We start from the raw sequence: 281,371 nt of genomic DNA, 5'->3' as shown, positions 1-281,371 counted from the left end.
GGCAAAGACACAGGGGCCCCATGATCCTCTATTGCCCGGGGGCCCCATGAGTTGTCAGTCCGCCCCTGATCACAAGTACTTTTTACATCCAAGTGAATTATACCGCGTTTTTTTCAAGACACATTGGGCTTTCATTTGGTGGTAAATGGGAATGGATATCTCCTGATTTTTTTTATTATCAGAGGAAAACTGGCCCAAAATAGTAAAAAAAAAAAAAAATATTTTTTTAAATTTAGTTTTATGTTTCTTCTTATTGCCATAACCTACCACCAAAGATCAACCCAAAATAATTTGCAGCTCTTAATGATGGCAGCCATATTATATATGTGTATGTTATTTGCTGTTTGTACCTGTACTACAGCCCAGAAACAATAGTGCGCATTTTGTTTTTTTACCTAAAGCGCATTGACACTAAATGACACTGATACCAATAGAAAAAAAAATATGATGACCTTTGAACCTGACTTTTGAACTTGACCTTTGACCCTGATCTTGACTCAAACACTAACCCTGGCACTGAACTAGATCAAACCATGATCTAGGTATTTTTTCTTTATTTTTCTTTTATTTTTTTATATTTTTTTTATTCCTTTTTTTTTTTACAAACAGTTTTTTTTCCTCTCTGCAAGAAGAGAGCGATACAATGTATCTCTCTCCTCCATCCAGAGAGAGAGAAAAAAAAGGGGGCGGGGTTCGCAGTGACTAATCACTGTGATAGCCAGTCAGAGGCTTTTACAGAGATCATGTGACCCGGAATCGGGAGTCCCAATCGTTATAACGGGATCCGGGACTCTCAGTGACACCCCGATCTTTGTGCTGGCAGTACGCTGTGGTGCGCTCCCAGCACAAAGACAGGTATGCAAATATGCGGCCCCACGGAAAAAAGCCCATTTCTCTGGGGTCACACATTTGTGTTACATCGGCGTGAAGGGGTTAACCAGCAATGGGATAGAATCAGGTCTCGACGATTGCAGAGATATCATATATATGTATGTTATTTGTACCCATAGTACAGCCCAGAAACAATAGTGCACATTTAGCTTTTTGTTTTTTTTTTACATAAAACACTCTGACACTGACACCAACTGACTGATACCAATTTTAAAAAAAAATGCTGACCTTTGACCCTGACTTTTAAACTTGACCTTTGACCCCAGTCTTGACTCAAACACTAACCCTGGCACTGAACTAGATCAAACCATGATCTAGGTATTTTTTCTTTTTTTTTTTAATATTTATTCTTTTTTTTTTTACAAACAGTTGTTTTTTTCTCTCTGTAAGAAGAGAGAGGGATACAATGTATCTCTTTCCTCCAGTCAGAGACAGAGAAAAAAACAAGGAGGGCGGGCTTCATAATGGCTAATCGCTGTGTTAGCCAATCAGAGGCTTTCACAGAGACCATGTGACCTGGAATCGGGAGTCCCGGGCGTGAAGGGTTAACCAGCAATGGGTTAGAATGATCTACAAAAACTGGAGCGCTCAGAATCTGGTACAGCTGTGTATGGTAGTCAATCAGCTTCTAACTTCAGCTTGTTCAATTAAGCTTTGGCAACAAAACCTGAAAGCTGATTGGTTTCTCTGCAGAGCTTCACCAGATTTTGCACTTTCCAGTTTTAGTAAAACCCCCCCAATGTGTTACTCTATATGAGCTATGAAAAGAAGACATGCAGTTTTTTTCATTCCAAATCAAAATTAGGACACAATTTTCATTATTTGGAGATTCAGGTGCATCTGAATTTCCAAATTACAACAGTAACAAATAAAACGAGTCCACACTAATGAAATGCTAGTTTGTTAAAAATAATGAATTAACCAACTTCGAACCAGAGTCAAAATGAATTTGAAAACGAAATTGAATTAAAAAACAAATTCAAAATGTAAACATATTGCTGACTTTTGTTGATTTCCTTCAAAGACTATGTGTATTAGAATGTATCAGTCTTCCAAAATTCGAATTTCAAAAAAGAATAGAATAAAATAGAATAGAAAATACAATTAAAAGAATAGAATAGAAAAAAAGAATATAATAGAATATATATATATATATATATATATATATATATATATATCAGTTTGTAGACACTATAATTTTCATGCAAACCAATTAAAGTGTTACTAAACCCTGCATTCACTATATCTGATCTCCCACAGTACCCAGAACAAAGAAGTACAATTATTTTAGTAAATATAAACTGCTAAATACCTTTTCTCATCAGCAGTTAGAGCAGGCATATGACTTCTATCAGTGTCCGGCAGAGCACATGTTAAAGTTTGTAGGAAGTGTTTTCATTCTGCTCTAGAAGAATGCAGAACCCCTGACATCTGTCTGGACTGTGCTCATCACATGCACTTTCCCAAGAAAAAAACCTCTCTAGCAGTACACCAAACTGAGCATGTGCAGAGTGACTCCACATGATATGTGTTATCAGGAGATATGAGGGGGACACTGCAAGAAGGGGAGGATCAGAGAAGACAGGATCAAACAGAGTTTTACACAATGCAGAGGATTAACCCCTTAGGTTCCACAGTGAGTATAACAAGCATGCTTTACTGCCTATACAGACTGATTTTACTGATGTGAGTTTAGTAACACTTTAATATACATAGTTACATTGTTACATATATAGTTACATAGTTGGTAAGGTTGAATAAATCCAAAGAACAAAAGGTATACCGCTCAGGCAAACACGATTAAGCCCGAGATCGTGTGAAACGCATTAACAAGTCCTGTATTCATGTCCTGGTGTTTTGTGTGTCCTATGGATCAATTAATACACACTATATTCATCTATCCTCCGGTGTGCGGCTGACCCTTCTTCCTGTTGTAAGGTTGAATAAAGACACTAGTTCATCCAGTTCAACCTATGTGCTTGTGTTATTGGGACTTTTTTATACCAAGAAATGTAGCAGAATACAGGTTGGCCTGAATTTATGAAGACATTTTATTTATTTAGTATTTTTATTGGATATGTTTTATAGCAGAAAGTCATTTTTTTTTTCAAAATTTCTGTTCATATTTTTTCATTTATAAAATACAAAATAAAAACCCAGTGGTGTTCAAATACCAACAAAATAAAGCTCTATTTGTGTGAAAAAAATTATTTACATTTAATTTGGGTAAAGTATTCCATGACCGCGGAATTACTAGTTAAAGTAGTGCAGTGTCAAAAAGCAAAAAAATGGCCTGGTCATGAAGGGGGTAAAATATTTCGGAGCTTAAGTGGTTAAAAAAAAAAAAAATGGTACTTTTTCACTGTCAAATATCCCCAGCAGCATGGATTTAACCCTCTGCTTTACAACAATATATCCTCACTTCACATGTGACAAACTCACCTCAATACATGATTACAAATTTCTCATATACAAGGTCCATGGAACAAGCAGAAACTAACTGTCTGTGGTCAGGGAAAGAAGGAAACGTAGACTGGTGATTTTTTTTTTTAAATTGAGGCTGGGTAGCATAGAATATATACATAGCCAGTGACTGTTACTGTGTGGGATAATGACGAGTCCTCCTTGGAAAGAGTTAAGAATGTAATGTATATGAAAGTCTTGTGTACCGGTCTCCGTAATATTTGTATAACACTGTATTTGCTTGGAAAACGAAAGGTCTTTCTGAAATGTAATCCATTCAATATGCACAGATTATCCCAAGACACCTATTTGCTTATATAAATTGGATTTTCTTTTTTTTTTTTCTTGCACCTTGAAAGAATTGACCAAGCGTGTTGTCCACTGCCAAGTCACTCCCGAGTCACTCCGGAATGCAAATAAAGAATTTAGTGCCTTGGCTTTACTCTGTCTGGCAGCCTCCCCGTATGCCCGTCTCTTTTGTCAAGAGTTGATTGCTAAATGTCATTCATTTATAATGCAGTAAGACACAAATGTAGTTTCTCCTTGTTTTATGACGTCATGCTTAGATCACTGCTTCTCTACTGTAAGGGTATCAAGAAAGCCATAGACATGGAAATCTATGACTTGACAGGGTTCCTGCGTTTGATTGATTTTTCTATTGCAATTATTCTTTCAGTTTATTAAATCTATTTAACACCATGAAATATGAGGACATATAACTGGATCCTTATAGGCTTGTTCACACCTAAGTGTTCCGGTAACTCATGGAAACACATCATACATGAGTAAGTACATTGTGGTGACATTCATTTTAAGGAATGTACCTTTGTAGCACTTCTTGACTTGTAAAAGAAAAAAACTTGACACCATAGCGCTAGGAACTCCCAGAGAAGCTGGACACAGTATTTTTTAAATATAATGGCCACTATGCAACCGGGACTGGATGATTTTGGTGTTGCAGCCCTCTTAAAAGTGGGGAATCTTGTAACTGTGCAAACAGCAAAAAAAAACAAAAGGGCACAAAGACCTAGTGCATTATCTACAGCACTTTATTAAAAGGTAAAAGATAGAAATAATACAAACTCAACAAGAGTGATAGAGTGTCTTAAAATCCAGAAACCAGAAGCCAGCCCTCAAACCCATTAGGTCCAAATGGATGATGTTACCAGCTGACACGTTTCGAGGGACAAACCACCTTCCTCAGAGCAAAACTGGTATGACTTTCTCCTCCAGCTCCTTATATCAAGGTGGCTAAGCATTTGTCCTGCCACCATCAGGAAAGGAAGAGGAAGGGAAAGAGGTCAATGGGTGGTATCAACTCTGATGGTCCCTGATGACAGTTCTAAGCAATATGAAAGAAAAACGCATCACAAACTCATCCCCATCAATGTAAAAGATACAAATTATATTCACAAACTCAATAAGAGAGACAGAGTGCCTTAAAATCCAGAAACCAGAAGCCAGCCCTCGAACCCCATAGGTCCAAATGGATGATATTACTAGCTGACACGTTTCAGCAGACAAACCCCCTTCCTCAGAGCAAAATTGGTACGACTTCCTCCTCCAGCTCCTTATATCAAGGTGATTAAGAATTTGTCCTGCTACCACTAGGAAAGGAAGGGGAGGGGGAAAAGGTCAATGGGTGGTATAAACCCTGATGGTCCCTAATGACAGTTCTAAGTATAGTAGCAGTGGCACACATCACAAAATCAATGTAAACCATCTGAAACATGTATCACTACATGTACCTCACTACATGGACCATCATGGTTGGTTACAAGCAAGAGAGGTTCTGTAGGTTTGTTTTTAAATTGAATTTGTAAGTTGAAAGATGAAAAAATGGGCAAGCGTAAGGATTTGAATTACTTTGACAATGGCCAAATTTTAATGGCTAGACCCATGCTGACCCGTGTCTACAGCCTAAAAGCACCTACACTGGGCATGTGCACATCAGAACTGGACCACCGAACAATGGAAGAAGAGGCCTGGTCTGATGAATAACATTTTACATCATGTGGATGGTTTGGTGCATGTGCATGGCTTAAATGGGGAAGACATGGCACCAGGATGCAGTATGGGAAGAAGGTAGTAAGCTGGTGGAGGCAATGTAAAGCTTTGGGCAATATTGTGCTGGGAAACCTAGGGTTCTGCCATTCATGTGGATGTTACTTTGACACGTACCACCTACCTAAACATTTTTGCTGACCAACTACACTCCTTCATGGAAACCATATCCCATGATAGTAGTAGCCTTTTCGGCAGGATAATGTGCCCTGCCACACTGCAAAAAAATGTTTTAAGAATGGTTTTTAGGACTTGGGCTGTGGACTTGGGCTCTGATTTCTTCAGATCTCAATCCAATTGAGCATCTGTAGGATGTGCTGGAAAAACAAGTCCAATCCATGGAGGCCCCACCTTGCAACTTATAAGACTTAAAGGATCTTCTACTTACGGATTGGATACCTCCAGAGGTCTAGTGGAGTCTATGCTGCGATGTGTTAGGGCTATTTTGGTAGCAAAAGGGCCTCCTTTAACAGAAATGAGGGACTTACTCAATATTAGGTGGGTTATCATAATGTAATGGTTGATTGGTGTATACCAGGGGTGTCAAATTCAGTTTCATCAAGGACCGCATCAGCATTATGGTTGCCTTCAAAGGTTGTATCTGTAAGACTAGACATTCAGAGCACCCCACCCTTACATCAGATGTCAAGAGCCCCCTCACCATCAAAGGTCAAGAGTCTCCCACCTTCCCTTAAATCACAGTGCACCCCCCCTTACCTTGTTTTTGCTGCTGCCATGTAGAAGCTGAGGGCAGAGCTGGGAAGCAGAAAGTGCATGGTTTGGAGGAGGACCAGAGGAGGGCTAGAGTCAGCTGCCAGAGTCTGCTGAATGCTAAGACCAAGGGAGGCAGAGAGGAGGTAGTGCTGCAGCTGCACAGAGAGGCACCAGATCTGTGGGAGGAGTTCTCTCTTTTCTTCATTTTATCTTTTTTTTCATTACTATAATAAATGGTGGCCTGTTCTTGAAAATGTACAATGTGTCCAGCCTAATAACTTTATGCTCTGCTAGATAAACATATAATTTGTTTGTGTAGATGACAGATCGTTGAATCTGGATTGTTTGTTATAATGAAGTTGTTTCCGTCCAGGTTTAAGTGCATGAAAAATCAAGCGATTTCTACCACACATGAAAGCCACCAACCGTACAAATTATGTTCTTTCAATAAGAATTTTAGGCGATCTCTGAAAACCTCTCTCTTCAGGGAAGCCTATCCTGCCTTCGAATAAATAACAGAATCTTCTATTTCTCCTATCGTCCCATCCCCCACAGCTATTACCTTTTGTACCACCAGCCCCTCCCTCTTAGATTGTAAGCTCTAAGGATCAGGCCCTCCTAACCCTCATGTATTGAATTGTATTGTTGCTGTGTTGTCTCCTGTTATATTGTAAAGCGCTGAGCAAACTGTTGGCGCTATATAAATCCTGTATAATAATAATAAAAATATTCTAAACTTTTCAATTGATTTTGCAGCTCCGAAAAGTTGAAAACGATTATCATTTTTCACTCCCTAACTATTGGAAAATCGTCCGAACGTTCAAATAGTTGGACTTTCAACCAGTTTTTCATATAGTGTATGGTCAGCCTTAGGCTTTAACTCTCCAGCTTCTATCAAAAACTGAAATATCAGTGTTGACTGGATTAACCCTTTAACTTCATTCCGTGCAAGAACAAATATCATAGCAATCTAATTAAGGATTTCCATAAATTATCTTTCTGCTTCTTGGCCAAACCGGTTTCCTTTAAAATGGGGGCCATTAAGGCCTAATCCTAAGAGGTTTTCTAAAATAATCCTGTTTCATAAAGCTGTTTACATACAGGGTCTTGAACGAACATTTCTGCTTTAACTCTTTAAGTTTTACATATTCCAAGTTTAGACCATATTGCAGCGCAATTTACACTCAGCTTGTCCTTGGCAGAGAACAGGCTATGGATTCCCTCTGCAGGAAACCTAGCTAAATATGACCTTACCTCGGTCCCCTCGTTTCTGACACCCCAGAGGCACATTTGGTAGAGAACAAAGTAAATCAATGGAATCAATGCAAGGAATCAGATAATATTCACATATTGTCTCGCTTCTCTTCCTGGACAATGCATCTGGCGCCCAGCTGGAGACGAAAGTGACAGCCTTATGTCTCCACCCACACCAAACGCCCACAGAGTATCGAAAACTTCAAGCTGGAAAAATATACATATATAATTATCCCTATATGGGGCTGAAGACAAATAGACAAGAGAGATGGATAGTGGAAATCATCTGATGCCAGAACAGGTACAAGGTAAAAAAAAAAATAGAAAAGGCTTTTGTTATTTTTTTTTCCCTAACATATAAAAGGCAAGAATTTTCTCTGTCCCAGTAAACATTATTTTTCTGGTAAAAGGAGACATAAATGACAGAAAGGTAGATAAATAAGAGAGATAGATAAATAAAAGAGATAGATAGATAGATAGATAGATAGATAGATAGATAGATAGATACAAATTTTTGTTCATGTTTTAGTTTCAGTCAGAATTTTTAGTCACTTTTGGAAAGAATTTTGATTTGCCAAATGCATGTTTTACATTTTATTTTAATTCTGTTCAAATTAAAACTGAAATAACATTTGAAAAGCATTGTTCAATTAAATCTTTCTGCGTACCTAAAAAATTTCAAAGAAAAAATTTGCCAAAAATATTCCTACCAGTTTAACCACTTCCATTTTTTTCTGTAATTGAGAAATTGCGATGAGCAGGAACAAACCCATATCCAATGCCATTAGGCTGAACATAATTCGTAAAAGTACAAAATGCAAATTGGAAAGGAGATGATTTTTACAAGGACATCCATTTACAAATGGAACGAAAACACATATCCCCGTTAAGAAGGTCCAGAAAGTATAGACACAATAAGCACAGTGTAATGATTGGTCCACCAGGCTTCAGTAATTACATCCAATGTTCAGAGGGCATGAAGAATCAAGACTACCTAGAATACTTTGTAAGAGTACAACACAGTTAACCAGCTCTGCTCACAGTGTTTTTGGATTTTTTAAAAATATCTGATATTTTTGACACTTGGCACTTTGTCAGCAACAATCTGTTAGTGGTACCTGTCAAAGTAACAACCACATGAATGGCAAGACCCAAGGATTCCCAGCAGAACGTTGACCAAAGCATCATAGCTTGCCTTCTTCCCATAGTGCAACCTGGCGCCATCTCTTCCCAGTGGTGTAACTAGAACATTCAGGGCCTTGGTAAAAGAAACCATAAAGCCCCCCCCCCCCCGACCCATGGCTGGGGCTCTTCCCTCCGAGCCAGGTGTCAGAACATCAGGGCCCGCTCACAAGAGAGATCTTTGTGAACCTGGTAGTTCCACCACTGGTGTCAGTAGCTTTTTTATTTTTGTTATTTTATTTTTTATTTTTTTTACAATATTTTTAATTGTTTTATTTATTTTAACTAATTATTTTTTACAATTTTTTTTGGAGCCCTGTTTGGGGGCTTTGGTGAGATATCAGACCTCTGATGTTCTACCTTTAAGACAGAAAAAGGAGAATTAGCACAAAGCTCTCAGTTTCACTGAATGTATGGATAGGAATAGCTTCCTCTCCATTCACAAACTGGAACATAGTAAATGTTATGAATGGACAGTGTCAGTGATCAGTACTTATCACGGACTGCCCATTCAGACAAGGAAGGGGCAGGTAAATTACATTTACTGACCCCTGCCCTGCTCTCCGTCTTGAGATATTCCCCATAGCAGCCAGCGGGAGAGGGGACGGAGGAGGCCACAGGGACAAGAGGGGATCAGGAGAGAGCACAAGGGACTGGAAAATAGCTTGGGTGGGGGAGCAGAAAAAAGCTGGATAGAAGTGGCAGGGGCAACTACATATAGAGGAACCGATGTTCCTCCTGCAGCCACTGAATGCTCGCTTGAACATGAAGAGGTTGGATCTTTATCTGCAGCCACCCGTGCCACTCCTCCTATCCAGGCATACAAGGGGGCTGCACAGGCCTCCTATAGTGTGGGGCTGGGTTGCAATTTTGACCCCTGCATGTACGCCCCTGTCTCTTTCCTAGATATGCGATGCAATGCATCTGACCATCCACATGATGTAAAAGAAAACATGATTCATCCGTCTAGGTCACCTTCTTCCATTGCTCCATGGTCCACATCATGCTCATGTGCCCATTGTAGGCACTTTTGGCTATGGACACAGATCAGTTTGGGCACCCTGACCAGTCTGCGGCTACGCAGCCCCATACACAACAAACAACGATGCAATGTGTGTTCTGATACCTTTCTATCAGAACCAGCATTAAGATTTTCAGCAATTTAAATTATATTCGATTGGATCTGACACTTGCATCTGTGAGACTTGGCTGCCCATGACCCTGTCACCGGTTTACCTTCTTTGGACCACTTTTGGTAGGTTCTGACCACTGCAGACCAGGAATATCACACAAGAGCTGCAGTTTTGGAGTTGCTCAGGCCCGTTGTCTAGTCAATACAATTTGTCCCTTGTCAAAGTCACGCAAATCCTTATGCTTGCCTATTTTTTATGCTTTTAATACATCAATTTCAGGGACAGCATGTTCACTTGCTGCCTCGTATATCCCACCCACTTACAGGTGCCAATGTAACAAGATAATCAATATTACAGGTAGTCACTTTATTTGTGTGTTGTGAAAATGTTATGGTTAATTGGGGGAAATCATTTTACACTTTAGCGAATCTAGTCATGGATCACTTCACCTTAGGTCACCCCACTTCTCACTATTGTAAATCTAGCCTTGATTACCTGACCACATTCATCTAATATGTATCCTATCTAATAACATTCAAACACCCGGGATTACCTTGATGCATTGCCTTAACCTCCCTAGCAGTCTGATTATGTCCATATTTCTGTGCTCAAAGCGGTACATTTTTTTGCATGGAAATATGTATTTTTTTTTTATTGTAGGCCTGTAATTCTTAGGAATAACTCACTGAAATCTGTCCGAACAAGAGTCTAGTAAACATCCCGGGTATGTTAAAATTTGAAACACGAAATCATAAATTATAATTTAATAAATAATCAAAAAAATTATAATATAATAATAATAATTTTAATTCAAAAATATAATCAAACCAAAAACACTGAAATTTGAAATTTAGCGCCAAGTTCGCACGTCACTGAGCAAAGTCGCAAAATCGTTATAAGTGTCTGATGACGAATTTCCCCCATGAATCATTATCACTCAATTCTGCAAGTGGTTCTGATTTACTATCGCTGTTCTCTAGCTGGTCTAAAACCACTTTTGACCTAAAGGAACGCTTTTTGGACACCATGGACATTTCTCAGTTTCCAGGCAGAAAGAACAGTAAAAATGCAGGCAGGGCACAGGACAAAGCACTTGGGACAAAATGTATGTGAAATGGTTTGATACAGTAATGTTTTACTATGTGATTTTAGTGTATTTAGTGAATGTCACTTTTTGTCATTTTCAAATTTCCCGCCGTTCCCAACGCCGCAGGGGACGGAACCCAGAAGACAGATGCCGGCATCCGCCGGAGGACATTACAGGGGACACTGCAGGAGGGACATCGCGGGAGCGCAGGACAAGGTAAGAGAAGAACAGATCCCGGAGCAGGACCGCATGGTGAGCCCGAGTGTAGCTCGGGGTTACCGCTTGTGGTGCTGAAACTTTACCCCGAGCTACACTCGGGAATACCGCCAGGGAGTCTACTGGACACAACAATGTAGAAAAAAACAGTAAGTTATCTTCTCTTGATTAGGATCTCATTTCTTACAAATAAATTTGGACTACAAATTGTTGTGCCCACCCACTACAGTGCAAAAGAAAAGACTGTATTTAAAATATCTTTGGTGGAGCCATTGCACCATTGCTGTCACTGTCTTCCTTCTATTTGCCGCGTCTGTTTCTTTCTTTTTTTTTGCATTAACTCAACATTTTTGCCCGGTGAGCTCTACTAAAGCCGGAGAACCGTTCTGCTGGGCTGGATTTCACAGCATCAAGGCTTAGTCACAGCAGAGACGCATCGAGCTCCAACTATCAACCTGCTTTCCTGCAAAGGACTCGTGTAGCCGGCCCATCTTTCATGAGTTTCCTTCCCTTGACAGAAATCAGCAGGGTTAGAATAAACTGCATAAGATATCAGCTCCTCAGGAAGGAACATGAAAAAGACCTTCTATCACTTAATGAAAAATAGCTTCTTTTTTGGACAGAACTTCATAGGCTGCAATCAAGCCGTGGCACCCCCTTCTTGACGTGCAATAGAGTCAAATCAAGTCGGCATCTATTAATAATATTTCCCCTAGTCCTTTCATTTCTCTGCATGTCCTACCACTGTCAGGCCCTGTGATGGAGCCGAGCCTTTATCTCGTCCGAGTCTGCACTGTCAGGGTGATAAACAATTCTAACAAGAATCAGAATAAAGATCTTCCCAGTAGACTCAAATAGATAGAGGCCTTTCTCATTTTCTCGACGGAGAAAAAAATTTAATCTAGCGGCTGTGCTTTTCAAGCGTCACATTCAAAGAGATGCAAATTTGTCAGTGCTGAGACCCCGTCTGACTCTCAGCTCTGTGTGAATGTCAAAGGGGGACTCGAAGCCTTTGACATCTATGCTTTTTTGGGCTATCTGTTAAAAATGAGCTTTGTACTCAGCTTTTCAACACTTTTCATAAGTTTTCTTATGAAATGAAATAGTGCCGTGGGGAAGGTAAAATGGGGGGAAAATAGCTCAGGTAATTTCGCATAAGTGTGGTCGTTTATAATTAACCTCTTTTTTGCCAGGCCAATAAAATTCCGGGTCAGGTTGGACATAGCGTGGCTGTAAAAAGCGCAGTTGGCAATATTGTCTCTGTCTTGCGGAAAGTCCTCAGCATGACTGCTGGAGGAGATTCCATCTTATTCTTAGAATAAAAAACAAGATAATTATTGTCAGATAAAAAAACTCACCCAACATCTAAGGAAGTTGTCTGTAGAATTTTTTAATCAGAACTTGACTTTCACAGCCAAAGAAAACTCAAATGACTTTCATTAATTCATTATTTAAAGCACAAGTTTGTCCTTCCTTTTTTTTACTTTAGTATTATTTGCTGTGTTTGGTTTTTTCTTTCCCTTTCATTGTGCTTGTTTTTTTTGTTTTTTGTTTTTTGTTTTTTTTTACCTTTTCTCAAGCCTTCTGACCCCTCCTACCCAAATTTTGCTTGTTGCCATGGGTACACATATGAGATTTGCATTTTGCAGGGGCTGCAAGTCATCACACTATCCTGGTGGTTATTGCAGCTAGGGTAAGGTTTTAGTTTACTGTTAGCATGGGTTCCTGGTGTATTCTCAGGTTTTGCAAATCCAAAAATTTGGGATGAAAACTTCTGCCTTTCAGGTTTTTCACCAATGATAAGGAACTACCCAAAATGCAGGGCATAGATTTGGCCCCTGGTCAAAAGTCACAAGAGGTAATTTTCTGAAGTAATGGATAACCCAGGCCTTTGATAGGAGCCATATTGTCAGAGTGTGTTGTTGTTGGAGAGTTGGAAATTCTGTATAGGGAGATATACTGTGCCATACTATGCTTTTAGGCTAGGTTCACACCAGGGGCAGACTGACAACTCATGGTGCCCCTGTGTCCTTGCCCACACTCAAACCACACCGACAAAAGCCTATGAAAGGTACCAGGGGCATCTCATGGGGTCCGCTACTGACCCCGGGCCATTGGGCAGTGCCCGAGTACCCGAATGATCAGTCCGCCCCCTGGTTCACACTTGCCCTCAGTGTGCAAGCTGGTTGTGGGTGTAGGAATCACATCTGTTCCTGCACCCTCAACCACCCACAGCCAAAACGCGCTGCTCTTACGAGACGTGCTAGGCTGCCATTCAGTCAGCATGTTTGCAGTTGTGGGAACTGCAGAGAAATTGCATGGTCAAAAAGATCATATGGTTTCCCTTCGTCCATATTTTTAAAAAGTGCATGAACCTTTTTTTTTGTGGGAAAACGTGGGCATAGCAGCCCATTCAAATAACTGGACTGCAGTGCCCGGGCAAACATGGGCCTCACAGCCTGCAGTATTGTGCACCTAGGCCTCATATTGGTTTTGGCAGTGTTTGGCAGCGTTTGGCTTCCATGTCCTTTTTTGGACAATAGCTTGCTTAACAAATCTACAAATGAACAGAAGCGAATAACAAGATTACCCCCAAAGTTTACCAACTTAAAGCAACATATACAAACTATTTACTTCAACCAGATTTACTCATCCCTTGTTCCAACTTTCATAGTGCAGCTTATAGCAGCCTCAAGAGAAAAGCCATGCATACAAATACATTTTTATGAGACTTGGTCTACATTCAGCATGCAGACTAAAATAAGGAAATCTGATGCATTTTAAAAAATATATATTTACCTGCCCTTGTGATTCTGATATGATAGAGCAGACCTTTACCTAAAATGGTGCAAGCAGGAAACTCTAGTTTTGTGTGCTTCAAATAAAATTAGTATGGAAATATGAAATATCTACTACAGTGAAAATTGAAGATTAAGCCTTGAGATGTATACAGTGACAACACCTGCCTGCTAAGTAGCTCAATTTTCTATTCATACATTGCTGTACACAGTCTGTCCCTCTACATTTTTGTCTGTAACCTGGTGATCCTGGAACACACCTCCTGAAGATGCTGGATCACACATGCTGATGAAGATAGAGCACATCTGCTAGGATGCTGGAACTTGCCCGCTGGTAGTGATGGAATTCACATGCTGGTGATCCTGGAACACACCTGCTAAGGATGATGGAATGCAGCTGCTGGTGATCCTGGAACAATCCTGCTGGTGATTATGGAAAGCACACGCTGGTGGTGCTGAAACACTTCACTTGATGCCTTTCATATATACTTTAGAATGTCTGATATTATTATTATACAGGATTTATATAGTGCCAACAGTTTGCGCAGCGCTTTACAATATAAGGGAGACAGTACAATTACAATACATTTTAGTACAGGAGGAATAGGAGGGCCCTGCTCGTGGAGCTTACAATCTAAATATGCAATACCAATACTAAAATATTTATAACAGCAAGAATCAAATTCAAACCTGCCTCAGTTAGTAAAAGTCAGTGCGTGGAGGGGGTTTACCTCATGATGAGCTTTAACCTACCATCACATATTAACACAAAAGGGGTAGTTAAGTTTAACATTTTCCAGTATTATACTTCACCACAAGAATCTCCAAGTTTCTTATAGAAAAGTGCTCAAAGTTTATAATAACAATTAAAATCCATTTTAAAACAGATACGTCACACATGTTCCTGAAGTTGCAGTTTACATTCTCAATACATAACCATCACCCATAATATATATGTATAGTTCCAATAATTGGTTGTTCTCCAAAAGATGGAAACTTTGGTTTCTGCTTTCAACGCGTTTCACAGGTTAACAACTGCTTCTTCAGGAAGAACAGGAAGTTATCCCCTTGTCTGGAAGAGCAGCAACATGTATACAATAGAATTACATTTAAAAAGAAGACAGAGAGAACATCCTCAAACATGGATGGATCCAGATATTGGGTCTTGTACTAGGGAGACCAGATTATCACGAAGATGGAAACCAGGTCCGCAGCTCTAAATATACCATATCCCCTTTCATGGTCCTCCATTTCATCATGCTCTCTGATACTAGCATACTTAGCGGTATCATACCCCCCATAATAAATAGAAAATTTAGAAACAGGTTAGAATTAGACTCTGGATACTTATGGCTCACCCAGTGTCATTCTGGTTACCAATGCTGGAGCACTAAGGTAGAACAAACCTAATTTGTAATACTGATCCACACTGATCTTGCAATTTTTCTCATTATGAATGAATAGGTAATTCAGTGAATAAAGATGGATCCAAGGCAATATCCCATATTCTCACACAGAAGTGCTATAATAAGCTATAATTCGTTTTCTGCTTATTAGCGATGTTGAAGAATTCTGAACATGGCTTCAGTCAGGCTACAGGCCTAGTGGTCATGGCCTTGTTGTCTTCAGCCTCAGTGAAATGTAGAGTTTGTTATGTGGGAACTAATAAGAAAGACTTAGGGTTATCTTGCCCCAAGTGATTTTGTTATGGCGAAATAACGAGACTGACTTCTGGAAATTCACAGAGTCTTGAAGGTCTAGATCAGGGGTCTCCAAACTATGGCCCTCCAGCTGTTGAAGTACTACACGTCCCATCATGCCTCTGCCTCTGGGAGTCCTGCCTGTGGCTGTCAGAGTCTTGCAAGGCCTCATGGGACTTGCAGTTCCTCAACACCTGGTCATAGTTTGGAGATCCCTGGTCTAGAGGGTTATATTGGTGGGTTTGGCTGGTATGCATGAGGGGTATGCCATATGGTAATCAACTGATTTGAATAAATAATCAAAATGGTATATTTATATACTCAAATGTAAACAGTTTAGCAATCTCCTTTTTCCTGTTAAAGCACCATGTAGATACATTCCATAAACTTGGATTATGTATTCACTGCCCAAGACAGTGGTATGAATTCTTCTAAAACAGTCAGCTAGTGCGGTGAAGGGGGTCAATATTTTTGGTCCTCCCTTTTTACTCTCCTACTCAGTACTGAAGGACAAACACTGGGTATTAAAGGGTGGGCCACAAACTCATGGACCTCTTGCCATAAATAGATCCCCTAACGAAGTAACTAGATCTAGTGACGCAATGCATTTGGAGGGGCCAGTGACGTCACGCAGCAATACCTTAACTGTGCGGTTGGCCATTTTGTTGGTTATATGCATGGTTAGTGCACATATTAAGTTAAGTATAATTTAATTTTTTTAAATAAAACTAGAGTTTATTATGAGGAGATCACTATATATTCAATTATTTTTTGAGAGAATTATCCCCATTCATTGTGTGAATACTAAGTGGATTGAAAACATCAGCAAGGTGGAGTAAGGCACAGCAACCATGCCCTAGGAGACCCCAATTTAAGGGGTAAGCGTATAAGACCTGACATTAGGTCATACTTTAAGGTGTGAGCATGTGTATGCTGGTAAAGGGACACACACACATGGTGAAATACTGGAGTTGATGCAGCAAAGAATCGAGAATATGGGACATCGCTGTTAATGAATGAACATTATATTATAATATATGTATATGGTTGCGAGATAATACAGTCACTCGGGACTGGTTAAAAACACCATCATTTATTTATTTATTTGCAATAACATTTTGACATTGGTTTTAATATACAGGTGTACCCCGGATTACGAATTTAATATGTTCTCTGGGAAGTTTTGTATTGCGAAAAATGTGTAAACCGAAACGCGGTTTCCCATAGGAATGCATTGAAAACCAATTAATCCGTCCCTGAGGTCAGAAAAAGGTTAAAAAAAAGTTGCTGTCACTATAGGTCAGTGCCAGTTTTTTAAATGTGATAACCGGCTTTTTTTTTCTTCACTGTAGCTCAGAGAATCAGCTGTCACTTTCCTCCCAGCTAAAAGAAACAATGTTTCCTTTTAGTTTGTTTCCCGAGATAAAAGGGGAAAGTGACAGCTAATTCTGTGAGCTATAGTGAAGCCAAAAAAAGCCAGGCATTATTTTCAATGAATTTTCATTCGTAAACTGAAAATTACGTCAACCGAGGCATTCGTAAACCGAGGTAGACCTGTATTTATTTCTGTACATGGTATAATTTATCTGCTTATTATTACTATACTGCGTGGCACTATTTTGGATATATTTATACTTTCCTGTGACCGATCCTGATAATGTTAAAGACGAAACGCGTTGGTAAGTTTTTTGGGTCACTTCTAGTCTTCTCATTTCTGGTCCATGGAATGCAGGAGTGTCTCGGACATAAGTTGTGTGACTTCTATCCTGCTATAAGTGCATAAATGGAATAACACTATGGGAGGCTGCTTTCTTCTTACCCTGCATGATGTGGAGGAGTGGTGCAGAGGAGAAAAGAGTTAAACAAGAGCCTGTGGGAACAGTGAATATCCATTCTGGAAACAATGGATGCGTTATCTTTTAAGCACTATTTGAACTTCCTAATTTGAAGGGGTGAAGAAGCTCTGGTAAATGCGGTCCTGGAGGGAGAGCACGTGTGGCACACAACATGAAGAGTAGATACATCACTTTATTTATGAGTAGTTTACAAGGACTTTCACTAAATATTATAAAAGTCTGTTTGCACTTATGCTTTTAAGCATTGCGTGGATTCAGCACTCCACGTTATAAAGACTTTCACTAAATATAAAGACTGTTTGCATGGATCTTTTACTTTTAGGCACAAGAGGGAGGTGTTTTATAGCACAAGATTTGTGTTAATAGCACATTATTATTTAGTTGCCTTATGAGCATTGAGCGCTTCATTGATGTGATTACTTTTCATATTTGCTAGCGCTTTAATGAAACACTAGCACTTTGTCAGTTGCTTTACATTGGGATTGCTTATATGTTGGAGGGAGATTGTGACATTTGAAGAGTTTACAAATAGTTTCCACAGCATTTTGTTCTTGTTTAAATTATATATTTGCCCACTGTGGCACTTTGGTAAAAGGAAGGTGTGTTGTAGTCCCATACCAGTATACCCTTTTATTAACAAGAGGGAGGTGCATTGTAGCGCTACACCTTTATTCTTATTTTAATACTATTCTGTGTGCATGGTGTACCAAGCTAGTATCTTTAGATACTGAGTTGGACATATTACATGTGTTGCTTAGTAGATCTGAACACTGTGGACAGGCATAATCCAAGCAACCTCCCAACGGGTGTTTACTTCTTGCACTGCAGTATATATTGGTGCCATATAAAATATAAGCCAACAAAATATAAGTTAGTATGGAAGCCTCTGGCCGGCTCTGACACCAATGGAAAACATGTTACTACAAGTACTGCACGGGACAAACGTGAAGACATGAAAATGTGAATTAAGTGATAATGGGTAACCCTGCGGGGTGCTCGCCACCAGGAAACAAAACAAAATGAAAGAAAATATAAATAAATAACATCACACATTACCAACCAAAACATAAAAATATGAGAAAAACCCCCCAGAAAACTGCATAAAGATAGCTGTAAAATAAACCAGACACAGTTAGGGTGCAAATAAATAAATAAAAGAGAAATGAACACATTTTTAAAGTGCGCTATACACTGTATGGATGTTATCTGTCAACTAATTTAGTGTAGACAAGAAAACTACAAAAATAAAACATAATAAAAGAATTATAAAAATTAAAATATAGGACAATACTCCTATTTGCAATAAATAGATATACAAGGTATATAAGGTGTTCAAGATAACAGATAGTGAGAAAGAAAAATATAGATGAAGTCTTTGATAATATGATAAACATAGAAAAACTAGTTAGGGTGAAGCGTAGGGATCAGCCACTACAGTAAATGCAAATCATCTGATAAAAAACAGTAATAGGCATTTTCTAGGCTGTACCAAAGTCAAAAAACGTTTGAACAACTCCATTTGGTGGGGAGAAGAAATTGTAACATGCTTAAAGGGCAACATTAAAATGCTACATCTCTTTAATCACTTAAGCTCCGAAAGATTTTAGCCCCTTCATGTCCAGGCCATTTTTTGCTATTCAGCGCTACGCTAATTTAACTGGCAATTGCGCAGTTATGCAACACTGTACCCAAATGAAATTTATATAATTTTTTCGCACACAAATAGATCTTTCCTTTGGTGGTATTTTATCACCACTGGGTTTTATTTTTATTATATAAATGAAAAAAACACCACAAGACCTTTATAAATTCAGGCCAAAATGTATTCTGCTACATGTGTTTGGTGAAAAAAGAAAAATCCCAATAAGTGTGTATTAAGTGGTTTACGTGGATTTTTTTTTAAATTTTTTAATAATACTAATGGCCACTGACTTATAGTGGGACTGTGATAGTGCGGTGGGCAATCTGACACTAACTGATACGTTGTGGGAACTAACTGCCACTGACATTATCAGTGAGAACACTACAGTGATTAGTGCTAAGGTCTCATGTACAGTTGCAAGAAAAAGTATGTGAACCCCTTGGGATTACGTGGAGGTTTGCAGGAATTGGGCATAAAATGTGCTCTGAACGTCATCTAAGTCACAACAATAGAAGAACACAGTCTGCTGAACATAATACTACACAAACATTAGATGTTGCCACGGTTTAATTGCACATAACATGTAAACATTCACAGTGCAGCGAGGAAAAAAGTATGTGAGGCCCTAGCTTAATGACTTCTCCCAGAGCTAATTGGAGCCAGGAGTGAGCCAACCTTGACTCCAATCAGTGTGATGATATTGGATGTGTTGCTGACAGCTGTCCTGCCCTTAAAAAACACACACCTGTTTTGGGTTTACTGGTTTCAAGAAGCACTGTCTGATGTGAACCATGCCTCGCAGAAAAGAGCTCTCAGAAGACCTACGATCAAGAATTGTTGACTTGCATGAAGCTGGAAAGGGTTACAAAAGTATCCCCAAAAGCCTTGATGTTCATGTGTAAAACAGACTGTCTGCCCAATTCATGCAAAACTCCACGTAATCCCAAGGGGTTCACATACTTTTTCTTGCAACTGTACACCACTGCTCTTAAATGTGAGTTTAGGAGCTTCTGGCATTTTTTTGCCAAAGCCCTTGAACTCAACTTAATAAAAGCCATGTACACTAAGGTTTTGGAGCTGAAGAGTTTAGGGGCAGGTAAACGTTCCTCTTCTGAACGCGGATTAATCGTGTTCAGGAGTGGAACGTTTTGGCCAAAAAACACTTAACGCAGCTATACATGGTTTACATGCGTTTTTGCCGCATTTAGCGTTTTTCTCCTGCCAGGAGAGTTTAACGACTAGGTGAGTTCATGAGTACATGAGGCCTTAAACTGTATATTTTCACTGCAATAATGACACTGGTTGGGAAGAGGTTAACATCTAGTGGCAATCAAAGGGTTAACTGTGTGACTAACAATGTTTACTGTGTGTAAAGCAAGCTGCTTTTACTAAGCGATGTGCCTGTTTTCACTCCCTGTTTTGCAAGGAGAAAAAAAATGGCACATCACTGCTGTCTTTAGAGAGCCCTGTTTTGTTTACCAACACAGAGCTCTTTTCTGTCATTCACTCAGCTGATCTTTGGGTCCCAGCCATAAATGATTGGTTGGGACCCGCTGATTGGCTTGTGCTGTAGCGAATGACAGCCCAGCTGGGGAGGCCCCTCCTACCTGGAAATTTTGCCAGACTATCATTTTTATGACCTCTGTGAGGTTGCCTTACTCCATGCCTTAAACAGCTTCTGCTATTGCTGTTGTATGTAACACATGCTATTTGCTGTTTATTTATGCTGTTTATCTTACTCCATGGGAAACCATTAGTATCATCTCTTTATTGGCCAGTTACCATGGCTGGATTTCCCAATAAGCACTGTAGGCATGTGCCTATGGGTTCCCTTCCTAGAGGGGCAGCCTTCTGAGTTGAAGGATTGCTGCTCCTCTCTTTCCCAGAGCTCAGCTAATAAGAGCCTATTGGGAAATCTGTCCCTGCTGACAACTCCCTCAGCCCACTGTCAGGGGGCGCTGGAAGCATCTCTGCTTGGGCTCGCATGTCGTATTTCCCAATGCAATACCATTGCACAGAGCAGGTAAGTATAACATGTTTATTATTTTAACAAAAAAAAAAGAAGCTTTACAATCAATCAAATATTGCCTAAAGCCAAAACCTTTTCTTCTAAGTTTGGCTAGAGCCAGGAAGGGTTAGTAGCCCTGTAAAGTTTGTGCTGATATAGACATTCCAACTGGGAGATTCGGCTTCTTTATTTATTCTGGTGAACATCATTTTAGGGACTGAAAGTAAGAAAGAAAATCTAATATTTAAAGTTGTCACTAGAACGAGAGCGGAGGGGAAATAACATTTGCGGCGGTGACAACTTAGAGAGATTTGTAACCCTTCCCAGAGAGAGTTGCAACCTTTTCCAAAACTAAAAACAAACATTTTGGCCTTAGACTCAATTTTATCAAATGGACACATTGCAAAATAAATAAAATGCCATTTAGAAATGTTCCTGTGAAGATTGGAACTAAACAGTTTATTTTTTTCCATTGCCTGGCTCTCCTCTTTATAACATAAGACTGTTTAGAAGACAAAGCGATTCTGGCAATGAAGGGGTCACTGTTTCGGAGATCAGACCCAACGGTACAGCCGCCATTAAATGCACATCTTCGCCAGTGTTGTGCAGATTGCTATGGACTTATTTACAAAGACTAATGGAAAGCTGGGACCCTTTGAAGGGCAAGCTGTTTTCCATGCAAGAAATGTATAAAAACAGGTACAATATAAATAGCAACAGATGGAAAGCGACACGAGGTGGACCTCTGGCCTGACAGCGATTCCTTGCAGCGGAGTGGAGGTAGCAGCAAAAGGAGAAGATAGCCCTGCGGTATGTAAGGGATCAGGAGGACAGAAAAAATGAGATGCCAATTCTCAGGAAGATAAGATGATTCTTAGTTAAACCACCTGAGACACCATCAGAGAATTAAGAAACCAAGATGAACCCTATGAGAGTTTTGAAGCCATCATTGATATGAAATATTATAGACAACATAGACAATTAAATGCATAAAATGAAAACTTACACAGAATTACGTAGTTAGGTTGAAAAGAGACACAAGTCCATCTAGAATAAAGAAATAAAAAGCATATAGAAAAACTCAATATCCACTTGGGGACCGTCCACCGCAGATTTACTGTGGCAGAGAAGCCCCTCTGCACCGGATCATGTACATGTAAGTGATCTGGCATTTATGGGTAGGGACGGAGGCTCTTGTGTACCAGATCATGTGCATGTACATTTACAGGCAGGGGCGGACTGACAACTCATGGGGCCCCTGGGCAATAAGAAATCATGGGGCCCCCTGTATCCTTACCCACACTCAAACCACACCCAAAAAAGCCTAGGAAAGGTACCAGGGGCATCTCATGGGGCCCCCCACTGACATCGGGCCTTCGGGCAGTGCCCGAGTTTCCAAATGGTCAGTCCACCCCTGTTTACAGATAAAGGGGGGGCGTAAGCATGTGAGCCCGCCTCCCCGGCTGTTCTGTCATTTGCTAAAGCACAAGCCATTCGGTGGGTCACAGCCAGGGGCGGACTGACAACTCATGGGGCCCCCAGGCAATAGGGGATCATGGGGCCCCTGTGTCCTTGCCCAAAATCAAAAAAGCCTATGAAAAAGGTACCAGGGGCATATCATGGGGCCCCCTACTGACCCCAGGCCCTCGGGCAGTGCCCGAGTTTCCAAATGGTCAGTCCACCCCTGGTCACAGCTATAAATTTTTTGGCCAGGACCTGCTGATCAGCTGAGGGAATAACAGAAGAGAGCCCTGTGTTGGTAAACAACACAGGGCTTGGCTCTCTACAGAATGCAGCAGTGTGGCTGTGTTTTTTTTTTTTTGTCCATGCAAAGCAGGGACATAAAACAGTCACATTGCTTAGTAAAAGCAGCATACTTTACACACATTACACATTGTTAGGCACACAGTTTGCCCTTTGATTGCCCCTAGATGTTAACCCCTTCCCAGCATGTGCCAATAGTACAGTGATAGTCTATAGTATTAGCACTGATCACTATATCAGTGTCACTGGAGATGTCAGTGGCAGTTAGTCAGTTCCCACAAAGTGGAAGTTAGTGTCAGGATGCCCGCCAAACTTTCACAGTCTCACTATAAGTCGCCACTACTAGTATAAAAAAATTCCAGTATATATACCTTAGTTTGTAGATGGTACAACTTTCACACAAACCAATTAATATACACTTTTTTTTTTTTTTTTTATCAAAGACATGTACCAGAATACATTTTGGCCTAAATTGATGAAGAAATTAGATTTTTAAAATGTCTTATTTTATAAGTAGAAAGTACTATATATATATATATATATATATATATATATAGTTATTTTTTGAAAATTTCCTGTCTTTTTTCATTTATATAATAGAAATAAAAATCCCAGTGGTGATCAATTACCACCAAATGAAAACTCTATTTGTGTGAAAAAAATGTATACAAATCTCACTTGGGTACAGCGTTGCATGACTGCTCAATTACCAGTTAAAGTAGTGCCAAATAGCAGAAATGGCCTGGTCATGAAGGGGGTAAAACCTTCTGGAGCATAAGTGGATATACAGAATCGTATACTCACAGTTGATCCAGAGGAAGGCAAAAACCCATTGAAAGCATGGTCCAATTTGCTCCAGCAGGGGAAAAAAATCCTTTCTGATCCCCAAAATGTAATCTGATATTCTCTGGATCAACAATCCCTCCCTGGTGTTATTACCTATAAATATAATATCCAGTTATATTTTGTGCATTTGGGAATGGATTCAGCTCTTATTTAAACCAATCCACTGAGCTGCCCAGTGCTAGATCCAGAGGGAGTTGGTTCCACATTTTCACAGCTCTTATTTTAAGAAGCCTTTAAGTAGGTGAAAGTTAAAGGCTTGTGCTTTTTTGTTTGTTTTTTTTTTAAATAACAAACGTGTTATACTCACTTTCTCTGTACAATGGTCCCCTTCTTTTTGGACCCCTCGTTGGTGGTCCTGGCTCCTCCCCCCTTCTGAGCACCATGAATAGCAAGCCTCTTCCTATGGGGGTACCTGAGTAGGCTTGCTCCCAAAAATTGTCTAGTCTTGGCCCCACCCCCGCTCTCTCCTTATTGGCTGTGATTGACAGCAGCGGGAGACAATAGCTCCTACTGCTGTGTGAGCCAACGAGGAAACAGAGATCTGGGAGAGCCACGGCTCTCATGCACATCGCTGGATTGAGAAGGGGCTCAGCTAAGTATAAGGTGGGGCTGCCTTTGGAACCACTTTAAATCTCTTTTCCTCTATTGTCCTTTTCAATGGCTGTAAAGTGTATAGCTCTACACCAAGTTCGCTATATGAACCACTTAGGTAACTTGTTTATTTCTGTGTCAAGAGTTTGAGATTCAATAACTGTTCAGATTCTCATTTTTTTTACAATTTTTTTCTAACATTTTGGTTTTGTAGCAATGGCTGAAAATACGTCTCTGATAATGTCCTGCTTCTCTGGGTTAGGGACAACAACTAATAACTAGGCCACTAAGTCAGTGAACAAATAAATGATATAAAGTAGGGACTCACAGACGTTTGGTAGCAATATTGACCACCCACAATGTATATTATTCAAAACCAGTCATTTAAAGAACGTTTTTTTGTCAACACGTGCAAGTAGGAAATGATCTAAAAAATATGTAACACTCTCCCCCGAAGGACCCACTAAATGTGACCCAGGTCTCCCACTATAGTACAGGGGCTGCCAGGCCCATACACCAGATCCAGGCACACTTACAATACAGGCTAAGTCTAGAGAATGTATTTTCATAGATTGTATTTGCAGAAACTTGAACAAGAGGGGATTTAAGGGTTCAGGACACTCTAAAAACAATAACAGAAATCAACAGGAGGACTAATTTCTTACGAAATCCTCTTGAAACAGCCATGACTGGAGGTAATGGGAATAGAAAGTAATTATAGGTCTCCATAAGAGTAGACCCAGTCCATCCTATAATCTCTGGCACTCAATTGCCTCTAGCACACTTGAGAGTCCAGTGCCAGGTCTTACTCACAATGTCCTAGGACAGCTGTCCACGTGACAGTCTTCAGCGAGGAAGGTCCTTCTCCAGACTAGATTCTAAAATGATGCCCTCCAGAAAAAAAATCTTTTAGCATATCTTCTCCAGGCCCTCAGCCCCACACCAACTGAAGTCCAAAATTCAACTCTTGCTTCACATTAGCTGCTTCCCAGGGGAAGCAGCCCCAGGAAAACTGAAGCTCTCCCTGGAGAGGAAAAAGAGCCCCTTGGCCAAGGACTCGCACACATTTGCAACCTCCCCAGCCACCTTCTTGGCACTCCATTCTCAGGGATATGCCAGGGTCTGATGAAGCAGACAGGAGCTGACCTTAAGGAAACCTGACCAGAGCAGAAAACAAATCACTATTCCACCAAAGAGTAAAATCGAGGCAAAAACTATAAATAGCCTAAGGTTTGGCAGAATGATGCAAGCATATGAAAAACTATCATTTTTTGATACAAAAAAATGTATAATTCCTACTGCTAAAATCCAAGTATGAATGTGCAGATCACCAGCAAAGTCAATTAAAGCCAACACAACAAGCCACCAATTCCAAATAACAACCTGAGTTTCTGCTGTACTGTTTGTTTTTTTGTATTGGTATTTAAAGTACAAGAGACCTTGAACATGTCTGCACAAATACATGACTTTATAATGTGTTACAGATGCTTGTTTGGAATTTGAAGCTGATGACATTAGTATGGTGACAATAATATGAACTGAACATTTTGGGTTTCAATAAATGATGTCATTGTTCATAATTGTTGTGTTTGTTTCCTACTTATGGTCACATATGTTGACAAAAAAAATCCATTCAAATTGCTTGCTATAAATATACAAAGGGAAGGGAGAATGAAGGGAGATCACCTGGCACTACATCCCAATTATGCAACCAAATAAAGAAAAATATAAATATGCGGGACTTTTTAGGTGCCACTGTAAGTATAATAAAACATTTTTTCTTAGAAAATATTCTATGAATAAAAATGGACATCATCAAACTTTTAATTTAATCGACGTTGCTTTGGCATTAGCATAAGTGTATCTTGTTACAAATGAAGATCATCATACGCAACCATATCAACATGTTACATTCTGTATACATGTTGTTACAAAGGTGGGTTATTAAACAAACTTCTACAAACATATGATTTTCATCGAAGCTACATGGAGGTGATAGTAGGTTGATCTTCGACGCATTTCGTTATAGGCTTCATAAGGAAGATATAGTTAAGTAACAAGAAAATCTGTCATATAAACAATAGCCAACCTTAATGCATTCTATGCATTAAGGTATACAAAAATACATTCTGAGCCCAGCTCCCCCTCAGCCCCTCCTTATACTTACTTGAGCCCCATCTCGATCCAGCGATGTGTGTCCTGCAAGCCAGCTCGCTTGTTGTGAGAATTTTGTGTTCAAACCGACATACTGTTCTATACATGCATTGGAGTTATTCAAATTGTCCTTCAATTTATGTTTATGTAGCTTATCTCAGAAGGGTTGTGAAAAGCTAAAGAAACCAATTTAAATTTTATCTGACTAATAAGTTTTTTTGGTCATTAAAAAATAGCAAAAATGTGGTCAGTGTTCAAGCTGGAAGATAAGGAAATTCAGATCTGATTCTGCTCCATCTCAGACCCCATCAGTTACCCTCTTGTTCTTCACTGTAGACTTCTATATCTTTCTGCAGCCTTCCCCACTTCTCTGCAAACCTACATTTCTGGCAAAAATGTTAAAGGCTGACCATTGACCTAATCCAGTGATTTATGGTCAAATCATAGAAAATGTGTCTGTAGGCCTTCCCAGGTATCAACTGGTCCTGTCTTCTTGAATGGAAAACCAATCAGCCAGAATGTCTCCCATACAATCATTAGTGTTTTTCTCCAAAATAGGTAAGCCCCAAGTGGTCAATAGAGAACCCTCTCATCTCCCTCTTACTTTACTTTCCTCTCCTCTTCTGCAATGTACGCATGTTTGTGCATACCTACCAACTTTCTGAGCTGAGAATGAGGGGCAACTCTTAGCACACCATACCTGTAGACAAAGGACACACCTGCCATCTCCTCAGTTTTATGGAATGAACAGAATTCATATGAGATAAATCATTGGTCAAACCCAGGTTCATTATTTTTTACCACTGATTTTCCTTTATACAGGTTTGGCAAATTAACAAACGCAATAATTTAGAAGTTGAATGAAAGAGCAGTGTAACACAATTGGTAGGTAAAGAATTTTTTTTTTTATAGAGGACTATACATTATTAAATAGAAGGACAACTGAGGAGTAGTTGGAATGAAGGGAACTGGTTCCAAAGGAAAAACAGTCACTCTAAATGGGGTATCTTGGGTGCTATGATTTGTACATTTCTGTTTGGGACATTAATGGAAAAAACAATCGCAAAGAACATATTAGTGGAAAGGTTGGCATGCTTGCCCCAATTTCTATTGTTTATCAGAGAGGAAAACTATGCTGTCATCTAATGAACATGGTACTTCCTGATGTCTCATGGCAACCTGGCTGGACACATTATGATTTCCAACAAGTATCATAATGCTCTTACTGACTGGATATAAAGTGAATGGGTTGTTTATGTAGGACTTCATGGGACATAGTAAATTTGAATGATCTGACAGAGCAATGCTGAACTAAAACCTGAGCACTCTAAAAAAAAATATTAATAATAAATAAATATATATATATATATATATAGCATCACCATTTTGTCAACCTTTTTACCCCCAGGGAACCCTAGAAATAATCTTCACATATCAGGAAATCCTTCCTAAAACAAATTCACTGGAGGTCAGTGGGAAAAAATCCCCATATATTGCTTACAAATGAAAACAATGCACCCCCCATTACCACCACTTGCAGCGCTGGTCAGAATGCCACCTTTACAGACAGCTAAAAAGATTATGTCCTGCAGTTGGCTCTGCCATGTGGCACTGGTCCCAGGCATAATCAGATGGGAGTACAATCAGCCACAGCCCAAGGGACCCCTAGCAACCTTTGAAGGAACTCAGGAGATATAGTCCTGGGGGTGTGCCTCTGCCAATAGGAAAATTGCCAATGGAGTCAGTGGGGAAAATGCCCCATATATTGTTTGCCAATGGAAAGAATGCCCCCACTAGAGGGGTAGTCAAAATGTCATATTTACAGACAGCTAAAAAGATAACTGGTGTCCTACATTGGCCCTAAAACTATGCAGGCTCCATCAAATAGGAGGCCAAATAGCCACAGCTCAAGGAACCCCTGCAATCTCTGGAAAAACCTTATGTTCCACAGAACCCTGGTTAAGAAAGGCTGCCCTGGAGCCTATAGGCTTGTAGGAAATGTAGTTCTGGGGGTGTGCCTATGTCAATAGGAACTGAACTCCAAGAGTTGCACCTGCAAAAATTTTACAAGCCTGGTGATGATGTCATATTGGCATGATAAAAGTTGCTTCTTGGAACAAATTATAAAGAGAAAAAAAATGCTGGGATCAGCCTTTCTCAACCAGGGTTCCCAGGCACCTTGCGGTGCCTTCCGGCTTTTTCAGGGGTGTCTTGGCAATATGCATAAAAACTGTCCAAAACTTGTATACCAGCCAGCAGGTGGATCAAAGTCATAGGTTTTCATTATGCACTTTTACAAGATGCCAACTGCCAGCATCCTAACAACCAATTACATCATTAGTTGATAAGGAGGACATTGGGGCATTGGGGTCACATTAGCTGAGTGAGGGAGAGAAATTAAAGGAAAAACACTGGAATACTAGTCAGTACCAGTTTGCAAAGGAATATTTGCTTTGAAAGAATAAATCACCTCTAACGTTGGGTGCCCTACGCGTGTGGATGTTGCTGCATTATGTAAAAGTATTAGAATTGTTTTTTACATTTTAGAATGGGGTGCCTTGAGATTGTCCATAATTTTAAAGGGTGCCCTGACTCAAAAAAAAGGTTGAATAACACTGATCTAGATCAGCCTTTCCCAACCTTTTTTTAATATGGGTCAACCCTTGAAATAATGTTCCAGCTTCAGGGAACCCCTGATAAAAACTACTACATCTACAGCTCACTGTACATTAGTGAGGTGGTCAAGAAGAAGAATGCTCCTAACATTTATGGTCAGTAGAAATGTTCCTGCTCATACAGATAGCTAAAAAGGTCATTGTTTCAGTGGCAACTTATCTGAGTGGCAGAGATGGTTCCTTTCTCAAGGAACCCCTAGCAACCTCTGGGGGTACCCCAGGGTTCCATGGAAACCTGGCTGAGAATGGCTGATTTAGAGGCCTAAAGGTTGATTTTGGGGTTCAAATTTGGTAATTCCCAGATATAAAAAATAATTCAAATAATACCATTACAACAACAAAAGAAAGAAAAAATCTCTAGCGCCGAATCTCAAATGATATTCCGTGAAGTGTTTTCCTTTAACATAAAATAAAAAACTTTATTAATAAACAGCGGAATAAGAAATTGTATTTTAACCTCATTTACAATTTACTGAGAAAGCCAATAATGAAAATTGTCGTAAATCCCTATCCCATTTCTAATATTTGTGTTATGACAGTACGTGTACTCTGGGTTTATGTCGACTGTAAATAATTTAGAAAATCGTGTCAGGTATAGTGCATTCCAAGGTTTACTTGCAAATTTTAATCAGGGTAACATGGAAGCAATATGCAGCCTAGATTAAAATATATTCTTTCACCTTGTATGCAGTCCAGGTTGACTTAGTATATTCTGATGTCTCTGGAAGAAATGGTACATCTTGCATGACAGCGGAAGGCTGAAGACAGGCTTTAGGTACTGTATAAAGAAACATTTATTTAAAAAAAAAAAAAAAAACCTAAATCAAGCATAAAGATCCTCCCAGCAGACCCTTGAGATGGAAGTCTTTCTCATTTTCTCCATGGCAAAATTTAATCTACAGGCTTGCCTTTTCAAGCGTCGTATTCAAAGAAATGCAAATCTGTCAGTCGCGAGACCCCATCTGACTCTTAACACTGTGTGAATGTCAAAGGCTTAAAGGTCGTGGTTGCTCTACCTCCATCCATCCTCACCAAATTAAAATAAAAATGAAAACACGGAACACCTCTACCTGTTTGTTCCAAGACGCCTGTGTATTTTTTTATTTTTTTTTTTGCTGATCTGCATGCCGGGAAACAATCTGTTCATACAAATGGGAAGTACATGAGAAAATGATGTTAGGATTGGCGGAAAAAAAAAAAAAAACCCACAAGACGAACACCTTCATTAGAAAGCCGGAGCAGCGAAAGGCGCAAACCTCATTTGGACTCACTTCCGCCGATGCACATTTTTTTCGTTTGATTTCATTTTTATGCTTAAATAAAAGAGGGTGCGTCAAACGCGTCCGCATTCGGTGTGCCGCGACGGTCATAATCATAACAAAGTGTCCCCGTTATTGGGAATCGGCAGTTGATATGTCAAGGTGTTTTGTCGCTGGAAACGAGGAATTTTTAAATATATCATTTTATTTTTATTTTTTTTTATTTGTGACTATTTTTACAATGCACTTTGGCTTTTAAGGTCTTGTCGGATTTTTATGATGCAGATGTAAAAATTTTCTTTAATGTAAAGCAAGGCCATTTGGCAAAATTCATGGCGGCTTAATAGGTAACCGTTTCAGGCCGTTACGTTCATGAGCGGGTTCAGATTTGAGAGGTGCCGGAGAAATCTTTTACGACTGCAGGTATTAAAGCAAGCACGGGATTTAAATGTGATTTCCACTGCCTTCCTTCAAATTTAAATTATTATCAAAATATTTTCAGTGCTACATGCAAATAAAATGACACGTATTTGCGATTTATTTTAAGGCCATGCTGCTTCATTCAGTATAGAACAGAAGGGGCAAAAAGAATATGTAATACACAGTAGCCCCTAGAAGCCAATCACAAAGGATAGCTTAAAATGATCCTAGCATCACATATATTTGCCATGTTAAAGTATAGGAAAATCCTCACCTTGTAAAACAGCCCATTCAATTTAAAATAGAAATGAAGAACAAAACAGTAAAATATGTTTTTACCTAAAAATACCTACTACCTAAAAAAAAAAAACATTATAAATACCTTTTACCCCTTTTTTTAAGTGATCACATCCCCTCTGTTATCAGCTGCATGAGCTCAGGGAGCTGGGGGAAGAGAAACAGCAGCACACTGATCTTCAGAAACAGCAGGAGACTGGTCATCAGAAACAGCAGCACACTGATCTTCAGAAACAGCAGGACACTGGTCTTCAGAAACAGCAGCACACTGATCTTCAGAAACAGCAGTACACTGGTCTTCAGAAACAGCAGGACACTGATCTTCAGAAACAGCAGTACACTGGTCTTCAGAAACAGCAGGACACTGGTCTTCAGAAACAGCAGGACACTGGTCTTCAGAAACAGCAGGACACTGGTTTTCAGAAACAGCAGGACACTGGTTTTCAGAAACAGCAGCACACTGATCTTCAGAAACAGCAGCACACTGGTCTTCAGAAACAGCAGCACACTGGTCTTCAGAAACAGCAGTACACTGGTCTTCAGAAACAGCAGGACACTGGTCTTCAGAAACAGCAGTACACTGGTCTTCAGAAACAGCAGGACACTGATCTTCAGAAACAGCAGTACACTGGTCTTCAGAAACAGCAGGACACTGATCTTCAGAAACAGCAGTACACTGGTCTTCAGAAACAGCAGCACACTGGTCTTCAGAAACAGCAGGACACTGGTCTTCAGAAACAGCAGGACACTGGTCTTCAGAAACAGTAGGACACTGGTTTTCAGAAACAGCAGCACACTGATCTCCAGAAACAGCAGCACACTGGTTTTCAGAAACAGCAGCACACTGGTCTTCAGAAACAGCAGGACACTTGTCTTCATAAACAGCAGCACACTGATCTTCACAAACAGCAGGACACTGGTCTTCAGAAACAGCAGCACACTGATCTTCAAAAACAGCAGTACACTGATCTTTAGAAATAGCAGCACACTGGTCTTCAGAAACAGTAGGACACTGATCTTCAGAAACAGTAGGACACTGATCTTCAGAAACAGCAGCACACTGATCTTCAGAAACAGCAGGACACTGATCTTCAGAAACAGCAGAACACTGGTCTTCAGAAACAGCAGGATACTGGTCTTCACAAACAGCAGAACACTGGTCTTCAGAAACAGCAGCACACTGGTCTTCAGAAACAGCAGCACACTGGTCTTCACAAACAGCAGCACACTGATCTTCTGAAACAGCAGCACACTGATCTTCTGAAACAGCAGCACACTGATCTTCTGAAACAGCAGCACACTGATCTTCTGAAACAGCAGCACACTGATCTTCTGAAACAGCAGCACACTGATCTTCCCAGTAAATGGCTGTACCAAAAAGGGAGCAGGCTGAGTTCCCAGCACAGCCAGAAAACCGACCACGCTCTGCTCTCATGCCTAGTGTGGTCATTTTTTAAGAGAAAAGTAGAGGAACTGGCAGGAACACCAGAGATTTCAAACAAAGGAAGCAACACAAAGAGAACAGGAGACTTTTTCATACAAGGACATGGTACAGCAGGCACATATCAGGAAGATGAAATGTTGGGTTTACATGTTGGGTTGTAAAGGCTGAAGGTTTTTTACCTTCTTGTATTCTATGCATGAAGGTAAAAAACCTTCTGTGGTCTGCTCCCCCCACAGTCGCCCTAATACTTACCTGAGCCCCATCTTGATCCATCTTGAGCTGTGCATGGGAGCAGCAACTCTCCTGGGTCTCTCTCTCCTCAGTGGCTGAGACACAGCAGCAGGAGCCATTGTCAATCACAGCCAATGAGAAGGGAGCTGAGCCACACTTTGTGTATCTTATAGACACACAGGGAAGGGTTTGGGAGCGAGCACACACGAGTGCCCCCAGAACCAGCAGCTCTCTCTAGGAAAACTAAGCATGGGGGAGGAGCCATGAGTGCCTGCAGGGGACCAGAGAAGAGGAGGATCCTGGCTGCTGTGTGCAAAACCACTGCATACAGCAGGTAAGTATGACAATTTGTTATTTTGTAAAAATTTGCCCCAAAAAGTGCAGCATGGTAGGTAATGTGTAAATGTAACACTTCCAAGCAGGGGCGGACTGACCATTTGGAAACTTGGGCACTGCCCGAGGGCCCGGGGTCAGTAGGGGGCCCCATGAGATGCCCCTGGTACCTTTTTCATAGGCTTTTTTGAGTTTGGGCAAGGACACAGGGGCCCCATGATCCCCTATTGCCCGGGGGCCCCATGATCTGTCAGTCCGCCCCTGCTTCCAAGTGTTTATTACCTCTTGCAGAAATCACAATACTTCTCCTGGCGTTGCCTTTATCTGCTTCTTCTTCTAGATGGATGGAGCCATCTTTGTTCCGGTATCATCCAGGATCAGTATTTCGTTTTCTGGTTTAGATGGTGACTTAGGTATGACGCAGTCATGTAAATGCTGGAGCCTAGGCAGTTCCTCACTGTGTTTACAAATGTCTAACACAGACCAGCCCCTGGTGCAGCCTCTGACCTTGCTACAAAGTTACAATGTTGCAGTCTGTTCACTGGGAAATGCTTCCTTCTGTCTGCAGCAGGTTGGTGACATCATCTTATCCTAGGCAAGGTCACTAAGACTGGTCTTTATAATGATACATTGGATAACATTTTTTTTTGTTTTTGAAAAATGATACTGTTGCTGTTGTGGGATGCTAGGAATTTATTCCTGCAGACTTGTAAAGTTACTGAAAAGTCCACTATACAACGACCTTAACCTCCCTGGCGGTATTCCCGAGTGTAGCTCGGGGTAAAGTTTCAGTACCAAAAGCGGTAACCACGAGCTACACTCAGGCTTACCATGCAGCGCTGCACAGGGAGTCCCTACAGCGCTTACCTTGTCCTTCGCTCCCGCGATGCGTCCCCTGAAGCGTCCCCGGCCATCTCCTCCGGCCGATGCCGGCATCTGGCTTCTGTGTTCCGGTCCCTGTGACGTCGGGATGTACGGGCGCCGAAACCGGCGGCAAATTTGAAAATGTAAAAAAAATGACATTTTTTTTAAAACGATTATTTCATAGCAAAACATTCCTGTATCAAACCATTTCACATACATTGTGTCTTTGTCCTGCACCCTGCCTGCATTTTTACTGTTCTTTCTTCCTGGAAACTTAGAAAAGTCCACGGCGTCCAAAAAGCGTCCCTTTAGGTCAAAATCGGTTTTAGACCGGCTAGAGAACAGCGATAGTAAATTAGAACCACTTGCAGGATTGAGTGATAATGATTTGTGGGGAAATTCGTCATCAGACACTGAAAACGATTTTGCGACTTTGCTTAGCGATGTGCGAACGTGGCGCTATATTTCAAATTTCAGTGTTTTTGGTTTGATTATATTATTGAATTAAATGTATTATTATTATATTATTATTTTTTATGAGTATTTATTAAGTAAGTAATTACTAAGAATTACAGGCCTACAATACATAACACCAAATTTCCATGCAAAAAAATGGTACCGCTTTTGGTACAAAATTCCTGACATAATCATACCGCCAGGGAGGTTAAAGAGTAACTCTGTTTATAATACGAAAAGAAAAAATCCCCTCTGGATGATCAATGCACAATGCAAGGATTATATTTATTAAAAAAACCTCCTGCGCTTAAATGGATCTCCTACTAGAAGCTGCTAACACCCACCTTTTAACCAAAAAAGCATGTGACATATAAGTATTAATTGGTGTAGCGCTAATATCAAATGGACAATATAAATACGTATGGAACAAATAAACATAAAACCAGACTCCCCTTATGATGACCCCAATGGGGGAATGTAGCCGTGATTGGCTAAGTGAATATAGTGGTTCCCTCCTAGGAACACAATACACAAACAGCTGTAGGTGAGACACCACTCAATCAAGCAATGAGTGATGATAGATACACAAAACAGTCCACTTCAAACATATGATGTGAATAACTCTGCAAACGTGACGGTGCCACTGGTGTCACAATCATTAAGTGGTCTGGGTGCCCCCTCACCTCCTTGCAATGACCCCAAGGGTCAGCTCCTATGTTATGCAATAGGTTTGAAGCTCAGGAGCCACCTCTTCATTCAGGGACCACATAGGATACCTCAGAAGAGCCACTACCTGAGCGCCATATTGGGACTCATAGTACACCCATAACATGAGGATGTTTGGCTTGTGATCATCTATTTAAATGTGAGTGGGCATTTTAATGTTTTTACAATAATAAAATACTGTATTATGCTATGGAGGATCTTTTTTTGTCTCTGAACATGATCCTGCTGATGTGAGCGATATTTATAAAGCTGTATGGATAGTGGAGCGAGCGCTGATATTAGTATCGGTAATAAGCAGCTGAACACACTAAAGGGTACACCAAAAAAGCCCTCAAATGAATCAATATAAAATAGTACAGAACTAAATAAATGATTAATGTCGTCTACCAAACGCATGTATATGATAGATGCGTTTTGTGCCACAAATAATACTGAGGAATATTACTCAGAAAATCAGCATATAAAATAAAAATGAAGTAAAATGCAAATATCTATAAGAAACATATAGTCATGACGAGTATGTTGATTTAAAATGTCCAAAATTATTTAAACTTCTTAAAACTGATGCAATCTTCAAAAAACTTCTATATAGTCCCAGAATACTGATTCCACTTGAATGAGTGTGTAGATAAACATATAGAATGCGCACTCACCAGAAGCGCTAATGAAAAGCACGTTGTATCATAAGTTCCTGAACATGCCCTGGTCCTTTGGGTGTAATCAGGTGTGTAGCCGGGGATTGGATGATCTTCCCAATGGTACTGGGAGTTGATAGCCAGTGCCAAAAATCAAGCTTTTCCGGGGTGCTGGGATATTCACTGAAGATGGTACATTCACTGAATATGCCAACCATCGCCTGGGTCATGTGTGGAGTCACTCTGCACATGCTCAGTTTAGTGTGTATAGCTAGAGATTTTATTTTCTTTGGAGAATGCATGTGATCAGCACAAGGCCAATCAGCACTGTCCAGACAGAGGTCAGGGGTTCTGCATCATCCTAGAGCAAAATGAAAACTCCTCCTACAAGTTTTAACCAGTGCTTTGCTGGACACTGATAGAATTCACAAGACTGCTCTAACTGCTGATGAGAAAAGGTATTTAGCAGTTTATATTTACTAAAATAATTGCATTTCCATGTTGTGTGTACTTTGGGAGACCAGATATAGTGTATGCAGGGTCTGGGGAGACCAGATATAGTGAATGCCGGGTCCAGGGAGACCAGATATAGTAAATGCAGGGTCCTGGGAGACCAGATATAGTGAATGCAGGGTTCAGGGAGACCAGATATAGTGAATGCAGGGTCCGGGGAGACCAGATATAGTGAATGCAGGGTCCAGGGAGACCGGATATAGTGAATGCTGGGTCCTGGGAGACCAGATATAGTGAATGCTGGGTCCTGGGAGAGCGGATATAGTGAATGCAGGGTCCGGGGTTTAGTACACTTTCAATGTGCATGAGGCCTAAGGCAGGCCATACATGGGTCGAATTCAAAACAAATTTTTCTTTAGAACATCAGAAATTGTGTGCATTTTGTAATCTGATGGAACCACCATTGATTTAGAAATTCGAACAAGCAAAGCAAATTGCACTCCTGATTTGGCTGTACTTCTTTAATGTATGTCTTTTTCTATCTGCCTACAGTATAAAAGTTTAAACCAGACACCTTAAAGCTGAATTCCAGGAATTTAGCAACTTCGTAAAAAGTGCATGCATACTATGATTTAAATCCAATGCGGTGCCTTCCACCTCCTGGACTAATCTCTAATATTTATATCTGACAGGTTATTGAGCTCCCGGGGGAGACACCAGGGCTGTGAGAGGAGAGAAGCATACACATCAACTATATTCAGCCCTCCCCTCTGCTTCCCATTCACAGAAGCCTTTGTATTTTGTGTACCCTGTGTCCACATGGTTTTATGGGAGGCGGTGTCTCCATCAATCAAGATATGGCATTCCACCCACTGTGTACTTTTTACGTTACTGGGCATGGAGGAGGAGGGAGGGACTGGGCGGTAATTTAGTATTTGTATATATGCTTAATGTGTGATGACAAAGTCATGTGACCTGAATAGCTCCAATCATAAAGCAAATGTTCTGTCTAGTAATATACATAAAACAGAGCATGTGCAGACTTACCACTGCTGTTCTGTACAACCAGTAGATGGATTGGAGGCAGTAGAAGGAGGGGAGGATCAGAAAACAGCAGGATCAACCAGCCTTTTTACACAGGATTAACCCCTTAGGTTCTACAGTGAGTATAAAAAGGATGCTTTACTGCATATACAGACTGATTTTAGTATTGTGGCCTTAGTAACACTTTAAAGTATTGCACTAAAATAGGATACATTTTTATCTTGATTAGAGTTCTCTGTTTTATTGTATCTTTACATTTAGATTAGTGAACTGATACATGCAAACTGAAAACAGATGTGGATGGAAGCTGGGGTTGGGAAATGCCAATCTGTTTCACCTGGAAACATAATTGACTCCAAAGACCTACTTGGTTCTTATTTAGCTCTGTGGAGTGTGTAATATCCCGCAACTGAACTCCACACATGTGACTCTTTGGGTCAGAGCAGGGGCGGACTGACCATTTGGAAACTCGGGCACTGCCCAAGGCCCGGGGTCAGTAGGGGGCCCCATGAGATGTCCCTAGTACCTTTTTCATAGGCTTTTTTGAGTTTGGGCAAGGACACAGGGGCCCCATGATCCCCTATTACCCTGGGGGCCCATGAGTTGTCAGTCTGCCCCTGGTCCAGAGTCTTCTATGTTCTTCCCTGCAGAGGAAGAGGGTCCTTCTTCATGTGTCCACATTGCTGTTTGGTTGACATGGACCCTTGTAGTGGGAATGGGTGCTCTGTTAGCTAGGATTTCCCACTTTTAGGAGTATTGTTCCCTGTCACTAAAGTGATTTTGGTGGTGGTTGGTCAGAGAAAGGGCTGTACAACAGCAAGATGTAGGATGCGAGGATGTAGCGTAGGGAGTTTCCGCTTTCTCTTTCCACAGAAGGACCCATAAATAAGAAAGAAGTTGAGTTGAAGTCACTCATTATGAGTTGTGGTAAATAATTATTCCTATTCAAGCCACTTTAATGAGCACCTCCCCCCTCCGTAACACCTAACCCTGGGACTGAGTTATACTCCAGCTGCAATGTGCATTAAGAGAACTGGAAAAAAAGGCGCTGTGGAAAATGCTCTCAGACAAGCACCTTAGTGGAGGTGCATCTTTATTGGGTGAGATAAAGTAGCAAGTATAATAAAATTAACCAGCCTGAAGTGGACAGTGTGATTCCAATGGACGGCCCGTCCGCTCTGAGGGGAGCTGAGATCAAAGAATGCTCCTGTCGGCTTCAAATCACGTGGTGTCAGCGTACCAGCGTCCTGGGTGGTGTCACCATGGCAAACGAAGGCAGTGTCCGGCGTTGGCTTCAGCTGGGAGCATATGTGGGGTTACCAAGACGACATGTTTCACGCAGTTGCGCTTTGTCAACTTGACAAAGCGCAACTGCGCGAAACGTGATTTGAAGCCGACAGGAGCATTCTTTGATCTCAGCTCCCCTCAGAGCGGACGGGCCGTCCATTGGAATCACACTGTCCACTTCAGGCTGGTTAATTTTATTATACTTGCTACTTTATCTCACCCAATAAAGATGCACCTCCACTAAGGTGCTTGTCTGAGAGCATTTTCCACAGCGCCTTTTTTTCCAGTTCTCTTCATCATGCATATGATTAACAAGGCAGCAGTGGTGAGCTCATGATTAACTGTTCACATGTTTCCACCTGGAGTGGCCTCTCTGCGCTCATTTGTATGAATGTGCATTAAGAGCACATTTTTGGATAAAATCTATGGATGCAAGTGATTGTTTCCTTATAGTCAGTGAACATTTTAATTGAACCAAGTCTTGTGGGAACTGGCAACGCAAGTTAGCCAAGTTTGGTTTCATGGGAATCTACATGCTGTTGGTATGAGTACTTGGCTGGCTGGTGCTGGACTGGACAGGAGTTGGATTGGCCTTCTATTCTTACTGAAAAAAAGGCATATCCAATAGCTGGAGCAGTTTAGAAATTAAATATAGTTCTGGCTGGGAAGAATAGTCTAGTGTAAGAGGGTCTACTTGCTTGGTGGTAGAGAAGGTAGAGTAGAGTAGCCTAGTGTAAGAGAGTCCGCTTGGAGGTAGAGAAGGTTCCCCTGGATCTGTATGCCTAGCAATACGTGCCCCCATATGTCATCGGGACCCACTGTGGATTCGATCTGAAACCACTGGAGATTGAGAGGCCTCTTGTAAGTTTGTGAACAAAGGTTTCCTGACTTGATGTGAGGATCGGTTTAAATGACTAACCTTAGAGTCTCAGCCCTGCCATCATTGAAAATTGAACCATGGACCTCAGCGCAAGAACTGGGTCAATAACCAACAGCCAGGGGACACTAAATGCTTCCTATTGGCTGTCCAGTAGTTGCATTCTCTCAGGTTCTATATACTAGCACAGCATAATAATTACAGGAAAGGAGAACTGGTCAAGACGGGCGCAGACTCTAGTGCTGGATCTCCGGTCATCACTTACAGATAAGTGCCAGTAAAGGACACAGAAAGTAGAGTTAGGTGATTAAAGACCTTAAGAAGGTATTTTTTTTAAAGATGGCAAATAAGTTGGAGGAGAGTGGAATGGAGGGATGGAGAGGAGGTAAGCTTTGACCAGAAGTGGACTTTAATTATTAGCATTCTGAAATCTACATAGAAGAATATCCTACACACAAAACAAATACACTAGTTTTCAGAAGCCAAAAACAGTCATACTGCAGCAAAGGGCATGCAGTGTAAAGTAGGGAGAGCAAACCAAGATCCCAAAGACTCCTTCAGAAATGCCATTTGTGACCTCTAATCTTACGCCAGGTTTTAGGTGCTATTTTTTCCTACTGCTTTCACATCACGGAGGATTATATCTTGCTTCCTTACAGCTACTTAGCAAATCTATCTTTAATGCGGTAATAAATGTTTTCTAGGAATGAAATGGAGGTGTTAGCTGGTAACAGCATAAACGTCAATCCTGTGAGCATGTTTGAAGACTTCTGTGTACTCTAAGCCCCAATCACCATCTGCTATTACCCAGAACGTGAAGGGAAATAGCACCTATTTATAGATAGGGTTTGTATTCTTGTTTTGTTCCCCCATAAGTCTTCAATAGAGTGTTCTAGCATTGCAAATAAAATTATTTTTGTAATATATTTTGATTCATCTAAAGTACAACTCTTGGCTATTTTATTTATTTATTTGCAATATTCCTCTGGAGCAGCCTTTCTCAACCTTTTCAGCATGGAGGAACACTTGAAATAACTTTCCAGTCTTAGGGAACCCCTGCTAAGAATGACTATATCTACAAATCTACAACTCATGATATATTACTGTGATGGTCAGTAGGAAGAACGCAGACTGTCCCCAGCAGTACCTGTTCTTTACCACAAGAAGTGCTCTGTCTTCTGGGGTGAATGACATCCAGTGCCAATCAACCTGAAAGACTGAGGACAGACTGAGATTGCAAGGCGTCATGGCTCCGCCCTATGGGAGCGCATCACAGTGGTGACCTATACTCTATGTGCATTGATACAAAGAGCTATGATGATCACATTAACGTCTATCTTTGCGTTGTCCAGGACTGCCCACCTCCAGGAAAAGATTTGGAAGGAAGAAGATCCAACATGTCATGTGGACAGCCAGAACACATCAGAAAGACGTAAATAGAAACTGATAAGGGGGGCCTTAAGGGGTTAAAATCCGGGAGCCCGGGGTTGGGCTTTAATATAACAGGAATTGAGAACAAAGGGAAAATAATGTGAACTAATGTTCAAAGGTTAAAAGCTGAAACGTTTTTTCAATTCTAGTTGGGAAGCATTTGTGAAAGGATTTAGGCTGAAATATATTTCCTGTAGAAAATTCTGTTCCAGGTTTACTTCAGTGCTGAACACACGTGGGAAGGTCTAGGCACTTGGTCATAGTATCTTTGATTGGCTGATTTACCCGTCACCATTGTCTCCAGGAATGATAAGTATTTTACCCCATTTATTACTTTTTATTCACACCACAAGATTGATTTAGCTTTATAAAGAATTCTTGAGTATAGTACCAATTTAATATAATTGAGTGACTAACTGTATTTTTCAGTGAGGTCTTTAGGAGCATTTTCCAGAGTAAGAAGGTCTCCATTTAGTATTGTGTAGCTTACGAATGGCAGAGTCTCAAGGCAGGGAGTCCCAATGTTTTAGCTTTATATATACATATCCCAGGGAACAACAGCAACTCAGCCACGATGTGGCACGATGCGTAAAATGACAGAGCGGGGTCACTGCATGCTGAAACGCACAGTGCGCAAAAGTCGCCAACTGTCTGCAGAGTCAATGGCTAAAGACCTGCAAACTTAGTGTGGCCTTCAGATTAGCAGAACAACAGTGCATAGACAGCTTCATGGAAAGAGTTTCCATGGACGAGCAGTTGCATCCAAGCCTTACATCACCAAGTGCAATGCAAAGCGTCGGATGCAGTGGTGTAAAGCATGCTGACACTGGACTCTAAAACAGTGGAAACGTGTTCTCTGGAGTCACCAATCTTGCTTCTCTGTCTGTCAATCCGTCTCTGGGTTTAGCAGTTGCCAGGAGAATGGTACTTGCCTTACTGCATTGTTCCAATTGTAAAGTTTGGTGGAGGAGGGATTATGGTGTGGGGTTGTTTTTCAGGGTTTGGGCTTGGCCCCTTAGTTCCAGTGAAGGGAATTCTTAAGACGTCAGCATACCAAGACATTTTGGACAATTTCATGCTCCCAATCCGATAGAACACCTTTGGGATGAATTAGAGTGAAAACTGGGGGGCCAGACCTTCTCATCCAAAATCAGTGCCTGACCTCACAAATGTGTTTCTGGAAGAATGGTCAAACATTCCCATAGACACACTGCTAAACTTTGTGGACAGCCTTCCCAGAAGAGTTGAAGCTGTTATAGCTGGAAATGGCGGGCCAACTCAATAATGAACCCTACGGACTAAGACTGGGATGCCATTACAGTTCATATATATATATATATATTGATACCCATTTTGCCCCGAAATTGCCAAGTTGCCAGATCAGGGGACTGTCATCACTTATTTACAGATAGCCCAACTGATTGAAGGCTTTTCTGAGTTCCTCCAAAAATAGGTCATTGCAGCTAAGACAATCAGCTTAACTAATATTAAAGGAAATATTTGTCTCCAACATGTTGTAACAATTGTGGCTTTTCGTATATATATCTATTGAGTAGCTAAAGAGGGCCCATTCTCCCTTTATAAGCAGGCAAAGCCTACAACCTTAAGCCATCTCCTTTCATTACACCAACATTGTCCATGCAGTTGAGTGACGTCTGACTGCCACTTGCCGTCTCCCATCAAACCCTCTCCTTATTTCAAAGTGCCTTACCATCTCCCTGTTGAATATTTGAAAGACATTAGCAAAAAGGCTGATCTGTCTTCTTTCAGCGCTGTTGCCCAATTTTTTTTTCCTGTTTCTTTCAGCTTGATTAAGCAACAATAACCTGCCCGTTAAATTGACTTTATTATATTTCTGCTTTGAGAATTTCTTGTGCAGCGACGGATATAAATTGCGTAATTCTCTATTCAATTAAACTCAGTGGCATTGTCTATAAAACGTCACCCGCTTGACATCTGTGCGTAAAAGGGCCCTCGAATGCCAAAGACCTAAAGGAAAAAGATACAATGGTTAAAACTAACAAGTAATTTATGACCCTTCTCTCAGAAAACGAACAGAGAAGACTACAATATTTTTAGCCTCCTTAAGTTTCATTATTATTTTATGAGACAATTCTTATTGCACAAAAAAAAGGTTAGTGTCAAGGGACCGTACTAGTTGAAAGAGTAACGGCTTCGACTTAGTTGCACAAAAATACTTTTCTCTTTTTTTTTTTGTCATCCGTTGCATATATGAAAGAAAGAAGCTTGTCATTCCAACTTCACAAAAACAGCGGAAGATGAAATGTACAGCTCCGCTGGGACAGCCATTTTTTCTGTTATTACAGGAGAAAATTAGAACCATAAAAATGTCCAATTTAGGGGAAAAAAGCCGCTACTTTAGTGTCATTTGCATAAAAGCTCTTACATACAAATTGTTATAAAGACAAATGGATAGAGCACTCTTAAAGGAAATTGGTTATATCTTAGGTGCTTTGCTTGGAACAACACAAAGGGTTCTTCAAAGTAAAATCCATTCTCAGGTAAATAATCGGAGGAGAGATTTTTCACCTATTTGGTTGGACGTGGACATTTTTCATAAATACCTCATCGAAAACTGTATATTTTGTTTTAAACTTTAACGTCTATACCATTCTGCCATCTGAAACAAAGCCCTCTCTGCTGTACGCACTACTCAATGTCATCATTAACAAGGCAAGGCTGACAGTAAGCCAAGTGGACTCATTTTTCAAATGGTCTCTCTATGCATCAAATCTAAAGCAGTATTCGGATCCATAAATGTCTCTGGAATTGTCAGAAGATTTCCATTTCCTCACCAGTGACTAATCCTTTATTGTGCACTTCCTTTCCATGATATATTTGGCCAAGCCTTCTTTATTTTCTCAGTTATATGTAGTAATAGTAATAGTAATGTAATAGTAATCATTAAAGCCCAAACCCAGACTAAATAATTTTTAGTTTTTAACGTCTCCTAGGTGTTTAAAACTATTTTTTAAACTGTCCCCTATAGTAGCTCTTCTCAGCCTAAGATGTTCTTAAAGTGGTTGTAAACCTCAGACATGAAATATGAACAAAGCATATCCCTCTGTAGTGTATACTTGTCTCAATTAGGAGCGCTAAGTGTCATTTCTGTCTGCTGCTTTGTTCCTTTGCTGCCATCATGAATCGTTTCTGACAGGTTTTCCTGACACCAAGACACCAAGAAAAAAATGGTGGCAGGGGAGGGACCTCAAGCTCACAGCCTGTGATTGACAGTCTTAGCTCTGTACCTGTGTCTTGTGTGGAAGGGGGTGTGCCCCTTTCCTCCAATTAGCTCTCAGAGCTCTCCTTACTGAGCTCTGAAATGTGTAATTTCAACTCTCCACAGGAATTTTACAGCGGTCACCACAACAGGACATTGTCTAGTGGGGACACCTGTTCTGGTGACTACTCTCTAAGAAGGAATTTCCCTTCTGTTTTTGCTAGAGGACAGTCTTAAAGTGTGACTAAACCCCAGACCCTACATTCACTATATCTGGTCTCCCGGACCCTACATTCACTATATCTGGTCTCCTCAGACCCTGCATTCACTATATCTGGTCTCCCTGGACCCTGCATTCACTATATCTGGTCTCCCTGGACCCTGCATTCACTATATCTGGTCTCCCCGGACCCTGCATTCACTATATCTGATCTCCCAGGACCCTGCATTCACTATATCTGGTCTCCCCGGACCCTGCATTCACTATATCTGGTCTCCCCGGACCCTGCATTCACTATATCTGGTCTCCCCGGACCCTGCATTCACTATATCTGGTCTCCCCGGACCCTGCATTCACTATATCTGGTCTCCCTGGACCCTGCATACACTATATCTAGTCTCCCACAATACACACAAAATGGAAGTGCAATTATTTTAGTAAATATAAACTGCTAAATACCTTTTCTCCTCAGCAGTATATAGCAGTCTTGTGACTTCTATCAGTGTCTAGCAGAGCACTGGTTAAAGCTTGCAGGGGGAGTTTTCATTTTGCTCTAGAAGGATGCAGAACCTCTGACCTCTGTTTGGACAGTACTGATTGGCCCTGTGCTGATCACATGCACTCTCCCAAGAAAAAAGAAAGCATCTCTAGTAATACACACAAAACTGAGCATGTGCAGAGTGACTCCACACATTATGTCTTATCAGGAGATAAGAGGAGGACACTGGAAGAAGGGTAGGATCAGAGAAGTCAGGACCAAACAGCCTTTTTACACAATGCAGTGGATTAATCCCTTATCCAGTGAGTATAACAAGCATGCTTTACTGCATATAAGACTGATTTTACTGTTGTGGGTTTAGTAACACTTTAATTTTCTTTTCCCTTTTATAATTCTCAACTTTGGCATGTCCACCCAATTGTTTTTATTGTCTTATATTTTGCTGGTTGTAATGGGAGATGTAGAGAGGTAGCAAACGAATGGCTATTGGAATCGTTCAAATGTGCATTACCTGCCAGTTATTACAAATATTGTTGCTGGTGTATGAATATTATTATATGATACTCCATAGTGCTTCACAAAGTGGTCAAGCATAGCTGACCTCACAAAAGCTTCAGGACAGAAGCAGGACATGCAGGGAAGACATAGATGCCTGAAGTATTGCAGGCAGGATGAAAAAGCATCTTCCTACAACAGATGTGGATTGCAAAGTGCCATCTGATAATCCTAATCTGAGTTTTGTGAAAATTAAACAGAGCTTCTAGAGAGCCCTGGGCAGGTATGCAGCCTCCTCTCTGCAGGGGTATTAGTAGGATTCCACAGGACCAGCAGCACTCTTGGAGACCTATACCAGGGAGAATTTCATGTATGCATAGTATGCTGTGGTTAAGCAGTGTTGCCAAAGTATGGGTGTGCTGTAAGAGTTAGGCCTAGATGCAGGATGTGAAGGACCGCCTGGCATCCCGCCTGGGCGCTTCCATCAGAGAATTGCTTCCTCGCCCCAGAAGCAAGGTTTTATAGCTGGGCATGCACCCAAGTACTAGACGACACTAGCTTAGGTGCAACTGGAACTGTTTAGTGAACAGAAATACAGGTTTTTATACACTTCTGGGCAGTCCCCACATGAACAATACAAACAAATAGTACACATTGGGATAAACACCCCACACAAATTAGGTAAGAGCTTGATCACATTATCCTAAACACTGCAAACAGTAAACTAATCAACAGCCAGGCACCCAAGCCAATCAGAAGTCCACCCCAGACAGCCTGACACCTCCAACCCTGAAAACAAAGCAAAGTACACATGCTGTCTTTCAGGTGACTGGCCCCCACCTGTGCAATCAGCCCATCATGTGACCAAACTCATACAATATTCCAACAGTCCAAAAAAGTGGAATTCATTTATTTTCATGAATTTTTTGAGGGAGGTTGTTAATAAATATTTCTGTCCCAAGTTGAAGTTCTCCAACCCAGTCTACAGGAGGGCCACCAATGCAATGGTCCTCGGACCATTAACCTGTTGCCCTCCAGAGGATTTACCCCTCTTCCTGACCAGGCCATTTTTTGAGATACGGTGCTGTATTACTTTAACTGACAATTGAGCGGTTATGCAATACTGCACCCAAAAGTAATTTTTGTCCCTTTTTTCCCACAAATATAGCTTTCTTTTGGTGGTATTTGCTTACCTCTGCATTTTTTATTCTTTGCGCTATAAACAAAAAAAGACCAACAATTTTGAAAAAAAAAAATATATTTTTTACTTTTTGCTATAAAACATATCCAATAAAAAATTAAAAAAATAAAATTTTGTCATAAATTTAGGCCAAAATTTATTCTGCTGCATGTCTTTGCTAAAAAGAATCCCAATACGTGTAAATTAATTGGTTTACGTGAAAGTTATAGCATCTAAAAATGGCGGTATACTGTATATACTGGAATTTTTTTTTATACTAGTAATGGCGGTGATCAGCAACTTATAGAGGGACTGTGTCAGGCATTCTGACACTGGGGGGGGGGGGCTGACTAACTGCCACTGACATCCCAATGACACTAATACAGTGATCAGTGCTAATAAAAATCCTACTAATGACACTGGGCAGGAAGGGGTTAACATCTGGGGCGATCAAAAGGTTAACTGTGTGCCGTGTGTGTTTTACTAGGGAAACATGCTGCTTTGTATTGCTCTGCTCTGCTCTGCTATGTTGTTTACATACAGACCTCTCCCCTGTCACTGTTCCTCAGCGATCGCCGAGTGCTGGCTAGATATCTCCGGCCCGGACCTGGTGATCAACAGATGTAGCCGCCAATGGTGGTGCGGGAAGGGCGGCGCAGGCACCCCATACCCGTTAATTCAAAATCATGTATATATGTGATTTTGTGCAGCCCTGCCGCCCTGTAGCAGTAGTTCTCCAGAAGAGAACCTTTATTGTTTTTATTCAGAGAATTAATTCAAGCCTCGCTCTCAGCATTTATCACGTTATTGTCCATCATCAGAGAATGATCTGCTGCCTATGACCATGGGATCAGTGGCTGAACTGAACTTCTTTTCCATGCTCTGACTGGGAATAGAAGACAAAATACCTCCATGGGCCATAATCAGTGGGCAGCACAGTGGCTACATGGTTAGCACTTCTGCCTGGCAGTACTAGCGTCGTTGGTTCGAATCCCAGCCACGGCACCTCCTGCCTGGAGTTTGCATGTTCTCCCTGTGCCTGTGTGTGTTTCCTCCGGGTACTCTGGTTTCCTCCCACACTCCATAGACATGCTGGTAGGTGAATTGGCTCCTGTCTAAATTGGCCCTAGTATGTGTATGAATGTGAGTTAGTGACCTTAGATTGTACACCCCTTGAGGGTTAGGGACTGATGTGAATGTACAATATATATGTAAAGTGATGTGTAAATTGATGGTGCTATATAAGTACCTGAAATAAATAAATAAGGCTCCAAAAGCCCCTGTCCCAGTTGGGTCTGTCACATAGGAGCTAAAGTATTCCCATGCAATAGTACCTTGATTACTGTGACACAAGCAAAGTAACTGCTTTGCATGCCAGAGTCTCATGGGCATGCAGTATACCAAGTCAATTCTCTAAAGGTATGGTTTGATTAGTTTGGGATGGAGGAACTTGAGTGGCCTGCAAAGAGCCCTGACCTCAACCCTACTGAACACCTTTGGGATGAATTAGATTGCGACATAATATTAGTAACATTTCTTATGACGTCTGCTATGACAAAGGTTTCTGCAATCATTCCACCCATGGTTCTGTGGTGACCCTTGTAGAGGAGTATGCTTTTCTCAGAACTAATGATAGCTGTTATCAGAAGGGACCTCAAACATCCAGAAAAAACTTAAAATATGGTGGAGGGGGGCATGGGTTGGGCTAGGTAAATGATGAGGTGGAAGGTGGGGGTATTATCATGATACCTTCAAAGATCACCCTGTACCATTGCTGGAATGTGTTAAAGTGGTTGTAAAGGTTGAAAGTTTTTTGCATGAAGGTAAAAAAAAAAGTGTACTGTTTCCCCCACAGCCCTCCAATACTCACCTGAGCCCTCCCTCATTCCAGCAATGTGCATGGGAACCTCGGCTGTCCTAGGTCTCTCTCTTGGCCAGAGACACAGCAGTAGGGCCACTGGCTCCCACTGCTGTCAATCACAGCCAGTGAGCCAATGAGGAGAGAGCGGGAGTTGGGCTGAGCCACTGCACTATGTGACTTATGGATGCATAGAGCTGGGCTCGGGAGCAAGCACACACCGTTGCGCCCATAGCAAGTGGCTTGCTATTGAAGGCACTGGTCAAGGGTGAGGGTCAAGGATGAGGAGCCAGGAGAGCTTGGGGACCAGAGAAGAAGAGGACCGGGGCAAAACCATTACACAGAGCAGGTAAGTATGACATGTTTTGTTTTTTTTTTAAGCTGAATCTTTACTATCACTTTAATTTATGTGTAGTATTTGTCAGGTTTGAAATGTTATATTTTCAAAAATAAAGACCCCAAAAGGGAGCTACTGTACAGTCATACTAAGAGCTACTGTTCAGTCATGCTTTTTTTGGGGGGGGAATAAGGAGTGTATTGGGCTCTGTAAGTAGACTGTTAGGTATATTAACCTCTATTGTCATCATTTTACTTTTATTTTACAAATACTAGTCTAGATGTTAAATCAATAATTTTAATTACACATTTTCTTTCTGTTTTGGTTGTTCATAAATAATAACCAGTATGCAGCAGACACTGCTCTATAGTCACACATGAACGTTTCCAATACAAGTATGCACATTGTTGACCTACTAACCTTGGCTCATTATTATAGATCCTTGAAGGGAAATAGAGGTACGGTATTTGGGGTCATTAACAGGTACGCTTGTTGCCTTAGTGATATTCATGCTTGGGTAATTGACTCATTAAGTGTTAATTAGAAACACCTTGAATTATGGTCTACTGACTGAAAAAAGGGTAGTGACCTTGATGGCTTTTTTGAGATTTCATGAAAGGTGCATAGTCAGTGAAGAAGGCTACCTGGACTTATACACACCTTCATCTGTGCAGCCAATTAAAGTAACTTTGTCTCCAAACACAAAACTGCAATATAAGTAGATGTCACACACAGTGTAACAAACTTGTGACCTTCAAAGACTCTTCTAGGTAATAATAATAGGATGAAGATGTTTCCATTGGTGCAATGAAAGGGAAAGCGACTAACATTGCTGACTTCTGGTCAGCTCTGCCCCTGACGTTAGTTGTTACCAGCTGTTCTATTTTTTATATATTTTCCTTTCTTGAATCCTAACTATAGCCAAGCTTTTTGTTTAGTTCTAGATACAGCAGAGTGGAGACACATAAAAAACACTTTTCATGATATCATTGCTGTCTGCACCCCTGGTTAGAAGATTGACTTGCTTAACACATAGGGGTTGAGTTTCTAAGATTGGGGAGTGCAAAATCTGGTGCTGCGGTGCATGGTAGCCAATTGGCTTCGAACTTCAGCTTGTTCAATTAGGTTTTGACTAAAAAAAAAAAGGAAGCTGATTGGCTATAATGCAGAGCTGCACCAGATTTTACACGCTCCAGGTTTAGTAAATCAACCCCATAGTCTGTCACCCAGAGAGAAAATGAGATGAAGACTCCCCAGTGGAGACACAGATAGCAATTCAAATCTAATGTAGATTCTGAGTGTGGCCTTACATACCCACAAAAGCCACATTCAGTGCCTGTTCATATATATGCGGATTACGCATCCAATCCGCATGACATGTAAAATAACATTGCTTCCTCTGTCTGCCAGTCTCACCAGATTTGAAATTATGTCATTCCTGTGCTGCTCACTGTTCTTGCTGGAGAGGAAGCTGTACCTGAGGACCTGCAGTGCAAGCGTCACCTAGCTTCTACATCATTTCTTCTGTGCATCTGTCCATCCTCCTGTTTCAGCCTAATTATTTCTTCATCAGCCATATGATTACTGATCATCATGGGGGCATATCTGGCATAAAGAAGTAAGGCCTTGCAGCATTTAATAATTCCTGGTCTGTTGGGCTGCATAATCAGATAAAGGTCTGGTATGAATTTTGGGGGAACCCTACACCATTTTTAAAAATGTTGGCATGGGGTTTCTCTCAAAATGCATACCAGGCCCTTGGGGGGGGGGATCCTACACTGTTTTTTTAAAGTACTGCTAACTTTCCAGTGTTACTTCATAAAATAGCTTGTGTGGTATTTTAGTAGTATTTTTTAGTAAATTGCAAAAAAATGTTTGAAAAAAGCTAAGAGGTATTTCACAGTAGTTCTTTAAGGGGCAGATACCAGTTAGTGACTTGAGTCCAAAGTGACAGAGTCTCTTTAAAGCCAAATTATGTTCATGTAAAATTATCCTTTGCAGTGGGGCTGCACCCACACTGCAATAGTAAGTTGATTGCTTTGTCTAAGAAAGAGGAGAAACACTTTTACTTACCTGATCCTTCACTCTCCTGGCAGATGGTGCTCTCCACACTCTGGTGGTGGACTTTCCCTCAGCATCAACACTTCCAGTGCAGAGCTATTGTCCCTGCATTAGTCTTGATGATGTCAGGACCCTAATCTGCTTGAATTTGGGGAAAGAGATGCTGCGGGGATCGGTCTAGCAGTGGGAAGAAGTGGAGGATCGGGCAAGTGAAGCCTGGTACACACAACTAGTGTTTTTTTGTTCAACCCAGCTGGCTAAATTAAAAAAAAAAACCTGACAGTTCAGTAGGAGCCACTGTACTAACTATTCGATGTTAGTACAGTGACCTGCTGATCTATTGTGTTCTGACCCCCCCCCCCCCCCCCGCAAGAACACTTGAGCCATTGGCTGAGAGTGCTGATCAGGAGCCAATCAGCAGACCTTTTTCAACCATGACCATGCTGAACGGCTGGCTTCTGTTGGACCGACTGCCGTACACATGGGCCAGATGTCGATCAGTTTCTATTGAGCTGGCTGATGCCACCCAACATTCGACCTACGTCTACTAGGCTTAAATCTTCTTTATTGCTTTTCTGGACCTTAACAATCAATTAACCCTTGCAATGTAGGCACAGCCCTACTTTAAGTGATACGCCTGGAGTTGGTCTTTAAGACATATTGCTTCAAACCAAAAAATGTACTGTATAGCACCAAACGTTTGATGTCACAGAAATGTATTTTTCAATGACAACACTAAGATACCCACTTCCCTTTTCACAGTCAGGAGATTTTGTTTGCAGGACAAGAGATGGCTAATGAAGGCTTCACAGTTCAGTGATCAGCTTTTCGTGCTGCAGTCATCCCTTTCCCACTGAAAGTCTTATAGAGAGAACAGAAGACAGTGAATGAAAAGTCAGTACCAGGGAGATTGGAATGACAATGTGCATGTTGGCAAACAGACACAGAGGGAAAAGGGTTATGAGCTTTGAATCTAATGTGAATGTATAGTTCAGCTATGCACCCTTTACATACGGACATCTTATATTTCCAATTTAGTAAAGATAAATGAAGGGGGAACATACGTCTTTCATAGGTAAGCCTGCAGAGTTATAATTAAAACTGTATATTTAGATATTTGCATAAACTCAGTCATGAGTTTGAAAGTCTTTGAAAATGAATTCAAATAGGTGTAAACTATAAATGAATGGCATTTAGTTTGCTAAAGCACTGTGTATCATATTTAGTTGGTATCTTTTTTTTTTCAATAAAATACTTGTTTTCATCTATTTTCATCCTTTGTGTTAGTGATTTCCTGGTGCTTCTTTGCCAACACATTCTGTCTATGTACTCTTCAGCAATGCTTGCATGGCATTTATCAGGATGGACATCCTGATGGTGATAGCAGTGGACCATGCCTGTGTAATGTGTGTTGAGGAGGCCAAGTGTAGTCTCCATCAGAAGCCTGTTTGACAGAGTGACAATGCAAGAAAATTGACTAGGATTCAGTGATGATTCCATGGTATTTATTGGTATGGGCATCCTGATGGTGATAGTAGTGGACCATGCCTGTGTAATGTGTGTTGAGGAGGCCAAGTGTAGTCTCCGTCAGAAGCCTGTGTGACAGAGTGACAATGCAAGAAAAATGACTAGGATTCAGTGATGATTGCATGGTATTTATTGGTATTGGCATCCTGATGGTGATAGTAGTGGACCATGCCTGTGTAATGTGTGTTGAGGAGGCCAAGTGTAGTCTCCATCAGAATCCTGTGTGACAGAGTGATGATGCAAGAAAAATTACTAGGATTCAGTGATGATTGCATGGTATTTATTTGTATGGGCATCCTGATGGTGATTGTAGTGGACCATGCCTGTGTAATGTGTGTTGAGGTGGCCATGTGTAGTCTTCATCGAAAGCCTGTGTGACAGAGTGACAATGCAAGAAGCACAACTAGGATTCAGTAATGGTTGCATGGCATTTATCAGGATGGGCATCCTTATGGTGATAGCAGTGGACCATGCCTGTGTAATGTGTGTTGAGTTGGCCATTTGTAGTCTCTATCAAACTATGCCAGAAAAATAATTTGGGTTCAGAGATGGTTGCCCGGCATTTATCAGGATGAGCATCCTGATGGTGACAGCAGTGGAACATGCATATGTAATGTGTATTGAGTTGACCATCCAACAGATGCCTATGTGACAGAGTGACAATGCAAGAAGCCTAACTAGGATTCAGCGATGGTTGCATGGCATTTATGGGTACGGGCATCCTAATGGTAATACCAGTGGACAATGCCTGTGTAATATGTGCTTAGTTGGCCATTTGTAGTCTCCATCAGAAGCCTATGTGAAAAAGTGATAATGCAAGAAGTATAACTTGTATTCAGCAATTGCTGCATGACATTTATCAATCTGGGCATCCTGATGGTTACAGCACTCTGTATGCCTATATAATGTGTGTTGAGTTGGATATGTGTAGTCTCCATCAGAAACCTAAGTGACAAAGTGATAATGCAGAAAACATATCTAGGATTCAGAGACAGAGCACTTTCACCCTATAACAGAAAGTTCCCGAACAAGGATCTTCATAGTAGAATTACCAGGCATTATTTAATAATTTGCAAAAAAAAAAATCAAGTTATTTTTGACAATACATTACCTTGATAATCATTTGGTTTACATAAAGTATATACGAGGGGCATTCAAGTCAAACTAAGACTATAAATTTTACAGGTATGAAAAGGGATGCTAGTGTAGTGGTACTACATGCAGCAGTAAGTGGCAAGTGTGTCCTATTACTGATAGGTGGCGCACATGTCACCGGCCAGTCCAGAGACCATTAATCAAGATGGCAGACAACGGTGTTAGTATGTGCATGGAACAGCGTGTAGTGATGACGTTTTTGTGAATGAAGGCATAAAACCCGCGGATATCTACAGAACACTCCAAGCACAGTGCGATAATGAGACGATCAGCCGCAGTAAGACATTTCAATGGCGTAAACATTTCAAAGAGCTCATACTGCTCACCAAACTACGTGCACATTACAGCAACACAGCTTGAAGGTATTGCCACAACCCCCTTACAGCCTGGAACTCACTCGGAGTGATTTCCACCTGTTTAGACCCAGAAAAGAGTTCCACGGAGGTCAGCATTTCAGCACTGATGACCAGGTGAAGTAGGCTGTCTTAGGATGGTTCAGGCATGATGATACATTTTTCTATGCTGAAGATTTCCAGGGTTAGGTAAACTCTCAGATAAGTGTACAAATATAGAAAGGGAGTATGTTATAAAATAAAAGCAGTTTTCACTCCTTGAAATTTGTTGTTTTATTATATAAACTCAAACGTCCCAGTTTGACTTGAACGCCCCTCATATTATTTATTAAATAACTTTTCAACACAGGGCTCTGTCTGGTTGCATCTAACTCTAGGGGCTCACATCTAACTCTAAGTAGCTCACTTGTACTACTGAGGATTGCAGAATAAGAGTGGAGCGAACTCTTGCATCACATGATGGGAAACCGAATATTCTAGACACATTCACATGAAATAAAGCTTCAAATTTAAAAAAATGCCTCAAGATCTTTAATGGCAGTGTAATGTTTCATCCTTGCCCAGAATTTAGTTTGGAAACCTTGCTCATCTCTGATGAGCATCTCAGAATCTCACAAACAGAGATCGATTTCTGTAAATTTTGATCCATTGTGGTTTAGGCAAACTGTTTAAATATTTGCAGACTTCTGACACTTGGCATATTCCACAGAAGTCAATAAGAATCAGAACCAGGCTGCAAAAAAGTATGTATTACATAGTTACATAGTTAGTCGGGCTGAAAAAAGGCAAAAGTCCAATCAGGTCAACCATTAAAAAAAAAAAGTTATAATCCTATATCCACAGTTGATCCAGAGGAAGGCAAAAAACCCCCCAGCAAAGCATGATCCAATTTGCTCCTGCAGGGGAAAAACTCCTTCCTGCTCCCCCAAGAGTCAATTAAATATTCCCTGGATCAACTTTACATATACATGTTAGTATCCAGATATATTCTGTGTATCCAAGAAAGAATCCAGGCTTTTTTAAAATCAATCCACTGAGCTGGCCAGAACCAAATCTTGAGGTAGTCTATTCCACATTTTCACAGCTCTCACTGTGAAGAAACCTTTCCGTGTTTGGAGATTAAGTTTCTTTTCCTCCACACATAAAGAGTGCCCCCTTGTCCTCTGTGATGACCTCAGGGGGGATAACTCTACACCGAGTTCACTATATGAACCACTGATGTATTTATACATGGAGATCATATCCCCCCTTATGTATTATACATGGAGATCATATCCCCCCTTATGTACTATACATGGTGATCATATCCCCCCTTATGTATTATACATGGAGATCATATCCCCCCTTATGTATTATACATGGAGATCATATCCCCACTTATGTATTATACATGGAGATCACATCCCCCTTATGTATTATATATGGAGATCATATCCCCCCTTATGTATTATACATGGAGATCATATCCCCCTTATGTATTATACATGGAGATCATATCCCCCCTTATGTACTATACATGGTGATCATATCCCCCTTATGTATTATACATGGAGATCATATCCCCCTTATGTATTATACATGGAGATCATATCCCCCTTATGTATTATACATGGAGATCATATCCCCCCTTATGTACTATACATGGTGATCATATCCCCCCTTATGTATTATACATGGAGATCATATCCCCCTTATGTATTATACATGGAGATCATACCCCCCCTTATGTATTATACATGGAGATCATATCCCCCCTTATGTATTATACATGGAGATCATATCCCCCCTTATGTATTATACATGGAGATCATATCCCCCCTTATGTATTATACATGACGATCATATCCCCCCTTATGTATTATACATGGAGATCATATCCCCCCTTATGTATTATACATGGAGATCATATCCCCCCTTATGTATTATACATGGAGATCATATCCCCCTTATGTATTATACATGGAGATCATACCCCCCCTTATGTATTATACATGGAGATCATATCCCCCCTTATGTATTATACATGGAGATCATATCCCCCCTTATGTATTATACATGGAGATCATATCCCCCCTTATGTATTATACATGACGATCATATCCCCCTTATGTATTATACATGGAGATCATACCCCCCCTTATGTATTATACATGGAGATCATATCCCCCCTTATGTATTATACATGGAGATCATATCCCCCCTTATGTATTATACATGGAGATCATATCCCCCTTATGTATTATACATGGAGATCATATCCCCCCTTATGTATTATACATGGAGATCACATCCCCCCTTATGTATTATACATGGAGATCATATCCCCCCTTATGTATTATACATGGAGATCATATCCCCCCTTATGTATTATACACGGAGATCATATCCCCCCTTTAATCTCCTCTTCTCAAGAGAGAATAAATTCAGTTCCTCTAATCTTTCCTCATAGCTGATCTCCTCCATGCCTCGTATCAGTTTGGTTGCCCTTCTTTGTACTTTCTCCAGTTCCCCAATGTTCTTTTTCTGAATTGGTGCCAAAAATTTAACTGCATATTCTAGATGAGGTCTTACTAATGATTTGTACCGGGGGAAATGATATCTCTTTCTCTGGAGTCTATACATTTTTTTAATACAAGAGAGGATTTTGCTCGCTTTAGAAACAGCAGCTTAGCATTGTATTATTAAGCTTGTGATCTACCAGAACCCCCAGATCCTTCTCCATCATTGATTCCCCCAGTTGTACCCCCCCTAGTATGTATGATGCATGCATATTCTTAGCCCCCAAATGCAGAACCTTACATTTATCAACATTAAACCTCATTTGCCACATAGTTGCCCAATTAAACAACTAATCTCAGACCCTATATCGTTTAAAAATGTATTAAACAGTAAGGGTCCCAACACTGAACCTTGGGGTACACCACTGACAACCCCAGACCATTCAGAGTATGAATCATTAACCACTACTCTCTGAATACCATCTTTTAGCCAGTTTTCTTTCCATTTACATACGGATTTTTCTAAGCCTGTAGACTTTACCTTACACATTAGCCGTGTGTGGGGAACTGTGTCAAACGTTTTTGCAAAATCCAAGTATACCACATCCACCGCCACCCTTCTGTCCAAGGTTTTTCTCACCTCCTCATAAAAGGAACACGGAAATAATTACAGAGCAGCAAATGATGCAATACTGTGCAGAATGAGTTAGGAAGCCCAAAACACAGTCTGAACGACTTTGGGCTTTAAAAATTCTGTAATAGGTACAAGGAATTTGCCAAATTATCAGACAGAGGGTAGCTTTACCTTGAACTTTACTAAACAGTACAGAACAATGTTAAACCAATCATGAAGCTTTACAAGCAGGAGGCCATAAGAACAATGTCTCTGTGACTCAATAAGGATACTAGTTGGCTACACAGCACAGTCTCCATGAGGTACTGTAACTAAGAGATACTAAAGGATGACCACTATTTGAGCAAATAGTATAGCACATAAACAGCTATTGCACTTAGTTACTGTGATAGTGTCTCTTAAATTGAAGTCCAGGCTAGGTCTGGGTATACAGGCTAATCACTGGGGGAGATCTCTGAGCTGGCACCACAGGTGAGCACCTGAAGGAGTCCCAGGGCTGGTACCACAGGTGGACAGCTAAGGATGCAGGGCCACCCTGCCTAAAACACAGTACTGTGATTACAATTGGAAGAGTGTTCTCCATAGTGGTTGGGTCTTCCATAGAAGCAGTGTGCTATTGGCCTCCTGGCCATCTTCCCGCATGCCAGTACTAACAGCAAAGGACTGTATACTGGGAAAAAGATAACATGCCCAGACACCAGTGCCTCTGTCCAGGAGTTCATGGACTTGTGGGAGCCCAGGGACTGTAGGAAAATTAGTAAAAGTTAAGTTTTTTCAATGAATTCAAGTTATGTCATGGTCTGGGATCAGGCTTGGAGGCCAGGGGCTATAGCGGTAGCCAGCTGGATGAATATGCAAGCAAATCCCTCTAGCGGATGACTCAGGGTCTAAGCATTAGCTGATCTTCACCAGAGTTTCTGATGGTCGAGATGGGTTTTGCTGCTTGCTAATGCCAGGTTGAGGCTGCCTGGATTACCACAACAGGTAGCGGATAAAGAAGATAGGGAATAAGCAGATGGATAGTCGATAGACATGTTAAAATGTCAGTAATGAGAAGTAGCTTGATGGGATCAGGAGGAAGCATAGTCGGTGAACAAGCCAAGGATCAATAGCGAGTGATAGTGAAGATAAAGACAGCAGCAGGTATGCAAAGGAGCAAGATATGGGATGGAGAGAGCACAAGAATCTGGCAAGCAGGAGTAAAGAGGCATGACTTAATCAGGAAGTTCAGAGGAGGAGCAAAGACTTAATGGTTCACCAGAAAAAAAATACAAAGTAAGGTTGTCCAAGGAATCAGGCAGGGAGCTGTCCAGCATCTCAGGTGGGGCAGCTAGAAGAGCCAAATCTAGACACAGCAGAAGTCCCAGGTTCAGATCTTGATCCTGACAAGGTGTTCTCTGATAGGATGAGGTAGAGATCGTAATTTCACTGCCCCTCCTCTCCAAGCTGGACCAATGTAACGCAAGACCCAGAAGACTGTGCTAATCACTGTAGTAATGCCAACTATGGAATATATATACTTACATTGGGCCCAGGCTGGACCAATATAACTATGCAATAAAACCATACCTGGAGTCCATCTTTAATATATGTCTTGGCTTTGTACAGCACAAAGGAAAATGTTGGTGCTATAGAATTGAATAATGATAACATATGTTGCTTTGGCTGAATATATGATATACTGTTTAGCTGAATTAAAACAGGCCCGGCAGTGGAAATGTGAAAGTCGAGATCAGATAGCTCCTGTGCATCTCATTGGCTTTATTTGGGGTTTGAAGAATTTTTTGTGCATAGGAATTTCTTTGAAACATTAACGCAGTGGAAGATTCTCTGCTAAGATTCCTGAATACCCTGATATGTAAATGACCCTCATGAAATGTATCACCATGGTTTCCTATGATTGGTGACGCATCTGTATTCCATGAAGCGCCACTCCTAATACAAGCACTATTATGTTAAGCATAGCCCTCACAAAATGCTGAATATTTGAAAGGCCTCTTAGTCCACGCATGCCAAAGCATATGTATATACATGCAAAACCAGCAGAAGTGTACGAGCGGGTCTATATATCTTGTCATAATCAGCGTCCTCTTTCAAAAGGAGAAAACGCAGGGCATATAGATAAGCGAATAATACAACAGCCTCATATTCACATTCAAATTTTCCTTTTCCATTTAAATTTGACTGCATCTTCCTTCCTCACCTCCACACCAATCCTTCATATGTATATTATATACAATCCCCCAAATGCTGCTGTTTAGAAGCTGATCAAAGCACGACTGTATTTTTTTTTTTGTTATAGATGGTTTCTTATTAAAGTTTTTTTTTGTCGCAGCAGAAAAAAATATCCTCTTTGTAAATACAAAAAAAAAAAAGAGTCACTGATGAAGATGAAGAATCGTTTTATGAAACGCCATCTGTTCATCCAATTAAACACCTCGTATATGTAAATTTCATAATTTCAGAAAATCTGTAGATAAGTAATAGGATGGAGCAAACGCTGACACTTAAGGCAATGGACTGAGAGTGAGGAGGATTGGGCCGGTCTGAGAAAAAATGCAAGGTGCAACCTCGAGAATACACTAGGCTTGTTTATTCATCGGAGCTGTGAAAGATGACAGATCATTTGCATGATGTTTTATATTGCATTGTTATGTTTTTTTTTTAATTTCTTATAGTCATAAGGATAGTGTACATAATTATAGGTGGGATTCTGTGAATATTTTCACCTTGGAATCAGTGTAAAAGGCCCTGTAGTCAGGGAGGTGACATGTGAAGCATAACAGGCCACACCGCGGTATCAGACTTAAGCATTGCTAAATATTAAATTATTAATCTTAAAGAGAAATTACAGCATTTTTAAAGGTTAACTTCTTATATACAGCGTAATGGTACCTGACTATTCTAGCTAGTCTCCATTTATGGCACCGCTTTGGGGGTACAAAAGTTCATTATACTCAAATCACAATGTTTATTGAAGCAAGGCATCGAATGAAGACAACGCGTTTCAGGGGGAATGCCACCCCTTCTTCAGGGAGTAAATATTGCTGACTGATAAATCATGTCCTACTAATATATATATATATATATACTGTATAGTTGAAATTGTATGCATTTACTACTATTTTTACTACTATATTTTATGGCTGCTGTTAGAAATCAATGGGCTCCGTACAGCCTACCTGACAGGCCATGCCCCTGATATTTTTGCTAAAATGTCAGAGCTGCGAGCTATGCCTCGCAGCCATGGCAGAAATTATGCTTCCATTAAGCAAGACCCATTCAAATAAATGGCACTGCTCTGCAAGCGCCCCACAACCGTGTGCAAACCCCCTGTGCACCCTTAGCAGCTGTGTGAGAGGAGGAAAACTGGTAGGGTGCAGTTGAGGGGACACACACATGGGGACCCGACAGCAGGTGGAAGGGGACACAGATAATATCACCAATCGATCCTCCTGCAGTGCAGTCGGAGGGTGAAGAGAAGTAGAAACCGTCAGCACTGCCGGGGATCTACAAGAGTCACAAGTGTCAGCAATAAGGCAGTACAGTCAGCCCTCCTGCTCAGCAGGTTCCTGAATCCCCCTTTTGAACTGATGGAGCCTGGGCCAGGTACAGGTACAGGACTGTCTGTACTGCCTTATCAGAGGCCATGACTATGTCACAATAGATAGTTCTATATATGCTTCTGACATACATTTTTTACGAGTTATTTATGTAATATTCCACTTTTCTGTACTCTAGCCCTGAGGAAGGTGGAGCCATTTCCCTTGAAACACGTTGGCTTCACTTGAATAAACATTGCAATTTAACCGCTCAGTGTCAAGAACTTTTGTACTGGGCGCACCTCAATACCCAACCCAGAGTTTGTCAGAGAGTATCAGAGAGGCAGCAGCCCAGGACCAGATCAAGGTCCATGTTCATGGCACCTTCACTTCACATAAGCCCCTTTGAAAGAGGACGACTGACTTCTAGGTTATATCCAGCAACATCAATACCTCTCTTCTATTAGTCCAGTGCTAACACATCTACACCTCAGATATTTACTACAGGAGGCAACCCATCCTGGAGATGTGGCCTACATTAGGTGATGCTCCAACCCTCCTCAATCGATAGGACAGTGCATGCATGGCCATATTGGAAGAGCCATCAGCCTGTAAACTTACAAACAGAGCTTATGAAGAAAAGCTGCATAGTGTAGGGAGCAGCCCTACCGGTGCAGAAGAGGATCTGAGTGCCGTAGGCCACAGCTTCCAGACAGGGTTGCTTGCTGATCTGAGAAGGAAAAAATCAGAATGGAGAGGAGAGTGCTTAGGTATAATTTGTGTACAGGTACACTTAAAGTAGCCCTAACATCAGATATGCATTGCATGCGTGCTCAGTATTGTGTAAATCAAACACAGATAATATTTTTTAGATTACATAGAGAACAGAGCACTCCTCTTAGAATGGCCTCATCTCCTTTTTTGTCCAGAAGAACAACAAGATCTGCAACAAAGTTTACTAAACTCCTTGCAATGTACGTTGATCACCCGGTAGGGATTGTTTGTTTTCCTAATAAAAGTGTAGGTACTCTTTAAATCACATACTGGCTTCCACTGGCAGCACCAAGGCAAGTGTGAAATCCTGGACCTTCCTAAGAGATCCTGGTAACACTGAGGATCCCAAATCACATGAGAAGACACTCCAGCACAGTACATAGAGGGATCTAAACGTTTAACACATTTTTAAAATTGAACAAAAAATGTATTTATTTTAACAGACTGTCACCAGTGAGTATATCCGATCACCGCCACACCAGTCATATGATGACACTGTACTGCACTGGTAACAGTATGTAAAAAAAAATTGTGAAATTCCTAATTTTCCAGAGAATTTTGACAAAAAAGTACAACTTTAAAAAACTTGCCATTTCTCTTACTAAACACATTTGACTGTCTACTTTTGAAAAAAGGGCCATTTGGGGGTATTTGTACTGTCCTGGCATTTTAAGGGCCTCAAGAAATGAGATAGCCATCAGCACATCAGGATTGATTAATTTTCAAAATACTGTATATACCATAGTTTGTATAACTTTCACACAATCAATAACTATATACATAATATAAATATACACTTATTGAGATTTTTTTTATCAAAGGCATGTAACAGAATACATTTTGGCATAAATGTATGAAGAAATTAGAATTTTTTATATGTGTTATATTGTATATGTTAACAGAACATAGAAAATATAATTTTTTGTTTTCAAAATTGTTTTGTTTATATATATATTGTGGGGAAAAAAAAGATAAAAATTTAATTTGGGTACAGCGTTGCATGACCACACAATTGCCAGTTAAAGTAGAGCAAGTGCTTAATAGCAAAAAATTGCCTGGTCACAAAGGGGGTAAAACCTTCCAGAGGGCAAGTGGATAATTAAATGAGGTGGTGTCACTTGTGTATAAATTATTAAAACTGAAATAACTGGAAGGTGGGGCAAGAAAGTGGTCTGGCTAAAAGTTTTGGTGCTAAAAGTTGCTTCTCTTCTCATCTTAAAAGCTGTAAGTGATGTAAACTTGCATAGATGTGCTTATCATTAATAAATATGTTATCACTTTCTGAGGGGTTCATTAACTGAAGGAGGGAATCGTCCGGTCTATAATTTTCTTCTTCAGCAAAGATCACATGACAAAGTGCCAAGGTTGGGAGTCATGTGACCTGCTCCACTGACAAAAAAAAATTCTTGATTCCAAAAAACAAAAATTATTGACCAAATTAAATTTTGTGTCCAAATACATTATCACTTTTACAAAATAAAGTGTCCATAATCAATCCGTGATTTCACACTCTTTCGGGTGATATAACAGAAACAATTTGTGTTCAGTCCACCAATAATGAGTTGTTATAATAACCAAATGTGCACCTTCTCCGGCTGTGCTCTCACCTGGTAAATATAACCAAACCATTAAGTGAGGTCATATAAGGCTTGTGTCCCTTTAAATTGAACTTGGAACTGGATAGGAATGTCACTCTTCAAAGTTAGAGATCCTCTCACTTCCTTAGGACTCTTCCTCCATAGGTATATATGCCATAAAGAGTAATAAAAACATAGCGCCTTATCTTCTTTTAAAACATTTCTTAAACAATTGATAGTGCACTCGCATATAACTATAGTTAAAATCGCTTTAAATAGCTTTAAAACCAATCCAGAATGTGCACTTGAAATCGCTGCTGTATACTTTTATTTTATTTCCCCTTGATGAAGCCATGTGACCTGGTGGCGTAACACGGAGGGGTGGGGTCTGACGTCACAACGCTTAAGGAGACTGGCAACACACAGCAAGTACACAGCAGTGATTTCAAATGCACATTCTGGATTGGTCACTTAAAACAAGCAACAAAATTATTCCTATTGTGGGTTCATCATTATGATACAGAAAATTTATTGAATAACCAATGCATAGTTGTTTAACCTTCTCAGATCTTTCACCAAAATCCATGTGATTCACCAGTCAAAAGCTTTTCACCCATGTTACAATCTGATCCTTCTGATCTAGAGCAGTGGTCTCCAAACCGCTGGCCGGATGCGGCCCTTTGCTAGCCTTTATCCAACTCTTGGGTCATTACTCCTCCCACTAATATAAGGCACTATTCCTCCCTCTGACACCAATAATGGGTTATTATTCCTCCCACTGACACCGATGATGGAGCATACATTCTTCCTCTGACACCATTGATAGGGCACTATTTCTTCCACTAACACCAAAAATGGGACACTATTTCTCCCACTGACACAAACAATGGGGTGCTATTCCTTCCACTGACACCAACATTGGGGCACTATTCTCCCCACTGACACCAACGATGAGGGCACTATTCCTCACACTAATACCAACGATGGGGTGCTATTCCTTCCAATGACACCAACAAAGGGACACTATTCTCCCCACTGACACCAATGATGAGGGCACTAACAATGATGAGGCACTATTCCTTCCACTAACACCAATGATGGGGTGCTATTCCTTCCACTGCCACCAACATTGGGGCACTATTCTCCCCACTGATACCAACGATGAGGGCACTATTCCATCTCTTCTTAACCACAGGGGTGCTGTGTAGTTTTTTTTACTCTCATTGACCAACAAGCCTGAGACATTATCTAATCCCACTGGCTGCAGCCTGGCCATGCTAAAGTCTGGAGGGCAGTAAATTGGCCCTTTGTGTTAAAAGTTTAGAGACCCCCTAATCTAAACTATGTAGAGAAAGGGCCCATTACTTTGGGCAGCAGGGACTGTCACCCCCCCCCCCCCCCTGAAAGGTTATCCATGCTCGGATGTTGCCTTCTCACCACCTGATCTATCTCTGCAATTGCTGTGCTACCGCACCACAATCATGTGCACTAGTCGCATTTGGCGTCACAAGCCAAGTTTTACTGTGGCCATGAAGTGTGGCATGTGAACAGCTAGTGTTCAGGGGGTGTGGTAAAACCACAGCTTAACCACCTGGTTTTCCTACTACCTGCATGTGTGTGCACAGTCCAAGGGTCAGCCTGAATGGATACCAAAAACAAACAAAAGATTTCCCAGCACACTTACCAGCCAGCCTGCAAAACAACTGAATTGACCCTGTCTAACCAGTCATGTTAAAACAGAGGGTTGTATTTGCACACATTTGCAAATATATGCATAAGCTGCAGTGCCCATGTCAAGGCTCCTCTGTCTACTGCAGTCCTAACACTATACATTTCTGAGTCTCCTTAGTAGTAACACATAAAGCATTGGATAGCTTGATGGCAGGTGTGCCTGGAGAGAGCTCACCCCTCCTTAAAGTGGTTGTAAATGCTGAAGGTTTTTTACCTTCATGCATTCTATGCATGAAGGTAAAAACCCTTCTGTGTGCAGCAGTGCCCCAGCCCCCTCAATACTTACCTGAGCTTCATCATGATCCAGCGATGTAAATGACAGCCTCAGCTGTTCTGGGTCTCTGCTTCCACATTGGCTGAGACAGCAATCGGGAGCCATTGGCTCCCAATGCTGTCAATCACAACCTGTCAGCCAATGAGGAGAGATACAGGGCGGGGCCAAGCTGTGGCTCTGTGTATGAATGGACACACAGAGCAAGGGGTGCCCCCATAGCAAAGACGCACGTGATGTCCAGCAAGAGCACAATGGCTGCTGAAAGCATCCAGCACCCATTACAACCAACTGTGCAAGAAAGTTGCAACCGCCCAACCAATAACCAGCCTGAATGGATACAAGGAGAAAAGATGGTTTGGATTTGCCCTCAAATGTATTTATTATTTATCTGTTTCAGGTATTTATCCACTCACCGGCCACTTCATTAGGTACACTTGTTCAATTGCTTGGTAACACAAATTGCTAATCAGACAATCACATGGCAGCAACTCAATACATTTAGGCATCTAAACATGGTGAAGACGACTTGCTGAACTTCAAACTAAGCATCAAAATGGGGAAGAAAGGGGATTTAAGTGACTTTGAACATAGCATGGTTGTTAATGCCAGACAGGTTGGTCTTAGTATTTAAAAAATGTTGATCTACTGGGATTTTCACACACAATCATCTCTAAGGTTTACAGAGAATGGTTCAAAAAAGAGAAAATATCCAGTGAGCAGCAGTTGTGTGGATGAAAATGCCTTGTTGTCAGAGGAGAATGGGCAGACTGGTTGCTGCGACATTCAGATGGTAGGGTTAGAATTTGTGGTAAACAGCATGAAAACATTAATCCATCCTGCCTTGTATCAATGATTCAGGCTGGTGGTGGTGTAATGGTGTGGGGGATATTTTCTTGCAAGGTGTGCCTAATAAAGTGACCGGTGAGTGTATAACACCAACAATTCACAGAGTGCTTTATATATTGTACATTCACATCAATTCCTGCCCTCAAGGAGCTTACAATCTAAGATCCCTATCTCACATCCCCATGTTAAGGCCAATTTAGACACAAGCCATTTACCCTATCAACATGTCTTTGAAGTGTGGAAGAAAACTGGAGTATTCGGAGAAAACCAATATAAGCACAGGGAGAACACACAAACTCCATGCAGGTATTGTCCAATTTTGATCCAAATCGGGGACCCTAATGCTGCTAACCACTAAACTGCTACCCAAGTTACATAATTGTTGCTAAAAGAAGATTGTAAACAATCAAGTTGCAACGTACATGTCTGACTTAAGGTTTTCAAAGAGGGGGAAACAATTGCCTGTTGCTAAAATAAAAATGTAAATGCCATTTTAATTTAGGCATCAAGGCCTTTTTAATTGCTATAAAAGGCTTCTGTGTTAACATTGTTTAAGGTATTTAAATTGCCTCATTCAAAAAATTAATTTTTCCATCAAGGATTTCACCAAAAAAAATAATGATATCTATTCAGTGGCTGCGATTTAGTAATATTTTTTTCCATTATTTTCACTGTCAGTGAGATAAAAGCAGAATGGTCTCACACTGTGCTGATTTCAGTATAGGCTGTATATAGAATTTTTTTAGCTATCACTTTTAATCGTCTTGATGAGTTGAAACCTCCTCTCAATTAACACCCCAAATGACACTGAGACTTCTTAATGGAAGATATAAGTGAGAGGAGGGGGAGAGAGAGAGAAAAAATTAAAGCTGCAAAATTGATAGATCAGACCACCGCTAGGACTGAAACATCCGTTGAATTTCCAGGGCTTTATTGGATGACATGTTGTCATTTACACGAATGTGCTTAACTTAGATGGATAATATGTCTTTTCTTATCGTTGAAGGTTTACACTCTGTCACTGAAGGGAAGGGAGTGCAAACCGCTGCAGGTATAACGTGCAGGCCCCTAAAGCTCCTAGAGATGCCTACATACCTGTAGAAGGCTCTCAAACCTTATACCGCAAGTATTTCTTGTTAACACTGCCTCTTTGAAACTGTTCCAAGCTGAAAACCACAGGTCTGGTATTTGTTTATCTGAGTCCATTTCAGCACAATCGAAAATTCCTAAGCCATGATGAAGGTGGGTATGTTTAGCCCCGGCAACACGTTGGCTTTTTTTCTGCTGTTAATTTTATCTTTAAAAACTTTGTACTCTTGGGGGTTTGTTTGACTCTCCCATTGCACTGTATATACTGTATGTGTAGCACCCTCCTAGATAGGTGCTAGTTTAGGTAAATGTAGTTATTATATATAAACTATTATTCCTGCGCCAACAGATTACCACAGATTCTATACTGCTGCTGTGCACTGTGCAAAAAACACAAACCACCATAAATAATGAATAAACCAGCGCAAACATAGACCTCTACACACCATCAATACATAAAGTGCATCATGATAATAAAAAATTAGCAATAAAAATTAATAATAAAAATAAATAGTGAAAGTCCACAGAAAACACCAAAAAAATGTGTCCGTGAAATATATATATATATATATATATATATATATATATATCAAGTGAAAAAACTTTTTTAATCAAGTGAATTTCTTCTTTCCCAAAGACTCTTCAAATACACCAAAAGAACTTCCACCTTCTTCACGGACAAATTTTTTTGGTGTTTTCTGTGGACTTGCAAATGTAGTTATTGGCTAACTGTAGTCAGTTGAGCTGCATATGAATATTTTGGTCTGTTCTGTGTTTCACTGGCTGCAGGGCTAACTGCTTCCCCCTGTTTGTCTGGAAGAGTTCTAGAAGATAGTGGGCTGGAAGAGTCAAATCGGCAGTTGAATATTTAGGAAGACCTGGATGATCCCTGTGGAAAGGTGCTCAGATGGTAGCTGGGAGGAAGCATAAACAACCTGTGGCTCGGAACAGAAGAGTTCCAGTTCTAGAGGAGTTCCCAGCCTGGGGCGTTGTTGCCCTTCTGGGCAGGCCTGCCATGTGTGTGCTGCTCATCTAGATCCCAGCTAGGTTAGCTGGGGGGCCTTTTCTGCTGAAATTCGCTGGAGCTGACTTGGGGACCATCTTTTGGGGATCTGGTGTGGGATTACAGTAGAGGTGTCTGGAAGATATTGGAAGGAACCATTAATTATCTAAGGACATTTGTGAGTACAGACTGGTGTGAGAGACCCCTGAGACTGTGCACTGCTACTATTCCTCTTGTACTACAGTCAGCGTTGCTCAAAGGGGACATTGTTTATGGTGTCCTGCTAAAGATCAGCCCAATATCTTCTGCTGAAAGGACTGTGCGACTGTGCTCAGATTCTTGGGAGGAAGATTAGTGTCCTCAAGTTGTTGCTGGAGTGTCCCACAGTTACCCTGAACCTATCCAAGTTCAAGTTCTGCAATAAACCATCAGAAAAGATTACCCCTAGACTGATGATTGAGCCATAAGAGTAGCCGTTACTGTGTGCCTGACTACAGGTGCATCTACTGGGCAAGAACCTAGGGACCTAAATAACAGGCTCCTATAGGGTAAGCACTACATACGTGGATTCTTAAACCTTCCTGTCAATGCTGAATTTCAAAAGCCAGGTTTTGGAATTTCCTGATAGTGCCAAAGCTTGTCCAGCCCCACTTGCCTTCAAGACAGTCTTGTTGGACAATGAGGATGCCCATAGCAATGGGCCTATTTGAATGTAGGAGCAGGGTTTAGAAGCAAGGTCTGACACTACTCAAAATAGCCCCCTTCCTGTGTTGAGTTTTTGTTAATGCTGGTATCTGCAAAAAGAATAGGCTAGACTTATTATCAATTTTCAATTATAGCTTAGCTCAAAAGAACAGAGCTGCTCCTGTATCATTGCAGAAATTAAAATTTCCACCTGGCTGAATCTGGTAAAATTGTATTTATACTTTAAAATGACTCTTGAGATCCAAAAACTTTGGAAAAGAAAAATTCCTGTAAAAGATTAATATGTACTTCTCCAGTACTTCTTCAAAAAGAAATAGAAGTTAAATCCAACAAAATTTGGCTTCAACTAATTGAAGTAGAAAGTAGGATTTTCCAGTCTTTTGAAATGAATGCCTCTGTGATGAAATAACACTGACCAAGGGAACATGGAAGAAACAAGGAAGGGTCTAGCTAGGACTAAACTAACTAGCACTAAACAGAAGGGGAGGACAGAAGGAGAAACACAAGCACATAGTAAACAAGTTTTAGTGGCCCAAAACCACCAGTAGATATGTGCATACTACAGAATGATAGTAAAATAATACAGTTCAATACAACCCAGAAAAAATACAAATAGGCAGGACAAAACATTGGTCATGCTGAAGACTCTATGCCTGTTGTACCTCTTGGAGATGCTGCTCTCCATGTTTCAGTCTTCAGATTTCTACAGTGAAGATTCAAGATAAGGATCATAGTCTAAAATCCTTGCTTGCTTACATAACCATTTGCCACAACACATGCTCCCTTCCCTGCTTGCTTACACCACCATTTGCCCTATCACAGGCTCCATTTCCTTCTTGCCTACACCACCATTTGCCCGCTCATGCTCACTTCCCTTCTTTCTTACACCACCATTTCCCATGTCACATGCTCCCTTCTCTTCTTGCTTACACCACCATTGGCCCTATCATAGGCTCCCTTTCCTTCTTGCTTATATAACAATTTGCCCCATCACATGCTCCCTTCCCTTCTTGCTTACACCACCATTTACCCTGTCACAATCTCCCTTCCCTTCTTGCTTACATCATCATTTGCCCCATCACATGCTCCCTTCCCTTCTTGCTCACACCACCATTTCCCTGTCACATGCTCCCTTCCCGTCTTGCTTACACCACCATTTGCCACATCACATGCTCCCTTCCCTTCTTGTTTACACCACCATTTGCCATGTCACATGCTCCCTTACCTTCTTGCTTACACCACCATTTGCCCGTCACTTGCTCCCTTCCCTTCCTGCTTACACTACAATTTGCCTTGTCACATACTCCCTTCCCTTCTTGCTTACAACACCATTTGCCACATCACATACTCCCTTCCCTTCTTGCCTACACCACCATATGCCCACCATATGCCCATCACATGCTCCCTTCCCTTCTTGCCTACACCACCATTTGCTCTGTTACATTCTCCCTTCCCTTCTTGCTTACACCACCATTTTCCCCGTCACATGCTGCTTTCCCTTCTTGCCTACACCACCATTTGCTCTATTGCATGCTCCCTTCCCTTCTTGCCTACACCACCATTTGCTCTGTTGCATACTCCCTTCCCTTCTTGCCTACACCACCATTTGCTCTGTCACATTCTCCCTTCCCTTCTTGTTTACACCACCATTTTCCCTCTCACATGCTGCCTTCCATTCTTGCCTACACCACCATTTGCTCTGTCACATTTTCCCTTCCCTTCTTGCTTACACCACCATTTGCCCCATCACATGCTCCTTTCCCTTCTTGCTTACACCACCATTTGCTCTGTTGCATACTTCCTTCCCTTCTTGCCTACACCACCATTTGCCCCATCACATGCTCCCTTCCCTTCATGCTTACACCACCATTTTCTCTGTTGCATACTCCCTTCCCTTCTTGCCTACACCACCATTTGCCCTATCATATGCTCCCTTCCCTTCTTGCCTACACCACCATTTGCTCTGTTGCATGCTCCCTTCCCTTCTTGCCTACACCACCATTTGCTCTGTCACATGCTCCTTTCCCTTCTTGCCTACACCACCATTTGCTCTGTCACATGCTCCTTTCCCTTCTTGCTTACACCACCGTTTGCCCTATCACATGCTCCCTTCCCTTCTTGCCTACACCACCATTTTCTCTGTTGCATGCTCCCTTCCCTTCTTGCCTACACCACCATTTGCTCTGTCATGTGCTCCCTTTCCTTCTTGCTTACATCGCCATTTTCCCCGTCACATGCTCCCTTCCCTTCTTGTTTACACCACCATTTTCCCCGTCACATTCTCCCTTCCCTTCTTGTTTACACTACCATTTTCCCCATCACATGCTTCTTTCCCTTCTTGTTTACACCACTGTTTGCCCCATCTCATGCTCCCTTCCCTTCTTGCATACACCACCATTTGCCCCATCACATGCTCCCTTCCCTTCTTGCTTACACCACCATTTACCCCGTCACATGCTCCTTTCCCTTCTTGCTTACACCACCATTTGCCCCATCATATGCTCCCTTCCCTTCTTGCTTACACCATCATTTGCCACTTCACATGCTCCCTTCCCTTCTTGCTTACACCACCATTTACCCCGTCACATGCACCTTTCCCTTCTTGCTTACACCACCATTTGCCCCATCACATGCTCCCTTCCCTTCTTGCTTACACCACCATTTGCCCCATCACATGCTCCCTTCTCTTCGTGCTTACACCACCATTTGCCCCATCACATGCTCCCTTCCCTTCTTGCTTACACCACCATTTGCCCCATCACATGCTCCCTTCTCTTCGTGCTTACACCACCATTTGCCACGTCACATGCTCCCTTCCCTTCTTGCTTACACCACCATTTGCCACTTCACATGCTCATTCCCTTCTTGCTTACACCACTATTTGTCCCTTCATGCTTATTTGTAAACTACTTCTAGCAGAGAGGTCAAATATTGTCAAAAGAGGTTGAAATCCAAGCATTAAACCATTTTTTATACCTACTGCTCTCTCTTTTATTAAGCCATTGAGCAGCTGTAATAACAACTTAAGCGCCACAATTCGAAGGGAAGGAGAGAAAGGTTTCCTACTCTTGATTGAGTTAAAAAGAAAATAATGAAGGTTTCAGAAGTCAAACAATCTGCTGGCGACATGACACTTTCCAGGTGAACCTAGATTAGCAAACTTGATGTTATGATTGTAAAATAATTTCATTCTTTCAAGACATTAATAAATCAAAAGGTGAGGAGGGCCACAGAATGGCAGCAAATTGCTGAAATATTTTTCCAAGTCGTTGGCACAACTGTGGAAGGCTAAATGCATGTACTCGGCATGTGTCCGTTACGTTTTTATTGTTACGTTAAGTGCTCTCGAGGTTCTGGACGTATACTTTCCTACACAATCTCAAATTAATCGAGACGTTTTATTCGGCCAGTCAATCAAATCAGAACTTAATCAAATAGCATTGTGCGACAGGGCTGCCAATCAGGAAAAAAACCCAGCATAAAAGATTAAACATGCCGTCCGTGGGTTAGTGGCATGGAAATAAACATTAATATTACACTTGAAGGCAATTAGCTAGAGCTTGCTCTTCAGCAGAAAAGGTTTTTTAAGTAGCCTAGACTTCAAATTTTCAAGTCATGAGCTTCAGTAGTAGTAGGATTTAAAGCGGAAAAAAATGATATTGCATCGGCATAAGTAACAATGACTATGTGGCTTTGTAAGGGCTTGCATAGTTTATGAGCGCTAAGTCTCAATCCAATCAAATAAAAAAATCACAACAGCTTTTCCTGCAATGCAAACAGATTGTAATAGGACAAGCTATGTCCAGAAAAAATCAAGCAGGTCAAACACAATCTTCTAAATAGCCACCCATTATCCACACCACACAATTGTGTATATACACTCACCGGCCTCTTTATTAGGTACACCTTGCTAGTACCGATTTGGACCCCCTTTTGCCTTCAGAACTGCCTTAGTTCTTCATGGCATAGTTTCAACAAGGTGTTGGAAACATTCCTCAGCGATTTTTGTTCGTATTGACATGATAGCATCATGCAGTTGCTGCAGATTTGTTGGCTGCACATCCATGATGCAAATCTCCCGTTCCACCATATCCCAAAGGTGCTCTATTGGATTGAGGTCTGGTGACTGTGGAGACCACTGGAGTACAGTGAACTCATTGTCATGTTCAAGAAACCAGTTTGAGATGATTTGAGCTTTGTGACATGGTGCATTATCCTGCTGTAAGTAGCCATCAGAAGATGGGTACACTGTAGTCACAAAGGGATGGACATGGTCAACAACAATACTCAGGTAGGTTGTAGCATTTAAACGATGCTCAGCTGGTACTAAGGGGCCAAAAGTGTGCCAACAAAATATCCCCCAAACCATTACACCACCACCAGTCTGAACCATTGATGCACGACAGGATGGATCCTTGCTTTCATGTTGTTTACTCCAAATTCTGACCCTACCATCTGAATGTCGCAGCTGAAATCGAGACTCTTCAGACCAAGCAACGTTTTGCCAATCATCTATTGTCCAATGTTGGTGAGCCTGTGAGAATTGTAGCCTTCGTTTCCTGTTCTTAGCTAACAGGAGTGGCACCCAGTGTCTATAGCCAAGTGCACACCCACACTTTCGCTCGTTGTCTTCAATGACCAGTCTAGGGGATGCTGTTTTTTGTTTTTTTATTATAGAACTGGCTGGGGATGGGGAATTTAGTAGGATACCCCAGAATTAGAACTAATTACAATTGAGTAATCAATCTGGTCTTTGGCTAAGCTGTAGGTGAAGTCCTGGCTGAAATAAGTAAAAAGACATCTCCTTTTGCAGTAGCAGTAACAGTAACTTCAGGTTAGAGCAAAGTCACTTTCAGTAAAGAGTAAATGGATAGAGCTCTTCAGAACACTAGCCAGTGTTCCCTTTTCCTAGACCCACTCTGACTATAAAGCACCAGAGGGGTAGCAAAACACAAAGTACCCAAGACCACTCAGTGTCCGTACTATACTGTTCATTTGCCTAGCTCCTGCCTATGTTCTGGAAGGCTTTCATAGCTTCCAGATAGCAGGTGGAGTTCAAGGCAAACCCAAACAGCACCAGAGAATTATGAGCAGACCTGACAATTCTATTGCAGTACTCTGTTAAGCAGAATGCCAAACTGAATTTACCTAACAGTCTCTCTGTTAAACAGAGAAACACAGCTATGCTTTTCCTAATTATACAAATCCTAGCACCTATCTAGGAGGGTGCTACAGCAACAACACTGGAAATTTAGCTCAGGTGCCTCCCATATCTCTTGATCCTTGATGAGATGTTTCTACACCTTGATTGGAGTATACCTGTGGTAAATTCAACTGATTGGACATGATGTGGAAAGGCAAACACCTATCTATAAAAGGCCTCACAGCTGACAATGCATACTGTATCAGAACAAAGGCCATGAGGTCAAAGGAAAATGGTTACATAGAACAGATCTGTGGAAGGCTACAAAAAAAAAATTCTGCTGCATTGAGGGTTCCCAAGAGCACAATGGCCTTCATAATTCTCAAATTAAAGGAGTTTGGCACAATCGGGAATCTTTCAAGAGCTAGTCACCCAGCCAAACTTAGTAGTCGAGGGAGAAGGGCCTTAGTTAGAGAGGTGACCAAGAAACCGATGTCCACTCTCAGTGAGCTCCAGAGATTCTGTGTGGAGAATCCAGGACAAGCATCACTGCAATGCCCTACCGGTTTGGGCTATATGGCAGAGTGGCTTTGTTGGCAGTTGCCAGGACAACAGTACTTGCCTCACTGCATTGTGCCAAGTGTAAAGTTTGGTGGAGGGGGGATTATGGTGTGGAGTTGTTTTTCAGGGGTTGTGCTTGGCCCCTTAGTTCCAGTGAAGGGAACTCTTAAGGTGTCAGCATACCAAGACATTTTAGACAATTTTATGGTCCCAAATTTGTGGGAACAGTTTGGGGATAGCCCATTCCTGTTCCAACATGACTGCGCACCAGTGCACAAAGCAAGGCCCATAAAGACATAGATGAGCGAGTTTGGGGTGGAGGAACTTGACTGACCTGCACAGAGTCCTGACCTCAACCCCATAGAACACCATTGGGATTAATTAGAGCAGAGACTGCGAGCCAGGCCTTCTCGTCTGACATCAGTGCCTGACCTCACAAATGGAAGAATGGTCAAACCTTCCCATAGACACACTCCTAAACCTTGTGGATGGCCTTCCCAGAAGAGTTGAAGCTGTTATAGCTGCAAAGGGTGGACCAACTCAATATTGAACCCTACAGACTAAGACTGGGATGACATTAAAGTTCATGTGCATGAAAAGGCAGGGGTCCCAATACTTTTGGCAATATAGTGTACATCTAGTATTTACGGTAAAGCAGTGTTCAGCCTTAAAGTAGAACTATAGGCAAAACTTTGTTTTCATATTGAATAGAGTAAAGGAGGGTTATAATCACCGTCAGTTTTTTTTTTTCTGCCATCTGTGTCCTGTTGCGGAGAATTACCTTTACTTCCTCTCCCGTAGCCAAAACAGGAAGTGAGAGGAAATCCACCCAAAAGGGCTATTCACTGGGGCCATTCATTGGGCCCCCCCATGTCACCAAAATTAGTGTCCCTATTGGAAGATTTCCCCGCTATTATTTTCCTGGGGACAACCCAACACTTGTGATTTTCTTTTAATTTCACTTTCAATGATAATGGTAAACAGGACAAAAGGAGACGGTGAATCTCCCTAAAGGGGGCACAGACAGCAATAAAAACCCGACAGGGGGTCTAATTCATCTCCACTCTGTCCAAAACTTTAAAAAAAGGGTTTGCCTTTAGTTATACTTTAAATAGTACAGTAACAAGCTGATATATGTAAACTGAAAATGGCATGCAGTAAGGTAAATTTACTAAAACTAGTGCACTCAGAATCCGGTCCAAAATGTTCATGGCAGCCTATCAGCTTCTACGTCAGCTTGTTCAATTAACCTTTGGCAACAAAACCTGAAAGCTGATTGGTTTCTATGCAGAACTGCACCAGATTTTGCACTCTCTAGTTTTAGAAAATAACCCCCAGTGAGTCTTAGAGAAAGCAGGGTTTTGAGGAAGGACTACATGACTTATTTAAAAAATTAGTCTTGGAAAAGGCTTAAAGTGGAGTTCCAGTCACAATGTAAAAAAATAAAAGTCAGCAGCTACAAAAACAGTGGCTGCTGACTTTTAAAAAACAGCCACACTCACCGGTCCCTCGATCCCATGACATCTTCAGTGTGGGAAATCGGTTGTTACAGCTTGCGGCTTCACAGCCGGGTGCCCATTGAGCATGCACAAGTAGCGCTGCGCTTTCTGAATGGTCCCGTAGTCTTCTGGGGTCTGTCACATGTCCCAGAAGAATACAGGAAGGAAGGGCAGGAGGACAACATCAACTTCTCATCGCCTAGGCAATCACAACAGAAGTGGGAACGGGTACCTGTCAATTATGGTACCTGCTCCCACCACGCTCCCCAAAGGTGCCAATCCTTAATAGGGAGCAGGGGACCAGTCTTTAAAGTGCAACTTCCCCTTTTGGGTGGAGCTCCGCTTTAAAGAACGCAAAGGAGGCAGTCAGTCAGGAGGGACGGAGTCTCAAGGGTGGCTTCTAGGGGTTGGACTGGGGACAGAGATTTCATTAGTTTCTGTGGATCTCAGAAGTTGAACCACCTGATTCTGGTCAGGTTATTTATCATGGCCACTTAGTGGTACAGGAGTCTTTTGAGCTTGCAAAAATCAGTAGGGTGGTTTTAGTAAAGGGGCCCATTTGTTGGTATGGAGCCCTCTGTTGTTTGGTGGTTGTCTGGTTCCTTAGGGACTTGATTCCAAAGGGACTTGTACTGTAGTGGTGCTCAAACCGATAAGGAACAGATGAGGACAGGATTTGAGGTATAGTTCATCAAACCCATGGTGGTCATTGTCCATCTTTAGCGCTTACACCACTGTTAGCTAGGTAGCTATCTCTTAATAAAATGTGATTTATTTCAATTTACAACAGTGCCTATTGTTGCCATCCAATACCCAATGTCACACAGTCCAGGGGGAATCTAGCAGTGCTCATCCTTTGTTAGATGCCTGCTATTGTCTTCTTATTGTAAGTACATTACCATATTAAAAGCCCTTGGATTTAACATACTGCACTAAGGTGGTCCCTTCTTGCTTTTAACTCCTCTGCACTGAGCGCATTTACACAGGATCATACCTAGATGGAATGGCGTGTCTGAATATTTTGTGCTGGTGGAAAGCAAGACGCTTTATGACCTCTATGTGGGATCGGTGTCTTTGGTATGGTGTTTACCTAGCATGTGGGTGTTTTGATTTCCTGGCACCCGCTATTCCTGCTGCACTGAATGTTCTCTGTCTCACACATTTAAGGGTATCTTCCTTTTCTTTGGGATTTTCCATCTTGATTTTGGACTGTTCACTAGAATATTTATCCAGCTGTATGGACATTTTGCATATTTGTTTGCTTTATTCATCTTTATTGTTTTTGTTTGCAATATTGAATAACATTTTTATTTATGCTTCTTTATTATTGTTCATATGTACATGTGTCCATCTGCATGTGTATATACACTTCTATATGTTTGTTTTGATTTTGAGAGTGAAGTACTGGGTTATACTGTATTATATACTCTTTAAAGTTTGAGTGCTTTTGAGCTTATCATTGTCCATATACACATTTGTCCATTTGTAAGTATATACACTCTTCTATGTTTACCTTTTTTTTTGAAAGTAGAGTATGGTATTACACTTGCTTTAATGTTTGCATGATTTTAAAGCATACAGCACAATTTTATTTGTGTTTATATTTTTTTTTCAATTTTTATTTTTTCTTAGGTTATTGCATGTATTGAGTTTACACTATTATTTTTTCCTTTTAAAATAATATGGTTTGATATAATTATATTGTATGTACAATTGCCCTTTGGAGTTTCTAAGAGACAGCGCACCCACTTTTCTTGAAGTAGTCCAGAGTTTTTATCGAGGCAAGTATTGATGAATGAGAAAGTGACCAATTATTGATAAAGCCTTCAGTTGAAGCTCATCGCTAGGCACATATTAACCCCCCTTTCATGCCCTCTAACCCATCTGCACTAATTTTTTTTTGTGCTTACCCGGTAAAGCAAGATATACTCACCTGAGTCGGTGATCCGGGTCCCTCACCCACTCTGTTTCTGAATTCAGGGAACCAATAATCCGGATGTGCCCCAAGTTCCCTTGCACTGACATCACTGTTGAAGATTCATCTTCTGGACCCTGTGACATGGATACTCAAAGAAGGACCCCACCTCCTGTAAACAGAAAAGCACAGAAGACGGGGTTGGACAGTCATATGACCATGGCTTTAGATTAGCAAAAAGAATATTTCATTTTTTTTATACCAATACCAGTGATCAATTAGAGAGGGTTGGGGGTGTAGGGGGAGCCTGGAGATAAGTCTTAAAGTGGACCTAAAATCCACAAATACTCACCTCCTGCTGTAGCTATGCAATTCCCTTGAGCTTTCTCATCAGCACTGACATCTTCTTCCAGGCTTCTTCCAGATGCAATCTTTGTGCCAATTCACATTGACTTGCGCTAAAATTCATGAACTTTTCCATCCATTTTAGTTGCGTTTTATGATGTCCATTGACGTACATTTTGATGTCCATTGACGTACATTTTGATGTCCATTGACGTACATTTTGATGTCCATTGACATACATTTTGTATTTTAGCACAATGCAATTCAATATTATGGTGTGAATAGGACACATTGGAAACCTGTCCTTCCATACATCTGCGTTTTACAGCTGTACTAAAATGCACTGGTGTGAATTGGCCCTTCAGCTTTCTTGATTGGATGGAGTGGGATGTTAAAACTCCTGCACATGTGTACTAGAGTTCAATACCAACAATGAGCTACACCTGGCTGCTCACAATGTTTTATTTCTTCACTTTAGTTTTGCTTTAGATTTCATCTGAACTCAAGTGACTTGTTGAAATTAAAGTACAAGAGGCCCCAGGAATACCATATTTATTGCTTTTATTGTGCAATTATGGTATATAAATAACACAAATTAAATTTGTTGGTGCTAATAACATATTAACATCAAATGTAAGGTAAATGTCAGGATGGTAAAGTCAGGCTCCTATACAATATTGTGTGACTAATACACATAAATTTATCTTGTATGATATTGTTTTAGGTTTTAATTGCATAATTCCTTGACCTACCAGTTATTTTATTGTAGAGCATGTTCTGTTATTATTTAATGAGCTCCAGATAGTTTGATGTGCAGGATAGGACACAGCACATATTAACCTGACAACACAGAACCAGAAGAAGGCTACAGGTTAGCCTTCAATAGGATTTAAATTTTTTGTTAAGTATCATTTAATCTACATAAGAAGAAAAGAGAAAATCTAGCTGTTAATAGGTCAGGAGGATAATTCAGTTTTTTTAGTGCTACTAATAAAAGATGCTTTTTTTTATCTTAAAGTGTTGAGGTATAAGAAAATCACAACATCTACGGGGCCAGTTCTTTCTTTACGCTGTTCCAGCAGTGGAGCTGAGTGGTCCGGCAGTCTCTTTGACTTTTGCTAATGATGATGGTCCCTTCATCTGTCCCCTACGCCACTGTTGTATACTATAGTGGTGCAGGGGGTTCAGAACCTTTGTACAGTGGGGGACACCCCGGGATGGACCATTACAAAGGCGAATATAAGTGCTCTTCTACTTCATTGACCTCCTTTTGTTTCTTTTTTTTTAACCCTGACATGGTCACTTCTCTCACTCCCGTTTTATGCCTTAATGCAAGGATTTTTTTCACCTGTGCATGACTACTTGTGTGTTGCCAGTCAGTGGCCACCGGTGCATTGGCTGACTTGCAGCCAGACTTTTGCCTAAAATGTTGGTGTACATGCATGTTGCTTGGTTTTGGCTAGCAGCCAGAACCCCCGTGTTCCCAAGCATATCCCAGTATTGTCTCCATGACCTCTAGTGCTCCCAGAATACGTTCTGTCTGAACTCAGCTCCCGTGTGCCTCAGTATTCCCAGCATTTCTCAGTGTCATCAGTCATTTTTTCTTTTTTTTGTTTCCTCCCTTTTACTTATTTCCCCAAATGTTTAACTTCTTTTTTTATCTTTATTTTCATTTTTGTTTGATTATTACTTTGCCTTTTTTTCTCTGTTTGAAATTTCTGTAGATATGTATGTTTTATTGTACACAGGGGCGGACTGACCATTTGGAAACTCGGGCACTGCCCGAGGGCCCGGGGTCAGTAGGGGGCCCCATGAGATGCCCCCGGTACCTTTTTCATAGGCTTTTTTGAGTTTGGGCAAGGACACAGGGGCCCCATGATCCCCTATTGCCCGGGGGCCCCATCAGTTGTCAGTCCGCCCCTGATTGTTCACCAATGTATTGTCATTAGTTACATCTGTAGATTTGTAATTGTTTATATACTTGAAGGAGTGGATTCTAAAGAAGTCAATATAATGTAAAATGCTTTGATCCATTATGCCAATTATGAATGGGAATCCAGATGTTTTTAAAATTTGAAATAAAGGTGTTGTACAAATGTCTTAACTGAATAATTAGTACGTGTTCTCTCTGTGGCACATTTAAAATCCCCCTTTCTTGAACCCCCTCTCTCTATCGTAAGTGAGAGGAGGGCTTTTGTAGTAGTGCTAACCTAGTGATGGTGACCTTAGAGGAAGAATTGGAAGGTTCAACTAATATTCCACTTTGGCATCATTCTAACCTTTTGATCCCTGTGTACCAACCAGTGACCTTGAGACGGTGTCTGTGGTCCTTGTGTTCTCCAGTCTGTATCCTGCTCCAGTGTCCCCATTGACTTCTGCTAGCATCCAGTGTTCCTTCACCACTGTGTCTCCCTCTATACTGCTGTCAGTTCCTGCCTTTCTGCATCAGTGTGATATCCAGCCAGCCTCTTGTTATCATCACTAGTTCACTCTCATCTGTGCCTCTGTTTGTTCCTGTGTACTCCTACTGTGTTACCTAGTGCATAGTGCAGGGGTGGGCGATCTTTGGCTCTACAGCTGTTGTGGAACTACATTTCCCATGAAACATTGCAAAACTGACTTGCAGAGGCATGATGGAACTTGTAGTCCTGCATGAGCTGTAGAGCTGCAGGTTGCTCACCCCTGGCCTAGTGTACCCAGCGCCCCAGCACTGCAAAGCGCTTTCACCTGATATCAGTAGCTGCCTGCTCGGATGAGTCAGAGGACCTCAAGCTATGAATTGCCTGCATGGTGCTTTCTTCAACTCTAGGAGGCCTGGGGAAGACCAAGAGGTTCCTTAGATTCTGCACCTCAGCCTCTCCCAAGCTCTTACCATTGCTAATTGAGTGGGCATGCTGAACTTTCTGTGCCTACCCTCTGCTTGTCACCCCAACTGCTGCAACCATGTCCTGGACAGTCACTCTGCCTCTACTGGGAGCAGAATCCCAATCCATTACAGTTTAATTGGCCATTTAACATGACTCCCATGCAATGTGTTTCTGTGGAAATAGGATGCTAGTTCTGATAGAACCCCTATATCTCTAACAGTCAAATGAACATGTGAAAAAATTCTAAATTTTGGACCTATGCTTTTTACTAGAGATGCACCGATACAATTTTTTGATCAGCGAGTACAAGTTTGCATACTTTCGGTCAAGTACTTGCCGATACCGAGTACTGATACTCTGCAGTGAGATTTGCGTCAATAAAAAATGTATGTACGCAAATGGCACTGCAAAGCATAGCATGTAATTTGAACACAAATTCTGTATGAACCCAGGCTTGTCACAGCCCGAGTTCACACTGAAGTGGTGCTAGAAACCTTCCTGCACTGATCCCATACTAAGCAGAGAGTGGGAGAGATGTGTGGGGATGTACAGTGCATCCAGAAAGTATTCACAGTGCTTAACTTTTGCCACATTTTGTTATGTTACAGCCTTATTCCAAAATGGATTAAATTGATTTGTTCTTCAACATTCTACAAACAATACGCCATAATGACAACGTGAAAGAAGTTCATTTTGAAATCTTTACAATTTATTATAAAAAAAAAACGAAAAAAAACCACATGTACATAAGTATTCCCAGCCTTTGCTCAATACTTTGTTGAAGCCCCTTTAGCACCAATTACAGCCTCAAGTCACTTTGAGTATGATGCTACAAGCTTGGCACACCTATTTTTGGGCAATTTCTCCCATTCGTCTTCTCAGTACCTCTCAAGCTCCATCAGGTTGGATTGTGAGAGTTGGTGCACAGCCATTTGCAGATCTCTCCAGAGATGTTCAATCGGGCTCACATCTGGGCTCCTCCAGGACATTCACAGAGTTGGCCCTGTAGCCACTCCTTTGTTATGTGGGCCGCGTGCTTAGGGTCATTGTCCTGTTGAAAGATGAATGGGCACCCCAGTCTAAGGTCCAGAGCGCTCTGGAACAGGTTTTCATCAAGGACATCTCTGTACATTGCTGCATTCATTTTTTCTTTGATTCTGACTAGTCTCCCAGTTCCTGTTGCTGAAAAACATCCCCACAGATGATGCTGCCACCACCATGCTTCACTGTAGAGATAGTATTGGCCATGTGGTGAGCGGTGCCTGGTTTTCTCCAGACATGACGTTTGGCATTCAGATCAAAGAGTTCAATCTTTGTTTCATCAGACCAGAGAGTTTTGTTTCTCATGGTCTGTGAGTCCCTCAGGTGCCTTTTGGCAAACTCCAGGCAGGCTGCCATTTGCCTTTTACTGAGGAGTGGCTCCCGTCTGGCTACTCCAACATACAGGCCTGATTGGTGGAGTGCTGCAGAGATAGTTGTTCTTCTGGAAAGTTCTCCTCTCCCCACAGAGAAACACTTGAGCTCTTTCAGAGTGACCATCAGGTACTTCGTTACCTCCCTGGCTAAGGTCCTTCTCCCTTAATTGCTCATTTTGGCCGGGCGGCCCTCTCTAGGAAGATTCCTGGTGGTTCCAAACTTCTTCCATTTACGGATGATGGAGGCCAATGTGCTCATTGGGACCTTCAATGCTGCAGACATTTTTCTCTACTCTTCCCCAGATCTTTGCTTTGATACAATCCTATCTCGGAGGTCTACAGACAATTCCTTGGACTTCATGGCTTGATTTGTGCTCTGACATGCACTGTTAGCTGTGGGACCTTATATAGACAGGTTTATGCCTTTCCTAATCATGTCCAATCAACTGAATTTCCCACAGGTGGACTCCAATCAAGTTATGAAAACATCTCAAGGATTATCAGTGGGAATAGGATACACCAGAGCTCAATTTTTAGTGTCATGGCAAAGGCTGTGAATACTTATGTACATGTGTTTTTTTTTCCATTTTTTATTTTTAACAAATTGCAAAGATTTCAAAACAAAATGAATCGATATTGGAATGAGGCTGTAACATAACAAAATGTGGCAAAAGTTAAGTGCTGTGAATACTTTCTGGATGCACTGTATATCTTCGTGTTGACCATCGAAGGATGGAGGCAGATGCTCCAGATTCTCAGCTGTGATGGTGCTCACCAATCAAAAGCCATTTAGCCCGCACTGTCATCCCTGCAAGGAGAGAAAAGGTTTTCAAAAGGACAATTGGAGAAGGCTGTCTACAGTATCCTCCAATTACTTATTACCTTTAAACCTTAAAAGGTCAACTCCCATTTAAAAAAAAAGAAAACTAAATGTAAGCACTGTAACCTACAGTAAAGTGGATGTAAACCTCAGACATGAAATGTGAACAAAGCATATCCATCTATAGTGTGTACTTGTCTGCATTGAGAGCACTACGTGTCATTCCTGTCTGCTGCTTTGTTCCTCTACTATCAGCATGAGTCACTTCTGAAAATATTTCCTGACACCAAGAGAAAAATGGTGATGGAGAGGGACCTCCAGCACACAGCCTAGGATTGACAGCCTCAGCTGTTTTCTGCTTGTGTGCTGTGTGAAGAAGAGTGTATCCCTTCCCTCCAGTCAGCGCTTACAGAGCTCTGCAGAGTGTAACTTTGGGCTCCACGTCCCCTGCTTTCTGAAATCTCAGACAAGCTGTATAAATTATGCACTTTGAACAGCTGTAGATAAGAGGGGGCTGAAGATAAATAGGTACAGCTTATGTAGGGGGATTTGTTTCACCTCGGTGTATCACCTGAGGTTAATCACTTCACTGGGTGTATGTACAGATTTACAACCACTTTAATGAACACAAGGTGACAAAATAGATTTAGGTGTAGTAAGTTACACTGACTCTTGTCTGTTAAAGTAACCCATTGTTAACTACAAATTAGTCTGTCAGCATATATAGAACTCCATAAGATACCTTCCCCATATTTTTCTGTGAATACCACCTCCCAAAAAATTGAAGCACCTATTATCTAAAATGTGACAGTTCCCAAGCTTAGCTATTGGCTGCTTAAACATGGCCTGTAAACGAAAGGAAAATCTCCTCATTGGGACCCAGAAAAAAAAAAAGCCCCAAAAAAGTTTCAATTTTAGATAAACTTGAAAGCTCAACTCCTGTTTAAAATAATAATAATAACAAATGATATTACTCAGCAGATGCTAAAATAAAAAAAAGCAGCTTTAACTGCTATGCTCACCTTCTCTCAGGGGCTGTCTATTTCTCTCAGTTCCTCTTCCAAGGTTCATCCAATCCACTGGGCCATCATGGGTACATCCCCAACGCAGAGACAAGAACAGAAGCTGAGAAGCTCATCATTTCTTCCCCCAACCCATGATTTCAGTAAGGTGTTCATAGACAAAATTGTCCAGCTTTCAGTCTTTGCTGAGGTCATGCTTCACTCCATCTCAACAGGCGGTTTACTCCATGATAAAGGACTCGCTGATACCTTTCCAAATGTTAATGTAGCTCTTAGAATATATTTAATCCCGATGGCCACTAGTTCTTCATCAGAGAGATCATTCAGCAAATTGATACTGATTAAGAATTATCTATGAACCTCGATGACCCATGAAAGACGAAGTACTCTGTGCCTACTGGATATAAAATGTAGTGTTCTTAAGGTGATACAGTATCAGGAGTTTATTAAAGATCTTTCAGATGCCAAGTGTAAAAAGAACATTTTTTCTAGATACTGTAGTGTGATGCATAAAGCTATAGGTCAGTAAAACATATTGTACATAACTTAAACCGCTTGCATTGTCAGAGTTAAATTTTATTCTGTAAATTGTTAAGTCGGTTGAGTTATCCATTGTTATCTATGGAAGCTAAAGAGTACATAGAAGTTAAGCTATGTTCTTTGTAATTACAGTATGTCTTACTGGTAGGGACCTGACCATAAGCAGTAGCATCCCTATTGTAAATTTAGTGCCACGGGATTATAGTATGCTTCAGCCTGAATGGATAGCTCTTCTTTCTACAGGTTTCCTTCTAAGTTCAGGTTGTTTGCTTCTGCCTGCTGCTGGGGAGTGTCTCTAGCAATAACATTGGAAGATCCAGTAGCCTGATTTATGAATATGTACATCTCCCTAGCCCACCATTAGCAGGCATATTGCCAGTGGTACATGCTGGGTAAAGGTAAAATATTAGGGGAACCTTCTAGTAGTTCTCTTGGCCACCAGACTTTGCCTAGGATGGATGGGAGTGCTGCTGTTACTGACCTTCCAGACCTGATCTCTGGGTCCTGAAGTTTGCACTGCCTGGTTGGAGGTGTTGTGCGGCAGCAGTGAAGCTAGATCCTGGTTAGGAGCACCAGGAGTGAACTTCTTCAGCAAGAGGAATGTCTGGAGAAGCTGAGTATAACCTTGGACCTTGCAGGAAGTCTGGTGGCCCATCCAGCAGGTTAAGTGCTGTTACTGCTTACAGTCAAGAGGATATAGAGTGTCCATCTAGTTTAAAGGTTTTCTGTGTCAGCTGTAAATGTTTTTTTATGGAGTCTACTCATTGTGTTCTTTCTGGTGTCCTGTTCCCTAACACTCTCTTCCTGAATTCTGTTGGCTAGAATAAACTGTATTAACTGTGAAAAAGTGACTGGCACCCATCTGTTCAGTTCCTCACTACAAATGTTGAAGCCTACCCTAAGGTGAAATGTCAGCCCACCTAACCTCTGGGGGTCCTAATGGCCTCTAGGGGGTAAGAGGGTGTTACACTCAAAAAATCCATTTGGAGTTTTTCTGGCATGTGTACATGAATTTTTTTCAAATATAAGTAATTTACCCTCTCTGTATATATAACTTGTCTGTTCCAATGATGTGCAATAAACTGACTTTGTTGCGTAAAATTTTAGATTTTTTTTCTGTGTATTTTAATTCCTGTGTCTGAAGGGCCCACCAAACCTGAAGTGTTTCAGGTGCCCCAATGCCTAAATCTGGGCTTAAGTACATGAGCGTTTTTATGTGCACTACTAAGGACAGAACACCAACAGACAAGAAGAAGGACCCATGATGTTCCCCTACCCGCTGGAAGAAATAAGTATACTATTTCTCTTTATCGAATGGAGCTGGGGGAGGGGTGCCAGAACATAGAATTCAGCTTTAACTAGTAGTAGTTAGTCACATTGAACCAGTTCTGTTATGTTACAAGCGTTTTTTAGCTCACTGTTTCTCAACCTTGGTGCCTCAGCACCCTGGGGTGCAGTCTGGTTTCCCCTGAGGTGGTGTGAGCAATAGACCCAGTTTGCCCAGGATCAGGATCAAGAGTTGCCATTGTGTGAGTGGACACAGTTACCAGCACCATAACAACCAAAGACATTCAGGGCAGGACGCATGGCATCATTCATTGCTTTGGTGATGGCAGCCTGCAGGGCTGCCCCCAACATTTAGGTAAAGACAAAAGTCTACCTCTTCCTGACATCCTCTAGATCAGTGGTTCTCAACCTGTGAGTCGCGACCCCTTTGGGGGTCGCATGACCCTTTCACAGGGGTCATCTAAGACCATTGGAAAACACATATTTCTGATGGTCTTAGGATTTGAGACACTGCTCCTCTATCCATCTCAAGGCAGGTCCACCCACGTGCAGATACACCCACATACAAGTACCCAGCGTGATGACATTATCGCGCCAACCCCATCACAAACAGCCCATACAAATACAGGTGTATGTGACAGGGTTGGCGCCATAATGTTCCTATGTGGACCCAGGGGCGGACTGACCATTTGGAAACTCGGGCACTGCCTGAAGGAATGGGGTCAGTATGGGGCCCCATGAGATTCCCCTGGTACCTTTCATAGGCTTTTTTGGGTGTGGTTTGAGTGTGGGTGAGGACACAGGGGCCCCATGATCCCCTATTGCCCGGGGGCCCCATGAGTTGTCAGTCCACCCCTGTGTGGACCAGTCACACGTGTAAAAAGCAGCTGCTGTGTTGAAAGCAGCTGCTGTGCTGAAAGCAGCTACTCTGTTAAAAGCAGCTACTGTGTAGAAAGCAGAAGTATTGGAGGTAAAACAACACTTCAAGAATTATAATTACTGGGTAAATGTAAAATCATAAAAATACATCCTGCATATCAGATATTTACATTACGATTCATAAAAGTAGCAACGAAAATAATTTTATGGTTTTTGGGGGTCACCACAACATGAGGAACTGTATTAAAGGGTCGCGGCTTTAGGAAGGTTGAGAACCACTGCTCTAGATCCTGTCCTCTACTTCACTGCTGAAGCTAAATGGCAGGGCCCTGATATGAAGAGGGGAATGTGTAATTGGAGGGCTCTGTTTGGGAAAAGTGTCTAATTGGGCGTTCTGTGATGGGAGAGCTTGTGTGACTGGGGGGCTCTGCAATGGGGGACTGTATGATTGGGGGACTTTGTAGTGATGGGGGACTTTGTAGTGATGGGGAGTCTCTGTTGTGATTGGGGGCACATGTATAGGGGGCCTCTGATATACAAAAGGTGACTCTGACGGAAATGGGTTCTCTCATGTATAGGGGGCCTGTTCATGTATTGGGGGGACTCTAATGTAATGAGACCCTCTCATGTGGAGGGGCAACCCTGAAGTAAAGGGGGGCTTCTGATATTAAGTTAATTTCATTAAGGCAGTTGTGTGCATTGTCCCAAGCTCAGGTTTCCAATTGATAAATAATATTTATTATTTTTACATTTAAGACCTCCAGAGGGGTGTCTCGAGAGTTTGCATACTTGTAAGGGGTCCCGTCCTGAGAAAAGGTTGAGAAAAACTGTTGTAGCTTATCTTTGACACTTTTTTCATTCCTGACGCTCATTAGGAACTGAAGAAGTGGCTTTGAGGAACTATGAAACGTCTTCAACATTACAGAACAAATCCAGTTGAATGTGACCAACTACTACTAGATATACCTTGACCTGGATGAATGAGAACCTTCATAGAGCTACAGTTCCACTTTATATATTGATTGGTTGCAAAAATATTTTTATCCCCAGAGCTAGAAATGTACAGTATATGAAAAAAATCAGTTTAAAATCCTAAACTGTAAACAAATAAGACTGACACAAACCCATTCCAGTTATTACAAACTTCAGAAGTTAACCATGTTTCAAAACCCCTCTGTGCCACAGAATTCCACAATTTCCTTGCAGATTGGTCGAAGACCCCCGAAATCCCGCTGAGAATTTTTACACAAAGTCAGACTTGATAAGCACCGCTAATGAACTTGGACAGGCTGGAAAATATTCATAAAATGCTTTTAAATATTGATATGATGTCATGGCGTGTCTGAAAAATCTGAAATGTTCATCTCCAAAGCAAGGCATGTTGTGTCTAATTTATGAAATAGAAACTGATTATTGCTGTTTCAGAATACAACGGAATATGCATCGGTGTGAGTAATAAAATAATTATCGGATGGAGGGAAAGCTTGTAAATGGGCAAATGCAAATGAGTTTCCTGACTATTAAATGATAATCTTCACTTTTTGCTCATAATTGATGCTAGGAGTATTCATATTTAAAAACAAATATCTTTTTATTTCCTCTCAACCATTGTAAACGCTGTAGAAAAAGCCTTGACTATATGACAGCTTCTGCTCTGCCGGAACAATGGGCAAAAAAAAAGGATTCTTGTCTAGATAACATTATTTCTCCCTGTTTGCAACAAAGGACAGTTTGCATTCAGTAATTATAAATTTTATATCAATGAGCTCGTTCCTGGGTTTGCATATCTAATTTTGGGAGAATAAAATGGATTTGATCAGTTATAAGAGAATTAGGTCTGATACCTTAGCTGTGAATAAGCCAGTGTTAACCTAAGCAAATCCTTGGCAGAATAATAAAATGATGCCAGCGCTGATTTGGAAAATTATTTTGTTTTGTATGGAAACTTTTTTGTTGCTTATTTATTTTTCAACAGATGACAAACAGGACAGAAAAATAATCAACTGCACAAAAACTGTTGATTTTTTTTTTTTTAATGATTTTTCAGAATCTTAAAAAAATTAGTCCACCCAAAAGTGATATTTCTAGTTATAGGTAGAGTGTGATGGGTTGAGTTAGCCCGTGACGTCTTATATGTAGCAATGAGATGCTCCTGCCATAGTTCTGACTCAGGTTCTGTCCACCTGGGAGTTTAAGACGTTCCTGATCACCTTTATGTGTTCCAGTTCCTCCCAATACATTCTTATAGCGCCAACAGTTTGCTCAGCGCTTTACAATATAACATTCTTCACTTCATAATATAAAATAAGGGTTCAAGTACACATAAAAATTTGCCCCTGGTGTGTGTTGTGCGTGTGCACTTGGTGTGTTGTAAAACGCTTGCTGGCCATTTTCTTTTAACAATGCGTCCTTATTGAAGTTTAGTATAATAAGACATGGACTATAGTGAAGTTTTTTTTTTTCTTTTTTTTTTTAAACGTAATTTAACTCCATGCTAGGCAATGAGTTGCAATGCATTATAGTGGATCGGCATGTGCTGCACAAAAATGCCACATCTCCTATTCTTTTTTAGCACACATGGAAGCAGTGCATTCGTTGGGTTGATAACAATAGAACAGCCTTTGTGATGGGACTGCTTTGGGCAACACTGGCTTGTGGGGCTGGTGTGAACGATTTAAAGTGGAAGTTCAGCCAAAACCTTACTAACATTAGACCTACTCCTATCTCCATTCTAAACCTAATCTATCTAACCCTGTCAAGAAAAGATCGCTATACTTAACTATTCAGAAACCGCTCCAGTCCCCAGCGACTGTACAGAGAAAGAAAGCTGACAACAGCTGGGAAATGAAAAGGAGATGATGTCACCCATGGACCAGGGGCGGACTGACCACTTGGAAACTCGGGCACTGCCCAAGGGCCCGGGGTCAGTAGGGGGCCCCATGTGATACCCCTGGTACCTTTTTCATAGGCTTTTTTGAGTTTGGGCAAGGACACAGGGGCCCCATGATCCCCTATTGCCTGGGGGCCCCATGAGTTGTCAGATTGCCCCTGCATACATCCCAGCAGTCTTCAGGAGGGGAAGGAGGGTTCTCAGCTCAAAGGGCAGATGAATTCTAGGTAGTAAATGCTACATGAATTTTCTGCCCTTACTCAAGACGGCCACTGCCAGGAGGGGGGGGGGGCTTTAAAAATTATTTCCCCTGCAAAATAAAGCATGCAGACATGGATGTATGGGTGACTTTGCTTTAAATGTTAACAATGAATTAAATGGAATTTTTGGTTTGTGGTGCTTAGATGCAGTGCAGTTCTACTTTAACACAGGGGCCCATGATCCCCTATTGTCCGGGGGCCCCATGAGTTGTCAGTCCACCCCTGCCATGGACTCACTTTGGGGCATGCGTTGTCGGCTGCCTCTGCTGACAGTTCAGTCTGGGACCAGACCGGAGCTTCTGAATTAGTAAGTATAGCAATCTCTTCTTTACAGGGTTAGATAGATTAGGCTTACAATGGGGATGGGAGTAGGTTTAGCGTTAGTCAGGGTTTGGCTAAACTTCCAATTTAAGTAGAAAATCCAGCTGGTAGAGTGGGAGCCCTTCGTAATGACCACAGCACATGTACAGCATCCACCAAAAGTTGAAATATCGGTTATGGGGTGGAGTGACCCTCTTTAGAGCTGAACACTTTAAAAAATGTTTAGTTTTGTAGACCACTGTAAATATATATATACAGTATACACACACCAGCCACTTTATTAGGTACACTTTGTTAGTACTAGGTTGGACCCCCTTTTGCCTTCAAATTTGCCTTAATTCTTTGTGGCATAAATTGGACCATTCTTTGTAGACCATAGAGATGGTTGTGCATGAAAATTCCAGTAGTTTTTGAAATACTCAGACCAGCCTGCCTGGCACCAACAATCATGCCATGTTCAAAGTTATTTAAATCCCCTTTCATTACCATTCTGATATTCGGTTTGAACTTTAGCAAGTCGTCTTCACCACATCTAGATGCCTAAATGTATTGAGTTGCTGCCATGTAATTGGCTGATTAGCAATTTGTGTTACCAACAGGTGTACCTAATAAAGTGGCCAGTGTGTATATACACTATATTGCCAAAAGTATTGGGACACCCCTCCAAATTATTGGATCACCTCCATGGCCACAGGTGTATAAAATAAAGTACATAGGCATGCAGACTGCTTCTACAAACATTTGAGAAAGAATAGGTCGCTCTCAGTAGATCGGTGAATTCAAGCGTGGTCCCGTGATAGGTTGCCACCTGTGCAATAAGTCCATCCGTGACATTTCCTGGCTACTAAATATTCCACGCTCAACTGTTAGTGGGATTATAACAAAGTAGAAGCAACTGGGAACAACAGCAACTCATCCACCAAGTGGTAGGCCACGTAACATGACAGAGCGGGGTCAGCGCATGCTGAAGCGCACAGTGCGCAGAAGTTGCCAACTGTCTGCAGAGTCAATAGCTAAAGACCTCCAAACTTTGTGTGGCCTTCAGATTAGCACAACAGTGTGTAGAGATCTTCATGGAATGGGTTTCCATGACCGAGGAGCTGATACAAGTCTTACATCACCAAGTGCAATGCAAAGCATTGAATGCAGTGGCGTAAAGCACGCCACCACTGGACTCTAGAGAAGTGGAGATGTGTTCTCTAGGTGACGAATCACACTTCTCCGGCAATCCTGATGGGCATGTCTGGTTTTGGCAGGTGCCAGGAGAACAGTACTTACCTGACTGCATTGTGCCAAGTGTAAAGTTTGGTGGAGGGAGGATTATGGTGTGGGGTTGTTTTTCAAGGGTTGGGCTTGGCCCCTTAGCTCCAGTGAATGGAACTCTTAAGGCGTCAGCATACCAAGACATTTTGGACAATTTCATGCTCTCAACTTTGTGGGAATAGTTTTGGGATGGCCCATTCCTGTTCCAACATGACTGCGCACCAGTGCACAAAGCAAGGTCCATAAAGACATGGATGAGCGAGTTTGGGATGGAGAAACTTGACTGGCTTGCACAGTCGAGTCCTGACCTTAACTAACAGAACACCCTTGAGATACATTATAGTAGAGACTGTGAGCCAGCCCTTCTCATCCGACATCAGTGCCTGACCTCACAGATGTTCTTCTGGAAGAATGGTCAAACATTCCCATAGACACCCTCCTAAACCTTGTGGACGGCCTTCCCAGAAGAGTTGAAGCTGTTATATCTGCAAAGGGCGGGGCCAACTCAATATTGAACTCTACAGACTAAGACTGGGATGTCATTAAAGTTCATGTGCATGTAAAGGCAAGCCGACCAATAATTTTGCAATATAGTGTGTGTATATATATATATATATTTTTTTTTTTTTTTTTTACAAAAAACAGTTGTTCCCTTACTTTGCTACTTTGTTCCTCCCTTGTCTTGTCACATTTGTAATCCCTTTCTATGAACTCCCCGTCAATGTTGGCAAGCTTCAGCAGCGGCTTTGCAGCAGTGACTATGGCAGAATGCACCAGCGCACTGACCATTGGAACAGCTCCTTGTAGTCAATTTAGAAGCGTGCAGGAAAGGGTGATAACACTGTAGCTGAATTGAGTAAAGATTGTCACACTAGGAAAGTAAGTGCCAGTGAATATTTGATGCTGGTGTGACTTAGCAAGATGAAGAACATATAAAGAAAGGTTTTAGGCTTTTGACATTACATTGTAAGCTCCAAGGAGCAGGGCCCTCCTATCCCTCTTGTATTGAACTGTATTGTTGCTGTATTGTCTCCCATTATGTTGTAAACCGCTGAGCAAACTGTTGGTGCTGTATAAGTCTTGAATAATAATAATAATAATTACAGTAACACGTGCAACAACATGTTTAGTTCAGGTATCTGGGTTTAGATACATATATGTTTCTCATTCTTCCATGGATGTGGGATGCCTTCTGAGATCGAGGGCTGCCAGAGAAACTCTGTGCTCTGCTGCTGGGGTGGACAGCCAGGGGTCAAGAGAGGAGGGATGTGAAGGGTAACCCCCACCCTTGACTCTGCTGCTCGACCCTGCCGCCGCCAGCATGTTCTACCAGCCTGATTATCTTTCTCATCCTGGCAGACTCACCACCAGCACTTCGTGTGACGCTCTGGGGGCTTTTCCCCACCCAGAATGGGGCTTATGATTGGCCGGTTGTTGGAACCATATTACTTCTTCTTGGACAGGACAACTACCCACCTTCTGGTATTTGTGTCTCTTCGCCATATTGTGTCAAACTCCAGGCCGTAGGCCTGCTCATGAACTCCTTGGCCGTAGATAGTAATATTTTAGAATAAAGGAATGTCCACATTTGAAATACATTTTCTGCACTTTACTGTAAATTCTCAAAGATGGCCTTGACTATTATCATCATATTGACAGAATTCTTCAGTGCTAAACGGCGTACACAAGAACAGACACTCTGTAGTTGTCATTTGGGTGCAGAACGCCAGCACATAATTTGTAAGCCATCTGCACATTTACATCTCATCTCTCCTTGGAAGCACCACCGAGTTGGAACCACTTCCCCACGTATACTAAGTCCACTGCATACAGCTTCTACCACTGAGTCTAATCAATGTGCTTTTCTTTGGTATGCCAGTCTCTCTCTCTATGTCTCATTCTATAGCTCTGCCCAGCCGGGCATGCTCCCTAATGACACACTCAATCCCAGGTGAATTAGTACTCTTACTCTGCAGCACGGCTCACACATGCGTAGTGGGAATCCGGCTGTGAAGCTGCAAGGAATCACAGCTGACTGCCCACAGTAAACCTGCCTGGAACTCAAAGACTGGCAAAGAAGAGGTTGGGGTGAGAATGGCGCCGGACCCTTGGACAGGGGAGTATCCTTATATTTAAAGTCAGCATCTACAATATTTGTAGCTTAGTATTATTTTTTTTTTAAAAGGGCTAAGACCCACTTTAGGGATCTTCCTCTTATTAAAACTGTGATCTAAAGAGGAACTGTACTCGGGAAACCGTGCCTGTGTTATCCCTTTAGCTGATCTCCTCATTACTGAAGGAAAGAAGAAGGATTTTGTTTGCTAACGTCAGAGCCTCCAGCAAGTAGAACAGTGAGCAGTAAAGTAGTGACATCCCCATTCCCTCCTAATTTCCTGACACTAGCACTCAGAGGTAGCAGTCCCTTAGGTGATCTTACACTGCAGATACTCAGCTATGAGGCTATGGGCACAGGCAGGGGTGGACTGACCATTTGGAAACTTGGGCACTGCCCAATGGCCCGGGGTCAGTAGGGGGCCCCATGAGATACCCCTGGTACCTTTTTCATAGGCTTTTTTGAGTTTGGGCAATGACACAGGGGCCCCATGATCCCCTATTGCCCGAGAGCCCCATGAGTTGTCAGTCCGCTCCTGGGCACAGGAGATATCAGGAAGGGCAATGTACTGCTTATGCACAACTAACATCTCTAGCTGTTTCCTATAACATAGCAAATTGTCACTTTTTAAGTTCAGATTCAACTGAAATTGGAGATGTCACTGCTGCCCACCTTCAGAAAATGCCAGTGACCTGGCAGTTAAGCTGGTCTTTTGGATGCAGTACTTTTGCTGACCTGCAGCAAGTATGGATCAGAAAAGATAGATGTCATCTGCATGAATTCAATTGGCAATTTAAGAAGAACAGGAGAGAATTGAAAGCTTCCATGACTCCATGACAATTTTTCCTAAACATATACTAAAAACCAGAAACTTTTTTTCACTTTTGGATGCAAAGGTTAAAATCCTAACATTTTTATTTTTGTCCTGTGTCCCACTGGGGTGATTGCTTTTCAATTCCTCTCCTGCAGACATGACAGGAAATAGGTGGAGAGTTAGTGATATCCCCAGAACAAGCATTCCCATCCTCTATTTCTGCTGTGTTGACAACTCTGATTGTTGCCTTACCTTCAGAGGGAGGGTGAGAGAGAGGGGTAAGAGAAGGGGTGGGGGGGGGGGTGATAGAGACGGGGGTAAAAGAGGGGAGTAAAAGAGAGGGGGAAGTAAGAGAGAAAGAGAGAGGGGGAGAGAGAAAGGGGGTGAGATATAGAGAGAGAAAGGGGGGTAAGTGAGAGAGGGATGAGAGAAAAGGGGGGATGAGATGGAGAGAATGGGGAGTGAGAGTGGGGGTGAGGGTGAGGGGGTGTGAGAGAGAGGGAGGGTGAAAGAGAGGGGTGTGGGGTGAGAGAGGGGGGTGAAAAGGGGGAGAGAGGGGGTGAGAAAGGAAAAGGGATGAGAGAGGGGTGAGAGTGAGAGAGGTGAGAGAGATGGGTTCAGAGAGAAAGGGTGGTAAGAAAGGGGGGCAAGAGAACAGGGAGGTGCAAAAAAGGGGTAAAACAGGGGGTAAGAGAGAGAATGGGTGATAGAGAGGGGGTGCGGGTGAGAGAGAGAGAGAGAGAGGGGTAAGAGAGAGGGGGTAAGAGAGAGAATGGGTGATAGAGAGGGGGTGAGAGAGAGAGGGGGTAAGACAGAGAAGGAAGGGTGAAAGACGGGGGGATGAGAGAGAGGAGGGCAAGAGAGAAGGGGTGAGAGAGGGGAGGGTGAGAGAAAGAGAGGGGGAAAAGAGAAGAGTTGAAAGGGGGTAAGAGAGAGGGGGTGAAAGGGGGGTAAGAAGGAGAAAGGGGTGAGAGAGAGCGGGTGATGGGGGTGAGAGAGAGGGTATGAGAGAAAGGGGGGATGAGAGGGGGGAGGTGGAAGAGAGAGAGAGGGGGGGTGAAAGAGTGGGTGTTGAGGAGGGAGAGAGAGAAAACGGAGTGAAAGAGGGGTGAGAGAGGGGAGGGTGGGAGACAGAGGGGATGAGAGAGAGAGCGGAGGTGAGAGTCAGAGGGGAGGTGAGAGAAAGAGGGGGGTGGGTGAGAGAAAGAGAGGGGAATAGAGAGAGAGGGTGAGAGGGAGTGGGGGAGTGAGTGAGAGAGAGAGGGGGGTGGGAGAGAGAGGGGGGGGTGGGAGAGAGAGAGGGGGAGGGTGAAAGGTGGGGTAGAGGTGAGATAGAGGGGGTGAAATAGGGGGGTGGAGGTGAGAGAGAGGTGTGAGAGAGAAGAGGGTGAACAAGGACTGCAGGATGCTGATACCAAGTCAAAATCAGGTATGCACATTAAAAAATGCAATCAATGATACATCAATCAGCCGTAACTTTATAACCACTGACATGTTAAGTGAATAATTTATCTTGGTACAATGTCATCTGAAAGTTGGTGGGATATATTAGGCAGCAAGTGAACATGTTGTCCCTGAAGTTCAGGTGTTGAAAGCATAAAGAAATGGGCATTTCAGTTTGTTGCGTATGAGGCTGCGTAGCTGCCAACAGCCAAAAGTGCCTACAATGGGTACACAAGCCTCAGACCTGGACCATGGAGCAATTTAAGAATGTGACCTGGTCTTATGAATCACGTTTTATTTTACATTATGTGGATGGCCTGGTGTGTCTGAATCTGTAACACAGAGAAGCAATGGCACCAGGGTGCAGTATGAGAAGGCAAGCCCTTTGACACGTACCACCTACCAAAACATGGTTGGTGACTAAGTAAAACTCTTCATAGAAACAATATTGCCTGAAGCCAGTGGCCTCTTTAGCCCTACCTTTGGCTGTAGCAGGAGGCAGTTTGTTCACCAAAGGGCTGGAGAGCGGTACAATAATGAGCCTCTGCAGGCAACAGTGAAGCATGGTGGAGGTGCACCCTGCCACACTGCAAAACTGGTTCAAGAATGGTTTGAGGAACACAACAATGAGTACAAGGTGATGACTTTGCCTTCACATTTTCCAGATCTCAAACCAATCAAGCATCTGTGAGATATGCTGGAAAAACAAGTCTGACCAGCGGTGGACTGACAACTCATGGGGCTCCAGGGCAATAGGGGATCATGGGGCCCAAACTCAAAAAAGCCTATGAAAAAGGTACCAGGGGCATCTCACGGGGCCTCCTACTGACCCCGGGCCCTTGGGCAGTGCCTGAGTTTAAAATGGTCAGTCCGCCCCTGAGTCTGACCCACAGAGGTCCCACTTTGGAACTTACAGAACTTAAAGGATAGCTTGCTACTGACGGCTTGGTGCCAGCTATCACAGCTTACCTTGAGAGGTCTAGTGGGAGCCATGCATCAAAGGGTCAGGGCTATTTTTACGACAAAAGGGGGACATACTCAATATTAGATAGATGGTAATAATGTCATATCAATGTATAATTGGTGTATAATAATGAACATAGAGCTGCATTTTCTATCTGTCTGGTGTTCAGCTTTGAGATTACATAATATTACTCATAATATATTAGAAAGGCAATATTAATGTCAGTATGGCAGGGTGATTAAAATCAATTTTCTTACTGCATCCCCTTAGTAGTTCCACTTTTGCACTCAGTGCCAGGCATTGCAGAACCCATATTGAGCTAGAAGCCGGAAAACTTGCCTGGCACCGACAGCTGTCTCCATGGTATTCTCCTCCGGCGGGTCTGTTGGCAACGCTGTAGTTGCCACTTGGTCTGTTGTGTGGTTACACTCTTGACGTGACGGGCTGTCACCGCCGCCTTCCCTCGTGCTGTTTGTCATCTCCCACTGGTTTACCTCTGATTCACAGGAATTTGCATGTTTGAAAATTACTGGACAAAATCCTGCTCATCCCCTAATGAGATCCTTCCCAGCAGGGGGCTAAGAAGGACCCTCGCATGTGCAAATGTTGACTCGCTTTGGTGGAAGATAAATTTGTGTAGCTGCTTACCCTTAAATATTAGAGATTATACGAGGAAAAAAAATAATTTTGACACGTGTTGACCCCATTTGGGAGCTCGAGTTCTTCCAATAAAGGCTGAATTTTAACAAGCTGCTTCATTTGCGGTAATAATGATTGCGGTACAGGAGGGCTGGAACACTTCTTTGGGCTAGGAAGAGGTTAATTGCCCTTATCTTGCCCTTGAAGAGGTTAATTGACCTAATTTTACTGCTGATTTTACAGTTTGATCTTATTTTAAGAAGCGTAGTTATACAGCAGCAAATGATCATTGATCAATGGTTGTTCACCGATTCCCCACCGCATGCCCCTTATGAATGTTCATCGCCTTTATAAACCATTTATGAACCAACATTATGCAAAATTCGGATTTAAAAAGCTTTGAGAAGCCAGCCAGACACTGGATAAATTTGTTTTTGGAAGGTTCACTCAATTTTCTAATTGTTAATGGGGAACGTTTTTGATTGTATGGAGGAGAAAATCCAAAGACATGGGATGGATAATGTTTCTTGCTTCTTATCTGAGCAAATGAAATTTGAATTGTTTGGGCACTTTCACACTTGTGGTGCCCTCTGAACAGCGACCACACTCAGATTGATTTTCAGAGGGCATTTAAGAGGTGATGAGGAGATGTTATATTGCGTCCTCACCGCCTGATTCAACCCTATAATGCCTCAACCACGAGGCCCCATTGAACTCAACGGGTACCATTGACAGGTGGTGACATCTGTCAAACTCTGCTCCCTAATGCTGCCCATAGGTGATTTTTTTGTTTTTTGGGGTTTTTTGTAAAAGGCTAGTGTGCTGATCAAAAAAAAAAAAAGAACTCAACCCTCCCCATCCACATAAGCAAGGTGGGTGGAGGAACCTCCCCTTCTGTGCTATTGTATTCTGACAGTGGGAACTCCTTCGCTGTCAAAATGCACTGTTCAGCCCTGGTGCCAACTGGGCTGCAGCTGCGGATTGAATGAACATTTTCCAACATTCCTGTTCAACAAGATGAAAATTCAATACATCTATGACCAGGCAGGGGCGGACTGACAACTCATGGGGCCCCCGGGCAATAGGGGATCATGGGGCCCCTGTGTTCTTGCCCAAACTCAAAAAAACCTATGAAAAAGGTACCAGGGGCATCTAATGGGGCCCCCTACTGACCCTGGGCCCTCAGGCAGTGCCCGAGTTTCCAAATGGTCAGTCCGCCCCTGTGACCAGGTTAAGTTAAAAACGCAGAGGCCACGAATCAAAGCATTGTGGTCGCAGCATGTGTAAAGCCCCGTCCGGCTGTTATTTTACAGTTCATGTGGGCAGCCAGGAGGGCAATAAATCTGCAGCTCAATCGCCTGTTTTTACTGCCCATCTGAAAGACACCTTAATGTGTTCTTCATTTAGGAAAATGTATTTGCATTGTATTCATATACTATGGTAACATTTCAAAATTGACCATTAAATGTCTATTCATTGGCATGGCATTCTAACTTTTTAAGGGCTGTTGAATGAAATTAATGGACTCCATGATGGCATCATTGAATGGTCTGACAAGCAATTTTTCAGAATTTTGTACAAAAGTTGGAGTGAAAATCTGACCCTAGATGTCCAGCTTTAGAGGGATTTCCCCACACTTACTGTCACTGTGACAGGGAGTGATCTTAATCCTGCAGCAGAGATGCACACGGCAATAAAAAAACTAAATAATTATAACACCATGATGGATCTAGGGGAGTGCTGGGGTTGACTGTACCCCCCAAACTTTGATCTGCCCCCCTCCCCCCAGAACCAGTGGCATCAGCAGGGCCAATTCTATAATGAGGCACTAAAACCCAACCCAGCACAGCAGTCACTATCAGTGCAGTGCCCAGAAGGAAGCAGGAGGGCAGACTGTTTGACTCAGCCCCACTATCTAACAGTGTATGAATGCTTCATAGGCTCCACTCACTACTAGTGGGTGGGCACAGCCAAACAATCTTCCACGCTGGTTGCCACTTTGGTCTTGGCACCCTGCCGGGGGTGAGTGGCAGAGGCAAGACAAGGTGGTACCCACTGCCCAAACTGGTCTGTATACTCTTGTCAGAACTTGGAAAACTGGATGCACAGTTACAATGAGTCACTGCTGGGGACACTGAGATCTGTACTGGTTAATGCTGGGGACACTGAGATCTGTACTGGTTACTGCTGGGGACACTGAGATCTGTACTGGTTACTGCTGGGGACACTGAGATCTGTACTGGTTACTGCTGGGGACACTGAGATCTGTACTGGTCATTGCTATTGGCACTGAGATCTATACTGGTCTGTTCTGGGGACACTTAGCTCTGTACTGGTCACATTGAGGTCACTGAGATCCACACTGGCCCCTGCTGGGAACACTGAGATCTGTAATGGTCACTACTGGGGGCTTTGATATCTGTACTGGTCATTGCCATTGGTACTGAGATTTGTACTGGTCACTGCTGGGGACATGTAGATCTGTACTGGTCACATTGAGGTCACTGAGATCTATACTGGACACTTCTGGGGACACTGCGATCTCTACTGGGGCTCTGAAATCTGTACTGGTCATTGCCATTGGCACTGAGATCTATACTGATCACTGCTGGGGACATGTAGATCTGTACTGGTCACATTGAGGTCACTGATATCTATACTGGCCCCTACTGGGGACACTGGGATCTCTACTGGGGGCTCTGATATCTGTACTGGTCATTGGCATTGGGGCTGAGATCTATACTGGTCACTGCTGGAGACACTTAGATCTATACTGGTCACATTGAGGTCCCTGAGATCTATACTGGCGCATGCTGGGGACACTGAAATATGTACTGGTCACTACTGGGGGCTTTGATATCTGTACTGGTCATTGCCATTGGCCTGAGCATCATACAGTATAAATATTCTAAAGGTGAGGACTGATATTTTCGTATATTGAATTGTAAATAGCATAGACCCAAAAATGTATTATTTTGCAGCTTGCCAATCATTAGATGTGGTGGCTGCATCTGTTTTCTATTCTTTGGCTTTTTTCCTTCTGTGAGACACAACTCTGAAGGAATGAGCAGAGGAAGCACAGCAGACACCAGCATTGTCAGACTGGGGGGAGGGAAGTGTTAGAGGTACTAGCAGATTTAAACACACTAACACATTGAAGCTTAACTCTAGCTCACACTTCATAATCAGTTACAGCAAATATTTGTTTCCCTTTTAAGATAACGGTTTTACATAAATAAACAAAAGCTGATCATTTTAATCACACCTGCCGGAGGAAAGTGGTTTGTCTCATCCATATAAATTGATGCATTCTGCTGGAGAGCTTGGGCTTTTAAAAACAGACTTGCTGGCTGGATCACTAGATGAAAATAGAAGAAAGAAAGCCTAAAAAAGAAAATGAATGCGACCATCACACATAAGAATTGATAATTGCTTAGCTGCAATATAATACATGTTTGCTTATGGCCCCTTTCACACGGATGTTCCAGTCAGGTCTGCCTGCCCATTTTTCAGGTGGACCTGATCAGAGCCTCTATTCTACTCTATGGAGCAGCAGGTGTAAATAGATATGTGTCCGTGTACACCCGCCGACATCTGATCTGATTCGATCCACAAAAAGAGGGATCAGGGGAGAACTGACAACTCATGGGGCCCCCGGGTAATAGGGGATCATGGGGCCCCCGTTTCCTTGCCCAAATTCAAAAAAGCCTATGAAAAAATTACCATCGGCATCTCATGGGACCCCCTACTGACCCCGGGCCCTCGGGCAGTGCCCGAGTTTCCAAATGGTCAGTCCGCCCCTGAGAGGGATCCATCCATTTGGATGAGATGGCAGTCAGAAGGGAATGGACAGGCAGTCCATTTCCATCCAACACCCATAGAGGACAGAGGGCTGTGTCTGTGTCCGCTCTGCAGCAGCGGAGGGGACACGGACCTGTCATCTGCTTGCTCAGTGGGGATCGGCGGAGAGATCCCCCACTGAGCATGCAGATCCGCTGACAGGTCCGCCCCATGGGAAAGGGTCCTTTGTGTTTATTACCGCTTTAAAACTACAGGTGCATTTATGGAGTTAATTTGCTAAAACTGGAGAGTGCAAAATCTGGTGCAGCTGTGCATAGTAGCCAATCAGCTTCTAACTTCAGTTAGTTCAATTAAGCTTTGGCAATTATAACCCGGAAGCTGATTGGTTGCACAGCTACACCAGATTTTGCACTCTCCAGTTTTAACAAATCAACTCCATGGAACAGTATGAAGTGCTCCTTTACCATTTAAAAAAAGAGACAAAAATGGAATAGGGTGCCCATTAAAATTCTAATTAGACCCTTATCCAGGCATGAATCATGTGTGGCCATAAAAGGGAGACCCCCTTTCCTGTACCATACCGGACCACATGCCTTTCAACATTGGGGGGGGGGTAATATTCAAGGGGGATGATATAGCCCCCTACCCCCCTTGCAGAGCACCTTGTTACAATGTTGGGGGACAAAAGTCTCTGTCCCCCAAAAAGGATGTTGGGGTCTGTAGTAAGGTTGCCACCTCATCCCTTTAAAACCAAACACATAGTAATTATACAGGTTCTGTGGCTGAGTAAGGTGGTAATTAAACTCACCTAGTGCCTTATCTGCATTAAATTAGCCTGTGTAATTAATATGTGTTCGGGTTTAAAGGGATGAGGCGGCAACCCTAGTCTGTAGGGAGGACTTTAAGGCTGAATTTACACTTGAGCATTTTGTAGCTTGAAGCTCCAAGCTCCAAAAACGCTCAAACTTAAAAAATCAATTGTTCTCTATAATGCCTGTTCGCGTGATCAGGTGTGAATAGGCACCATAGAGAACAACTGATTTTTTAAAGCGATTCTAAAGGTACTTTTTTTTTCCTAAAATAACACACATGTCTATACTTACCTGCTGTGTGTAGTGGTTTTGCACAGAGCAGCCTGGATCCTCCTCTTCACAGGTCCCCCACAGGCTCTCCTGGCTCCTCCTGTCTGTCGGGTGCCCCCACAGTAAGCAGCTTGCTATGGGGGCACCCGCTGCTCCATGTCTCTATTCACTCATGGAGCCGTGACTTGGTCCAGCCCTCTATCTCCTCATTGGCTGACTGGCTGTGATTGACAATGGCTCCGGCTTGCTGTCTCAGCCAATGAGTAGGCAGAGGAAGAATGGATCTTTGGTGAATGAGTAGGCAGAGACCTGGGACAGCCGAAGCTGTCATTCACATTGCTGGATCACGATGAGGCTCCGATAACTATTGAGGGGGCTGCTGCGCACAGAAGGCTTTTACCTTCATGCATACATGGCATGAAGGTAAAAAAAACCTTGAGCTTTTTATAACCACTTTAAGTTTGAGCTTTTTTGGAGCTTCGAGCTTCAAGTTCCAAAATGCTCAAGTGTGAATGCAGCCATAGGGACTTAGTACAGGAGAGCTACTGCAGCGGGCAGTAATGACCGCCCAGAGGATTACTGACAGCAATCTGCCTACTAACTAATATTTACAGCAGTGTATGGAGATGTCCCTCAATATTGTGAGGGACTTTTCCCATCCCAGGAATTGGGCTGACAAACTGTTGTTTTCGTTGCTGTGAGATTAACAAGTTCTGTATCCCCCTGAATTATTGCTGCAGTAATTGGTGTTATTTATTTGCTGGTCATCACTGCAATTTGAGATTGATAATACTGTACTTTATAAATAGTAATACTGCAATCTAATTCTACGTTCTTTTTCTTCTCCTCATTCTCTTTTGCCTTCTCTTTCTCCTCCTTCTCATTCTTCTCCTTCGCCTTCTCCTTCTCCTTCTTTTTCTCCTTTGCCTCCTCCTTCTCATTCTTCTCCTTCACCTTCTCATTCTTCTCCTTTGCCTTCTCCTTCTCATTCTTCTCCTTCACCTTCTCATTCTTCTCCTTTGCCTCCTCCTTCTCATTCTTCTCCTTTGCCTCCTCCTTCTCATTCTTCTCCTTTGCCTCCTCCTTCTCATTCTTCTTCTTCTCCTTCTCCTGCGTCTTATTCTTCTCCTTCTCCTTTGCCTCCTCCTTCTCATTCTTCTCCTTCTCCTGCTTCTCATTCTTCTCCTTCACCTTCTCATTCTTCTCCTTTACCTTCTTCTCATTCTTCTCCTTTGCCTCCTCCTTCTCATTCTTCTCCTTCGCATTCTTCTCCTTTGCCTTTTCCTTCTCCTCCTTCTCGTTCTTCTTCTTCGCCTTCTCCTCCTTCTCATTCTTTTCCTTTGCCTTCAGCTTCTCCTTCGCCTTCTCTTTCTCCTCCTTCTCCTTCTTACATAGTTAGTCTGGCTGAAAAAAGACAAAAGTCCATCCAGTTCAACCATAAAAAAAATAAATAGTTATAATCCTATACCCAGAGTTGATCCAGAGGAAGGCAAAAAAAAACCCAGGAAAGCATGATCCAATTTGTTGCTGCAGGGAAAAAATTCCTTCCTGATCCCCTGAGAAGCAATTGAATATTCCCTGGATCAACTTTACCTATAAATGTTATATCCAGTTATATTCTGTGTATTCAAGAAACAATCCAGACCTTTTTTAAAGCAATCCACTGAGCTGGCCAGAACCTACTCTTGAGGGAGTCTATTCCACATTTTCACAGCTCTTATTGTGAAGAAACCTTTCCGTGTTTGGAGATTACATTTCTTTTCCTCCAGACGTAAAGAGTGCCCCCTTGTCCTCTGTGATGACCTCAAGGTGAATAGCTCTACACCGAGTTCACTATATGGACCACTGATGTATTTATACATGGAGATCATATGCCCCCTTATGTATTATACATGGTGATCATATCCCCCCTTATGTATTATACATGGAGATCATATCCCCCCTTATGTATTATACATGGAGATCATATCCCCCCCTTATGTATTATACATGGAGATCATACAGCCCCCTTATGTATTATACATGGAGATCATATCCCCCCTTATGTATTATACATGGAGATCATATCCCCCCTTATGTATTATACATGGAGATCATATCCCCCCTTATGTATTATACATGTTGATCATATCCCCCTTATGTATTATACATGGTGATCATATCCCCCCTTATGTATTATACATGGAGATCATATCCCCCTTATGTATTATACATGGAGATCATATCCCCCCTTATGTATTATACATGGAGATCATACCCCCCCTTATGTATTATACATGGAGATCATATCCCCCTTATGTATTATACATGGAGATCATATCCCCCTTATGTATTATACATGGAGATCATATCCCCCTTATGTATTATACATGGTGATCATATCCCCCCTTATGTATTATACATGGAGATCATATCCCCCTTATGTATTATACATGGAGATCATATCCCCTCGTATGTATTATACATGGAGATCATATCCCCCCTTATGTATTATACATGGAGATCATACCCCCCCCTTATGTATTATACATGGAGATCATATCCCCCCTTATGTATTCTACATGGAGATCATATCCCCCCTTATGTATTATACATGGAGATCATATCCCCCCTTATGTATTATACATGGAGATCATATCCCCCCTTATGTATTATACATGGAGATCATATCCCCCCTTATGTATTATACATGATGATCATATCCCCCCTTATGTATTATACATGGTGATCATATCCCCCCTTATGTATTATACATGGAGATCATATCCCCCTTATGTATTATACATGGAGATCATATCCCCCCTTATGTATTATACATGGAGATCATATCCCCCCTTATGTATTATACATGGTGATCATATCCCCCTTATGTATTATACATGGAGATCATATCCCCCCTTATGTATTATACATGGAGATCATATCCCCCCTTATGTATTATACATGGAGATCATATCCCCCCTTATGTATTATACATGGAGATCATACCCCCCCTTATGTATTTATACATGTTGATCATATCCCCCTTATGTATTATACATGTTGATCATATCCCCCCTTATGTATTATACATGTTGATCATATCCCCCTTATGTATTATACATGTTGATCATATCCCCCCCCCGTAATCTCCTCTTCTCAAGAGAGAATAAATTCAGTTCCTCTAATCTTAAACAATGGCTTTGAAATGACAGAGTTAATTTCTTTAAGGAGCCATGGGTGTATGCCATTCGGTCCAGGTGCTTTCTTCTTCTTCTCCTTCTCCAATTATAATTTTATAATTTTTTTTTTTATTATTATTAATTTTTCGTCTTCACTTTTATCCTTATACTTATGTTTACATATTTATTTATTCAATTAATTGTATTTATTTACTTTTTATTTGATTGCATTTATGTTCATTGGAATCTGAATACCCTATTTCTTTCTTTTCATGTTTAATCTACATTTGGAATTACAATCCAAAAAATCTTATACCCACCCCCAACCAGGGGAATAAGCATAGGGGTACATTAAAGCCTCTTATTACTCATCCCCCACCCCCCCAGAAAAAAAGTCAAATGTAAATAAACACGCACCAACAAGTTCATTAATCGCTTATTTAAAAAAATGTAAACAATGTAAATCCATCATCAGCTACGTCATCCAGGGATGTAAAGCCGTCATCAATCACAATGACTTGCCGTCCATCAATGTTTCCCGTCCATTTCGCCTGACAATGCTCCCCCACATTCCCCGTCACTAAATGACAGATCCCAGCTGCCAGAATGTAAACAAGCACCTGGGATCCTGGGTGACATCATTGACCATATTTGTCAAATGGCAACCAATGAGATTGCAACTTCAATCAGTTAAAAGTAGGATGTTAACAGCAGTAAGACATGGCTACTGAGAAACGGAGGGTTTATTGTCCTTTTTTAACTTATGTATTTACACTAGTAGCCTTTAAAAATAAATGTAACGTCTTTCTGTTATATCAGATGTAATCAAAACTTTATATATACTTAATTCATCATTCTTTTCACAGTGCTTCCACACATTCTACAGTCTCCTGTCACATGACTCTATACCATGCAACAATTTCAAGGCCATTTTGAAAATAAAGCTCTTAAGGACCCTTCCACAATGGTGTGCTTTTGCCGCACTAGTATGCACCTTTCCAGCGTGACAAAAGCGCATCAAAATTATTCCTCTTTAAGTCCTATGTGACTTTTCACATCTCTGTGCTGCATTTGCACTGCAGTATGAAAAGTCCGGCATGCTGCACCTATAGTGGGCTTTTAAAAAGCACACCAAAAATGTACATTCCATTTTAAGTCAATGGAAAAGCAACAAAAATGACCAAAAACATACACAGGGTGTATTTTTTGGTGTGTTTTTGGGGTCAAGTAATGTTGAAAGATGCTGGTTGTTAATCAGCCGGCACCCGCTGGCATCCTTAACAACCAGTGAATAGAGAAGCTGGCACCCGCTGGCGTCCTTAACAACCAGTGAATAGAGAAGCTGGCACCCACTGGTGTCCTTAACAACCAGTGAATAGAGAAACTGGCACCTGCTGGCGTCCTTAGCAACCAGTGAACAGAGAAGCTGGCACCCGATGGCATCCTTAACAACCAGTGAATAGAGAAGCTGTCACCCGCTGGTGTCCTTAACAACCAGTGAATAGAGAAGCTGGCACCCGCTGGCGTCCTTAACAACCAGTGAATAGAGAAGCTGTCACCCGCTGGCGTCCTTAACAACCAGTGAACAGAGAAGCTGGCACCCGCTGGCATCCTTAACAACCAGTGAATAGAGAAGCTGGCACCCGCTGGTGTCCTTAACAACCAGTGAATAGAGAAGCTGGCACCCGCTGGCATCCTTAACAACCAGTGAATAGAGAAGCTGTCACCCGCTGGCGTCCTTAACAACCAGTGAATCGAGAAACTGGCACCCGCTGGCGTCCTTAACAACCAGTGAACAGAGAAACTGGAACCCACTGGCATCCTTAACAACCAGTGAACAGAGAAGCTGGCACCCGCTAGAGTCCTTAACAACAAGTGAATAGAGAAGCTGGCACCCGCTGGTGTCCTTAACCATCAGTGAACAGAGAAGCTACCTACCATCAGAATATACTGATCAGTACTATAGCCGGTAGTTCTGATCGAGCTCGGAAAATCCTACAAGATGGTTGTAGAGAAGTCACTCAGTAGATGGACTTCTGTGCAACCTCCAAGTCCATATATGGATCACAATTTGGCTGGCTCTTGCAGAACTGTCTGAATTTTGATCCATGTATGGCCGGCTTAAGTTTTAATTAAAGTGTTACTAAACCCCGGACCCTGCATTCAGTATATCTGGTCTCCCAGGACCCTGTATTCACTATATCCGGTCTCCCAAGACCCTGCATTCACTATATCTGGTCTCCCCGGACCCTGCATTCACTATACCCAGTCTCCCCGGACCCTGCATTCACTATATCTGGTCTCCCAGGACCCTGCATTCACTATATCTGGTCTCCCCGGACCCTGCATTCACTACACCTGGTCTCACAGAACCCTGCATTCACTATATCTGGTCTCCCAGGACCCTGCATTCACTATATCCGCTCTCCCAGGACCCTGCATTCACTATATCCGGTCTCCCCGGACCCTGCATTCACTATATCCGGTCTCCTAGGACCCTGCATTCACTATATCTGGTCTCCCCGGACCCTGCATTCACTATATCTGGTCTCCCAGGACCCTGCATTCACTATATCTGGTCTCCCCGGACCCTGCATTCACTCTATCCGCTCTCCCAGGACCTAGCAGTCACTATATCTGGTCTCCCCGGACCCTGCATTCACTATATCTGGTCTCCCCGGACCCTGCATTCACTATATCCACTCTCCCAGGACCCTGCATTCACTATATCCGCTCTCCCCGAACCCTGCATTCACTATATCCGCTCTCCCCGGACCCTGCATTCACTATATCCGCTCCCCCAGGACCCTGCATTCACTATATCTGGTCTCCCCAGACCCTGCATTCACTATATCTGGTCTCACCGGTCTCTGCATTCACTATATCCGGTCTCCCTGGACCCAGCATTCACTATATCCGGTCTCCGCGGACCCTGCATTCACTATATCCGGTCTCCCCGGACCCTGCATTCACTATATCTGGTCTCCCAGGACCCTGCATTTACTATATCCGGTCTCCCCGGACCCTGCATTCACTATATCTGGTCTCCCCGGACCCTGCATTCACTATATCCGGTCTCCAGGGACCCTGCATTCACTATATCTGGTCTCCCCGGACCCTGCATTCACTATATCTGGTCTCCCCAGACCCTGCATTCACTATATCTGGTCTCCCCGGACCCTGCATTCACTATATCTGGTCTCCCCGGACCCTGCATTCACTATATCTGGTCTCCCCACACCCTGCATTCACTATATCTGGTCTCCCCGGACCCTGCATTCACTATATCCGCTCTCCCAGGACCTAGCATTCACTATATCTGGTCTCCCCGGACCCTGCATTCACAATATCTGGTGTCCCCGGACCCTGCATTCACTATATCCGGTCTCCCCAGGACCCTGCATTCCCTATATCCGCTCTCCCAGGACCCTGCATTCACTATATCTGATCTCCCTGGACCCTTCATTCACTATATCTGATCTCCCTGGACCCTTCATTCACTATATCTGGTCTCCACGGACTCTGCATTTACTATATCCAGTCTCCACAGACCCTGCATTCACTATATCAGGTCTCCCCGGACCCTGCATTCACTATATCCGGTCTCCCCGGACCCTGCATTCACTACATCCGGTCTCCCCGGACCCTGCATTCACTATATCTGGTCTCCCCGGACCCTGAATTCACTATATCTGGTCTCCCCGGACCCTGAATTCACTATATCCGCTCTCCCAGGACCCTGAATTCACTATATCTGGTCTGCCCGGACCCTGCATTCACTATATCTGGTCTCCCCGGACCCTGAATTCACTATATCCAGTCTCCCCAGACCCTGCATTCACTATATCCGCTCTCCCAGGACCCTGAATTCACTATATCTGGTCTCCCCGGACCCTGCATTCACTATATCCGCTCTCCCAGGACCCTGAATTCACTATATCTGGTCTCCCCGGACCCTGCATTCACTATATCTGGTCTCCCCGGACCCTACATTCACTATATCTGGTCTCCCCGGACCCTGCATTCACTATATCTGGTCTCCTAGGACCCTGCATTCACTATATCCGCTCTCCCCGGACCCTGAATTCACTATATCTGGTCTCCCCGGACCCTGCATTCACTATATCTGCTCTCCCAGGACCCTGCATTCACTATATCTGGTCTCCCAGGACCCTGAATTCACTATATCTGGTCTCCCCGGACCCTGCATTCACTATATCCGGTCTCCCAGGACCCTGCATTCACTATATCCGATCTCCCAGGACCCTGCATTCACTATATCTGGTCTCCCACAGTGCACAGAACATGGAAATGCAATTATTTTAGTAAATTTAAACTGCTAAATACCTTTTCCCATAAGCAGTTAGAGCAGTCTTGTGACTTCTATCAGTGTTCAGCAGAGCACTGGTAAAGCTTGTAGGAGGAGTATTTATTTTCATCTAGGACCCCTGACCTCTGTCTGGACAGCTCTGATTGGCCCTGTGCTCATCACATGCACTCTCTCAAGAAAAAAAACCTCTTTGGCAATACACTTCGAACTGATCATGTGCAGAGTGTCTCCACATAATATATCTTCTCAGGAGATAAGAGGGGAACACTGAAAGAAGGGCAGGATCACATGCACTTCCCCCCCCCCAAAAAAACAACAACACACCAAACAGTGAATGTGCAGAGTGACTCCAAACCTCTGTTCTACCTGGAAATATTTAGGGGACAATGGAAGAAGGGGAGGATCAGAGAAGACAGGATCAAACAGCCTTTTTTACACAATGCAGCGGAATGACCCCTTAGGTTCCACAGTGAGTATGACAAGTATGCTTTACTGCATATACTGATTCTCCTAGATTGTAAGCTCTAATGAGCAGGACCCTCTTTTTCCTCTTGTACCAAATTGTATTGAAACTGGTATATCTCCCTTCATTTTGTAAAGTGCTGCGCAGACTGTTGGCGCTATATAAATCTGTATAATAATTTTACTGTTGTGGGTTTATTATTATTTATTTCAGGTACTTATATAGAGCCGTCAATTTACACAGCACTTTACATATATATTGTACATTCACATCAGTCCCTAACCCTCAAGGGGTGTACAATCTAAGGTCTCTAACTCACATTCATACACAGGGGCGGACTGACCATTTGGAAGCTCGGGCACTGCCCGAGGTACCGGGGTCAGTGGGGGGCCCCATGAGAAGCCCCTGGTACCTTTTTCATAGGCTTTTATGAGTTTAGGCAAGGACACAGGAGCCCCATGATCCCCTGTTGCTCGGGGGCCCCATGAGTTGTCAGTCCGCCCCTGTTCATAGATAAACATACTAGGGACAATTTAGACAGGATCCAATTCACCTACCAGCATGTCTTTGGAATGTGGGAGGAAACCAGAGTACCCGGAGAAAACCTACGCAGGCACAGGGAGAACATGCAAAACTCCAGGCAGGTGGTGCCGTGGCTGGGATTTGAACCAACGACCCGAGTACTGCCAGGTGGAAGTGCTAACCATTTAGCTACTGTGCTGCCCAATAACACTTTAGTAACACTTTAACTGAGAAAAGTCAGGTCTCCTGTCTTAGAAGACAGAACTGTGCTATGTGGCAGGGCTGTGTAAATCTCGGGACTGGTTAGATGGAAATTATTATTATACAGGATTTATATAGCGCCAACAGTTTGCTCAGCACTTTACAATATGATGGGAGACAATACAGCAACAATACAGTTCAATGCAAGAGGGATAGAAGGGCCCTGATCCTGAGAGCTTACAATCTAGGTAAATTATTTGGCAGGTAAAGCAGCTCCCAGGGGCGGACTGACCATTTGGAAACTCAGGCACTGCCCGAGGTCAGTAGGGGGCCCCATGAGATGCCCCTGGTACCTTTTTCACAGGCTTTTTTGAGTTTGGGCAAGGACACAGGGGCCCCATGAGTTGTCAGTCCACCCCTGTTCATTGATAAACATACTAGGGACAATTTAGACAGGATCTAATTCACCTACCAGCATGTCTTTGGAGTGTGGGAGGAAACCAGAGTACCCGGAGGAAACCTACGCAGGCACAGGGAGAACTGTGAATGAGGCCTAGGCCTATAAATCGTGCATCACATTCCTGTGCAATTTACATGCAATGCGATTTCAGCACATTCATTTTGAATGGGCTGAAATTTTATTTATTTTATTACAGGTACTTGTATAGCGCCGTCAATTTACGCAGCGCTTTACATCTATATAGTACATTCACATCAGTCCCTAACCCTCAAGGGGTGTACAATCTGGGGTCCCTAACTCACATTCATACATACACATACTAGGGCCAATTTAGACAGGAGTCAATTAACCTACCAGCATGTCTTTGGAATGTGGGAGGAAACCAGAGTACCCGGAGAAAACCTACGCAGGCACAGGGAGAACATGCAAAACTCCAGGCAGGTGGTGTCGTGGCTGGGATTTGAACCAACGACCCGAGTACTGCCAGGCAGATGTGCTAACCATTTAGCTACTGTGCTGCCCAATAACACTTTAGTAACACTTTAACTGAGAAAAGTCAGGTCTCCTGTCTTAGAAGACAGAACTGTGCTATGTGGCAGGGCTGTGTAAATCTCGGGACTGGTTAGATGGAAATTATTATTATTATTATACAGGATTTATATAGCTCCAACAGTTTGCTCAGCACTTTACAATATAATGGGAGACAATACAGCAATGATACAGTTCAATGCAAGAGGGATAGGAGGGCCCTGATCCTGAGAGCTTACAATCTAGGCAAATTATTTGGCAGGTAAAGCAGCTCCCAGGGGCGGACTGACCATTTGGAAACTCAGGCACTGCCCGAGGGCCCGGGGTCAGTAGGGGGCCCCATGAGATACCCCTGGTAAATTTTTCATAGGCTTTTTTGAGTTTGGGCAAGGACACAGGGGCCCCATGATCCACTATTATTATTATACAGTATTTATATAGCGCCAAAGGGTATACTCAGCACTGTACAGTAGCAGGGGGTAAAAGACAGTAACAATACACTACACGAGGGGTTCGAGGGCCCTGCTCTTTCGAGCTTACAATCTAGGAGGGAGGGGAAGGTGGTACAGGAGGAGACAGCTGTGGGGAATGGAGTGGTGGGTGGAGTGGAGGAGGTTAGTTGTTAGGTGAGGTCGGGTGTTAGGTGAGGTTGGGGTAGGCTTCCCTGAAGAGGAGGGTTTTCAGAGTGTGCCTGAAGGTGAGGAGGGTAGGTGACAGTCTGATGGATTGGGGTAGGGAGTTCCAGAGGATGGGTGAAGTCCTGGAGAAGTCCTGCAATCGGGCGTGGGAGGAGGAGACCAGGGAGCTAGAGAGTAGGAGGTCCTGTGGGGAGCGGAGGGCACGGGTAGGGTAGTATCTCGGTATCAGGTCAGTTATGTAGTTCGGGGCGGCATTGTGAATGGCCTTGTAGGTCAGGGTTAGCAGCTTGAACTTGATGCGTTGGGCAATCGGGAGCCAATGAAGGGATTGGCAGAGGGGGGAGGCACTATTACCCCATGAGTTGTCAGTCCGCCCCTGGCAGCTCCCATATATGTATCTCCTCTGTTTATTTGGCTATTTGCCATTCTGAAATGAAAAAAAAAATGTAATGCATGCTTTTCAAGTAATGAAAGAGTTAAACAGCAATAAAACATTTTTTGTTTCGGTCACGTGAATCCAGGTTTAAATTTTCCACCACTGAAAATAAATACGCGACATAGAATTCTCTAAGGAGTTGCATTTTTTTTTTTCTTTCTCTTCTCCCACTTATCCCAATATAAACATTCACGGAGGTGACGGTGATTACAGCCGCCGTGCGTTGCGCAGCTTTGGAGGCGACGGGGTTAAATTGCTAATAGAGGTTTCATGAGGTCTGCCGGAGCCCACTCTCCAACACTTACATCTGTTCAACAATTATTACAGCATTTTAGTCATAAAAAATTCAACACCCTGAGTGTCTTGCTAGCAAAACCTGAAAATTTATGCAGTGAATAGAATATCTAATTTCTCGGAGGAAATGCTAGGGAAAAAAAAAAAAACTACAGCTTTAAGTTAAATTTGTGAGGACCGTTACGCAAACATCTGACTCTCTCCCCCAGGTTGGAAAAGGCTCGAGTCGGAGTCTATGAAAGGAAAGAATGAAAACAGGTCGCAAAATCCAAAATCATACCTTCGAATAATCATTAAAAAGGCATTAAAAGGGGGTTTTTACTTCTTTTTTTTTATTTCTTTTTTTTTTTTATATATTTTTTTTAATATTTGGCGTGCTCATGAATTGAAAAGCCTTTGCAGCAAAGTTCCTTTTTAAAAGCACAGAGTTTGACACATCTATAAAAGCAGACATCGTGCTACCAAAGTGTCAGAATATTCCGTGTAAACTTTTTTTTACATGCGCAAGAATTTAAAGTGGATCTGAACTCCAATAAAAAGGGAGGATTTGCTAACTTATGGAAAGCAGCCTAAGGCTAGGTTCACAGCTGTGCAGTTTGCGTTTGATCCGTCTCTACAGTGCGTTTTGCATTTTTGCACATGCGTTTCTGCTGCATTTTTGATGCGCTTAGCTGTTTTTTTTTCTTGTTGCTAGGCAGATTTAAAATGCAGCAAAAATGCAGCAAAAACGCACTACATGCTTTTTAGCAGCATTTCCATTAAAGTCTATAGAACAAAAAACGCTACTCTTTGCGTTTAAAAATGTCCCTGATCCTTTCCAAAAAACGCACCGGGTGAAAACGCGGAAATGTAAACCTGTCCCATAGGAAATCATGTTAAATTGACTGTAGTGCGTTTCTGCAAAATGCAAAACGCTGCAGAAAATGCTTAGGTGTGAACCTAGGATAAGGCTAGGTTCACACCTGTGCAGGTTGCGTTTGATCCATCTCTGCAGTGCGTTTTACATTTATGCACATGAGGTTTTGACGCATTTTTGATGCGTTTCGTGTTTTTGTTTTTTTTAAGTGTTGCTAGGCAGATTTAAAACGCAGCAAAAATGCAGCAAAAACGCACTATACTACACAGCAGCATTTCCTTTGAAGTCTATAGAACCAAAAACACAACTTGTTGCGTTGAAAAAAGTCCCTGACCCTTTTGCGTTTGATCCGTCTCTGCAGTGTGTTTTACATTTATGCAGATGTGTTTTTGACGCGTTTTTGATGCGTTTCGTGTTTTTGTTGTTTTTAAGTGTTGCTAGGCAGATTTAAAACGCAAAGAAATGCATCAAAAACACAATACATGCTTTTCAGCAGCATTTCCATTGAAGTCTATAGAACAAAAAAGGCTACTCTTTGCGTTTAAAAATGTCCCTGATCCTTTCCAAAAAACGCACCAGGTGAAAACGCGGAAATGTAAACCTGTCCCATAGGAAATCATGTTAAATGAACTGTAGTGCGTTTCTGCAAAATGCAAAACGCTGCAGAAAACGCTTAGGTGTGAACCTAGGATAAGGTTAGGTTCACACCTGTGCAGGTTGCGTTTGATCCGTCTCTGCAGTGCGTTTTACATTTATGCACATGAGTTTTTGATGCGTTTTTGATGAGTTTCGTGTTTTTGTTTTTTTTAAGTGTTGCTAGGCAAATTTAAAACGCAGCAAAAATGCAGCAAAAACGCACTATACTACACAGCAGCATTTCCTTTGAAGTCTATAGAACCAAAAACACAACTTGTTGCGTTGAAAAAAGTCCCTGACCCTTTTGCATTTGATCCGTCTCTGCAGTGCGTTTTACATTTATGCACATGTGTTTTTGACGCGTTTTTGATGCATTTTGTGTTTTTGTTTTTTCTATGAGTTTTGCTGGCAGATTTAAAACGCAAAGAAATGCAGCAAAAACACAATACATGCTATTCAGCAGCATTTCCATTAAAGTCTATAGAACCAAAAACGCAACTTGTTGCGCTGAAAAAAGTCCCTGACCCTTTCCAAAAAGCGCACCGGGTGAAAACACGGAAATGTGAACCTGTCCCATAGGAAATCATGTTAAATGGACTGTAGTACATTTCTGCAAAATGCAAAAACTGCAGAAAATGCTTAGGTGTGAACCTAGGATAAGGCTAGGTTCACACCTGTGCAGTTTGCATTTGATCCGTCTCTGCAGTGCGTTTTACATTTATGCACATGTGTTTTTGATGCGTTTTTGATGCGTTTCGTGTTTTTGTTTTTTTTAAGTGTTGCTAGGCAGATTTAAAATGCCAAAAAATGCAGCAAAAACACAATACATGCTTTTCAGCAGCATTTTCATTAAAGTCTATAGAACCAAAAACGCAATGTATTCTGCGACATGTCTTTGCTAAAAAAAACCACACAATCAAATATCACCAAAAGAAAGCTTGTGGGGAAAAAAGGACATACATTTAATTTAGGTGCAGTGTTGCATGACAGCGCAATTGTCAGTTAAAGTAACGCAGCGCCGTAACACAAAAAATGGCCTGCTCAGGAAGGGGGGTAAATGGTTAAAAAAAAAACAAACATATTTATGTCACATAAATCCGTACGGAAGAGTGAGCAAGTGTTGTCACCCTAAGGTTCTGTTCAAACGACTGCGACCTGAAAGTCGCACGAATTACGGTGCAATTTTGGTTTGCGGTTTAGTTCCACTTTAAGATTCTGATCTGCATACATTTCTATTTTAAAAATTTCTGAAACTGGTGAGCCCGGGGGGTGTCTACATCCCAAGGTGTCCATAGATATACGATTAATTTACAGTCAGATTGCTATTACCAGTGCTGGGACAAGGCCATCTAGAGCCCAGGGTGAACGTGCCAATTCCCCCCCCCCCCCCCATGATGTATGAGTATTATATGTCAGCAAACATCCCCCCCTCCCCCGAAAAGAAATCAAACACTAATCTGCTTTCTTACCGCCTAAGCATAAATTCCCCCTCCTCCCAGTACAAATCCGCCCCTTGCTGAAATCCCCCCTTAGAGCAGAACACCCCCCCCCCCCATCCACCCCAGCTCAAATCCTTTCTGTCCCCATATGCCACATCCCAAAAAAAAACCCCTATAAAAAAAAATTCCCCTCCAATCACAAATCCTCTGCCCTTCAAATCTCCCCTCCAAGCACAAATCCTATTCCCCCCACTCCAAATTCCCCCTCCCGACAGGAATTCCTCTCCCCTGATCCCCCATCCTAGCACAAATCCCCCCAACAAAAAAAAAAAATCCCCTCCTGGAACAAATCCCCTCCCCCCTCTGCCATATTGGCTTTTCTAGCAAGAACACCACAAATCCCTCCTCCTAGCACAAATCCCCCCCCCATCCACCCCAGCTTAAATCCTTTCTCTCCCCATATGCTACATACCACCCCCCCTCAATAAAAATAATTCCTCTCCTAGCACGAATCCCCTGCCCTTCAAATCTCCCCTCCAAGCACAAATCCTTTTCCCCCCACTCCAAATTCCCCCCTCCCAGCAGGAATTCCCCTCCGCCAATCCCCCATCCTAGCACAAACCCCCTCAATCATCCCTACTAGCACAAATCCCCCCAACAAAAAAAAAATCCCCTCCTGGAACAAATCCCCTATCCCCTTTGCTATACTGGCTTTTCTAGCAAGAACACCACAAATCCCTCCTCCTAGCACAAATCCCCTTCCCCCCATCCACCCCAGCTCAAATCCTTTCTCTCCTCATATGCCCCATCCCAACCCCCCCCCCCCCCATAAAAGAAATTTCCCCTCCTAGCACGATTCCTCTGCCCTTCAAATCTCCCCTCCAAGCACAAATCCTCTTCCCCCACTCCAAATTCCCCCCTCCCAGAAGGAATTCCCCTCCCCCAATCCCCCATCCTAGCACAAATCCCCCCAATCATCCCTACTAGCACAAATCCCCCCAACAAAAAAAAATCCCCTCCTGGAACAAATCCCCTCATCCTCTGCCATATTGGCTTTTCTAGCAAGAACACCACAAATCCCTCCTCCTAGCACAAATCCCCCCCATCCACCCCAGCTCAAATCCTTTCTCTACCCATATGCCCCATCCCACCCCCCACCCATCCCCTATAAAAAATATTTCCCCTCCTAGCACAAATTCTCTGCCCCTCAAGTCTCCCCTCCAGGCACAAATCCTCTTCCCCCACTCCAAATTCCCCCCTCCCAGCAGGAAATCCCCTCCCCCAACCCCCCCATCCTAGCACAAATCCCCCCAATCATCCCTACTAGCATAAATCCCCCCAACAAAAAAAAATCCCCTCCTGGAACAAATCCCCTCCACCCTCTGCCTTATTGGCTTTTCTAGCAAGAACACCACAAATCCCTCCTCCTAGCACAAATCCCCCCCCCCATCCACCCGACCTCAAATCCTTTCTCTCCTCATATGCCCCATCCCACCCCCCCCTAAAATAAATTTCCCCTCCTAGCACGATTCCTCTGCCCTTCAAATCTCCCCTCCAAGCACAAATCCTCTTCACCCCACTCCAAATTCCCCCCTCCCAGCAGGAATTCCCCTCCCCCAATCCTCCAATCCTAGCACAAATCCCCCCAATCATCCCTACTAGCACAAATCCCCCCACCAAAAAACAAATCCCCTCCTGGAACAAATCCCCTATCCCCTTTGCCATATTGGCTTTTCTAGCAAGAACACCACAAATCCTTCATCCTAGCACAAATCCCCTCCCCCCATCTACCCCAGCTCAAATCCTTTCTCTACCCATATGCCCCACCCCAAACCCCCCCATCCGCTATAAAAAAAATTTCCCCTCCTAGCACAAATCCTCTGCCCTTCAAATCTCCCCTCCAAGCACAAATACTCATCCCCCCACTCCAAATTCCCCCCTCCCAGCAGGAATTCCCCTCCCCCAATCCCCCATCCTAGCACAAACCCCCCAAATCATCCCTACTAGCACAAATCCCCCCAACAAAAGAAATCCCCTCCTGGAACAAATCCGCTCCACCCTCTGCCATATTGGCTTTTCTAGCAAGAACACCACAAATCCCTCCTCCTAGCACAAATCCCCCCCCCCCCCCCATCCACCACAGCTCAAATCCTTTCTCTCCTCATATGCCCCATCCCAACCCCCCCCCCCCCATAAAAGAAATTTCCCCTTCTAGCACGATTCCTCTGCCCTTCAAATCTCCCCTCCAAGCACAAATCCTCTTCACCCCGCTACAAATTCCCCCCTCCCAGCAGGAATTCCCCTCCCCCAATCCTAGCACAAATCCCCCCAATCATCCCTACTAGCACAAATCCCCCCAACAAAAAAAAAATCCCCTCCTGGAACAAATCCCCTATCCCCTTTGCCATATTGGCTTTTCTAGCAAGAACACCACAAATCTTTCATCCTAGCACAAATCCCCCCCCCCCATCCACCCCAGCTCAAATCCTTTCTCTCCTCATATGCCCCATCCCAATCCCCCCCCCCATAAAAGAAATTTCCCCTTCTAGCACGAATCCTCTTCCCTTCAAATCTCCCCTGCAAGCACAAATACTCATCCCCCCATTCCAAATAGCCCCCTCCCAGCAGGAATTCCCCTCCCCCAATCCCCCATCCTAGCACAAATACCCCCCAATCATTCCTACTAGCACAAATGCCCCCAACAAAAAAAATTCCCCTCCTGGAACAAATCCCCTCCCCCCTCTGCCATATTGGCTTTTAACACCACAAATCCCTCCACCTAGCACAAATCCTCTTCCCCCACCCCCCTCCCAACAAGTCCCTCCAAATAACCACTCCTCAAATTTCCACTCCTAGAACAATTCTCACTCCCTGCCGCCCCCAAATCCCCCCTTCCGACACAAATCTCCTTCCCCCAATCCTCTTGTGGTGCCCCACACATGATACTACATTGCCCAGGGCAGCTGACCCTCCTGCCCACCCCTTGTCCTGGCCCTGGATATTACCCATCCTAGGCGATGATCGACTCATATCAGCCTTACGATTCCCAACTTGGTCCAACACAATCCTTGTGGATGAAGTTCTATAAAAAAACAAATGTTAATTTTCTTCTTAACTTTCACAAAATAAACTTTGTCATATTCATTCGATGACTTTTTTTTTCTATTATTATAGATTTATTTTTCTTTTATTTAAATAATAATCTGTAAAGTAAATGACTGATTAATTTCTGTCTTTCTGATTCACCGGGCTCAACGCACACACTCTGGGCTCAACGCACACACTCCGGAGTAGCTAATTTATTTTAAATGACATCACCTTTCAAAAACACTTTCATCTCAAATTTATATTGATGCTAATATGATCATTAAGTAGAACTTTTTATTTTTAATGGAAATCTGTTTGCTTTGCTGACATCTTCAGCTCAATCTCTCTTGCTCCTCTCCACTGCAATCATTTTATCTGAACTCAGCGAATTGCATGCAGTAAAATTTTACTTAACCCCTTGCCCTCCAGAGGATTTACCCCCCTTCCTGACCAGGCCATTTTTTTGCGATACTGCACTGCATTACTTTAACTGACAATTGAGCAGTCATGCAACGCTGTATATAAATTCCCACAAATAGAGCTTTCTTTAGGTGGTATTTGATCACCTCTGCGGTTTCTATTTTTTGCGCTATGAACAAAAAAAAGACAATTTTGAAAAAAAAACCCAATATTTTTCACTTTTTGCCATATAACGTATCCAATAAAAAAATTAAAAAAATCAAATTTTGTCATAAATTTAGGCCAAAATGTATTCTGCTACATGTCTTTGCTAAACAAAATCCCAATATGTGTAAATTAATTGGTTTATGTGAAAGTTATAGCGTCTACAAGTGGTGGTATATATACTGGGATTTTTTTTTCTGTACTAGTAATGGTGGCGATCAGCGACATATAGCGGTACTGCGTTGGGCAGTCTGACTCTGGGGGGAACTGACTAACTGCCAATGACATTCCAGGGACACTAATACAGTGATCAGCACTATTAAAAAACCACCAATTTTTTGTAAAAATCAAAATTTTGACTTTTTGCTATTAAACATGTCCAGTAAAAAAATTAAAAAAAATAAAATTTCATCATAAAATTAGGCCAAAATGAATTCTGCTCCATGCCTTTGCTGAAAAAAAATCACAATATGTGTAAATTATTGGTACAGTATACGTGAAAGTTATAGCATTTACAAATGGCAGTATATATACTGGAATTTTTTAAATTTCTTTTACTAATAATGGCGGTGATCAGTGACTTATAGCGGGACTGTGGCTGGCATTCTGACACTGGGTGGGAACTGACTTGGTGTCACTGACATCTCCAGTGACACCAATACAGTGATCAGTGCTAATAAAAAGCACTGACACTGTACTAATGACACAAATGGCGGTATATATAGTGGGTTTTTTTTTTCTCTTACTAGTAATGATGGCGATCAGAAACTGACACTGTACTAATGACACTGGACAGGATGGGGTTAACAGCTGTGGCCATGAACTGCAAAATCACGTATATAGCAGTACTTCTGGGGCGATCAAAGGGTTAAATGTGTGCTGGGTGTGTTTTAATGTGGGGGCTGTGTGTGTACTGCACTGTAAGCACACTGCTTTGCATGGCTGTGCTATGCAGAGCCATACACAGCAGTGTGCAGGGGCAGACTCAGGGGTGGACTGACCATTTGGAAACTCGGGCACTGCCTGAGGGCCCGGGGTCAGTAGGGGGCCCCATGAGATGCCCCTGGTACCTTTTTTATAGGCTTTTTTGAGTTTGGACAAGGACACAGGGGCCCCATGATCCCCTATTGCCCGGGGGCCCCATGAGTTGTCAGTCCACCCCTACAGAGGCGAGAACTATTTGTTTACAAACAGTCCCCCCCCTTCCCATCGGAGATACTTGGCAATCATCATGCGCTGGCGAGTAATCACCACCCTGTGATTGACAACTGCATCCACGAAATGCGCAATCACGTATATACACACATGATTTTGCACAGCTGTGCGGCCCCGTAGAAGTACTTCTGCTATAGGGCGTACGGGAAGCAGTTCACATTGCATTCTATGGCACTCAAGTCGCACTAAAGTCGCAGAAAAGTAGTGCAGAAACCTTTTTTATATTTTTGTTGCTGCAACGTGAGTCCCATTGATTCAGACGACACTCATTGAAATGAATGTGTTTTGCTTTGTCGTTTGACTATGTGTCGCAAGTCACATGATAAGTCGCAGCAGTGTGAACCCGGGCTAATAGGAGTAGGCTAGAAATAAGTAAAACACAATTGGGAAATAAATATACGACTTTACATTTTGGTCATAGATACGTTTTCATTTCCTAATATTTAAAGGAATACACAACTGCGTTAAATTGTATTTATTATATCCACATAGAGTTCAGCTTTAATTTCTCCTAAACGAATCCCACGGACATTGTATATAATACTGTGATAAGGTCACACATTTTTTTTCCTCTAAAAATCAATGGTTATGGCTCATCGAAATGAAGGTGAGAATACACAGGCCTGACTTGACGATTGTTTAATCTCATTTGGGGACACTTTGAACAATGACACCATCACATAATGAGATAGTTAAAATTCTTTGGTCAGTTTCTAGCTGACGGCTTTTACTGCGGGAGAGAATGAATAATTTGGTTCAAGCAAGAACGTTTTTTCGAAGCTTTTATTCTTGATTTGTTAGGCACGGGCAACATAAATTCTGAAAGCAATCTGTTAATGACTTAACGGCGGAATCTGATTTTTCGTCCCGCTGTCACCCAACATTTGAGAGCAACAGAGAGCAAGTTTACAGGAAAGAGCGCCTGAATACATTTGTATTAGTATAGGAACTGGGATCACTCATACCATTCAGGGCTAGTTCACACTAAATGCGTTTCAGTTGCTTTTTTTCTGCATCAAAAATGCACAGAAAGTAGGTTATATGGGGTCAATGTCAATGTTCACATCAGTGCTTGCAGTTCAAGTGCATTCTGGTTGTAAAAAAAGTAGAATATGCTGCCTTTTTTCTGCACAGAACTGTACTGGAACGTGGTAAAATGCATCAAAAACACACTGGAATGCACTGGAACGCACCAAAAATGCACAGAAATGCACACATCCCTATTTAAATTGCTGAAAAAGAGAGGGAAAAAAAATGAAGTGAAATGCATAAAAACACACCGGAATGCACCAAAAATGCATCAAACACGTGCATGCAAAAATTAATCGGGAACGCATCTGGACTGCGTTTCTATAGCGTGAACCGGCCCTCAAACTATTTTTTAAGATGGACAGTAAAACCAAAAGTCAGTTTATAGGCATATTATTATCTGCCTCCAGCACACCAATGTTTGTATATCCAACCATCACTTTATTGGAGAAATGTCCGCATTAAGGCAAATCACCATTTGGTGTATCACTCGGCCGCAACTGAATACTTACAGTAAAGTGTAATTCCAGCTCCGCCAATTCTCCCCTGCACAGAAGCCTGCAGGCAAGTGCAGTTTATTTCCTCCACTGCAGGTGGCGCTCAACTGGGTTACATTGCAGAGGGAGAGGAAGTCAGGAGGAACATTCTCCTCTATGGTTTCCTGGGTCATCTGGTTGGATGCTGCCACCCCATATGACTTTGACAGCCATCTTGGGTCAGGCAGAGTCTATTTAAGACCCTGTTTTTCTGGGTTTGGCGTAAGTTGAAGTGCATTTTGACACATTTATGTGCACTGCGGTGCGATATTATGCAGACATGTTGCATAAAATTGCTCTGCTATGGGACACAGAGAAACAGAGTTTAGTGTGAACATAACACATATAAAACCATTATTTTCAAAGTGTCATTGCAGTTACCTGTTTTTTTTCACACAGAAAAATGCATGTAGCTGCACATTGGGTGAATGGAATGGAATGTAGTTTTAAGATACAAGCAGTGAGAGTAACTGCATTTGAACTGATATTAGATTCTGTATAACAGGGCTTAAATATGAGAGGTAGAAGCAGCACAAAGAGTCAACCAGTTCATGATGACAAGGAAAATGCTGATAGGAGGAGAGAGCAGAGTGACAGGACTATGAGCTTATCACTATGCTGCTTTTCCCTCATTGCGCAGTAACAGGCTGGGGAGGGTAAATAACAGCCTGGACTTAGTGGAAGGATATGAATGATGCTGAATATCATTCAGCCCAGCAAACTAAAGGCCATAACAGATTCCTCCATCCACACAATTAAGGTGGATGGAGGAATCCCCACCACCAGGACATTTTAATCTGACAGAGGCACCCACAGGTGTCAGAATACACTCATCATCGGCTGCAGCTGATTGTAAAAATTTTGGACCATGTGTGTCCATGCCTGTTCAACAGAAATGGATTGTTGGGCTTTTGGGAAATTCTTTACGATCAACAGCTGCAGCCACTGATCATTGTATCCCGACAGAGAGTCCCGCTGTCAGTATATAATGTGCCAATGGGAAGAATTCCTCCATCCACCTCACTTATATGGATGGAGGTATCAGTCCTTTTTTCTTTTTCTTTGTTCAGCCAGCTGGCTGATTGAAAAAAAAACAAACAAAAAACAAGTAATCTACGGCCAGCTTTAGATATGATGGCGGCTCTAGCTTTCACTTTTTAGTCTAAGAACATTTTCAGAAGTGCATGTAGCACAGACCCCTGACATGCCCTACTGATTAGCCTCAGGTTCTCTTCCCTATTCAATGTACAGGCAGCCAGGCACACAACACCTCAGACAGTCTCACAACTCAATGACCAGGCAGGGAATGTCTTTTGATGATTTAATGCTCATTGAACTTGGTTACAGTGCAGTGATACTGCAAAATTTAGTGTCCAAAGAAATACGTGGACACTCTTCGCCTTGTCTGCACTCTTCAGGACTTCAGGATGATACCCATCTTGACAGACAATAGGAGAACAAGCAACCCTGGGACTCCAAGCAGGGGTGTATTTACCACCAGACAAACAAGGCATTTGCCTTGGGCGGCATTTTTCAGGGGGGCAGCACCACTCCCCGGAAGAAGGGACAGAAGAAAGGACATGCGGCATGTGGACCAGGTGGGATCCGAGAGAGGCTGTGGGCTGATTGATGGTGTATGCAGAGCCTGACCCTCATTCCAGGCGATGTCTGGAGCTGTGAAGGTGAGTGTCTTTCTCTCTCTCGCTGGGGGAGGGGGGTAGCTGGTTTTAGGAGGGTGGCGGTAGTGGAAGGCTTTCTTGGATGGTGGGGTGTTAGTTGGTGTCAGGCTCTCCCCTCGGGGGGGGGGGCTTTAGGGCAGCACAAAGCCTAAATACACCACTGACTCCAAGCAAAGGAAAGGTCCTAGTTCAGATGCACTGGAGCAAATGTTCAAAAGGGTTAGAGCAGAGAACAGCCGTTGAGTGATTGCACACTCAGACCTATACTCACAATGTCCCCATATACTTGGATACCTCCATCCAATATTAGTCAGATACTTCTCCTGTGAACTTCCAGAGCAGATCCTCAGTGAATCCTCTTGATTTGACTCCAGAAAATAGAGTCTGCAGGAGTTCACTGAGGTCCAAGCTCAGGTAGTTCTGGAGGGCCTATCTTCACCGCCCAAAAGGGCAGCAGCTCTTCAGGCTGGGTCTTCTCCTCCTGGACAAGAATCCTGCTGCTCCAATTCCGAGACTATTTATACACTCTTCAGCCACTTACTGGGAATCATTTTCCCCACTGATTGACTGAGACCACCTGAATATTCAGGTCCAGGATCTGCCTCTTCCAGCCCACTACATTCTAGAATCCACTAAAAGACAGGGAGAAGTGTCAAGGTCCTACCTTTCTTCAGAGCTTGTGCATCTCCATGAGCTGGCCTCCATCTTGGTTTTCTGCAAAGCATGGTGGGAACCTTTATGCCTTCAGGCTTCTGCGGCTCCTCCTCAGAAGGGTGTGGTTGAGCACATTTAAACCTGCTGTCTGCAAGTGTGCTCTGCACTTGTGTCCTGTATGTTGCCCTGTTGCAAGCTCTTGTGTTGTTCCCATTGCTCTCCTGGTAACCGACTCGGCTTGGACAAGACTACTCTCTGCGTTAACCCTTTATCTGACCTCCCGTTGTTGAACCCGGCCCGTGACCTGAGTATTCTTTGCCTACCGTCTAGTACTGTCTGCTCCATTGTTATTGACCCGGCTTGTCTGACTACTCTACTCGTGATCCCATCTAGCTCCCACCAGCTGTACGCCATTGGCGGCAGTCGTTATCGCAGCTGGGGTCACTCGGGGGCCGCGACCTGGTCTCAGGCTGCGTCAAGTCCATCCCCACCATCAGGGGCCCTGGTGAAGGGTAGCCTGGGGCTTAGACTCCGCGCCCTGAGGGACTCTGGTCTGTGGGTAGTGGCTGTCGTCAGTCGCAGCGTGACCGTACCATAGGCCTGCCTGCCCATTCCATCGTTCCTGCCCTGACATTACACAAGTGCCATGAATCCTGACGGTGCAGGTACGCCTTCGATCCCTATGTTACTCGCCAGACTCGACCAACAGGATCGCTTGTTGGATCAGTTCGCTCAGGCGTTGCAGACTCTGCTTGCACGCACAGCGCACCTTACCCCTGGGGCTATTAGGTCAGTTGTTACTCCGGTGGACTCTCCCACTGTTGCTCCGGTTGTTGCACCTACCTCTGCATCTGTTGCGGAACCCGCGGTACCCAGAGGTATGACTGGTTCTGCCCCTCTTCCTCAGCGCTTTGGGGGGGAACCGAGTCAGTGTCGTGGTTTTCTTAACCAAGTGGGGATTTACTTTGAATTAATACCTCACGCTTTCTCTACTGAGAGGGCAAAAGTGGGCTTCCTAATCTCGCTACTCTCTGATAGGGCCTTGGCCTGGGCTAATCCCTTATGGGAGAGGAATGACCCGGTGATTCACGTGTTTACCCGTTTCGTTGCCTCCTTCCGTACGGTATTCGACGTACCCGCTCGCTCCGCTTCTGCTGCCAAATTGCTCATGTCCATGCATCAGGGTTCACGAACCGTTGCCGAGTACGCCATCGAATTTCGTACTTTGGCAGCAGAGGTGGGTTGGAACAATGAGGCTCTAGTGGCTGCTTTCTCTCATGGTCTCTCTGATGCGCTGAAGGACGAGATCGCAGCCAAAGAACTGCCTGTGGAGTTAGAGGCACTCATCTCCTTCCTAATCTTGATTGACACCAGGCTCAGAGAGAGGCCTTCATTTAAGGAGCGGCTGCGGAGGCCTCCTAACCGTTTGGCGCCTACGTTTTCTGTCCCACCCGTGCCTCCCTCTCCTCCCACGCCTCCTGGGGATGGTTTGTCTGGTAGTGAGCCCATGCAGCTGGGGTTTGCTCGCCTTTCCGAGGGGGAGCGGGCCTCTCGGCGTCGGGAGGGTCGCTGCCTGTACTGTGGACTCGGGGGGCATTTTCGGCAGTCCTGTCCGGTCCGTCCGGGAAACGCCCGCACCTGAGATCCTGTCGGGGGCAGATCTTGGGTGGAGTTTCCTCGTCCCCGGTTTCCCGTAAAGATAAACCGCTTATCACCGTTGTCCTCTCTTGGGCAGGAGGCTCGGTGACGGCCCAGGCGCTGGTAGACTCTGGGGCTGGCGGTTTGTTTATGGACAGTTCGTTTGTGGCCCAGTACTCCATTCCTCTGCAGGCTCGAGAGACTTCATTGGTTCTCGAGGCGATAGATGGCAGGCCCTTGCAGCCATCGCAGGTTACCCACGAGACCCTGCCGGTGGAGGTAGCTATTGGGGCTGTTCACAGGGAATTGGCCTGTTTCCAGGTAATTTCTTCCCCGCACTACTCCGTGGTTTTGGGCTATCCCTGGCTTCAGAGGCACAATCCGACCTTTGATTGGCAATCGGCCGAGATTCTCTCATGGTCACCACGGTGTGGGGCTGGTTGCATCCGTGGTCCGGTTAAGGTGCTGTGCACCTCCTCGGACTCTGTGCTGCCCACTGAATATGGGGAGTACCTGGACGTGTTTGACAAGGTGCGCGCCGGTGCCCTGCCTCCTCATCGTCCATACGATTGTGCCATAACCTTACAAACTGGTGCTACTCCTCCGCGTGGCAAGGTGTATCCTCTTTCGGTGGCAGAGAATCAGGCCATGGAGGAATACGTTGCGGATGCGCTTTCCCGGGGGCACATTCGCAAGTCTACGTCTCCAGCAGGAGCTGGGTTTTTTTTTGTGAAAAAGAAGGGAGGTGAGCTGAGACCCTGCATTGATTTTAGGGGTCTCAATCGGATCACGATTAAAAATGCTTATCCTATTCCGTTGATCACCGAGTTGTTTGACCGCCTCAAGGGAGCAACGGTCTTTACTAAGCTCGACCTTAGGGCTGCCTACAACCTTGTACGGATCAAGGAGGGCGATGAGTGGAAGACCGCGTTCAACACCAGAACCGGCCACTATGAATACCTGGTTATGCCCTTCGGGTTGTGTAACGCACCCGCGGTCTTTCAGGAGTTTATTAACGATGTCTTACGTGACTTGTTGCAGCAGTGCGTGGTGGTTTACTTGGACGACATCCTGGTTTACTCTGCGTCCATGGAGTCTCATATCCAGGATGTTAAGCGGGTGCTGCAACGGTTACGTGAAAACGAGCTTTTCTGTAAGCTCGAGAAGTGTGAATTTCACCAATCCCAGGTTGCCTTTTTAGGCTACATCATTTCCCCGATGGGTTTTTCTATGGACCCTGAGAAGGTTTCAGCGGTTCTGCAGTGGCCTCGTCCCAGTGGTCTTCGGTCCATTCAGCGCTTTTTGGGATTTGCCAACTATTATCGGAAGTTTATCAGGAACTTTTCCACATTGGCAAAGCCTCTCTCAGATCTGACCAAGAAGGGCAGTAACCCTCACGAGTGGTCACCCGAGGCCATCTCAGCTTTCAAGGCTCTGAAAGCCGCCTTCACTTCGGCCCCAATTCTGTCTCATCCCAATCCTGGGTTGCCTTTTGTTCTCGAGGTTGATGCATCTGAGACAGGAGTAGGCGCCCTCTTGTCCCAGCGTCGGTCACCCGAGGGACCCCTACTTCCTTGTGGGTTCTACTCCAAGAAGCTTTCCTCTGCAGAGTGCAACTACCAGATTGGAGACAGGGAGTTGTTGGCCATTATTCTGGCTCTCAAGGAATGGAGGCACCTGCTTGAGGGTTCTGTGGTCCCGGTCCTAGTTCTCACTGACCACAAGAACCTCACATATCTCTCGGAGGCTAAGAGGTTGACACCCCGTCAGGCCAGGTGGGCTCTGTTTTTGTCATGTTTTAACTATGTGGTCTCTTACTTGCCTGGTTCCAAGAATGTCAGGGCTGATGCCTTGTCGCGGCAATACTCTGAGCTGTCCAGGGAGGACACTGAGCCGACCTCGGTCATTCCTCCAAACCAGATCCTGGCTGCCATTCGTACCAACCTGACTTCTCCCCTTGGAGAGCAGATTTTGGCGGCTCAAACTAACGCTCCCCCTGAGAGACCTGCTGGAAGATGTTTTGTACCTGAGGGATTGCGTACCCGCTTGCTACGTACCTACCATAATGCCAAGACTGCCGGTCATCCTGGTAGGAACCAATTGTCCTGGGTCGTTTCTCGGTTATTCTGGTGGCCATCTCTCCGTTCTGACATCGCCTCATATGTAGCAGCTTGTTCGGTCTGTGCCCAGAATAAATCTCCTCGGCACCTTCCATTGGGCCTTCTGCAACCCATTCCCAATGGGGAGCGTCCCTGGTCACACCTGGGAATGGATTTTATTGTGGATCTTCCTGCGTCTCAAGGTCATACGGTCATTCTTATGGTGATCGATCGTTTTTCTAAGATGTGCCATTGCATTCCATTCAAGAAATTGCCGACTGCACAGGAACTGGCTACGGTTTTCGCCAAGGAGATCTTTCGCTTGCACGGGTTGCCCAAGGTGATTGTCTCGGACCGTGGGAGCCAGTTTGTGTCCAGGTTCTGGCGCGCCTTCTGCTCCCAGTTGGGTATCGAGCTTTCCTTCTCTTCGGCCTACCACCCTCAGTCCAATGGGGCTGCGGAGCGTTCCAACCAGGCCCTGGAACAATTCCTTCGTTGCTATATATCGGATCATCAGGACAACTGGGCCGATCTCCTGCCATGGGCAGAGTTTGCGAGGAACTCGGCTGTCAACTCCTCCTCTGGGATGTCCCCCTTCATGGCCAACTATGGGTTCCAACCCGCTGTATTGCCTGAGTTTTTCTCTCCACAGGACATTCCGGCTGTGGATAACCACCTGGCTGCTCTGCGCTCCTCATGGGGGCAGATTCAGAGGTCCTTGAAGGACTCAGCACAGCGCCAGAAGCTCCAGGCTGATCGTAGACGGTTGCCCGCTCCCTCATACCAGGTCGGAGATCAGGTGTGGTTGTCCACTCGCAACCTCAAGCTTCGGGTGCCCACACCAAAGCTGGCCCCCCGTTTTGTTGGTCCTTTCCGCATTCTTCGCAGGGTGAACCCGGTTGCCTATGCCCTTGCTCTTCCTCCTGGGATGCACATCTCCAATGTCTTCCACGTATCCCTGTTGAAACCTCTGATCTGTAATCGCTTTACTGCCTCTCTGCCTCGTCCTCGTCCTATCAGGGTCGACGGTCATGAGGAGTATGAGGTGAGCCGCATCTTGGATTCTCGGTTGGTCCGCGGTCGGGTACAGTTTTTGGTCCATTGGCGTGGTTATGGTCCCGAGGAACGTTCCTGGGTTCCTTCCGCGGATGTTCATGCTCCTGCCCTCCTCCGCGCTTTTCACGCCCGATTTCCTCAGAAACCTTTTGTGGAGCCACGGAGGGGGAGGGGCCCTTGAGGAGGAGGTACTGTCAAGGTCCTACCTTTCTTCAGAGCTTGTGCATCTCCATGAGCTGGCCTCCATCTTGGTTTTCTGCAAAGCATGGTGGGAACCTTTATGCCTTCAGGCTTCTGCGGCTCCTCCTCAGAAGGGTGTGGTTGAGCACATTTAAACCTGCTGTCTGCAAGTGTGCTCTGCACTTGTGTCCTGTATGTTGCCCTGTTGCAAGCTCTTGTGTTGTTCCCATTGCTCTCCTGGTAACCGACTCGGCTTGGACAAGACTACTCTCTGCGTTAACCCTTTATCTGACCTCCCGTTGTTGAACCCGGCCCGTGACCTGAGTATTCTTTGCCTACCGTCTAGTACTGTCTGCTCCATTGTTATTGACCCGGCTTGTCTGACTACTCTACTCGTGATCCCATCTAGCTCCCACCAGCTGTACGCCATTGGCGGCAGTCGTTATCGCAGCTGGGGTCACTCGGGGGCCGCGACCTGGTCTCAGGCTGCGTCAAGTCCATCCCCACCATCAGGGGCCCTGGTGAAGGGTAGCCTGGGGCTTAGACTCCGCGCCCTGAGGGACTCTGGTCTGTGGGTAGTGGCTGTCGTCAGTCGCAGCGTGACCGTACCATAGGCCTGCCTGCCCATTCCATCGTTCCTGCCCTGACAAGAAGCCATCGAACCCCCAGCTAGTGAGACCCAGAACAGCCACAAATATTCACACATTGCTCCATTGACTTCAGAGGAGCTAAAGAATTAAATTTACCTGAACCTCTCTGCAACCTGTTCTAGCAGAGTGATACATACAGAACAATACCTGTTGATTTTACCAGAACTGCAGTGCCCTACACACTTCCCAATAGCTGATAAACAGCAAACACAATGTTATGTCTCTTTGTAAGCTGCCAATCAAAAAAACTACCATGTAATGGAGATGAGAAAAGGCAGACATGCTAGAAGTAAAGCCTGGGTGGCCATCATGGCAGCCTCCATCTATACAATAGAGAAATGGGTGTGGACACTCAGGGACAAGAAATGTGTTATTCACAAGTGGAAAAAAAGAGAAAAATTCTGAAAGAGAAATGAATGCAGTTGCCCAATTTGAAGCAGTCTTAAACAAACAAAAAAGGAAATATGTTGAAACTTACCAATCCTTAAAGCGGAGCTCCACCCAAAAGAGGAAGTTCCACTTTAAAGACTGGTCCCCTGCTCCCCATTAAGGATTGGCACCTTTGGGGAGCGGGTACCTGAAATTGACAGGTACCTGCTCCCACTTCCGCTGCGATTGCCTAGGCGAAGCCACAAGCTGTCATGGCCGGGTTCCCCCACTGAAGATGTCTGTGCCTGGAAAACCAGATGGCTGGTGAAACCAGCTGTGGGGAGGACACCGCTGGATCAAGGGACAGGTAAGTGGCTGTTTTTTAAAAGTCAGCAGCTACAATTTTTGTAGCTGCTTACTTTTATTTTTTCAGAGTGCAAATGGTCCTCCACTTTAAAGTAGTTCTAAGGCTTCTTTTTTTTGTTAATTAAAATAATAAACAGGTTATGCTCACCTACTCTGTGTAATGGTTTTGCATAGAACAGCCCCAATCCTTCTCTTCTCAGGTCCCACACTAGCGCTTTTGGCTCCTCCTCTTCATCCAGTGCCCCCATAGGAAGCTGCTTCATGCTCCCGATCCCTGCTGCCTGTATCCATAGACACAGATAGTAGGGTATAGACCCAACCCCCTGTTCCTTCATCACAGAGTTTGATTGATAGCAGCTGCAGCCTGATGGCTTCCTCTGCTCTCGATCTATCCAGTAAGGAGGAACAGAACTGGGAGAGCCCTTGCTCTCATGCACAGTGCTGAATCACAATGGGGCTCAAATACAATATACTGCCAAAAGTATTGGTCGGCCTGCCTTTACACGCACATGAACTTTAATGGCATCCCAGTCTTAGTCCATAAGGTTCAATATTGAGTTGGCCCCGCCCTTTGCAGCTATAACAGCTTCAACTCTTCTGGGAAGGCCGTCCTCAAGGTTTAGGAGGGTGTCTATGGGAAGGTTTGACCATTCTTCCAGAAGCACATTTATGAGTTCAGGTACTGATGTCGGACGAGAAGGCCTGGTTCGCAGTTTTCGCTTCATTCCAAATTCATTCCAAAAGTGTTCTATCGGGTAGAGGTCAGGTCTCTGTGCAGGTCAGTCAACTTCCTCCACCCAAAACTCGCTCATCCATGTCTTTATGGACCTTGCTTTGTGCACTGGTGCGCAGTCATGTTGGAAAAGGAAGAGGCCATCCCCAAACTGTTCCCACAAAGTTTGGAGCATGAAATTGCCCAAAATGTCTTGGTATGCTGACCCTTAAGAGTTCCCTTCACTGGAACTAAGGGGCCAAGCCCAACCCCTGAAAAACAACCCCACATCATAATCCCCCTCCACCAAACTTTACACTTGGCACATGCAGTCAGGCAAGTATCGTTCTCCTGGCAACCGCCAAACCCAGACACTCCCATCAGATTACCAGACAGAGAAGCGTGATTGGTCACTCCAGAGAACATGTCTCCACTGCTCTAGAGTCCAGTGGCGGCGTGCTTTACACCACCGCATCCGCCGCTTTGCATTGTACTTGGTGTTGTAAGGCTTGGATGCAGCTGCTCGGCCATAGAAATCCATTCCATTAAGCTCTCTATGCACTGTTGTTGTGCTAATCTGAAGGCCACTTGAAGTTTGAAGGTCTTTAGCTATTGACTCTGCAGACAGTTGGCGACTTCTGCACACTGTGTGCTTCAGCATGCGCTGACCCCGCTCTGTCATTTTACATGGCCTACCACTTGGTGGCTGAGTTGCTGCTGTTCCCAGTTGCTTCCACTTTGTCATAATACCATGAACAGTAGACCGTGGAATATTTAGTAGCCAGGAAATGTCACAGATGGACTTATTGCACAGGTGGCAACCTATCACGGGACCACGCTTGGAGTCACTGAGCTCCTGAGAGCGACCCATTCTTTCACAAATGTTTGTAGAAGCAGTCTGCATGCCTAGGGGCTTGATTTTATACACCTGTGGCCCTGGAGGTGATTGGAACACCTGAATCCAATTATTTGGACGGCGGGGACAATACTTTTGGCAATATAGTGTAAGTATTAGGGGGGACTGGGATGATCCCAGCCGCAGGAGTTTTTTTTACTTTAATGCATGAAATAGAAGAGCAGTCTTAAAAAAAAAAAAAAAAAAGTAAATATGTTGCAGTTTAACAAACCTTAAATGTTGTGGCTGCAATATTTTTTTCCCTTTATATTCATCATCACATTTCCAGTCTTAGTGTCACCATGCTACTTGAAGAGCACCAGAGACATCTTTGGACAACAGTATTGTCAATCACGGAGTGGGTAGTGTGAGATGTACTAGTAGATTTAGATGGACTCGACTAACAAATTAAGGTTGAACTCCAGTTAGATCTTTTTTAGGATGTAGCAGCAACAGTTGTTTTCTTTTTGGATAAACATGAATAAATAAAAGCAGATCATTTTAAGCACTCCTGTCAGTGATAAATGCTTTGTCTCTCCAACTGCCATTTTTGCTGAACAGCTTGGTCTGTTAAGGGAAGTTGAAAAATAACAGACTTAGTGGCCAGGTCAGCAGGTGAAAAAAAAAATGAAAAATGCCTAAAAAAGAAAACGAATGCAGCCACCACATCTAAGAACTGGAAAGCAGCAATTTAAAGTGGAACTTTATATACAAGACAAAATGGATGACCATGCAGAATTTTTATTGTAGAAGAGATATGCTTTGTGTTTTCTGCATTAAAATGACTTACCTGCCTGTCCGCCCCTGGCAATGCTGAAGCTGACTCCACTCCTGCGCATGCATGCATAATTTCATATCAGCCTGGCCAATGAAAGTGGAAGCCAACCACTAGAAGATGTCAGGCACTGGCAGAGAGCTCCAGAACATGGCATCGCTGGAGCCAAAAGTGAGTACAGTTGCGCTTTAATACATTTTTGGGGGGGAGTTAAAGTGGTAGTGAAGTTACAAAAAAAAAAAAGATATAATGTGCTAGTATGTACTGCATACTATTATGTCAGACTTACCTTTAGAACGATCCTTCCAGCGGCGCCCTGTCACCACTGATAGGGATTCCATCTTCACTCGGTCTTCTTTCGGGGTTTGCAGGCTCTGGCCGCTCTGAGCCGTGATGACGTCACTCTCACACATGCGGACAGGAAACCCAGACACGGCATAGAGCTCTGAAGGAACGGTATGGATATGCCGTTCCTTCAGCGTGCGTGCACTAATGATGTTACCAGCTGGCGATCCTAGGAATATCTCCTAAACGGTGCAAGTTTAGGAGATATTAATTTTACCTACAGGTAGGCTTTATTAAAGGCTTACCTGTAGATAAATATGACACAAAGGAGTTTACTACCACTTTAATACCACTTTAAGGACTGGTAAACTGCAGAATATTACATGATTGTTTTTTGGGTTGAACCACACTTAAATTTACAGTAACATAAACAGATCAATTAAAACAATAATCAATAAAATAACAATAACAGCTTCTGAATCAATATTAAACATACTCGGGCTCAATGCAATCATGACACGTGTGGATATGTCAAATCTGATTAAAGAGTTTGTTCTGTCGAAGAGAAATGGCCTTAATAAAAAGCAATAAAGTCGGGGGAATCTCAGGGACATAATGACACAGTTTAATACTGTCAAGTGAAATTCAGATAGGGAATTATTTTCAAACTATTGGTTTTCAAACAGCGCACGGAAATAGAGGAAAATATGAAAACCTGACAGCACACGGATGTAATGCCTTGACACGTATGACGACAATTAAGAGGCTCTGCAGGAAGGGCGAACGATATTAATATTTTTAGGCAATGATTTATTTTTTGAATCACAACGCAGGTAAAAAAAAAAATAAGCGGACAAACAGCGCCAAGTATCAAGCGCCACATTGCATGGTTAACAAGCGGAATCTGTTTAAGAAACTGATTATCATGTACATTCGAAGGCCTGACATATGCCTAATTTATCTAGCAAGTTTTTCCTCCAGGTAGTGATAGCTGAATAGATTAAAATAGCTCTAGTATTTCTGTCTCTTGTTTGTTCCAAAAATGTGGGGTCAGAGGAGCTGTGGAAAGGTTTTCTGTCTATCTCTTGAAAATCTGAATAACCACATGCACAGGAAGGGCCACCTGTGCTAAGAAAAAGTCACCAAAATGTTAAAACGTTGATCATTATTGATTGTAAAAAAAATATATTTCATAGTAGAGATAAGTGAATCTGCCTGGGTTCAGTTCACAAATGTTTTTGCAAATTTTGCTTGATATTCAAACTTCGTAACTCCACTCGACTGCCTCCCCCTGCCTTCTGGAAGGTTCTGGAATGTAGTGAGCTAAGAAAGTCAAATTTAAAATGTGAATATTTATGTGGTCCCACCCAATCCCTGGGGGAGGGTGCCCTGTAGATGGCTGTGAGGGAGCATAAATACTCTGATGCCTGGAGCAGAGGGGTTTTTGTCCAGGAAGTTCCCAGCCTGAAGGGAACAGCATCCCACCTTCATTGGGTATTCCCATAGAATGCATTAAAGGTAAAAAAAAACTTCTACCTTTACCCTTTTCAAAGGAGAAAGCATAATGAATGTTTTTTTAAGACTGAAAAGTGCTTTACATGGCTCCTCAGGTTTTAAAGGTTTTTTCCCTTAAGCTATCTTGGACCTGTTCTCCTGCCAAAAAAGCCCCTTACTAATCCTTTATCCATTATTTTACATTTTTTCACAGAAAGTTAAAAAAAAGAAAGTGAAAAAGTAAAAAAAAAAAAAATGAAAGGAACAATGCACAAATAAAAAAAAAAACACTTAAATACAAAGAAAGCTTAATTAAATAACACAACCTACCCTAAATATACTCCCAAAAAGCCCCCTTTAGATGAAATAATAAAAAAGAAGATTTATTAAAGCAAATTTCACCTAAGCAAATCAATAAGTAAAAGTTAGTTTCTGCAAAATTCCATAATGACAAAATCGATAATTTAGTCCCAAAATCAATTTAGCTGAAATCCCTCTGATGAACCCTATTCCTGATAGAGACAAATGTGGAACATGCGCAATGTGTCTTGTCATGGCCGCTTGAAGACTCCATTTGGGAGAGGATGGCAACCCAGGAGAACAAATGGAAGTCAGGGGTCCAAAGACTGCTTAACAAGTACCAAAGAAGGCATTTGGTCTTTGGGCTGAAGGTTGGAGAAAAGAACCTCAATGCCTGCTCAAGAAATGTCCAGCTTCCTATACGAAAAATTATAAATTAGCCTTGTCATAGTCCGGAGAAAGTTCCTTCCTCATACTAAACAAAAATTGGATTCCCAGACATCTTAAGTATCAGAGTGTCTATATTTAATATCACTCATATACTCTCAAGTGATAACATAAATACATTTTACCACTGTGATTTCCTAAAACAAAATATTAAAATGACACTTTACTAAGCAATAATTAAAGATTAATGAATGATTAAGCATAAATTAAAGCGTTATTTCCAGTCAAGGTCATGGTTACGTAAAAAAAAATATACATTAAATATTGTAATTAATCAAATAAATATTGATGTTTGAATAAATTATTCCCAATGTGCTAAGTGTATAAATTATACAAAAGCCCTTGTTAGACATGTTAATGAGAAGTAAATATAGGAATAACAAACCTGATATATTAATAGCTGTAGTTGTGGATCTGTGTCAATGAACACTACACTCATGAAATCATAAGATGTTTGGTTCTCAGAAGGAAAAGTATGGTGAACCCAGACAAGATATCATGGAGCATAGACACCACATTTTTAACAAGGGTGCATAATAACGCCCAAGGTCTGGTCCTCTCTCTGAAAAAGTATGGCTGTAAAAGTTGGACCATGACGAGGAGAGAAGAGATTTGAAAGCTTTCATTTTCTAAGAATTTGAGTTTTTGAAACCACCAAATACTCCAGGAGATACCAGGAGACTGCCTGTTTGAAGGTCTGGAAATGAAATGTAACCTTACATTTTTACCCACCTAGGAATAAATAGAAAAGAATCCAAAGTCAGGAAAGACTGAAGGCAAAATGAAAATGAGGCATCAATAGTTGAAGTGGATTGGCAGGGGTATATTTAATAAAACTGGAGAGTACAAAATCTGTTGCTGTTCTGCATAGAAACCAATCAGCTTCTAGATTTTATTGCCAAAGCGTAATTGAACAAGCTGAAGTTAGAAACTTATTGGCTGCCATGCACAGCTCAACCAGACTTTGCACTCTCCAGTTTTAGTAAATCAACCCAACTGTGTTGATGAATGAATTAAACATGAAATTGTGGGAGTTCAGTGAAGTTTCTGTTGATGGAGAAGCCTAGTATGAGTTTGTGAGGTCTCAAAAAAGATATATTAGACTGAATGAGTGGTTGTAATCAGGGGCGGACTGACCATTTGGAAACTCGGGCACTGCCCGAGGGTTCCGGGGTCAGTAGGGGGCCCCATGAGATGCCCCTGGTACCTTTTTCATAGGCTTTTTTGAGTTATTATTAGATCGAGTTTGGGCAAGGGCACAGGGGCCCCATGATCCCCTATTGCCCGGGGGCCCCATGAGTTGTCAGTCCGCCCCTGGTTGTAATAATCACTTTTCTTCATGGTGGAAACAGTCCTGATCCTACTAAAACTTCAAGGACATGTAGGAGTTCCACCTGCAAACTTTAGAGTCCAACAAATATACACTCACCACTTTACTAGGTACACCTGTGCAATTGCTTGGTAACACAAATTGCGAATCAGCCAATCACATGGGAGCAACTCAATGCATTCAGGCATGTAGATGTGGTGAAGATGACTTGCTGAAATTCAAACTGAGCATCAGAATAGGGAAGAAAGAGGATTTAAGTTACTTTGAATGTGGCATGGTTGTTGGTGCCAGATGGGCTGGTCTGAGTATGTAAAAAAACTGCTGATCTGCTGGGATTTTCAAGCACAACCATCTCTAGGGTTTACAGAAAATAGTCTGAAAAAAAGAAAAAATCCAGTGAGCGGCAGTTGTGTGGACGAAAATGCCTTATTAATGTCAGAGGAGAATGGGCAGACTGGTTGATGTAACATTCAGATGGTAGGGTCAGAATTTGTTGTAAACAATATGAACAATTGAGTACTGTCCGTGATACTTTTTTTATTTGCACTAACATACAATTTTGGAGGACAAGCTTTCGGGGATTGTCCCCTTCTTCAGGTCTAAGCAGTACTGAAACCAATAAACCATATTGTAAACAACATGAAAGCATGGATCCATCCTGCCTTGTATCAATGGTTCAGGCTGGTGGTGGTGATGTAATGGTGTGGGGGGATATTTTCTTGGCACTAGCAAGGTGTACTTAATAAAGTAGCTGATGAGTGTATTTCTGGTGCTAGCTGTTTATGGTGAATATGGTTTTGCATTTGTGAACCTAAGTGGATCTCATGTTCTCATGTTCCTTGCTAGCAGGATGTATACAGATGTTTTGGGGTAAACACTGTATCTCTGAATAGACCCCTTGAAAGGTCCCCCTTTTTTGTCATAAAATGACCTTTAAAAACTTTTGATTGCGTGTTGAAAGCATGATTAAGGGAACAGTTTCTCATAAGCCTCTTAGACTGCCCTAAAGTGGCATTCCTTTGCCAGGGCCTGTATTGGCAGACTATTAAAGTCAAGATAGTTGATAGTTGTTAGTATCTATTTTTTAAAAAAAATAGCTTGTTTTGATGTTACCATCTATATTACCTATTAAAGCTGCATTGCCATAATGGTAATGTGCATCACAAAGCTGGTCCTGGAACAGGAGATGTCATGTGGGGGTTTATTTATATAGCATCCCTCAAGTTTAGCTATGGGGAGCTAGACAGGTTTTAGTCAGAGGCTGAATAGCAGCCTGGGATGAGTCAGGTAGTGAGGTTACCTCAGAACAGCCTAGGGAGGTTCTGAGGGTCAGAGCTTCTGGAGCCCTCCCACCTCTCCAGAAACCTGAGAGTTTTCTGGAGGAGGGGATGAGGGGAGGAAGCTCAGATATACATACTTGAGGGACCTTGGCCAATCCCCCGGCTGGGCATGGGGACCAAGACAACACCTTAAGTACTGCAGAGCCTGGGAGGAGTTGGTCAGTGTCAGGTGGAAGATGGAGTGAGAAGGAAGGAGTGTAGAGACTGGGAGGGGGCCCAGGAGACAGGCCTACCTACAGGCAGGATCTGGAAAGGAGGATCTCTCAGCCTCACTGTCCCCTAAGAGCGGACCACCTGTGAAGCAGACCTGCGTAAAGCCTGGAGGCAGCCACCAACCCATCCAGCTCATAGAAGAGGACTGAGTGAGTAATCCTACACCCCCTGGGCCAGATAATGGGAGAGGGCAATCAGGTGGCAAACCCAGCTAGCTACTCATCTGGGACTACTTTGCTAAATTGGCAGTTTCTGGGTCCCCTTGCTTTGGGATTCCCTCAGGCAGCTGGGTGAAGAAGAGGACTCATCTGGAGTCTGAGGTGATACACCAGAAGGGTTGGAGAGCTCTTCATAGGAGAGACTTCCATTCTTTTTGTTCACATCTGAACATAGTTGCTAAGAAGTTTGTCCTCATGTTTCTACAGTTCCTTGGGCATCCTATATACCCCTCAACCCTAACTAAGTTTAATACTCCTTAATAAACCTACAAAAAACAAGCTCAAGTGTGGAAGAAAATACGTGTTGCCTAGCTATAGAGGGACCTATAGAGGGACCCAAAAACTCAGCTACACCGAAGAGGGTAGTGGTACATTTACTAAAATTGGAGTACAAAATCAGGCTCACTTATGCTTAGAAACCAATCTGCTCCTAACCTCAGCTTGTTCAATTAGGCTTTGGCAATAAAAACCTGGAAGCTGATTACTTTTTATGCAGAAGTGAGCCTGCAGAAGAAGAATTACTGCAACCAGCATAGATTAACAATAAGCATATAGATGCACACCAGTACTGAAATAATACAAGATTTACATAAGAAAAGATTATTAATAGTACATGCATCCTATGTGCAAACAAGTGTTATTTACAAAGGGCCCAACAAGAGTCCTGGTGAAATTGTGCACATATACCCAAGTATGCAGTATATAGGTATAAATAAAGATACACTATATTGCCAAAACTATTGGGATGCCTGCCTTTACACGCACATGAACTTTAATGCCATCCTAGTCTTAGACCGTAGGGTTCAATATTGAGTTGGCCCCACCCTTTGCAGCTATAACAGCTTCAACTCTTCTGGGAAGACTGGCCACAAGAATTTGGAGTGTGCCTATGGGAAGGTTTGACCATTCTTCCAGAAGCACATTTGTGAGGTTAGGCACTGATGTTGGATGAGAAGGTCTGGCTCACTGTCTCCGCTCTAATTCATCCCAAAGGTGTTCTATGGGGTTGAGGTCAGGACTCTGTGCAGGCCAGTCAAGTTCCTCCATCCCAAACTCGCTCATCCATGTCTTTATAGACATCGCTTTGTGCACTGGTGCATAGTCATGTTGGAACAGGAAAGGGCCATCCCCAAACTCCTCCCACAAAGTTGGGAGCATGAAATTGTCCAAAATGTCTTGGTATGCTGATGCCTTAAGAGTTCCCTTCACTGGAACTAGTAGCAAGTACTGTTCTCCTCGCAACTGCAAAACCCAGACACGTGCATCAGATTGTCAGAAGCGTGACTCGTCACTCCAGAGAACACATCTCCACTGCTCTAGAGTCCAGGGGCAGCATGCTTTACGCCATTGCATCCGACGCTTTGATTTTCACTTGATGATGTAAGGCTTGGATGCAGCTGCTCGGCCATGGAAACCCATTTCATGAAGCTCTCTATGCTCTGTTGTTGTGCTAATCTGAAGTCTACACGAAGTTTGGGGGTCTTTAGCTATTGACTCTGCAGACACTTGGCAACTTCTGAGCACTGTGCGCTTCAGCATGCTCTGACCCCGCTCTGTCATTTTACATGACCTACCACTTCTTGGCTGAGGTGCTGTTGTTCCCATTTGCTTCCAGTTTGTTAAGATAACACTAACAGTTGACTGTGGAATATTTAGTAGCAAAGAAATGTCATGGATGGACTTATTGCACAGGTGGCAACCTATCACGGTACCACGCTTGAATTCACTGAGCTCCTGAGAGTGACCCATTCTTTCACAAATGTTTGTAGAATCAGTCTGCATGCCTAGGTGCTTGATTTTATACATCTGTGGCCATGGAGGTGATTGGAACACCTGAATCCAATGATTTGGAGGGGTGCCCCATACTTTTGGCAATATAGTGTACCTCCAGATAAATGTTGCAGCAAAGTCCAGTTAAAGGGGCCTCTAAAGATGATCACGATGTGGCATCCATCTTTATGTTGGAGACCAGAGGACAAGATAAGCTGAAAAGGGGTGATCCTCCCTATTGTCCAGCCAGCCTGGAATGTAGCTTCTCACCAGCAGAAACTATGGTGTAACACTGGAATTTAGAGTCAGTCTATATACTCTGTGCTTAAGTCCCTAGTAGCTTCTAATCTGACATGCAACAAGACGTCTAACAGAAGTTTCTGTCTGATGCATAACCTGGCTCTAACCTATGCTGGTTATCGATCCCTAAACTGAAACTAGCTATAGAGCCAGGCCCAACTAGACCTATGTTAAACAAGAATATTCTATATAAGTCTAAAATCTGCGGGAGTTGAGTGTACCCAATATAAACTACTACAAGGCAGCTCAGATTACACCCTAGGTCCAAGTACACTGTACATTGGACTTAACACTATGGGCCCTCCGGGATTTTATGAATATCCATCCATCTCAAAATGCAGGAAAAAATGGGGACTTTAGGGTACCTAATAACAAGATAAATTTACATGAAATACTATACAAAATTGCAGATTGTTTATTTATTATCACAATAATAAAAAAACTCATAAAGATACTGTATGTGGCTTATGCATACATTAACCACCATAAAACATTTAAAAATGGTACAATATGGAATGTTGACACCATAATGAGAGATTTGCAATATGAGAACATCAAATGTATATTGAAAAACCCCAGCACATTTCTTCAGGGGGTTGTTCTCTGTGATGATTTTTGTAATAAATATATATACCAATCAAAACACAGTAAAAAAAATCCATCCTGTCTCATTTTACTCTCTCATTTGGATCTCACTACCCATGTATCCTAACCCAATCCTAATTCATACATGATCTATTTGGTATTCTTTCACATTTTTGCCAAAATTAATATTTCACCACCCTCCATTACTTCATCTCTTCAATTGACCCTTATTTCCTCCCGGAATGGTCGATATACACAACTTTCGTTGGTGTGTTTTTCATGGATTTGTCGTTTGTCGTTGTCCACTCCCTGCTGACCAATCATGGAATCCCCACATTTGCACAAATTCCGAAATCATACCAAGCCTCTAATTGAGAGCTATTACACAATATACAATTAAGAAATCTAGTGGAGTCCCCTCTGTCTATCATAACATTCAAATCACTCTGCAAAACTATTTCAATGACCAAAGATGCATATTCCCTTATAAATTCTTCAGTTTTAGGCAATGCTTTTTATTAGTACCCCATTGTATTGCACCAGCTGGGAAGATCTCTTTCTCTTTAAGACTGGACAAAGATTTGATAAGTCACGTTTGTAACAGAACCAGACCCCGACTGCACTTGGGTACTTCCGTTAGGATACCGTTTGTCACGTACTTGATTGGAGACTGAAATGAAGAGGTCGGCCTCACTTGTGTCACTAGCCCTGACCCCACTGGAAGTGGAACAGAGGGTGTCTAGGGACCAGGGGGACAAGAGAACCAGCAGATGTTGTTTGCAGCTCTTGTAGTTGGAGACTTTGGAAGACTGATGAACCTCTGATTCAGGCACAGTAGTGATATGCAGAGCTGGTATGGTAGATCGCCAGGTGTGCACCAGAGCAAGGCAGGAAGCTGGGATGGGAGACAGGAGCAGTGTCAAAGGAATAGCCAGGGTCATCAATGGGCGGACAGTGAGGTACCAAATCATAAGCAAGCCAAAGTCAGGAGCAGAGCCGAAGTAAGGAACCAGTATCAAGCAGGAGAGTAATCAGAGTCAGGTCAGGAAAAAGCCGGGTCAGCAACAAGGAAATCACACAGGAACGAGCAGGAAACAGGGAACAGCTGAAGACCAGTCAGCACTCAGCACAGGCAGAGGTACCTTTTAAATAGTCCATCTGGCGCAAATCTTCACCGTGAGTGTGCACGTGCGTTCATTTCTGTGCGCATGCATACATCTATTCGCCAGCCGTCTCACGGGAATAACCTTACACCGCTTCCCTGTCCGAACACCGAACACAGACACCACAAATTTGAAGTAAACCAGGAAATAGACTACTTTATTTGAACACAGATACAAGATATTTACATTCAAGGGAACAACCCCCCCTCCCTGCATAATGACACAGGGCGGGGCAATCTACCTTTAGTAACAAGAGACACACCAACAGACAGTCCCATCAGGAGGGAGAGCTGCCGGAAACACCCCCCACCAAGCCAATACACAAACACATACATTCCATAATAGTTTGCTCCCAAACAAGACACACAATAGAGCAATGGGATGCAACCACATGGCATTAAACAATCAAAAACCCCCACCCCAATATTAGGACAGATCACCCTGTACCTCTAACAGGCACAGGGTGACTTACACATAATAGGGATATGGGGAGCTGAGACAGGGGTCTCCCCACCTCTCCAAAGTGAGCTGTGTTCCATGGGCCCCCCACCCAAAGTGACTCCTGTCACAACGTTCAAAAGTTCCCGAAACGTGCAAGTGTTGGAGAATTCTTATAAAGTGCCCTCACTTTTATTATACTCCAGCAAGAAAGCTAAATGCATCCCGACCCATCTTGCTTCAGAGGGTGTCAGAAAATGGGCGATACGCTCCATGTATGGTGGTCCTGGCCGAAGGTGCATCGTCTGCGGATAAGAATCTATACAATTATTAACTCGGTGCTACAGGTTAACATTCACAAAGACCCATGGGAGGTCTTCCTTCACAAACCAGTAAACAACATCTCCCGGTGTTGCTGTATTCTCATTAGACATATTTTTACAGAAACTAAACAAGCTATTGCCCACTCAATTTGAAGCAGTTTAATCTAGGATTCAGGGCACATTTATTAATGAAACACTGACTGCCATCTTGGAAGATACCCATAATAAATTGATTTCAATCTGGCAGCCATGGTCTGATTATTCCCCTCATTTCCAATACACTTCATGTCTCATGCAACTTTGAGCGAAAGAGAAGGCTTCCATTTTCATATTTCCTTGAATGCCATGAGCAGCCTCTGTGGATCCCGTACTAGCCTTCCCCTTCGCCATTTCCTTTTTGCTTTTTCTTTTACCCTTTTCCACTATGCCTACTACTTTTTTCGACTCTCCTAGAATTTCTACTCAGTATCTGGTCTTCTGCCAGAATTTCGCAGACTATTTCTCTTCCTTTCCTTTCTCCATCCTCCCTTTTTAACTCTACTCTATACTTTTATTCAAATTCATGGTACATTTTCTCAAACGTTAACAGGGGAAACGCTTTCATTATATACACATACACATTTAGGTTTATTGGATAATATCATGTGGCTAACGATGATAACAATGCATGCTTTTCATGCATGTTTACTTTATGGCGATGCTTCCAGGTCCTGTGCTACGTTTAAGCGTGTACACAATGACAATAAGATAGCTGAGTGTAACCCTGAGTTCATGATTGACATGTTGCTCCAGTGAGAGTGGAAGTCCTTAGCAATGATTTATTGTAATTTTCATTGTATACATTGAGCAATTTATTTATGTAACACTTTAATAACAATAAAACTCTTAATTGGTAGCAGGAAAATTGCACTGTGCGGTTTCTCAATTGGTACAGTTATGTAGTTTGTATGACGCACTTCCAGTAAGTGGTTTATTTTTTTTTTTTAATGTTTTAAAAAATTCTGAAGAAAGTTAACAAACAACAATTAACAAGCAAGTTTAAAACAAAAGTATGATAACGTCTGCTAATGTTAATCCATTGTGACAGGTGCACATTTAACTGTTTGTAACGTGATGATAGCTAACACAGATTTAAAACATTTTATTAGTCTGGAATTCTTGGCAAAAAAAATGTTAAAGCAGGGCATTGTTCTTTTTAAGTTTAAATTACATCCAATCAATCAGGCCAGATGTGGCCTTTTTCTTGCATTTATCTGGCCCTTGGGGCACTCCACTGATACAAGGCACTAATCCTTCCACTCACACCAAAGACGGGGTACTATTACTCCCACTGACGCCAACAGCGGGGCACTATTCCTTCATTGACACCAATGAAGATGCACTCTTCCTCCCACTGATATCAATGAAGAGGCACTATGCCTCCCACTAACACAAATGAAGAGGCACTATGCCTCCCACTGACACCAATGATGGGGCGCTTTTCCTCCAACAGACACCAATTATGGGGTACTATTCCTACTACTGACACCAGTAATGAAGCATTATTCCTCCCACTGATAACAATTATGGGATATTATTCCTCCCAGTGACACCAGTTATGGGGTACTATTCCTACCACTGACACTAACAGTGGGGCACTATTCCTCCCACTGACACCAACTATAGAGGTACTATTCCTCCCACTGACACCAATGATGGGGCACTGTTCCTCCCACTGACACCAATTATGGGGTACTATTCCTCTCACTGACTCCAACAATGGGGCACTGTTCCTCCCACTGACACCAACGATAGGACACTAGTCCTCCCACTGACACCAGTTATGGGGCACTATTCTTTCCACTGACACCAATTATGGGGTACTATTCCTCCCACTAACACCAGTTATGGGGTACTATTCCTACCGCTGACACCATCAATGGGGCACTATTCCTTCCACTAAAGCCAATGATGGGGCACTATTCCTCTCACTAACGCCAATGATGGGGCACTATTCCTCCCACTAACGCCAATGATGGGGCGCTATTCCTCCCACTAACGCCAATAATGGGGCACTATTCCTCCCACTAACGCCAATGATGGGGAACTATTCCTCCCACTAACGCCAATGATGGGGCGCTATTCCTCCCACTAACGCCAATGATGGGTCGCTATTCCTCCCACTAACACCAATGATGGGTCACTATTCCTCCCACTAACGCCAATAGTGGGGCACTATTCCTCCCAATGACACCAGTGATCGGGCACTATTCCTCCCACTGACTCCACTTATGGGGTACTTTTCCTTCCAATGACACTAGCTATGGGATACTATTCGTCCCACTGACACCAATTATGTAATTTATTTTACTCCCATTTAGTAAACCAAGCCCATGGCATTTTCTTCTCCCACTGGCCACAGTCCAGCCCCCCTAAAGATTGAATAACAGTAAACTGGCCCTTTGTTTCAAACGTTCAAAGACCCCTGAGTTAAAAGTAGGATCTTTAAAGTAGGGAAGGTTGTAACCCCTGTTGGTTTATTTTGTCACCTGTGTACCATTGGAGAGATTTTCTTTCACTTCCTGTCCCATAGCCCAAACAAGTGAGAGAAAATCCCTCTAAAGTGAATTATGTGATTCACCAGAACAAGTGTCCCCATTAGAAGATCTCCCCTCTACTCCTGTTCTAGGGACAACGAGGAAAGAGGCTGGGAAAATCAGTGAGCCAATCACACAAACAGGAAATTACATTTGGGGGGTCCATACACCATCTGTGTACAGAATACCTCCAGGTAGCCATATTGCATTTTACAGAAAATGGCAGTGCTGTAGATTGAAAAGGAAAGGTCATTTTAATAACATTCACTTACAATATGACTTGTGTGGCAATTGTATATGCTATAGTAGTTTTTCTTTATTTGCTATGTAAAAAGTGGATTTAACCTTTAAGAGGTTAATCTAAAGGGAAAGAGACTGTTGCCCAAAGACTCACCTGCTCTGAGGTCTACTGCTTGTCCTCTTCTGGGTTACATGACGCCCAGTGACATTCAACCCACTTCCTGTAATTGCAGGGTGTCATGGACCCACCCCTGCATGCGCATTACCATGGTGCCCTACAGTCACACTACAAGGATGCTGGAAACAGTGGTGATGTCATCATGTCAGCAAAGCCCTCTTCACTATTGAGGACTGTGTGGCAGCAAGACTCAACAAAACACCTATTTTCAGCAAAATGAGAAGGTTTAGAAGCTATGTCAGGGTATTGTTATTGTTTTGACGTTCAGCCTTGATGATGATAATATCTACCTTTTCCTATCCATGGGCTGTCATGGACAGGAATTGGGGTGAAATCTCCACAACAGGGTCTCGAACATCAATAAACAATTTTACAGAAATTTTTGCTTTCTGTGTCTATCTAAAAAAAAAACAATTGAAAACAAAATTGGCAGAAGTTGGACTTTAAATGTTATTACCCATATATTGTCCTTTAAGACAAGGGTCTCCAACTCCCTGGCCATGGACTGGTATCGGTCCGTGGACTGTTGATGACTGGGTTGCACAGCAGGAGGTAAGCGGACAGGACTATCACAGATCGGGGTCACTGCTCTACTCCTGTTGTGTGGTTGTTCCACTCAGCCCACGTGTCCTCTCCCAGGTCACCCGCCCTGCCAAAGTTGTCATGCTATCAGCAGGGCAGGTGGCGTGAAGAGCTGGAGATCTGCAAAGAGAGCAAGTCAGGAGACCTGGGAGAGGACACGCGGACTGATAACTGTCTCTACCCTGCCAAAGGTTGGACTTTGCAGGAAAGGTAGAGATTTAAGGGGTCACTCTGATGTTAGAGTGGAAAGGGGGGGGGGGAGTGACTTTAAGGGGCACTGAGATGGGGGACTTTGATTTCTAGGGGCACTGTCATGTAAAGGGACACTGTGATATAAAGAGGACTGTACTGTAAAGGGACACTGTAATCATTACAGTGCCCCTGTACAGTGCAGTCCCCTTTATATCACAGTGCCCCCTTTACAGTGCAGTCCCTTTTATATCACAGTGCCCCCTTCACAGTGCAGCCCCCTTTATACCATAGTGTCCCTTTACAATGCAGTCCCCTTTTTATCACAATACCCCCTTTATAGTGCAGCCCCCCATCACAGTACCCCCTTTACAGTGCACCCCCTTTATATCACAGTGTCCCCTTTACAGTGCAGTCCCCTTAATATCACAGTGCCCCCTTTACAGTGCAGTCCCTTTTATATCACAGTGCCCCCTTCACAGTGCAGCCTTCTTTATACCACAGTGTCCCTTTACAGTGCAGTCCCCTTTTTATCACAATACCCCCTTTATAGTGCAGCCCCCATCACAGTGCCCCCTTACAGTGCACCCCCTTTATATCACAGTGCCCCCTTTACAGTGCAGTCCCCTTTATATCACAGTGTCCCCTTTACAGTGCAGTCCCCTTTATATCACAGTGCCCCCTATATAGTGCAGTCCCCTTTATATCACAGTGCCCCCTTTACAGTGCAGTCCCCTTTATATCACAGTGCCCCCTATATAGTGCAGTCCCCTTTATATCACAGTGCCCCCTTTACAGTGCAGTCCCCTTTATATCACAGTGCCCCCTTTACAGTGCAGTCCCCTTTATATCACAGTGCCCCCTATATAGAGCAGCCCCCTTTATATCACAGTGCCCCCTGTACAGTGCAGCCCCCTTTACATCACAGTGCCCCCTTTATAGTGCAGTCTCCTTTACATCACAGTGTCCCTTTACAGTGCAGTCCCCTTTTTCTCACAATGCCCTCTTTATAGTGCAGCCCCCATCACAGTGCCCCCTTTAAGGTGCAGCTCCCTTTATATCACAGTGCCCCCTTTACAGTTCAGCCTGTTTTATATCACAGTGCCCTCTTTACAGTGCAGTCCCCTTTATATCACAGTGTCCTCTTTACAGTGCAGTCCCCTTTATATCACAGTGCCCTCTTTACAGTGCAGTCCCCTTTATATCATAGTGCCCCCTATATAGTGCAGTCCCCTTTATATCACAGTGCTCCTTATATAGTGTAGTCCCCTTTATATCACACCTTTACATCACAGTGCCCCCTTTACAATGCAGCCCCCTTTTTATCAGAGTGCCTCCTTTATAGTACAGTCCCCTTTTTATCACAGTGCCTCCTTTACAGTGCAGCCCCCTTTTATAGCACAGTGCCCCCTTTATAGTGCAGCCCCCTTTACATCACAGTGCCCCCTTTACAGTGCAGCCCCTTTTCTATCACAGTGCCTTCTTTACAGTGCAGTACCCTTTACATCACAGTGCCCCCTTTACATTGCAGTCCCCTTTACATCACAGTGTCCCTTTACAGTGCAGCCCCCTTTATATCACAGTGCCCCCTTTATAGTACAGCCCCCTTTATATTACAGTGCCCCTTTATATCACAGTGCCCCCTTTATAGTGCAGTCCCCTTTATATCACAGTGCCCCCATTATAGTACAGCCCCCTTTATATCACAGTGCCCCCTTTATAATACAGCCCCCTTTATATCACAGTGCCCCCTTTATAGTACAGCCCCCTTTATATCACAGTGCCCCCTATATAGTGCAGCCCCCTTTACATCACAGTGCCCCCTTTACAGTGCAGCCCCCTTTACATCACAGTGCCCCCTTTACAGTGCAGCCCCCCTTTACATCACAGTGCCCCTGTACAGTGCAGTCCTTTTTCCATTAATGTAAAGGAGATTGCAATGTAAAGGGGCACTGTGATGTAAAGGGGACTGCACTGGGGCTGTGATCTGAAGGGGGACAGAGGACACTGTGGGACTCCTTTAAAGGAAGAACTGTTATTTAAAGGAGACTGTGGACACTGTAAAGGAACATTGTGGTTTGAAGGAGGGTTGAGGACAGACTCAGTGACTATCTCATCCGATCATCCCCCCCATCCTCTAGCCCCTGAAATAACTGGCTGCACAAAACTGGTCCCTGGTATCAAAATGGTTGTGGATTGCTGCTTTAATACTTTTGTATACTGAACTTTGCATACTGAACTGGTTTTTTATGTATATGACTCATGGCTGTAGTTGTTTTTTTTTCAGTAGTTTTATCTTGAGTAATAGGGTCACATGTCCCTTAAATCCCTATATTTTAGTCTAGAATTTTATGAGTTTTTACTGAGCCTTAAATCATGGCTCTCAGCACCTGTACTGATTTGCAGTCAGGTCATCTGAGTGTGTCCACCAATAGGATAGGTTACAAAGTTGCCAGTGATTTAGATTCACAGCTTCTTTCTTTGTTTATTTTCTGATATGCTTCACTGCCCCATTTTCTGTGTATTTTTAAAATAACAAGGTGATCCACAAGCCAGTAAAATATAAAAATAGTAAAGTGGCTTTTGAAAGCTAAGAAAAGAATTAGAGATTTTTTTCAAAAGTTGCTAACAGGTTTGTTGAAGCTAAGCGAAACGTGAAACTGATACAAAACTAGAAAAGTAGAAGAAAATCATTAATAGCTTACGTAGGAAGTGGCCTGGTCTGCTGCTTACTCATGTACTCCACCTTTACAGCGTCCTAATAATGTTACTTTTTTTTCTTACATATCTGTAGTTGGTCCAATTTCTACTCAAAAATAATAAAGAAATAAAACTAAATTTGGTGGACTAATGAATATAATTGGCAAACTTCCCTTGGACAAGCGTGTAAAATGTTAAAGAGTAACATCACTTTTGAAAAAAAAACAATCTCCTCTGGATGATCAATGTACATTAAAGTGATTTTAACAAACTTTATTGCAGATTCCTACCTGTTTCTCCTTTGAAGAAAAAGCTGTTTGTTCTTCTATGTCTTTTGGATCCTGATTCTGAATGGTAGTAACTGTTTAATTATTGCTCAGATGAAGTACTTGAAGTACTCTAATGAGGAAAGTTGCAGTGTCTGCATCACTATAGAAGTGATTAACCCTTTGGGAGTGTCTTACGAAAAATTAAATTTCTGTTGCAGAGGATTCATAAAGTCTGACTTGTCTCTCAGTGCAGACTTATGGGAAAACCAGTGAGCCAGTCACATAGACAGGAAATTACATTTCTGTAAGCTCTGTATGCCAACTGTGCATAGAATGTCTCCAGAATGCCATATTGTATTACATTTTACAGAAATTAACAAAGGTCATTTTTAACAACTTTAAAATACAACATGGCTTGTGTCACAATTATATATGCTACATTAATTTTTTTAATTTTCTATAATTTTCCCATGAAAGTGGAGTTACCCTTTAAAATGATATACCATGCAGAATAATTTTTTCCTTGCATCATTTTGCACCTTAATTTAGAGATTCCATACTGATAGGTGTTCTCCATAAAGTTCAGAGAAGCGTTTTTATGGCAGACTGTGTTGTAAAATGGCCAAAACTGATTGGGTTTAGGTTTTCAGCTATCTGCCAGAAAAATAAAAAATTACAAAAATAATAGCAATACATATATATATATATATATATATATATATATATATATATATATATATATATATATAGTATATGGATAGATAGATAGATAGATAGAGAGAGAGAGAGAGAGAGAAAGATTAGATAGATAGATGTGCTAGAAAGTTTGCATAATAGTGACATTTTGGCATTTTTATTGAAAATATGACTGATTGTGGCACAAAGCTGTCTTTTATTTAAGGATGATGATCATATGAAGCCATTTATTATCACTTAGTTGTTTGACTCCTTTTTAAATTATAATGATAACAGAAATCACCCAAATAGCCCTGATCAAAAGTTTACATACACTGAAACAGGTACAGATGCACACGGTGACGCACACGGGTTAAAATGGCAATTAAACCTTCATTTCCCATATCTGTGACTTTTTAAACTGCTATTAGTGTCTTTGTATACATAGTCAGTGAGTGTGTTAGCTTTCACATGGATGCACTGTACAGGCTAGATACCGAGCCATGGGGGAAAGAAAAGTACTGTCAAAAGACCTGTGCAACAAGGTAATGGAGCTTTATAAAGATCGAAAAGGATATATAAAGATATCCAAAGCCTTGAATATGCCATACTGTACTGTTCAATCCCTTATTTTGAATTAGAAAGTTCAGGGATCTCTTGATACCAATCCAAGATCAGAAAGACCAAGAAAGATTGCAGCCACAACTGCCAGAAGATTTGTTCAGGATACAAAGAAAACCCCACAGGTAACCTCAATAGAAATACAGACTGCTCTGGAAAAAGACTGTTTTTTTTTTATAATGTAGGTACATTTATTGTGTATGACTCATGATAACTGTGTGAGTCTGTGATTAAGGTCAGGTTACTTCAGGTCAATCTGATGGTTTAACAGGTTGGGACTCTATCACCTCTGCATGGCTTGGAGGACCAAAGAACCTTCCAGAAGCCAGTGGGCAGAAGAGGTGGAGACCTAATCTACATGTTTATGGGAGTCTGACCAATCCCAGGTTTGGAGGCCCTGATAGAGTGGTGAGGCCAATCCTGTAAATATGGGATAGACAGGCCAGCAAGGGGGAGTCGGGTGGGAGATGGCATGCTAAGGAGACTGTCGGTGGCCTGGGAGGGGTCCACTAGGTCTAGAGGGGTCTGGCCTCCACACTGGTCTCAGGATGGTTCAGGAGGGTCCATTCAGCAGTGTGGCATGAACATGATCAAGGCCTGGGAGCAGTGGAAGCAAGGAGGAGAGAATGAGTACATCAGCACACCCATAGATTGACTGGTGAGAGACTGCCACATGTAGCAAGCTTTCAAAGGACAGTGCTGTGCTTAATCCTTTATCCTTTTCCTGGGAGATCTTACAAGCAGCCAGGAGGGCTAGAGTTTTTGCAGGCTGTGAAGCTGGGAGCAGTTCTACAGGGGAGAGGAGACATTTCTGCATATAATTTACAAGTTAAGCTGATTCTTAGAGGGGCTGCGAGTCCCTAGCCCATAAGGGGCAGTTGCTACTGATCAGCAAAGACTGACGACTTTCAAGGAAAAGAACAGTCCAGGATCTGTTTCTGTCGATAGGAAGGAAGTTGTCCACATGCATTGGTTCAGCCAAGTTGGGCATCCCTTAATACCTATTACCGTATGCAAGTTATTTTTATTTTAGTAATAAAATAACAAAAACCAAGCTCATGGACTGTTCATGGACTGTTGGATGTGAGTGTGGAAAATTCATGATGCCTGGCTGTGCAGAGCTTAGGGAGACCTAGAAACACAGCGGCCCTCACGAGGGTAGTGCTACATACAGTATATACAGTATATGTATTCATGTGGGATAGGGACCTTAGATTGTAAACTCCTTGAGGGCAGGGACTGATGTGAATGTACATAATGTAATTTGGTATCACTATATAAATACATATAATAATTATATACGTGCACTTTTTCCCAGACCTAACCTAACCCACCCTCCACAGATGACTGCTTACCTAAATCTGACAGCTTCCGTTTCAAGCACGTTTCAGTCCCATTGACTTCTGTGAGACCATTCCCAATCCATCCCCAATCTCGAAACATAACCCTTAGATGTCTATGCAACATGTGCAGATTTGGCCAGGACTGTAAAGACTTGTGCTGCTAAGCGTAAAAAAAAGCAGAACTGTGGCCATTGAACTGAAGTAAGCATGCATCTGTGCAGGGGGAGGTGAGATAGTTTAGATTCATGGAAGGGAGTATAAAGGATGCATGAACTTTGTTTTAAGGGCCCATTCACACTGAGTGTAGTAGGACTGCACTGGTCAGCTATTCCAGCACAGTCCCACTGCAAGACAAGGCAAAAATTTGATTTTTTTCTACATACTTATCTGTAAAATCCATTTCTTGGAGTACATCACGGGACACAGAGCAGGCTATTCATGACTATGTGGGTTATAGGCCACCTATAGGTGAATAGACACTGGGCAACCAATCAGAGAGGAGGTCCTTCCCTATATAACCCCTCCTATACAGGAGCCTTCAGCTTTTGAAGCAGCAATGAAAATTCCAGAAAGAGGGGCGGGATCTCTATGTCCCATGATATACTCCAAAAAATGTATTTTACAGGTAAGTATGTAGAAAAAAATCCAATTTTCTTTATCGTACATCACAGGACACAGAGCAGGCTATTCATGACTATGTGGGATGTCCCAGAGCAATAAGAAATTTGAGGGGAGGGTGACACCATGAAAGCCATCATCCATAATCCCTCATGAACTACTCAGCCACCCATAAAACACTGCGGACAAAAGCAGAATTCGCTGCGGCTCTGACATCCACCTGGTAGAACCTTGTCAATGTGTGAACCGTAGACCACGTAGCGGCCTTGCAAACCTAAGCTACTGATGCCTGATGGCGGATTGTTCAAGATGCCCCCACACTCCTAGTGGAGTGTGCCTTCACCCGAAAGGCTGGGACTTTACCCTTCAAACCATAGGCTTGAGTGATCAATTGGTGGATCCAATGAGAAATAGTCACCTTGGATGCCACCTGCCCCTTCCTAGGCCCCTCTGGCAGCACAAATAGAGCATCTGACTTCCAGCTTACAGACACTGGCGAAAAAAACTTCCTGTATAGGAGGGGTTATATAGGGAGGACCTCATCTCTCATTGGTCAGCTAGTGTCCATTCCCCTATAGGTGGCCTACTTATTTATTTATTTCAGGTACTTATATAGCTCCGTCAATTTACGCAGCACTTTACATATATATATATATATTGTGCATTCACATCAGTCCCTAACCCTCATGTATGAAAAAGAAATGTTTTGCCTGCCACTAGGCCTGTTCATACAAATCCAATGATGAAGGAGCAGGGGGTGGGGCCAAACTGAACTGTGTGTGTATCAATAGACACACACACAGTGCACACAGTGCAGCTTGAGATTGAACCAGCATGCGTACCCCCCTAGCAAGCCGCTTCCTAGGGGGGCTACTCAGAAGGCAGGAGGAGCCTTCAGCTCTGACAGAGGACCCCTGTTCTGTCTCTCCAATCTAAGCATTGAAAGTGTGATCTCTGTAACTTACAGTTGTGATGAGATAGCGATAAATCCAATCTTAGTTGAATACCACAGGCAGTGACTCGATCCAGAAGACATCTTGTAGATCTTGTGAAGTTTATTCCATAAACTGAGAGAATCTTACAACAATGAACATCAGATAGGTCAAAAGATCATAATGTGATCTACTCCAAAGACATGAGGCTCGAAGCTGAGGTGCATTACTGGGAAAATAAACAAAGGGGTAGAGCTATCTATACAGCATGAACTAAACCAAAGGAAAGGCAGGAGCAGAGACAAAATACAAAGAACACTTAAAGGCATATGACAGTCATGTGAAACATGACAACCCCAGAAGGGGAGGAGTGGGGCGCTCTTAAAGAACATTGCACAGAGCAAGTATGAAGTTTGTTATTAAAAAAAAAAACAACTTTATAATCACTTTAGGTATAAATACATGAAAAACTATAATCAGAAATCTAAACCCACAACTCACATATTTATATAGCACTGATCATTTACACAGTGCTTTATATTCCATACATTCCCATCAGTCCCTGCCCTCGAGGAGCTTACAATGTTAGGTGTGCACCTCACATGCATATTAGAGCCAACTGACCTACCAACATGTTTCTGGTTTGTGGAAGAAAGCACAGGCAAGCACAGGAAGAATATGCAAACTCCATGCAGATAGTGCTCTGTATGTGACTCACACCAAACTCCAGGAAGATGGTGCCCTGAATGTGACTCACGCCAAACTCCAGTTAGATGGTGCCCTGAATGTGCCTCACACCAAACTCCAGTTAGATGGTGCCCTGAATGTGCCTCACGCCAAACTCCAGGAAGATGGTGCCCTGAATGTGCCTCACGCCAAACTCCAGGAAGATGGTGCCCTGAATGTGCCTCACGCCAAACTCCAGGAAGATGGTGCCCTGAACGTGCCTCACGCCAAACTCCAGGAAGATGGTGCCCTGAATGTGCCTCATGCCAAACTCCAGGAAGATGGTGCCCTGAATGTGACTCACTCCAAACTCCAGGAAGATGGTGCCCTGAATGTGACTCACGCCAAACTCCAGGAAGATGGTGCCCTGAACGTGACTCACGCCAAATTTCAGTTAGATGGTGCCCTGAACGTGCCTCACGCCAAACTCCAGGAAGATGGTGCCCTGAACGTGACTCACGCCAAACTCCAGTTAGATGGTGCCCTGAACGTGCCTCACGCCAAACTCCAGGAAGATGGTGCCCTGAACGTGACTCACACCAAACTCCAGGTAGATGGTGCCCTGAACGTGCCTCACGCCAAACTCCAGGAAGATGGTGCCCTGAACGTGACTCACGCCAAACTCCAGGAAGATGGTGCCCTGAATGTGACTCACGCCAAACTCCAGTTAGATGGTGCCCTGAACGTGACTCACACCAAACTCCAGGAAGATGGTGCCCTGAATGTGACTCACACCAAACTCCAGGAAGATGGTGCCCTGAATGTGACTCACACCAAACTCCAGGAAGATGGTGCCCTGAATGTGCCTCACACCAAACTCCAGGAAGATGGTGCCCTGAACGTGACTCACACCAAACTCCAGGAAGATGGTGCCCTGAACGTGACTCACACCAAACTCCAGGAAGATGGTGCCCTGAATGTGACTCACACCAAACTCCAGGAAGATGGTGCCCTGAACGTGACTCACACCAAACTCTAGGAAGATGGTGCCCTGAATGTGACTCACACCAAACTCCAGGAAGATGGTGCCCTGAATATGACTCCCACCAAACTCCAGGAAGATGGTACCCTGAACGTGACTCACACCAAACTCCAGGAAGATGGTGCCCTGAACGTGACTCACACCAAACTCCAGGAAGATGGTGCCCTGAACGTGACTCACACCAAACTCCAGTTAGATGGTGCCCTGAATGTGCCTCGCACCAATGCCATAAGGCAGAAGTGCTAACCACTAAGTGTCTGCAATTATATGAAGGCTGACCAGGGGCAAACTGACCATTTGGAAACTCAAGCACTGCCAGAGGGCCCGGGGTCAGTAGGGGGCCCCATGAGATGCCCCTGGTACCTTTTTCATAGGCTTTTTTGAGTTTGGGCAAGGACACAGGGGCCCCATGATCCCCTATTGCCCAGGGGCCCCATGAGTTGTCAGTCCGCCCCTGAGGCTGACCCATGATTAACTCAATTCCCATGATATAAAAGCCTAATATGTATGCCGTACAGTCAGCATGATGTAGTGGAGAGGGTGTACGCGTACATAACATTTTATAGAGTATCACATCCCGGACTGCATACCAACGATCTTCCCTTCCATTGCAAAGAAAGAAATAAAAGTCTAGATTTAGTGATTTCAGCAGCTCCATATATTAAAAACAATAACCTGATTTTTTTCCATTAGACCGAAGTTATTTTTCAAATTAGCAATCCCCTTTAAGGAAGCTAGGAAATGCAGAGGAGTCATTTTGTCTTCCCTTATTTGTTCCGCCGGCGCGATAAAATATTACAGTTTATCTTAGTTTATTAGGATAAAACTTTACTAGCCCGTCAGCAAACTGTTAAATCTATCCACGGCTTAGCAATGAAAAAAAAAGGAGGAAAAAAATAAAAAAAGGAGTCAGTCCTCACATAAAAACCTTTTCTCATTTAGTGAGAAGAATTTACTGTACACACATCACTAGCAAATACTGTATATTGATTGTGAGTGAATGCTCAGCCCTGCGGGGAATCACAAATATCTGTTTTGAAGACAATATACCCCACGTCCCCTCCTCTCTATTAACCTGATATGTGGGGTATTTCATGAAATGACTGAAATCTACATAATAAAACGCTGCCTACCTTGTAGCCGCACTCTCGTAACTTGCTCTGTTGTCTCCAGCTGAGGTTTAAACTCCTCGATGTTTGCCACTCCGAATCCATTATGTTCAAAAACACAGAAGTATAAAAAGCGCTCTATTTGATTTGTGATTAACGTGGCAGAAAAAAATCACATTATTTCACTACAACTTAACATATAGTATCAAGCCGGCAGAAATGTTATTTGTTCTGACAAACAATAAGGATTTTTTTTTTTTGCAAAGCAGAAATATAATTTGGTGATTTTTTTTTTTTCCTTTTTAACACTTCCGTTGTGTCAAGTCTACACATGGCTGGGATTCTCAGCGGGCTAATGGTAGTTATTTATTTTACTAAAATGCAGCTGATAAAGTGGACCATCGATCAGATATATTTTTCAGGTTAAAGCTGAACTCCAGGCATGAAAAATGTAATTTAAAGAATCTGTTACCCCAAAATTTCATATTCCTGATATGTGCCCAGTGCCATGTACTTGTATGAAAAAGTATCTTGTTCTCTTTGTATTGCTTCCTTTATGTGAAATAACCTAGTGATCCAGTTTATCCCTCTGCTCTCCTATTATAAACTGACCTCACTAGGCACATCCCACCCAGCGTGGTCAGTTTTCTGGCTGTGCTGGGAGAACATCCTGCCTGTCCTCCAATGATCAGACTTTGTGTGTGTAGCACTACCCCCTTAGGCGTTTTGGGTCCCCCTACAGCTCTGCACAGAAAGGCAACATGCATTTTCTTCCACATTTTGCACTGGAGACAGTAAACAGTCCTTGAGCTTGTTTTTTTATTTTATTACGGGGTTGAGGGGTGTACAGGATGCCCAAGGGAACTGCAAACTTGAGGACAAACTCCTTAACAACTAGGTACAGATATGGACAAAATAGTCTTTCCTCTGAGAGCATTCCAGCTCTCTGGTGTACCTCCTCAAACCCCAGATGCATCCTCTTCTTCACCAAGCTGTACTGAGGGTATTCCCTAAGCAAGGGGGTCCAGAAACTGCCAATTTAGCACAGCAGGTGAAAAGCTAGTTGGGTTTTCCACCTGACTGTCCTCTCCACTTCTACTGCCCAGGGGGTGTAGAGTAATCACACTGTCCTTCCCAATAGCTTATTGGGTTGGTGGCTGCCTTCAGGCCTTTTGCTGGGCTGGCTCCTTCCCTGCTGCTCATGATATCCTCTCTTGAAGATGTTGGTAGAATGGAGATCCTTTTCTGTAGCTCCTGCCTGGGGGTAGGCCCCTTCCCTGGGCCCCCTCTCAGGCTTAACACTCCATCCTTCACCAGACACTGCTCCTGCCAATCATAGGCTCTATGATTCTTAAGGGTTGGCTCGGTCACCATGCCCTGGCTCCTGCCAGGGGATTGGCCAAAGAATCTTAAGCATGCACCCCTCCTCAATCCCTCCTCCAGAAAGCTCTCAGGATTCTGGAGAGGTGGGAGGGTTCCAGAAGCTCTAAGCTACAGAACTTCCCTATCTTGTCTTGAGGTGAACTCCTGCCTCACTCACAGGCTGACTCATCCCAGGCTGCTACTTAGCCTCTGCCTAAAAAACAATAGCTAAGCTTGATGGCATTCCTGCCAGTCCCTCTGTGTTCCTATTAAAAATGGACCAAACTAGTTTTCTGGCCATGCTGTGAACTCAGCCTGCTCTCCACCAGCAATCAGACTTGTCCTGACACGCTACACCAACCCCACCCCCCCTTGCACAGGCATGTACTGGGTAGATCAATGTACTGCTGTTTCTCCTCCCCCAGCTCTCTGAGCTTCTTATGCAGCTGAGAACAGAGGGTATGTGATCACTTATATAAAAAGGAAAAAAATATGTTTTTTATATCTATACACAAATGTTTTGTCTATTTCTATTTTAATTTCATGGTTGTTTTACAAGGTGAGGGTTCACATATACTTTAAATATACAGTATTTCTTGATAGCTACAAAGGATATAAATCCCCTTAGTGGGTATGGAAGACCTTTGCAAACCTAAATATTAACTTGTTAAAGTAGTAGAGACATCCTCACTGTGCTGCACATAACCTGTGCAAGCAGCAAAGTTGTGGGAGGGCCCAGCAGCTCCACCCACTACTGGGTGCCTGCAGAGAACTACTGAAGGGGGCGGAGACAAGACCAGTCAGCCTGCACAAGGAGGGAGAGCAGCAGTGACTGGTCTTTATTACAGGAAGCTCCTGTACAGGGGAAAGGTTTTAAGCTGAGTTACTGCACAGATGTGGAAGCAAGTCACAAAGTACACCAAGATTCCAGAAGAATACACATAGCTTTTGTATTTAAACAATAATTTCAGCTTTAACCAACTGCGTACAGCCCACCACCATTTTACTGTGCAGGGCGGCCCCACAGAGCTGGATCACATACATATATGTGATCCAGCATATCAGGGTAGGAAATGTAGTTGCTACAACAGAAGTCGGTTAGCAGGTCCCAGCCAATGATTTGTAGCCAGGATCTGCTGATCGGCTTAGTGAATCACAGTACAGAGCCCTGTGTTTACTAACAACACATGGCTCTGTACACAGAGCAGCAATGTGACTGTGTTTTCTATCTGCAAAGCAGGGAATAAAAACAGTCACATCTCTTAGTAAAAGCAACACACATTGTTAGGCACACAGTTAAAGTAGAACTATAGGCAAACCTTTTTTCATTTCAGATAGAGTAAGTGAGGGTTATAACCCCTGTCAGATTTTTTTTAATATGTGGAGAGAAAAAGAGAGAGAGAGCGTCATCTAAGTACAATATTTCACAGTTTAATAAACCACAAAAGTTATAAAAGCTCACAATAGTGAAGTGGTTAAAAAAGTCCATCAGTGAATGTAGCGTGTAGCCTTGCCTCTCTCCTCCTTGGTTGCTGACTTCTCCCCTTGGCGACGTCACGTCCGCCCAGCTTGCGGTTCACACTGTTCACAGAAACTTAAGGTTCCGGCGCTGGTGTCCTGGGCAGGGGCGGACTGACAACTCATGGGCCCCAGGGCAATAGGGGATCATGGGGCCCCTGTGTCCTTGCCCAAACTCAAAAAAGCCTATGAAAAAGGTACCAGGGGCATCTCATGGGGCCCCCTACTGACCCCGGGCCCTCGGGCAGTGCCTGAGTTTCCAAATGGTCAGTCCGCCCCTGGTCCTGGGACTTCCACCATCCACAGAGCTCTAGGCTTACTCTGGGATGGCTGCCACTTACGCGGTTATACAGTTATGGACATTATGGACTCATGGACTTTTTGTATATTTACAGGATATGAGCCACTAGTGCGCTGAGAGAGGTTTTTTTTATATATTTAGATTTTTTTTGCCATCTGTGTCCCAATGGGGAGATTTTCCTTCACTTCCTTTCCCATTGCCAATCATGAAGTGAGAGGAAATCTATGCAAATTAAGGGAATTCCTTGGGGACCCCCAAGTCACCAGAACTAGTGTCCCCTTTGGAAGGGGTCCCCTCTGTTACGTTTCTGGGGACAATCCAAGATTTGGGGTTTTCTATCACTTTCAATGATAATGGTAAATAGGACCTATAGAGAGGGCGAATTACCTTAACGCAGTGTTTCTCAACTCCAGTCCTCATGGACCCCCAACAGGTCATGTTTTCAGGATTTCCCTCAGATGAAACAGCTGTGGTAATTACTAAGGCAGTGAAACTGATCAAATCACCTGTGCAAAATAATGGAAATCCTGAAAACATGACCTCTTGGGGGTCCATGAGGACTGGAGTTGAGAAACACTGCCTTAACGGGAGCACAGACAGCAATGAAAACCTGACAGGGGTCCTAATCCCTCTCCACTTTTTCCAAAACTTTAAAAAACGTTTTCCCTTTAGTTATACTTTAACCCTTTGATTGCCCCTAGATGTTAACCCCTTCCCAGCCAGTGGCATTAGTACAGTGACAGTGTACAGTACTATCTCTGATCACTGTATTAGTGCCACTGGTGATGTCAGTGAGAGTTAGTCAGCTCCCACCCAGTATCAGTTAGTGTCAGATTGCCTGCCACACTATCACAGTCCAACTATAAGTCGTTGATTGCTGCCATTACTAGTAGAAAAAGAAATAAAAAAAATTCTGGTATATATACCATAGTTTGGAAACGCTGTAACTTTCACGGAAACCAATTAATAAACACTTATTGGGATTTTTTTTACCAAAAAAACAAATGTTGCAGAATATATTTTGGCCTAATTTGATTTTTAAAATGTTTGTTATTGGTTATGTTTTATAGCAGGGGGAGAACAGATTGAAGAAGTGCTTCCTCCTACTTTCAGCAGACTGAAGACATCATCTCAGTCTAGGCATTATCAGCTGACTGGGACTTAAAGCTGAAAGTTCCAGCTGAAAAAAAAAAAAAATAAAAGTCGGCAGCTACAAAAACTGTAGCTGCTGACTTTTAAAATACTGACACTTACCTGTCCCTCTGTCCAGCTGTGTCCTCACCACTGCTGGTTTTATCGGCTGTCTTCTCTCCCTGGCACTGGCATCTTCAGTGTGGGCACCCGGCTGTGGTGCCCAGTGTGCATGCACGAGAAGCGCTGCACTTTGTGAATGGCCCCGTAGTCTTCTGTGACCTGTCACGTGTCCCAGAAGACTACAGGGAGGGAGGGGGGAGGACAACTTCGGCTTCCGATCGCCTAGATGATCGCTGTGGAAGGTGGAGTGGGTACCTGTCAAATTTGGGTACCCGCTCCCCAAAGGTGCCAAACCTTAATGGGGAGAGGGGGACCAGTGCTTAAAGCAGAACTTCCCTTTTTAGGTGGAGCTTCGCTTTGAGGACCATTTGTACGTAATAAGAAGTAGAGCTTTTATTTTAAAAAATGATCCCATTGTTGTATAAGTGACCTGTCAGAGTCTGGCAGACTGATCAGTAGTAGAGCATTGGACTGTGTTAGCCATCATTTAATGTAGAAGGATTGGCCTTCAAGGATATCCTTTAGGTTACTAAACTGCAAGCTTTCAGGATAATTTAGATACCTTCTTCAAAATGTACACATTTATACAAAACAAATAAAGCCTAAATAAGGGACCTAAGTTTGGATGTTTAACTGCTTGCCGACCGCGCTATAGCCACAAGATATCTACAGCGTGGTGGTTGACTTCTGGGTGGGCGTCCATGGACATCCTCTCAGGATGCCACCCCCTGGGCGCTCATCGGGCATGCTCTGTGACCACTGTGTCCTTTGGACACAGCTTATTACAGATCGGGGTAAGGGGCCAATCACAGCGGTCCTTTACCATGTAATCAGCTATGTCCAATCAAAGCTGATCACATGTAAACAGACTTGCTGGTTATTGGCAGTCCTTTCCGCACAAGCTGCCTCACGCAGTGCCCGATTAGCAGTGAATCCCCATCAGTGCTAATCAGTGATACGATCTACAAAATTGAGACACAGTCATTTAGAACATAGATACAACAATCTTGACAGCACCCATGTAGGATATTATTGTATAAACATGGGGATGTAATGCTCACATCATCACACAACTGAGACAGAATAAAACTCCGCCACACTTAAAAACATATATTTTGTAGTTAGGTCCACTGCTCCTCTCCAGCCCACACTCCAGTAGTTACCAACCAAGCAAGGCCCCTCCAGGTAGACACTGAGGCTGCTCAGATTACCGCAGAAGGGAACTGGATAGTAAAAAAAACATATAAATCCAGACTGAGCAAAAAATACTGGTTACTTTATGAAAGACCAAATAGATCTAGCGGGCAGCCATTCTAAAAATTATTAATGCAAAAATTATATCTTGACAGGTGTTGCTTAGCAGCACAACTCCATACATAAGAAGATCCTTTTTGGGACATTTTTGGGAGAATCGGGCCAGGTGTACCCTGAAAAGATGGCGTCAGAAGAACCATATAAATATAGGTTCACTATTATCAACCACTTGCCCTCCAGAGGATTTACCCCCCTTCCTGATCAGGACTTTTTTTGCGATACGGTGTTACTTTAACTGACAGTTATATATATACTGACAGATAGTTATAAAACGCTGCACCCAAATGAAATGTATGTCCTTTTTTCCCACAAATAGAGCTTTCTTTCGGTGGTATTTTTGCTTTAAAACATATCCAGTACAAAAAATTTAAAAAATAAAATTTCATAAATTTAGGCCAAAATGTATTCTGCTACATGTCTTTGCTAAAAAAAAAAATCCCAATACGTGTAATGTAATTGGTTTACGTGAAAGTTATAGCTTCTACAAATGGCAGTATATATACTGGAATTTTTTTTTGTACTAGTAATGGCGGTGATCAGTGACTTATAGCGGGACAAAACAGCCTGTTCATGCTGATAGGGGAGAGATCTGTGTCGTTTATACATAGACCTCTCCCCTGTCAGCTCTGCTAATGATCACTGAGTCCCGGGCCAGAATCTGCAGCCGGGACCCGGTGATTGACATGCCGAGGAGCCAATGGTGGCGTGGGTAGGGTGTGCGCACGACCCCTACCCGGTAATGCAAAATTACATATATATATATGATTTTGTGCATCCTTGCTGCCCTGTTGCAGTACTTTCGTTATAGGGCGGTTGGGAAGCACTTAATATAAGTATCAGGTCTTCTAATGGGGGAAAGACAAAAGTTTCTATCCCCCAAAAATATACTATTGTAATCATTAAATGCATCAACAGTATAATGCAAGAACAAATATGCCCCCTTGACCCCCTCACATCAGTGTTTGATTCATTCCCTGGCTCCCTGCTGCTAAGAGTTGAGCCGTCATTGGAGGAGATAGGGGGTGGGATAATCAAACTGTGCACAGCCATTTCCAAGAGCGATCCTGTGTCATCTTCTGTATGGAGGATCTCTCTACTGACAGGAGTGAGAGCACAGCATAACCTTCACCTCCACCTGGTTTCCAGACTGTAAGTTCGGAGAGGGGGGGGGCTTACAGGGCGGGGGAACTGTGCACAATGAAAGGAGGGTAGGGGTAACAATTTGTGCTGAAATGAGAGGTTTGTGTAGGTGGGGGGATGGGGGCTATTTGTGCTGGGAAGGGTAATGGGGATGATGGGGGAGGAATTGAGCCAGGAGACGGAATGAGGGGATATGTGCTAGGATTAGGAGGAAGGTTTGGGGGAGAGAGGGAGATTTGTGCTAAAAGGGGGGGGGGGGGTTTGGGTAAGGTGTGTAGGAATTTATGCTGGGAAGGGTAATTTGGAGGTGTTTTAGCTAGAGGAGGGTTTCGGGGGAATTTGTCATAGGTGGGAGGATTTGTCATGGAAATTTTGTATTGTTGGTCGAACTTTAAATGTGTCATATATTCGTGTTATTCATATGTCTCTCGTGTGGCTTAATTAAAGCTCTGAAGGCTGCAATTGGGCCATGCGCATGTACAATGTATGTATTACAGTACTCAGCTTGGTAATGGATGAGATGGCAGATCTGCGCTTATAGACCGGCGTGTATACCACCACGGCATTCCATGCGAATGCTGCTGTCAGTAGACCGTGGGCCTGTATCCACATATCAGCAGCATGGTACCACGTGGGCTTCATAACGCAAGGCGCAAGCGGTGTGAACTCCACGTGTAGGCTTGTGCATATCTTACAACCCATTACTAATCTGAACTGTATCTGGGATGGATGTGTTTTAATAAAGATCGTATCGGGCCCATCCAGGTACAGACTGATATTTTTAGGGAGATGCTTGTGCAGAGAATTTTACATACCAATAGAAGCTAGTAGGACAGGAAATATGACCTCAGATGGCTCATAGGGGGGAAGGGGAGGAAGTCTGCTGACCTCAGAAGACTCATGGGGGAGGACCAGTGATAGATAATAGCAAAGGCTATGCTCCAATTGGAATGTACATCCTCTGTATAGGCAATCCCCATTGTATTGTTCGGTGGGAGGGATTGACTTTATTCATGTGGGGGGCATGTGTGTATTCTTAATAAAACAGAGAGCTGAGCCTAAAGCCGGCCCTTATGTGGATTGCAACCAGCCTTAGAGTGTCGTGTGATCATTCTAGGGTAACGGAGCTCCAATCACCCACAAATTCAACAGAACCAAAGTATTTGGATGGGCAGGAATCGTGTAGTTTGGCTGCAGTCGTGGTAAGCGAGATTCGCACAGCTTTATGGGGGATTTCTGCGCATCCAACTGCGAGTACTCACGGTAAGGAGAAATTCGTTAAAGCGAATTTCCAAGACAGTTTGGCGAGCCTGGTGGATACTAACGCGTATTCTTGCGTAGCTAACCTAGAACGAGGGGGGAATGGCCATCATGAACTAGCAAAAAGTATGCCGGCACATTTCAGGTCTCTCTGCCATTAAGAGGATCGCTTTTTGCGTGTTCGTGTGGCTGATTTCGCTCTCTGTTAGCTAACAAGAAATACCGCTTGGCAAGGACCTCATTTTTTGTCCTAAACTCTTGATTTGTGGGTGAAAAGACGAGGGTTTGTCTCTGCTGAGAGCAGCAGGGGGGGTGGGTTTGGTTGGCTGGATTTGGTCAAGTTTAAAAATCTTCCAACCAAAAATTAAACGGGTATATGTTTTAGTGGGTAAAAGTTGTTGCATAGTGTTAGGTAAGTATTTGTGGGCTGTAGGTACTGTGGTGATTGCTTTACCCCCCTCCACGTGAGGTAATTATTACAGTGCTGAAAGGCTTAGGTTAATTGTTAACTGTTGTAAGATCTGTGTGTATGTAGTCTGTACAATGTTTTGTGGTACTACTGCTCCCAGCAAGCATGCAGCAGGGGGTCCTTTCTGTTACATGTGCATGTTAGTGTGATATGTTGGTGTTTTATGTCCGTTCTGTGATTGTGCCCAAATTGTGTTGTATGTGTACTTCATATTGTTGTGTAATTGTCCAGTGTATGTTCTGTCTAAAAGTCTGTTTTATGTAAGAGGCAATTTTGAGGCTAGAGTCTACCATGTGTTTTTCTGTGGGGGGTCATTTTCTTGACTAAACCACATGGACTCCTTTTGTTTGGTGGCCATTTTGTTGGCTACCAAATGTGCAGTAATCTCTATGCAATGTGCATGAAGTTTCCTATATGCATTTGACCCATATTGTGTTTTTAATCCAAATTTTTTACAGTTTCATTTGTTTGCTTTTAGCTTTAAATTTGCGTATTGCCAGCCAATTTAAAGTGTATTAAGCGAGTTTTCCCCTCACGTGTTCCACATTTAATGAGCGCGGTGTAGTCTGGGTTTTTGCACATAGATTTCTTGTATAGTGATTATGTTTTTCTTGTGTTTTTCCTGTTAAAAGTAGTTCCTTATTGTAAAGCGGGTTTGTTTTAAGCTGCTGTGTCGCGTGTTCCACGTCCAGCAGACTTTTTGTGTAAACGGTTCTAGGTGGTTGCAGTAAAGATTGCGTGTATAACGTGGATCGTTTAGCGGTGCTGATAGGAGTGATTTTTGAGTCAGCAACAAGGTTACTTTTGGCGCAGTTTTTCGGTTTACCTCTGTGTAATTGTTTTACTGTGAAACGTCCCGTGTTTTTCATAAGGATCCACTTTGTCCTTTTTAACAGTTTTTCAGGTTGAAACAGGGTTTTTCTGTGTGTATTAGGAAAGTTTTTTCTTTACACAAATTTCCTAAAGGTCAGTTAGTAGGTTTCTGCCCAACCAGTGACCCCTAAGTAACATCCAAGAACCCCTCTTTTTGTTTTGACTTGTGTTAGCTACTGTGTGCAGGGAGAGAAAAGCCACTTTCATCATTGTGCGGTGTGGCCTGCCAAACACAGTGGGTGATGAGAACCACATAAATTACGCTGTGCGAGTGGGCGGTCCAGGTAAGTATAACACTTAGCCTGGTTACCACAAACACTTCGGGTGGTCAGGATCACACAAATTGCGCTGTGGGAGTGGGAGGTGTGCTCTCAGTCTGACCGCCACTTGATGCGCTTCGGGTGATCGATAAGTATCACATAAATTACGCTGTGCTGGGAAAGTGGTGGAATCAGGCCTCTCGGTAGGATCCCACCGAGTGCTCCAGGGGGTAAACAGGTACCCGGACGCGGGATATATACCAGTGACTAGTCACGATGGGCAGTAGTCAGTCCATGAAGAGAGAGGGGGAACCAGCCCTCTTCAGGGTAAGGACAGCTGCACAACTGATGAAGGTGAGTTTGGGGGGGAAGTCTACAGAACCCCTCAAAAGGTGGAATAAATGGTCGAAGGGTACCAGATGGGAAATTCCCCGGGAAGGTACATTTGACGCATGGAGGTGGGAAAAATTCATCTCTGAATTTGGACCACGGATGCAGGCGTCAGAACTAGAGATCGCACAGCTATGGCTTCACAGGTCAATCCGATTAGGGAAGCAAGGCATACATAAACTGGTGTCTGTCCGGAAGAACCAGGTGATGTATACCTGGCCTCCAGAGGGAATAAAACAGGAGGATCCAGTGTCAGAGGTGGAAGAAGCTCTTTCAGGGCTGACTCTACTAAGGCAGGCAGGATCAGGGTCTGCTGGGGTCCCCCAACAACCAACAGTGGCTGAGATAAGTATAACTGCACCTGTCTCTTCTGTTAGTGACGTCACTCTTGACATACCTTCTGTGTCTTCTGTCTCTATGCCTCAGCCTCTGCCTCTACCTCTCCCTTCTCCCTGCTTCACCCCAGCTCCTTCTGTTTCCAACTATGAAGCCTACTCAACAACCGATTTGCAGACTATCTGTGAATCAAGGGGAATAGACACCCGGTTAAAAAACAGGGCGGATTGCATCAAAGCGCTACGAACCACTGATCAGACCCCTGCTCCCCAGCTATACCCTGATCTGAGGGACCTCAAACCTGAAGGTGCAGTAAGCGAGGTGGTTAATCTAAGCCCACCGATGATGCTGGGCCAGCCCTTGCACTCTTCCCGGACCGAGGCCTATCCAGTCAGGGTGCAGCAATTTGAAGGTCCTCCCAATGCACGGGGGGAACGGACTTTAGGGGAACGGGTAGTTTGGCATGTCCCCTTCACCCCGGCAGAGATTCGCACTATTCTGGCTGAGCTCCCGGACTATCGAGTCAATCCGAGAGGATTTGCTCGAATGTTTGGACAAAACCAGTTCAGCTATGGTATGAGCGGGTCAGATTGTGCACAGATCCTACGGGCAAAGGTGGGCATGGAAGTGGCCAGTACAGTGATTGCAGGGTGCTCTATAACCACGCATGAGGAGATGACTTCAGGGGGCAAAGAGTTCTGTACACAGCTAAAGGCAAAGCTTCCAGAAATGTATGGTGCTACCTCTACTACGGACATGATGAAGCTCACCCAGGGTCCTAATGAGGAAAGCGCCTGCTTCTGGCGCCGTCTCAAGCAGACGGCACTGGATGCAGATCTGGAAGTTGGACCTGATGCTCCAACTGAAGGGGTAAAGGTGACCGCGACGCACATTCTGTTGCGGGCCAAATTTTTGGAAGGCATCGATACTAAAATTCGGGAAAGGCTGGTTCTGGCCCGACCCGAATATAATGAGATGTCTATCCCTGCTATCCTTTCCACTCTTGCGGCAATAGAGAGGGAAATGGATAGAAGAAAACAAGACAAGGCCAAAGTTCTTATGTCCCAGACCCCACACGAAAAACCAAGGGATCTGGGTCACAGGAAGGATAGGCCCCCACCCAGGTGCTTCCAGTGCCACCAAACGGGGCACATGAGGAGGAGCTGTCCCCAATTACCTAAAGGTCGGTGGCAGTTCATTCCTGATGAGTCCTCCGCCCCTATGACCACCATGGTAAGTAACTCCTATGAATTCTCATAGGAAGTTGACAAATCGGTGTCGGCCCAGATCCATCTTTTTCTAGAGGAATTAAAATATCCCCTCCCTTGCCTCACTGACACCGGTGCAGCAAGAACGGTCCTGCGAAAACAGGACATCCAAGGCAAGGTACCCCTCTCAGGGGAAAGCCCTCCTAACCCCTACTAACCTCACTATCAAACGATGCACTATTCTTAACCCAGCTTCTCTTCTTCCTGTGTCGGAAGATGAGAAGGGGGGGGAGGACAGCAATGACAGTGCTGAATTTTGCAACACGACTAACAATACTAACACCTCTTCTGCTAACATGTCTTCTTTGTCCACTACTAATCTCTCTTCCAAAGGACACGACTGCATTTCTTTGGTGGAACTGGAGTCAGCGGCTACACACCCCGTATCACCCCGAGAGTAGCGGTAAGGTTGAACGTCTCAACGGAATCCTTAAAAACAGGATCTCCAAAATCATGGCCGATACAAAAAAACCTTGGCCTGAGTGTCTCCCCATTGCCCTCTATTCCATCCGGAATGCCCCTCGGCAACCACATGGGCTGTCACCCTACGAGGTGTTGTTTGGGGGACCTCCCAAAACAGGGTTGTACTTTCCTCAACAGTTGTCGTCTTTGCATTCACAGCTTACAGGTTATGTGCAATCTCTGCAACGGGAGCTGCAGAAGATACACCATCGGGTTCGCGAATCGCTCCCCGATCCAAATACAATAACAGGTGTTCTTTCTATTGAGCCAGGTGATTGGGTCGTCCTAAAGAAACATCAAAGAACCGGACTCGAGCCACGGTTCACCGGACCATACCAAGTCCAGCTGACGACACCTACCTCACTCAAGCTCGAGGGACGAGACAACTGGGTGCACGCAAGCCACTGCAAGAAGCTTCTCAGCTACACCAGAGAATGAGGGGTGTCATTTTCCTTTTTCTTTTTGTTTGTATGTCTTACATGTGTGTGAACGGAGGAAAAGATGGCAGATACCCCAACCTTTTATTTAAAATGCACCTGCGTTTAGCCAGAACCGCCAACAAAACCAACTGTTGGGTATGCTCTAAGACCCCACCCAGTCATCACATGTCCGCAATGGCCGCTGTTCATGCCCTATATGACATCCGCGTCGGCATGAAAAAGCAAGGGACCCCTGGTCAGCCCCCACGTAGACATTTATCGGTAGAACTTAATGACACATTTTTAGCAGGTAACATCAGTTTCAGCACCAATATTAGCTCTAGCTCCTGTAGGGCCCTCGTCAGTCCATTATGGGTAACTGGGCAGCTAGGCAGCCCTCAGGTGTGCTTTAACATCAGCTTTGGCACAGGTAACAAGTTTGTTGGGACTACCACCTGCGAGGGAGGTATAACTGTCAATCTGACTAACCAGACTTCCTTTCTGAGTAACCACACTGACCGACCAGACCACGTGTGTTGGAAGGACGGATGTGGTGTGCAGACTGAGGGAGCAATCCCCCAGTCTGTGCAACTGTTGCTCAGTGCCAGAGGCCGAACGAGGAACTCCTCCTGCTCTGCTCTGACAGGTCCATACTATTTTCTGTGTGGTTCGGCAGCCTATAGAACATTTCCCCAGAACGCGAAAGGTTCGTGTGCCCTCATAAAGCTAGTCCCCGCATCCTATGTAGTGATGGACCATGAAGAGTTGATGGTCCACAAGAAGGTAAGGATGGCAGGGAGAGTTCGCAGGGAACTGTTCTCTGAGGGCGACCAGGCATGGGCTTGGTTCCCCTCATGGACAGGATGGGGAATAGAACTTATGAAGCGCCTGAACAATTTTTCTGTCATCGTGGATAGTATGTTTAACGAGACCGTAGAGGCTGTCAGAGAAATTGCCCAAGAACAACGGCAGATGGGAATTTTAGTGCTTCAGGAGAAGATGGCCCTTGATTACCTTTTAGCCGCCAAAGGGGGGTTCTGTGAGTTCATCGGAGAGGATTGTTGTACTTGGATAGAAGACACCGATGACAAGGTCCAGGCCCATATGGACAAAGTTAGTGAACTACAGGGAAAAGCTAGAGCTATAGCTAGTGAGGGTTGGAATCCGTTCAAGGGTTTGGGAGGATTGGGAGATTTCCTGTTCTCCATCGGATCTTGGTTGAAGGAAGTGGGAGTGTATATCCTGATGCTTCTCTTTTTCATCTGCCTTTTATATGCCGCGGTGAGATGTTCCTGTTGCCTCATCGACCGTGTAAGCCAAGCTCGGGCAGACGACCACATCTCCATGCCCGCTCCGGGGATCCCACTCCAACCACTGTTCGGGGGAAGACCTCACCAACCAACCACCTTCTCTACAGATTACGTCCTGGCTTCCCTCTAATTTATCTCTCTGAAGACCACATTCTCCAAGACCTTCAAGCAAGCTTCAAGCCTCATCATTGTTTGTGTCTGCGATTTGGAAAACTGTCTGGGTCGAGACCAGCCTTGTGTGGCCCCGTCTGCAGGGGCAATTTGAGAATCTATTGCTGGATCTCCCCAGACCACCGTGGGATCACAAGCTTTATTCATACCACAAGTCTGTTTGTGGTTTTTGCAAGAGCCTTCCTGTAGTGAAGGTTCCAACGCTCTTGAGGATCATCGCTTCAATCAAGCCTGTTTGCGTCGAGTCTGCGTCGGGTCTTGTTGTTTCAGGTACCCCGTGGAGCTTTATTCTCAGGGACAACTACAGGAACTCTTTGAAGTTTGAGACTACACCCATCAAGCTGAAGAAGATCAAGAAGGGACACGAGGAGAATATGATAAAACAGGAGGGAATGTCATGGAAATTTTGTATTGTTGGTCGAACTTTAAATGTGTCATATATTCGTGTTATTCATATGTCTCTCGTGTGGCTTAATTAAAGCTCTGAAGGCTGCAATTGGGCCATGCGCATGTACAATGTATGTATTACAGTACTCAGCTTGGTAATGGATGAGATGGCAGATCTGCGCTTATAGACCGGCGTGTATACCACCACGGCATTCCATGCGAATGCTGCTGTCAGTAGACCGTGGGCCTGTATCCACATATCAGCAGCATGGTACCACGTGGGCTTCATAACGCAAGGCGCAAGCGGTGTGAACTCCACGTGTAGGCTTGTGCATATCTTACAACCCATTACTAATCTGAACTGTATCTGGGATGGATGTGTTTTAATAAAGATCGTATCGGGCCCATCCAGGTACAGACTGATATTTTTAGGGAGATGCTTGTGCAGAGAATTTTACATACCAATAGAAGCTAGTAGGACAGGAAATATGACCTCAGATGGCTCATAGGGGGGAAGGGGAGGAAGTCTGCTGACCTCAGAAGACTCATGGGGGAGGACCAGTGATAGATAATAGCAAAGGCTATGCTCCAATTGGAATGTACATCCTCTGTATAGGCAATCCCCATTGTATTGTTCGGTGGGAGGGATTGACTTTATTCATGTGGGGGGCATGTGTGTATTCTTAATAAAACAGAGAGCTGAGCCTAAAGCCGGCCCTTATGTGGATTGCAACCAGCCTTAGAGTGTCGTGTGATCATTCTAGGGTAACGGAGCTCCAATCACCCACAAATTCAACAGAACCAAAGTATTTGGATGGGCAGGAATCGTGTAGTTTGGCTGCAGTCGTGGTAAGCGAGATTCGCACAGCTTTATGGGGGATTTCTGCGCATCCAACTGCGAGTACTCACGGTAAGGAGAAATTCGTTAAAGCGAATTTCCAAGACAGATTTAAGGGAAGAGGATTGGTGCTGGGAGGGGGGATTTGTGCTAGGAGAAGGGATTGGGGGGATTTGTGTTAGGAGAGGGGACTGGGGGGATTTGTGTTAGGAGAAGGGGTTTGTGTTAGGAAGAGGGATTGGAGGGGGGATTTGTGCTAGGAGAGGGTATTGGGGGAATTTATGCTAGGAGAAGGGATTGGGGGGATTTGTGTTAGGAGAGGGGATTGGGGGGATTTGCGCTGGGAAGGGTAATGGGGATGATGGGGGGAGGAATTGAGCCAGGAGTCGGAATGGGGGGATATGTGCTAGGAGTAGGAGGAAGGTTTGGGAGAGAGAGGGAGCTTTGTGCCAAAACGGGGGGGGGGGGGGGGGTTGGGGTAAGGTGTGTAGGAATTTATGCTGGGAAGGGTAATTTGGAGGTGTTTTAGCTAGAGGAGGGTTTTGGGGGGATTTGTCGTAGGTGGGAGGAATTGAGGGAAGAGGATTGGTGCTGGGAGGGGGGATTTGTGCTAGGAGAAGGGATTTGTGTTAGGAGAGGGGATTGGGGGGATTTGTGTTAGGAGAAGGGGTTTGTGTTAGGAAGAGGGATTGGAGGGGGAATTTGTGCTAGGAGAAGGGACTGGGGGAATTTGTGCTAGGAGAAGGGATTGGGGGGATTTGTGTTAGAAGAGGGGATTGGGGGGATTTGTGTTAGGAGAAGGGGTGTGTGTTAGGAAGAGGGATTGGAGGGGGGATTTGTGCTAGGAGAGGGAATAGGGGGAGTGATTATGTTAGAAGGGAGGTTTGTGGGGGTTTGTGTTAGGAAGAGGGATTGGGGGGGAGATGTTTGTGCTAGGAGAGGGAATTGGTGGAGTGATTATGCTAGGAGGGAGGTTTGTGGGGATTTGTGTTAGGAGGTGAGATTGGGGGGGGGGTGTTTGTGCTAGGAGGGGGGGATCTGGGGAGAAGTTTTTGCTAAAAGAAGGGATTTTGGGGAATTGTGCTAGGAGAGAGGATTTATAGGGGGTTGTGCTAGGAGGTGGTATTTAGGGGGATTTGTGCTAAGAGGCAGGATTGGGGGAGAAAATTTGTGCTAGGGTGAAAAATTTGAGGGGAAAGAGGATGTGTGCGAGGAGGGGTGAATTAGAACTACACATGAAGTTTTATTTTTTTTTTGGGGGGGTGCAAGTAGCTGGTCTTGCTTGGGGTGCAAAATAGTCTAGCACCAGCTCTGCTCTTGCACATGCGCATGACAAATTCTCATTGTGGCCAATCAAAATAGCCGCAGATCGCACCTGGAAGAAGACCAGCCAAAATGTCTGCAGCTGGTGAGCTCTGAGACACTGCAGAGCTGGAGTGGGGGTGAATATCCTTTGACATTAGTACATCAGTACAAGTTTTTTTTTTAATAGGAGACCCTTCAGTCTAGTATCATTGTTTCCCTTTAAGTAGCTATTAATGGCTTTCACCTACATTTATAGCTAATTTCATGTAGCCTGTCCTACACCCCTAAATTACATTGATCGCTGCATTATATGTTTTATTGCCAGTGTATTTTGCACAAAATAGATTATATTAACAATATCCATTCAGTAACATTGTGTAAATCAATTTCACAGCAGGAGACTGTAACTTCGGCAGCCCCAGTCTGGTGATAAAAGCGTTCATTAATATTTTCCTGTGGCAGAGTCATTTTCTTCTTCTGGTTTAGTAATTAATTTGTTAATGTCTTTGTGTAGCAAGAGATCAACTCTCAAACCAAGAAAATGAAAGTCTTGCAGAAGTTTGTTACATCATTGCCAGCATACCTGATGATCTGATGTTAATGTAGACATTCAGTCAAATCCTGACTATACTTAAACCTACTCCCACCCCCATTCTAAGCCTACCCTAACTATAGGGTACTGAGGGTGCTTCTGTCTGGTCACGTGATCTCTCCAGCGCCGGCATCGGAGAAGAGGAGAGATTGCAGAATATATATATATATATATATATTACAATATATACTGTAATATGAAGTCACTTGACAATGTAACGCAATTGGGTTAGGTTGGGTGAGAGCAGCTTTGTTTTAGGGTTATCCATATAAGCTCAAGAGGTACACCAATACTAATATATATATGCACTATATTACCAAAAGTATTGGGACGCCTGCCTTTACACGCATATGAACTTTAATGGCATCCCAGGCTTAGTCCATAGGGTTCAATATTGAGCAGCTATAACAGCTTCAACTCTTCTGGGAAGGCTGTCCACAAGGTTTAGGAGGGTGTCTATGGGAAGGTTGGACCATTCTTCCAGAAGCACATTTGTGAGGTCAGGCACTGATGTCGGACGAGAAGGCCTGGCTTGCAGTCTCCTCTCTAATTCATCTCAAAGGTGTTCTATCGGGTTGAGGTCAGGACTCTGGGCAGGCCAGTCAAGTTCCTCCACCCCAAACTGGCTCATCCATGTCTTTATGGACCTCGATTTGTGCAATGGTGTGAGGTGAGGTTACCGTTCTCCTGGCAACCACCAAACCCAGACACGTCCATCAGATTATAAATATAAAGAAAGTGCAGCGCTAGTGAGCAATAGTGAATTCAAGTGTACATAAACTAGTGGTAAGTCACTGGTGTGATAAATGGATAGTCCCGTGGATACACATAAATAATAGAGGTGACTCTGTTATTCGTGAGGAGGTGGTGTTAAAATGCGCACTCACCGGACGCGCATTTTAAATGCGCATTGGGTATAAAATCCTGCTGTCAGGTGGTGAGCGATTCCTCCTTTCTCGGGTCCTAAATGGGTTGTTCTACTCCACTGGGGGTCCCTGTAGAAACCGTCCTTACTGGTGATCTGGATAATGGATGGCAATCCTTTCCTGGAGTGGGTCTGCGGTGAGTCTGCGGACTAAAGCACTCCCCCAGGGGGCAGCAAGAACACTCCCATAGTGTAGTAGGTTTTAACCTCAAATTTATTAAAAGATGATGATACAAAAAACGTTGCAGACAATAGTCTGTGAATAACTGACCAGCTGGTAAGTGAGAGTATCCGCCGGAGCTCCACGTTGCTCCGGCGGGTGTAACGTCACGGCGTGGTGTGGCTCCTCCTGACGCGTATCGTGCTCAAGCACGTCTTCAGAGGGGGGTCGCCAATCACGACGTGTCGTCCGCCGTTTGTTTTTATACACGATTGAACCGCACATGTGCAGGAGACCGCGGCCATTTTGGGATAGCGCAGAACGGACTGCGCCTGCGCGAGGCTGACGGGCGCCATTTTTCCTTAGTCCCACGGTATAGGGCAGATTGAATGCCTGTATGTCCCCAATCAAGGAACATATCAGCAACCTTCAATGGGGGTAAGTGTGCATAAGTGTCTTAAACAATATCCGAGAGGGTAACATCCATGATAATCAATTCATGGATTCAAGAGAAGAGGGGAGAGGGAAGAAAGGGTCCCGTCATCAACCACTATTGGCGGTTGTTAAGAAAAAACTGTCCAGTTGGAAAAAACACAAAGATCACTTAGTACCATTAATCTATACATAAGTTAGTGCTATATAAATCATTCTATTATCACAAGGGGAATGTATCAGCATTCCTCTCACAGTGTACATTTGGTACAGATACCGATCTGAATGTGGTCTAAAAAAATTTTTTTTTTTTTTTTTATAAACAATTAATAAAAATAGATAGAAATTAAAAAAAAATTTTCTGTTTACAAACGATATATACATATTCTATATTTTATTAGAAAAGTTGTATATATCCCATTCCCATGGACTTGAGGTCAGTGCACATGTGCAGATATTACAAATAGCATAATGAAATGTATATAGTCAGATAGAGATAAAATAAATAAAAATTAAAATTAAGATAAAATCTCTCATGAAGCGAGATGATAAACTCCTTCCTCAAAGGCCAGGAGACAGAACGTATAAAATATCCATATATACCGAATATACTAATCTAAAAGTTATAATCTATAGAAGAATCCATCATGATAATATCAGATGGGTGGTACTCAAATATTTTCAATGAAACAATTGATATCGACCTCAATATTGAGGCCATTAGGTTTTAGAGAGCGAAGCTCGTAGATCCATTTCATTTCTAATTGAGAGACTGCACGTCTCTTGTGTATTCCTCTCCAGTGGGTTTTAATTGTATCAATACCCGTAAATTTAAGAGAGGTGGGGTCCATATTATGAAATCTCTTATAGTGATAGGAAACTGAATGTTCTTTGTATCCCCGTTTGATGTTATTGACATGTTCTCTCAATCTATCTCTGAGCCGCCTAGTGGTGCGACCGATGTACTGAAGCTTGCATGGACATTCTAACAAGTAGACCACACATTTGTTGTTACATGTAATGAATTTATCTATATTATATCTTCTCCCAGTTACTTGTGAAATAAACGTATTTTGTCTATGTTTCCTGGTGTTATCACATTTGCAGATTATACACCTATTACACGGATGGTATCCCTTAAGATCATTAAACAGAGAGATTTCTTTAGGTGGATCAATCACATTGGGTGCTAAATAGTGTCTTAAATTGGTGGCCTTACGAAATACTATTTCTGGTTTTTCTGGTAGAATTTTGGATAACACTGGGTCTGCCAGTAGGACCTCCATCAGATTGCCAGACAGAGAAGCATGATTCGTCACTCCATGGAACATATTTCCACTGTCCAGTGGTGACGTGCTTTACACCACTGCATCCGACTCTTTGCATTGCACTTGGTGATGTAAGGCTTGGATGCAGCTGCTCTGCCATGGAAACCCATTCCATTAAACACTCTATACACTGTTGTTGTGTTAATCTGAAGGGCACATGAAGTTTGGAGGTTTTTAGCTATTGGGTCTGCAGATAGTTGGCAACTTCTGCGCATTGTGCACTTCAGCATGCGCTGACCCCGCTCTGTCATTTTACGTGGCCTACCACTTGGTGGCTGAGTTGCTGTTGTTCCCAGTTGCTTCCACTTTGTTATAATACCACTAACAGTTGAGCGTGGAATATTAAGTAGAAAGGAAATGTCACGGATGGACTTATTGCACAGGTGGCAACCTATCACGGGACCACACTTGGAGTCACTGAGCTCCTGAGAATGACCCATTCTTTCACAAATGTTTGTAGAAAGAGTCTGCATGCCTAGGGGCTTGATTTTACACACCTGCGGCCATGGAGGTGGTTGGAACACCTGAATCCAATGATTTGGGGGGGGAGTCCCAATACTTTTGGCAATATAGTGTATATATATATACAGTCATGGCCGAAATTGTTGGCACCCTTGATATTTTTCCTGAAAATCAAGTATTTCACACAAAAAAGGTATTGCATTAACACATGTTTTGCTATACACATGTTTATTCCCTTTGTATGTATTGGAACAAATATAAAACAGAGGCAGAAAAGCAAATATGACATAATGTCACACAAAACCCCAAAAATGGGCTGGACAAAAGTATTGGCACCCTTAACTTAATATTTGGTTGCACACCCTTTGGAAAACATAACTGAAATCAGTCGCTTCCTATAACCATCAATAAGCTTCTGACACCTCTCACCCGGAATTTTGGACCACTCTTCCTTTGCAAACAGCTCCAGGTCTCTCTTATTGGAAGGACACCTTTTCCCAACAGCAATTTTAAGATCTCTCCACAGGTGTTCAATGGGATTTAGATCTGGGCTCATTGCTGGCCACTTCAGAACTCTCCAGCGCTTCTTTGCCATCCATTTCTGAGTGCTTTTTGACGTATGTTTGGGGTCATTGTCCTGCTGGAAGACCCAGGATCTTGGACGCAAACCCAGCTTTCTGACACTGGGCCCTACAGTGCGACCCAAAATCCTTTGGTAATCCTCAGATTTCATGATGCCTTGCACACAGTCAAGGCACCCAGTGCCAGAGGCAGCAAAACAACCCCAAAACATCATTGAACCTCCACCATATTTTACCGTAGGTACTGTGTTTTGTTCTTTGTAGGCCTCATTCCGTTTTCGGTAAACAGTAGAATGATGTGCTTTACCGAAAAGCTCTATCTTGGTCTCATCTGTCCACAAGACGTTTTCCCAGAAGGCTTTTGGCTTACTCAAGTACATTTTGGCAAACTGTAGTCTTGCTTTTTTATGTCTCTGTGTCAGCAGTGGGGTCCTCCTGGGTCTCCTGCCATAGCGTTTCATTTCATTTAAATGTCGACGGATAGTTCGCGCTGACACTGATGCTCCCTGAGCCTGCAGGACAGCTTGAATGTCTTTGGAACATGTTTGGGGCTGCTTATCCACCATCCGGACTATTCTGCGTTGCAATCTTTCATCAATTTTCCTCATCCGTCCACGACCAGGGAGATTAGCTACAGTGCCATGGGTTGCAAACTTCTTGATAATGTTGCGCACTGTGGACAAAGGCAAATCTAGTTCTCTGGAGATGGACTTGTAACCTTGAGATTGTTGATATTTTGCCACAATTTTGGTTCTCAGGTCCTCAGACAGTTCTCGTCTCCTCTTTCTGTTGTCCATGCTTAGTGTGGCACAGACAGACACACAATGCAAAGGTTAAGTGAACGTCTCTCCTTTTTATCTGCTTTCAGGTGTGATTTCTATATTGCCCACACCTGTTACTTGCCCCAGGTGAGTTTACAGGAGCATCACATGCTTGTAACATTCTTATTTATCCGCAGTTGTGAAAGGGTGCCAATACTTTTGTCCAGCCCATTTTTGGAGGTTTGTGTGACATTATGTCGAATTTGCTTTCTTTCCTCCCTTTTTTTGTTTTGTCCCAATACACACAAAGGGAATAAACATGTGTATAGCAAAACATGTGTTAATGCAATACGTTTCGTGAGAAATACATGATTTCCTGGAGAAATATCAAGGGTGCCAACAATTTCGGCCATGACTGTATATATATATATATATATATATATATATGAAACTGTTAAATCACAGCAGACTGCTGCCCAATCAGTTGCAACCAGGGCTGCTGTTAGAAACTATGTGGCCCCATGTAAACAACCTGACAGGACCCCCTGCCCTTCCCCCCCAAAAAAATGCATAGTTTACTATGCTTCAGTTATGAATGAACACATTTTAGATTAAAGGAGTAGAGTACAACCGATGTCATTTTTTAATTTTTTTTTGCCATCTGTGTCCCATTGGAGAAATTTCCGTTCATTTCCTGTCCAACAGCCAAAACCGGAAGTGAGAGGAAGCCCTCCAAAGTGAAGAAAATCCCTGGTTGTTACCAGAAATAGTGTCCTCATTGGAAGGTTTGTCCTCTATTGCTGTTTTGGTGTCAACCCGAAATTTGGGATTTTCTTTTACTTTCACTTCCAATGATAGCGGTAAAGAGGACAAATTGAGAAAGTGAATCTCCCTAAAAGGGGCACAGACAGCGATGAAAAATGACAGGGGTTCTAATACCTCTTCACTTTACCAAAAACTAAAAAAAAAAGTTTTGCCTTTAGGTATACTTTAACAAGACATTTCACAATGATCTAGTAGTGGGAGGGACTGTTGCATCAAAAAAAAATTGAGTAGAAGCAACAGTTTGGAGCCAGCAAGATTGTTATAGGGGTAAGGACAGCAGTCTGGAATGTTTATTTAAATACATGAATGTACTTCTGTTTTACAACTGTTGTTGCCTTCTAGATCACCACTACCATTAAAGGGACGTGTAGCAGGTGCTTCCTTCTGTTAAATGTTTTTTTTGTTCAATATTACAATCTCTGGATCTGGTTATTCTGTATTTGTGTGTAAGAACCATTTGCAACATTGTAGGTTAATGGCACTCTTGCCCTTGGTTGACCCGCTGAGAAGGGAGGATTAACTCTGCTGGCCAGGTTTTCCCAAACTTTTCAGGAGGTTACTGTCCCCTGCAGGTTGTACCATATAAATAAGGGCTCCAGGGGAGGAGAAAGGGGGACATTTCAAGATGTAGCCATTACTCTGTCACACTGTGCCCCCCTTTGGGAGCCCAGTTGGGTTTTCAAAGGGTATGGACTTATATGGACTTGTGCTACCAGATGCTGGACTTTTATGGATTATTGCTACCTCATATGGTTTTACTGCCAACAATGGACTCTTACCTTGCAAATGAATGTAAGGGACTTTACTACCTAAATAAGGTTTGCTTACCTCAATATTTGGCTTCCTCATAAGGCACTACAACAGGGGCACGTAGAGGACTTTGTCAGAAATGTGTTTTGAAGATATCTTGAAGAACTGCTTCTGTACTACTTTCAACTACTTTAGTAAAATAACGTTATAGTTCAGTTATTGTTCAGTTTAACTAAAGTTTATTAAAGGTGTGCATGCATGGCATGTCAAAACAACAGAGTTTATTCAAGGGGACAAGAGAAGTTAGTGAAGATACAGTACAGAGGTCTAACGAGCAAGGGAGCTGTTATAAAGAGGTTATATTGCCACTGGTAATGACTACCATACTTGTGTCACATGCCTAAGCAGCCAACCAGCTAGGAAGTGGGTGTCATGGCGGGGGTGATGGAGGCTGTGGTAGTGAAGGGGTGTTATTCTTGGCCCCTTCACTAGCGACTGGTTCCTCACATCTTGGAACCAGCTTCATGGCACAGAGTACCTAAGGACCTAGCCTAGGAGGGTGTAGTGGGGAGGAGAACAAGCAGCAGTTTGTGAAGTAGTGTGCTAACTGTACCCAATAGCAACATACGGAACATTTTCACTGGGAGTAAGGTGACAGGACTACTGACTTGGTGGAGAGCAGTGCAATTTCTGCGGTACCGGCTCAGATATACTGCATATCTAGGAAGAGGTGAACTCTAACAGTAGTTGTGTCCTTTATGTAATAAATTTAAGAGTGTAGAAGTTTGCACGGATTATAAAGGGTTTAAAAGTGTTCTCTTGGAAGAGTCTCGCTTTTAATCTAGGGTGCTGCCTTGATGCTAATTTCACATAAACGCAGCCTTTGCCTACTGGGTGCACTAGCGAGAGCTCACTTAACGTTCCTCTACAGAGCGCATTAATCCCCACCAGGGGCGGACTGACAACTCATGGGGCCCCCGGGCAATAGGGGATCATGGGGCCCCTGTATCCTTGCCCAAACTCAAAAAAGTCTATGAAAAAGGTACCAGGGGCATCTCATGGGGCCCCCTACTGACCCCGGGCCCTCGGGCAGTGCCCGAGTTTCCAAATGGTCAGTCCGCCCCTGATCCCCACCCACACACATTCACACCTGAGCAACTTAAAGCATGATTTGAAGCTTCACCAAAAGTGTTTCAACGCTCAACAATACAATTTTCATTACGATTCAGTGGTGCCTGTTCACAGTTTAGCATAGTGTAATTTTAGGCTGGAAGTTCATCATTTTAGAAAACACATGAGCTTCTTTTGGGCCAGAGTCGCATTAATATTGGCTAAAAATAAAATCACTCAGGCCTAAAACATTTGCAAAAGCACACAAAAATTCCTGTACAAACACAAAAAAATTGCCAATCTACAGCTCAACTACAATACGAATGCCTCCTAAGAGATGATGAATATTCTGTCACTACACCATTCTGGTTTTGAGTGAGGCAATCTTATGGAGGCTGTCCACCACTAGGACCCAAAGTTTGCTTACAAGCCTTGAGGTTGTCACACCCATAGTCTTTGTTTTTTTCTTTTTAGGTACTATTGCAGAATTTTCCTCTACCAGCAGATACAGTAATATTATGCATCAAAGTCTGGAAAAAATCCAGAACACCAAATAAAGTTTTTAGATGGGGATTCTCTCAAAGAAACATTAAAACTCCTATTTAAATTAAAACATAGCCTTTATTTGCAACACAGCTAGAGGCCATAAAGCCCTGATTTTAAAATTGGGTTACAGCATAAAGTAAACCAAGAATAAATTGCAACCAAAGATATTCATCCACTGCTTACAGATGTACAGTACATATAAACCTAGCAAATAACAAATGATCCATCTGGGAGAAACCAGCCCCAAAGGTTCTGATGTGAATTCTCTAAAGGAAGCTGTTTGTGGATGAATTGAAGGTCTCAATGCGTTTCGTCAGTATAGCATCTTCAGGGCAAAAGAAACATTGAGAGGTTGCAGTCTAAAAGGTGTTTACTGTCCTTCATAAAATAATGATACACCAAACTGATCCACAGATCCACAAACCCTCATGTAGATAATGGGCTGGATGCAAACCCTCATGTAGATAATGGACTGGATGTACATGAAGGGCCCTTAATATCCCAGTTTTAAACCATGAAAGTACATCCTTCACCTAAACGGCTGGTAATTCTAGTGTTTCACAATTTGAGAGGGTAGAAATAAAGCTCTTTTTGACTTAAGCACCAAATTCCTGTGCCTCACAGTGATACTAAACCATAAAGTGCACGTAAACGTAGCTTGCCCAAAACAGACACATGTTGGCCTAACGAATCTGTAGCATGGTCCAAGCGGTGAAGGAGTTTGTCTTGGGCAAGCCATTTTAAAGTGTACTTTATGGTTTGAAATCACTGTGGGGCACAGGAATTTGGTACTTAAGTCAACAAGAGCTTTATTTCTACCCTCTCAAATTGTGAAACACTAGAATTACCAGCCATTTAGATGAAGGATGTACTTTCATGGATTTATACTAAGATATTGAAGGCATCTTATGTATATCTAGCCCATTATCTACATGAAGGTTTGTGGATCTATGGATGGGTTTAGTGGATCATCTGGATTTTTCCAGACTTTGATGCATGGTTGATATAGGAATGTGGTGGTTGTTACCAATGTCTGCCTCCAATTTATGGGACCAGGAACAGCAAGATCTAATTTTTACACCTCTTTTTGATTTTTTTATATGGACAATATTTGTGTATATATGATAGATTGTATTCTGTTATTTTGTATTTTGTTTTGTGTAGAAACTTTGGTTTTAACAGTTTTCACCATTTTCCATACAACAAATGAAGTGTCACAAGAACTTGCAAGTGGAATATGACATAAGATGCAGCCTGCAGTATCTGTATCAAGAGGAGAACAAAAAAACACATGTGCTCACTTGCTCATTCTGAGTTTAATGTGACAAACGGAAATAAATCATACTATACAGATAATTACTTTCTTTATAGTGGCAGCACAGGCCACATGGAGAAGCTCATCAATTTGTGTTACAGAGTTACTATTACTAACATATATAATACTAAAAAGAGAAAGTGAATGTCAGAACAAACACAAAAATGAGCAAAGATAGCATAAACCAAGTGTGATTAACCTGTATTCTGAGTATAAAGTCATACTAAACCTGAAAATGTTTACTTTAATGCATTGCTTGCATGAGGGTTAAAAAACATTTTTAGTTTTCCTGTGTGAAGGGCAGAGAAGGAAGAAAGGGGAGTAGAGATCAGCCACGTGCACGTCTGCATCTCTTCTCCCCTTACTTCCTCTTTACACAGGGACTCGTACAGCAGCAGGAGCCATTGGCTCTTGCTGATGTCAATCAATGCAGTGAAGGGGAAGTGGGAGGCGGGACTAAGTCCTGCTGTATGTGTCTATGGAGCTCGATTCCATAGACACACAGGTCGGGAGCGAGCACGTATAGTGTTTCCCCATAGTAAACGGCTTGCTATGGGGATACACAAAGAAGAGGAGGAGCCAGGATTGCCGGCAGGGAACTCGAGAAGAGGAGGATCAGGGCTGCTTTGTGAAATACCACTGCATAGAACAAGTGAGTATAAAATGTTTGTTATTTTAATTTAAAAAACAATTCTGCCTTTACTAACACTTAAAGTGTTACTAAACCCCGGACCCTGCATTCACTATATCTGGTCTCTCCAGACCCTGCATTCACTATATCTGGTCACTCCAGACCCTGCATTCACTATATCTGGTCTCCCCGGACCCTGCATTCACTATATCTGGTCTCCCAGGACCCCGCATTCACTATATCTGGTCTTTCCGGACCCTGCATTCACTATATCTGGTCTCCCCGGACCCTGCATTCACTATATCTGGTGTCCCAGGACCCTGCATTCACTATATCTGGTCTCCCCAGGACCCTGCATCCACTATATCTGGTCTCCCCGGACCCTGCATTCACTATATCTGGTCTCCCAGGACCCTGCATTCACTATATCTGGTCTCCCAGGACCCTGCATTCACTATATCCGGTCTCCCCAGACCCTACATTCACTATATCCGGTCTCCCAGGACCCTGCATTCACTATATCTGGTCTCCCTGGACCCTGCATTCACTATATCTGGTCTCCCCGGACCCTGCATTCACTATATCCACTCTCCCCGGACCCTGCATTCACTATATCTGGTCTCCCAGGACCCCGCATTCACTATATCCACTCTCCCCGGACCCTGCATTCACTATATCTGTCTCCCAGGACCCTGCATTCACTATATCTGGTCTCCCAGGACCCTGCATTCACTATATCCACTCTCCCCGGACCCTGCATTCACTATATCCACTCTCCCCGGACCCTGCATTCACTATATCTGTCTCCCAGGACCCTGCATTCACTATATCTGGTCTCCCAGGACCCTGCATTCACTATATCTGGTCTCCCACAGTACAAAGAAAATGGAAGTGCAATTATTTTAGTAAATATAAACTGCTAAATACCTTTTCACATCAGCAGTATATTGCAGTCTTCTGACTTCTGTCAGTGTCCAGCCGAGAACTGGTTAAAGCTTGTAGGAGAAGTTTTGAATTTGCTCTAGCAGGATGCTGAACCCCTAACCTACGTCTGATTTGCCCTGTGCTGATCACAATGCACCCTCCCAAGAAAAAACCTCGCTAGCGAAACGCACCAAACTGAGCATGTACAGAGTGACTCCACACGATTTGTCTTATCAGGAGACACTGCAATAAGGGGAGGATCAAAGAGGACAGGATCAAACAGCTTTTTTACACAATGCAGAGGATTAACCCCTTGGGTTCCACCATGACTATAACAAGCATGCTTTACTACATATACAGACTGATTTTACTATTGTAGGTTTAGTAACATTTTAATGTGAACTTGTTGGTTGTTTCCTGAAGTCACACTAGAAATCATTAGAGCTTCCTCTAGTGGCAACTTAGCACTAGCAATACTGGTGGTTTATTCATTTACTTGCTACACATGCAGGTACAGACTTGGCCATTCATCCAGTACAGAGGCATCCATCCTGACTTCTGCAATCCCTTGCATGGTGTTCCTCTTCATAGCCGAAAATTTGAGGCTCTGACTCTCATGATGATCCCAATTCTGTTTCCTCCGGACACAGTGGAACAGCGATCGTCGGACTGGACCTCTGTACGAGGTCCCAATCATGTGATCACTGATTGGCCAATCAGTGATCACATGCAGAGTAGTAAGCAAGATGTCACTTGTGACATTATTGCTTACTATGTGTGAAATCTGTGAATGATCACAGAGGTCACATGGTACAGGGCTATTCACAACAGCCTTGTACCATGTGACAAGCTGTGACCAATCACAGCTCACACAGTAGTTCTCAATGGCTGCAAGAATGCAGCTAGAGAGAAGGAGAAATGATTGCTTTTACATCCTTTATGGGTGTAAAAGCAATCAGTTTAAAAAAAAATCTTCATCACCCCCCACAAGTAGTACAGTGTAAATATAAAATAATATAAAAAAAAATTAAAAAAATGTAAAAAAAAGTTTAAAAATTATAATTTTTGGTTATAAACTATTTTTTTTTACTAAAAATATAACGGAATAACTTTTGGCCAAGATTTATGATGAAATACTATTTATTTGCAAAATTGTATAAGAAAAACACTTATTATCAAAATTTTTGGACTTTGTCATTTACATAGCAAAAAAAATTAAAAATCCCAGTGGTTAATAAATACCACCAAAATAAAGCTTTATCTGTCTCAAAAAAATTAATATGGGTACAGTGTTGCATGACCGCGCAATTGTCATTCAAAGTGTGATAGCGCTGAAAGCTGAAAATTGGCCTGGGCAGGAAGGGGGTAAAAGTGTCTGGAAGTGGTTAAAGGTTATAAAGGTTATAAAGAAAAACTAATTTTTCAGACAAATTTACTCTCTTACCTGGAGGAGGACATCTACTATATCCCAGCAATCACCTAACTGTAGGATGCACAAGATGGAGCCCGCAAGAAAAATAAAGTGGATCCTTTCTCCTGCAGTGGCCCTAGTGGCAGAAATTCCTATTTCTCTTTTTGAGAAATACTTTGAGAAGTACAGTGTTACTTGAATTGTATTCCGGGATTTCCTTGCCTTCAGCTAAGAGCAATCATTTCAGACATTACATAAAGTTTCAGAAATTTCCATTATGGTCGTCATGTTATATAGTTTGAATAATATGTCATAGATTAAAAAAACATATTCCACACTTTTTTTTTTCAGGAAAAAAACAAAAACGGTTTTGGGAAAAACAGGGGTTTTTTCTTTTCAATTTTCCATTTTTTTTCCCAGACCTTTCCATTTCTAGTCTCATAACAAGACACTTATAGAAAAGGCATTGCATGCAGCAATAAAACCTAGGTTTTAACCCCCCCACCACACAAATGTTTTGTCCTTATTTTAAATTTGGGATCACAAGTTTTTAGTTAGTAAAATTTTATCAAATATAAAGAGACTTCAGTAAAATTTAATCAAATATAAAGAGACTGAAGGAGACTTTAGTAAAATTTTATCAAATATAAAGAGACTGAAGGAAACTTTAGTAAAATTTTATCAAATATAAAGAGACTGAAGGAGACTTTAGTAAAATTTTATCAAATATAAAGAGACTGAAGGAAACTTTAGTAAAATTTTATCAAATATAAAGAGACTGAAGGACTTTAGTAAAATTTAATCAAATGTAAAGAGACTGAAAGAGACTTTAGTAAAATTTAATCAAATATAAAGAGACTTTTGACATTGCAGGAACACGTTGAAGTTTAGATGAGATTTTTGATGATGTTTATGTCTACTTGAATATTTTTTTTTTTCTTTAAGAAAGAATTTGACATGAGATCTATCCTAAACCAGGCGATTCTCTTTAGTTGATCGGTGCCCTTACTTGTTGCCATTTAATTCACCACCTTACAGTGCAGCCTTGGCAGATCCCACTTATACATGAGCGACAGCCTGTCATACCAAGAGTGCACTGCCTACTGCTCAAACTGAGAGCTTTGGCAGCTATGCAAACAGTAACTAGGTTTGAGTTGTTTTGATTACAAGTTAAACAGAAATTTCTCGGCGGGGCCAATATAAATCTGCAGAGAATTTTTGGCTGACGATGCACAGGTATTTCAGTCGATTTTGCTTGGCTCTGACAAAGAACAATTCCAAATAGTGCAGCAGTCGGGCAATTATAGCTAAATAACTTTCATGCCGTTTCGGTAATAAGATACATAGCACGACAGAGCGAGTGAAGTACTTAGTGGATAGCAGTCGACAGCTTTTCCTTTTTTTTTTTTGTTTCATTTCACCCTCCGCTTTCCTTTATTCCTTCTCCGCCAGCGACCATACTCACAAGAAACTGTTATAAGCACCTGCAGCAGGAGAGGGGGAATTACCACTTTGGGATTTTATTCACTTCTGTAGAAATATGAGCAATCTAATAAGGAGTAGGGTTTTATATTCCACCGCAATGTTCTTCCAACAGCAATCAAAGATCTTCATGAGCCCAATATAGCTAACAGTAAATAGAATTTTACAGACACAATATCTTATATGGAAACATAGAATTTGATGACAGATAAAAAATCTCTTCCCCACTTAGGCTGACACTTTTCCATGCGGCTCGGGAAAAAAAAAATCCACAAGCTCAATTTGGCCTTTATTGTCGCGCAGCAGTCCGAAATTCCCCAGAAGCCTCTGCCCCCTCCTGCTGTGATAGTGACCACAGGCAGGGGGCAGAGTGGAAACTTTGGCAGGTGGGCAATTATTTCCGATATGGAGGCGAAGTAGCCGGGAAATATTGCTTGATTAATTTTGTTGGATAGCACAGGAGAGGCCAAAGGATCACAGCTATTCTGGCTGGCTCAAGTCATTTAAAGGCAAAAGAATTTTAGCTGGTGTGCTAGTCAATATAAGTATCCTTCTGGGATGGCTATATGGGATGAAATGTCACTGAAAGTCAGACAGGCCAGGCTATTGAAAATGAAATAAACAAAGATAAACCAGAGCCAAGTTTTACTGCATTTACATAAATGTGTGAATTTGTGCAAGGAATGAGGGATTTTGCCAAAATTGGTTTTAGAGCATAATTTTGCTGTCAGCAAAATTTTGCTAAAGTCAGAACTCACAGTTGCTTTTGCTGAGTTACGTAGGTAAAAAATTAGCAATTTACATTTTTTTTATTTGTTTTTCTTTGTATTATATTTTTTTTAGGAGACGGGCTATATTTTGTGTAGTTTGATTTCTTTTTAATTAGTAGTCTTTAAAAGTGTTTTTCCCCCTTTTTTTTGCACTTTATAGTTTTTAAAATACATTGCTTTCAATTTTTTATATATTTATTTGTTTTCCATTGTCTATTTTTTCTTTCTGGCAAAAAAAATAATAAGGCTAATGAGAAGCTTTCAGGTATCCAACCGTTAGGAGCTAAATGCACCCTTAGAAAACCACTAATTTGTTGCTTGACCCCTTAATGCCAATGCATTTTGTCAACTTGAACCATTTCTCCAAATTCTCCCAATTTTTGTGAAAATGTCAAGTTAAAACAAAATCTAAATTTTGTTAATACATACTATAATTCGTATGTTATAAAAACCTATTCTTTCGATGAATGGCAATGAGAGAATACATCTAAAATGTACCATGATGCGTGTACGTGTTTCAGTAAGAGAAGGACTGTAGCCACACAACGGTCATCTCCAAGATATGGTAATAAAATCTGGCTCAGATCCTCGGTTGAGTTACATCAATAGTAGAAGCACACATCAATCACCTACACTCCAATACTGCTTTACTTCACTCAAATTCAGAACATACAGGATACAACTGTTACTATATATGCACTCCCCGGCCACTTTATTAGGTACACCTTGCTAGTGCCAAGAAAATATTCCCCAAACCATTACACCACCACCAGCCTGAACCATTGATACAAGGCAGGATGGAGCCATGCTTCCATGTTGTTTACGCCAAATTCTGACCCTACCATCTAAATGTTGCAGCAACCAGTCTACCCATTCTCCACTGACCTCTGGGTATTTTCTATTTTTTTGGACCATTCTCTATAAACCCTAGAGATGGTTGTGTGTGAAAATCCCAGCAGATCCCAGTAGTTTTTTAAATACTTAGATTAGCCCATCTGGCACCAAAAACCATGCCACGTTCAAAGTCACTTAAATCCCCTTTCGTCCTGATTTTGATGCTCAGTTTGAACTTCAGCAAGTTGTCTTCTCCACGGCTAGATGCCTACATGCATTGAGTTGTTGCCAAGTGATTGGCTGATTAGCAATTTGTGTTACTAAGCAATTGTGTACCTAATAAAGTGGCCAGTGAGTGCAGAGCAACACAATTACAAAGAGTATTTTACGCTAGTGATGGGCTGAATGCCCCCGTTTGGTTTGCGGTTGAACATTCGAACCTACTGAAAGTTCTACAGTGGACTTCGAACAGGGACAATTCACTAAGCAGTATCTTACAGCATCTGAATATGCGATAAGATACCGCACAGCTACTAAAATACCACATTCTTTAATATGTCAGCTGTCAGCGGGGTTCCCCACTAACAACTAAATGTAAAAAGAATTGCCAGCATTGCAATTAAAAAATTAACAAAACAGACATGGGGTCCCCCCTCATTCATACCAAGCCCTTCAGGTTTGGTATGGATTTTGAGGGGAACCCCCACGCCAAATTAAAAAAAAATGGCGTGGGGGTCCGCCCAAAATCCATACCAGACCCTTCTCCAAGCATGCAGCCCAGTAGGTCAGGAAAGGGAGGGGATGAGCGAGCGCCCTCCTTAAGCATACCAGGCCCCATAACCTTGACATGGGGTGTGCTTTGGGGCTCCCTTCCAAGCACCTTCTCATGTTGATGGGGGCATGGGCCTCTTTCCCACAACCATGGCCAGTGGTTTTGGGGGTCTGAGAGCGGGGGTTTTATAGGAATCTGGAAGCCCCCTCTAATAAGGGGGCCCCGAGATCCTACCCCCCCATGTGAATGAGTATGCGGTACATGGTACCACTACCCATTCACATAAAAAAAAGTGTAGTGTAAAAATGACAAGAGACAGTCTTTCGACAAGTCCTTTATTAAAAACTAAAATAAAAAGTAGAAATAGATCCACTGTTAATCACAATGCCTGCCTCCACTGCTGACCCGAAAAAAGAAAAAAAAAACACTCTGCTCTCAGATCTTAAATACTGTCACCCCGCCCCCCTGTGATATCATCATGCGCTGTGATGTGGTCAAGAGCATTGATTTGGCCAATCACAAGGCACTGTAAGGGCACAGTGCATTGTTGGCTGCAGAAGGCAAGAAGCCCACCAAGCGCCCTCACCATTCCTGTGTTTCCTGAACACAAGAGCGGTCCATGTTCGAGTCGAACTTATGTTCGACTTGAACATGAAGACCAACCCTATTTTACACTATGAAATTTTAGTTCTTCCTCTGGATGGGCTTGGTGATATATGAAACGGTTCATCAAGAGATAAGCCTGGAGTAAACAGCATACAAAATTTCTTACCTTTAAAAAACACAAAGTAGTTACTACCACCAAGTGATGGGAGGATAGTGGATGTAACTTGACCTGAGATCACCTGACACCAAAGGAGAAAATTTAGGAGAAATTACAGGATTTAATGACCTGAAATCAATTGAGACAAGTCATTTTGGTTTTTGGAGTCATAATTTAGGCATTTTGTCATGGGTCTGCTACAAATTAGTGCAATAGTACTGGCCTGGTAAGGTAAGTATTCTTTCAAAACATCAAGTAATATTAAGTCAACTAAGTTAAAGTGTACCTACTGCTAAAACATCTTACTTGTTAATCCTAAGTAGTTACATAGTTAGTCTGGCTGAAAAAAGACAAAAATCCATCCAGTTCAACCAGTTCAAGTAGTAAACCCCTGCCTTTTATTACAACCAGCAATTTGCCTTTAAATACTGTTTTTTTTTGTCTCCTAACCAGGGGCGGACTGACAACTCATGGGGCCCCCGGGCAATAGGGGATCATGGACCCCTGTGTCCTTGCCCAAACTCAAAAAAACCTATGAAAAAAGGTACCAGGAGCATCTCCTGGGGCCCCCTACTGACCCCGGGCCCTCGGGCAGTGCTCAAGTTTCCAAATGGTCAGTCCGCCCCTGCTCCTGTGTTCACCACTCGCACCCTACGGAGGCCCTTTTCCCTTCACTTCCACTCTTTGGGTTTTTGAGTACTACACATATTGTGGTCATGTGCACCACTCTTCCCAAGCTACAAATCCCAGTAGAAGCTATAGAAGATAACACGGCTCCAAGTACTCATATCCTCTGTGTAGTTCCAGATGTATCGGATGCTTGCCCAAGAAGACGTCATTCCTCAATCCACAATGTATCAGATGATGGGTTGCATACCAATGATGTCTATGAAGTAAAAACAAATTTTTTGTGTTCCATCAAACAGCCAAACATCCCGCTTGAAGCCACTCCACTCTAATGTGTTTCACCCATTTTTGGTTTGTTGGATTGCAATAAAGTTGTTTGTACATCAGTGATGTCACCTGTCTGTAGGATGTCATTCTTCTGATACAAATTCCAATACATCAGATTACTGACTTGATTCCACTGTGCATGTGTTCCTATTTTAATTTGCGGCAAGAGGGACTGGGTCCTGATATCACTCTGACGATAACAGTGCTGTGTGGGCAGGAAAGAGGTAAATAGTACCATGTGGGTGGCGATTGTATCATTGGGAAGCTTTCTCTGTTTTTATGTATCTGCACTGGCTGCATCGAGTCCTATTGCTCTAGTCCATGTCAGGAGTATGCCAAGGAGAATGCTACTTTCCCACATAGAGTGGGACCATGGAGAACAAACATAGCCACCTTCATAAAGCAGATGAAAAATCGATATTTCAGGATGTACTTTCTGTCATTAACAATAGAGGTGATAAAGACGACTGTAAATAAATATGGATAAAATACCCATATATTTGTTTTTTTCTTTTTTTTTTTATTAGGTTTAGTGACACTTTACGGCCTGGTTCACATTTATGCATTTTTTGGTGCTTTTTGCAGAAGCTCACTACAGTCCATTTAACCTCCCTAGCGGTCTGATTATGTCAGTATTTCTGTGCTCAAAGCGGTACTTTTTTTGCATGGAAATATGTATTTTTTTTATTGTAGGCCTTGTAATTTTTAGGAATAACTCTCTAAAATCTGTCTGAACAAGAGTCTAGTAAACATCCCGGGTATGTTTAAAATTAGAAACACGAAATCATAAATTATAATTTAATATATAATCATAAAAAATAATAATGAATATAATAATAATAATACATTTAATTAAATAATACAATCAAACCAAAAACACTGAAATTTGAAATATAGAGCCAAGTTTGCACATCACTGAGCAACGTCGCAAAATTGTTTTCAGTGTCTGATGACGAATTTCCCCACAAATCATTATCACTCAATTCTGCAAGTGGTTCTGATTTACTATCGCTGTTCTCTAGCTGGTCTAAAACCGCTTTTGACCTAAAGGGACACTTTTTGGACGCCATGGGCGTTTCTCAGTTTCCAGGCAGAAAGAACAGTAAAAATGCAGGCAGGGCGCCGGACAAAGCACTCGGGACAAAATGTATGTGAAATGGTTTGATACAGGAATGTTTTACTATGTGATTTAAGTGTATTGAGTGAATGTCACTTTTTCACATTTTTACATTTCCCACCGGTTCCGTCCCCCGTACGCCCTGATGTCGCAGGGGATGGAACCCAGAAGACAGATGCCGGCATCGGCTGGAGGACATTGCCGGGGACGCTGCAGGAGGGACATCGCGGGAGCGCAGGACAAGGTAATTGCAGAAGAGATCCCGGAGCAGCGCTGCAAGGCATTCTCGAATGTAGCTCGGGGTTACCGCTTGTGGTGCTGAAACTTTACCCCGAGCTACACTCGGGAATACCACCAGGGAGGTTAACATGGTTTCCTATGGGACACATTCACATCTATGTTTTTTTCAGCTGCTGCATTTTTGGAAAGGGTCAGGGCCTTTTTTGAAACGCGAAACGGTGCATCTTTGGTTCAATAGTCTTCAATAGAGACACTGAAGAAAAGCATGTAGTGTGTTTTTGATGAATTTTTGATGGGTTTGGTGTTTTTTAAATTACCCAACAACAAATTGGCAAAAAAAAAGCATAAAAAATGCAAAGCGCACTAAAAGCACATGAAAGACGTGTGAAAAAACACACCACAAACAGCACTGCAGAAATGGATCAAAAGCAAACTGCATAGGTGTGAACCAAGCCTAAGGGTCAGGTTATTTGTTAAGTGTTATTAGAAAGCGTTGGGTTGGGGGAGGGAGGTCAATTTCAAGAGTTACCGTAGTTTAAGGGTTAATTTTAAGGTTAAAAACAGTGAAAAATCTCCTGCACCAACTTTTCAATGTGCAATCTAGTGTCAGTGAATGAATGGTGCAGCTAACATCAATATGTGTTCCCACATGAATGTGCAAAATTTAGAAAAAATGATGATGTAGCGCTGCTATCTAAAATTGCATAATATGCAATATAACTTATTAAACAACATAATCCTGTGCAGAGATAAAGTGCTTGTACAAATAGTCCATAACAACAAAGTGCAAATCAATCAATTGCTTGGATAAATCAGTCCATATATTATATATGTGACCAACACCAATGATTTTGAAAGTGCTCGTGCTTAAAATCCACTTTGTGCAATCTTGTGCCACCTTAGTGCTCCCAGAACTCTCACCTCCAATTTTCTTCAGAATAACGTATGCATAAATCGTCTCTGTCTCTCTCCTCCACTCCTTATAGATGCTCCACATCCCTCTTCTATGGAGTGTCTATAAGGAGTGGAGGTTAAAGTTAGGGACAAGGACTGGCTAAATATTAGGGTCAGAAGAAGGTTAGGTGATGATCTGAAAATCCTAGGTCCTAATGTGCTTTAATGGGATTCTGGTGTCTGAAACCTGAAAATATTCTCCAACAAATGTGATGTAATTATGTCAGTCCATAAGAATAAGTCCTACCTTCTATTCCTGCTTGTTCAGGGACTTGAAGTATCATTGCGCCCTATTGGTCAACCTATTGGTCAACAGCTGATCAACATCACATGTCTCCAATCAAATAAATAACTTAAAGCCTAAAGAAGGTTCATGTTAAATCAGACTTTGAACCCCAATGATAAAGACTGTAGTTAAAGTGCCCCTCCCCTCCAAATTCTGCATACAAGTCCAAAAAAACCTGTGGTGGGGGAGGGTTGATAATATACTTACCTTTCCCTGACATTTTCCCATAGCACCTAGGCAAAGGTGAAAGCTTCTTCATTCCGGCCAGATCTTGGAGGAGGTTGAGTAGTCCAAATCTCTTTGTGTGGTGCCGCCTTCTCATGAGATGTGGTGCTCAGCATTCCTAGTGATGACATCTCTCCCTGCACTACAGATATCCGGAAAAAGAAGAATATATTGCTATTTTTCCCTCCATAAGTTATCTTATGCAGTTTTATGCAGCTTTTAAAGGAAGAGGAGCCACTTTGAATAAATGATACCAAAGTCAATGGTTGCATGATAAAAAAAAGTTGACATTGTGTACTACATATAATTCTATGTATAATAGGCTGAGGTTTCCTTAAAGATATTATATTTTTAAGCACATGTTGAATTTTAGTAGTCTTTTTCCAGGAGACAGTGCAAAGAGCAACAATAATGCGCAGAAAGCACTAAGCCTTATTGGCCAATCAAATTTAGATGTCCTGTATTTAACCAAATGAAACCTTAATTTTGACTGGTTGCTATGGGTTTTTGTGACACATTACACATCATAATTTTTATTCACTAATCCCAGCAGTTCCATTTTTAAGGTCTAAATTTGTGTCTGATTTAACAAAGTAAGACTTCAAAGAACAGCTAGGTCCTACCACTCCCATGGTTAATCTTCCCAGATGATGAAGCAGGGAAATGTGTAATGCTATCCTCAGGCTAGGCCCTCCCTGCGTTCCCCTTTAAGGGGACTTCTTTCACTGTGAGCCTATTAGTAAAATTGCCCTGTAGAATTCACATTAGAGAGGTCTAAGGCTTCGACTGCAGCTGCTAGATTTATCCTCGTCTCTCAGCATATTAAGAGGTTCCCCTTTTAACCAGATTAGCTTGTTTGCATTATCAATGATGCATGCAGGATGTACGAAATTCATTTAACCGGCTGCACAGTTTGGGACTTGACCATTTTCCCTTTGTCTGCTTTGAGATTTGGGGCCTTGGGCAGGGCCAGGCGGACAAACAAGACAGAATATATAGAGTACCTAAAATCCTTAAACGTAGATAGATAGATAGATAGATAGATAGATAGATAGATAGATAGATAGATCATTGGGATTGAGATTTAGGCCTTTGAGAGAGAGAGCCATAAAGAAAAGGTAGACAGCCTATGAGGGGTAATTAAAGTACTTAAAGGAAACTTAATATGAAGATAGATAGTTAGATAGATATGTAGATAGATAGATAGATTACCAGCTCTTGGATTCAGAGAGACAGGAGGACAGAAAAGACAGATGACCTAAATGGGGTACTTAAAATATTTAAATATATTAAACACAGTGGATAAATAGATAGATAGATAGATAGATAGATAGATAGATAGATAGATAGATAGATAGATAGATAATTGGGATTGAGATTTAGGCCTTTGAGAGAGCGAGCCATAAAGAAAAGGCTGATGGGTAATTTAAGTACTTAAGGGAACATAATATGAAGACAGTTAGATAGATTTGTAGATAGATAGATAGATAGATAGATAGATAGATAGATAGATAGATCTGAGATTTCAGCCTTAAAGAATGACATAATCCCCATACCCTGCATTCACTATATCTGGTCTCTCAGGACCCTGCATTCACTATATCTGGTCTTCCCGGACCCTGCATTCACTATATCTGGTCTCCCAGGACCCTGCATTCACTATATCCGGTCTCCCCGGACCCTGCATTCACTATATCTAGTCTCCCCGGACCCTGCATTCACTATATCTAGTCCCCCGGACCCTGCATTCACTATATCTGGTCTCCCCGTACCCTGCATTCACTATATCTGGTCTCCCAGGACCCTGCATTCACTATATCTGGTCTCCCCGTACCCTGCATTCACTATATCTAGTCTCCCCGGACCCTGCATTCACTATATCTGGTCTCCCATAGTACACAGAACATGGAAATGCAATTATTTTATTAAATATAACATGCTAAATACCTTTTCTCATCAATGTATATAGCAGTCTTGTGACTTCTATCAGTGTCCAGCAGAGGACAGGTTAATTTTGTAGGAGGGGTTTTCATTCTCCTCTGACTGTCCTATGAGGCTGCATGACCTATGAACCTTTGTTTGGACAGTGCTGATTGGCCATGTGCACCCTCCCAAAAGAAAAAAAAAAACCTCTAACAATACACAGCAAACTGAGCATGTGCAGAGTGACTCATAGGGCTCTGTACTATCAGCAGATGGATTGTGGACTGTGGAAGAAGAGGAGGATCAGAGAAGACAGGATCAATCAGCCTTTTTACACAATGTGGAGGATTAACCCCTTAGGTTGAGTATAACAAGCATGCTTTACTGCATATACAGACTGATTTTACTGTTCTGGGTTTAGCAATTTTTAAATATATTAGATAGATAGATAGATAGATAGATAGATAGATAGATAGATAGATAGATAGATAGATAGTTGGGATCGAGATTAAGGTAGACAGCTTAAAAGGAGTAATTGAAGTAAGGGAATATAGTATAAGGATAGATAGATAGATAGATAGATAGATAGATAGATAGATAGATAGATAGATTTATTATTATTATTATACAGGATTTATATAGCTCCAACAGTTTGCTCAGCGCTTTACAATATAAAAGTAGACAATACAGCAACAATACAGTTCAATACAAGAGGGATAGAAGGGCCCTGATCCTCGGAGCATACAATATAGGAGAAGATAGATCTGAGATTTGAGCCTTTAAGATAGATAGCCTATATGGGATAATTTAAATACTTAACAATATTAAACAGATAGTAGATAGATAGATAGATAGATAGATAGATAGATAGATAGATAGATAGATAGATAGATTTTATATCTCTGGGGAATCTCTGGTTAAACAGCTTCTGAAATTAAGTAACCTAACATAATCTTTTACAGTGTTCATCCGCTTGAACAAAAGACACACCCACCACCTTCATTATACAGAATATCAACATTCCACAGTCATGAATGAAGGAGCTTTCATTACAGAATAATAATAGTCATTGGCTTTTAATATTATATATATATATATATATATATATATATATATATATGTCATATCCATTGAAAATGTTAAGGTTGTCTACTAATGAAGCATACATAATTGATATCTATGATTTAAAAAAAAAAGATAAAGGAACACCACAGCTGCTCGGGGCAACAAGGGCTCAATCAAGACAGAGCTTGCACCCGAGTGGCTCAGTTGCCACTTGATTTGGTGGCGTTTCAAGGGTTAATATTCAAATCGCAGATCTGCAAGGCCTGCATAATGGAACTGCCATCCCAGTAACAATGGGAATTTTTAACAATATGGAGGGCTTGTTAGCAAGAGGGTTACAAGCGTTGAGGGCAATCAGTATGTCTTGTCACTTTTCTTTTTATCTACCATCTCCAACCGCCAAGTAACCGAAATGAAGCACTTTGGAATCGTCAATTTCAGCCACATTTGCATAACAAAGCCCCCGAGGAAGAGGCATGATAAATGCGAAGGACCCCTCTTGGAAAAAGGAGCTGTCAACCTCACCCCAAAAGCTGCTCCGACTGAGCGTATTCTCCGGGATTCTAGTCAGCGAAAATAAAATGAAAGCATTTGAAAAAGTCATTTTCTTGGAGAGGGAGAGAGAAAAAAAAAATCGCCCCCTCTGCCGAGAGAAAGAGAAGTGGATGAAATGACATTATGCATATGAAAATGTCCAGAAAGATGTTTGATTTATGTATGCATTAGATGCAAATTCCATTACAGCACGAGCGCTGTTGTGTGATTTGGCTCTGAACACATCACTGCCCTGATCAAATCTGATCTCATTAATTCCGACAAGGAGAGAGAGAGAGAGAATTGAGAAGAATTTATGGCCTGGACACTTGAAAGAAGTAAATTGTAATTCTGTTTAAAGCTGTAGAGAACCTTTTAAACACCTTCTATTATAGGAAAAAAAAGCACTTACATTTATAACGCAGTAAGAACTTCATCTCCTTCCCTTTAGAACTTTGAGATTTATTGAAACTAAATATTCTATGACTTTTGTTTAGGAAGTGAAACGTTAAAAAAAAAAAGGAAGAAAAAAAAAAGTGGATGAATTCCTACCGTGAAGAAGTTACGAGTTATTCAGTGACAACACAAAAACAATTAACGGGAAAGAAGGAAAAAAAAGTATTTTGTAAATAACATGTCTCAGCTCCCATTTTTACAGACCACTAATTGTTTTTAATTGGAAACTGTTAAAAACATCTCGATAATGAAGAGGAAAATTAAACAGTGATGTTAAAACTTAAGAAATACATTTTAATTGTGATATATTTCCAGATCACGGGTTATCTGCTACTATAATGCAAGTTGACAGTTTACTTTTTTGTATCAGTTAGATATTAGTGAATACACAATGTATTTTGTATTGAGTGGTTTTTTTTGTTTGTTTGTTTTTTTGTAATTTTTTTTGTAATTTCCTTTAAATTGATTGATGCAGAGATAGATAGATGATAGATAGATAGATAGATAGATCGATCGATCGATCGATCGATCGATAGATAGATGAATAATGGAAGGATCAATAGATAGATAGATAGATAGATAACCTAGACATAGAAAAAGATAGGGGAGATAGGGTAAAAATCAACCTGCTAGACATTCAACAACCTAATCAAGAAAAAAGAATGCAATCACTTTCCTAGACCATCCATAAACTAGAATAGTAATTCTACAATCCCGAATGTCCCTGGCTGTTAATAGTCTTAAAGTTGTTGTAAAGGCTCAAAGTTTTTTTTACCTTTTACCGTCACGTTTTTTTACATTCCCAACTAATACTTACCTGAGCCCCATTACGATTCAGCAATGTGCACAAGAGCCTCAGCTCTCCAGGGACTTTTCCTCCTCATTGGCTGATACAATGGCTCCTGCTGCTATCAATCACAGGCAGTGAGCAAATGCAGAGAGAGAAAGGGGTGGGGCCAAGCTGAAGCTCCATGTGTGAATGGACACACAGAGAAGCAGCTCGGGAGCAAGCCTGCTTGGGTGCCCTCATAGCAAGCTGCTTGCCCTGGGGGCACTTATCAGGAGGGGGGGCGGAGCTATGTCGGGGAACCCAAGAAAATCAGACAGGTATAACATGTTTGTTATATTTTTTTTAATTGCCTTTAATAACACTTTAAAGCAGGGGTATCCAACCTAAGCTCATGGGCCACATGCGGCCCATCTTTTTAATTTCCTTTAATATCACTTTAAAGCAAGGGTGTCCAATCTGCACCCATGGGCCACATGCGGCCCAATTTTTTAATTGCCTTTAATAACACTTTTAAGCAGGGGTGTCAAACCTGAGCTCATGGGCCACATGTGGCCCATTTTTTTAATTGCCCTCAATATCACTTTAAAGCAAAGGTGTCCAACCTGCGCCCATGGGCCACATGCGGACCAATATATTCGGCCCAACACAAAATCATAAACTTTCTTAAAATTGTTGATTTTTCGAGTGGAATTTTTTGGAAAAATGTAGTTATACTTAGCGAACATATGCAACTGAAGAAAAATTTGACAGTGTTTCTTTACTGATGTTTTATATGTTTTATCTTCCCAAAGAAAAATCTCCCACTCTTCACAATCACACCTTATTCATGTCATCAGTTTTCGGCAGCACCTATATTTGTGAAGAACTATTTTCAAGGATGAAGCACATGAAGGGCAAAGTTAGAACCAAAATATCTGATAAGCACCTTGAGAATTCATTGAGAATTGCTACTGCATCAATCGAACCAGATATTGATCCGTTAGTTTATCAACAACAGTGTCAAATATCGCACTACTTTTATGTTGCCCTCTTTTACTTTTATAATAAAAATATAAAAAAATACTCAGATAGGTACATTATCTATATCAGTGATCATTAGCTTGTGATCTGCCTAACTTTTTCGGCTCATCGGTTGTCCTTATTGTTAGTGGCAGCACAGTGGCTAAATGGTTAACACTTCCACCTGGCAGTACAAGGGTCGTTGGTTCGAATCCAAACCATGGCACCACCTGCCTGGAGTTTGCATGTTCTCCCTGTGCCTGCATGGGTTTCCTACAGGTACTCCGGTTTCCTCCCACACTCCAAAACATGCTGGTAGGTTAATTGGAGTCTAAATTGGCCCCAGTATGAATATGAGTTAGGGACCTTAGATTGTACTCTCCTTGAGGGTTAGGGACTGATGTGAATGTACAATATATATGTAAAGCGCTGTGTAAATTGATGGCGCTATAGAAGTACCTGAAATAAATAAATAATAATCCCCATTTTTTTGTACCACATCCTAATTGCTTACAGAAAAATACCCCCAAAGGGGAAAACATTTTTTGGACTTTACTGGTACCAAGAAGGACTTACAACATTTTAGCACCAATTATTATCAATTTATTAATATAAAAACATACACATTAAAAGAAAACCCTCATTAGGGGAATGTGCCCCCCTTCAAAGTACTCACTGCTGTAGTGGAGGTATATTATGCAATTACATCCACATGTGAATCACTCCTGAGTATGGAATTCGGCAAACTTGACACGTTTCGACTAAAATGTTTTAGGTCGTTCTTGGTACCCAGTAAAGTCCAAGAAATATGTCCCCCTTTTGGGGTATTTTTCTCTAAGTGTATTTTATGTGTGGCCCAAGACAATTCCTCTTCTTCCAATGTGGCCTAGGAAGGTCAAAAAGTTGGCTACTGCTTGCCTAAAGGATATCTAAACAAAACAACAAAAGCTGAATATATTTCAGCTTACTAGTCCTTAGATATTGTGGCTGCATTCATTTTCTTTTTTTCAGGCTGAGAACATTTTCAGCAACTACAGAAAATACCTGTTGAGAAATGCAGCATCCTTCCTATTCCATGTGAGCTGAACTAAAAATCACATACAGTATCTTGTTATGTTCCTTCTATAATCTAATCATCCATCATGTATGAGATGAAGGGAGGAAGACATTTTTGTGTGATAACCATGGCTCCCTCTATAGATACAGTGGATTGATTGAGTGTAGCCACCCAGGGAAAGAAAATGTGCTATCCACAGGATCACAAGGTGACATAAATGAAAAAAGCCAGAAAAAAAGAAATTAATGGAGCCACCTTATCAAGAAGGACTGTATCGCAGCTAAGCTGCTGCTAAGCTGCGATATATTATATTTTTGTTTTGGTGTTCAAAAATATTTTCATGGGAAACAAAAACAAATATTTTTGCTTGCACATGATTGGATGATGAAAGTCAGCAGAACTTCCCCTTATTTACTAAGCTCTAGATCAAGTGCTCTTGCAAAGTGTACAATCTATATGTCTTTAGTAAATCAGCTCCATAGTGTGAGATATCGGTATCACGTGGTCACATAGAAATGTAGATTGGCAACATAGTAGTATCTGGGCCAGGGGGAGAGCTAGAGAATTGATACCAGAAGTCCAAATTTCCAGACCAGTATGATAAGTACGGTCATGCTTCACTTTCACATCCAGAGATGAGATAGGAAAAAGCTCGAGGAAAGTGGAGAGAATATCAAGATTAGGAATTTTAAAAATGGACGGGGATGAAAAGGAACCAGGGAATGGAAGGGTATTAGGAGAAATGGGGGCAGGGGGTGATCTTCAGAAGCTTGTTGTAAGGTAGAAGTAGGCCTAAAGTGTCTGAGAAAGGCAGGTTATTTGCTCAGCCATCACCCCTCTACTCCCGGGACCTGAAAAGGAAAGTAAGAATATGGGATTATCAGCTATTCATTCCCTTGAAAAAAGGGGTTTAAATAGCCAGACAGTCCACATGCAGGGGCGGACTGACACCTCATGGGGCCCCCTGGGCAATAGGGGATCATGGGGCCCCTGATTCCTTCCCAAACTCAAAAAAGCCTATGAAAAAGGTACCAGGGTCATCTCATGGGGCCCCCTACTGACCTCAGGCCCTCGGGCAGTGCCCGAGTTTTCAAATGGTCAGTCCGCCGTGTCCATATTTATCTAAGGTGTCCTTAACTATGGTCAAAGGAGAGCCTTTTCTGTCTGGGCTATTGATTTACTCTGCCTAGGCATTCTGTGAGAGTAGGGGGATAGTGTTTTTCCAGTGTAATGAGATAAGGGTCTTAGCTGTTTTGAGTAGGTGTACTGTCAGAATTCCAGTATAGAGTAAGTGTCTAACAGAGAGGCTGTTTGATGTAAAAGGTAGACTTGAGAAGTGAAGGTGGGGCTCTCCAAGACAGCCTAAAAATGGTAGGCTGTATGGCTGCCTATAATGGTTTGATCATTAGGCACTCCCACCAAATGTACCAATGCCAACATTACGTAAAAAGATGTATTAAACTATAGATGAAAATCTTGTACATAAATAATAAAAATATTGTAAAAAGGCAAGCTGATTTATTATCACTACAATACAATCTATACCATATTCATATGATAATACATGTATAAATTCCACTCTTCCAAATTTTTGACAAAACATAATGATGGGTATATCCTTTAGCTCAATGGGTGCATCCTTTAGCTTGTTGCGTTTCGTGAAAATAGCTTTTACTTCTTCAGGAGAAGATGTCCAATGTAAAATAAATCAGCTTAATAAACAGTCTAAGATAACACTTCGAAATGGCATCCACTGCCAGGTGTCTGGCCCAGGAGTTGTGGGAAGAAAACATGGCACCCCAATGGGAAACTTGAGAAGTAGCACCAAGTGTTGACATGTGTAGGTTAGGTATCATCCCTGACAAGACACTAGGGGGTTTATTTACTAAAGCTGGAGAGTCCAAAATCAGACTCCCTTCTGCACAGAAACCAATCAGCTTCCAGGTTTCATTGCCAAAGCTTCATTGAACAAGTTGAGGTTAGAAGCTGATTGGTTTCTATGCAGAAGGGAGTCTGATTTTGGACTCTCCAGCTTTAGTAAATAAACCCCTAGGTGTCAAAAGAAAAAGAGGATGCACATGATGTTAAGTGTTCATGAGTTCCTGGCCCAGAAATCCATTCCTAATCTTGGCCAACCACATTATTCCTCTGAGCTAGCACCCTGTAACTTTTGGCTGTTTCCAAATTGAAAAAATGCCTTAAGAGGACACAGATTTGACGACATTCCAGACACCCAGCGCTCCACAACAAAGATACTGCGCAATGTTGTGGAAAATATATTCTAGGAATGTCTCCAGAAGTAGCACAGTCATCTAGAAAAGTGCGTAGCTTCACAAGGGGACTACTTTGAAGGTGACAACAACTGCTAGTGTTTAGGTAAGCAAACATTTTTTTACAGTCCATTGCAGGAATTTAATTTTCACACCTCACATACTGTATATAAGCATTTGCAGATAGGACCAGAAGGGAAGAGTAAGACCCAGGTGTCTCAAGTCAGTTATGTCATGAAAGATACCGTTGTTGAGGAACTTCTTTACCCTAGGCATGGGCAAGTCTCTGGATGGTGGTCCTTTTCAGGGCCAAGTTTCCTTCAAAAGATGATTTTAAACATTGACCATCTTTTTCAAAACAAGTCTCTGGATGGTGGTCCTTTCCAGGGGCAAGTTTCCTTCAAAAGATGATTTTAAACATTGACCATATTTCTCGAAACAAGTCTCTGGATGGTAGTCCTTTTCAGGGGCAAGTTTCCTTCAAAAGATGATTTTAAACATTGACCATCTTTCTCGAAACAAGTCTCTGGATGGTGGTCCTTTTCAGGGGCAATTTTCCTTCAAAAGATGATTTTAAACATTGACCATCTTTTTCGAAACAAGTCTCTGGATGGTGGTCCTTTTCAGGGGCAGGTTTCCTTCAAAAGATGATTTTAAACATTGACCAACTTTCTCGAAACAAGTCTCTGGATGGTGGTCCTTTTCAGGGGCAATTTTCCTTCAAAAGATGATTTTAAACATTGGCCATCTTTTTTGAAACAAGTCTCTGGATGGTGGTCCTTTTCAGGGGCAGGTTTCCTTCAAAAGATGATTTTAAACATTGACCACCTTTTTCGAAAACAAATCTCTGGATTGTGGTCATTTTCAGGGGAAAGTTTCCTTCAAAAGATGATTTTAAACATTGATCATCTTTTTCAAAATCTCAAATGATATACCTAAATACATTTCCAGGCTCTGACGTGTGCATACACTTACCAATCCGTAATGTACAAATTTCTGCTATGAACAATGCTTTGCATTTCATTGTTGTAGACTCAGATTTCAAATGAGATACATTTTCTGCACTGAACATCACGGAATCAACCTTCATGGGTCAAATCCCATCTCTTTATGTGATATCAAGAAATAAGCTGATATATTGTCTCTCTGTGTTACTGTGTTACATAAAGGAGACCCCCAGACCCTGAGTCTCAGCAGTCCCCTCGGGCAGGCTGCAGTCCATGCTGCTGTCATGTAAATTATGCAAGTGTCAGAAATTGTAAGGCAGGGCAAGCCGACGGTAACATAATGGATTTCTAAAACACATGACATAAGAAGGAACAATATAAAGGAAACAGGAGAGAGTGACTTGAGAAGGAAAATTATATACTGGACAAGTGGATTTTGCAGAAAAGAGAGAATTTGTGACTGTGTATTGAAGCTGAACGTCAGGCAAACAGTTCAGATAAAATACATATATGGGAGCTGTTTTACCTGCCAAAGGATTTGTCTTTCTCTCCATCCAGTTTTGAGATATACACAGCTCTGCCACACCATGCAGTCCTGTCTAGCAGGGGACAATTCTCTGCTGCAATTCAGTCTCTGTACAACTCCAGCCTGAAAATTGAAAAGCTGCAGCCTGGTAAGCTCATCTCTCTGTCACTCTGATTTATCATCCTATCAGCATGCTACTTGTAGTGCAGCACAACTAATGGCCTCCTTGTGCTGCTTTTCCCTTCCCCAGTCTGATCCTTGCTGTACAGGGACTGCAAGAGGCTCATACTAAGTCACATTCAAGGCACTTACACCACTTACATTCTTTTATTCCAATGAATGACTACACATGTTCACCTGTATGTGTTTATGCGCATATGAAGGTGCGTTCTACTTTTTTGTACATGGCTAAATGCGGTGCACATTTTTGCATGCAGACGCAGCTGTGTGTATGGGCTCATTGTTTACTATAGTGCTGCATTTAGATGAGCAAAAACATATAAACTGTGTACATCTAAAAGCAGCATCTTTTTCTGCCTGTGTGATTGAGCCCTAAAGATTCTGGTTTATCATCCTTAAAAAACGTGCTAAAATTGTGCATCCGGAACAGATCTGGAGTGCGTTGTTGTGGTGTGAACCAGCCCAAAGCGCGAGTAAAATTTTAGCTCTGTTACAATAGGCTTATGGAGAACATTCCATGAACAAATCATGAATTTCATAGGCGGGAGGAGGAGCGGGTAGATGTCCACAATGATGCAAGAACACGGTACAATGGTCAACCAACATTGTTACTAGGAGAGTCTATAATGGTTATGGAATCTGTTTGGAGGAAAAGACCAGAACTATGGCCTGACTCATGAACACTTAACACATCAGGGGTAGGGGCATTGTCGTGGTGGAGTATCTACTTAGATTCTTCACCACGACAATGCTCCTGCACATGATGCGTTAAGTGTTCACGAGTTCCTGGCTCAGAAATTAATTCCAAAACTTGACCAACCACCTTATTTCCCTGATTTAGCATCCTGCAACCTTTGACTGTTTCCAAACTTAAAAAAAACAAAAAAAAAAACCTTACAAGGACACAGATTTGATGACATTTTGGACTTGCTGTTTGCCACGACAAAGATACTATGCAGTGCTCCAGAATTCGAGGAATGTTTCTGGCCATGGCATAGTCCTCTAGAAAAGACAAGATAACAACTTTGACTACTAGTTTATAGGTAAGCACATTTTTTTTTCGGGAATTAAATTGTCACACCTTTTATATATATATATATATATATATATATATATATATAATTTTTTTTTTTTTTTTGCATTTTTTTTGTGTAGGGGAAATGCAGAGGTGCAGGTGGGCAGGCAAGAGCTCAGAGTCATCATTATGCAAATGCTGTGTCATTTTGAAGGCAGCATGACAGGCTCCCGGAATTGCTCTAATGTGAGTACCATAATTCCACTTAAGAAATTGGCTACTTTCGCTCTGGAGAAAAGAGTGCAAGGCCCATGCAAAGCCTTTAATAAGAGATTAAGAAATATATTAGGGACTCAAGGATCTCGTTCTGGCAAGGTGAAGTTATTGTTCTGAAGAGGTCATAGCTGGTATCACCGGGTGTCTAATACAGGTTGTTACACTGCTTTGCGAAAATGATGAACGCATTATTGTACTTATCTTTGAAATTAGAGGTGACGACCCCTTCTGTATTAATTCTCCTGTTAAAGGTATATTTAAGTCAAACATGAATTCTTTGCATTTAAACTGGCTCGGGTATCACAGGCCGCCTGCTGAGTGATACTAATGTTCATCTTGCCGTTCAGGTATCGGAGATGGCCTCACTTGCCATCTCTATCAATTCAATATCGCCTTTGATGGCATTCCCTTGTTTGGCAAATAGGCAAGACGTCACTCTGTTCTTTAGCATGTTGGGCAAATAAGAAGTGATTTCTATTAGGTAGAATATTAGCTGCACTTTGCGGATCCTGCCCCTGGTGACATCACAAAAGGGTCGCTATGACATAGACCAGGGGTGTCAAACCCCTTTTCATTGCGGGCCGTATCAGCATTATGGCTGCCCTCAAAGGGCCAGTTGTATCTGTAAGCAGGGGGGGACTGACCATTTGGAAACTCAGGCACTGCCCGAGGGCCCGGGATCAGAAGGAGGCCCCATGAGATGCCCCTGGTACCTTTTTCATAGGCTTTTTTGAGTTTGGGCAAGGACACAGGGGCCCCATGATCCCCTATTGCCCAGGGGCCCCATGAGTTGTCAGTCCACCCCTGTCAGTAAGACTAGATGTCCAGAGCACTTCACCCCCCTATTACATCAGATGTCAAGAATCCCATACCCTCCCTGACATCAACGTGCACCCCCTTTGAGGACAGAGCTGTAAAGCAGAAAGTGCAAGGTCTGGAGGAGGACCAGAGGAGGAGTGGAGTCAGTTACCAGAGTCTGCTGAATGCTGAGATCAGGGGATACAGAGATGAGGTGGTGTTGCTGCTGCATTGAGAGCTGCAGAATTTGGAAGATGAATTCTATTTTCCTCTCTACTGCCGACTGCTGAGACAAGGTGGGGGTGGAAACAAGGGGGTACCTGCAGGAGAAGTGCAAGTGCCACATAAAATGGCCTGGAGGGCCAGATTCAGTCTGCGGGCCTTGTGTTTGACACATGAGACATAGACCTATACCCTTATAATTACCAGTATCCTTATCTTCTGAAGGTCCTTGTATCTGAGCCTGTTAAAAATGTTCTCTGGTTCCAGCACCTCCTCTCTGATACTCTATGTAGGGCAATTAAAGTGGTTGTAAACCTCAGACATGAAATGTGAACAAAGCACATCCCTCCACAGTATGTACTTGTCTCAATTAAAAGCACCAAGAGCCATTTCAGTCTGCTTCGTTCCTCTGCTATCAGCATGAGTCACTTTTGACAAGCTCTCCTGACACCAAGAGAAAAAAAGGTGATGGAGAGGGAGCTCCAGCAGATTGAAAGCCTCAGCTCTGCTCCTGTGTGCTGTGTGAAGGGGGGTGTGTCTCTTCCCTCCAATCAGCTTTCAGAGTTCTCCTCACTGAGCTCTGCAGGCAGAGTGTGATTTCAGCTCTCTGATTTCACTTGCTTTCTGAACTCTCAGACAAGCTTTATAAATTTGACACATCGAGCTGCTATAGAGAAAACACTGCAGATAAACAGGTACAGCTTATGTAGGAGAATTTGTTTTATCTCTGTATCACCAGAGGCCAGTAACTTCACAGGGTATATGTAAGGGGTTACAACCACTTTAAGTGTTAATCCAGGCACAACGTTCTTTTTGTTGTCAATAGAATGAAGAAGGACAACAACCTCTGTCAGGTAAACTGGACGCATTAAAACTACAGGTCATACACAGAAGGAGGAGGTGATGGAGTCAATATACAGGTTACCTAAAGTGGGAGGAGGGAGATGAAAGGGTGAATGTACAGATATGCAGGATAAGGGAGGTGAGTTGGTCCTTTTGCAGGTGACTGCAGAGACAGCATGGGGCTGAGATATACAGGACAGGAGGGTGTGAAAGAGTTAAAACAATCCCACAACCTTGGGATCTGCTGATCCACCCATCTGGAACTAAACTATCAACAATTCATTCATTATTTTCTCCTTCTTCCCCTTCCTCTGCTGTAAGGCTCTCAAATGTAAACACTACACTGTTTACAATTGTGATTGCGTTGATTGGTCATCACAGCGATCACATGATACAGAAGTGCTTGGATCAACTGTGTACGCAAAGCCATTCACAGCCAATAACAGGCACACTGGATGTGCAAGGATGCTGTTTATAAATGGCATTGCAAAAATAAGAGTTTATTACTTTCATTGTCAAAAACAGAAGTCAGTGCATAAGTGATTAAAGCACCATTGTACTTCTGCCCATGTGCAAAAACTCAATTTTTTCCTAAGGAGAAGCTGACAATTATGCATCTCTACAAAGGACAGCCTCTCCATAGGAACTAGCAGATTTGTATTTTGCGCATGTGCAATAGAAGCTGCCCAGCCCCAGCAGGTCGCACAGCCAAGATCTGGTAAAAATGAGGACAGGCAATTGAAGGTATTGGAGGGATTGAAAAGATTGGAGGATAGCTGGGGGAGGGTGGGTCAGTCAAAGATTAATTGTATTAAAAGCACCACTATCCTTTAAAGGAAATTTGTACTGAACAAAATTAAGGATGCCATTGTTATCTTTTTCTTCTAAAGATGAAGGTTGTCTGGTTGTCATGCTGATCCAGTGGTTTCAGTACTTTCTAGGTCAATTGTCTACAACAGCCTTTCTCAACAAGTGGTTTGTGGAACCATGCAATTCCTCTAAGGCTTGCTAGGGGTTATTTGAATAATGAGCAGGTAGTGACCCCCAATGATCTTTTCAGCAATCTGCGCAGAAAGCATTCTTCATTACAGACCACCAATGTAAGGGAAATACTTTCCACTGGCCACTGATGTAGGGAGCATTCATCACACTGACCACCAAGGTAAGAAACATTCTACCCACTGACCACCAAGGTAAGGAACCTTCTTCCCACTGACCACCAATGTAAGGAACATTCTTCCCACTGACCATTACAGTATCTACAGCTCATGGTACATGAACAGCAAGTCAATTAAGACATGTCCACCAGAGGCCCACCAGAATGTAAGGGGACATTCCCACTGACCACCAATGTAAGGAACATTCTTCACACTGACCACCAATGTAAGGAACATTCTTCACACTGACCACCAATGTAAGGAACATTCTTCCCACTGACCACCAATGTAAGGAACATTCTTCCCACTGACCACCAATGTAAGGGGCATTCTTCACACTGATCACCAATGTAAGGAACATTCTTCACACTGACCACCAATGTAAGGAAAATTCTTCCCACTGACCACCAATGTAAGGAACATTCTTCCCACTGACCACCAATGTAAGGAACATTCTTCCCACTGACCACCAATGTAAGGAACATTCTTCACACTGACCACTGATGTAAGGAAAATTCTTCATAATGACCACAAATGTGAGGAACATTCTTCATATTGACCACCATTGTGAGGAACATTCGTCACACTGACCACCAATGTAAGGAACATTCTTCACACTGACCACTGATGTAAGGAAAATTCTTCATAATGACCACAAATGTGAGGAACATTCTTCACACTGACCACCAGTGTAAGGAACATTCTTTATACTGACCAACGTAGTAAGGGGCATTCTTCAAACTGACCACCAATATAAGAAGCATCATTTGTCACACTGTCCAACAATCTACTGTAAGGAACATTTTTTCCATTGACCACCAATATAAGGGACATTATTCCCACTGACCACCAGAGTAATGTGGAGCCCTAGAATTTCTCCAAAGCTTGTTTGGGGTTCCTTGAGCAATGAGCAATTTGTGACTCTAATGATCTTTTTAGCAATCTGCAGAGAGAGCATTCTTCATTACTGATTATCAACATAAGGGACATTATTTCCACTGGCCGCCAGTGTAAGAAACATTCTTTCTACTGACCACCAATTTAAGGAACATTCCTCCCATTGACCACCAATGTAAGGAGCATTCTTCTCACTGACTACCAATGTAAGGAGCATTCTTCTCGCTGACTACCAATGTAAGGAACATTCTTCACACTGATCACCAATGTAAGGAACACTCTTCTCACTGACCACCAATGTAAGGAACATTCTTCATACTGTCCACCAATCTAAGGAAGACTCTTTCTATTGATGACCAATTTAAGAGATATTATTCCACTGACCTCAATAGTAATGGAGCCCTTCTCCGACCTGACCATAAATCTAAGAGGGTCTGTGTCCACTGACCATCTATGTGAGGGAGAATTTTACTGACCACCAATATAAGGGGACATGTCTTAATTGACTTACTGTTCATGTACCATGAGCTGTAGATACTGTAATTATTGGCAAGAGTTTCCCAAGACCTGAAAGTCATGGCCGGAGTAAAGGAAAACAAGAAGCATAGATGCAGGGCCAACATGACTGGGTTAAAAGGTGTTTGGTCAAAGGAGGAATCAATGTGGGATTAAATGTAAATAGGTTAGGGGTACTCTCTGGATTGGTAAAAAGGAATGGAGCAGGTGGGGCTTTAGGAGATGGAAACGTGGGAGGGTCTCCGAGGTGTTCAGTTGGAAGAGCCTCAGAGCCTGGACAGGACAACTTCCCACCCCTCCCACCCCTAGAGGTTTGGTAGTTTGGTTTGTTCAGTCTATTTTGCTGGGCAGGGGATCTGTCTTTTTTTGTCATGGTCGCTGGTGGGGCACGAGGTCCTTGGATGTGTTATGATCATGGGCAAAAAGGCACATTTGTAAGGACCTGTCTTGGGTATGGCTCCCATTATTCTGGCTGTGGTACCTGTGATATTGGTTTGTTTACGAGTCAGTGTTTCTGCGGCTGGAGGCCTAAGATAGTGGTGTACGCAGGTATTTGAAGTACATGCCCACAAGGACCTTGGGGACCCTTGAATACTGTCTGTATGTCTATATGTTGATATGTGTAATATGTTATTTATATTTGGCTACTATGGCTATTTAAACTCTAGTTGGTGTCATGTCTGGTCATTCATGGTAGTGGTTGGGGGAGTTGGGTCAGGCAGCTTGGTCAAGGCATCCTGCATACCCTAGTCATGTTATTTCAAGGGTTTCTCCATGTTATTAGGTTGAGAAACGCTGATCTACAGAGAGCCAGTAGCACCCAGTAAGTTAACATTTTCAGAAGATGATAAGCAATGTATACATACAGTACAAGTTTTATTTAAATACATTATATACTAGTCAGAATTTTTTTTAATGCTCTGAGAAAATATAATATCAACACTAAGGAATTAATAAAACATGAAATTTGTCACTGAGTAAAACAAGCTGCGATTGGCTAGCAATGGATAGAATTGTTTTCTTTGGCTTAAATCTTCAAATGGCAGATTGGGTCACTGATCTCAGAATTGCTTAATAAAGCAATATTTTTTTTTTAAAGATATTTTATTGAACTTTTCTCAGTAAGTATACAGAGTTACAAAGGTCGGTGTAATAACATAACAATAAATAGAATTTCAAGTAATCAGCATAATACGGTTATCACCATACAAAAAGGTATAAGAGCATAAGGCCTTCGGAAAAAGGTATTGTGCTCACTACTGTAGTGTATTATGCTGATGAACAGCCTTGGCTATAGATAGTACTGAATAATATAGTGATATACATTCAAGTCATATAGCAGTTCTACAACCCATGGAAGTATGGATGGCACATCATTAGTGTAGCACTAACAATACATCATACATTTTTTTAAAAGTCCCACCAAATTTTGGATTTGAGAGGAGTGCAAAAACCACACAAATTACATATTCTTTCATGGGAAGTCCGCATAAATCTGCAAGTGCTGGTGCTGGAAAGAAAAAACGTAGACAGGAGAATCCTCCACCATCCACCCAATCACACAGTCTCTTACCAAAGAATTTGACCACCCCAAAGGAAAGTTATCGGGCCCAAACAGTGTAAAGCAGACTCTCAAGTATGACTTCTCAAATGATCCACTTTGTGAGCAGTTGTTCTCCTGATTACAAGCTCTTAAATCCAAAATTCTCTATTGGCAACAGACACCACAAAAGACAAGAATGCCATCTCACAGTGTAGTAAAACCAAAAGTCAAAATTTATTCACAGTAACGCACTTACATTCAATCATGATAAAAGCCAGCGTGACAATACAGTGTTTCTAACCAACAAGATAGCCACGGTCTGTGCCAGTGCGCGATGACGTCACAAGCCGTGACTTCACCCTACACAGTTCACCATGAAAAGAACATCGTGTGATAACCATACAAAAGTTATAAGATCACAAGGCCTTCGGAAAAATGTATTGTGCTCACTGCCGTAGTGTATCATGCCGATGAACGGCCTTGGGTACAGGTAGTACCGAATAATAAAAACATTTTTTAAAAAAGCAACACAAGATAGTGGATTTGAGAGGGGTGCTAAAACCACACAAATTACATATTAGTCCATGGGAGGTCTGGTGCTGGAAAGAAAAAACATAGAAAGAAGAATTCTTCACCATCCACCCAATCATACAGCCTCTTACCAAAGGATCAGACCACCTCCTAAGTATGACTCAAACGATCCACTTTGTGGATGGGTCATAGCGGGTCTATGACACATGGAAACATAGATGACTCATCATTTGGGTAATAAAGCAGTATTAAGCCCAAGTCAAAAATTAAATATATTGCAGCTTATCAATCATTACGTAGAAGTGGTGGCTGCATTATTTTTTTTGGTGTTTTCTCTCTCTGTTTTCACCTGGTGATCTGGCCAGTAACATACCTCCTGTATTAGAGTGCCTCCACTGTGGGTGAAGGAGCACAAAGAACACCTCTGGACAGCAGCATTGTCATTCCGGGGGTATGGTTTTTAATGTACTAGCAGATTTAGATACACTAACATATTAAATCCAAACTCCAGCTTACACTGCAGTTACTGCAACCATTTTGTTCTTTTAAATAAAGGTTTTATATGAATAAATAGAAGCTGGTCATCGAAGGCACCCCTGTCAGTGGTAAATGGTTTGTCTCAACACTAAAACAGCTACATCTACAGGAGAGACTGTTCTATTGAAAAACAACACACATACTGGCTGGATCACAGATGAAAATAAAAAATAATAAATCCTAAAGAAGAAAACACGCAGCCTACATCACATCTAAGAATTGTTAAGCTGCAATATATTAAATGTTTTCTTTGAGGTTTAATAGCGCTTTAGTATGTTCCTACACAGTAAGTAGATTTCTCTTAGAGGTATCACATTGCCGTATCAGAGCATATCCTTTTAGGTGGATACATATATGTATGTTTTATGGACATACAAAACAACAAACACATTTTAGTACCGAAGACAGGAAACTAGGGCTATCAGTCATTTGTAAAATTGAAAAAAATGAAATAAATGAAGGGGGTCCCGTTGCACAGGCAATTCTGAGCAAGTGGCTCTGGATCTGTGATTAAGGTCATTGCGTTTCCTCATTACTGGTCTGGCTAATGTGATTGAATTGGAAGAATACCTTTGAACTCAGAGACTCTGATCTGCATACTAATTGACTGTCGTGTCCTTGCTGGTGACCTTGGTGGTCTTTCCGCTGCTCTGGGAATCTCCGACCAGTATCTCATCAAATGTTGCCACCAAAAACAAAGGGGACTGCTATATTGTCTTCCAGCTTTTTCATGATTGCTTGCTGCCACACAGAAAACTCATTTTTCTTGTTACTGGAAATCTCTTAAACAGGTTGATGATGGACAGCCCAATATTCATAAATGGCAATGCTGACATCAGTCAGGGAGCTTAAGGGTTAATTCCTGGATGATAATGAACACCCTCACCCTGCATTGAATGTACTCATTATTGCCAGCAGATATTTTTCAATAGGAATGATCACATTACCTTTGAGATGTGTATACAGAGTATTCCGTACAGGAGAAATATCACATTGACCAGACTAAGGCCTCATGACTTTGCCCAGCTCTTCTTGATGCCTTTTCTTCTAAAGCCACACTTTGCACATACATTTAGGTGTGTTCAGACACATCAGGTGTTTGGGCGTTCATTGATTTCATTGACCAGAATATTAATGTATTCTGGCCGTTGAAATTAATGAACGTTAAAGCTCTAAACATATGTTTGATCTCTAGTGAATGGATAGGCTGCATTCTCAGTGATGTCACTAATCTCTAGTGAATTGATAGGCTGCATTCCCAGTGATGTCACTGGTCTCTAGTGAATAGATAGGCTGCATTCTCAGTGATGGCACTGATATCTAGTGAATGGATAGGCTGCATTCTCAGTGATGTCACCGGTCTCTAGTGAATGGATAGGCTGCATTCTCAGTGATGTCACCGGTCTCTTGTGAATGGATAGGCTGCATTCTCAATGATGTCACTGGTCTCTAGTGAATGGATAGGCTGCATTCACAGTGATGTCACTGATCTCTAGTGAATGGATAGGCTGCATTCTCAGTGATGTCACTGGTCTCTAGTGAATTGATAGGCTGCACTTTCAGTGATGTCACTGGTCTCTAGTGAATGGATAGGCTGCATTCTCAGTGATGTCACTTATATCTAGTGAATGGATAGGCTGCATTCTCAGTGATGTCACTGCTCTGTAGTGAATTGATAGGCTGCATCCTCAGTGATGTCACCGATATCTAGTGAATGGATAGGCTACATTCTCAGTGATGTCACCGGTCTCTTGTGAATGGATAGGCTGCATTCTCAATGATGTCACTGGTCTCTAGTGAATGGATAGGCTGCATTCTCAATGATGTCACCGATCTCTAGTGAATGGATAGGCTGCATTCACAGTGATGTCACTGATCTCTAGTGAATTGATAGGCTGCATCCTCAGTGATGTCACCGATCTCTAGTGAATTGATAGGCTGCACTTTCAGTGATGTCACTGGTCTCTAGTGAATGGATAGGCTGCATTCTCAGTGATGTCACTTATATCTAGTGAATGGATAGGCTGCATTCTCAGTGATGTCACTGCTCTGTAGTGAATTGATAGGCTGCATCCTCAGTGATGTCACCGATATCTAGTGAATGTTAGGCTACATTCTCAGTGATGTCACTGGTCTCTTGTGAATGGATAGGCTGCATTCTCAATGATGTCACTGGTCTCTAGTGAATGGATAGGCTGCATTCTCAATGATGTTACCGGTCTCTAGTGAATGGATAGGCTGCATTCTCAGTAATGTCACTGGTCTCTAGTGAATGGATAGGCTGCATTCTCAATGATGTCACTGGTCTCTAGTGAATGGATAGGCTGCATTCTCAATGATGTCACCGATCTCTAGTGAATGGATAGGCTGCATTCTCAGTGATGTCACTGATCTCTAGTGAATTGATAGGCTGCATTTTCAGTGATGTTTCCAGTCTCTAGTGAATGGATAGGCTGCATTATCAGTTATGTCACTGGTCTATAGTGAATGGATAGGCTGAATTCTCAATGATGTCACTGATCTCCAGTGAATGGATAGGCTGCATTCTCAGTAATGTCATCGGTTTCTAGTGAATGGATAGGCTGCATTCTCAAGGATATCACCAGTTTCTAGCGAATGGATAGGCTGCATTTTTAGTGATGTCACCTATATCTAGTGAATGGATAGGCTGCATTCTCAGTGATGTCACTGGTCTGTAGTGAATGGATAGGCTGCATTCTGAATAATGTTGTTGGTCTCCAGTGAATGGATAGGCTAAATTGTCAGTGATGTCACTGGACTCCAGTCAATGGATAGGTTGCATTCTCAGTGATGTCATTAATCTCTAGTGCATGGATAGGCTACATTCTGAATAATGCTGTTGGTCTCTGGTGAAGGGATAGGCTACATTCTGAATAATGTTGTTGGTCTCTAGTGCATGAATAGGCTGCATTCTCAGTGATGTCACTGTTCTCTAGTGAATGGATAGCTGCATTCCCAGTGATGTCACGTGTGTCTAGTGAATGGATAGGCTGCATTCTCAGTGATGTCACCGTTCTCTAGTGAATGGATAGGCTGCATTCTCAGTGATGTCATTGGTCTCTAGTGAATGGATAGGCTGCATTCTCAGTGATGTCACCGTTCTCTAGTGAATTGATAGGCTGCATTCCCAGTGATGTCACTGGTCTCTAGTGAATAGATAGGCTGCATTCTCAGTGATGGCACTGATATCTAGTGAATGGATAGGCTGCATTCTCAGTGATGTCACCGGTCTCTAGTGAATGGATAGGCTGCATTCTCAGTGATGTCACCGGTCTCTTGTGAATGGATAGGCTGCATTCTCAATGATGTCACTGGTCTCTAGTGAATGGATAGGCTGCATTCACAGTGATGTCACTGATCTCTAGTGAATGGATAGGCTGCATTCTCAGTGATGTCACTGGTCTCTAGTGAATTGATAGGCTGCACTTTCAGTGATGTCACTGGTCTCTAGTGAATGGATAGGCTGCATTCTCAGTGATGTCACTTATATCTAGTGAATGGATAGGCTGCATTCTCAGTGATGTCACTGCTCTGTAGTGAATTGATAGGCTGCATCCTCAGTGATGTCACCGATATCTAGTGAATGGATAGGCTACATTCTCAGTGATGTCACCGGTCTCTTGTGAATGGATAGGCTGCATTCTCAATGATGTCACTGGTCTCTAGTGAATGGATAGGCTGCATTCTCAATGATGTCACCGATCTCTAGTGAATGGATAGGCTGCATTCACAGTGATGTCACTGATCTCTAGTGAATTGATAGGCTGCATCCTCAGTGATGTCACCGATCTCTAGTGAATTGATAGGCTGCACTTTCAGTGATGTCACTGGTCTCTAGTGAATGGATAGGCTGCATTCTCAGTGATGTCACTTATATCTAGTGAATGGATAGGCTGCATTCTCAGTGATGTCACTGCTCTGTAGTGAATTGATAGGCTGCATCCTCAGTGATGTCACCGATATCTAGTGAATGTTAGGCTACATTCTCAGTGATGTCACTGGTCTCTTGTGAATGGATAGGCTGCATTCTCAATGATGTCACTGGTCTCTAGTGAATGGATAGGCTGCATTCTCAATGATGTTACCGGTCTCTAGTGAATGGATAGGCTGCATTCTCAGTAATGTCACTGGTCTCTAGTGAATGGATAGGCTGCATTCTCAATGATGTCACTGGTCTCTAGTGAATGGATAGGCTGCATTCTCAATGATGTCACCGATCTCTAGTGAATGGATAGGCTGCATTCTCAGTGATGTCACTGATCTCTAGTGAATTGATAGGCTGCATTTTCAGTGATGTTTCCAGTCTCTAGTGAATGGATAGGCTGCATTATCAGTTATGTCACTGGTCTATAGTGAATGGATAGGCTGAATTCTCAATGATGTCACTGATCTCCAGTGAATGGATAGGCTGCATTCTCAGTAATGTCATCGGTTTCTAGTGAATGGATAGGCTGCATTCTCAAGGATATCACCAGTTTCTAGCGAATGGATAGGCTGCATTTTTAGTGATGTCACCTATATCTAGTGAATGGATAGGCTGCATTCTCAGTGATGTCACTGGTCTGTAGTGAATGGATAGGCTGCATTCTGAATAATGTTGTTGGTCTCCAGTGAATGGATAGGCTAAATTGTCAGTGATGTCACTGGACTCCAGTCAATGGATAGGTTGCATTCTCAGTGATGTCATTAATCTCTAGTGCATGGATAGGCTACATTCTGAATAATGCTGTTGGTCTCTGGTGAAGGGATAGGCTACATTCTGAATAATGTTGTTGGTCTCTAGTGCATGAATAGGCTGCATTCTCAGTGATGTCACTGTTCTCTAGTGAATGGATAGCTGCATTCCCAGTGATGTCACGTGTGTCTAGTGAATGGATAGGCTGCATTCTCAGTGATGTCACCGTTCTCTAGTGAATGGATAGGCTGCATTCTCAGTGATGTCATTGGTCTCTAGTGAATGGATAGGCTGCATTCTCAGTGATGTCACCGTTCTCTAGTGAATTGATAGGCTGCATTCCCAGTGATGTCACTGGTCTCTAGTGAATAGATAGGCTGCATTCTCAGTGATGGCACTGATATCTAGTGAATGGATAGGCTGCATTCTCAGTGATGTCACCGGTCTCTAGTGAATGGATAGGCTGCATTCTCAGTGATGTCACCGGTCTCTTGTGAATGGATAGGCTGCATTCTCAATGATGTCACTGGTCTCTAGTGAATGGATAGGCTGCATTCACGGTGATGTCACTGATCTCTAGTGAATGGATAGGCTGCATTCTCAGTGATGTCACTGGTCTCTAGTGAATTGATAGGCTGCACTTTCAGTGATGTCACTGGTCTCTAGTGAATGGATAGGCTGCATTCTCAGTGATGTCACTTATATCTAGTGAATGGATAGGCTGCATTCTCAGTGATGTCACTGCTCTGTAGTGAATTGATAGGCTGCATCCTCAGTGATGTCACCGATATCTAGTGAATGGATAGGCTACATTCTCAGTGATGTCACCGGTCTCTTGTGAATGGATAGGCTGCATTCTCAATGATGTCACTGGTCTCTAGTGAATGGATAGGCTGCATTCTCAATGATGTCACCGATCTCTAGTGAATGGATAGGCTGCATTCACAGTGATGTCACTGATCTCTAGTGAATTGATAGGCTGCATCCTCAGTGATGTCACCGATCTCTAGTGAATTGATAGGCTGCACTTTCAGTGATGTCACTGGTCTCTAGTGAATGGATAGGCTGCATTCTCAGTGATGTCACTTATATCTAGTGAATGGATAGGCTGCATTCTCAGTGATGTCACTGCTCTGTAGTGAATTGATAGGCTGCATCCTCAGTGATGTCACCGATATCTAGTGAATGTTAGGCTACATTCTCAGTGATGTCACTGGTCTCTTGTGAATGGATAGGCTGCATTCTCAATGATGTCACTGGTCTCTAGTGAATGGATAGGCTGCATTCTCAATGATGTTACCGGTCTCTAGTGAATGGATAGGCTGCATTCTCAGTAATGTCACTGGTCTCTAGTGAATGGATAGGCTGCATTCTCAATGATGTCACTGGTCTCTAGTGAATGGATAGGCTGCATTCTCAATGATGTCACCGATCTCTAGTGAATGGATAGGCTGCATTCTCAGTGATGTCACTGATCTCTAGTGAATTGATAGGCTGCATTTTCAGTGATGTTTCCAGTCTCTAGTGAATGGATAGGCTGCATTATCAGTTATGTCACTGGTCTATAGTGAATGGATAGGCTGAATTCTCAATGATGTCACTGATCTCCAGTGAATGGATAGGCTGCATTCTCAGTAATGTCATCGGTTTCTAGTGAATGGATAGGCTGCATTCTCAAGGATATCACCAGTTTCTAGCGAATGGATAGGCTGCATTTTTAGTGATGTCACCTATATCTAGTGAATGGATAGGCTGCATTCTCAGTGATGTCACTGGTCTGTAGTGAATGGATAGGCTGCATTCTGAATAATGTTGTTGGTCTCCAGTGAATGGATAGGCTAAATTGTCAGTGATGTCACTGGACTCCAGTCAATGGATAGGTTGCATTCTCAGTGATGTCATTAATCTCTAGTGCATGGATAGGCTACATTCTGAATAATGCTGTTGGTCTCTGGTGAAGGGATAGGCTACATTCTGAATAATGTTGTTGGTCTCTAGTGCATGAATAGGCTGCATTCTCAGTGATGTCACTGTTCTCTAGTGAATGGATAGCTGCATTCCCAGTGATGTCACGTGTGTCTAGTGAATGGATAGGCTGCATTCTCAGTGATGTCACCGTTCTCTAGTGAATGGATAGGCTGCATTCTCAGTGATGTCATTGGTCTCTAGTGAATGGATAGGCTGCATTCTCAGTGATGTCACCGTTCTCTAGTGAATGGATAGGCTGCATTCTCAGTGATGTCATTGGTCTCTAGTGAATGGATAGGCTGCATCATCAGTGATGTCACTGATCTCTAATGAATGGATAGACTACCATCTCAGTGATATCACTCATTTCTAGCACATGGATGGGCTACACCCGCACTAATATTGCTGATCTTTGTTGAATAGATAGGCTACATTCTAGGTGATCTAATACTCTCTAGTAAATTGTTAGGCTGCGTTTTCAGTGGTATTGTTGGTGTCTAGTCAAGTCACTGATTCCTACTAATCATAATTTTCCAAGATAGATAGAGTATAAGATTACTAACTAACAGGTGCCCTTTAACATATAAACAGTGATACTATAATCACTCTGCTGTTGAAACTAAATATACAGCAATGGCCTTTCATCTTACGCCGTATATGAGTGTGCTCATAAAACTGGTGACAGAATATATCAGATAAGCCATGCATTTCTACAAGACAATATCAAACTAGGTTTACCTACTATATATTCATCATAAACTGGCAGGAATTTTAATCACAGGAAAAGACTCAGAAAGATACGCCACATAATGTATGTTGTTTGCAAAACACCGGACTCGACATTCATTTTTGTAACATTAAAATGCAATTTTTAAATTTCAGATATTGCAGATGGGAAGATACATTCCAGGCAAATGAAAAACTGGAGATGGATTTAACTGTTCTTTTCTGGTATGCACAATAAAAATTCAAAGAGAAGGATGTATAAGGATGTAGGCATGAGCACAGGCTCTGTAGCCACTGCTGCCCCATTTTTTACCTTTGGAAGCCACCTTTGTTAGGTGCTCTATATACAAGCGCTGGCTCTGAGATGTGTCCAGGAACTTATGTGGCAGATTATAGAGACATGATAGGGTGGTGCCATGGCTAGTGGAGGTACCAGCAATACTTATTTCAGGACCTGGATCACCTGCTGGTGGCACTATGGTTCCCTGGGTGGATTGTTGTAGTTCCAGTGTCCACCAGTGGGTGTCTCCCAGCAGCTAGCAGATCCCAGTAACCAGTTTCCACTTGGTGCTGGCTGCTGGAAAGGTATTTAGTTCCTCCTCTACTAGTGCCTCTTGCATCAGTGTATTGCCTGCCAGCCTGCTCCTGCCTTGTACCTGCTCTCCTTGTTCCTGACTCCAGTCCTGGTACCCTGCTTCCTTCTATATTCCCTGTGATCTGTCCTCATTTTGTATATATTGTATCATAGTTAGGTTGTTAGGTATTTTTTTCACTTGATTTAATGTTCACTTGTAGCTTCACATTTGCTGTGTTTCCTGTTTGCTGGTGATTTGATGGATTTTGGTTTCACTGTAAACAAATCTCAGTCTGCTCTCAGTTTCTTAGGTGTAGGAATGCAGGTCTGGCCATCCCTTCTGCTGATTCCTGACAACTGAACGAAATAAGAAGGATTAAAGAAACCCTGTCACCAGATTATTCATTTCAACAATCTTCAAACACAATCCTCCCATAAGATAATATATGCAGCTAACATATTTTATGTATTTTCTTAAATTGTAAAGTTCTCCATTTTGTAGACATTCAAACGTTCTGGGAATGCTGCTGGGTGCTCCCATTTTGGATGTGATTACATAGTTACATAGCTAGTCTAGTTGAAGAAAGAGAAAAGTCCATCTTGTTCAACCATAAAATGAAAAAAAGTTATAATCCTATACTCACAGTTGATCCAGAGGAAGGCAAAAAACCCCCCCCAGGAAAGTACGATTAAATTTGCCCCCACAGGGGAAAAAATTCCTTCCTGATCCCCCGAGAGGCAATCAAAAATTTCCTGGATGAACTTTGCCTATAAATATTAGTATCCAGTTATATTCTGTGTATCTAGGAAAGAATCCAGGACTTTTTTAAAGCAATTTACTGAGCTGGCCAGAACCAACTCTTGAGGGAGTCTATTCCACATTTACACAGCTCTTAGTGTAAAGAAAGCTTTCCGTATTTGGAAATTAAATCTCTATTCCTCCAGACATAAAGAGTGCCCCCTTGTCCTCTGTGATGACCTCAGGGTGAATAACTCTACACTGAGTTCACTATATGAACCACTGTTGGATTTATACATGTTGATCATATCCCCCCTTATGTATTATACATGGACATCATATCCCCCCCTTATGTATTATACATGGAGATCATATCCCCCCTTATGTATTTATACATGGAGATCACATCCCCCTTATGTATTATACATGGAGATCATATCCCCCCTTATGTATTTATACATGGAGATCATATCCCCCCTTATGTATTATACATGGAGATCATATCCCCCTTATGTATTATACATGGAGATCATATCCCCCCTTATGTATTTATACATGGAGATCATATCCCCCTTTATGTATTATACATGGAGATCATATCCCCCCTTATGTATTATACATGGTGATCATATCCCCCTTATGTATTATACATGGAGATCATATCCCCCTTATGTATTATACATGGAGATCATATCCCCCCCGTATGTATTATACATGGAGATCATATCCCCCCTTATGTATTATACATGGAGATCATATCCCCCCCTTATGTATTCTACATGGAGATCATATCCCCCTTATGTATTATACATGGAGATCATATCCCCCCCTTATGTATTATACATGGAGATCATATCCCCCCTTATGTATTATACATGGAGATCATATCCCCCTTATGTATTATACATGTTCATCATATCCCCCCTTATGTATTATACATGTTCATCATATCCCCCCTTATGTATTATACATGGAGATCATATCCCCCCTTATGTATTATACATGTTCATCATATCCCCCCTTAATCTCCTTTTCTCAAGAGAGAATAAATTCAGTTCCTCTAATCTTTCCTCATAGCTGATCTCCTCCATGCCTCTTATCAGTTTGGTTGCCCTTCTCTGTACTTTCTCCAGTTCCCCAATGTTCTTTTTGTGAATTGGTGCCAAAAACTGAACTGCATATTCCAGATGAGGTCTTAATAATGATTTGTACCGGGGGAAATGATATCTTTCTCTGGAGTCTATACCTCTTTTAGTGATGAGTGATTAAGAAGTGAAGCATCACCTCATTCCATTCAAATCCAAACACTTGTTTATTCCAATGATAAAATGTTTGTAAAGCCAACACATTTTGGAGGCTGTATCGCCACTCCTTCATCAGGGCTTGAAAGAATGATACATGGTAATAGTGCTCGTCAGTTTAGGGCAGCATGGTGGTTAAGTGGTTAGCACTTCTGCCTCGCAGCACTAGGGTGGTCCGTTTGAATCCCAACCATGGCACTAAATGCATGGAGTTTGCATGTTCTCCCTGTGCCTGCGTGGGTTTCCTCTCACACTTCAAAAGACATACTGGTAGGGTAATTGAATCTTGTATAAAATTGGCCCTAGTATGTGTATGTACGAATGTAATTCAGGGAACTTAGATTGTAAGCTCCTTCAGGACAGGGACTGATGTGAATATACATGTAAAGTTCTGCGTAAATTGACAGCACTATATAAGTACCTGTTATAAATAAATAATATAGTGTGAGTTTGGGCAGCAATCCATCAGCAGCCTAAACCAGCAACACATCTATTATGTAAGTACCAAAATGGTTCAAAAAATGCACATGAGCCTTTAATACACCACAATGTTGTGGTTTGTTGTGCTTTGCGCTGTAATGTACAGCACATTGGGGTGCGATTTGCATTGTATGGTCCACCAATGCACCATACATAGGACAGGTGCTTTGCTGTGCATTATGGGAATGTACTGAATATTTTAGCATGCATTGCGTGCACAGTGTGCATTGGCCCTGAAAGTGATTGAAAAGCTAAATTAAAAAAAAAATAAATAAATAATATGTTATACTTACCTGTTCTGTGCAATTGGTAGAAATTGGCAGAGGCACCTGATGCAGTTGTTTAAAGGATAGGCAGGAATAGCCCACTTTATTAAAACATCCAATAATTTTATTTCACTGATAAAACGCATTTTGTGGGTTTAAGTTGCTACTTCCTTAGTTCAAGGTGATAGAATTGGTGTCTGTGGGTAAAACGTTTTCATAGAGTACAATAGGTATCAAAAGCACTGAATGTATTTTTTTCTTGTTTCTGAATAAATCTGCTACAATATAAGAGTTCTGATCTTCCTCTCTTTTCTTTCTCAGTGGACACTCCAAGCTTTTCCAGAGACCACTGGCCAGCTCTTTAAGATCCTTTGGTCTGCTATCTACCATCACTGGTGTTGCACAGAGCAGTCCCAAACCTCCTCTTCTGGTCCCCTGCCTGTGCTTTCTGCTCTTCCTCTTCTCTGAGTGCCCTCATAGCAGGCCGCTTGCTCTGAGGGCACTTGTGTGGGCACCACTCCCGAGATGAGCTGTGTGTGTTCATAGACACACACAGAGCAGCTTGGCCCCACCCCTCCTCACAGGATTTGGCTGACAGCATCAGGAGCCAATAGCTGTTGCTGCTCACAGTAATACAAGAAGAGAGCAAAGCAGGGCTGCCGGTAGGCACAGTGCTGGATCGAGAGTAATATCAGGTAAGTGTTTTGGGGGGAGGGGAGGCACAGACACTGGAAGGTTTTTAATGAAAAAAAAAACACTTTTGCCTTTAGAAACACTTTAAAGTAACAGTTTTAATAGTAATGATAAGTAATAATTTAATAATATAATAACCTTAACCAGGGGCGGACTGACCATTTGGAAACTCAGGCATTGCCCGAGGGCCTGGGGTTAGTAGGGGGCCCCATGAGATGCCCCTGGTACCTTTTTCATAGGCTTTTTTGAGTTTGAGCAAGGACACAGGGGCCCCATGATCCCCTATTGCCCTGGGGGCCCCATGAGTTGTCAGTCCGCCCCTGACCTTAACATTGTTATCTTATGTATTAATATATTATTATTATTTTTTTTAATTCTTCTTCTTATTATTATTATTAGGGCCCTTTTTTCAGTGGGAATAGGGGGTAACACAGTTCTGGCACCTCCAGCACTCAATGTATATAATGTCAAGCGGTGCTGGGGTGCGCTGGATGGCCTATTGATGCTGTCTGCTTAGGGATCTATTTTTGCAGAGGGAGAGGTCTATTGTTGCTGGGGCGATCTATTGTTGCTGATGGGTGATATTTTGTTGCTGGAGGTGGATCTTATATTGCTGGGTGATCAGTTGTTGCTTGGAGGGATCTACTATTGAGGGATGAGTCTATTGATGCTGACTGCTGGGAGATCTGTTGTTACTGCTGGGAATATGTTGTTTCTGTGGTGGATCTATTGTTGCTAGGAGGGTATTTTGTAGTTGTTGGGAAGGTCTACTATTGCTAGGGGGATCTATTGTTGCTGGCTGCAGGGGGTTTGTTTTACTGCTTTTTTGTTATCATTACTAGATTCCATGTATATTACTTAGAACCCCAAAATGATACTTGCTTCTGTATTTTCTAAAAGGGGCAGTACTAGGAGGTGGGTAGTGGGTGGAACCAATGAACAGTGCTCGAAGGTGGTTCCTGCACCTATTCTCTGAGAAAAAAAGCTCTGATTATTAATATTACTTAAAAATAATTAATAAAATATATTTTTAAAATAACTAGTACAATTATTATTATTGTTGTTTTTTTGTCTGTTTTGAAATACTATGAAAAAAAAGTAATTAATTTCAAAACCAAGCCAAATATGTAGATTGTCTAAGTAGTTTTTTCTATCAGTAAAAATAATATATTATTTCATTTATATTCTCTCCTGAGTCATGGCTCCACTGGGATTTCACAGTTCCGTTAAGTAACATGTCAATAAAGTATCAGTTCTGAAAGCTCATACATTTGTGCCTAGCGGATGACTGATTTATGGCCTCCCTTTAGATACATTTTAATGTGAAAACCTCTGTAAATTAGCCTCTCACATCATTAGTTGTGCTATGTGTAATGCATGGGCATAAATCCATCATTTGCCGATCCGGGACATCCCTCTGCCACACCGTGGAAGGTTCATGCTACGTGTCAGTGATTCACCCAGACAAGACTTCAGTTGGTTTCCAACAATGGTCTCCAACCCCTAATATACTTGCCAGTGCTTGGCATTCGGACAAATACAAAATCAGTGGTATTTTTATGTCTACATTTTGATTGGGCGCACCAATGGATTGGGAAAATAATTTTCCATAATATCCTTTTTAAGGTGATATACTGTTTCAATGGGTTCAGGACACCAATCAACCATTAGACACAATTTATTTCTAGCAATGAATGCTCCATCATCTTCATTAGATAAGATACCTGCTATTCTAGTTCAAGCACCATCTTAAAAGATTTTATAGTGTATATCTAAAAAGAAATATTAAAAAATTATATATACCATATACAATTGCAGCACCTGCAATTTATAATGCTATTAAAAAGTACCTTTTCTGTTTAATCTGCAGTTGCTGTAATTTTCTGTAAATTTCAATATGGCAACCTGGAGGCGTTCTCTACACAGATGGAGTACAGAACGATCCCAGAAATGTCCTTTCCTGCTTGTGTGATTAGCTTACTGATTTTCCCAGAAGTCAGCACTAAGACACAAGTCAGATTTTGTGCATTCCCTGCAACAAGCATTTCAGTTTTGATGATATACTCCAGAAACAATTGAGTACTGTCCGCGATACTTTTTTTATTTGCACTAACATACAATTTTGAGGACAAGCTTTCGGGGAGTGTCCCCTTCTTCAAAGTCCAAGCAGTACTATACAAATCACAAAGTTTTAGCAGAATGTTAGAAGAGATGATATACTCCCAAAGGGTTGATCATGCCTACAAGGATGCAGCCCCTGCCACTTTCCTCATTAGAGCCCTGAAGGGGCAGCAGCTGATTGATAATTATAAAATCACTTCCATAAAGATTTGACTCTGCATATGGACACAGACAGCTATTTCTTTAAAATAACAAAAGGTAGGAATTTGTGACAAAGTTTGTTAAAATTCCTGCAATCTACATTGATCACCAGGAGGAAACTGTTTTTCTCAACAAAAGTGAGTTACTCTTTACTTTAATTAACAGGATAAATATATATTTTTAAAAAAAATTAACATATCTTCTACCACCTCCCACACACACACAGACACACAGATCTAAGCAGGGGCGGACTGACAACTCATGGGGCAATAGGGGATCATGGGGCACCTGTGTCCTTGCCCAAACTCAAAAAAGCCTATGAAAAAGGTACCAGGGGCATCTCATGGGGCCCCCTACTGACCCCAGGCCCACGGGCAGTGCCTGAGATTCCAAATGGTCAGTCTGCCCCTGGCTTCAGTCAGCTTTGGAGAGGAGTGTCTAGAAAGGGACTAGAAAGGTGATAAATAGTCTGAAGCACTGGAGAACTGGGTTCTCTCTCCACAGGAGGGTCTGGAGCCTGAGATGCTGCTGCTCTTAGGCAGCACATGGACTATGCTGTTGTTTAGAGGGCTCAGCGGTGTCAGGGCTGATGGTCTGGAGGGACCTTTTTAGAAGCTGAGTGCAGGACCTCACCACAAGGCACCTGGTCTAGATTAGGCTTTTGTATCATGGGAATTGAGTTAATCATGGGTCAGCCTCAGGGGCGGACTGGCAACTCATGGGGCCCCCGGGCAATAGGGGATCATGGGGCCCCTGTGTCCTTGCCCAAACTCAAAAAAGCCTATGAAAAAGGTACCAGGGGCATCTCATGGGGCCCCCTACTGAACCCGGGCCCTCGGCAGTGCCCGAGTTTCCAAATGGTCAGTCCGCCCCTGGCTCTGAGGAAGTAGGTGTATCCCCGAAATGCGTCAGTTAGCCGACCATGCTACAGTGAGGTCACTCATTGCCACATTGGTTGATCATTGGACTTGTCATGCTGTTTACTTCTGTCATTTGTGAGCATTCATTTGGCTTTATTTTTTTATTTTGTATTTTTAATCTAGGGTAATGCACTAGGTGTTTGCTCCCTCCTGTGTGTGTTTTTTTTGCAGTTTTTTTTAGGATGCCCCTGTCTGAGGAGGGCAGCTTAAGAATAGGAAGAATATACTCAACACAGTAACTTGATTTGGTGACTGTCCTTGAGTGCCGGAGTGGTCGTTTGTTCATAGGAGGGCAGAAGCTGTACAACTGGAGGTAGCACCAAAGAGGAGGTGAGAATTGCAGTGGGAGTTGCATTTATTATTTTCACTGGAGCAGGCCTGCTGAATTTTAAAACAAAATAAAAAGTTGGAATTGGCCATACTGTGTTCTGACATTGTCCAGTCGTATTTTTCCTTCATTGTAGTCAGTCCAATATCTGGTATAGCCAATATTTCCATTCCCCTTTAATGGTATGTAACAATGGTTTTGTGCCCCTTGGTTGGACCTTGTGGGTCTAGCTACTGAGGGTATCGTCTAATTTTTTTTCTCATGTATTTGTTGGATTATTGTCATCTGTTTTTTTTTTTTTTCCTGCCTTTATTTGTATTTCTGTGAAACTTTCACTAAACATATTATGGAAAAAAAAAAAATTGGAACTGGGCTTAAATAACCTTGACAATAATTGCAATTTCTACAGGCCTGGTGAAAAATCTTAGAACTAGTAAAACGATTTGCTTTATTGGCTTATTCCCTAACATAAGGAGTTCACATCTTCAAAAGATAATGAGACTGATGTATGAAAAGTATGCCAAAAGAAACAATTTTGTTGCCAATAGGAATTCATTTTTGTACCGGACTACAAAAATCACAGATGGAAATTAAGTGGTTGCCACAGGCAACAGTATTTTTTTCTTTTCTTATAACTTTTTCTCTAAAATGTGGCTCCGTGTTTCACTCATATCAGTATTTGCTATAATTGACTGAATATTAAAGAAAAACCTTTCCAATATATTTTATTTTTGACTCATACCAAAACTTTTTTTTTTTTCACATTACTTTATTGACACCTAAATTCTTTAAGCATAACACAGTACTTTCTATTACAACAAGTCATAAATCAAAAGGTAAAAATGCTTTTAGCTTTTGGCCAAATTGATATGTTTTTTTTCTTTTATGAGAATCCACGGTATACCTATGCAATTGGATTGCTTTCAGGTTAAAATTTACCTCTCTTCTTGCCAGTCTTGCCTGAATTTAATGCATTATTAATTTTAATCTATTATTCCCTCCCTTGTGGTTTACTAATGTCAGAGTCATGTTGTTTTAAGAATATTTTATTAGGTGATTTATTTTAGTGATTCAGCATACAGACTGGTCATTTAGACTGGGATAAATCTTTCACTAGAATTCAAGATAAACAAAATGAGGGGGGTTGGTTTTAAATGTGCAAAACCTGTGATTATGAAAAAAAAAATTGTTAAAAAATTCTGAAATTAAAATAAGGTTTGCCCCATCCACTTGATCTGAATTAAATGCTTTTTTGTCATTTACTGTAATTAAAATTACCTCTTAATTTTTTGCCCACCACTTCCCATTTTGCACACATTCCTATTGGCTAATAAGGCAGGCCTTTAAAGTGATGGGCCAATGGGGATCTACCAATGGGTTGAAGCAAGCAGGCAAGTTCCAACACTGCTAGAAAGTGCCAGAGTTTCAATCAGAGCAATTTAACTTTCTGACAGAGCAAGGAACACTGAAAGCTGCTGCAGGTATGCATAGGCAGTTCATGCATTTTATACCTGGAAGCAGCTTTTTTTTTTTTTTTTTTTTTTTTTATAAAACAACAGTAGTAAATTAATTGTAAAAATGTATCTGCAAAAGAAGAGGAAAATACTTTCCTCTACCACTGTTTGTGTTGCAGAATACCTCTACGTTGATGAGGAATCATCCCTTGTAGTCTTACGTGAAATTGACACTTCCAGAAGTGTCATTCCTCAATGTCTCCTGCAATGCTCACTGATGCTATATTGATATTGATGTAAATAGGAGGGAAAATGAGTGCAACAGGGAACACTCCTAGAAGTGTTGGTTCCCATCAGACTATGAGGGACAAATCTTTATCAACAGAGCAGCATTTGGTTGCATGCTCAGGGGGAGAGGTAAGTGCTTACACTCTTCTTTTGCGGGCACATTCCTTTTCCCAAATTAATTTTCACTCTTGAATGTGTACTGATGTCACAAACCTGGTAGGAGACTGAATTGATGAGGTTGGCCTCTCTTGTATCTCCAGCCAAGGCCCCACTGAAGGTGGAAAAGATGGTGCCAAGGGACAGGAGGAACACGAGTGCTGGCAGGTGTTCATAGCAGAACCTGCAGCAGGAGATGTAGGCTTGAGAAGTCAGGCAGGACATCAGGCAAGGAGCAGAAGTGATGCATGCTGGACCATCTGAAGCTAAACAGGCACTTTGCATGTACTTCAGGTTCTGGAAGCATAGTTTGTTGAAGCTCTCAGCAGGCTTTAGGCAAGAACACACTGGGATGACTGTAGCGGTTATGAAGGACAGACGAAGCAGGAAATTTAGAAGTAGTATGAAGCCAAGTCGGAGACAGGAGCGAGGTCACAGAGGGCAGTAGCAGGCAGACAACAAGGTACAGAAGCGTAGGCGGAAGCATGGTCAGAAATGAAGCTGAGGTCAGGAACAGGTGGGCAGAGGTACAAGCAGAATCCAGGATCAGGTCAGTAACAAGGTGGGTCATCAACGGAAATGATACACTCAGAACACAGGAAAAGCTGAGGACCAGTTAGCACTGTCATTGTGCAAGAGAATCCCTTAAATAGCCCGTCTGGCACCAGAAACTATGGACATGCTCCCCCGTGTGTGCACACTCCTGTGTGCATGCTTGTGCATCGCTCAATACTATGAGTGATGCTATGCGCATGCACACATCTATGTGCCAGTTGCCTTACTAATATTCCCTTACAAATGAGGAGTGCCTAATACAAAATTTTAAAACGTAAAGTATGTCACCAGCACACCAAGGATCTTCAGAATAAGCTCAAAGCTTTGTTCAATGATCACATCAAAGTTTACAAAAGTGACAGTTCGGAGCCTCGCAGGACCCCTGATGAAGGTGACATACAGTACCTTCTGCTTTGAATGTCTTTGGGTTCCGGACAGTGGTCGCTGCACAGCCATTTTTCTTGAACGTGTGCATTGTGAATAGTGTGTTTGAACTCCTACAAAAGGTCATCTCACCTGAAGACGCTAGTCTTCATCACAGCAGAATGTAATATTCATGAAGCCTTAACATGGGTCTCTTAGGGCAATATGTTATGATTTTATTAACGTCAATTGCTCAAGCCTTGAATAAGAGTGAGACTTTTTCCTCCAAACACTTTGGCTGTATTTGATGCTCTTAACCAATAAATGTTTAAAAAATTCCTTTAAGTGAGATGAACTTTTGTACCAGTTGTTCCTCCATACACATCCAGGTATTTACCCTTGGGTGAGTTCCCTTTGTTGATATCAGGGAAGTGCCAGCCTAGGACCAGAATAAGGTCCACCTACACTATAATAACTTCTTTGGAGGAAAAACAACTTTATGGTATAACCATCAGAACTAATTTTCACTTACTGTATATTGGTTCAGTGCTATCATATACACAATGACACCACAAAACAACTTATTCACGCCTTGGTTATATCCCGCCTCGATTACTGCAACTCCCTCCTCACTGGTCTACCGTTACACAGGCTACCCCCCTTCAGTCTATTATGAATGCTGCTGCTAGGCTCATACACCTTACCAACCGATCAGCGTCTGCAGCCCCTCTCTGCCAATCCCTTCACTGGCTTCCACTAACCCAACGTATAAAATTCAAAATACTAACCACAGCTTACAAAGCCATCCACAACACTGCCCCCAGCTACATCACTGACCTCATCCACAGATATCGGCCAAATCGCCCACTCTGCTCCTCCCATGATATCTTCCTCTCTAGCTCTCTCATCACCTCTTCCCACGCTCACCTCCAGGACTTCTCCAGAGCCTCTCCCATCCTCTGGAACTCCCTACCACAGCATGTCCGGTCAGCCCCCACCCTGTCTGCCTTTAGGCGATCTTTGAAAACGCACTTCTTCAGGGAAGCCTACCCCACCTCCACCTAAGAACTGTACTTGAATCACCTCCGCCAGATCATCCCCCCCAGCTATCACCTTTTGTATCATCTCCCCCTTCCTTTAGATTGTAAGCTCCATGAGCCGGGCCCTCCTATTCCTTCTGTACTGAAATGTATTGTAATTGTATTGTCTCCCTTATATTGTAAAGAGCTGCACAAACTGTTGGCGCTATCTAAATCCTGTATAATAATAATAATAAGATTAATTGACAGGGGTGCTTTAAAACCTCACTGACATAGTTAAGATGCAAAGCAACCTAAAGCTGAACTCCAGTCAACTGAAAAAAATCACCTTGCCGTGGGGCCTCACACATTGATGAAATAAGAACAACCACCTGCCCTCTAGTGTGGTGTTCAGAGAACAATGAACACCTTCTGATCCACTCCAAGAACTTGAAAGCCCCATGCCTTTGCTGCCCTCTTAGGGCTTAGGATATGCGGATACACAAAGACTAGAAAACAACAGCAAAAAGAGGATACACCAGCCTAGTGCATTATCATTGTAGACCAATAATTAGTAAAATGAGAACAAATGTTATACTCTAAAAAGCCACAAGTGTATGTAAGCTCTTCAATAGATCCCAAAATCAGAGAAGTCCAATCCACAACTCATATTATCTTTCATAGGAAGAAGCCAATCAGGTCTATTATGGCTGATGGGTTTCAAGGGGAGTCCCCTCTTCATCAGAGCCTCACACATTCCAAGGGATAACTGCTTGTTATTCCTTGTTCGCCCAGTAGCTGGAGCTGTTCTCCACTCTCTGATGTTCGAGCCCACATGAGTGCCCCCATAGGAAGCGACTTCTTATGGTGGCACTTCTTGGAGAGGAAGAGCCAGAAGTACAAGCCGGGGACCCGAGAAAAGGAGGATCTGGGCTTGCTTATTATTTTTTTTTTACATAGCATTTACAATCACTTTAAAACCCATGGACTATAAAAAAAAAAAAGAGAAATGAAATAAGTGTGTCTGTTGTCTGGATAGAATGCTGTCATAGAATCTGATGTAAAAATATTTGGCTGAAGGTTCATACACTTTTGGATCACCCCCCTCTAAAAAAAAAATTGACAGCATATATATATTAAAAAAATCAATATAATAAAAATGAAAAAAGTTGTAAGTTCCTGAGTTCCGTTAACCTTCTCCTGTGATTCTGGTGGATTCTGCAATGCATTTATCAGCTCTAAAATTGTCTCCTTAGCCTCTCAAGGGAAACCAATATAATATACCATCATTTCTCACCGGAGAAAAAAAAGAACACTTACTCTTAATAGGTGGCAATTTTGCCAGATGTTATTGACATAGTAAGTGCGAAATTTCAGTGATACTAAATGCAAAGTGCAGAAGATTAAAGAACAATGGAACAAAGAGCAAACGAAAAGTTTTCAATTCCAAAGTGTCAAAGTCAGAGAAGGTGTGAAAAAATTACATCTTAACAACACGATTAAGAGTCAGTTTACTAATTATCTGGTACAAATGTAAAAGTAAATTCTCAGGAGCATAGAAACTTTTTGAAACAGTTTCTTTTTTTTTTTTTTTTGCTGCGTGTCAGTATTTCTCACTTCTCTGTCCTCTCTCCCTAAATTTAAACGCTGTTGTTACATTTGTGAATATGTGAAGCTTGCGTTACTTATACACATATTTATTTATATATGCATGTGCTTATGAATCTATTTATTTTAACAGCTATTATTAATATACAGAATGAAACAATAGAGGAAAATGCACATCCCAGTCTTTATTATTATTTTTATTATTAGCAAAAATGAAAGTTTTCATCACCCTGAAATTCCTGCAAAATTAGGAGCAGCGTTTCTATATTTGGCAACATTTTCCTTTTTTGGGAAATTCATTGGAGTCAATGGGGAAGGTAAAGAAAAAAAGTATGTTTGTGATTTTTTTTTTTCAATGGTCTTCAAATAGGTTCTGAGGTGTAATGTATAAGTTCACCTTTTAAAAAAAAATAAATAAATGCATGCAAAAAGATATATAGGTGCAGTGCTAAGATATAAAAGTTGTCACAATAATGTACAATACGCAAAAATTATAATAAATATTGAACGAATCACAAGTGGCGAAGTGCAAATAAAGTGCAAATAATCAGAATAAGGTGCTGATAAAGTGATAATTGTGAGCACACAATGGTGCTAATGAATCTATGTATCAATTAATATTGCACAAGTGTCCACAGATAAATGGTGAAGATCCGAATTGGTCTCAAATAAGTGCTCCAAACAAGTAATCATCCAGGTGGTGTGCTGTGAAAATGTTAGGATTACGCACTCACCAGATGTGCAATCAAAGTGCGCATTTGTATGTATAATGTCAGCCGGAGGTCCCCTTAAGGATACGTACAGCCAGGTCTGGTCAGAAAACCTCACTTCGCCTGGGTCATCTGCCGCCACTCAGCCGTCCTCCAGCATTTATTTATTTTTTTTCTAAGGAGCCTGCAGAGCATTGCACCAACAATCAGAAGATCACGGGTGAAATGTTAGGCTCTTGCAGACTCTCAGGATTGCTGTCTCTTCATACCTCGTATGGGAAGGTAGTTACTTGAGACGAGGAAGATCAATAAATGCACCAGTGTCCTTGCTGTTCATTGAGAATGACAAGCCGTCAGCCACAATGGCTGACAGTACTTGTAGTCTTTTGATTCACAGGAAACTGTGAATGAATGATGCGACCATATGTTCAGAGTCCTGCACAGATCCTCCACCCATTGTCACATGGAAGGCGTGATCGGAGGGGGGAGAAGGTACAGATGCTGAAACATGTTACATGTTCCACCCTAAAAATAGGTAGAATATGTAAGATGTTCTAAAGGTGAACTTATCCTTTCAGGAAACTGATTTTAAATAACCCGGACTTGTCTTTTTGCCAGAAAACAGCTGCTTGTTAACCTATTACTTTAGAATTTTTTTTTTTGCAGAAAAAAACTAAATAAGGGCTAAACACCCTGTAAATAATTTTAAAAGCAGTAGATAACAGTAGATATTTCTTAAGCAAAATTTGCCTTAGTTGCTCAATAGGCAAAACTGAAATTTTCTACTTGCACAAAATTTTACAAGTGGAGAAATCAGCAATTTCAAAGATAAATCAATATTGACTAAGCCGCTCTGCTCATTCTTAATTTTTTTTTTTAAACCCTTTTGTTCTATTTGAAATACTTCAAGAATTACCAGAGGTAGGGTAAGATCTTTTGTTTAAACATTTTGTCTGTGAAAAGATAGCTTCCTTTATCTCACAGATTTGGGACATATGATTTACAGTACTTTGCCTTTCCATAGTCAGGATGGCATCAGAAGGTGGCCAAGGACCTAGGTTCATAGCAAAGTGTTTGCTTGTGCATGCACGTTTACACAATCACACTCATTCACACAGGACACCTGGGTGTGCAGGCATAAGGACATGCATGCGCAATTCCAGTCTTGGTGCCAGAAGACCTATTTATCAAGTAGAGCTAAGTTATGGATTTGCTCAATTGTCTTTAGCTATTACCCTGTGACCTAAACCTATTCCTTATCTGCCTATCTGTTCTATCTATCTATCTATCTATCTATCTATCTATCTATCTATCTATCATCTATCTTTCCTAACTGTTGCTGACCCAGCTTGTCTTTGGACCTTCTTCTACTCTGCCTTCCCATTGTTGACCTGGCTTGCCTTTGGATCTGCTGTTACTCTACTTGGCTACTGACCTGGCTTTCTGTTGGAACTGTCTTCATATCTCTGTCCATTACTGACCAGGCCTGTCCTAAGTCTGCTTCTGTCTTGTCTTGCCATCGCTGACCCAGCTAGTTCCTGACTATGGCTTGCCTCTACTGAATCCTCAGTGTGACCTTGGCCTGCCTCCTGACCATGGCTCTGTCTGCTACACTGCCGGTTGTCTGTCTCCATGGTTGACATCAGCTTCGACTTTGCTTCAAGCCTGCTGCTTGCACCAAGATTCCTGCCAACTGCTGTCCCTGCCAGCACTTTGCCTTGTGGTGACTAATTCTGCAGCTGAGCTCTTTCATGAAATCTTCACCCTAACTATCGGTGACATCTTCATCTGTCTTCAACAACACCTCGCAGTCAATCCACACCCAGAGCCTTTTACAAGTAGTGAGTACCTGTGGATTGGACAGTTTGACACTAATGCCATTCTGTGTCCTCTCATCCCCTGTTCTCCATTCCAGGGATGTTTGGACCAGAACTGTAAATGAAGCGATCTCGCCATTTGGGCCTTTACTCAGGTATGTGATAATATAAGGCATATCAACAAGCAAAAGACTTTGCATATTACACAAGATACTAGAGAAGGTTGCACACATTACAGTTGGTACCAGAAAATTCTCAGAATATCACACAGTACTAGATGAGGCTAAACATACTGTATTATTTTGGATACCTGCTATGGCTTGGCATACTATACTGAACTCTTGATATGGCTTTTCATCCCTGATTGTTTCCAAGGTAAGGTTGTGCTTTATTTGAAATGGTTCAAACGTGTAAATTCAGAAGTTAAAGAGCATTTGTACCATAGTAATAAACATAATATTATGACGTAAGAGGGTAGAGGAGGTAGATGATGTGATGTAGAACACTAAAAGGTTGAAAGCTTCTACCTCTTAGCACCCTATCCAAAACAAAAAAATATTGACTGATGTCAAGATTTAGGATTTAAGTCTATGTAAAGCTGAAACTTGTTTCCTTTTGGACATTGTAGGGGAGAGTTAAATCTTCCTGTTTCTCAAAAGAGAGATTACCCGCACATCCTGTCCTGTAGACCTAAATGGATATGACAGTAACATTTTACAATGTGAGGGAAATTCCCTATAAGTGTCCCCATTGGAAATTTTCCACTCTGTTTCTGCTTTGATGGGGACTCATAATTTTTTACTTTTTTTGACCAGATAAGGATGTTATTCGCATGCTGTGTGCTATAGTTGGAAATGGGGGCCATCTCCTTGGTGTCAGCATAAACTGCCAGAGGTGACTGATGCTGATAGCACAGGGAGATAAAAAGCCAGAAATCACACTAGCTTTGGATTGAGGCATGTACACACTATAGAAGGATATGCTTTGTTAAGTTTACATTTCAGAGTTATACAACCACTTTAAGGACTTTTTTTTAGAGCTGTGTGCAATCACGCTCCTTGTCTTTTAAAATGACAGTCCTAGATAGCTTTTGGCAACCAAACTGCAAATTTATAAGGGCAGGGCATCAGGGGAACAAAACAATGGAGTTGGGCTTTAGGTCTCAAAACATTTCAGCCTTGGAGCCTATGGCTGTCCATGGTCTTTTTCAAAGCTAGAAACACCCCTGTTCATGTCAAACTAGAGACGTTAGGAGACACTTAGGCTTCTGGAGGGGTAAAAGCTTATCTACTGCAGGGACCCTTGATCGAAATTTTTTTTCTTACCTGACAGGGTCACTTTAAAGTATACCATGGTGAATAGTGAGTTAAACTGTTTTATTGTCCACTATGTCCTTTTTTCTCTGCCTTCTCTTTTATCTTTGCTGTGTTCCATGTCTTTTGTCTCTTTGCAGTTTCTTGCTGCACTCCCTCAGGACTGAGCCATTAGTTCTCCATCCCTTTGCTGGCAGCAATATGAGGCAAGAAAAACAAGGCACTCAAATATACCTTTCAACTCCATTGCTTCTGCCACACTTTAAATTGTACTAATTAAATCATAACAAAACAGGATGGAATGCCTTTCACGGGTATCAGAATATTCTCTTAGGATCAAATATAGGTCTTAGTCTACTATAATCTTTTTTTTTTATTACTGAAAACAATTAGCCTTAAACAGTTTCAAACGTAATAATGTTGTGACTGAAAATAAATATCATATGGATCATCATTACTTAAAATAATAATATCAATGGACTCATACAAATGAAGATAAACAATAAGATGTTCTACATAGAATGTATCAAAAACATTTATTTAGAGGGCAATAACCTGAAGGAACGGGTTCATTGTGAAGGTATAAACTGAAAGCCTGTTATTCATTAAAATATAGCAGCTTCACTAATTCACAAATTAACATAACCCCAAAGAAACGTGAAAATGCTGTTGTTACTAGAGATATAAAGAAAATGCTTAAAATATCAGAATTTAGAAAATATAGGCATGTTTACTTGGGATGATATCAACAGACATCAACAGCAAAGTAGACACAGTGTACCCAGAGGTGGATCTTCAGCTGTCAGAAACCAGGTCTGAACCTGCGACCTCTGCTGCGTCTGTTCTTGCTGGAATCTGGGATTCTGGACAGCTCCCTGGAAAGTTCCTTAAATGATCTTGCCTTTAACCTTGTTTCTCTTCAACCTTGATCCCCTTGCTCCTCCCATGAACTTCCTATTTTAACCATTCCTTTGCATTTCCCGTTTTCCCGTTTCCCATATTTATGGAGCTCTCTCCAGTAAATGTCTCACTCTTGTCACTCCTGCTGCCAGCCATATCTCCGCTTTTTACTGACCTTTGGCTTGTTCCTTGATTATGCTTCCATTTGATGCCCTCAAACTATTACTCAGCTTTGATTCTGCTTGATCCGAGCCTACAACCACTTGTTACTGGACCCCAGTTTACTCACCTCATGGTTGGGCAATCCTGAGGACCATGACCTGGTACAAACACGCAGAAAAACCCATCTCCACCATCAGGAGATCTGGTGAACACTGGTTAATACTTAGACTCCGTGAATCCCTTTCATCCACCAGGATGACCTGTTTCTGTACTTATCTGGCTGGTCAGTGGGAGACTCTGTACTGCTATAGCTGCTGGTCTCCAAGCCTGATCCCTGGACCATGATAGCAGCACATGCCCTTGGTCAGGGTCAGGGGTGGACTGACCATTTGGAAACTCGGGCCCTGTCCGAGGGCCCGGGGTCAGTAGGGGGCCCCATGAGATGCCCCTGGTACCTTTTTCATAGGCTTTTTTGAGTTTGGGCAAGGACACAGGGGCCCCATGATCCCCTCTTGCCTGGGGGCCCCATGAGTTGTCAGTCTGCCCCTGGTCAGGGTCACTTTAAAGTATACTATGGTGAAAAGTGAATGAAACTGTTTCTTGTCCACTAAGTCTTATAACAGCATGTCCTTGTCCGTGCTGTCCTATGACAGCAGCACATGCCTTTGGTGCCCTTGGTCTGACAATGCCCTTGAACATAGGCTAGATGTTAGCAAAAGTAAATATCACAAAAGGAAAAAGCAACTAATTAAAAATTGTCGTTTGGGTTTACAAACACTTAAGGGATCTTTTTAGCCTCTTACTAGTTTAATAGGTGAACCCTTGCTTCATCTTGAGGCATGGACTCCTCACTGTTAACTAGGAATCAGCTAATCTGCACAAGTTCGGTATGCAAACAGTTTCTCAAATCTTGCTTGAAGTTCAAAGTTTGTGGCAAACACTATAAAAGCTTGTTATTCAGTTCTTCTATAGTTCTAATAAGCAAACTTTTTTAAGCAATGGGCATAAGAAGCTGAGTATAGCCATAAAAGAGTTGTGCCAATGCCAAAAAAAAAAAAAATACAGTATCTCTCTCTGCATAGAACAGTCAACTCTCCCTAACGGATCCAAAACACAATGGCAGAGACTGGTATTTCCACTCTATATCTGCTTTGATGGGAACTCAAATTTTTTTACTTCCCAACAGTTTTTTTCCTGATAACAATGGTAGCCAGAACAGTTTGAGAGAGTGAATATGACATAATTCACTGCATAGCATAGAGCAGGGAGCTGAGTGTAAAACCTGGGTAGAAGGAAAGGACACCCCCCTACACAGTCTCATAAGGAAACATGCCCAACTAAGGATGTTATTTGCATGCTGTGTGCTGTGGGGGGAAAGGGGGGCAGGGCCATCCCCTCGGATTCCCTGGTTTCTGCGTATACTGTTGGAGGTGACTGATACAGATAGCATAGGGAGGAGAAAACAGCCAGAAATCACACTAGCTTTAGATTGATTCAAGTACACACTATAGGAGGCTATGCTTTGTTCAGTTTACATTCCAGAGTTATACAACCACTTTAAGGACTTTTTTTAGAGCTGTGTGCAGTCATGCTCCTTGAATTTACAATGTCAGTCCTAGATGGCTTTTGCCTACACATTTTGGCAACCAAACCGCATATTTACGAGGGCAGGGCATCAGGAGAACAAAACAATGGAGTTGGGCTTTAGGGCTCAAAACATTTCAGCCTTGGTGCCTATGGTTGTCCATGGTCTTTTACGAAGCTAGAAACACCCCTGCCCATTTGATACTAGAGAAATTAAGAAAAAAAAAAAAAAAAAAAAAAAAACAACTGTATCTCTCCCTACACAGAACAGTCAGCTCTCCCTAACGGATCCAAAACACAATGACAGTATGACTGCTGTAAACTCTTCCATTTATAAAAAGGGGACTTGTTTTCCATCCCTTCAAACTATTGCCTCTTGTGACTCAGCTGACCAGCAAAAAAGCTAAGCATGGTATTATAGGTAATTCCTTATTTCTGGTGGTGAACCTGCAAACTTTTTGGCTCAAAGTTCATGATTTGCAAACTTTTCAAACCCATAGTAACATTAAACCCCAACTTCATCTCCATTTCTAACCCATGGACCCATGGTCTGGTAGTGCATAATGTCCAGTAGTGTCCATAGTGTCCAATGGGATTCATTTTTTATAGGTTGTTCCTTATTTCTGGTGGTGAACCTGCAAACTTTTTGGCTCAAAGCTCATGATTTGCAACTTTGCAAACTCAAGGTAGCATTAAACCCTAATTGCATCCCCATTCCTAACCCATGGACCCATGGTCTGGTAGTGTATAGTGGCCTGTAGTGTCCATAGTGTCCAATGGGATTCATTTTTTATAGGTTGTTCCTTATTTCGGGTGGTGAACCTGCAAACGGTTTGGCTCAAAGCTCATGATTTGCAAACTTCGCAAACCCAAGGTAGCATTAAACCCCAACTTCATCCCCATTCCTAACCCATGGACCCATGGTCTGGTAGTGCATAGTGTCCAGTTGTGTCCATAGTGTCCAATGGGATTCATTTATTTAATTAGAAACAGATAACACAGAGAGTTCTAGAATTTTCAGCCCTTGTTGTGTAATAGTCTTAAATAAAAAAGTCCTCTATTTCCTTTATTAGTTACTGCATTAATAATATAGTACTTCTTATTTATTCAATAGCATCACATTCATCACACAATTTGTGGTGCATTGCATTCATTGTTACTTGAACCCCAATGCATTTGGTTGTGTTCCTGGGTGGGACACAGTCTCTTGTCATATAATCTTGTATGGCCTTTATCCCTAAGACAAAGGGCCGGACTTAAAACCTGGGACCACACAAGCCTGCATTTCCTCTGGCTCAAATGCAGGTCAGCTCAAATACTGTAATAGAAGCCAAAGGGATTTAGCAAATGGAGAATCATAAGAATGCAAAGTTAGAGCCACTCAGTAGGTTGCGTCCCTTCAACAGGTTTAAAAGCAATATCCTCTTAATGGTGTGGAGTGTTCCTTTAGGCAAAGTACCTTTCAAGTGTGTGAAATATGTGAATACAGTAATTTATGTATGATGGACTTAACAAGCAATTATGGTCTTTCTAAAAAAAGAAACTGTCAAAGCAACAATTTGGAAAAAATTAAAATTTACTAAGTGTATGAGGTTTCAATGACAGATAAGTCTGGAAGTGATACATATGTGTGTGCACTGTCACCGCAAATTACAATTTGAAGGTAATTGAGCAAACAGGAACTCTGTAAAAGTACTTGTAAGGTAGAATACAATAGATTTTTTTTTTCTTTAAATTAAAATGATTTCACAGAATCCATTCCATAAACTTCACAGTTTAATTGAGAATGCTTTAAATTCTATTTCTGATCACATGAAGGAGATTCATGAAAGTATTTGTGAATTCAGTTAAAGAAAATGACAGTCTACTATTTCAAATACCTTTCTAGAGCTGTAATGACATTTCCTTTAAGAAAAAGTTTATCTATCTTATTTTATTTATTTATTTTTGCCAAAGGTCATGCAACTGCACTGTCTCCCATCCTACAGATCACAGGCACAGATCTGCTTCCATGCTTTGTGTGGTCAGGTTGCAACAAGAACAGTGGGGAACTGGCAGGATCGCCAGGTATTTGATACTAAATAAGTGTTAAATATAAGAAGAAGCAAAATGTACAAGATAGCATATTACTAAAGAATGCATAATTCATTCATTTTTTATTTTAACTATTTCATGGCCAAGAGATTGCTTTTAAAATATTAACACAATTGTCTGACTATGATGTCTAGTACTTGAAACTAATCTTCTTAAATTCTTACATAATCAGGATGCCATATACAGGGTCCAGAAACTATTGTTAAAGTGATACCTACCTTCCATCAAAGATTGATTCACAAATTTCATATTGTTTGCTGGTATATAAATACAGGTTGCTTTACTAAAACCGGGGCATGCAAAATCTGCTGCAGCTGTGCATGGTAGTCAATCAGCTTCTAACTTCAGCTTGTTCAATTGAGCTTTGACAAAAAAAAAAGCTGCACCAGATTTTGCACTTTCCAATTTTAGTAAATCAACCCCATTGTCTTATAATCCACTTCAATGCAAGGAACATCCTGTCCTTTTTTCAATTAATGCAAGACATTTTCTGATTGGGCAAGGTGGAGAGGAGAGGCGATGACATCACAATCTCCACCTCGTCTAATCAGAGATTGCCTTGCATCCTTTGAAAAAAATAAAAGGCGTCCTGTCACTTAAAGTGTTACTAAACCCAGGACCCTGCATTCACTATATCTGGTCTCCCCGGACCCTGCATTCACTATATCTGGTCTCCCGGGGACCCTGCATTCACTGTATCTGGTCTCCCCGGACCCTGCATTCACTATATCTGGTCTCCCCAGACCCTGCATTCACTATATCTGGTCTCCCCGGACCCTGCATTCACTGTATCTGGTCTCCCCGGACCCTGCATTCACTATATCTGGTCTCCCCGGACCCTGCATTCACTATATCTGGTCTCCCCGGATCCTGCATTCACTATGGGGAAAGAACAAAGAGAGGGCGCACAGGCCTAGTGCATTACCATAAAAAATGTTTAATAAAAAATAATAAAGTAGGTGTTGTACTCACAAACGACAATATAGTCAAGGCACATCATAAAAGAACAGCTGGGTCAACACCGCGCTGAGTAACAGTCCGTAATAGGGAGTTTAGACATCCAAAATCCTGACGCGTTTCGAGGACTTGCCTCTTCCTCATTCACTATATCTGGTCTCCCCGGATCCTGCATTCACTATATCTGGTCTCCCAGGACCCTGCATTCACTATATCTGGTCTCCCCGGACCCTGCATTCACTATATCTGGTCTCCCCGGACCCTGTATTCACTATATCTGGTCTCCCCGGACCCTGCATTCACTATATCTGGTCTCCCCGGACCCTGCATTCACTATATCTGGTCTCCAGGGCTACGGGTTCAGTCTGTCTTATCAGTGTGGACATTTGAACAAGAGGAGGGGAAGAGAAGACAGGATCAAACAGCATTTTTTCACAATCTAGAGGATTAACCCCTTAGGTTCCACAGTGAATATAACAAGCATGCTTTACTGCATATACAGACTGATTTTACTGTTGTGGGTTTAGTAACACTTTAAAAAGACATATGTACAATATATGAATCCTGATACAGTTGTGTTGTGTAAATACTAAATCAATATAGAATAAAATAAAGTGATACAAGTGAGTTAAATAATGTCCATAGATAATTACAAAAGAAATGATGTCCGTCATTAAGTGATAAATGAATACCAATAAATGAATAAAATAGTTCCCATCAAGTGTCAAAGTGAATACATAATACATCTAAATACTATAGTGTCCATTAAATCCTTCATGAGACCCAGCGATTTATAACCAGCGAGCCCACCACCTCAAACTCACACAGCCTCCTACCAAATTGTCTGACGCCAGATTATAGGAGGTCTAACGTAGAGTGAAGCTGCATGTGTTTTTCACCATGGATCATCCAACACAGGAACACAAGTGACACCTCTGATAGAAACTCCACTGTGATCTCCCTCTCCTGCTCCGTGGTTAGGCTTGACAAGAAATGACACGCCTCTAATGGTGTAGTACCATGAAATATTTAACAAATATTGGCCAGAAAAACTGCCTACAAACATTCTCACATAAGCACATAAAACTGTAAAAACACCGCAGATGCCTGCTCCAACCAAGAGTGGGTGATGTCAGCACAAGCTCCGCCCTGACGTATGTTTCGTCCAAACAGATGTTCTCATGGAGATCAGCTTAGTTTACTTAAGAAGACAGGGAAGTTGGACAAGAAGCGGTTTAAACTTAAACTTCATAAGAGGTTCTTTACTGTTAGAGCGGTTATGATGTGGAACTCCCTTCCACAGTTGGTGGTGTCAGCGAGGATTATTAATATTTTCAAAAACTTTTAGATAGGAATCTTAGCAAACACAACATACAGGGGTATGGGAAGAGGTAGTGACATGATCACAAAGAAACACACATGCTAACACAGTGTCAAGTGAGTGATCCTTGGTGGTCAGGTTGCATAGCAAAAGCTGCATGCACAGGACCCGAAAGAACACAGCTACTGTATCAGTGTAGTAGCATAAGCTACTACAGTGATCTTCTGCTTCCCCAACAGTCCATCAAGTATGAGATATGCATACTTACATTGTGCCAAGATAGACCATTGTAAATATGCAATAAAGATTTTTTTTTGGAGTTCAGTGTGCCCCAGGGAAGCCACTTGCACAGGACCTGAGAAGATGGCAGCCATCACTGTAGAAGTGCCAACTACTACAGTGATCTTCTGCTTCCCCAGCAGTCCTTCAGGTGTGAGATATGCATACTTACATTGTGCCAAGCTGGATCAATGTAAGTATGCAATACAGGTTGTGAGCAGGACTCAGTGTTTGATGCCCACAAGGGAAGAGATCTCACATGGAGACCAGCAAAGTATATTCACATGATGGTGTTGAGGATGTTCAACAGAGGCTACATGCGCTCCTGCACAGGGCTTAAACACTTACAAAGAATTGTACAGGGAGGACTTATGTTCCTCTGAGGCTTCCTTAGGTGTCTTCAGGGGAACAGATGGCTGATTGGGCACTGCTGCCCTGACTGACCTCCACGGCCAGTATCCATGTATACTGTTGACACTCTACAACATCCAAAAAAATTGGCAGCTGGGAGGCAATCCGGCCGCAGGATCAATCTACTGAGGATGGGCTGTTGCTCGAGACACAGCGGCAGTCCCTAGCCTGTTCCTCCTCTACAGGAACTTGTTGCTATGCTACACAACCTGCCCCTAACCAGCAGGAAACCTGTCCCTGACCTGACCACTTGCAAAATGCATGCCAACCAAAGGGGGACAGTGCTATTTATTAGCACTGCCCACATTAAAGATGGCCATGGAGGTCATTCGAGGCAGCAGTGCCCAATCAGCCAGCTGCTCCCCTGAAGACACCTAAGGAAACCTCAGAGGAACATAGGTTCCTCCTTGTCCTCTGCTCTTTCTACATGGAACAGTGCCACCTATGCAGGGAGGCCAAGCTACAGCTCTAAATGTATAATGGGCATCCCATAATGTTTACATTCATGAGATAAAGTATGTACATAAGGTTTTGTCTCAGCATTCCTGACCAGTGGTTGGATATGTAGGAAAATTCAGGGTCTCCAACACACCCGGATGTACACAGTCATATCAAATATAGCTTGACCAGCCAAAAGGTTCACAAAAGTCCGCAGATGTGCTGGTGGATGAAGATCTTTAGTTTGTCTGCTTTGCTAAAATGATGTGTTTAGGGATGCAGAACAGGCACTCTCTTACCGCTTCATGTAAGTATACATATATACTGTTTTGTTATTATTTTTATTTAAACCATCCTTATTCACAATACTCCTGCAAGGACATCTATTCATTTCCTCTTAGTCAATGGTTCACAAAGATAAAACCATTTTAAATGGAATGGTGTCCTTGTTAGTGTGCCAGAAATCAGGCCTTTTTGTACTGTGTGTTGTAATTACGTTTTTAATCTTTGATTTTTTTTTTTTAACGCTACTTATTCAACAAAATGTTTTTCTTTCTCTAAAAAGAAAGATTAGAGGTGAACCTCAGAAAACTTAAAGGGAGTGTCTACATCACCGTTAGATTTATCCATTGACCTCTTGAGAAAATCTTGAAAATTCAAAGATAAAAGTTCCGTTCCTGTCAGGTTTTCATACCATACCTGGCTGTAACTGTAAAATCCTCCTTCATCATGTTTATGTTTTTTGGCCTTTTAGAAGTAAGCAGTTGGTATGAGCAGACTGATTTTTGTAAAACTGATTTTGCTGCAAATTTGAGGATTCTCAACTCCTTTAGTAAATCAGCCCAAATACCTGGGCAATCCTGCCATGCCATGAAGATATTTTGCAGGCACTTCCTGTGTATTTTATTCACTATTACATTGATTTCTGATGAAGCATACTGTACAAGAGGATGTTTCAATACATACAGGTGAAACTCGAAAAATTAGAATATCGTGCAAAAGTTAATTTATTTCAGTAATGCAACTTAAAAGGTGAAACTAATATATGAGATAGACTCATTACATGCAAAGCAAGATAGTTCAAGCTGTGATTTGTCATAATTGTAATGATTATGGCTTACAGCTCATGAAAACCCCAAATCCACAATACCAGAAAATGAGAATATTGTGAAAAGGTGCAATATTCTAGGCTCAAAGTGTCCCACTCTAATCAGCTAATTAAGCCATAACACCTGCAAAGGGTTCCTGAGCCTTTAAATGGTCTCAGTCAGGTTCAGTAGGAATCACAATCATGGGAAAGACTGCTGACCTGACAGTTGTGCAGAAAACCATCATTGACACCCTCCATAAGGAGGGAAAGCCTCAAAAGGTAATTGCAAAAGAAGTTGGATGTTCCCAAAGTGCTGTATCAAAGCACATTAATAGAAAGTTATGTGGAAGGGAAAAGTGTGGAAGAAAAAGGTGCGCAGCAGGGATGACCGCAGCCTGGAGAGGATTGTCAGGAAAAGGCCATTCAAAAGTGTTGGGACTTTCACAAGGAGTGGACTGAGGCTGCAGTCAGTGCATCAAGAGCCACCACACACAGACGGTTCCTGGACATGGGCTTCAAATGTCGTATTCCTCTTGTCAAGCTGCTCCTGAACAACAAACAACGTCAGAAGCGTCTTACCTGGGCTAAAGAAAAACAGACCTGGTCTGTTGCTCAGTGGTCCAAAGTCCTCTTTTCTGATGAGAGCAACTTTTGCATCTCATTTGGAAACCAAGGACCCTGAGTATGGAGGAAGAATGGAGAGGCACACACTGCAAGATGCTTGAAGTCCAGTGTGAAGTTTCCACAGTCTGTGTTGATTTGGGGAGCCATGTCATCTGCTGGTGTTGGTCCACTGTGCTTCATTAAGTCCAGGGTCAACGCAGCCGTCTACCAGGAGATTTTGGAGCACTTCATGCTTCCTTCCGCAGACGAGCTTTATGGGGATGCTGACTTCATTTTCCAGCAGGACTTGGCACCTTCCCACACTGCCAAAAGCACCAAAACCAATGACCATGACCAATGTTCAATGACCATGGGATTACTGTGCTTGATTGGCCAGCAAACTCGCCTGACCTGAACCCCATAGAGAATCTATGGGGCATTGCCAAGAGAAAGATGAGAGACCGAACAATGCAGAATAGCTGAAGGCCGCTATTGAAGCATCCTGGTCTTCCATAACACCTCAGCAGTGCCACAGGCTGATAGCTTCCATGCCACGCCGCATTGAGGCAGTAATTGCTGCAAAAGGGGCCCAAACCAAGTACTGAGTACATATGCATGCTTATACTTTTCAGAGGTCCGATATTGTTCTATGTACAATTCTTGTTTTATTGATTGCATGGAATATTCTCATTTTCTGAGATTGTGGATTTGGGGTTTTCATGAGCTGTAAACCATAATCATCACAATTATGACAAATCACGGCTTGAACTATCTTAATTTGCATGTAATGAGTCTATCTCATATATTAGTTTCACCTTTTAAGTTGCATTACTGAAATAAATGAACTTTTGCACGATATTCTAATTTTTCGAGTTTCACCTTTACTATGCAGGCAAGGTTCATTGTTAAATAAAATAATAAACAGGTTTAGCACATTCCAATTCAGCTATAATCCTAAAATATCATTAATAAATATTAGCCAATCACATGGCAGCAACTCAATGCATTTAGGCATCTAGACGTGGTGAAGACGACTAGCTGAAGTTCAAACCAAGCATCAGAATGGTGAAGAAGGGTGCCAGACAGGCTGGTCTGAGTATTTCAAAAATTGCTGATCTACTGGGATTTTCCCACACAAGCATCTCTAGCATTTACAGAGAATGGTCCAAAAAAGAGAAAATATACAGTGATCGGCAGTTGTGTGGACAAAAATGCCTTGTTGATGTCAGAGTTTAGAGGAGAATGGGCTGACTAGTTTGAGATGATAGAAAGGGAACAGAAACTGAAATAACCACTCATTACAACCAAGGTATACAGAATACCATCTCTGAATGCACAACATGTTGACCCTTGAAAGAGATGGCTACAGCAGCAGAAGACCACTCCAGGTGCCACTCCTGTCAGCAAAGAACAGGAAACAGAGGTTACAATATGCACAGTGAATAAATAAACAAACCAATAAGATGTGTAGTGCTGCCCAACTCCCCTACATAAAACCAGACAAGGGAAAACACTCAAAATGTGGCAAATAGTGAATGAACATAAAATATATACAAATAATATAGGTGAATAAAAACTAAAAACAAAAACACCAAGCAATAAGATATGTTCAAATAGAAAAATCAAAGTCCAAAGTGAAAATCCATGATAATATTCCATTTTATACACTGCAATCCATATAGGTGCTACACTGTACTGAATGTGAACAAACTCCAAATCCACCAAGTGCTCCCAATATAAAACTTCATGCTCGAACCCACTATGCTCTTAGGTGGCCTCTCACCTCAAAGTCAGACCACACAGGTCTAATAATGCTTTTAATTGTCTGACTTTCAGCCCCAGCTGCTCCACTGTTCATCTTTCCGATCCAGGTAAAGCCACAGATCTGGATGCTCCAAATCAAATAATACTGACCATAATGTAGTAAGAATGAAATATATGTACCTTTATTAAAAGTAACTAAATGCACTCACATTTGTCCAGCAGTAATCCACGCAGATAATAATAATAGAGGTCCGTTAGCGTTCACTCCGCCGCCATCCGACATCAATCACTGTCACTCGCCTGATCCTTCCTTACGCGTTACGCCAAGTGTACTTGGCATCATCAGAGCACTGCTCTTAGTATTGTTACTGACCATGTCCATCCCTTTATGACTCCAGTGTCCCCATCTTCTGATAGCTACTTCCAGTAGGATAATGCACCATGTCACAAAGCTCAAATCATCTCAAACTGGTTTCTTGAAGATGATAATGAGTTCACTGCACTCCTATGGCCTCCACAGTCATCAGAGCTCAATTCAATAGAGCACCTTTGGGATGTGGGAGATTTGCATCATGGATGTGCAGCCGACAAATCTGAAGCAACTGCGTGATGCTATCATGTCAATATGGACCACAATCTCTGAGGAATGTCTCCAACACCTTGTTGAATCTATGCCATGAAGAATTAAAGCAGTTCTGAAGGCAAAAGAGTCCAACCCGGTACAAGCAAAGTGTACCTAATAAAGTGGCCGGTGAGTGTATATACAGATATATATATATATATATATATATACACACTATATTGCCAACAGTATTGGGACACCCCTCCAAATCATTGGATTCAGGTGTTCCAATCACCTCAATGGCCACAGGTATAAAAAAAATCAAGCACTTAAGGCATGCAGACTGCTTCTACAAACATTTGTGAGAGAATGGGTCACTCTCAGGAGCTCAGTGAATGGCTGAGCAGCTGCATCCAAGCCTTACATTACCAAGTGCAATGCAAAGAGTTGGATGCAGTGGTGTAAAGCATGCTGCCACTGGACTCTAGTGGAGATGTGTTGTCTGGAGTGACGAAGCACACTTCTCTGTCTGGCAATGATGTGTCGGGGTTTGGTGGTTGCCAGGACAACGGTACTTGCCTGACTGCATTGTGCCAAGTGTAAAGTTTGGTGGAGGGGGGATTATGGTGTGGGGTTGTTTTTCAGGGGTTGAGCTTGGCCCCTTAGTGTCAGTGAAGGGAACTCTTAAGGTGTCAGCATACCAAGACATTTTGGACAATTTCATGCTCCCAATTTTGTGGGAAGAGTTTGGGGATGGCCCCTTCCTGTTCCAGCATGACTGCGCACCAGTGCACAAAGCAAGGTCCATAAAGACATAGGTGAGCGAGTTTGGGGTGGAGGAACTTGACTGGCCTGCAGAGAGTCCTGACCTCAACCCCATAGGACACCTTTGGGATGAATTAGAGTGGAGACTGTGAGCCAGGCCTTCTCGTCCGACATCACTGCCTGACCTCACAAATGCACTTCTGGAAGAATGGTCACAAATTCCCATAGACACCATCCTAAACCTTGTGGACGGCCTTCCTAGAAGAGTTGAAGCTGTTATAACTGCAAAGGGCGGGGCCAACTCAATATTGAACCCTACGGACTAACACTGGGATGCCATTAAAGTTCATGTTTGTGTAAAGGCAGGCCGACCAATACTTTTGGCAATATAGTGTGTATCTATATATCTATCTATATTTGTATCTATCTATCTATCTATCTATCTATCTATCTATCTATCTATCTATCTATCTATCATCTATCTATCTATCTATCTATCTATCTATCTATATATATTTATATATATATATATATATATATATATATATATATATATATAATATCTTCAATGTGTATAAACATTCAGTGAACAAAAAATATAACATTTAAAAAAAATTGTCCCATACACCATCCAATAGTCCCATATACCTTGTGAGATCCCCAATTACCTTGACATTTCTTCCATATTCAAAAGTAGCAAAAGATATTCTCCACCACAAAAAACTACCAGAGCATCTTTCACCACACCTTATGGATATCTTCTCACCTGTTCTGATGGACCAGACGATGGAGAGCAAATTCACTTTTCATCATGTACAGACTGCTTATCTCCCATTCCTCCTTAGATATTGGTCACCGTTCTCCCATGGATAAAAATGACATGGAAGAAGCACAAACGAGACAATAGTGATTGCTAATCTTTATTTCTTAATTTTAAGTTTTTATTGCATTCACGTGTAATAAAAACTCATTGGGCATATACAAACAGCATCAGAAGAATCAACAAAAACAAATGGTATCCTGACTCTGTTTAGCATGATGACGTCAGCGCCTGCTTTTTTTTTTATTTCTATTCATTCTCTTTCACTTATGATAGCAGGGTTTTTTTTTTTTTTTTCAAGGTCCATTGTTGTCACCATCAACAATTCCACCCTAATAAATGTCATGCAGCCATTACTGGAGTGTACATAGACCAGAAGCAAACAAGCTACAGGAAATCAGCAGTGCTGAGATGCAACAAAGAATGAAAACACTGAAAATGTATTTTATTAAAAAATGTCAATTGTTAATGATACCTGGCAATTTATCAAATTAAATGTCATTCAGTTAGCATTTACGTCAGCTTAAAAGTCTTGGCCTGGGCATTTTTTTGAGGCATCAGATTGTATTTTCTTCTGGTTCCATCAAACAGAACATAGACGACAATCTACAACACCCAGGCAGTGAAAGTCACAGGTCAGTACTCAACAACGCTGGTTTTAAAAAAATAATAATAATAACTAGCCCAGCTTTAATAGAAAATAAATAAGCAGCTTTCACAATACTCATCTTAAACCCCGACATTTCATATTCCTGATATGTGTTTGTTGTACTATGTACTTGTATTAAAAGAGCATCCTCTTCTGTTTGTATTGCTTCCTTTGTGTGAAATTCCCAGGGATCCTGCCTGTCTCCCTGTTTTTCAAACTGACCACACTAGGACATGGAAACATAACCATCCCAGCACGATCAGTCTGCTTCTTTGCAATCAACTTGGGAGCACAGCTGCCTGTCCTCCAGTGGTCCAGTGGTGTACTGCTGTTTCTCTGCTTCCTGCTAACATGTCCCCTAGAGTCTCCACCTCTTTGATCCCCTTATGCAGCTGAGAGCAGAGGTCATGTGATCGCTTACAAAAAAAATTTAAAAAGGAATTTACAATTTTTTAAACCCCTGAAAAATAACCCCACACCATAATCCCCCCTCCACCAAACGTTATACTTGGCATAATGCAGTCAGGCAAGTACCGGTCTCCTGGCAACCGCCAAACACGTCCATCGGATTGCCAGACAGAGAAGCGTGATTGGTCACTTTCAAAAGCATGTCTCCACTGCTCTAGACTCCAGTGGTGGCGTGCTTTACACCACAACATCCGACACTTTGCATTGCACTTGGTGATGTAAGGCTTGAATGCAGCTGTTCGGCCATGGAAACCCATTCTATGAAGCTCTCTACACACTGTTGTTCTAATCTGAAGGCCACACAAAGTTTGGAGGTCTTTAGCAATTGACTCTGCAGACAGTTGGCGACTTCTGCGCACTGTGCGCTTCAGCATGCGCTGACCCCGCTCTCTCATTTTACACAGTTACATAGTTAGTCTGGCTGAAAAAAGACAAAAGTCTATCCAGTTCAACCATTAAAAAAAAAAAAAGTTATAATCCTATACCCCCAGTTGATCCAGAGGAAGGCAAAAAAAACCCCAGCAAAGCATGATCCAATTTGCTCCTGCAGGGAAAAAAACTCCTTCCTGATCCCCTGAGAGGCAATCGGATATTCCCTGGATCAACTTTACCTATAAATGTTAGTATCCAGTTATATTCTGTGTATCCAAGAAAGAATTCAGGACTTTTTTAGAGCAATCCACTGAGCTGGCCAGAACCAATTCTTTAGGGAGTCTATTCCACATTGTCACAGCTCTCACTGTGAAGAAACCTTTCCGTGTTTGGAGATTAAACTTCTTTTTCCTCCAGATGTGACCTACCACTTGGTGGCTGAGTTGCTGTTGTTCCCAGTTGCTTCCCCTTTGTTATAATACCACTAACAGCTGACTGTGAAATATTTAGTAGCAAGGAAATGTCACGGATGGACTTATTGCACAGGTGGCAACCTATCACGGGACCGCGCTTGGAGTCACTGAGCTCCCGAGAGCGACCCATTCTTTCACAAATGTTTGTAGAAGCAGTCGGCATGCCTAGGTGATGATTTTATACACCTGTGTCCATGGAGGTGATTGTAACACCTGAATCCAATGATTTGGAGGGCTGGCCCAATACTTTTGGCAATATTTTATATATATATATATATATATTTATATATTGGATATGTGCAGCAGCAAGGATGGCAAGCCTTTATGCCCACACGCCACACATATGCATTCATGGTGGCTCTGTGCTCAAAGAGCGTTCGCTGTCACTGACAGCTCCTGGTCTCTAGCTATGATCAGGAGCTGGCAGGCTGGGCTCCCGATAATGTGACTATTGTGACCATCAATCACAGTGGTCACTTGATTGGGAAGTCCATTCCACCTTCCTTGCTTTAGACCCAGTTAAAGGGTCATGGCAGGCAGGAAAGGGTTAAAATCCGGACTGACTTTGCAGAAAGTCCACTCCTTCACCAGATAGCACTGCTTTTCTAGGTTGAGTGACAGCCAGTATCATACAACCCACTTCCTATTAGCCCAGGCTGTCATGGACACACCCCGGGGTGATGAATCATCATGCCTGCCTGGACGTTTTGTACTACCTCATTGGACAGTGCTCATTTAGTGAGCACCGTTCAGTGCAGGAATACGGGAAATATTTGCTGATGAGGAGGAGAAAAGGAAGCATCTATGACATCACCAGGAAATATGAAAATGCTCATTTGCATGTTCAGGTGCCATTCCTTTCAATGGCACCTGAAAACGCGGGGTGTTTTTGCTGCGATTGCTGCGCATTTTTCCATGCACCAACTTGCTGCGATCTCACAAACAAAATTGCGGGATGCGCAAAGCCCAAGAAATGTTCCGGAACATTTGATTCCGCTTGCGATTTGAGACACCCTAGTCTGAATGGAGCCTCAAACAAATGATCACTTCTCTCTTCATGCAGAATCCCCCTAAGACATGTGCAGAGTGAAAAAATTTGCTACGCTACTCATTTTGTTTTGTTGCATTTGTAACAAAATTCGTTTTGTTTCCTTTATTTGATTTCAAGTTTTCACAATGGATTCAAAGTATTCAAATCGAGTTCACATCAAAATTGAATCAAAAATATTGAATTATTCCAAATTCTTTATGAAGAATAGCTGGTTCTATTCTATTCGAAATTCAAATTTTGGAAGCAGGTTATATTTTTCTGTTCTATTCTGTTCCATTCTAATCTATTCTATTTTTTCCAATTCTATTCTATTATTTTCTATTCTGTTCTTTTCTATTCAATTCCTGTATTTTCTTTTTTATTTTATTCTATTCTGATCTGTTTTACATTATTCTATTCTATTTTATTCTATTATTTTCGAAATTCAGAAGACGGCTATGTTCATTCTATTCTATTCATTTTATTTCTATTCTATTCTTTTCTATTCTATTTTATCTTATACTATTCTTTTCTATTCTATTTATATCTATTCTACTCTTTTCTATTCTATTATTTTATTGTCTATTCTAATCTTTTCTATTATTTTCCTTTATTTTCTATTCTATTTGATTCTATTCTTTCATTTTCTATTCTGTTTTACTCTATTCTTTCAATTCTATTCTATTAAATTCTATTCTGTTTTAGTCTATTTTATCCTTTTGAAATTCAAATTTCAGAAGACGGCTATATTCTAACACCAATACACATACTTTAGTCTTTGAAGGAAATCAGTAATAGTCAGCAATATGTTTATATTTCAAATATGTTTTCGATTCAATTTAAATTTCAGATGAAATTTCATTTTGTTATTTCAAATTCATTAATATTGTAATTAGGAAATTTGGATACATACAAATCTTCGAATAATGAAAATGTCATCCGAATTTCAAAGAATTTTTTATGAACTTTGGGCACAAATTGCTTCATTTATATATATTCCTTAATAGCCACAAAGGATATAAATCCACTATGTATGCACCAAGTGCTTTTATAAACCCAGATATTACCTTGTAACAAGTAGCAATAACATCACCACTGTGCTGCACATAGCCTGTTCAGAGAACAGAGCTGTGGGAGGGACTCATCAGGCTCCACCCACTACAGGCTGCCTGCAGAAAACTATAGGAGGGAACGGAGACCAGACCAGTCACCCTGCACAAGGAGAGGGAGCAGCAGTGACCGGTCTTTATTACCGGAAGCTCCTGAATGGATGCAAAGTCTCACAGTGGATTACTGCACAGATCTGGAAGAAATACACAAAGCGCAGTAAGATTCAAGGAAGAATATACAGGACTCTGGTATATAGACAATATTTGCTTATCCTGGAGTCCAGCTTTAGCCCGGGTTCACACTTCATGTGGTGCGGTACATTGCATGTGATTCGCACAGGAACCGCACCCCTTTCCTGTGCCAATCACATACAAATCCTGTGCGGTACGATTTGAGCCATACATCGCTCAAATCGCTCCTCATCCACACCAAAAAGGTGCAGGACCCTTTTTTTGTCCGCACTAGATTTGGATCGCATGAGTATTCACACCTATGCAATCTGATTTTACACATCGCACTGCGTTTTGCGAACTGATTTTGGGGTGTTGCTAACCCCCCTGGCGGTGGTTAACTTTCAGTACCAGAAGCGGTAACCCCAAGTTACACTCGCGATTACACTGCAACGTTGCTCTGGGATCCCTCCAGCACTTACCTTGTCCGGCGGTCCCACGATGTCCCCCCTGCAGCGTCCCTGGCCATGTCTTCCGTCCGATGCCGGCATCTGTCTTACGGGTTCCGTTCCCTGCGAGCGTCAGGATGTACGGGGGACATACAAAAATTCAAAAATGTAAAAATTTGACATTCACTCAATACACTAAAATCACATAGTATAACATTACTGTATCAAACCATTTCACATACATTTTGTCCCGAGTGCTTTGTCCTGTGCCCTGCCTACATTTTTACTGTTCTTTCTGCCTGGAAACTGAGAAATGTCCATGGAGTCCAAAAAGCTTCCCTTTAGGTCAAAAGTGGTTTTAGACCAGCTAGAGAACAGCGATAGTAAATTAGAACCACTTGCAGAATTGAGTGATTATTATTATTATACAGGATTTATATAGCGCCAACAGTTTGCGCAGTGCTTTACAATATAAGGGAGACCGTACAATTACAATACATTTCAGTACAGAAGGAATAGGAGGGCCCGGCTCATGGAGCTTACAATCTAAAGGAAGGGGGAGGTGGTACAAAAGGTGATAGCGGTGGGGGATGATCTGGTGGAGGTGATTCAAGTACAGTTCTTAGGTGGAGGTGGGGTAGGCTTCCCTTAAGAAGTGAGTTTTCAAAGATCGCCTACAGGCAGACAGGGTAGGGGCTGACCGGACATGCTGTGGTAGGGAGTTCCAGAGAATGGGAGAGGCTCTGGAGAAGTCCTGGAGGCGAGCGTGGGAGGAGGTGATGAGGGAGCTAGAGAGGAGGATGTCTTGGGAAGAGCGGAGTGGGCGATTTGGGCGGTATCTGTGGATGAGGTTGGTGATGTAGCTAGGGGCAGTGTTGTGGATGGCTTTGTAAGCTGTGGTTAGTATTTTGAATTTTATACGTTGGGTTAGTGGAAGCCATTGGAGGGATTGGCAGAGAGGGGCAGCAGTCGCTGATCGGTTGGTAAGGTGTATGAGTCTAGCAGCAGCATTCATAATAGACTGAAGGGGGGATAGCCTGTGTAACGATAGACCAGTGAGGAGGGAGTTGCAGTAATCGAGGCGGGATATAACCAAGGCGTGAATAAGTTGTTTTGTGGTGTCATTGGTCAGGAAGGGGCTGATTTTGGAAATGTTCCGGAGGTTTAGACGGCAGGAATTAGCCAGTGAGTGGATGTGGGGCCCAAAGGAGAGGTCAGAGTCTAGGATTACGCCTAGCACCCTGGCATGAGGGGAAGGACCAATGGTTGTGCTGTTGACCTTAATGGTAAAGTCGTGAGTGGGGGATCGGGGGGGAGGAAATATTACAAGCTCAGCTTTTGAAAGATTGAGTTTAAGGTAGTGATGTGACATCCATGCTGATATGTCGCTTAGTAGATTTGTGATACGTGAGGAGATTGAAGGGGTGAGCGGGGGAGTGGAGAGATAGATCTGGGTGTCATCAGCAAAGAGGTAGTATTGGAAGCCATGGGAGGTTATCAGTTGGCCCAGGGAGGAGGTGTAGAAAGGGAAAAGGAGGGGCCCAAGAACAGTGATAATGATTTGTGGGAAAATTCATCATCAGACACTGAAAACAATTTTGCGACTGAGCTCAGTGATGTGCGAACTTGGCGCTCTATTTCAAATTTCCGTGATTTTGGTTTGATTATATTATTGAATTAAATTTTTTATTATTATTATATTATTATTATTTTTATGATTATTTATCATATTATAATTTATGATTTTGTGTTTCAAATTTTATCATACCCGGGATGTTTACTAGACTCTTGTTCGGACAGATTTCAGTGAGTTATTCCTAAAAATTACAGGCCTACAATAAAAAAAACAACAAATTTCCATTGAAAACAATGTACAGCTTTGAGCACAGAAATACTGACATATTCAGAACGACAGGGAGCTTAACTTAACATACACACCTGCAGCGGTTCGCATGAATATGGAGCGATTGTGATGAGGTGCAGAATTCACACAGAAACCGCTGCAAATTCCAAACCGCATCAGTGTAAACCTGGGTTGAAGGTAAAAGCAATGGTGGAGATTTACTAAATCTGGTGCAAGCATAATCTGGTGCAGCCGTGCATGGCAGCCAATCAGTTTGCTCACATAAGCTTTGAAAATAAAACGTACAAGTTGATTGGTTACAATGCACAGCTGCACCAGATTCTGTGTGCACCAGATTTAGTAAATCGCCCCCAATGCCTTACGCTGTTTGAGTATATTTTGAAGAATATCTTAAAAAATAAAACAATATATGGAAAATAAAATCATACTTATCAGTAAGGTAGATTTTCCCTTTCTGTTACCTCTTCAACAAGGACAAATGTGATGACAGAGTATTTTAATTAGGAAACATAGACATAAACCTCTATTTTCTTTGTGAATAGCATCCTTTGTGTAAGCTGTTTGTTTTTCTAAGTGGCAGCAGTATGAATAGAGAACGCTCAAGCAGGCCAATGTGGCTGACCTTGAGCACAAATGGCGCATTGGCACTGACTGGGGTTACAATTAGGTGGCAAGTGAGAAACAAAAGCCAGGATGAAATCACATCATTTCACATACAAATTTCTGAAAATTTCCACTTACAATTAATAGGTTTATGTTTTACAGTTTTTTCTTCCATTTAATTTTTTTTTTTTTCAAACTCCTCGTGGGTTGATTGCATTGTGGAGAACACCCAAAATGTAAGAATGTTTATTTCAGTAAGTAATAAAGTGGACTATGAACTCAAAATGTGTAGATTTTTTTAAGTGATAGGGAACATTTAGAAATGTTAATTGTATTTGACCCTGAATTATATACCTATTGTCTTGAATTTTACAAGAAAAAAATAGCAGTGCCTTTCTTGACATGTGAGTTTGCCTAGGAATTCATAACTGTATATCTGCAGCGTGAGATCATCTAAGGCATGGGTGTCAAACTGGCGACCCTCCAGCTGTTGCCAAACTACAAGTCCCATGAGGCATTGCAAGATTGACAGTTGCAAGCATGACTCCCAAAGGCAGAGACATGATGGAGCTTGTAGTTTTGCAACAGCTGGAGGGCCGCCAGTTTGACACTCCTGATCAAAGGCACTGTGCTTCTAACTGCTAATCTAAGAAGCTTTGTAGCAGGGGCGGACTGACAACTCATGGGGCCCCTGGGCAATAGGGGATCATGGGGCCCCCATGTCCTTGCCCAGGGGCTCCAAATGATCAGTCCGCCCCTGCTTTGTAGTGAAATTTATGATGTAATTTTTGTGCTGCTCACTCTTCTCCTTGCTGGAGAGAAAGTCGTACATGATGGGGCTTGTAGTTTCGCAACAGCTGGAGGGCCGCCAGTTTGACGACCCTGATCTAAGGCACTGTGCCTCTGACTGCAAATCTAAAAAGCTTTGAAGTAAAATTTGATGATGTAAATCACAAATGTCCCCCACTATAATGTACAGCCCTGAGCAAACCTTCTGACACTATATAAATACTGTATAATAATAATAATAATGATGTAATTTTTTGTGCTTCTCACTCTTCTTGCTGGATAGAAAGTCGTACATGATGACCTGTAGTGGAAGGATTTTTCTGCTTCTGTTTATTCATTCTTTGAATCTGTGCCTCTCACGCCTCTTCTGCTGCTTCTTGAACATTCCCCCACCAGTCATCAGATCCCCAGTTGTCAGGGAAGCAGCACTGACATGAGGAAGTAAAGCCCTGCCCTGACGAGGATGGCCACCTCGATACAGACACAGTGTGGAACAATGGGTGCTAAGTTAGTAATGAGGAAAGGCCCGCTTTGTGCAGACAACACTGGTGACAACAAGTAGGGATGAGGTTCAGGTTTGCTGCATCCATGGGTTCAAAGCAAATCCTGTAGGTTTGAAATTTGTGGTCGTGGCAAATTTTTCTGCAGTCACCAGGGTTTTTTTTTTAACTCAGTAATGGGGAAATATCCACTTCAGAAAGGCAATAATGGTAAGGATGAGGTTTGCGTTTGCCACTACCATGGGTTCAAGGTGGATCCTGTGGGTTTTAGATTGCTAATCCTAGTAAATTTACATGCAGAGTTGGCTGAAATAATTTCTTTAGTCAGTAATGAGGAAAGATGAGCTTCAGGAAGGCAATATTGTCAATTGTTTAATTGTTTTTTCTTGGCCCACCTATACTACTGTGAATTGTGCATCTACCAAATATAGGCTGCTGACTAGTTAATCCATCAAAAGTCAATGGAGGAGTGACTTTCCAACTGTGGAAGTGAACTGGTGATGCTCCAATGGCCCTATGCTAGTCCACCTCACCAAAACAAATAAAGGGCTGGGTTCAAGGGCTCTGTCTGGACACAAACTAGCCACTGTATGCAATATAGTTTGATCTTAGAGTAATCCCTCACCCTACACAGTTCTTGAATGACAAACCTACCCTCACCTGCTGAGAACTGATGTGTAACCCTTAGCACAAATACAACTACAACTCATGGGATAGCTGTAGATCCTGCAGGTGTTATGTAATCAGTGTTTAACCACTTCCCGCCTGTTCTATTGGAAAATGACAGTCAGGTGCAGGGGTGGACTGACCATTTGGAAACTCGGACACTGCCCGAGGGCCCGGGGTAAGTTAGGGGCCCCATGAGATGCCCCTGGTACCTTTTTCATAGGCTTTTTGAGTTTGGGCAAGGACACAGGGGCCCCATTATCCCCTATTGCCCGGGGGCCCCATGAGTTGTCAGTCCACCTCTGGTCAGGTGGGACTTTCTTTTTGGGTGGACATCATATGATGTCCTCCTAGAAACACATCTTGCGTGCGCCCCATGGGTTGCACTGTGGCACGATCTGTCACTGGCTCTGTCCACTGTGTACAATTGTATTGCTAGTTGTGATTGATCACAGCGATTACATGGTACAGACAGAGCCAATCACAGCCCATCTGTACCATGCGATTAGCAATTTCAATTTCATTCAGTAAAAATGGTTGCTTATATCAGAGTAGTACAATGTTAGCATGGTAACAATGTATTGCTCTGGTCATAGTGTGTTAAAAACAAATTGACGCTGTACTGCACTGGTGACAATATGTTAAAGAAGGAAGGGGGTGACAGTGCCTGGTATTGAAGTGGTTATAGGATACGTAAACCCAAATGAAAACAAAAGAATACATTTCTGCTTACCAGTCCTTAGAGTGATGGCTGCATTAGTTTTAAAAATTTAGGCTAGCAACATTTTCAGCAAGTACAGAAAATGCTGTGTCCTTGTCACTTCCTATGGGATGTACTCCAAGCTCAAAGAATGTTATCTTAACCGCTTCCACGCTGGCTTATAGCAGAAATATTGCTACAGGGCGGCACAGGTACCCAAAATCACGCATATATACGAGATTTTGGAGTTCCAGGTAGGGGGCGTGCATTCGCCCTACCTGCATCACCATTCGTGGCATCGGCTATCACCGATACTCGATGATCACCGAGTATCTCCGGCGGGGGAGAGACCTGTGTATAAACAATACATATCTCTCCCCTGTCGGCAGTATACATTTTGGCCTAACTTTATGATGAAATTTATTTTTTTTAATTTTTTTATTGGGTATGTTTAATAGCAAAAAGTCAAAAATATTTATTTTCCAAAATTGTAGGTCTTTTTTTGTTTATAGCGCAAAAAATAAAAATCGCAGAGGCAATCAAATACCACTGAAAGAAAGCTCTATTTGTGGGAAAAAAAAGGACATAAATTTCATTTGGGTGCAGAGCTGCATGACCGCGCAATTGTCAGTGAAAGTAACGCAGCGCCGTATCACAAAAAATGGCCTGGTCAGGAAGTGGGGTAAATCGTCTGGAGGACAAGTGGTTAATTTTGTAAAATATCGCGCAGGGGCGGACTGACCATTTGGAAACTCGGGCACTGCCCGAGGGCCCGGGGTCAGTAGGGGGCCCCATGAGATACCCCTGGTACCTTTTTCATAGGCTTTTTTGAGTTTGGGCAAGGACACGGGCCCCATGATCCCCTATTGCCCGGGGGCCCCATGAGTTGTCAGTCTTCCCCTGATTACCACATGTATTATTTGCAGAATTATCAGGTAAAAATAAAGGAATAAAAAGCACAGAAAAAATATTACTGCAGCCACCACAACTAAGGACTAGTAAGCAGCAATATATATATTTTTTAAATACGCTTTAATTATGTGTGTGCTTATATCTGTCATATAATGTGAAAAGGATCCAGTGTATACATTTATACAAGTAACCAAAAAAACCTGTCAAGTTCTTTAAACAAATTATACCGTGAAAGGTGATCTAGATCTCTCTAATGTTACATGCTAACGGCAGAAACTATACGGTATTAAATTAAAAATCAGGATCGTAGACAGCTGTGTTCTAAATTACATAAATATATACAGGCCGCATGTATAATTAATGCCTACATTAGATATATGCATGTATAATTAAGTCTCATTTTCTGATTAAGTCAGTAAACATTACATTAACCAGTTAGTTGGTTGATTAATTTCTGCATGATGGCTGGAAAATTACAGGGGTGCTACACCTTTAAAACAGATCCTAACACAGTAAGAATAGTTTTCAAAAATGGGGTTAGGTGTAGAGATCGATTAAGGGCAGCGTTTCACAAAAAAGGCCTTGGAAGTAGAATGAGTACAAGAAATGGCAACTAAACTCATAAAAAAGCACAGCAGACCTCAGGCATGGAGTTAGGATGGCCATAGAATTCCTGCAGATTTGGATGAGGTCAGCAAAGGGAAAGTCGATCAAACAATTGACAGAACCGACTGGAATCCCCAAGGTAATGCTCCAGTAATGTGCAAATGCATCTTTTCCTAAGATATTCCAGAATCTCACCTAAAGTGTTACTAAACCCACAACCACGGGCGGACTGACCATTCGAGCAACCGGGCACTGCCTGAGGGCCCGGGGTCAGTAGGGGGCCCCATGAAATGCCCCTGGTACCTTTTTATAGGCTTTTTTTGTGTGGGCAAGGACATAGGGGCCCCATGATCTCCTATTGCCCAGGGGCCCCATGAGTTGTCAGTCCACCCCTGCCCACAACAGTAACATCAGTCTGTATATGCAATAAAGCATGCTTGTTATAGTCACTGTGGAACCTAAGGGGTTAATCCTCTGCATTGTGTAAAAAGGCTGTTTGATCCTACCTTCTCTGATCCTCCCTTTCTTCCAGTGTCCCTCTCTTATCTCCTGGTAAGATAGGCTGTGGAGTCACTCTGCACATGCTCAGTTTGGTGCGTATTGCTAGAGAGGCTTTTTTTTTTTCTTGGGAGAGTGCATGTGATCAGCACAGGGCCAATCAACACTGTCCAAACAGAGGGTCAGGGTTCTTGCATTATATTACAGCAGAATGAAAATTCCTACTACAAGCTTTAACCAGTGTTTGGCTGCACAGTGTGCAGTGTTTAACCAGTGTGGGCTGGTTCACACTATAGAAATGCAGTCCAGATGCATTCCAGATGCATTTCTGCATGTGCATTTTTTTATGCGTTTTGAAGCATTCCAGTGTGTTTTTTGATCCTTTGTGGTTCATTTTTTTCCCCCACTCTTTTTCTTCAATTTAAATAGGGACATGTGCATTCCAGAGCGATTTGGGTGCGTTTTGGTTCATTCCGCTGCATTTTTGATGCATTTTACTGCATTCCAGTACAGTTCTGTGCAGGAAAAAGGCAGCCTGCTCTCCTTTTTTTCTGCAACTGGAACGCATTGGTATTGCAAGTACTGATGTGAACTATGACATTGACAACCATATAACCTTCTTTCTGTACATTTTGGATCCAGAAAAAAAGCAACTGAAATGCATGTAGTGTGAACTGGCCCCAATAGAAGTCACAAGACTGCTCTAACTGCTGATGAGAAAAGGTATTTAGCAGTTTATATTTACTAAACTAATTGCATTTCCATGTTCTGTGTACTGTGGGAGACCAGATATATTGAATGCAGGGTCCGGGGAGACCAGATATAGTGAATGCAGGGTCCGGGGAGACCAGATATAGTGAATGCGGGGTCCTGGGAGACCGGATATAGTGAATGCAGGGTCCGGGGAGACCAGATATAGTGAATGCAGGGTCCGGGGAGACCAGATATAGTGAATGCGGGGTCCTGGGAGACCAGATATAGTGAATGCAGGGTCCTGGGAGACCAGATATAGTGAATGCAGGATCCTGGGAGACCAGATATAGTGGATGCAGGGTCCTGGGAGACCAGATATAGTGAATGCGGGGCCGGGGAGACCAGATATAGTGAATGCAGGGTCCTAGGAGACCAGATATAGTGAATGCAGGGTCCGGGGAGACCAGATATAGTGAATGCAGGATCCTGGGAGACCAGATGTAGTGAATGCAGGGTCCTGGGAGACCAGATATAGTGAATGCAGGGTCCGGGGAGACCAGATATAGTGAATGCAGGGTCCGGGGAGACCAGATATAGGGAATGCGGGGTCCTGGGAGACCGGATATAGTGAATGCAGGGTCCGGGGAGACCAGATATAGTGAATGCGGGGTCCTGGGAGACCAGATATAGTGGATGCAGGGTCCGGGGAGACCAGATATAGTGAATGCAGGATCCTGGGAGACCAGATATAGTGGATGCAGGGTCCTGGGAGACCAGATATAGTGAATGCAGGGTCCTGGGAGACCAGATATAGTGAATGCAGGGTCCGTGGAGACCGGATATAGTGAATGTAGGGTCCTGGGAGACCAGATATAGTGAATGCAGGGTCCTAGGAGACCTGATATAGTGAATGCAGGGTCCTGGGAGACCAGATATAGTGAATGCAGGGTCCAGGGAGACCAGATATAGTGAATGCAGGGTCCAGGGAGACCAGATAGAGTGAATGCAGGGTTCTAGGAGACCAGATAAAGTGAATGCAGGGTGCGGAGGGACCAGATATAGTGAATGCAGGGTCCTGGGAGACCAGATATAGTGAATGCAGAGTCCAAGGAGACCAGATATAATGAATGCAGGGTCCTGGGTTTAGTAACACTTTAAAGCCTTATGACGTCACCCTTGCCTAGGTGTGGAAGGCAACCAACATGCACGATTTTGACATCTTTCTCCTAATGCTAATTATTTTTAACGTATTAGGTCAGGCTTTTAGATAGTGGTGTGATGATAATGAGGTCTGATGAACAACGTGTGTGGAGTGAAAGGAACAGTCATACTGAACACAGTGCCACCCTCAGTTTCCCCAAAAGTCACAAGTCAGCAACAAATATGGTCAGATTTAATCCCGAGTCTGTGCTAGGCATTCATAGAAGGTGAAACATTTTAACAACACAGTCCAGTTGAGGTTGAATATACAGTATATTTATTAATACATTGACAAAAATAAAACAGACAAAATAAGTGATAGTGACTCTACATCACAGGAATGTGTTATCAAATATAGCTATACTGACAAACCAATAACCAGGGGGTGCAGAGGAGTCCCCAGAGCCGCCCCCGAGGAGATGAATTCATAACGTAAGTAACTGAAACAAAGCCAATGGCTCTCAGGGGAAAGGAATATCCTTGGATTAAAAGATATACATATATATATAGAGAGAGAGAGAGAAAGAGAGAGCAGGGCCCTCCTTTCCCTCTTGTATTAAACTGTATCGTTGCTGTATTGTCTCCCTTTATATTTTAAAGTGCTGAGGGAGTTGTTGGTGCTATATAAATCCTGTGTATATATATATATATATATATATATATATATATATATATATATGTAATTTTAGAAGAAGAATAAGTAGAGGAAAAGAGTAAGAGAGAAAAAAAAGAGGGAAAAGAGAGACAAAAACTTCCCTAGTGTAGCTGTGATGTATGCATAAAAGGGGATGATCATAGATCATAGAGAAGACACAGTCCAGTTTAAGTCCTCATGCACACGGGGCATTTTAATAACGCTGGTAAAGTTGGCTGTGTAAAGTCACGTTAAATACATGAGTTTTTTTGTGTTTTTAGCATTTTTGCATTAGCATTTAGCTGCGTTTTGTCACGTTTAGTGGCATTTTGCCATGTTTTTCCGTGTTTGTGTTTTTTTTACCCCCCAAAAAATTGGGGGGTCAAAAAAAGTCCAAAAACGCTGATTTGCGGCATTTTACTGTGTTTTGCCGCGTTTTTCAGTGTTTTTACAGCTAAAAAACTCCTCTAGAAACCCACTAGTTCTGCGTTTTTTTTCCAGCCAAAAAACACCCCTGCCAAAAAACATTGATTCCAGTCTGTGTGTATGGACACATAGGATAACATGCTGGGCAGTTTACTGGCTGTAGAAAAAAACATCAAAAGCCAAAAACAGCCGCTGTAAAAACGTCCTGTGTGCATGAGGACTAAATGGTAAGTTCATTTTTTCATCACAAATGAAAAAATAAACTAACTCCAACCATCCTAGCCACCTCTCTGGACCCTGGTGAACAAAGCAGCCTTGAAGCCCTATGCTGCCAGTGTAGCAGTCCGTAAACTGCAATACACAGCCCCAGAATGAATATTAATTGTAATGCCTACAATGGCACGTGCTTATTGGTCAGCACAACCATGTGACCAGGCTGACCAAAAAGGCACCTTACTGGAAGAAGAAGCCTTAGATGCTCTTCTTATTGGTCAGAACAGTCACGTGGTTGTGCTGACCAATGAGCACTTGCCATTGTGAGCATTATGATGGGCACTCACTCCAGGGCTACCTATGGTGTACAACCACTACAGTGGCAACACAGGGTATCATGGCCGCTATGTGTAACATTTTCCAGAGGGGTGGCCTAATCATATTCCATAACTCCTGTGGCAAATGTGTTACCTTTACAAAGTAGTTACACTCATGTTTGGGAAGATACCAATCAGTTAGACACCAAACACGCCTATATTACAAGGTTCAGAAGGCTAATAAGTTACGTACATTAGACTAGACATCTATTCCAAAATAAAAAGGGCATATTTGCAGCACTGAGCTCTGGTTTGTCATCAAAACTGACACAGTCACTTTTTCTGAGGCCACTGACTCTTGCAAACTTAACAATTTTTCACCTTTATTCTCATTTATGCTACTGTTGCTATTGCTGTTTTGTAATACTTTCTCCACCATTTTTCTCTTCTTTTCAAACAGTTAAGCTGAGTCTCTGAATACTTTAATCACAAATTAAGGAACTTTTGCATCTTCGAAGAAGCTAACTTATTGCAAGCTTTGATACATTCCTCTTTGGGTGTGGCAGTGAGCTATAATGTGAACAGCGCGCATTAACATTAATACATGTGGTGACTACCCACTGGAAAATCTCGGTTCAGGGCTGAGTCTGAGTGTGTAATGTGTCACATTCTGGACATAGACGTTGGATTTGAGAGTATAATCTTTACGAGATGAACTCTAAATACAACTATGCAGACCTTGAACAGCATGAACCAATGAGCTTTAGCATCATAGAACACAATGCATAGACACAATGAAATTGATTTATTAAAGGAAAATAGGCTCTACACTTCTCAAGGGATTATTTTAATAAGGTGACGCTGTACTGGCTTCCATCATGCAACATTGTACATATCCTTGAATGGGATTTGGTATTCTTTGTAAACGTAAGGAAAATTCCCCTTGCAAAGTGAGCTGCCTATTTGTCTTCACTAAATGAACCCCAATGTGCTTTGTGTGGAACTGTATTGCCAAAAGTAGTGCATATGCCTTTTCGTATTAGATTTAATTCAGGGCACACACGCAAAAAGTGCTTTAACATGTATGGAAATGTATGACTAGGGGACCTCTTGATGGACTTCAGGGTCCAGTAGTAATAAGTGGGACGATTTTGGCTAAATTGATTATTCTGCAAAAATGGTATAAATGAAAACTCTCAATTTCAATCGTGGAGTTGCTCAGGCAGAATTTGCAAGATGTGGGTTTTTTTTAGGATGGCAGTTTAGTTTATTGAATTTAATGTTCTTTATATTTGTATATATTTTTGTATAATTTGTAATTTTTTGTGTTTAAATCAATATTTAGTTACTGTCACAAAAAATGTTTTCATTTTCTTTTTGTTTCTCTATTTGGTTTTTATTTCTGTGAAATAAAATTAACAAATGCGGTTAATATGGGGCCATTGTTTTTATTACAATAACAGGTCCAGGGTAGTTGAAAGAAGCTTCTATAACCCTCTGGAGCCAATTAAAGACAATTGAACCCTTTAAGATTATCAAAAAGCCCTAAAGGAACCCTAGAGAATAAAATTTCATCCTGGTATCTGTATGGGGTTAAAACCTGTACTTATAATATTTAGTATATAAATTCCTTTTTTGTTTCAAATGCGTTTATCCATATTTTTCTCCATGTTTACAAGAAGAGCAGGCTTTAATTTTTTTGTCAAATACTTAAAGCCTATTTAAAATTGTATATTCATCTAAGATTACCATGTTCACAGGGCGATAATGCTGCAACAATTTCACTGTTGAATGAACAGAGTTGTCACCCTATTACAGGAAGTGGAAAATAAACTGGCAGAATCAGCAGTTGATCCAGGGCATATCCAATTGCTTCTTGGGGGATCAGGAAGGGGTTTTTCTCCCCTGCCAGAGCTAATTGGATCATGCTTTATGGGGTTTTTTTTGCCTTCCGGATCAACTGTGAAAGGATTGGATATATATATATATATATATATATATATATATATAAAAATAAAAACAAAAAAGGACACACACAAATAGAGAACCTCCGTATGCACAATCCTATAGATATAGATAGATAGATAAATAGATAGATAGATAGATAGATAGATAGATAGATAGATAGATAGATAGATAGAGGTAGATATATAGCTATAGGATTGTGTATATGGAGGTTTTCTATTTGTGTGTGTTTTTTTATTTTTATTTATTTATTTTTCTCTCTTTATGGTTAAACTGAATAGACTTGTGTCTTTTTTTTCAACCAGACAAATTATGTAACAGGTAATCAAACTGTGGTACAGGAGGACTCCCAAAAACAAAATTAAATTCTATACTGCAACATAAATGTTATTTTTTATTTTGCCCATTGTTTCACTTTAAAGCGATACTAAAGGTTCTTTCTTTTTTATATAAAATAACAAACATGTCTATACTGCTGTGTGCAGTGCTTTTGCACAGAGCATCCTGGATCCTCCTCTTCTCGGGTGCTCCGCAGGCTTGCCTGGCTCCTCCTTATTGTCTGGTGCCCCCACAGCAAGCAGCTTGCTATGGTGGCACCCGCTGCTTCATCTGTCCATTCACACATGGCACCACAGCTTAGCCCCACCCCCTCTTTCTCCTCATTGGCAGACTGGCTGTGATTGACAGCAGTGGGAGCCAATAGCTCTTGCTTGCTGTCTCAGCCAATGAGGAGGCAGAGACCCGGGACAGCTGAGGCTGTCATTCACATTGCTGGATCGCGACGAGGCTCAGGTAAGTATTGAGGGGGCTGGGGGGGAGGGTTGTTGCACACAGAAGGTTTTTTATCTTCATGAATAGAATGCATGAAGGTAAAAAAATCTTGAGACTTTACAGGCACTTTAATTTCTCTGATAATATTGACACTTCCGCACTATAATATATAGGTGACACACATAAATTGATACAAATAAGCAACCACCACAGTATTGCAGGCAACTACACATAAACATATAAAACAAAAAGGTGTGGCGCTTCGGATAATCACAACAAAATAAAATGAAAAAATGTCGAAAATTAGAGTCCAATGGTGTCTGGTATAGATAGAGTTAGACGCCTCTTTACTAGAATAGTAATGATGTCATATAAATTCATGAATTATCCTTTTTCAGTTCTGTTCAGGACAGAAAAAAGAAAGAGGATAATTCATTTTTACAGGTCCATCTTTAGCCTTATGTTCGGATTACCAGTTGGCAGCCAATGTCTTGATTATGACAATCTTTTGCAAGTGATCCAGCAGGTGTTTCCTCCATTAAACACCTGGGGGCCAGTTTGTCCTTTTGGAGCCATAAAGTGTTCACAGCCTACATTTGGAATCTGTACTGCGCTTTTTAAACCCATACTCAATTGAGGGGTCATTATGGTCTGGTAAGGGGCAGCATTTTTTGGAGTGTTGGTGATGGTGGACACAATTGGACTTTAATTTTTAAATTTTATACATTTTCTTTTATTTTGTTGTGATTATCCGAAGCGTCGCACCTTTGTGTTTTATACTTTAATTTCTCTATTTCCATTGACCCCAATGCCGAAATGGCAAAGTTTCACCAAAATTTCCCACTTTTTGCTGAAACTTCATGGAAATGAAAATTCTCAATTTCACTCATCTTTAGTGTCCAGTAAATTTGGAACGGTGGCAATGACTGTAACTCCATCCTTGGCACAATTAATTAATTCACAATATTCTTTGGAGTGTAATTGGCACTGTTTAGGCAAGATGTCAGTTTAATAATGATTTCTTTGCACATTGAAAAATAATCCTGATTTTTGTTTTGTACTCACTTATTACACAGTTGTCTCTGAACCCACTGAGGATTTTTTGTACCCTTGCCATGAGTTCTCAAGTATAAATCCTATCCTGGCACGTATGGCTTTATATTTCACAAGGCTTGGCATGTGTCGTACAGTGTCATATAAAGTGAAACATTGCTGACACACACACAACAATTCACAGAGGTGAAAGAATCTGATCTAATTATGGCGAGCAAATGTTTCATATGTTCTGTGCCCCCATCTATTACATCTGATCAAGTACATTATCAGAGCACAATACAGAATGAATTAAAATTAAGTGCTCTATATAGAGATCATTTAACGATTTAATGAACATATTGAAACAGGTTTTTTTTTATCACAATTATATATACATATACATTTATTGGTTTGTTTCTCAGCATTGATTTTTTCCTTCTTTGACTCGTATAGATATAAGTATGTGTATTTTTTTAAGTCTTACAAAGCTGTCTCAAAGGGCTAAGTAGGGTAAAAGCCATTTATTCATTGTTTCCAGGTTCTGATGAAAATCATTTTAAGAAGCAATACACACATATGAGATAAGATAAAAGTGTGTTGCACATGACTTTATTTTGCTGAGTTTAAAATTACAATGAAATCATTTTTCGTTTTTCTTCCTTAAAATTTAATAATGTTAAAAAACAAACTCTGTAACCTTGGACTGTATTAAATATTAGTATATGCACATAATAAAAGGAGAGCAAGAGACACGCACAAACACTTTTCTTCCTCAGTTTAGCTTACAGTACCTAAAAATTAGAAAGCAATATTTTATTTATTTTTTAAATATAACAAATGCAACTGCAATATGCTTTAAAAATGATTTAACAAAAATGATAACATTTTATAATTTTTAGAAGCTGCAGCAGGATGTCATTTGAAAACTGATAATATTTGATTTTTTGCACCCAGTTGATATTTTTTTTATTAGATGAAAAATCAAAATTTTACATTTTATAAGTTGTCTTATTTTAGTTAGTTCCCCACCCTACAACAACAACAAAAAAAATCTTTATTTGCATCCTTTATTTTTTTTTTCTTCTGCCTTGTGCCGTTTGAGCTTCACTTTCCTCTTCCTCCAATAAGCATCCCTTTTTATTTTATGTCTTCCAGTTATATTTTTGCTATGAAAAGTCAAAACATTAACGCCTCATCAAATCAAACGTTTGAGAAACCAGCAGGTGTAATAAAAAATTACCTCTGGATCAGCAGCTTTTTGAGAACATCCAGCTGTAATGATACATTACCCATCAATCCGTGGTTTTAATGTGCAGACATGTTAACTTAAGCTGGCTGGCTTAAGTAATGGATTCACTGATTAGTTCCTGTTTTGGTCTATTATAGTTCAATGATTTTTATCTTACTAGCTTAACCCCCCCCCCCCCCCCTCCAAAAAATGCAAGGACTTATACCATGCTACTAAAAAAAATAAAATAAAGTAAAATAAAATAAATGCTTCGGTTTAACTTAATCAAGAATAGTTCCATCAAGATCTTATAGTTAATGTAAAACATCAAAATTTTTACAGCTATTAATTATTAGCAGTCATTTCTTGGAGCACAAAATAAGAGCGGAATTAATGTACTTTAAGACACTCAAAGCCCAGGCATTCTTTGTAGAATGACGAGGTAAAGAGCCCCTTGCTTTACAAGTAACTACTTTACATTGCTCTAATAGCACTTTTCCATTGTAGACACACCCCTCAAATCCTAGGAGGGATACAATAGCATAATTGTTCTTTAGGGCTTTGAGACCTTGACATGTCTGTCACTGAAAGAATAGGCAATAATAATAATACAGGGACTACAGTATTTTATGCAAATTCCACTTAGGAGTTTCAAGACTTCCTCGAGAATGATCTTGCCACTTTGTTGACAGTCATATTGTTAATCTACCTTTCAATCGGGAAGTGCAAAAGTTTTTGCCCTTTTGTTAAATGATACTCATTTTAAATTCTCCCTAAAATGTGAACAACAAGCACAAAAAACATTAATTTAGGAATGAGTCAAGCGTGAAAACAATATTCTATTGCAGTATTTTTTTTGTCATTCATTATTTAAGCTATTGATAATAAAATTAATCAGCGACACACTTGAATAAGATACAAATTTGAGGGGGAAAAAAATGAAACGTGAATAAAAAAGGTTGTCATATAATTATATATCAAATAGAAGATTTTTAATTTATTATTTTAAAAAATAGCATGTATTTTAAAATTATTATTTTATAATTATTTGTGTATGTAATTTTCCTCTTAAAAATTCATTCCTTAGAGACAAGTGGTTTATGATGCATGTTTCGAACAAAGTCAGCTACAATAATGGTTTATCATAGGTATTTTGTTAAAGAATCACATGAATGAGGTTCTGTGATTAATTTTTTTTTTATGCTGTTATAACTTATGGCTGCTTGCAGAAATTCCCTAGGACCTTGTATCTGCACTAGAATGTTTTCTGTATTATACAACTCCATGGAACTCTTCAGTTATAAATTGACCATAGACACTAGAGCACGTGTCAAACACAGGGTCCGTGGGCCAAATCAAGCCCACCAGGCCATTTCATGTGGCCCTCGCACCCCTCTTATCTCATCCCCCACCTTGTCTCAACAGTCGGTAACAGAGGGGAGGACAGAACTCCTCTGCCAGATCTCGCACTTCTCCGTGCAACCACAAAGAGGCTTGTCTCTAGCCCCTCACCCCATCTGAACAGTTGACAGCAGAGAGGAGGACAGAACTCCTCCTACAGATCCTGTGCTTTTATGTGCAGCCTCAGCACCCCCTCATCTCCACCTTCCCTGGTCTCAGCATTCAGCAGATCCTCCTCCAGACCGTACACTTTCTGCTTCCAAGCTCTGTTCTCAGCTTCTTCCCGGCAGCAGCACAAGATAAGGGGGGGTGCACTGTGATGTAAGGGAGGGTGGGGGACTCTTGACTTCTGATGGTGGGGGAGCTCTTGACATCTAGTCTTTCAGATACAACTGGAACTTGGAGAGCAACCATAATTCTGATGTGGCCCACGGTGAAATTGAGTTTGACACCCCAGTACTAGAGTGTGGCTGAGTTTGTAGGTGCAGTCCAACCACTCTAAGACATTTGGGTCTATGGCTTGGGTCCTCAAATGTATATGTTTTATGTTTAGCCTATGGAAGGTGTTGAAGAAGTTTCACTGCAAACACTTCCAGTGCCAATCTATAAGTAGGAAAGCAATAGCTATTGGACAAGAGTTTCTGAATCTGCACAGCCACTATATTTATCCAGAAGGTGCAAGCCATTTTAAAGCATTAACCCCTTGTCACCGACGTAACACAAATATGCGGCCTCATGGAACTGGGCTTTTTTCCATGGGGCCACATAGTTGCGTACCTGTCTTTGTGCTGGGAGCGTGCCATACGGCTCACTCCCAGCACAAAGACTGCGGTGTCACTGAGAGCCCCGGGTACCGTTCTAACGATCGGGACCCGGACTCCCTATTCCGGGTCACATGATTGCTGTGATAACCTCTGATTGACTATCACAGTGATCAGTCACTGTGCAGCCCGGCCCCCTTGTTTTTTCCCCTCTCTATGAATGGAGGAGAGAGATACATTGCATCTCTCTAACTCCTGGCATAGAGGGAAACAAAATGTTTGTAAAAAAAAAAAAGATACATAAATATTAAAAAATAAAATAAAAAATAAAAAATACCTAGATCATGGTTTAATCTAGTTCAGTGCCAGGGTTAGTGTTTGGGTCAAGATCAGGGTCAAAGGTCAAGGTCAAAAAGTCAGAGTCAAAGGTCAGGGTTTGAAATTTTTTTATCAGTATCAGTTAGTGTCAATGTCAGTGTCAGTGTGTTTTAGGGAAAAAAAAGACAAAACCAAAATGTGCACTATTGTTTCTGGGCCGTGCTACGGGTACAAACAACAAATAACATACACATAGATGGTATCGCTGCGGTCGTCAAGAGCTGGAGAATATATTTTGGGTTGTTCTTTGCTGGTAGGTCTTGGTAATAACAAGACACACACAGCTAAACAAAAAATATATTTTTGTACTATTTTGGACCAGATTTCCTTTGATAATAAACAAAATCAGGAAATATCTATTACCATTTACCACCAAATGAAAGCTCAATTTGTCCTGAAAAAAAACAAGGTATAATTCACCTGGATATACAGGTGAAGTAATTGTGATGATATGTACGGTTTTACTAACACATGTCAACGTTTGCAAAATTGTGCTTAGGCATTTAGATTTGTTTTACCCTTAGGCGTGAAGGGGTTAATACTAAAAGTTCTGCCTAAGAGCAAAACCAAGATGGTGTCAGCTATTGCCTTATGAGCCAGAAAGCCATCGTACATTTGCCTCTCAGATCTAGTTTTACTTTATTATGGAGCTGACTTCTAGGATACATCCTGCCTACCTTTCTGCACCCTGTCCCAAAAAATTACCTTAATGAATAGTGCTGATAGCATATAACAGTCTGCATATGGAAACATTATGCATTTTATGGTCTTGCACAATACCGGAGCACACTAGCAGGTGGCATCAGAGGTGAACTATAAAATTGCAAATCTCTTTCCCATGAAAACCAAAACCTACAGTGACCAAAGGACCCCTCTATGGTAATATAAGACACCCTGACCCGGTAGACATTTTTAGTCTTTCTGGATATCCCCTTTAGGTGGGGTGGAGCACCTTGTAACTTTATATGGCATCATACATAATGTATTTATAGCTATCTAATTTAAAGTAATGAAACATTCAAAAAGTAGCATAGGTATATGTACACCTAATGATATAGGGATGCACCAAAATCGATACTGCTATCGGTGCCGATACTGAGTATTTTCTCTCTTAATACCGGAAACCAATACTCTGTGGTGTGATTTGCATCAGTATAAATTGAACTGCAAAGATTAGCATGCTATTTAAACAAGAATGTGATTCCTGTCCAAATCACATGCAGTTTCCCCACTGCTCCTGTGAGAACCCAGGCTTGTCATAGCTCATGTTCATACAGGGGCGGTGCAGGAAACCTCACTTCTGGCATCCCATGCTGAGCGGAGACTGGGCGTGTGGGGATCAGGGGCGGACTAACAACTCATGGGGCCCCCGGACAATAGGGGATCATGGGGCCCCTGTGTCCTTGCCCAAACTCAAAAAAGCCTATGAAAAAGGTACCAGGGGCATCTCATGGGGCCCCCTACTGACCCCAGGCCCTCGGGAAGTGCCCGAGTTTCCAAATGGTCAGTCCACCCTTGGTGGGGATGTATACTATGGAAGCAGATGGTCATTATTCTCAGTGGTAGGAGAGGAGAGAAAACAGCAGGGATTTGAAATCACATGGACGGTGCTGACCAATCAGATGCTATCTTGCCCTTACTGTCATTGCTGCAAGGAGAGGAGAGAAAGCTGCATCAAACGTCTGGGGATTTGAAACCCCAACTGCTTTCTCTCTTCTCCTTACAGGAATGACAGTAAGGACTAGATAGCATCTGATTGGTCAGCACCGTCCATGTGATTTCAACAGTATGAGCTAAATGGCATCTTATTGGTCAGCACCATCCATGTGACGGTGCTGACCAATCAAAAGCTCTCTAGCTTGTATTGATGCAAATGGCACCACAAAATATTGGTATCGGTGAGTACTTGACTGAAGTATCGGTACTTGCTGATAATAAAAAGGGTATCGGAGCATCCCTAATTTGTAATATAATGTAGAATATATGTACTGTAATAGACGGTTATCATATATTCACCCAAAAATTACCAGGCAACAATCTCTCTATTCATACAGTACAGTTCCATGTACAATCAGACAACATTTGCCGGGCGAAAAATTAATTCACAGACATGTAGCAACATCTGCCCTTGTATGGGAAGAGGTGCCTACTGTAAAATCTGTCCTATTTAGAAAAGAGGTTAATACTTCCATCCTGGCACCCCTAGAGTGCATTTAAACCAGTCTAAGGTCTCCTTACCTTCTTAACCAGAGGGAGCCTGTGCTCACTCTCTTTGAATTCAATGGCCAGTGGAGACCCGCTGAAGGATACTGATGACACCTGAAAGGTGAGTTTACAATTATATTAGCAGCATTTAACTAGCTTTTTGCTGTGTGTTTTTTTAACCACTTCTGACAAACATGCACAATGAACTGGCCATAATGATCCCAAAAAGCATTTTATCAGGGAAATGGTAACCACCTACTTGGGGCAGATTTCCACATAAGAACCCAAGTGGATGCCAAAGAACCCGGTTCCCATCAGCATTAAGGAATACGTAACAAAGTGAAGCTCAACCAGCAATTTTATCTATAATGTGCAATATCAACTCATGGTAAATAAGTGTAAATATGTCATCCTAATAAATTATACTCCAAGAGCTGCAATATGAGATCAATAAAGTACACTGTGAAACAACTTACTTTAAATATATATGTGCAAATATCAACTTTTTAAAAAAGTATAATGTTGTGTAAAATAAATAAATAACTCCTTGAAAAAGTCTGTACTGTGGTGAATAATAGCTTCACAAGTGCTTGTGATAACTTTTATCCAGTGATCACCAACATGAACTCCACTAGTGCTTTACGAGAGATACACCTTTTTTGGGGAACCCCTCTTAAAGCATTGACTTGAGGGCTGGTATAAGGCTGCATGCTCAATGCTACCTTTGACATGAAGACAAGCCAGTATCCCTATTATTTCCAGAAGAAACATCCTTTTTTCTTCAAATAAATACTCAGTTTAAAGTGTTACTAAACCCAGGACCCTGCATTCACTATATCTGATCTCCCCGGACCCTGCATTCACTATATCCGGTCTCCCCGGACCCTGCATTCACTATATCTGGTCTCCCCGGACCCTGCATTCACTATATCCGGTCTCCCCGGACCCTGCATTCACTATATCTGGTTTCCCAGGACTCTGCATTCACTATATCTGATCTCCCCGGACCCTGCATTCACTATATCTGGTCTCCCAGGACCCTGCATTCACTATATCTGGTCTCCCAGGACCCTGCATTCACTATATCTGGTCTCCCAGGACCCTGCATTCTCTATATCTGGTCTCCCCGGACCCCGCATTCACTATATCTGGTCTCCCAGGACCCTGCATTCACTATATCTGGTCTCCCAGGACCCTGCATTCACTATATCTGGTCTCCCAGGACCCTGCATTCTCTATATCTGGTCTCCCCGGACCCTGCATTCACAATATCTGGTCTCCCCGGACCCTGCATTCTCTATATCTGGTCTCCCAGGACCCTGCATTCACTAGATCTGGTCTCCCCGGACCCTGCATTCACTATATCTGGTCTCCCAGGACCCTGCATTCACTATATCTGGTAACCCCGGACCCTGCATTCACTATATCTGGTCTCCCAGGACCCTGCATTCACTATATCTGGTCTTCCTGGACCCTGCATTCACTATATCTGGTCTCCCAGGACCCTGCATTCACTATATCTGGTCTCCCAGGACCCTGCATTCACTATATTTGGTCTCCCAGGACCCTGCATTCACTATATCTGGTCTCCCAGGACCCTGCATTCACTATATTTGGTCTCCCAGGACCCTGCATTCACTATATCTGGTCTCCCACAGTACACAGAACATGGAAATTAAATTATTGTAGTAAATATAAACTGCTAAATAGCTTTTCTCATGAGCAGTTAGAGTAGTCTTGTGACTTCTATCAGTGTCCAGCAGAGCACTGGTTAAAGCTTGTAGGGGGAGTTCTTACTTTTCTGTAGGAGGATGCAGAACCCCTGACCTCTGAGTGGAGAGTGCTGATTGGCCCTGTGCTGATTACATGCTCTCTCCTAAGCAAAAAAAAACTCTCTAGCAATACACATCAAACTGAGCGTGTGTAGCTTGCCTCTGAGCCTCTGTTCTATCAGGAGATATTTAGGAGACACTAGAAGAAGGGGAGGATCAGAGAAGACAGCTTCACACATGCTTTTTACACAATGCAGAGGATTAACCTCTTAGGTTTCGCAGTGAGTATAACAAGCATGCTTTACTGCATATGCAGACTGATTGTACTGTTGTGGGTTTAGTAACACTTTAGGTGCTCTCTAGCCTACTAGGTTGAAAGTTGTATTTTTGGCTTGCTGGTAAGGTAATTTTTGCTTTGGTGCACATTCACTGTATAATAAATAGCATGAACATGGGCATAACATGCTAGCTGAATGTGAGAGAACATCACAAGAATAATCAGCTTTACTGCCAATTTGTCAATGAATCTCTCATCAATACAACGCTTATAGAAAAGTACAATCAAAAACAATAATATGCCCCTTTCACAAATACGTAAGGCACAACCTTTGGACATTTCAATAAATGTATTTACAATAGGGAATTCTGGGTAATGACTTGCAAATGATGAATCGCAGATTGTCAGTTCGGTCTTTTGCGCTGTAAATCAGGTGACCTGCCAATTAACACCCTTTTCTTAAACAGCATCATGACAGCTATGTATAGTTTCACCACAGGAATCCGCCTCTCAGTCAGTGCCTGAGTGTCACTTTCTAGTTTCTACAGGACCCGAAAAGAGGTGTCTGATATTATGCAACTGGAAACCAATTTATTTATTTCCTGTCTTAATTAGCAGAGGCGTTGGCTATCCCGTTGTACTGGTAGGTATAACTGAAAATATGTCATTGAAATAATTAGCAGTGTAAGGAAAAAATTTCACGTGCCTTGAAGCAAACCTGCGGCGAGAATTAAGCAAGAAATCTGCAGCTTCTAGTGATAAAACCATTAGGTTTCTCTATGTCAGGTTTGATTTCCTGTAGAGCACTCAAGAAACCTTGAAAGCTGGGATCCTCTAATATGCTGTTAAAGGGGAACTTTACTCCCTCCCTTTAGGGTTTTTTTTTCCTCCTCTTACCTTGACCACTGGGATTCACATACCCAGTGAATCCAACATTGTCTGATGTAGCTTGTCATTCTGCCACTTTACACTAGGTCCCATGCCATCATCTTCTATGCAGACGTCATCAGGGTGCAGGGTTTCTCTTCCAATTTCTTGCATCTGGCTCTCTGATGTTGTGCCTCTGTACATTCACAGTCTGTCCAGAATTGCCCAGCTCATGTTTAGTATTGCCCCACAGCCACCTGGGATGCATAACCTAAATATCCCAGGAGGCTTTGATAATCGATTATGTCTTTCTCACCTAGGAGAGAAAAGCCAGAATTGTAGTGCTGGACCCACAGAACAGGTAAAATCAAAGGAAGTGAAGGTTTACTTTAAATACCAGTTTAAGTTATCACTGGTTTTAGCTTCAAGTTGCATAAGTTCTTTCTCTAATCACGTACTTAGATCAGTTAGGTACAGTTTGCTGATCCATACCACTGTGCTGGCTTTTCCACTGGACAAAGAAGGAGTTCATCCGCTCAGGCTCTATAAACTGTCCTGGGATTTCATTTTGAAGTTTATTGCTAAGTAACTGGTAACTTGGGAAGGCCAGTGGGGTATGGGGTACTCCAAAGCACTTGAGCACAAACTGCAGCAGACTTTTCCCTATCTTTAGAGAGCAGCAATACAGTCATTCTCTCCCAAC

General features: G+C 42.3%; 1 long non-coding RNA gene across 1 annotated transcript; it reads right to left on the bottom strand.

Annotated features, from left to right (window-relative positions):
- Positions 1 to 42,633: 42,633 nt before the first annotated feature.
- Positions 42,634 to 157,841, bottom strand: LOC149444323 (uncharacterized). Its single transcript, XR_016306531.1, has 4 exons — positions 157,776 to 157,841; positions 119,247 to 119,323; positions 77,531 to 77,684; positions 42,634 to 42,784 (listed from the first exon to the last, which is right to left on the bottom strand). It is a non-coding gene; the product is annotated as an uncharacterized LOC149444323 (long non-coding RNA).
- Positions 157,842 to 281,371: the final 123,530 nt, after the last annotated feature.

Source organism: Staurois parvus, unplaced genomic scaffold (assembly GCF_062004578.1).
Source record: "Staurois parvus isolate SC_StPar_1 unplaced genomic scaffold, SC_StPar_1.0 ptg000788l, whole genome shotgun sequence".
In the NCBI taxonomy this organism is placed as follows: Eukaryota; Metazoa; Chordata; class Amphibia; order Anura; family Ranidae; genus Staurois; species Staurois parvus.
Note: the sequence above shows the minus strand (reverse complement) of the source record. Positions and strands in the feature narration are given on the sequence as shown.